This window comes from Engystomops pustulosus, chromosome 1 (assembly GCF_040894005.1).
Source record: "Engystomops pustulosus chromosome 1, aEngPut4.maternal, whole genome shotgun sequence".
NCBI lineage: Eukaryota > Metazoa > Chordata > Amphibia > Anura > Leptodactylidae > Engystomops > Engystomops pustulosus.
Window position 1 is genome coordinate 236,544,811 of NC_092411.1, and position 260,570 is coordinate 236,805,380.

At 41.6% G+C, this 260,570-nt stretch overlaps 3 protein-coding genes across 4 annotated transcripts; 1 reads left to right on the forward strand and 2 right to left on the reverse strand.

The window, feature by feature from the left end:
- Nucleotides 1–4,936: 4,936 nt before the first annotated feature.
- ARHGAP10 (Rho GTPase activating protein 10) lies at nucleotides 4,937–132,676 on the reverse strand. Its single transcript, XM_072121628.1, has 23 exons — nucleotides 132,211–132,676; nucleotides 97,002–97,097; nucleotides 96,848–96,909; nucleotides 95,458–95,529; nucleotides 87,003–87,104; nucleotides 83,106–83,216; nucleotides 80,500–80,604; nucleotides 78,618–78,747; nucleotides 78,320–78,426; nucleotides 77,399–77,493; nucleotides 76,737–76,818; nucleotides 76,185–76,227; nucleotides 75,526–75,591; nucleotides 66,398–66,472; nucleotides 61,687–61,774; nucleotides 60,927–60,985; nucleotides 58,809–58,914; nucleotides 57,623–57,782; nucleotides 44,870–45,005; nucleotides 29,360–29,513; nucleotides 10,472–10,618; nucleotides 9,007–9,098; nucleotides 4,937–5,176 (listed from the first exon to the last, which is right to left on the reverse strand). Exons 1-23 carry the CDS (start codon nucleotides 132,362–132,364, stop codon nucleotides 5,088–5,090), a joined length of 2,331 nt encoding a protein of 776 aa, XP_071977729.1. The 5' UTR covers nucleotides 132,365–132,676; the 3' UTR covers nucleotides 4,937–5,087.
- Nucleotides 132,674–147,072, forward strand: PRMT9 (protein arginine methyltransferase 9). 2 transcript variants are annotated; one of them, XM_072121618.1, is made up of 12 exons: nucleotides 132,674–132,791; nucleotides 135,969–136,117; nucleotides 136,450–136,686; nucleotides 137,546–137,713; nucleotides 138,023–138,125; nucleotides 138,205–138,305; nucleotides 139,627–139,810; nucleotides 141,025–141,208; nucleotides 141,407–142,088; nucleotides 142,990–143,143; nucleotides 143,937–144,065; nucleotides 145,375–147,072. In XM_072121618.1, the coding sequence occupies exons 1-12, from the start codon at nucleotides 132,756–132,758 to the stop codon at nucleotides 145,585–145,587; spliced, it is 2,340 nt and encodes a 779-aa protein (XP_071977719.1). In that variant the 5' UTR covers nucleotides 132,674–132,755; the 3' UTR covers nucleotides 145,588–147,072. The 2 variants fall into 2 exon arrangements, with proteins under 2 accessions (XP_071977719.1, XP_071977711.1); XM_072121610.1 differs by lacking the exon at nucleotides 132,674–132,791 and adding an exon at nucleotides 135,383–135,762.
- Nucleotides 147,073–162,619: 15,547 nt separating this feature from the next.
- On the reverse strand, nucleotides 162,620–179,250 carry TMEM184C (transmembrane protein 184C). Its single transcript, XM_072121638.1, has 10 exons — nucleotides 178,810–179,250; nucleotides 174,470–174,600; nucleotides 174,349–174,385; nucleotides 173,608–173,813; nucleotides 173,012–173,086; nucleotides 171,305–171,398; nucleotides 170,319–170,431; nucleotides 168,582–168,681; nucleotides 165,987–166,158; nucleotides 162,620–163,588 (listed from the first exon to the last, which is right to left on the reverse strand). The coding sequence occupies exons 1-10, from the start codon at nucleotides 178,924–178,926 to the stop codon at nucleotides 163,287–163,289; spliced, it is 1,347 nt and encodes a 448-aa protein (XP_071977739.1). The 5' UTR covers nucleotides 178,927–179,250; the 3' UTR covers nucleotides 162,620–163,286.
- Nucleotides 179,251–260,570: the final 81,320 nt, after the last annotated feature.

Consider the following 260,570-nt stretch of genomic DNA (forward strand, 5'->3'; position numbering starts at 1 on the left):
ATGATTCTTCATTAATTCCCTTCATAATAAATGTTTTAAAAAGTGAACAAAAAAAAGGAATCGCTGAGAACTTGTCATTTAAAAAATAAGCCCATATCTAGCCGAAAAAGTTATGCCTCTGAAAACATGATGCAAAAGCAAAAGCATTTTCTTCAATTTAGTTTTTATTCTGATAAATTGGGCCAAATTTGCATATGTGAGCTGCTCGTGCACTAGCTATGTGCGTTCACATTTCCTGGCAGATTTGGAGGCCGGGGCGCCCTTTTTCCAGGTGCCTGCACTACCACAGCTGCTGAAGAGCTTATGTAAACACAGGGCTATTGCTATGGGGCAGCCCCGTTTACAGCATATTATGGGTAAATAGGTAGGTTTGTTAAAAAATAAATGTAATTTTTTTTTTTGTGTGTGTTAGGGTTTGATTAAACTAAACTTTAGTCTCCTCCCCTTTGAAGATCAAATGCTCTACATTGCTCCATTACATGTGCTCCAATCTGGTTACATTGGATAGATTTAAGAAAAATATTGCATTGTCTATTTTCAGATTTTGGATCTGGAGTTATTGAAATATCCCCCTTTTCAAAGTTTTTGTACACATTTAGATTTTTGGAAATTACAGAAAGATCTGTCACCAAAATTTTAAAAGACTTAGGTCAAATCATTATAATTTATCATGGGGAATCAGAATCTGTAATTAAAATCGTTATTGCCCCCCCCCCCACCCCATTCCAATTTGGTACCATTGGATAAATTTAAAAAAAATATTTGACACGTATACCTTTAGTTTTTTGATCAAATGTATATTTCGCCAGATATTTCACCATCCCAACCTCTTTTTTACACTCTACTAATTGTAAATTCATAAGAAATCTCTCAGCCCACTTGAGTTTCTAAATATAAAATAGGGTTTTGTGAGAGATCATGAAAAATATTACTGTTAAAAGAGGTGGTTTCACCGCTTTCACATTTAGTTTAGAAGTTCATGCAAATTCTATGCATGTGATACAGGGCAACGTTTCCCATGACCGCTCCATGAAAAACTTAGTCCTGCAATCGCAGCCTGTCACAAAGTGTCCATGCCCAAAGCTGGAGATGAAGCCAGCCGCCGAAAGCACCTATTTACATCCAGCAGATCTAGTCCTACAGCCCCTGTGATTGGTAGCAGTATGTGGCATCATGGCTGGTGGCTGTGTGTACAGCACTTTATATCTGTATTGTCCTGCTCACTTGAGTTGAATGCAGTGGAAAAGGGACATTATAAACTTAACAGCTACAAAAATAAATTGCTGAATTAAGCGAGTTGGGAGTGGCAGAAAAGGGGGCATTATAAGGAGGGTTAATCAGAGTGGGGTGTTACAGGGGTGCATTATACAGTATGGGGTCCAGTAGAGAGGTATTATACTTTGTGGGCACAATAGGAGGTTCGTTAGGATTAGTGATCACAATCATTTCCATCACTGGTCCAGCATAAAATTTTCTTCGGTGCAGCTGGTATATGGTTCATGAGAAGTTGAGGACCACTGCTCTAGGGAAAGCGCAAATCTGTTTATTTCCAGAAGGCTTTGGGGAGATGTGTCTATCTGTTTACACAAGAAAACTGAAGTAATTTGCACCTGAAATGTTGGGTATCACATTTATTAAAGGTTTATGAAAATTTTTAAGCAGTTTCGCAACCTGTCAAAAAATGGACGAAAGACTGGCGAGTCCTAGTTGGCACCTAACGTTAGTTGGTCTACTTTGTTGTGCCGCAATATTGAATTTTCTGCCCAGTCATGTTCCCTAGTACACAACCTTTTTTGGACTGGCCGGAAAACTGATCCAAAACCATCAAATAATTGTGGAACACAGCATGTGGCAGGAGTAAATTACTCTAGTATTCTGATGTAGATATGTTAATCTGGTGCAGCAGAGAACCATCTAGTTCTACTTTGCACTGGTCTAAAGACATTACTGCATCTCCCCATTGTTCTTTGGCTCCTTTTTAGCTCACCCCTATTAGGGCAGAGTGTGATCTGCCACTAGTTAGGTAAGGACCAATTCAGACACGAGTATCAGACGAGTGATAGTCCATTGGTTCAGACTGTGCCTTCCCTTCAGCTCGGCTTCTACAGGCTCAAAAAGAAGCCCATCACAGGATCAGCAGTCAGTCTGGATATAGAGCGCAGATAAATCTACTCCATTATTTTGGAGGGGACACCTGATAATATAGAATATTAAGTACTTAATCCTCAGTAGCGAATGTATTTATTATACAGAGGCACAATTATTTATATAGAGCTCAACTTGTCACTTATGTGCATCTACTATGTTTAGCTTATGAAAATTTTGGAGGAAAAAAAATTGAGAGAACAATGGTTGATGTCAGTTTCATGCTCTGCACTTCCATCCATTAATAATGATGTATTCAGCGCATGAGGCATATTGTCATATGTACAAGAATATGCCTCAGAACTGGCTTATGAGTGTCATTAAAATACCTTGTCAACTCAGCCGGTGTCATTCTCCTTGCATAACTAATAATGATCAGTCTGTTCTGAAGCTCCAAAAGGCCATAAAATAGAACTTTTCTCTATTTAGCTCTGAAAACAGCAAGTCAGCTGATGGCATCCGTGTCCAGTGCCTCAGGGGACTGCGTCTAGTGATGAGCGAGTGTGGACGTCCCTCCGCTATGGTCCTACAGTATTACATTCAATGGATACGGCCTCACATGACATTTACAACAGATATTTATGACATCAATGAATAGGATCCCATGATCTGCTGAGTAACTTCCGTAGATCAATCTATGGGACTATTTGTAAACCTATGTGTAAAAAGGTCCTCCATGTCATATACAGTATCCTGTTACTTGTCATAGATAACCCCCACAAATACGACCCTATTATATTACTGCAAAATTTGCCAGTGCAACATGTGGATCCTAAATAACAATAGTGTGAATAGTGGTTGGAACTGCTTAGAACTGGTAGAAACTGAAATTTACACTCAGATATTATCTTGTGTGTTTTGTTTGTTTTTAAATATATTTATTATATTATCATATAAGGAAAAAATCACCCCACTACGGTATAAGTCCTGCCATAGCCTCGTAAATACTTGGTTAAAAAAATATTACTGTGAGCATTCCTAGAAGGGAATAAAACCAATTCAGTTGCAGAAATTATGGCAACAACTACTCGGGTCCTTTATGCCCATCCTTTCATTATACCAGTAAAGTCAGTTGCCCATTAATAGATAGTAAAATCATACATTTTTGGTCATAAAAATCAGATTTGGCTCCTAGCACTATCTGTTTTCACAATGCTAGGGTGTCATTTATCTTAGAGTTTTTTTCTCTTATATTTGCAATGCTTTTTGGGGGGAGGAGCATTTGCATATTGCAATAAAATCTGCAACATCCATGGGATAGGGCGTTACTTGCTGATCAGTGGGGGTCTCAGTGCCGAGACCCCCCACAGAACGCAAAAACTAGGGTTCCATCGGACTAATGGAGCAGACGGTTGTGCACGACCATTCTGCTCCATTAATCTCTATGGAGCTGACAAGATCGTTGAGGGCCTAACTTTTGTTCGTGGGAAAACCCCCTTTAAAGCCAGAACCAGGTCAGGCAACTACAGAGGTAATGTGTAAAGTCAGCATGTGGGACCAATCATTTTTTCTTAAAATAACTGAAGGAAGTAACTGAAGACTGTACACAAATGTGAACTGACCTTAAGCTGATGCCCGATTGTGGTCTACTTTTATTTACACACCCAATTTCACATACAATTCTGATCAGAGTAGTGCATGCTGAAAGGATTGGATTGTATGGACTGTGAAACATTGGACCCGAGCATAGCGCAACACACTTTCAATATGTCAGAGTTTCCAAAGAAAACCCGGGCCGTGAGAAGATCGCTCATAGGCTAGGGATCCTAGGCCAAGTTCACATTTGTAGGTTTAGATTGAGTTAGCATGCAAACTTATAAGTCAATCTACCATCAAAATCAAGTATGATATACCAGGGACAGTTACTCATAGATCCTGGCAATGTGACTGTGGTAATCTTCTTATATTCGTTATCCATGCCCTCCATCCTTCTAAAATACATTTTTAAAATTATGCCAAGAAGCCTGATAGGCTCTGGAGGCGTTTCCAGAGCCTCCCAAGTGAAATCTTTTACAACGACGCTGCGATCACAGGTTGTGTTTTGATTGCTCTTTGAGATGCAATGCAAGAACTTCACCTGGGATCACACGTTGAGGTAACATCGCGTTTCCATCACGTTTAGTATGCTTGATGGTAGATTTTCTTTAAGCCTTCTGTTTTACTCTGTCCATTTTTTGTCTGCAGAAATGAGGAGTCACTTTTTTGTGTCTAAGACTGATAATATACACTGCATATCACCCACCACATGTCTCTTGTTACCTGGAGAATTAGTGGACACAATTTCCTGTGGAAACATACAGTGGATCTCCTTTGTTTTTATTTTGCTTTTTTCTGTAAAACACTTAATATATTAAAGAACTAATATTTTATTTTAGGATAAAATTACATTTCTGTAGTAAATATACTTTAAAAACAATACAATCCAACAAGTGAAACTTTAAAAATAACAAAACAACAACCATCTCAGTGACTGCTACAAAAGGGAACTTACATAAAAAGGAGTATAAAATGTTCGGTGATCTTGCCAGTATCATATAAGTTGAAGGCTGCAGCGACGTAAAACTTGCAGAGGTGAAAAATAACTTCTCTGTTGTGTCAAATTGGTGGCGTGTGTGTGTGAGCCATGCATGTTATATCTATAAGAACCTGTAGCTGGGGAGGCGATAATACATCATAGAAGATGAGATCAATTCCGTCGTCAGCCAGGAATGACGTTGTGTAATGAGTGACGGTACAATAGCGCAGTCCCATACAAGTACAGACAGTACAGTAATAAAGTGTAGGAGTTCAGTTTGGCAATATTTCATGTCCTTTAATGACCTTTCGTTTCCCATAAAGTCTGGTCATATGGTTGGAGCAGTCACAAGTCAAATACAATGAACATAACTGGAACGGAAATCCATGGATACCATGTACAGCGTCTGTGTGTCACATACATGTAGCTAGAGAAACTGCACATAATTCTGTGGAATAAGCCCTCTTCTTCCATTCAGCGTCCCCTCCAACCATCCAGGCTCTCTGGAGATATGGACTACAAAGAGGAAAAGAAATGCATCCATTGAGACGGGGCAAATGTAATCTACATCTCTAAGGCTGCACGCACATGAACTCATGCCCTCCGGGCCGTAGTAGGGCAGGTATACGTTTGGCGCCATAGACAGTAGGAGGGGTGACCCCTCCCCTCTTCATAGCAATGCATGGCGTACGTGCCGTAACGTGGAGAAAGATAGGACATGTCTTGTCTTTTTACCGTGTACAGAGCGGTACAGTTCTGCACATGTGGTCGTGTGCATGCAGCCTTACACGGATTTTCACTTATATAGACATTTGTGGCAGTCATTTAAATGGAACAGAAGGTGCTATGTCTGTGACTGGACCATAACAATGGGGCCTTACAGTGAACAAAAATTAGTAATAATAATTATTTTACAGTGTTATTCTGTACAATATAAATAAAGCAGGGTTTTGTGAACAGATCCAGCATGTATACAAGGAGGGCTCTTAACAGAAGTTTGTACCTTTATACCAATGTAAATTTACTAGACAAAGCAGGAATCTAGACTAAACCTTTAAAAGTCCTGCTGCTGCAGGAAAAGAAATTTGTTTACCGAAGGCTGTAATAGACTATGGGAGACATATGCCACAGTATGGCATCTATCTCCGGCCTCCACTAAACAAAGATCTTGTGTATTCCCTCAGTGAAGTAACTCACAATATATGGAGGGGCAAATCAATGTTTGCTGCTGATGTTTGTTCCTGGTGATTGAAGGACAAGACCTCATATGGTGGGATTGTGATGAAATATAGGAATATACATGCATAATGGGCGGTCACATGCCGGGTTTTGTCTTGTTCAACAGTACATCCCACAGGTCACTCACTTCCTTCCTCCTTGGAATCTGGACAGCAAGGGCACATACATCTGCACATATCTCTGTAAAAACCTAAAATTTCTCAATTTGCTCTAATATCCTTGGACCCAGAGAAATAAATAACACTCAATGGGAGAATAGTAAGGATGTAATCCAGGGATTTACCCGGTTCCCATTAGACTAGAACCCTGATTCTATGACTTCCAATTTAGAAGATAGAACTCCACCAAGATCCTTAATGTGATCCAAGGTAGGAGGGTGTGAAGGGTTGTGACTGCCCTAATATAATCAGGGCACCCTTATGTCCATTGTCTTTTGCCTGGTGGAACTTCAACCATCATGAAGAGCAGGAGAGATCAACAAGTGTGTGGATTAACCTCTTACCCCAATTAGCCGAGCACAAGGTAATAAATTGGTTTCTACTTGTACACCTATACTTTTATGTGTACTGTGCTAAGCTGTATACATACACCTATTGTGTGTACTGTTTGTCTAGATTGCCCTTAAGGTAATTAAATTAAAAAAACTTAACCTGTGTTGTTCTTTTATCTTAATCTACAAATCCCTATGTCAGTTTTTCGGTTATATACATGCTACCCTGGGGATTGACTTCCTGACCTAATATAGTCCCGTTATGAATTGGGCTTCTTTCAAACGACGTGTTGGTGGCAGCCTGTCTGTCTGAAAAAAAAACTATTATTAATTGACCTTGCGTACCCCTTCTGGGTTCCGGAAATGTCATATTAACTGACACATTTGATGTACTGATGAACAAGACAAAATGTGGCATGTGACACCCCCTTGTGCATGTATATTCCTATATTTCATCATCAGTTTTAAGTATAGGTCAGGACACAAGGTGTAAACCCAGCCCAACATGTTAAATGTAAAGCCTCTGTAAATCTGATTTATAAAAGAGGGAATTCTAGTAAGGACTGAGGGGCTAATAGTTTAATGGGGTAAACTCTTGTAACAGGCTCTCCTTAACACCTTTGCCCAACTTTGCCCCAAATTGTTTCTTTCTTACAATATCCCTGTTAAAGGGCACCTACCACCACAAATCTACCTATAAAGGTAGATTGGGTGGTAGGTGGATCAATGGGAAGTGAGGATAGCCCTTTTAAGGGCTAATCCTCACGTCCCTGCACTTTTTTAATAACTTTAATTTGGTATTTATTCAAATTTACTTATGCGGCTACCGGGGCGTGGAGTAGCCGCATATGAGATTACACGAGGCGGCTACTCCACGCCCCGGTAGCCATTTTACCCCTCCTACTCACCCATCTTCGGCGCGCAGCTCCGCGTAGCTGCGCGCCCTCGTCCGGCGATCCTGCCGTCTGCGCATGCGCAGAAGAGCAGGCCCGCGCCTGCGCGGTCACAACTCCGAAACAGGCGTGGGCCTGCTCTTCTGCGCATGCGCAGACGGCAGGATCGCCGGACGAGGGCGCGCAGCTACGCGGAGCTGCGCGCCGAAGATGGGTGAGTAGGAGGGGTAAAATGGCTACCGGGGCGTGGAGTAGCCGCCTCGTGTAATCTCATATGCGGCTACTCCACGCCCCGGTAGCCGCATAAGTAAATTTGAATAAATACCAAATTAAAGTTATTAAAAAAGTGCAGGGACGTGAGGATTAGCCCTTAAAAGGGCTATCCTCACGTCCCATTGATCCACCTACCACCCAATCTACCTTTATAGGTAGATTTGTGGTGGTAGGTTCCCTTTAAGGTGAATAGTGACATAATAGGGAGATCATAAAATACTATTTACTAGTCAATAGAAAAAGAACTTCCTCTTATGTATTGAAGTGCTTATCTTTTACCACGTTTCCCATGTAAAGCCATTTTAAGTGCAGTACAATATTTAGCAGCATGTTCTGTAAATGCCATTATAGGGAAGCAGAGGAACATTTTTCTTAATTAATTACAAGGTACAGAAACCTAATTAGCATTGACTCTCAAAACAAAGCTATAATTGAGCAACACATGGAAACCTCTAAAACACTAATGGATGGCAATATATGTATTATCTGCACATTATACTACAAAGAGAATAAAAACAGCAATGATGGCTACCTCACATGTGCTTTATTGGGGCAGATTTACTGATTGTGTCTAAAAGGTAGAAATTGCAGATTTAGAGACGTGTGTAATGTAGAATGAAAAGGAAGGGGGGAGGGGTGAAAGACATGACTGTTTTCTTCCAAAAAAAACAACAAAACGATGCAGTTTCGTTTTAATACAAAGCATTACCCACGTTCCTGTGTGCAGCAGTTTTTGAAAAAGAGGAAGCATGATGTTAGCCAAACGGTAGGAAGTACAATTGGCAGTCTCCAAGGACACCTACCATTAGTTTCACTGATGGTAGACGTGTAGCACTTGCATGCTCGTTTCTTAATGCACTAAGTGGAACTGGTTTTATTGCATAAAGAAATGGCACATTTACAAAGAAAACCACTTTTAAAAAATATGTACATTAGTCGGGGGCACTCTGACTGACATCGCCGTGGTGCCTCTCGGTATTCCAGACTTTTAATTTATTTTGCCCCGCACTGTAATTGTACCTCCTGCTCCTGCCCGAGGAGCTAGGAGAGAGCACACGCCCTGATCTATCCAAGCGCCAGCTCTTCTGACGTCAGTGTCCGGCTCCTAGCTACTCAGGCGGGAGCAGGTGGTATAATTACAATAATTACAATGCGGGCGGAGCACCTCGGGATAATTTTGTGTTTGGCGTTTCTTTATACATTAAAACCGTTTCACTTAGTGCATAAAGAATCGTGTAAGTGAAACTGATGGTAGATGTACTTTAAGACTAGTGCATAACGTTTGGCACAACTTAAGATGAGCCCCTTTCACCTGCTTTTGTTGAACAAATATCTTTTACCCTTGATAATTTGAGAATGTTTCTTGGTACAACATGTGGAAGATTTTGTTCAGTAACTATGTAATGTGCCCTTATATTACTACTGAGACATATAGATATAGAATAACTTACCATTTTCAAAGATTTCGCCTACTTGAAATGATAACTCAGAGCTGTGTTCTGCTTCACAGGGGTATACAGCTTTTGCCTTTCTACCAGGGAGGCTATAACAGAAACAAAGTGCGAATAATTGATAATTGATAATAATTGGTGTACTACTCATAGGGGAAAAAATAAACAATACCATTTTAAAAACATCAAATAAAAAATATACAATTAAATTTAATATTATAATTAATTATTTCTGTGTGTCATGGAAAACAAACAATGACATTTTTTTAGGTAGTGCACCAAATGGAAAAAAGTGCACTAAAAAGGTTTCTACCTTAAAAGCCTCTTCCATCCTGGTAATCTATTAATCAAGAAATATTTATCCAGGGGTTAATCATGCTTTTATGTAGGCTAGTAATAGCAGAACAGTGAAAAATGGATATACAGGCAGTTTCCGGGTTACATACAAGATAGGTTCTGTAGGTTTGTTCTTAAGTTGAGTTTGTATGCAAGTCGGAACTGTATATTTTATCATTGTTATCCCAGCACTGACAATTGGATTTTAAAAATGTTGGGTTGTCATAAGAATCAATATTAACACGAAAGCTTCATTGCAGACACCTGTGATAACTGTTACAGCTGATGATTGTAGCCTAGGACTTAAGTACAACAAATTACCAATAGCCAGAGGTCCGTTTGTAACTAGGGGTCTTATGTAAGTCCTGTGTTCTTAAGTAGGGAGCCGCCTGTATATTCCAAGATTGCTATAGTGCTACGTGAGCCCTCTTCAGTAAACTTTGCCTCTGTTCCTCCCCACTTCTGTAAAACCCAACTAGAATCCATCGTCTTCCCTTGTTCAAAGCAGAAGGGAGGGGTTGTGCTTTGTTAAATTAATAGATCTCACACAGGAGAGTGCCACAGTGCTTCAAGACCAGCTACAATCCAGGAATAAAGGCATATCTCACAGCACTGCTGCTACTAACATCAAGGTATGACTACACAGCTCTGCTGGATGGCCACCTAGCATTTTCTACATTCTGCTTCACAAAACTTGTCACAGAGTAGAGTGCAAGAGTTAGACTAGTCAGTCTTATGCCGCACCAGATGAATCATTATGTCTGCTCAATTTGGACTGCTTAGCACAACTTTGCACCTCCTATTAGTAGGACTTGTTTACTCCAGAAACTTTCACCCAAGGTTTGGTGTTTTTGCATAATTTTTGGCACATACAAACATGACTTTTACCCCGCCTTTGTCTTACTAGCGTTAAAAGTGACTAAACAATCTCTAAGACGCTCCATAAATGTGATGCAAGGCTTCTTACACAGTTCTATGGTGCAAACAAAATTCGGTCACCTGGTCTTTAAAAAGTGACACGCAAGACCAGCACCAAACTGTTGGACATCCTGCAGGAGATGGTGGACAGTTGTATGGATTATCCTGTGCTGGAGGTAAGTAGTAACATGTAATAGGCCGCATACTCTACCTCTCTGACGGGAGATCTGGAGGCAGTGCGGTAGATGGTTCAGTGTCTGCAGATGGATCTGGTATGCCTGGAGAGGTAGGTTCTGACGATACTGCTGAAGGTTCACTATTTATCCACGATACCAATGGGCAGTGAGTTACTGGCGTCCTGAAGAAATCATAAGAAATATTTGTGCTGTATGAAATGTTGGAAGGTATAATAGTAGTTTTCAACGTGCAATCCATAAGATCAAAAGCACAACCTGCATAAAACCTGATGTTAGCAGAAGATAGAGAAGAGGAGCTTCTTACCCTTCTCTCTACACGCCGTTACCATGGTACTTAAAATGTAGGCTCACAGTTTAAAACCTCCAAAATACACATTCTAGTAATTTACTGGAGATGGATTAGTAAGTGATTCGGTTTTAAATACCTGAGAACGTGGTTTGACCTAAACTTGACATTTAGACTGCATATTGATTTACTGACATCTAAATTATACACCAAACTGAGATCACTTTATAGAAATAAATCTCGCCTTAGCGAGAAAATGCACTGCTCAGCATTTACGAATATCCACAAGCACTGGAGATACGCTGGAAATCCTCCTGTTACACAAGAAAAGAGGGGATTGCTCTGGGGATGTTCATCTACCGCCTGAGCCGTGAAAGTATAACGCATAACCCCATAAAAAGCAGCAGTGGCTATTGGATATGTATTACCCATAGAGAGATCCCCATCTGGCTATGCGGCTCATGGACCCGTTTTGTACTGTTCCCAAATGTCCAGTCCAATATACAAACAGTCCAAAATAGAGACGATAAAGAAAAAATAAGATTCCTAGGATTATCACAGAATAATATAAATACAGTATTTTTCGAATTATAAGGCGCACCTGACTATAAGGATGAATGACCAGCAGGTGGCAGACCTGTGCACAGTTCAAGGCAGCTGTTATCTGTAAGTACGGTTCATATATAAGGTGCACTGGAATATAAGGCCCACTTTGATTTCTGAGAAAATCTAAGGATTTTTTGTGCGCCTTATAGTCCGAAAAATACAGTAATCAGTATTTCTATAGACATATAAATTAAGACATTACAGAGTACAAACAGTCATATGGAACAACAGGAGTTAGGGCCCTACTCGAGAGAGCTTACAGTCTATGAGGATGAGGAGGTGACACAAGAGCTTACAGTCTGTGGGGGTGACAAGAGCTTGTATAATGGTCCAGAGAACAGTATTAAATAATTTCATAAATACTGCTGCTTGAACCAGTCATCAGCCGCCATCTTATATACAAAGTGAATGGGGCTGCAGAGATGCCTGGGGCTTGGTATCCGATGTTTGGTGGATAACGGGAGGAAGAGACAGGATGGGTTAGTAAAGAGAGAGTTGAAGTTTCATACAGTCAGGGAATGTGAAAGGCTTGCCCAAAGAGATTGGTATGAACAGCACATTTGGAGCTTTGGAGGAACTCTGCACAACTTCCTAACCTGTCACCACTAAACCAACAGTCTCCTCAGGAAGGGTATGAAATGTAATGTAAATGTTCTAGTGAAGTGACTGTACAGCACTGGCTCAAGAAGGGAAGTTGGTCAGTGTTTGTTTTCGTACATTTGCTTAATGAAGACCCGTCACCGGAATTTTACCACTCACAGCATTGATGGAACGGTTAAAAGTCCTCCCAATATGACCAAAAATTATCTAGAACTGAGGCACTATATCTTAATTACAGCTTTTTTTCTGATATGCACTTTCAACAGGGAGGTAAGTGTTGTTGTGCATGTTCTTAATGACGAGTTCCCTTTAAATGTTACAATTTCTATAAAGCTGGATAACCCCTTTAATGAGATCTATATACAACATGTTTTTATGATGACTTCATGTTTAAAAATACATTTACAATGCAGAAGCAATTTCTGCTGTTCTGTCTTGTAGTTTATGGTCGGTCTGTGTACAGAGCCGCTCTACATGTCAATGACACAAGTTAAAATGACAAACCGCAGACTGACATCCGCCTTGATCTGCGGCCAGGTCTGGATGTCTATTCTCAACTTTCATTTGCATAAACTTTTCCACTGATATCTAAAAGCCTTTTTTGCTCATCTAAAATATCTTAAGTATTCCAAACTCAATACCAAGTCAGATGCCAGCACCATTACCACATTACCCAACAATTTCCCAAGTGCTGTAGGGACCATACAACAGTGTCATTGGCTAATAATACAATAGAATGACAAACCTGCCTTAGTGTATTTAGTACATCTCCCAATCTCCGCAATTCATTGCAGACGTCTCTGGAAGTGATTGACAGGTGGAGAATTGAATGTTACACACTAAAAAGTGAAGCCAGATATTTTTACAGTGACTTTTAATTACAACCTACAGGACATCCTGCCGCAGGTCCCCACAATACTCTGCAGCCATGTAATTGTTTCCTAATAACACGCTGAGCCCTCCGATATCAATGAGCTTTCACTTGTTGAAAAGCAGCAAATAACAAGTATGTGAAGGGATGAGACGAGTGAGAAGGAAACATTTCAGTAAGGGATTAGATGGGTTGTAAAGCATTGCATTACAAGTAATAACCCTCCCTCCACTTTTAGGAAGAGATAGGTAACCAATTACTGTAAAAAGATTTAAGTGGATATCTGGATTGTAACCAAGGCAACAGCAAGAAAGAGTAGTTCAATGTTGAGAGCTTCAGAGAGTGTTACAGACTTCTATGTTAAAACAGCAGTCTCAATCTACCGATACAGATCAATGGACACCATTACCAGGAACCCAACTATGGGCTTCATTCATTTTACCTGTCATCTCAGTGGACTTCATATACATCAATGATAGAGGAAAATCTATGCATATGCAAATATATGCAAATTCTGCACATATGTACAGTCATATTTTATAAAGTGTATTTTTTTTTATCATTAATAAGGATAAATATATTAAAAAGAAATCTACCATCAACCTGGGATAAAACAGGGACACGTCCTCATAGATTCGGCCACTGTGACTGTGGAAATCTTCTTATAGTTGTTATCCTTCCTTCTAAAATCCACTTTTAAAATTATTAAAGGGTTCTGAGGGGGTGTTACCAGACCTCCTCTATGCTGCAGCTTTACAGGATGTTACAACATCTTCGCCTCTACTCCCTCAGCACTTTCTGCTACCTGATGTAATCTCACTGCAGCAGAAGAAGTGTCAGCACACAGTGGAAGGGGGCAGTGCTCTTACACAGTCTTAAAGTCTGGTAACACTCCCTAGAGCCCTTCTGGCTCATTAGCATAATTCCTAAAGTTGATTTTAAAAGGAAGGAGGACATGGATGACAAATATTAAAAGGTCACCAGAGTAAGTGTGCCTGTTTAATCATGATAGCAGACTGGTTGATTTTTCTAGACATTGAAAAAGTCTCTGGAAAATAAATATTTTTATAAGAATAACCAAAAAGTTTTATCAGTGCACATAAATTATATCCCTTCCTTTTTTTCCATCACGTTTACTGCTTGAGCAACTTTCCAAAGAAAAGATGTTCTGTAGATGTAACTTGCCTAGAGTGAGCCATAACTCTAATGCCGTCAGGTTCTCCGTACACCTCAAGTAGTAAAACGACATAAGGTAACATACAACTATTCCCTTGTGTCTTCTTTTCCCTCTTGACTTCCCAGCTTACAAAACACACATATGTGTGTAAAGAAATTTAGATAACAAAGGTCAGAACTCTCCTAAGTATTAGGTTATATTAATAAAGAATTTCCTTTTAGAATGAAATGTGTGGAAAAAAATAAACTCAATAATCACCCATTATTTTTCTGCATATACAAGACTGATGCTGGTTTCTAATCCCGCGTCCACTCTTGATATCCATGTCCGTAAAGTCAGGCAATTACTAGCTGCATTGGTGACTCGCCTCTATTTGATTGGCTTAGCAGGCATTTCCTGTGTGTCACGACTGTGCCAGCAAGTAGAGAACAGCTCAACCAGGCAAGTGTTAAAGGAAATCTACCACAAGGGTTAAGGAATATATGCAGATGAGCCTGAGCAACTCTGAGCTCAATTAACCGCTACGGAGCGCAGGAGCCCCTCAAGCTCATTTGCATACAATCCTTAATCCTGGTGGTAGATTTCCTTTAAATGCAGAAATCTGTAAAATGGCAACTTAGATTTATTTAGTTAATTATGTATTTGCCCTACAACCAATCTGCCTCTTACATAGCATTTCATCCCTCGACTCAACCCCTGGAAGTTTTGTATATGGTATCAGGATCCATTTTGATCTATTTCTCAGACACAAGTAAAATCAGTTGTTCCTGTAACAGTAGAGACAAATGTGCCCTACTAAACCTGCACAGAGCTAGAGGTTTCATTGTATGAATATCTACAGTGCCCTAAAACAGAAAAGCTAAAAGCATTTATTGTGTAAAGCTATAATACATAAAAAGCCCCGAGTCGTTCTACAGTTTAAGAAACAGTTAAAAGGGAATAGCGCAGAGAGGTCTTGGAAACTTTTTACAGCAAAATATATACGTGGAACACACAAAAAATACTGTACCTCAAATATCTGTTTGAAGTTGCTAATGCCTAAGCAGGAGACCGCAGAGAGGAAACACTCTGGTTATTGTGGATATTAGCTGAGTGACAGCAGACATAACATTAAGACTAATGGGGATCCATTCACTCCTCTGATATACCACAGTAATTATCCTCTGCAGTTTTGTTCCACTTAGAGCACCGCTTTCCTTATTTCAAAAAACCTGCAGTTTAACTTTGAAATGAAAAGATCTAGTGTAATATAAAAATCCATTTCTTTACTTGCAGCAAAAGTTTTCAAAACCAAGTACAAAGCCACGCGGCACCTCACTTCAGAGGATTATGCTCTCCAGTGCAATCACCGCGCGCCATTATCTCGTTCACGCCGCGAGCTGGAAGGTTAACGTCATGTTTTCTATTTATCTGTGTATTTAAGTCCCTCAGTCAGACCAAGGTACTGAAAAAGTGTGTGGGTTGTGGGGATGTATAGAATAGAAGAAACGCATAGCATGGACAGGAACAATGCCAGCCGGTAGTAGGTAGACATTTTCTTCTTGCCGAATGAGCCATTGCAATGAAACCAATTGTAACGTGCAAAGAAATCTACGTTAGCAAAGACTCAAGGACTGCACGAACTTTATCATTAAAATGTACTGTGTTTTTCCCACCTAGATGATTTCTAATGGCTGGGTAGTATCTAAACCGATTTACATTGATTATGGTGAGAGGTGTTTTACTTCCCTATGAACCTACAATAAATCCTTCATGTGAAAGCAGATCTATTAGATCTCTTATGCCAGATCTGATAGGCTGCAGAACATATAGATTTGTAGGATTTATTTTATCATTTTAGGTTTAAAAAAAACTGGTGGTCTCTGACATTAGGACACCCGACTTACAGACGAAACCCTAGTTACACACGGGCAACTAGAACAGCAGTTTCCAGCTAGAGGCTAGGAGTCGATAGTGGATTAAAAAGACATATGTTTAGTTCATCCATTTTAAAGGGATCCATGACCTTATCCATGAATAAGGTCTAAACTAAAATGTAGGCTTGCTTTTAGGCCTTTTTTTTGGTCCAATGTGCTACGTGTTTAGCACAATGCTAAAATGGATTAAACATATGAATTTTTAATCCACTACCGACTCTTAGCCTCTAACTGGAAACTCCTCTTCTAATTTCATTTCTGCTGCACTTGTGGCCGAGGTAATCCGTGCCTGAACATCTGAAGTTGGAGCAATGTGGACTGTTTGCCTGGGGTTGGTGAGCTGATCATACGTTACTATTTTCTAGTTACAGACCAACCTCTCTGCCCAATGTGACATCTGGTGAAGATCTCTGCACCTTACAGCTGATCATTGCAGCCTGGGACTATAGTCAAGCAAATTTCCAGCATCCAAAGAGTTTCACCACAGTTCACAGTTAGCAGAGAGGTCAATTTATAACAAGGGGTCATCCGTAATTCAAAGATATTGCCTTCATCTTCATTATATAAGCGTAGAGGCCTATATTTAAAAAAAATATATGGCCCTTTTTTAAATATACCCATAGGATAACTGAACAAGACTAAACATGGTGGCAGTCATAGGATTCTCTTGTGTGTAATATGACAGATGGCATCCTGCAGACTGCCCAGGTATTTAGCACATACAGAGCAATATATTGAAGAGCAGAACATGTATATGGGTAGTATATCTTCATACAGTAGCCATCTCCTAATATATAAACAAAAGGAAAAAAAATGATATACCTTGATATGAACACACTTCTTGAGCTAAGAGAATTCAACTGTACAATAAAAAAGGTGAAATTATTATTTAGTTCCCAATAGAATCCAACCAGAGGCCATGAGATATCATGGATGTAGAAACCAGGTGCATAAATGAACCATCTATAGAGCACTTGGGGAATATTTGGGTAAATGACTAATACGATTATGTGTACGAGTCTTTACCAACACACACTAAATAGGTGAAGATAAATTTGGAGAGAGCACTTGTCACTTAAAAGTTGAGGAAAAACCAAGCGGCATCTCTTGTGTGTGGATCTCAGGAGGGAATAAAAACACATAAGAAGTCTCAGCACAGGAAGTTTAAACCGTCAGAAAAAGTGCTGAAGTACTATACTGGTACTGCCGGGAATAGGATTTTTATAATTTAAGAGGTAAGGTTATCACAAAAGAGCAAAGGCGGTGGACACAGAACTGAAAAGTGTTATAATTAGATACACGCTGGACTAGCAGGTGATCAAACATACCTTAAAACTTACAGAACAAGGTCTGAAAACCTTGTGGAGTTTTAAAAGTAAAACCAGCCTCATAACAGAGGCTACAAATGTGTTAATAAAAGGGAAATTTGGTAAAGACTAAAAGAAAAAAAAAATTAAAATACTGGAGGAGATGACCGACCTAAATATGCCAGGATTCTGTCTCAATTCACAACACAACTTGTCCACATGCCTCAAGGGTGCTTGACTTGGCAGAAAATGGTGGCCCTGACATGGACATATGCTACCTCTCCAAGCTCTGGGACCTGGACTACTAGCATCGTAATCAAAAATTGATGCTAAGAGGTCCACCCTCATGGTCAGCTTTAACATCTCATCATGTGTGCAGCCTTTCAGGGATGTATATAGAAGCATCATTGTTGAAGTATGAGATGACTATGGATGTCACAAGCAGAAATGCTGCAGGTAACTTGACTGCTACCTTGGAAAACTATTGCTTCCTATCAGATCACATCCATGTCTAACCTTTTCTAGTGGACTGGTATACTGAGGAACCTTCTGTGACAAAACACTATACAAAGCCTTACCCTATATTCTGGGTGGACATCACACAGGATATAGGACATTTCATATTTTAAGTCACAACCGGCACTCGAAAGCTCAACTGCAGAGTTTGACTGGATGTTTAACACAGATTTTCTGATAAATGTACCAAAAATGTTTATAAAATACCATAATGCTTTTTCTATTCTCCAACAGAGGTCCCTTGGTGAGATACTTAGTAGTGGATTATTACATGGGTGCTTTGGGCGGCAACCCAGGGCCCATATTTCTAGAGGGCCCATGTTTTCATAAACCATGCACCAAGTTTGATACCGCCAGTAGAGAAAATAAAGAGGGGGACCTCCAGCCATGAAATCCTTATTCATGTGTGTCAGCTCTCTACACATGTTTACAGGAAGCCTCCCAGGAGCACTGAAGATCATCTAAAAGTCCTTAAAATTGTGGGACCGTATGTAGGAAATAAATATCAAACCATTAAAATAAATAGATTCCTAGTGGTCCCACAATTTTTATATAGCTGAGGGCTTTTCGTGGTCTTGATCTGTCCCTTGAGATACTGTCCCCTGACAAAAACAATATTTCCGATAAGTAAGCAGCTGGAACATTACAAGTGTCACTGCAGTCTATAGTAACATAAGTATCAGCATGGTAACCTCAGGATTGGACGCTTTTCTGCTTAACCATAAATTTTAAATTACAAAAGAAAAATAAAAGAACACAATCAATATTTTCAAAGGGTCCTTAGTGGGTTTTTTGTTTTCCCTAAAATATCTTGCCATAAACATACTTCTCCTAATATACAACAATCCTGAGAGCACTTTATATTGTTTCATCATTCTGGAAGAATTTTACCAAATTTGATTGCAAACAATGTAACATGTTTACTCTTTCTATACACATATTGTTATTGCTTTAATCTGTATAGTTACTCTCCCCCGATTCTCCTAGATCAGTGGTGGCGAACCTATGGCACCTTTCTGTGGCACCCGGGCCATCGCCCCAGCACACCAGACAGGATTCTTCCTACAGTTCCAAGCAACTTAAAAGATGCTGCTTTCAGTCATATTTTGATACTAACTTCACTACTTTAGACTGTAGGAAGAGGGAGAATGAGTAGACAGGGCCGAATTATCTTTGGAGGTCCTCCTGCTGGCCCAACAATTTTCACTGTGTACAGAGGGACACTGGAAAGAAGCTAAAATGATGCAAATTTTCCATCTTTCTACTCCTCAGGAGGCCAATAGGATTGAAAGTTGTTGAACAGGGAGCTATATGTTACTGCTTTAATTTCTGGTTGGCACCTCGCGATAAATAAGGGGGGGTTTGGGTTGCAGTTTGGGCACTCGGCCGTTAAAAGGTTCCCCATCACTGTCCTAGATCATATAACCAAAGTGCATGAATAATAGTGAGTAATCACTGTATTTCTCCAATTCTAAAAGATTAAAGCATCAAGGAGAAGAAGGGGGGAGGCTGGCTGTACACTAAGGGGACGGACGGACAGACTGGCTGGCTGTACACTAGGGGGACGGACGGACAGACTGGCTGTAAACTAGCGGGACGGGACTGGCCGGCCGTATCCTGGGGGGGGGGGGCTGTCTGGCTATATACAGGGGGGTCAGGCTGTATAACGGGGGAGGGGCTGGCTGTATACTGTATAAACTTATTGAACGGCTTTCGCAGAATTTTATTTTAAAATATGTGGCGCTTATGGCTTTCTCAGCCAAAAAGGTTCCTTACCCCTGTTCTAGGAAGTTGGAATCAGAATATGGCGAAACCGCAACATTTTTTTCCAACAGTAATATTCCAACTTCCTGCACCGACCGTGGGAGGTGTCAACGTTATAACACAGCAGGAGAGAGCCTAGCCCACAAGCTTGCTCCTTAAGCCCGCTACAACACCACGAGATACTAAACCGTTGTGGTGCACAGAGGGGTTAAAACGGGATTGGACAGTTATATCAAACTTTAAACAGGATAAGTCAAGCTGCCCAGGGGGTCACTTCACCTGCATTTCCTAGTGGCTAATTAGAAACTAACAGGGTATATTATGAGTGGCCCAGTTAAGGACGTATACTTACGCAATTAAAATTTTGTATAAGTGGCCAACACATTGAAGGTTGATTTGGACAACCTTTTAAAATGACTTGAATTTCTTCCTCATCAAGCACCCAGTTTCACATGCTTATGGAAATAGTCAAATTACAAAAACTTTTACTGCCACTAGATTTAATTTCAAATTTACTGCCAAGAAGATAGTGTGCGCCATGCTATAAGGTTATGACCATATACTCGGCATTGCCCCAGGAGGCACTTCAGGCTCTACGTACATGGAGACAATCCTCTGAAGCATTATTAGCAGATTTTCTGAGAGAGTAAAAACAAACAAATGATACTGATCAGCAGAGTTTATCACCACTTAAATCTTCACAGATAAAGGTTTCATGTTATGTTTTCCTATTATAATTAGATTTCAGAAGAAAAACCATGCTGCTTCACTGTACGACTGCCAAGATTGATGCAATTTATAAATAAGGCAGGAAATTAAACTTCGGAAAGACGACACATTGTATACCATGAGTTCACTTCACCATCGAAATTTACAGTTAAAACGGTTAGAGTCGGTGCATAGATTTATTGTGGTGTAAAGCGTAAGAGTGGCTTTCCTTATCTACATGTTTTACAGAACTTAGCGATATATCCACCTGGCAGGAGGAGCGGGATTATCCATCCAATCTAAGCTGTGTTTATGAAATCACCAATGCGTAAAATGTGAACAAGTTATTTGCTAGGATAGAGACTAAAATGTTTCCAGAAAAAATTGAGTATTCCACATTGATATTTTGTGGCATCCTATCTCACAGTTACCTTGTTCTGTAGAAGAAATTAATAATTTATGGGGATTCAATTCAGCTAATATTTTTGGCCTTGCACACGGTCCTAAAAACATCCCCCTGTGACAAACGTTATTAAAGAAGTTCATATAGAAAACTACTTACAGATGTGCCCATCGTCACCCAGGCAAAGATTTGGATAACCGCTTCCCGCTGATTTTTTGCTGCCCTCCTTTAAAAATCTATTTTTATTTTTTTTTAGTGCAAGGAGCTGTATAAGGGCTTGCTTTCCGTGTGACAAATAGTACTTCCTAGTGATGATATTTAAAATTCCATGCTGTGTAATGGGAAATAAATTCCAAATATGTTGAAATTGGAAAAAAACACATACGGGCCAGTTTCTTGTGGGCTTTGTTTTAATACATTTCACTTTGTGCTCCAAATGACCCCTCCCATTTATGGCACAATCCCGTGGATACAAAATTTAGATTTTAGAATTTTATTTTTATTAAAATCTTTTGTACTAAAGATTTCACCATATTCTAACGCTAAGAACTTTTTTTCATGCTACGATGTATGGAGACGTTTAAGTTGTCATTTTCTGCAGGCTGAGCTGATATTTTTATTGCTATAATTTTGGGTACTGTACAACCTTTTGATAACTTTTTATTCCAATTTTCAAAAGTTGGGCGCTCTTTTCCGTTGAGGAGGGTTCACTGATGGGAATAACCATTTTTATATTTTGATATGGATGCTTGAGTGTGGCAATATGCTTTTTTTGTGATATTTATGTCAGTTCTAGGTAAAGAGGGGGGGGGGAATAATTTTATATATTTTTTTAATTTCATTTCAACTTTTTATATACAGTATTTTTCAGAGTATAAGGAACACCGGAGTATAAGGCGCACCATCAATAAATGCCGGCTAAAATGTCTAGGTTCATATATAAGGCGCGCTGGACTATAAGGCGCACCTGATTATAAGGATAAATGACCAGCAGGTGGCAGACCTGTGCACAGTTCAAGGCAGCTGTTGTCTGTAAGTACAGTTCATATATAAGGCGGACTGGACTATAAGGCGCACCTTTGATTTCTAAAAAAATCAAAGGTTTTCTTGTGAGCCTAATAGTCTGAAAAAAACGGTATATAAAATTATATATATAATTTTTTTTTTTTTTTTACTGTACCTAGGGCAGTGATGGCAAACCTTTTAGAGACTGGGTGCCCAAACTTCAAGCAAAACCTACTTATTTACCAGAGGAAAGGAAGAATCATGGGGCAGTTCCAATCAGTCAAGGATACGTCACTTGAGAAGAGCTGCATCCCAATTCTCTAGGACTGCAGGAAGATTTAAGTCCTGTCTGGTGAACTTTGTCCTGGGGTGACAGACTGGGTGCCCACAGAAAGGTCCCCTAGTGCCACCTCTGGCACCTGTTCCATAGGTTCGCCATCACTGCCCTAGGGGGTCTGATTGCACAGACCATATAGAGACCTCATGCACATGACTGTGTAGTTCACACAAGGTGGGGCGAGAAAGAAGGAAGAAACCTCATCCCTGCCCTCTCCTGCCCCCCCCCCCCCCCCCGCTTAGCTTGGTCACTGTACGTTGAGACACTGTGCACACAGACCTTACAGATTATGCCGATTGACAGGAAATGGAGTCTCATATAGAATGGATCGTCTCTCCCGCAATGGCTTCACATGCATAATTTATTCGGTTAACACTTGTGATCAGTGGGGGGAGGGGAGCAGTGTTTGCATATAGGCCCACAACAGAATAGCAAAATAATTTTTTGTTTTAAAGATAGTTATTTCACCACAACATATATTTTAAACTGGGTGAGAAGATAAAACAAGTTAAATCTATATATATAACAAGCACACTGACCACAACCATCATTATACAGCCTAATTTTAGTATATGTGGGAAAGAACCAATTCACATTTCCGTTAGGTCTTCATTTATTTCCTCTAGTTATTTTGAGCCAAAAACCGAAAGTGGTCATACACACAGAACAGATACAAGTCTTTGTAGCAACTACCAAGAGCGATACAAGTTAAGACTTGTATCTGTTCCGTGTTTAACCACTCCCACTTTGGGTTAACTGAAGAAAGTAACTGAATGCAACTAACGGAGATGTGAATTGGGCCTAAGAAAGTTAAAGCCACATGATAGGACACAAATTGGGTTTGTTATTACCTAATCAAAAATTATTTGTGAACCTAGTTTAACTTTTATAAAACTATAAGCTAAGAATTTGGCTGTTCACTATATTACATCCCCATCGATACACCAATTCAGATCTGGTTAACCCCTTAACGCCGAAGCCACTTTTCACCTTCCTGACACGGCCCATTTTTTCAAATCTTCCCTCTGACACTATAAATGGTTATAACTTTGGAACGCTTTAACATATCCAAGTGATTTTGAAATTGTTTTCTCGTGACACATTGTACTTCATGTTAGTTAAAAAATTTTGGTGGAATGTTTTGCATTTATTTATGAGAAAATCAGATATTTGGTGAAAATTTGGAAAAATTTGCAATTTTCGAAATTCAAAATTTTCAACTTTTTCCACACATGAGTCATAACACCAAAAAACTTAATACTGTATATACTGGCGTATAAGACTACTTTTTAACCCCTTAAAATAATGGCTACAGTGGGGGGTCGTCTTATACGCCGGATATACGGGGGCCGCACTGTGTGAGGTGTTTTTTTTCCCCGTCAGCGCGCAGAGAGCCGCTTCCTGGGACCGCCGTGCATGCGCGGCAGTTCGCCTCTCACAGTCATTAGAAGAGCCTTAGTACGCGCTGACGGGGCGGCGCGTTGTATGCTAATGCAGCCACCCTGTCACAGCGGTCGACGTCACAGAGCTGGGGGTCACAGGCGGCACTTACAGAAGCATGTCGGATCTTCATTAATATCGCAGCTTACAGTTATGATCACCAGGCACTTGCTCTCTTGTTTGTTTTGTAAAGTTTTAAGCAGACTTTTTTTCATTTGGGAGAGGGGTAGTCTTATACACTGAGTATATACCAAATTCTATATTTTTAGGGCAGAAGTTGGGGGTCGTCTTATACGCCCAGTCGTCTTATACGCCGGCATATACGGTAACTAACATTCACCGAATGTCTACTTTATACCTCCGTGGTTTTTTATGCATACTCTTATTTTTGTAGGATGTTATGGGGCTTTGAACGTTAGGTGCAATTTTTCACATTTTCATAAAAAAAGCAAAATCCTGCTATTGAGGGACCTGCTCTGGTTTCAAATCACTTTGAGAGGCCTAAATAAGTAAAACCCCATAAATTACCCCATTATAGAAACTACACCCCTCAACGTACGTAAAACAACTTTTATGAAGTTTGTTAACCCTTTAATTGGTTTACAGGGGTTAAAACAAAAATCGGATGCAATTTCGAAATTGCATTTTATTTGGCTAAATTAATGTGTTTTTCATAAAATGTACAAATTCTCAGTGGATAAAATACCAAAACGCTCCAAAAAATTTGATACCCAATCCCCCCTGCATATAACAATCCCCCATATGTGGTGGTAACCTGCTGTATGGGCACACGCCAGGGCATCGAGGGGGGAGCTGCGCCATTCAGAGCAGATTATGCATTGTCACTTTTTATTGGCTATACAGGCAGTCCCCGGGTTACATACAAGATAGGGTCTGTAGGTTTGTTCTTAAGTTGAGTTTGTATGTAAGTCGGAACTGTATATTTTATCAGTGTAATCCCACCCAGAACTTTTTTGGTCTCTGTGACAATTGGATTTTAAAAATGTTGGGTTGTCATAATAATCAGTATTAACACTAAAGCTTCACTACAGACACCTGTGATAACTGTTACACCTGATCATTGTAGCCTGGGACTAAAGCACAATAAATTACCACTAGCCAGAGGTCCGTTTGTAACTAGGGGTTGTATGTAAGTCGAGTGTTCTTAAGTAGGGGACCGCCTGTACAATCTTTATTTTTTTGGCAATTTGGACATATAAGGGCTTATTTTTTTGCGAAATGAGATGCACTTTACAAATACTTCATTTAAGTGGGTCTGTAGCTTTTCGATGAGATTTTATTAACTCTTTAATGTATGGAGGAAAAGAAAATTGTCAATTTGGGGTTTCTTTTTTTTGTATATTTTGGGGGTCGTACACCATACACTAAAAATATTATGATATTTTCATTCTATAGATCACTACGATTACGGTGATACCTCATTTATATAGTTTTTCATTTATTTTTACAATTTTACTGGAGAAAAACTAATATAGAGGAAATCTCATTTGTTTCTGCATCGCCATCTTTTCGGGAACTTAACCTTAATATTTTTTGGTTGACAGAGCTAGTTTAGGGCTTATTTTTTACATGTTCAGTTGTTCTTTCAATTGGTACCATTTTGGGGCACATAACTTTTTTTGATCACTTTTTAGAACATTTTTGTGAAGGGATTTTATGAAAATTTATATTTTTGCCGAGTTTTTCGGGTTTTGTTTTTACGGCGTTCAACGTACGGGTCCAATAATGTTTCTGACTTATTGTACAGATTGTTACGGACGCGGCAATACAAAATATGTGGGGAGCATGCTGCGCATGCTCAGTGTGTCACAGCCGGGTCCTGCCAGAAGGCACAGACCCGGCACCCGGAAGAAGATCGCGCAGCCCCGGGCACTGGCAGTCCCGGGGCTGCGATCAGAGCAGCGGGACCCCCCTGGTAAGCGCCGCGGGGGGAGGGTGTCCGAATCCAGTTAAATGCCCCTAGCACCCCGCGGAGGGTGTCGGCTATAATATATAGCCGACATCCGCAGCTTCTGGCCCCGGCTCCATTCAGGAGCCAGGGCCAGAAGTTTGACGTACTATTACTGCATATTGCGGGAACGCACCTCCCGCCATGCAGTAATAGTACGTCAAATGTCGGGAAGGGGTTAATCTTGCAGCGCTGGGGTCCTGGGTTCAATTCCCAACCAGGTCAACATCTGCAAAAAGTTGTATGTTCTCACCGTGTTTGCATGGGTTTTTTCTGTGTTCTCTGGTTTACTCCCACACTCTAAAACAGTGGTGGCGAACCTATGGCACGGGTGCCAGAGGTGGCACTCGGAGCCCTTTCTGTGGGCACCCAGGCCATTAACCCAGCACAGAGTTTGCCAGACAGGACTCAGGGCTTCCTCCTGCGGTCCAATACAGCCCAGGATGTGCCATGCTCAGTGTCATTTTAAAGCAACATCCTTGGCTGCCAGGGCTACAGGAGGAACAAGAAAGTGTGGACAGAGATTATTGTTGGAGCACCTGCTCTGGGAACCCAGATTGTTCCTCTTCAGGAGACCCTGAATCCAAGTTCTCCATCATCTTTCTATTATATTGGTGAACTCAGGTCACCAATACGATTGAAACCTATGATACAGCTGGGATCAATAAGTTACTGCTTACATTGTCATGTTGGCACTTTGCAACATATAAGTGGCTTTTTGTTGTACTTTGGGCACTCTATCTCCAAAAGGTTTGCCACTGCTCTAAAACATACTGGTAGGTTGATTAGATTGGGAGCCCCATGGGGACAGGGACTGAATTGGCAAACTCTGTGAGCCCTATATAATAAAGAATTATTATTATTATTCTCTATACAACAGAAATAATGCTTTATTCTTTGCAGGATGGGTTGTACAAAGAAAATCCAAAACTATTGATGCCAAAGTTATACGGCACAAAAGCTGGACAGTAGGAGGTCTCACTGATCCCAAAACCTTCTGGACCCATGTGACCCATTTGCAGAGGAGAAATGACTGTGTATGTGCAGATATTGCATTCTATGGAAGGTGAAGTGGCGAGTGAGCAGGGAACAGCTCATCTTCTCAGAAGGTGGATTGTGCAGTAACAAAATAAACCATTAATAGGCTCCGTCTCTTCTAAAGGTTATTCCTAAATACTAATAAGCACTCAGATTTTATTCTGCTGCAGGAAATGGAATTCTTATGTTTGGATACAAATGAGATGAACAGTTTTGTACATTATACATAAAAAAAGAACTGCGCTCTCTCAGTATGTTAATATAGTGTAGGTTTAAAAGAAAGGCAATGACTTTCTAGACCACAATTTTTCGATCATTCTCAAACGCTATAACCCACATATTGTTTTTATGTCGGCTTCAATGTTTAAGTATAGAAATTGTGGACTGATGCAAAGAATTTTTAAATAAAACTGCAGCCTATTGAGAGTGAATTTTACATACAGGAGTCTTACTACTGCATCTTCAGATTTACTGTAGTATAAAAGTATTGTCATTTAAGAGAAATGCATTTGAATATAAAAAGGACAGGTTTTTCTCAAATTCGAAAATATTTTTCCTCAAGAAGTATTCACATGGAAAACAATCCCATATATCGGGGCTTGGGGACTACATGAGATACAGTATTACCAGTGGCTTCCATCACACCTAGAAAGAGGAGATGCCTTCGGTCCAACTGGATCCAGTAGCTAGGATTCTCCTAGTACTACGATTGTATCAGTTTTCAGAGACATTTACTAATTGTTTGCTTCAAGCACGTAGCATGAGCTTCTCCAGAACATTGTGCTTCAAAACTGAGCCACAATTTTGATGTAAACTTATTTTGTACAAACCAGGCCAACCAATAGGCATGGTTCATTTTTAAACAGGCAATCTATGCGAGAGGCTTATTATACCACCTTTTACATCAGGTTTATTACACAGAGCCCAAGTTTACTCTGTTTAAAAGAAAATATTGGCCAGTAAGTCAAGTATTGCTCTTCCCAAGGTTAAAGGGGTTGTCCACTTTCAGCAAATATTTTATATGGTTTGTGTAAGGAAAAGTTATACAATTTACCAATACACTTTCTGTATCAATTCCTCACGGTTTTCTAGATCTCTGCTCGTTGTCCTGCTATAGAAAGCTTCTATGCATACTTCCAGTGGATATAATCTGTCCATGTAATGTGATGGACATGCAGGTGCACAAGCAGTCATTATGACACAGAGTAATAGGACTGTGATAATAATGGCTTGTGCACCAGCAACTCCATCACATCACATGGATAGATTTCCATCTACTGTTAGTAAAATATAGAACTGTGGGGAATTGATACAAAAAGTATATTAGAAAATTGTATAACCTTTCCTCACACAAACCATATCAAATATTTGCTGAAAGTGGGCAACCGCTTTAAACTTAATCCCTTTAGAACGTGGCCAGTTTGTAGCTTAAGGCTCAGCCCATTTTTTGTATTCTGACTTGCGTCACTTTATATGGTTATAACTTTTGAACACTTGCGTATCAAAAAGATTTTAAGACTGTTTTTTCGTCACTTGTTGTACCTCTTTTTAGTGGCAAATTTTGGCAGATTTTTTGCGTAATGAGATACTTTTTTCAGTGGTACTATTTTGGGGTGGTTATGCCTTAATGCTAAAACTTTTTTTTGTAGGGGGTGGGGTTGTAGAAAAAAAAAAAATCCAAACGCTGTAATTGATTTTTTTTTGGGTGTTCACCGTGTACCCAAAGTAAGAGGTGTCGAACATATGGCACATGTGTCAGAGAGGGCACGCAGAGCCCTCTCTGCAGGCACATTTACCATCTCCCCTGCCTTATCAAAGGTTATCATTGGAGCTCTGGCCAAGCAGGAAATAGTGTTGCACGCTGAAAACTCCAATGATCCTGTCCCATTGGTGTCTGAAGCTAACCGGGCTCTGTTCTCACTAATTATGCCTTTGTGAGAGAGTAGCATCCGATCAGTGTCCGCCCCTCCTTCTCTTCAAACTGGGTAACAGTGGAAACAGAATGAGGGGAGAGGCAGCTCACAGAATGGAGCCTGCAGCATCAGAGCACAAAGATAAGAGGTCAGGAGCTGCTCACCAAGAGAGCGGAGCATACTTACAGAGGTCCTGTCAGGTGGCTTTTGGACACTAAACCAACTATAAATACTTGTGGTTAAGTGTCCCAAATTGCCCCATATGACAGCTGTCTGTGGCCACATATATACCTGCCTCTGCCCACAGCTCCCATCACCTGAAGTCAGGACAACCCCACACCAAGCACCGTAATTGCATTGTTCCCAGGGTGTTATGCTGCTTCACTGGCAGCAACGTGCAAATGATGAGCACTGCGCACAGAGGCACGTATATATGTGGCCACAGCAGCTGTCATATGCATGTTCCTAAATGCACCTGTGCCCCCAACCTTCACGGCAAAACAACCAATCTGCCCTACAGACCCCCTGCCAAATTGGATTCCCCAACCTTCACTAAGTCCCTTTTTGTATTTACTGCATATGAGTTAGGCGTTTAACCCTGAAATGGAAAATAGCGCCACTTTTTTCGCCATTTGGCAAAATATAAAAAATGTAAGAAAAAGTAATCAAAAGACTGCACTCTCCTCAAAATGGTAGCATTGAAGACATTATCTTATCTGAAAAAAATGACACCACCCGCAGCTCAATACACTTAAAGGATGAAAAAGTTAACGGCAAAACAATTTGCACCAGAAGATGGCAAGATGATTTTTTTGTACCGGTGTTTTTCAATTTTTGTAAATATATGAAAACATTATTAAACCTGTATACATTTAATAACCATGTGAACGCACCGACCCAATATAAGAGACATGTCATTTAGGGCGCACAGTGAAAGCCATAAAATCCAAGCCTCTACAGAGGAAGAAGAAGCTACTGTGCCTGCCTGGAAGTTTTGATACAACAAAGATACAAGACATGGATATATATATTAAAAAAAATCTTACTCAGAGGCAACCCACTCCAAAACTTCTGTGGCATCTCCTATAAGATGATTTTTCTCATAGGAAGGATTTGTGCACATAGCCAGAGGAGTAAGAGAAGGTGAAAGTGAATCCATGCTACCAGTAGGCGTATCTTCTTTTGCAGAGTTGTTGTTATCTATGGAAGAATAAAAACAAAAATAATTTAAAAGACATAACAAAAATGTCATATTAAAACACAGAAAAAAAACACCGAATTAAAACTAAAAGGGAAAATATAGCTTTACAACAAAAACACTTTAATAATGGAAATATAATTTATTGCAACATTCAACTTTACATGCAACATTATTTACCTCAATACATAACTTCACAACTGAAACTGAAAACTGAATGATGAAGTTCACCTGGAACTTTACCCCGGCACGCAATTTACTATCCAGAACTACCAATTGGGATTATAAATGTGGACAGAAAACAGACATTTAATAGAGAATAGTAACAGCATAATCTAAAGTAAGGGAAATATTAACACAGGCTGCTGAGCCAATATACAGGCAGTCCCCGGGTTACATACAAGATAGGGACTGTAGGTTTGTTCTTAAGTTGAATTTGTATGTAAGTCGAAACTGTATATTTTATCATTGTAGTTCCCGACAATTTTTTTTTTTTGCCCCAGTGACAATTGGAGTTTAAAATTTTTTTGCTGTAATAGGACCAAGAATTATCAATAAAGCTTCATTGCAGACAATTTTAAGCTGATTATTGCAGTCTGGGACTATTTTAAAGCATCCAGAGAGCTTCACCAGAGGTCACAGTGGGCAGAGGGGTCCGTCTGTAACTATGGGTTGTCTGTAAGTCGGGTGTCCTTAAGTAGGGGACCGCCTGTATTGGCTAAAAATAGCACAAACAAAGTCATTCCATCTGCTATAGTAACGTGTAAAGGAATGTGTCGGTCTATCAGTTAAAACATCGGCCATTTCACTATTAAATTATTTCTGTTATATGTTTAAAAAAAAAAAACAACTATGTAAGCCATAATGCAGGCGAATTTAGCTTTAATCCACATGCGAAAAAAGGTAAAGAACTCAATAATATTCTAAAAAAATATACATAAAAGATCTCAGTAAGAGAGTATCCGAATAACTGTTAAAGTAGAAAGTTATTCCATAAGGCTTCAGCACTATAAGATTTCTAAATAATAAGGGCAGCCAAAAAAAATTCAGAATGAGGTCAGCTAGTGAAAACAATTCATTTTCTGCAACAGAGGGGGAAAAAAAGTCCATTTGTGCCAGGGCTTCATTAATCATAGTGAAAACTTCCAAATGATACAGGAATGAAAGTAGAACATTTTCCAAATAAAAAGTAGAAGCCTGCTAAATTACAGGTGCTCGAAAACTGGGCAAAAAAACTACAGATCCAAATGCTCAGGATATATAAAGGTACTAAAGGTATACTAGAAGTACTGTAGAGGACCTGACACAAAGATGGGCTCCTCACCCCAAGGGCAAGCCTTTCAATACGTTGTTCGCAATGCAGTCTTGTGATTGATAAAGGGGTTGTCCAGGATCTGACTTTTTTTTTTTTTTTTTTTGGATGGGCCCTTCAGTCTGTAGCGTGTGTGGCGTTGTCACAACCTTAACGCTGGACCTCTGTATACCAACAGAGGCTGGGGTGATGGATGGAGCCACAATTGACTAGGGGTGATGTAAGTATAAGGACCGTGTTAAGAATAAGTTGTTTGTTAAAAGTTGGTTCTTTTAAAAGAAAATGGTAACTAATGGGCAAAGCAAAAAGATCAAGAGTTTAATAGCAGTTTTAACAATGCAAAATGGCTCACAATAAAGGGCAGCTGTTAAAATTGAACCGGTCATCAAGAACAGGCATAAGACACCTTATTTGTTGAAAAGTGCAGAGGTCCCAGCTGAAATCTGCCTTCTCCCATCAGTAACCCTGTTAACCCTTTACCAGAAGGTATTCCTAGTGTGAGGGGTAAAATTCTGGTGACAGGTCTTCTTTAAACCCTATGGCACATTGTCGTTCAGGTTGTATGGAGATGCCTCAGGAGAAAAAACAAAACATATTGCATTTTCTCATATTGGAAAACACAATATATTGGATATGTTTTCACTGAACTGCTCCACAGCCCCTCCCCTCTTTATGAGTAAAAGCTGTAGTAGGTTTTCAGTTGAATACTACAGCAGTCACTAGAGCAGAGAAGAGTAGATGAATGCAAAATTCTCACAGCAGTTTGAGGAGACTCCAGTGCTCAAAGTCCAACTGGATCCGGGAATATAAATCCATTTTTATCACACACACAAAGTTATGGTTTCACAGATGCTACATACCATGGTCTGTACTTTTTATAGCATCCCACAGAGCAACTCAAGTCATGCAACTTTTGAAATTTAAAAATAGGAAAAAAGCTGAATAATTCCCATTTTCTTGAGTGCGAGATTGGTACTTGGGATCGAACGGTTTACAGCCACCTCCCATCTCACCAGTGTTGTGTAAATAGAAACTTTTCATGAGATTCCGCCGACTTCTCTATAGTTCTGGATTTTCTTGTCTGACATTCTCTACCCTCTAATGACAGCTGTGATGCTGTTGTGTATAAATTACTTACTGTATGCCCTAATTAATCAAGTCAGGGATCTGACTAGTAGCGTCTATAAATGAGAGCAAATTGTGAGTGTTTAGATAAATCCCCTCTGTGATGATTTGAAGCCCTGGGAGCTATGAATGAACTGGCAGTCACTGGGAGTGACAGCTTCTGGAGCATTCAGCCAAGTACATTCCATTTGGGATATAAAACCTTTACAACTTGGAAAACTATTGCAGAACCTTGTCAAGAAGCTGTACTCTGTATTAGAAATTAACTAGATGTTTTGTATTAAACGGCAATGTCCGGACTACAAACACTGTGTGGTCATTAATAGATGTAGGTCAGAGACTACCTTTTAGCAATACTCAGTTTTATTGAAACACTTCCTGCACAGGGCTCTCCAGAGACTTCATGTGGATGATGATTTACTTTTTCTTGTTTCTTTCACTTGTAAATATAGTTCCAGTGCCAGAAATCTAATACCTGGCTGACATAATTCCATAAGAACAGCTGGGGAAAAATATGTTCAATCCAATCATATTTCACATAGAGCTGCCAGGTGGAAAAATACCATGAAAAAAGCTCTGCTCTCTTACATCCCAAAAGAAGTATTTCAGCAGAATCTATGGCAGGCTGCAAGAGACAGAAACACTGCCTCAAAGTCGGAATTAATTGATCAATTATTCAGTTTTAGGACTTAGTTTCTTTGTTTGTTTTTTTTATTTCAAGAGAAAATATTGTCAATACATTACGAATATGTAATATTTTATTGTAAACTCGCTTTATACACTGCACTGCGAGAGGAGGCAGTCTACATTTTCCCATAGTGTAACAGAATGTAATAAGAAGATACTTACTGAAGGCTGAAGGATCTTATAATAGGATGTACATCAGTAAACTGCTAAACTCAAGGTTAATTGATAATACTGTATATATGATACCGCTGAACCCCTCCAACATACCCTTCTGATGTGTCCAAAGACTGATGAAACCAAATAATATTATCTAGAGACAATTGGCTCAACTTAATGTTTAACTTTAATCTGGAAATTTGTCCCAGTTTTTTTTATTTTGGGAGGGGGGCTTATTAGATTTCCTATAACCACCTGTAGGATAAATCAATGATCAAAATCAAGCATGGATAAACCAGGGACACTTACTCATAGGGCCAATCACTTGGACTATGATAATCTCCTTATATTTGTTATCCATGGCCTCCTTCCTTCTAAAATCAACTTTTTAACTTACGCTATCAGCCAGAAGTGCTACCCTAGCCCTCCATTCTGTAGTTACACATGTTGTTACACTCCTCCTCAATGATGGAGCAGTGGAGAGGATGGGATGATGGGATGTGCTCCTACATGCTGGAAGTGTCCCTGTTTATCATGCTCGATTCTGATAATAGATTTCCTTTAAAAGGACATCTACAATCAGGATTATGTATTATAAACCAAGCACACTTACATGCTGCTGTGTGCTCCCTTTGTAAGGATCCACTGTTCTTTAAGCTTTTTATGCCTTTGTTTTTATGAAAAAAGGCTTCAAAATTAGCCTGATGGGCTTCACGCTCCATAGAAGTTAATGGAGCCGGGGGCCCCTCAGGCTCATTTGCATAGTTTTAAAATCATATTTCAATAAAAATCAAAGGCATAAGAGAAGAGCAGATCCTAATAAAAGGCGGCACACACCAGCATGTTAGTGTATTTGTTTTATAATCCATGATCCAGATGGTAGATTTCATTTAAATCTGAGTGTTTTTCAACTTTCTAAAAGAAAGTCTAAATTTATTTTCTATGCAAAAAAAAAAAAAAATCCATTAAAGCACCCAAAAAAAGTTGCAAAAAGAAGAAATGAATGCGATATATCCCACCAATATTGATAATCGAGCTAATTTCTCCCTACTATTAAGGCTAGGGAACCATGGTGTGAAGTTTAATCACGCACCAATGATTATAGAAAAGACTGCCCAAGCCACAAACAGGGTCGGAATAGGACCCGATTTTATTTAAGGCAAAGACAGCTGTTACAGCACACACTGAAATATATGGGACTGTGTGCTAGCCATTGAAACAATGGAACAAGTTCTAGCCATGGTCTTTGTATCACAATATTCTAAAATAGAAGTGATATATTAAAGATTGCCATGTCTGCATTACCCACTTCAATAATCCAGCTCTAATGGCACGCTCGCTGTCAGACTTATATGAGAAAACAAACCACTGAAAACATTTTAAGTGGGTAATGCAAATATGGCAATCTGTAATATTGCCATATTACAGATTGGCGGACTAATACATTACATATTATATATATTAATCCAGGAAATAGGCAGCTCTCCGAAGTAAGTAGCAAGAGGTGAATCTTTGATTCCATCAGTGCAACGTTTCGGTGTAGCCACACACCTTTGTCAAGCATCTTGACTACTTACTTCGGAGAGCTGCCTATTTCCTGGATTTATATATATATATGGAAAATGGAATATATATTATATATTAGTCTGCCAATTATAAATATATAATATATCATTTAGTCTTAGGGGGACATTACATGCTGGATAGTGTGGATCTCCAGAGACTAAAATATGTTTTCTGTTAGAAATCACCAGAGCAGTCTATAGACAGACAATGTACAATTGTACAATGGTTTATAGCTTGCGGACTAGTTGGCATACAATGCCGGCGCTAAGTATTACTGCAGCTACTGGAAAAGATTCAGTTAACAACAATAAGCATGGAAACCGCTCTTGATGCAATACCATTATATTTTATGTAGAGGTACACGATTTGCCTCAGATAACATTGGAAATAATAAAGAAGTAGAGAGCAATTGCCATGATTATGAATATCAAGCTTATAAATCAGGCAAACAGTGTTGTGTGCGACCTTTCTACAAGTACTACATGCTCCTATGACAACTCCAGGCCGGTTATTACATTAGTTTAGGCCTTGGGGATAACAGAAATGAGATCATGTACTGTAAAATGGAAAAGCAAATGAAAAGTGTGATTAAAGGATAATTTCTCCCGATGGGAAGTAACATACAGGATCGCTGTGTAGTAGTATGAGCATTAGTCACACAGCGCCCTGTCTACATGTAAGGACTAAGCGGATGATGGGATCAGCTCATTTAGGCAAAGGACAAATCGCTTGTTTGTACAATAAAAACCTTCTCTGGCGACTGCACATTTACAGGAAAATATACAACCAGTAGAGGACACAAGTTTACAACGAGCTGAATAATGAATCATTTCACAAAATCCATTTATTAGTAGTAAAAACAAATGTACTGGGTCTTATGTTGTCTGCTTTCTTGAACTACTTTATTTTTGGTCTCGTAGAGATGTTTTCTTCTCAACTGAGTAAAAAAAAAAAGTCTCAAAAAGTAGCGCATGAAACCAGACAACGTGGTGATAAATTCCCCAAAATGTGTAATGTACCCATTGCATTCTTCCCAAACGTTCCTAGTCCTTTCATCTTAAATTTCTTTTTACCTTTTTGTATCTAATAAGATGGCCGCCCTGCGCTTCCAGAGAACTTAAAGTCCCATCATCTTCCTCTTCAAAGCTGCATGCACATGTCCAGCAATAGGCTGTGTGCTGCAAACAACGTATGTGCACGACTACAATCGTGCAAGTCTATATTCTCCCCTGTGTCCTTCATGTGCGGGTGGGCACCCAGTAGATGCAGTAGAAGTGGCTCCGCAGAACAGAGAAGTTTGCCCGCATGCGCAACAGAACAACGGCAGGACTACAAGTCGTTACCGGGGGAATGGGGGGAATAAACAAATGAAGGTATGGTGATATAAAGGATTTTAATAACTAGAAAAAAGATTATAAGGGGCAAAGTTTATTACCGGACAACCCCTTTAAGCCCTTGACCTCATCTAAAGGCTCTAAACTTATACATACTACTTATTATAACATATATAAAAGTGCCCATCACAAGCCAGCCATGTGCTCTTAAAGAGATTTCATCACCAGATTTTACCTCATGAAAAAACTACCCCCAGCCCCCCCCCCTCCTGACGTAGGTTAGGATATATCCTTTCTAGAATTCACTTTTTTTTTTTTTTTTTTAAGTGAAATCTCACTCATTAGACATTAAAAAAAATCTCCTCTATGGTCCTGTGAAAATAAGCAGTAATAATAAATAAAATTTTACCCGATACGAGTCGAATTTAGTACCTTAAAACATGCTGGTCTAACAGTCAAAATACGACCGAACCAGAGATGCAGGCAGTTATTACACCAATGAGTCTTGCATACATTATTTGTCATATGTCCGGTTCCTGTATGACAGTACTTTGTGTTTTTTACACATCCCAAAGCATTTTCAATGTAATAAATAAGTGAAATGTAAATGTGTGTAATTTCAGTAGTCACACAAATATCTCTCTCTCGATAATATTCATCTATTGTCTGCTTAGTCTTAAGAGTAAGTCGGTAAAGAGAGATCAAAACAGACATTTTTGAGCAGATAACAGTAAGATAACCGTAACAGTATTATTCGTCATACCGGAGCTTTTCTCCCATCTATCAGTACTAAAACCTGCCGGAATACGGCTCTGAAACTGCTGGAAATCTGTTAAAACACTTGTGGTCAGCGGATACAGCTTTTCTCTCTCTCCTACCGACAGAGATCGCATTAACGCCTCACCACACATGATGAGGCGCCATTACCCCCCAAAACAATTGCCATCTGTAAAGTTACACATGAAAATTATTCCCTGTAGCGCGCAGGCTGAGCAGTCCGGCACGAGCTGCAAAAGAGGGAAATGTCAGTAGCACGATCGCAGCGCGCGCTGGACCACTCAGCAGGATGCAGCGATCTGTGGGAGCTATGTGAGCGCCGGCCCCAGGGGAGACATGTGGGCCACAAAGCTGCTGCTCCTCGTCATGCTCCAGCTCTCACTGCCCGCAGCAGCCAGCGTGTGGGTGTGAAACGTGGTTATATATATATAACCAAAATTTTCATACTCCTCCTCGGCTAAAAAATACTCCTCAAAAATACTAAGAGGAGTATTTTTACCCTTCTGGAAAAATATTTGTGCGACCTCTGCCTACCGAGATCCTCCTCCGTCCATTAAGTTATGAAGTGCAGTCTGTCTACTGATGGGAGCATTGAGCTGAGCAGTTTAGCAAGCAGGAGACAGTCAGTGATATATTAAATATCTCTTTGAAAGTTTCTTAATGTCATGCTTTAAAGTTAGTGCTTTCTAAAGATGAAGGTTTAAAGGCTTGAAGCACTACTACTTATCCGGAATAATTTAGTTGTTATACACTGAACTGCCTGATTGATTGTATGAACGTTAAAAGGTATTATATATCCTATAGCATTATTATACATAGCTTGTAAGAACTTAGAAACCGTAACATTCAGAGAAACATTTCCTGAGTAAAGGATATTGTTCCCCACACGTCTGTACGAGAGGGGCGAGAGAGTATTGCCAGTGAACAATCATCTAGCAGCATCCTTGAAACATGTGCACAAAGAATGTCTCCTATATAGAACTTGATTCTGTTAAAGGTGCAGTCCTTCTAACATCTCAGGGTCATAAACAAACCCCTTCAATGTTTCTTACTTGAATAGAAGTTGAAGTTCTAGTTATAACACAAACGCCGTGAACGCAAAGAAAGATCAACCCGAGAAACAGCCTTGTCCCTTCGTCATAACTTATGAATCACTTTCTTTGACCTTATATACAGTATATTATTTGTCTGCCAGGAGACAGAAATACTGTATAATTAAGCAAGGACAAGAAATTGTATTTCACTATTCACATTTTAATACATTTTGTTCATTTTTTTTAATATCTATTTTTTTGGTTCTTACGTCTTCCATTTATTACAACCTGTGTCACTCATTTCATGTTCCTATTCCTTACAGACTCAAACACATCTAAGCCTCTTCTTGAGTTATATTTTGTTCTGCTCATACATAGCAAGATGATGAATATTATAAGTGTATTGTAGTAATTTAAGAGCGACACTATGAAGCCAACACCCACACCGTGCTACTGATCAACACGATGACACCGCTATTACAGAGCTGTCCCACCTTTCTGTATACTTGTGATTTGTAGCCTATGGTCCTGCTTCTGCCTATCCATGTAATGAAATATACTACTGAGGGCGATTCATGTAATGACATATGTGAACAAGCACACCAAATTCTAATCTCCAGAATTTTTCTTTATTAACACAAGCCCTGGACACAAACCATACTACACAAACAACAGTTGAAAAAAAATAAAAATAAAAGTAACTGTTAGTATTTAGCGAGACATAGAGATTTTTTTTATTGCAAAACTTGAGCAATGTTTACGGAATGTTTTCTAAAATGTTTTTTGGTTCAATTCCATAATCCCAATGTTTCAGAATAGAAACATTGATAAAGGACCTCTCACAACCTTCAACAATTTATTAAGAGTGGGGTCTTAAACTAGGATTCTAGAATTTTAGAACCTTCATTCCTAGAACGGAAACATTTTTATTCTTTCATCAAAAGAAGTGTAAGTGGGTTTGAGCCCTAATAAAAGTTCAAGTAAGGTTCCATATTTTACTATTATTTTACTTTGTACTACTTATAGTGACATCATGCTTCTATTCGGTAATGTCAGTGCAAATTGTAAATTAGTTTTTTTTTTGTATATTTTATATATGACTATGATTTGGCTGTATTTCTTTTATGTTTCTTCTTAAAATTCAAAAAAATTCACGGAAACCTCCCATCAGGGATCTCTCTAGTAAGGTAGATCCCATGGTAGGTTCCTGTCATGAAATTAATTCTCATCAGTTTTTTAATTAATCATTTAATTAAGTGTAACTCCTTAAAAATATAATGTTTATGTAAATTAGCGCAAGAGGCTACTGTGGAGTGGAGTAGCTGCAATGTGAAGCGGGAGTACGGGCTACAGCAGACCCAGCATCGGAGACTATGCTGCATCGCTGTAATTGCACATGGTTAGAACTCCAGCTTCTCAGACGAGCACGTGCTAAAGAGGATCTGGTAGGTGGTGTCGATACACAGGATACTGGGGTGTATAGTAGCCTGTACTCCCGATCCACAGCATGGCTACTCCATGCCCCAGTAGCCTCCTGCACTAATTTACATAAAGAATACATTTTTAAGGAGTAACACAGGAGTAACACTATTAAGTGGTTAATTTAAAAAACGATAGAGATTAATAATATGGCAGAAACCTACCATGGGATCTACCTTACTGGGTAAATAAACGGATTAACCAAAGGATTTCCATGACCAATGGGGCCTAATGAACACCTTCACATGGACTCAATGGGGCAGATTTATCAAGTGCCTGAAAATCTGAATATTTCTAGTTTCCCATGGCAACCAATCACAGCTCACCTTTAAAATATTCATGAGCACTGGTAAAATGAAAGCTGAGCTGTGATTGGTTGCCATGGGCAACTAGAAATATTCTGACTTTCAGACAGCTTGATAAATCTGCCCCAATGGACTTGCATGATGTGACCCCTAATGATGAGAACACTTACTTACCATGGTCACGTACAGTATAAGACATCTAAGGTGTATAATTGCTAGACTGGTGCAGGAGCTCAGCTGTTAAAGCTCGCTCATACCAAAAGTACAACTAGACGTTTTATAAAAGAAAAAACAACACAAGTTGAAGAAACTATACGATACTGTATGAGGCAAAACAATTTGCCCTAAGTCTAGAAAAATCTAGATCAATCACCTACATAAAAAAAATAACAAGAATAAATAAAGGCAATACAAATAAATTGGAGTAAAAGCAAATTGCTCCAAATCTGTTGCTCCTGCTCTACAGTAGAGAAATCCACGTCGATAACATCACACAGCTGAGCACAATACTAATATAGATCACAGTTAAACAGAAAATATGTCTCTAATGTACAGTACTTTCATGCACTCGGCATTGTATTTCACTCCATCAAAGCAATTCACTAAAACGTTTTTGCAAAAAATAAAAAAAGTTGTTCTCTATTTCCTTGTAATCACAACTGGCAGGGAAAACATCACATCACATCAGTGTCTCCCAAAACCATAACACATACAGTATGATCAAAAGTATTTAAAGATTATTGGAAATCTCCCCTCCTCTTTCTGGAACCAGGTCTTTGAAGCTACATCTGAACTCACGGGGCAACTGACTCCCAATACTCCTGAGGTATCCTTACTTTCAATACTCCCAGGGGCTATAGGTAAACAGAAACGTAATCTCCCGAGATTCTCTCTTATTGCAGCTCGGTCCGAGGCTTATATCATATAGCCAAGTCCACAGGAAACTTTTCCTTCCCTTCTTTTTTCTCTTTCCTCTACCCCCTTGCCTCCTTGTTCCCTTCCCATCTGTGTCGTACTTCCTCCCCTGTAGATTGTATGATTGTGCTTGTTTGTTTGTCTATAGGTCTACTCTCCCCATGGCTCTCCAGCAACTATAGTTATACATACCCGGCAGGCTCTTGGTGCCCTACTGATCATAAGGCATGGCCAAGAGGTACCTTCCCAGTGGACATTTTACGGTCAATCTTGCTCCATGCACGAGGGGGGCATGGGAGCTCCGTCCTCGCATCAACTCTAAACTTCGCCACCGAGTCATATCAAGGATGATATGATCCTCACAGGACTTTGCGCTTCACAAGTACGATAGACTTGGAAGCCTCACTGACAACACACCTCTACTACCAGACTAAAAAGGCCATGGAGATATGTACTTTTATTTGCTTCTGTATCTTCTATAAAGTATATGTTGCTTGATTTTTTGATGTTTACAGTTTATACTTGAAATTTAATAAAAATTATTGAATATAAAGAATCATTGATACCTAAACACAAATGTTGTCGCAGGTTCTCAAGTATCTTCTTAGGATCCTTTCAACATTAAGCACATAAAAAGAAAAACGGACAAGAACTTAACACAGCTCTTATTGGAATTACTATTAGTAATGTTTGTATTTTTAAAGAGTGTTTTAATGTATTTATTAACTTTGTGTGTATATTCCCTTCTATGAAAGGTGGCTAGTGAGATTTGAATTTTTATTCTCCTTTTTTCACTACTATTTCAGGTTCTCTAGATTGTCTGAATCCTAGAGGATCAGATTGTTCATGCACTATATTGTAATACTACTGTAATTCAGATCTTCTATTATAAAATGGCAAATGAAGCTTTCATGGAAAACGACTAGTGCTCCAAGAAGACACCATCAATGTTTGGTCAAACTTTGTTACTATTGCAGGAGTTTGCTGTATAATACAGCAAACACATGTCCTATATGGAGACTGCTCATCCAATCATTAAAAACATTTTGACGTATATTTACATTGACTACTAGGAAGAGATGAACAATAGCCGTCATGTATCATGGCGAGTTGGCCGTCTCCTCACATACTGTTGAAAGCCCTTTCCCAGATTATATATATGCTCTGTCTTTACAGGTTGGAAACACATTGACATAAAGTAAAAAAAAAAGACAAAGGGTTTCTGAAGATGTAGGGTTTTCATAGTACACCATATGGATTGACCCGAGATCATGGAGCTGTTATATTGGGGATGTTGGTAGCCATCATTCTGAGTATGTATTTTCTGACAGTCTATGACCATGTGGCCTAATGGGACTGGTTTCTCCTACCAGTCTTCGATAACATTGTATGTCTATGCATGAGAACTATAATCAAAACAAAAATAGTGAAGGAGTTAACATGGGCCAACACAAAAAGTAATGATTTGGTTGTTCCTTTAGCTGCATTTTATCATTGCTGCTATATGACGATAGACCAATCATTTATTTGTAACTAGAACACTGTTCTGTTTGCATTGGACAATGTTCAGCAGAAAACTAAAAATTTTAGGTGCCTCAGAACACCTACTATATGGTCTCCAGAACAAGGGCTTGAGGTACTGAGTATCATGCATGGTACAGTAGAGTGTTTGGAACTGTTAGGGATACTCCATTCTTGCAATACATTATGGATTTCCTTAGAGAAACAACCATCAGCATTTCTCACCTATATCGGCCATCACTGTTCTGGTGTACCCACATATTGTCAGGTTATGTGAAATTACATTTGAAATCTAATATACTTGTGTGATGGCTTATATTCAAGTCTTTTACTGTACCTTTCCCAGTAGTGATTAACAGATTAATAAAAAGTAGCAAAATTAAATCTAGACTCTCAAAAGCCAAATTAGTTTTGCTGTCATCCCTTGTGTAAATGACATATGCGCATTTTCTTATTACTTTTCAGTCTATCTAGAATTGCTCTGATATGTCATATGAGCTTTCACAAGTAACGTGCAGAAAGGAACAAAGAAGCACAAAGCTACATTTACAGTAAAGGCTACGTGAATATTTCAAGAGCTGCATTTACAGAAAACAACAAGCTATAGGCGTAAAGTTTGCTGACTTTGCTAAACTGTGTAGACTTATCCTCCGGATAGGAGGGGCCGTGGATCAACAAGACGCCAGCATTGAACCAGCAAATGTTATGCCTACAGCATTCAGTTTTAAAAATGCATTTCTCGGCTTTATACTATGCATTAATTTAATGTACTCATATAGAAATATGCAGCAAATATGCTCAGATATAATTAAGTTTCTGTTTATATTATGAGGAGAATAAATTTAATACGATAAACTTCATAACAAGAACGTAACTGTTAGTTCAGTGGGAAAAACAGTAAATACTAAGCTGCCGGCCCATTCTCCAAAATATACTCAAAGCTTGTATCAACTTGAGGATATGCCGCAAATACAGGATAGATGGTCCGAAAGCTACATATAGAGTTAATTAAAGTGATAGAAGATATGATGAGTAGCATCTACAAGTAGAGAAGAAGTTGGGTCATATTGTAGAGCATTCCATATGACAAAGATAAAATACCGCAAATCAGCGAAAACGCATAATGTCAAGCACAAAGGTGCAGGGTGCCATGGCTTGGGTTTGTTTTGGAGACACAAGACCTGGGCATCTTGTGATTACTGAATCAACAATGATGTATAATAGGTGTAGAGTCAAACGTGAGGCCATCTATCCAACAAGATTTGGCTGAAACTGGGTTGACCACAATGATCCCAAGCACAGTAGCAAATACACACAAGAACGGCTGAAAGAATCAAAGTATTGCTATGGCCCAGTCAAAGTCCAGACCTCAACCCATGGAAACATTGTGGCGAAACCTTAAAGGGGGTGCCTGACTATTATAAAAATGTACCAGTCGTGCTAGGGAGGGCTTTTTAAAAACATGCACCGTGGTCCATCAGAGCTCTGCTCAGACAACTTCCGGGTGGCTTGGCATGCCTACCTGTCTCCTGTGTCAAGCACTGGTACAGAAAATGGGTGGTGAGCCAGGCCTTCCTGAAAATGTAGACAAACAGGGGCATGGAAGCTCCACGGGAGCAACAGGCGGGTGTCAGCTGTGTTATACAGCCGACATCTGCTATGTATGGAGAGTGCTTGCCCCGTGAGCTCTCTCCATACACCCCTTGCAGCATGTAATAGTACATCCTGGTGTGCAAAGGGGTTAATGGTGCTCTATAAATAAATAAATAACGATAATGACTTAATGTAAGGAGGAGTGATATTGATAATAGGGTGTGAAACTGTATGCAGATGCAAAAAAGAAACTTCTAGATAGTCTAGACATCATGTATGGAGAGGGTAAGCTTAAAGGGGTGTTCCCAAATTATTGTTATTGTTTTTATTGTTTTTCCAATGTACTTTTTGTATCAATTCCTCATGGTTTTCTGGATCTCTGCTTGCTTTCTTTCTATGGAAAGCTTCTATGTTTACTACAGATATCTGTCCATGGTCACACAGGTGCACGGCTCATTAGTAACACAGAGAATAATCAGAGCTGTGCACCTGTGTGACCATGGTCAGATTTTTGTCCTCTAGTAGCAAACATAAAAGGTTTCATAGAATGACAGCAAGCAGAGATCTAGCAAACGGTAAGGGACTGATACAGAAAGTATGTGGGAAAAACTATAAAAACAATAACAATTTGCTGAAATAGGAACACCCCTATCAGCTTACTCTCTCCATACATGATGTCTAGACCATCTCAAATGTATCTTGCACACTTCATATACAGTTTTCTCATAAAAAGAATTACATCAATTTGCTGTAATGGGAACACCCATTTAATGGACATCTTTCACCAGATCAAGGATTGTAAACCAAGCACACAGACATACAGGTGTATGTGGCAGGATCTGCTGTTCTTTGAGTTCCTTATGTCCTTGTTTTTAAGAAAAAAGGGTTTTAAAAATTAGGCAAATGAGCCTGAGGGGCTCCAGGCTCCATTAACTCCTACGGAGCCTGGAGCCCCTCGGGCTCATTTGCATAATTGTTTTCTTAAAAACAAAGGCATAAGAAGCTAAAAGAAGAGCAGATCCTGCCAGAGAACACATCAGTATGTCAGTGTGCTTGGCTTACAATCCTTAAACTGGTGATATATGTCCTTTAAATCAGAAATTAAAAGGAGACTTCTTTTTCTCATAATTGTAGCTCAGTGACATTGGGAAAAGGGTAAAGGATCTATCTGTGAATGTCTGAAGGACAGTCTTTCAAGAACAAATCATTGACGGATGAAAAATCTATGTCCAACAATGAGATAAAAATTTCGTCTTGGTTGGCTTAAGTGATCATAACTTTCTCCAATTCTTGCTTATTTTGCAAAACGATTGCAAAAAAGCCTAGACAAATAAATGGGTGCCCTTTTATAAGTAAATCAAGACAACGGATTCGATTAGGACACCCACAAGCACAATTTTTTACAATTACAGTACAAACTACTCGGCTTATATATCAGTCATACACCAACTCAAATATTTAACTTGGTTGCACTCTCGCTAGCCGTATAAAGTTTTTTTCTGCTGCTGTACTGAATATGACAGGGTTATGTTAGAGTGTTTCAGATCATCTTACCATTATCTATTTCAAGACATAGGTTGTACACGGCAACCGGCCTCTTGCTACGCTGTCTCCGTGACTGTCTAGGTGGGGCACGAGGAGAAATAGATGTTGGTTCAATCACGGACTCATCAGGTGGGCCTGAAAAAATCTAAAACCAAGCAAACAAAATATATTTTAATCTATCAGAGGAATAAACTTGTGTTTCATTTCTATATGACGATTTATGTTTGTATAGATGAATCTTACATCTTTAAAGAAAATCTACCATTAAAATCAACCATGATAAACCAGGAGAATTTACCAATCACTGACTGTATTGATCTTATTTTATGTGTTATTCCTTCTAAAATCAACCTTTAAAATTATGCTAATGAGTCAGAGAGGATATGGATGGGTTATAGTAGTCCTCTGTGCTGTAGCTTCACGGGCTGTTACAGTGTCTCCTCTGTCGCAACTTCCCCCGCCTTCTGCCTGATGTAATCTCACTGCAGCAGAGGAAGTTTTAGCACACACTGGGAGGGGGGAGTGCTGATGCAGCCTGTGAAGCTAATAATGGATGGTCTTGTAGTAACACCCCTAGTGCCCTCCAGGCTCATTAGCAGAGTTTTAAAAATGTGAATTTTAGAAAGATGAAGGCCACAAAAATAAGAATATTACCACAGTCACAGTACCTGGATCTATGAGCAAGTGCCCCTGGTTTATAATGATGGATTTTGATGGTAGAATATTGTTAAATAAATATCATATACAGTACTTGAAATATGGATTAAGAACTTCTACCGATTTGTATGCTTTAATAATTACCCATGAAAACAATGACAGAGCATTATTCCAAAGAATTTTACATTTTCAAGGGAAAGTTCATGAAGTTCAAGGAGAAATAACAGATGACTGTCAAAATATGTTATTTATTACTTTTGTACAATGATACTAACGTACATTTTTACAATATTAACTTGGAAAGTTTAAAATGTACATATACAGGTATAGCAATAACATCACAATTAAAGGACATCTACCATCAGATCCTACTCCCATGGTCCTTCCGTCTGCATCTGCCAGGAACAGCTTTTATTATAACCTAGAACGCCACAATTTGGATGAAAAATAAAGTTCAAACCTATGCAAAATGGCTTTTGTCACCTAAGCATCTCTCGGTTCAACCGCTTTATGATTTATTCACTCCCCTTCGCTCAATTGGTCACGTGCCATAAGATTGCTAAGAGCTGCTGATGTCACTGGATCGTGACCACTGAACGAGTGAAGGGGAGTGAATAAAATTATAAGTCAGTCAAGAGAGGCACTCAGGTTAATTTGCATATTTTAAAATTATATCATTAAAAAAATATTATTATAAAAACTGTTCCTGACAGATGAAGATGGAAAGAGCATGTACGTAGGACTAGTCTATCAACAGTTAATCTAATGGTAGATGTCCTCTAACAGATCAAATACAAATCATGTTAAAGCTTGCAACATGTGCACAGATAATTTAGATGAATTGTTTCTATGAACATCTGATACAAACCCCATAATGCTATAAGTAGATGAATACAACAAAATTCGCAGTCATTAATCAAAAAACAGAGCTTAAATGCTTTAATGATTCACAAAATTTTATGGGCTTTCTAAAGTCTAAAGGCAGAGTTATCTCCAAGATCTACAACTACAACTTCCATGATCTCTCAGTTCTCAGTAACAGCTCCTCCCTCTTATTCTCTGCTCCCAATGATGATCTAACAGACTTTCCTGCCCTGTTAAGATAGTAATAATCTGTGTGTTTCAGCCATCGCTGCACATTGCCTCACTGAGATGACATCTCACCACAACACTGGTCATACTGGATGCACTGCAACCAACCAACTACAGCCAAACATAGTGATGATCACATGACCTGCTCAGGCAGGTGCAGGACATGTGATCAGCGGCCATCTTCAGTGCTGTGTCACCCCCACAGGGAGATAATCAATGGACTAATTAGTGGGCCGGTAGCATTTTAATTCTTCATTATAGTGTATGTCAACAACATTTTTCTGCTAAGGGGAGCAACATTTTAAACAACAACTAATTACATATTATCTTACATTACATTATGAATTACCCATTTGAAGATGAATTATTCTTATTCCTGGAATACCCCTTTAACACCTGTATGGGGGACACTTTTTTTTCTATTACAACCGTACAAACAAATAAGCTTACTTATATAATCATTCATACATCTCCAAATACTAAACTATTTACCTCAGTTGCACTCTCAGTAGCTGTATAAAGTATTTTCTGGTGCTGTACTGAATAAGACAGGGTTATGTTAAGAGGTTTCAGATATCCTCTGCAGGTCAAAATTGTGGTTATTTACCCATGTTCAGGGAGCCTAAAACTGGTGGCAACTCCAGGAGACCAAAACCCTGTCCAACCATAGTGGCCACTGGCAGGTAACAGTGAGGCGGCAGCCTCGGCTACCCTTATGGGTGAAGAGTATTTCAGCCATATGCACTAGTTGCATTGACACGGCTGTGTTCGAGATTCGTCTAATTTGGAAATAATGTCATTATGGATGCTCGAAAGTGAAATAATTATTGTCTCCCGTTTTATCTCCAAGTATAGGAGTAAGCAAAGTACACCGCTACTCATGCGTGAATGTATAGCAGTAGGATTGGATGCAATTCTGACATTTCATAGCTTTCTCGTAGTCTAATGACGCATATTTATATCATAACTGGTTATTTACAGTCATCCTTTGTGCACATCTGCTAACCTTGATATCTACTCTGCTTTGGATATAAAACAATGAAAATAGTGGGGCAAATTGATCAAAAGTGCTGTAAGGCAAGACAGCAGGTTTATCACCATGTCTGAATCTGGTGTATTCCTATTTGTTGGCTTAGCTAACACCTGAAAGCTGCACCAAAATTGTGACTTATTAGCATTATTTTTGGGGCTCTGACTTTTCAGTGTGAAGCCACACACCCTTCCATAAAACCCCATATAGATGTGGCACAGAACGCTGTTGTATACAGATTACCAAACCTGCCCCAGTGTTATTTTTTTCTGATGGGCACTTATGGGGAATTCAAGGTGTTTGTGTGCCAGTGGTTTGGCAATTTGGCCTTGTCCTTCTCTGCATTGTTTACGGGGGTCCCTTGCATACTAGACTTTTCACATTGCCTGCTGTAGCTCCCCACACACCCAGCATCTTCCGCCCCCCCCCTTCCCCCTTACATTTCCAAATAATCGGGAGCTGAACATCTAGGCCAGTGATGACGAACCTTTTAGAGACTGAGTGCCCAAACTAAAACCAAGATCCACTTATTTACCATGAAGTGCCAACATGGCATTTTAAACAGGAACCTGTTCTTCCACTTCTTTCAATCAACTGTGGCCACCAATACAGTTGAAAGATGGAGGGCAAATTCAGGGTCTCTCTGTACAGGAAGAATGGTGGGTCCAGCAGGATAATGCACTTCTTTCAACACCTTGTCACTTTTCAAGCAATTCCAAACAGTTAATGAAGTGTTGCTGTAAAATAGCGCTGAGAGCAGCAACTTTTAAGTTGCCTGGGACTGCAGGAAGATGTGATGGATTTGGTCCTGTTTAGTGAACTCTGTCCTGATGTGAAGGCCTTAGTGCCCACAGAAAGGACCGAGTGCCACCTGTGGCACTTGTGCCATAGGTTCGCCACCACTGATTTAGGATATCTGACGAGTTCTTTTCAACTGTTATAAGGACAAGGGGTTAACCAAATGTGGTCAAACAGTCATGTTATCTAAATATTTTTGCATATATTTCATACACATTACATAATGCTCATTTAAATTAGCCAACAGCTGTTTCTTCTGACCTCTTGTTCCCCATATATCACACAACAGCTTAGTCCATCTTTCCTGAACATCTGCGGTGATGCTTAAAGGGGTATTCTCGTCTGGGCATTTACATTTCAGTTTGATAAATCTTCCATATATAAACATTTCTTCAATTAGATGTTATTAAAAAAAATGTTCCTGTGTGAAGATAATTTCTCATAAATGTAGCCATTTTATCCCTTAGAAACGAGATGGCTTCCCCGTATACGGCCACCTCTGCCTGAGAGATTGCACAGATAAACAAAAAGTTTTTGTATATGAAATGTCCGGGAGTTACTGCAGGTCCTACACCCGTACTGTAGTAATGATTGCTGAATCCTGGTGGTCCGGCAGGACTCTATAGCGCATGTCTGGCCACTGCTGCCAGAGTGTGACGAGGTCGTAACCGAGGAAGCCATCTCGTTTCTAAGGGACAACATGGCTATGTTTTTAGGAAATTATCTTCACACAGGAACATTTATTTTAATAACATCCAATTGAAGAAATGTTTATATATGGAAGATTAGTGAAACTGAATGTGAATGCCCAGATGAGAATACCCCTTTAAGTCAGGACTACCCCCATACACATGAGCTGGTTGGCCGACATTAAAAGGGTTTTCCATGTATATACAGGCGGTCCCCTACTCGACTTACATACCACCCCTAGTTACAAACGGACCACTGAATGTTGGTAACATATTGTACTTTAGTCCTAGGCTACACTAATCAGCTGTAGGAGTTATTAAAGGTGTCTGTAATGAAGCTTTATTGTTAATCCTGATTCTTATGACAACCCAACATTTTATAAAATCCAATTGTCACAGAGACCAAAAAAGTTCTGGCTGGGATTACAATGATAAAATATACAGTTCCGACTTACATACAAATTCAACTTAAGAGCAAACCTACAGACCCTATCTTGTATGTAACCCGGGGACTGCCTGTAAAAGGTTTTATAAGTGGACAGAGAGATAGCATATACTTACCTTTCTCTGAAGTCATTATCAGTGCAGGTACAATCAAAAACTTCAAATGTAACATACTTAGGCCTCATGCACAGGAACGTATGAAAACAGCCGTATATACGTGTAGAATACAGCCCCATCCATTTTATTTGCCGTATGGTGCATTGTACTGTTTGAGACCTATAGAGCATGTTGAATTTTTTCATGCATTTCCATTCAATATGCCCCATAGAATTTTATTTTAATATATAAACCAAGTGTTGCATACGGCTGTGCACAATATGCTGCCGTATATATATGCATGCTATACAGGGAGAGCAGAACCAGTGGGAGGTGCATTCTGTCAGCCATCCATCATTCGCCAGCCCGTACAGATATGGTGCCATGTGCTCATACGGGTGAAAAATGTGCTGTATTTACGGACAAAATACAGATGGAAACTGACGATCGTGTGCATGAGGCCTTACCCTGTTTCTCCTTGCTAAGATATCATGCATTCAAAATATTTATCACTTCAGGTCAAAGTATCTGCAGGCTAAGCTGTTATTTTCTTAGCTGAAAACGTCTGCTTCTTAGAGAGGAACGTTCCTTTCCCTGTGGAACCACACTGCCCTCTTATGTGTAATTTTTTAGACAAAGCAGCTTTTAATAGCATTTTCCCTGAAGACCAGATATCCTCACCCCGAATTCTACTGTAATAATGAACAGGAGTCAACTCCATTCCAGGAAGGCAACAAAGCGTTACCTTACATACAGAATGGAAATCTATGTACATGTATAGTATCGCAGAGCAGAACCCAACATGCATATGATACGATTCTGTGTCTTGTGGAGGGCGTACTGAGAAATCCAGCAAACTATAGAATGAGATCTGTTTTAGACTACATTTTATTATACAATGCATTAAATAATGTAATAAATATGTTGCATTCTGAGGCTTCACTCCCACGACACGTCATGGGGACTATGGCGATCCAGTGGTGGTATGTTGCCACCCATGTGTGCCACCGTACGTGGGAAAGAGATAGAGCGTGCTCCATCTTTCATAGTGTGTACGCCTGTGTGGTGCTGTTTTCTATAGAGAGGGGAGGGATGAGAAGTGCGTGTTGCTGTATGACCAAACCCTAAGACTAGGGTCTTACTGAACGTATATACAGCAGCATACAGTGCAGAATTGTATGCAGCATGCAATTTAAATCTTCCCATAGACTTCTAAGGGGCGTATGAAATGGAAATACTGGAGAAATTAGGACATGCTCTAGATTTTTTTTACGTCTTGCACACAGTAGGGTATAGTGAACAATACAGCCATGTAAATGGATAACAGTATTGCCCATTGGAATGAATGTGACCATATGCTACCCGTGTGAAACCGGTACAGTAATTCACTTTCAAAATAAGGGTTTTAACAGGTTGTCTGAAGCTTAATAAATATGGCTACTTTCCTCAGCCCCTAGGAAGTGTGAGGTATTACAACCTAGTTTCATTAATTTGAATACAGAAGGGGGGCTGTAATTATTATACAAACCCCTAGCAACAAATATTCAGCTGACTGGTAATGTACAGCCCTCCCCCAGCAACAAAAATATACAGCCCCCGCACAGCAACAAAGCAACAAATACACAGCGCCCCCCGCCAGCAACAAATACACAGCGCCCCCCACAGCAACATATACACAGCGCCCCCCACAGCAACATATACACAGCCCCCCCCCACAGCAACATATACACAGCCCCCCCCACAGCAACATATATACAGCCCCCCCCCACAGCAACATATATACAGCCCCCCCACAGCAACATATATACAGCCCCCCCACAGCAACATATATACAGCCCCCCCCACAGCAACATATATACAGCCCCCCCCCACAGCAACATATATACAGCCCCCCCCACAGCAACATATATACAGCCCCCCCCACAGCAACATATATACAGCCCCCCCCCCCACAGCAACATATATACAGCCCCCCCCACAGCAACATATATACAGCCCCCCCACAGCAACATATATACAGCCCCCCCACCAACATATATACAGCCCCCCCCCACAGCAACATATATACAGCCCCCCCCCACAGCAATTAAAATACAGTTCCCCAATCTAACCTCATCTTTAGAGATTCAAGAGACTCCAGTTATTTTTTACAGTTCTTAAGTGAACATACGGTATATATTTTTTTCTTTAATGTACATGTGCTACCACGTTACATATGATCATGACCTCTTTAGTTAGTGGGAGTCGGTTGCAATATGTGTGTAATATTGAAGTAAAATTATAGCTACATAGAACAACACAATTGCATTGCAATGTACAGTATGAGCAATCAGACGCCCTAGGGTTAAACCCCCCTCCCCCCCCCCAAAGAATAAAGGGATCTCTCATATGGACTTCCAGGTGTAAAAAAATGTTCTACTCAATTTAAATTTATTTCCAGCTTCCTGTATAGTCCACATTAATACATGTTGCCACTAGAAAATACAGTATGTTCACCCAAGAACAAGCCCTGTAAACTGAAAAATAAAATCGTTCTGGCTTTTGGAAGGAACAGAGCAAAAAAAAAAAAAAAACTAAGCAAAAATGACGGAAAACAGTGGCAGCATTAAAAGGTTTATAGTAACAGTTCACACTTATGGAAGCTGCCATGTTGAGTAAATATGAAGAAAGTGAAGATAATCAGGTCGCAAGATGTATAGCACAAAAGGGAACAGTACAACATTATATTTTGTAATTATTTCTTTTTGTCGCCAATCCTTTCTGTAACAAGAGAAAGAATATAAACGGAGAAATCATATGCCTTTTAATTTCATACATGTTTTCCAATCATCATATTAAAAATGGACACGAATGAACAAATTATGTAAATATACAACAATTTGATAATACTCTCACAGGCACACACTTCTCAGTGACTTCCAAATAGTATTACTTTCCATACTTTCCTTATAACAATACATCTCTTGTCTAGTCTGTTGGCCCTGGGCCATTGCCAGTAATGAAATATTTTTCTTCTACCAATGAAAATTGGTTTTGTGGCCCTCCCTTATGTCCCTGTGTCACCTCACTTGACTTTTAATTTGTACTGTGCTGTACACCTCTGGCAACTAACGGAAATCAGTGCAGACTTGGGTAGAAAGTTACTTCACCGAAGTCATAGAAGTAAAAAAAAAAAAAAAAAAAAAGCTACTGTAATAAATAATTGGTAATATTCAAATAAAATGTAATGAAGATGATATAATCCATTGTACTTGGTATATATGTCCTTTCTTAAATCTTTTAGTTTAAAACATCTGGAGAAATTTCCAAAGAAAACTGAAGCTACAGCACCTATGGCATGTCTTTTGTTGTTGTTGTTGTTGTTGTTGTTATATAAGCTGTAGCTGTATCAAGCTTATATTTATTATTATCATCATTGTTTGTATAAGGGCTCATTCACACATGGTATGCCCACTGGAGGTGAGGAGATGGTGACCCCTCCTCCCTCCATAGGAAACAGCGGCGCACGGCCACACACTCTCAGAAAGATAGAGCATGCTCTATCTTTTTGTGTTGTACGGCGCGGATCGGTGCCACACGTGTGGCACCGTACCGCCTCCGTGTCGCTATTGCCGTCTATGGGGATGTATATGCTGACGCAAGTACGTCCCCATGAACGGCCGTGTGAATGAGCCCTAGCTATGTAACCACCTTATGTCTCAACATTGTTAATGCTGGATTACATAGTATAAAAGGCTGCATGTAAACAACCGTTGTGGTGTCGTATGTGCGGTCACAAGCTTGCAATGGGCGCACGGAGCGATACAGTGCAGCACCGTATCGCTCCATACACGGGATAAAGATAGGAGATGTCCTATCTTTCCCCGTGTTACGCCGCCATACACCGCTATGAGAAGGAGAACGTATACCTGTGTGCATGTAGCCTAAATGAGTATAAACACAGCTGACAGACTAGGTCTGTGATGTAAAATGCAAATCAGATGAAAAGAGTCACTTTGTCTGAGATGTGACAAGCTAAGAGGCTGGAGTGCTATCTTTACAACCCCAGATTTAAAAATGGATCATGGCTCTGTATACTAAAAATCCAGACACAATGGGGCAGATTTATCAAGCCATCTAAAAGTCAGAACACTCTTAGTTGCCCACGGCGACTAAGAATATTACAGCGAAGCTGTAATTTGTTGCCATGGGCAGCTAAGAACATTCTGACTTTTAGACGGCTTGATAAATCTGCCCCATTGGGACGTTAAGACATTGTCAGGAATTGAGAATTTAGAGCTTCATTTAATTGCCTGTATGTAAGGCTAATTTTAAGTGCACTGATAGACTAATCATTGTGGCTGCGATACCCTCTACCTTACCGGCAGCTACTCACCAAACTATTATGTGCTGAAAAGGTCAAGGGTTTCAGAGTGTGTGTACATGCTGAGTAATTAAACATTTCTTTCGGAAGAGAGCAAAATTGGTCGCCAAAATATATTAGTAAAATAAGAGCCAAACTAACCCATCCATCAGACTGTAGGCTCTGGAGAGCAGGGCCCTTGCTCCTATTGCTTCCATATGACTATGTTTTTTACTCTGTATTGACTTCATGTTATTTATATATGTCCCCCATGATCTGTACAGCGCTACAGAATATGATGGTGTTCTATAAATTATTATTGTTGTTATTCCCTGCATAATACTGACCTTTTTCTGAAAAGTGTACTGCATTTTAAAGAGAACCCGTCAGGCAAAATAACCCCTCTAAACTAAATATATTTTCATAAACTGCGATTAGAAAGCATTGTCTCTATCCCTTCATTATCCCTCTACATGCCTGTAATCCTAAGCAATGAGGTCCTAAAGCTGTATGCAAATGACCTGTGAAATGTCCAATGAGTCATTAGCATACTCAAGCTGTCCGGCTTATTCATGAGTGGGAGGCACAGCCACACCCCCAGTGCTTGACTGACAGCCTGCATAATGGTGTAACGTCTCTTCCATGTGCTTGCTGGTGCTGGTGGCCACACCCCCTGCAGCCTGTGTGTGTGTATAGGAGAGATACAACAGCTCCAGGATGAAGCCATGTTATAGCAGAACATGTCAGGTACTTGTGTAGCGGATGTCTGTGTATTAGGAGAATGCAGCCTGTCAGCAGATGCAGCACACACACTAGCAATGCTTTACTATACATTACACACAGACATGAGCAGGGGGAGGAGAGGGGAGGGGTAACAGGAGTGACATCACTGCCTCTGACCATGTGACCTGCCTTATTTACATAATAAAGAAAAGATGATTTTATAATGATTAATGTATGAAATAACTAGATAAAGGCTGGGATGGGATCCTTGTGAGCTGCTCCAACAGGTAGTAGTGACAGGACAAGTGACAGACCTGATGACAGCTGTCCTTTAAATCATGAATATGAACGGTGAACAGTAAAACACTCTTCACCTATATAAAAGAAGGCACAAAGTGCTGTTGTCTGTTGTTATAAATCCACTATTAAACTACCTAGTTATTTTAAAACATTAACAAAGACAATGCCGGTAACTTATAATTAAAATGTTTAGAAAGAAAAGAAACAAATCCCTATACAATCACACGTGTATGGAGGGGGCTTTTGAATGGAATCATAGTAATTGAAACTCATTGACAATAATTCTGCCACCCAAAACATTGTAGCAGAGAATGACCAGCGCATGTGGTTTTTCGATGTTTGTAATATTTATCTATCTAGTTATCGGCAATGCATATGAATATATACTGGACCCATTCATATGCGGTGTAAAGTTTCAGTGTACAGAAAACATGTTTTGGAATTTTAGATTTTCAGTTGCAGATTTCTTCAAGATTTCAGGACATTCCACATACATACCAATTAGCAGGGGCGTAACCAGTAGAGGCTGGGCCCCATAGCAGATTTCTGCATGGGGCCCTACTTTTGCTTAAAAAAAAAAAATCCATATGTAGGATGCATTCGCGTAAATGTGTACCCGCCGATAGCCTGGCAAGCACACGTCTGGCGTGCTGGAGAGGAGGAGAGGTGATTAAGGCTCACCCTTCCCCTCTCCATAGAGAATAGAGCCGCATGGCCATTCTTACGGCCAAAGATAGAGCAGTCTCTATCTCTTTTGTTCGAAACAGTGAGCACTCGTAGCGAGCCCAGGTGCTATAGACGCCTATGAGGGAAGTATATCCGTCAGCAAATTTGCAGCCAAGCATACGTCCCCCACAGGTTCTTGTGAATGTTTATACAAATACGCACATTCATACACTGATATATACACACCTTTATAAACTTATATACACACACATAAAGTTCTACACTCGTATACTCGCACCCATATACATACAAGTATACACTTATACAGACACATTGATGCACTCATATACATTTACACACAGAGTATATACAAACTCATGCAGTATATACAAACATACAGTATACACATTATATACATACACTCACCGGCCACTTTATTAGGTACACCTGTCCAACTGCTCGTTAACACTTAATTTCTAATCAGCCAATCACATGGCGGCAACTCAGTGCATTTAGGCATGTAGACATGGTCAAGACAAACTCCTGCAGTTCAAACCGAGCATCAGTATGGGAAAGAAAGGTGATTTGAGTGCCTTTGAACGTGGCATGGTTGTTGGTGCCAGAAGGGCTGGTTTGAGTATTTCAGAAACTGCTCATCTACTGGGATTTTCACGCACAACCATCTCTAGGGTTTACAGAGGATGGTCCGAAAAAGAAAAAACATCCAGTGAGCGGCAGTTCTGTGGGTGGAAATGCCTTGTTGATGCCAGAGGTCAGAGGAGAATGGGCAGACTGGTTCGAGCTGATAGAAAGGCAACAGTGCCTCAAATCACCACCTGTTACAACCAAGGTAGGCAGAAGAGCACAGAATGTCGAACTTTGAGGCAGATGGGCTACAGCAGCAGAAGACCACCCCGGGTGCCACTCCTTTCAGCTAATAACAGGAAACTGAGGCTACAATTTGCACAAGCTCATCGAAATTGGACAGTAGAAGATTGGAGAAACGTTGCCTGGTCTGATGAGTCTCGATTTCTGCTACGACATTCGGATGGTAGGGTCAGAATTTGGCGTCAACAACATGAAAGCATGGATCCATCCTGCCTTGTATCAATGGTTCAGGCTGGTGGTGGTGGTGTCATGGTGTGGGGAATATTTTCTTGGCACTCTTTGGGCCCCTTGGTACCAATTGAGCATCGTTGCAACGCCACAACCTACCTGAGTATTGTTGCATCTGAAGGCTATTTTCAGCAGGATAATGCGCCATGTCGTAAAGCTGGAATCATCTCAGACTGGTTTCTTGAACATGACAATGAGTTCACTGTACTCAAATGGCCTCCACAGTCACCAGATCTCAATCCAATAGAGCATCTTTGGGATGTGGTGGAACGGGAGATTCGCATCATGGATGTGCAGCCGACAAATCTGCGGCAACTGTGTGATGCTATCATGTCAATATGGACCAAAATCTCTGAGGAATGCTTCCAGCACCTTGTTGAATCTATGCCACGAAGAATTGAGGCAGTTCTGAAGGCAAAAGGGGGTCCAACCCGTTACTAGCATGGTGTACCTAATAAAGTGGCCAGTGAGTGTATAATGTATGGGCGTCGACTGTGCCACCCTGCAGGGGGATGGGCAGGCGGTACAGGGAGGTGGCTGGCTCACTGGCACGTGGGTTAGGGAGGTACCAGGTGGGCGGGTCAGGAGAGAGGTGGGCGGTAGCTGGGACACAGAGGGAGGAGCCTGGGGGGCACGATCCGGCAGGCACCCAGCAGTGCGTCCCCGGACCACTTGCCAAGGGGCCGTGGCAAAGCACTGCAGGGACCGTGCATCCCCGGGCCCCTGAACCTCACGGGCGGTAGTTACGCCACTGCACCTTAGGATATAGGTAAACATGTATTCATGAGGCAGATTTAAAGGTACTCTACCTTTTCATGGTTTTCAATAAGTATTTCAACAACAATGTTCTGAAACTTCAGGTCCATGATGGCTGCTACGGTTTCTTCTTGAGGCCTCATTAGTGTTGGACCAAATACCACTCCCAAATTAGCTACGGTCATCAGATTCTTCTTGGCATGTGAAGAAACACTGGGGGAAAAAAAAAAAAAAAAAAAAATAGTTGAAAAATGGACAATAAAAAAAAAAAAAAAATGGTGGATTTATGGCAATTTGGAGGCCCAGTTCATACTTCTGGTATTGTCGTCTGTCCAGTAAAGTGAATTAAATAAAATTACTTCAATAAACCTTTAATGGCTTCTATCAGTTAGCTTTCCACTTAACACAAGCCTAATGGAAGTGGTGGAAACTGACACTAAGGGAAGCCATTAATTCTTCATTGAAATCACTGGACATTTTAATAAATCAGGATTTTAGAAACTTTTATTTTTATCGTTGTAGTGACGGAAGTTAATAGCAGAAGTCCGGATTCATCTGACTTCCATTGTTATGAACCATTAGGGGGAAGGCCAATAAGTGGTGTTGGAAGGTGCCTAGATGTGCAGCGCAGGAGGGAGCGGTAAGTACCCTGTTATTACCATACTGTTCCCATAGAGAGTCTTTTTGAAAATAACATAATATAGCTTTAATTTAATGGAAAACCTCATTAATAATAAATAATTCAACATAATGTGTGGTTCAAGAACCAAAATACATTTTATACCTTTATCAAAAACAGTGCAAACTGCATTATGTGCAGTTTGCCTGCGTATAGTGCAGTGTGCGCCAGATTCAGGAATTGTGGCGCATGTTCTTCATGAATCTGGTGCTCCCTGCACTGCCCCGACAGACTGTACCAACTTTTTTTTCAGTGCACTTTTAACACAGGGGAACAATTCTGTCAGATGATGCATGATAAATGTGGCGCACTGTCCGACTCTGCACCAGATCGGCCCTTTAGGTGCAGATTTTTGTCTCAGTTCGGGGAGAGTGAAGCCACAACACAAATGTAACGCGGCACTATATATACACACATGTGCAAGCAGTTTGCACTGAAAAAAACATGCAAAGTCCGGCAGAAAACTGGCACAGGGCTTTAGTAAATGGGTACCCTTAACTACTCGAGTGTGAGGCTACTTTGACGGCAGTAAGAAAAGAGCAAAAGAGGACGATGCTCACTTAGCCAGGTGTTTTATGAGAAGATGTAACATTTCTTTATTCTTCTCTGGAAGTTTGTAAACTAAAAAATGAACAGCATTCACTCGAGACTCCGGACTTCCACTTTCTGTAGAGACAAAAAAAAAAAGTCATAAAATACGGAAAATGTACATATGTGTCTGTATGCAATCTGTAGTCAGTGTCAGGAGGTAGCCATGGAGATCCAATTAATAATAATCTTGCTTATGTTGTTAGTAGCAACAGGACTGTGAAAAATAGATTTATATTCCAAGATAGTAGCTTCCTCAAGTGAAACATAGATGTATCCCAACACTGCTGTGCTCTTGACTCTCTGCACTGAACTACCCCACAGTCCTCCTCTGTGATTGCTGCAATCATAGGGCTGTGTATTTTTTTTTATATCACGAATGTCAGCAACAACCTGCATCTGGTACAAGGGCCACCAGCTGGGTTCTGGAGCTAAACATAAGGAGGATTTTATAGGTGAATATAAAATGATAGTAGCAGGTTAACTAGACCGACACAGCAGTACGTAATGTAAACCCAATGCAGGTGCTTTGTTGAAAGCAAAATTAGAAAGCCTGGAAAATAAATCAAACATTGGTTCAGACATAAAACTTATTATTCTGTGCACGTCACCTTTCTTCCTCGTTCTGCTGAAATCTATCCAGGTCAATAAATAACATAATTTGATTATTAAAAGGCCTAAGGTACTAGGGAAATATGTAAAATGTGTTAAAACAAAATGTATTAGATATAGAACTGTGAAGTATCTAAAGGAGCTCATAGGAAGTAACATTTATGTTGCAAGTTCAAACAAATGGAACCACACACACACGCATCTCTGTGGGTGCGGGTAGAAGGTACATTGCCACCTTCACCGACTCATATTATTCCCCCAGCAGAGCTGCCCTTCTTACATGCCTCTGATGATGCCTGGCGAGTCTGTCCTCTCCCCTTCTAACTAAATTAAAGATGCAGTGGGAGAAAGGAGCGGGCAGTAAATTGTATTACACACTGGGGGGAAGGAGATGACTGAAGGAGGGAATGAGCTGTAACACACTGACCAGTGTGCTGTGGGCGTGTGAGGGATGGAGTCGTTTCGGACTGAGCCATCTGCTGTGAGATAGAAAGAGGTTTGGCCTCGCTCCCTGACATGCTTGAGCTTGTAGCAGAGGCTTGTATATGAGAAGAGAGAGGGTGGTAACGTTCTTAATAAAGAAGATAACAAATACTTTGCATAATATACAGCTGACACCCACCGCTTCTGGTAAAGGTTCTACTTGTAATAGCATTGCACGGATTGGCAAGTCACGGCCACCCGTGCAGAACTATTAAGTGTCGGGAAGGGGTTAATGGTACAGAATTTTAGCTTTTCGTGTCAGATCATGGTGTCATAATTCATTTGTATCATTTTAACAACGGAGTAAATTTTCATGCCCAACATTCTATGGTACCCAACTCCTGTAACTTTCCTGGAACAATGCAAACTATTGCCACTCACGGGCTTCGGGCCATTTGTTTCTTCATAATACCCAGCCACAAACTATCATGTTTTATGGAAGAAAAAGGATTTGCTTATAATTCACACAGACTAATAAATATTTCACTTAATCAGTTGTTATAGTTCCTTAAACTTGTACTTTTGCTCCACAGTAACACTGAATATACCAAAGGCAAATTAGCCAAACATCCTTGCATTTCACATGTGTAAGAAGAAATGGAAAATACAGTCTGATCTACAGTCAGCATGTTATAAAGCAGGAGAAGCAGAGCAGAGTATGGCGATAGGCTGCCTTTAATGGATTTACTCATATGTATTAGTAACAATAAGGAGAGAAGACAAATGATCTGATGTGACACAAGAGTTCCAGGTTTACTATATTTCAGATTCTCCTTGTATGAGGGTGTGACCAAGGCGCACTATAAGTATCACTTAGTAGTATCCGGATTTTGCTACTAGGTAGCTACCGCTGCAATTTTATTTGGTTACAAGGCCATACACTGTAAAATATAATAGGTCTATACATCAAAACCACTCTAACATGGGCTTTATCTGCTTGTTCATATGGATCACTGATAAGGAACAAACAAAAAATAAAGAAAGTGAATATTTACTGGCAGGATTGATGAACTGTTCATGCAGCTCGTATGTCATCAGCGGTTCTGGCAGGCTCCTGAAATGCAAGGACAGCTCAAAGTTAAAACAAACCCTGTCAAGTGACTTTAATATATACTGGTTATGTAACATTTCCAAGTATTAATGCAGCACAGTTTATTACTGTTCATTCACCTAACACATCACTATCTTACACCATTACAAAAACCACTAAAATACAGAAATTTTACGTTTTACCAGAACTCTTGACAATACTATTTTTCATAGAGAAGCTATCTTAATTTTCAGAAGGCAAACTTGCATCATAGCTCTTCAGGCCATATTTTTGGTGTGGCCTCTGGAAGGGTCAGGGTCATCCCTCCTCCCCCACTGAAAACTTCACAAGGCAGTAAAGATACTACCGGGTATGTGCAGTATTTGCTGAAGGCAGGTAACGTCACAGATTCTACGCCTGGAGTGCGGACGGGAAAAGATGGTCAACCTCGTACTGGAGGAGTGAATAAATTAAAAGACGGCAGAGCGTGGAGGGGCACGGTGACACCCCAATTATCATTTACATATTTTCTAAAATAATTTTTTTCTACAAATTCCGGCCTTTCCTGGACATAGCATAAAGCACCCCTTCATTGGGCGAAGATGTAAGTGTTAGGGGTCTGCCACCCATTATTCTGATTGTAGATTCCCTTTAAGAACTACAACAATTGTGACTAATCCATCAACAAGGACATTTATGAACATGGAGTAATGACATTAACCAACCTTAAATATTGCTTTAAAGCACTGGTGATGGTCTTGACTTCCCATTCTTCAGTTGCACTCAGATCCAAATCACAGCCAGTCTTCACATCTCCAGGGAGAAAACAAAAATCAATGTATTATTTACCTAAAAGTTAACTAAATGAGTGAGTGGAGAGTTTTGCACTAAAGTGAAGCTCTCCCAGCCACGTCCTCTCTGCTGTTATTGTGAATTCAGGAGAGCTAGTTATGAAAGTCCTAGATGTAGGAGCAGAGGGGGCATTCTGAGGCAGGGAGAGCTTGACTTCAGTGATGAGCTCTCCATCTCAATGACTTTATACAACAAATTTACAAAACACTTCAAGGATGATTTTCTGGATAATTCCACCTCGCTATAAGAGAAACAAGATCTGGCAGGTATTAATCTGCTTGACAATAAATATTAATCTGCTTGACAATAAATAGTAGAAGTGGGTTTATTAGGTCAATTTCTGCAGACAGGTTCCCTTTCAACTAGGTGAATTTACTATGACATCTATTCTTACTGTAAGAAAAAATAAATTGCTTTCTATGTTAGCAGTATTGGTTTTACAGAAAATGCAATAAGACTGACAATGTGATAAGAGACCTTAGGCTACATTCACACACATGTATGGGGGACATATATATACGGCTGATATACGTCCCCCATACACTCCTATGGGCTCACGGCCCTGTACGGGAGCGGTATGGTGCAGCACACGTGCGGCACCGTACCGCTCCGTAGCACGGGAAAAGATAGGACATGTCCTATCTTTTCCCGTACTACGGCGCCGTGCGCTGTATCTCCCTATGAAGAGGGTACAGCAGGCATACATCGTGTGAATGTAGCCTTATATGGTAAGAAACATTACACAAGTCAGTACTACACATTACTAGGGGAAACTTTGCAATATATCTCATCAGAGATGAGCTCATCCTTGTGCACTGGTGTCATCATCCTCCCTCCCTTCCACCTTCATAATATTTATACTCTGAAATTTTGGGAAAATCTGTCTTGTAAAAAACATGATAGGAGGTTAAGGAGGCATCAGAATAAAGGAAATCAAAATTAATTGTGATAAACCAGGGACACTAACTCATAGGTCCAGGCACAATGACTGTGGTAATCTTATATTTATTTCCATGGTCTCTTTCCTTTTAAAATGCTATGCTGAGGAGTCAGAAGGGTTCTTGGGGGGTTGTTAGTAGAGTCCCTCTATGTTCTGGCCTCATAGGCTGTTACACTGTGCAGGAGAACATCTCATCCTCCCCCTGTTCCCTAAGCACTTCCACTTCCCACTGCCTGCTGTAATCCCATGACAGGAAAAGTTTCATAGTAAGAGGGGGAAGTGCTCCTGTCATAGTAAAAGCTTGTGAAACTACAGTGCTGAGGGACTCTGGTAACACCCCCAGAGCCCTTCTGGCTTATAAGAATAATTTTAAAAAGTTGATTTTAGAATAAAGGATGCCATGGATAGCAAATATTATAGAATATAATATAGAATATAATATAATAACAAATATAAAGAATATTATCATGCTGTCTGGTTCTGTGAATAAGTGCCCATGGTTTATCATGCCTGATTTTGAAGGTAAATTTCTTTTAAATAGAAATCTGTATGGAGGAGGGAGGGGAGGAGTGAGCCACAGCAGCTAGACCTCCACCAGTGAACCCAATGTTCATATACAAGACTGCAGAGATGTCCAAAAATGAGGACTACAAGCCACATAATGCCCAGAGTCAGCATTGCTCCTCCAGTGTTACTGAGCCAGTGATTCGAACAAATCATAGTTAAAAAGTTGCTTATAAAACTTTTAAAAATATAATCTTTGTAGTCCTGATGCAGGACAGCTCACTACAAGGACATGTGACCCAGGAGATGACAAATTCCCTTAAAACAGTTTCAGGATATAACAGTATAACTTGCTATATATTGGTAACCTTCTCCCTTTAGACAGCATCGAAATATTTATATACCACGTAAATGACAAGAAGAGTAATGCAGATAACAAATGCAGCTCTACAGACTACATACCACAATGAACCTAAATGGAGTCATCAATACTTTGTAAAGAGATGCATTTGGTATACAACATCTTTTTCGAGGCCGAGAAATAAAGGGCAGAAAGTGGTAATATTAGTCAAAGTCATGTTGACGGCTATTAATTATACACAAGGTCTAATGTTGATGTTTAATCATTACGAGTCAAGTGAGTGTTTATAACAATTACAGGAGGACTCTTAGATGCAGCATTGAATTGATTGCAGCGAGTGATATACAAACAATTTGTCATTCTCATAATGTCCAGGGTAATGAAATGAATTCGCTCTCTGATTTCCTCCAGTCTCCCGTGCCAAAGAACACTGTGTTATCAGCACAGATGGAGCACGCATGGACCTGGAGCACAGCCTGCTTGTAACAAGCCTCTCAGAATACCAATGAACCCCTCAAAGTCAGACCTGTGCTGACAAAACATACCAAAACTAGGAGCACAGAGGTGCTGCAAGAACACAAGATGATTCTGTGCACTCGGATAACTTAAGCCTGTGGAAGACTTGAAGTCACCATGAGAAGTTATAACAATCCACACACTCAATCCTCCTGCATTGGTAAGCAATATTCTGGGGCATCTGTATCTCTATAAAGGTGTGAATTTGCCTAGTTAACACACAAAACCAACTTCTCCAATGCCAAAAATAATAAAAGAGATCATATTTAACATAGCAGTAAATTGGACCCAAAGTTTGGTAAGCAGGCATTTATTTCTCACCCGGGGCGACCGTTTAAAATAGGGACATATTGAATGTCACCTTGTTCCCATTTTCTGGAAAAAAAAGTATCATACTGCAGCAAAGGGACAATACAATATTGGATTTTGAGAACCAATATGGTTTCACTTTGTCTTATCCGAATTAAAAAGTCATTTCAAGAGGAAATGAACTGAAGTACTACACAGTCTAGGTGCTTGTCTAGTCTTCTTTTTATAAAGGGGTGGATTTATTCTACGCACATTTCTGTGTGCAGCCTCAGGGACCTGGAGGATCTCACACAATCGGGACATGAACCCACTTTACATGGACTCTTTAAACTGTATTACACCCTCTTGAGGCCACTACAGTTTAAAGCTATGGGGGCTACGCGGTCAAGAGATTTCCTCCTCTGCCTCTAGCATCAGTTCGACTTATGGTACATGTCCAGCATTACATGCCAATTTCTTCATGCGCCAATTAGAAGTTTTTAGTGCATAAAGAAAAGTTTGGTACAAAAATGACTTTTAAGAAAAATAAGTAAATGCATTGCCGTACAGTACCTCCTGCTGAATAGCTTTACTCTTTCCTAGCTCCACAGCTGGGAGTACCAGGAGGTACTGTTATTTTTTGGGGGGCGTACATTAAAAACCTGCAATGCATTTACGGTACATATTTGTAAAAAAAAAATCATTTTCATACCAAATATACTCTTTCTTTATGCACGAAAAATAGTTCCAATTAGTGTATAAAAAACAAGCATGTAAGGCTGCACATTTACCATCAGCCAAACTGATGCTAGATGTCCTTTGAGCATTAGAGGAGGTCCCCAAGACTTGGCCTTTAAATACTGTATATCCTTCAACAATTTAGAGATTTGTATGTCGACAATCACTGATTAGTTTCTTTTTGTATACAGAAGCCGGCAGTGCTCTCCTGGCCATCTACATTATTAGTTTCAGGCTTTAGAAGAAGGTGTGTGGCAGTGGTCGGGGTGGCACCACCTACCTCTGTATACAAACAAAGACTGGGCAGTGACAGACAGCGCTGAAAATTAAAGGGAAGAAAAAAAAGAGAATAAACTTTTAAAACTTTTTAAAGGGAACCTGTCACCAGGAGACCCATTTTTAGCACCAGGCTCCTCCATGAGTCCTTTTCAAATACATGAAAACACCCATCACTTGGCTTAGCGACGCCCCCTGCTCCTCTACAGCCAATCCCGAGTGTTATTCATATATTTGAAAAGGTCACATGTTTCCCGAGGGTGGGGGGGAACTGCTCCTTTCCAGCCGCTCCCAGTGGGCAACTGCCTAGTCACACAGCAGATGCTAATGAAAGGTACAATATAACATATCTTTTTTTCTGTAAAACCTATTTTTTATACAAAAACACTTTGGCAGTGTATGTACTATGCTCTGTGGGGACTGGGGGAGTGCTAAAAATGGGTCTCCTGGTGACAGGTTCCCTTTAAAGCCCCACACACATTTAAAATACTTTATATACCTTGACAACCCCATAAAAGACACTTATCCCCCATCCAAAGTAAAAGCCGGGTCTAATTGCTGGGTGTTTGACTGCTGGAAAAGACCGTGATGAGGTGAAAGGGGGATTGGTGGAAGTCTCTAAAACAGAATGAAAGGCTTGCGTGCACGTGTGACCTGTGCTTTTGGAGGTCTGTCCCAGAAGTATCAAAGTAGTAAATGTGGCACAACATCCATTTTTTATGGAAGGTCAGAGGAAATGTCACTTATCCTCAAACCTTTCGATGGGGAGGGGAGATAATTTTTATGACAAAACCTATTCAAGTTTTAGGTGAAAATTCTTTAAGGAACTACATATCTGATTTTTTTATCTCCATAAAAATTGTCTTGAACATCTGATATGACGACTTGGAAAGTATTAAGTTTACTGTGAAAGATTACATTGTTAACATTAAAAAAACAAATAGATTAAAATGTGGCATACCCATTAACAAACTCAGAAGTCTCTGGACCTTTGAACTCACCCCCACAACCCTGTACAATCCTTGGTCATTAATACCTACAAGAAAAAAAAAAACATAAAAGATTATACAGCCAGGAAAAATTATTTGCACTCACAATCCTTGTTACAATCAGGCTTAAGGGGAACCTGTCACAGCTGAAATTGCGGGCAGGTTCACATAGAGCCCTTATAGCATAAGGGCAACCTTCCTTCATCTAATAAAATCTCTGCTCCCAAAAGGAAAAAAATAACATGGATTCTCTGCTTGGTATCCAGGCAGAGAGTCCAGCGAGACGAGGTGGGCGTATCTCAGTCTTGATCACACCTCCTTTCCTTACGTCATCCGGCTGTCTACTGAATTATCACAAATGCCTACGGCTGCCATGCATGGAAGGCATTTGTGTGATAATTCAGCCCAGACAGCCGGATGACGTAAGGAAAGGAGGTGTGAGCAAGCATATGTATACGCCCACCTCGACTCGCTAGAGACTCTGCCTGGATACCAGGCAGAGAATCCATGTTAATTTTTTCCTTTTCAGAGCAGAGATTTTATTAGTTGAAGAAAGGTTACCCTTATGCTATAAGGGCTCTATGGGAACCTGCCCGCAACTTCATTTTTTCAAACCGTGGTGACAGGTTCCCTTTAATATGGGTGCTTTGTACCATAAATGTTCCACTATGGTAACACATGACAGCCGATGTTTTTCTGTTTTTTCCCCCTAAGATTCACAAATTGAGCCAGTGTGAGTGAATGAAATAATATAGCAAAACACTTATACCAACCTGTAAGATCACCCACTTGCCTATCTACCGTACTGGTGCATCTGGCCAGCACTACCAGTACAACCAATCATTTGTCTAACTAGTATTTAGCATAAGGCTAATAATGGGCAGTCATGATGGACTGGACAGACAGGAATGCCATCTCTGCAGCAAGGGAAAGGACAATAGGAACCATCGAAGGGCAAGGGATTTATATTGTCTTCCCTCCTTCTGGACATATTGAATACTCTACGACAGTGGTGGCAAACCTTTTACAGAACGAGTGCCCACACTACAGCTGTAACCCATGTATTTTTTGCATAGTGCCGACAGGGCAATTTGCTCTGACACAAATTTCAATCGTCTATGTGTCCAGGGGACACCAATACACTGGAAGAAGGAGAAATTCAGTATTAAGCGCAGAACATCCTGAGCTGACTGGGACTACAGGAGGAGGATTTCAGTCCTGTCTGTTGAACCCTGTGCTGGTCTGGATGCCCACAGAGAGGGCTCTAAGAGCGGCCTTTGGCACCCGTGCCATAGGTTCGCCACCACTGCTCTAGGATTGTTGTAATGGCATCAATGAAATCACATGGCAATATATATTGTATGCACCTTATGTATTACTCTGCTTCTTACTGTATGTTATATTCAGAATCCGCCACTGTGTGTGTACATGGCAAATAACACCATTTCATGGAAAGAACTGAATTGTATTTATGTACAAGTTTCCCGTTCCAGCTTCTGTGTCTATTTTTTTTCGTTTTCGTGAGCCGATAAGTTAGGACCTCCTCCTGCTCTGATGTCTCCCATACACTAATGTGGTGTATATAAGGTATAGTCACATCTGTGTATCTTTTGCTCTACCTCTATGGGCAGTAACCTGATCCTTCTGCGAGCTGAAAGTCCATCTCTGTATTACAACTTTCCAAAAAAAAAAGTTAAGCAACTTTTTCACTAAACTTTTAGTTTTTATCTTTTGTAATCTTTACTTGCATTCTGAACTTTTATCCTTCCCCTCCAATAATTTTTTTTTTATGGTCGGGGTCATTACATTTTCCATTGGCTGGTATAAGACCATATCTATCAGCATTTACATCCATCTGACCTCATATTTAGTCAGTAAATTGTTGGCGGGTGAACAGAAAAGGAAGGCATCTGGGAATGACTTGTTTATTATGTCATACAGTAGAGATTACAATTTCTTGTAATATTTGTATTTGCCATTGAGCTCCTTATATTTTCATACTATTTCACAGATTATATCACAGTTCTGTCGCGAAATTCTCCAAGGGTATTTTCTTTTGCCGCTATTGTAAGCCTGTGACTACTGGATAAAAACATTTGTTATACAATATATCCATCTGTGACAAATGTAAATTAATGATATACCCTGAGGGAGTAGAAATACTGCAAAATAAGAGGCTTGAAACAGCATTTCCTTTCAAGACACACAAGAGATATGCATAATGCTTTATGCACTAGACTAGACTCTGCAATTTGTAAGTGCGTGTGGGGGAGGGGGAGCGCGGATAGGTTTTTGTACTTAAAAATAACCGCTGTTTCGGCTAATATTTTTAGGCGCGACAATCAACAATAACACAGCGGCATAAATAATTATAAGCTTTGTTCCTGCAATATGTCATGTTATGAAAACAAGCCGTCTAGTGTTTTTTCGAGGACAAATTAGATTATCTTCAAACTGGGACTGGATTTTATTTCTCCTCCTGCAATAAACTAATAACATTACTTCTATTCACCTACGATAGAAAAACTGCTTACTTTCACAGCTGGCTATACACTGCGCAATAGTAAACCCATTTCACACAAGATATGATATAGGGATATACAAATAGGAAGAAACGATATTCTGCAAACATGGGAGGGATGATGAGAGCACTGCACATTCTGTGTGTCTTGTATAAATGGAATCTTTTTAAAACAAAAATTATTGAGTGCCGTTCTCGGAGTTCGGCCCAGTTACAGGCTCGCTATGGTGTACAGGAGTCTGAAGTCCACATCTGTTGCACAGTGTATAGAGTTGAAAGGCTTCATGTATTTTGTTCTGTATTGATAAAGTTTCAGAGGGTCAGAGACTACCTCCTAAACCTCATATTAAAGCTCTGCCCATTACTGAATTGGGGCTATATGGAGAAACTCGCCAAAAAACCATCAGGGTGTCAGTACTGATCAGAGCTGATCTACATCACAACCATGTAAAGCTGTTACACTACATTAAGTGAAATGTCCACTCAACATATGTCAGCAATGAAATCAAGCCAAGTATAAATGGTGCGTAGAAAACAACTCTTATGAGTGGGGAGAGTGACCCCACCACTTATGGTGATAGTGGACAGTGGACCCACAATGACCACTATCACTATAACATGCCAGAGTGGGGTCACTCTACCAGACCCGAGGCGGTTGCCATTTTGCGAGTCACTCCAATTTACAGAGGAAACATTATTAGTTATCTATTAGTGTCTTTCTAATTATGCCCTGATGGGATTTTATACTGCCATACACAAGATGTGACCTTTCTACAGTATCTTCTGGGGGTCTAGACAGATAGGAGTCCCTGGTAGAGACCTATCTAGGGAAAGGTTCCGATTGGGGTATCAGCTGTTTAGGGCTGAGGTCCCGAGTTTAGGCCTTAGGGCCTGCTAGCGCTTTCCCAACTACGGGATAGGATGTTTCTACACTGAACAGTGATCTTAATTCAGCTCTTAAAGGGCACCTACCACCACAAATCTACCTATAAAGGTAGATTGGGTGGTAGGTGGATCATTGGGACGTGAGGATAGCCCTTTTAAGGGCTAATCCTCACGTCCCTGCACTTTTTTGAGAACTTTAATTTGATATTTATTCAAATGTACTTATGTGGCTACCGGGGCGTGGAGTAGCCGCTTATGAGATTACACGAGGCGGCTACTCCACGCCCCGGTAGCCACTTTACTCCTCCTACTCACCCATCTTCGGCGCGCAGCTCCGCGTAGCTGCGCGCCCTCGTCCGGCGAGCCTGCCGTCTGCGCATGCGCAGAAGAGCAGGCCCGCGCCTGTTTCGGAGTTGTGACCGCGCAGGCGCGGGCCTGCTCTTCTGCGCATGCGCAGACGGCAGGCTCGCCGGACGAGGGCGCGCAGCTACGCGGAGCTGCGCGCCGAAGATGGGTGAGTAGGAGGAGTAAAGTGGCTACCGGGGCGTGGAGTAGCCGCCTCGTGTAATCTCATAAGCGGCTACTCCACGCCCCGGTAGCCACATAAGTACATTTGAATAAATATCAAATTAAAGTTCTCAAAAAAGTGCAGGGACGTGAGGATTAGCCCTTAAAAGGGCTATCCTCACGTCCCAATGATCCACCTACCACCCAATCTACCTTTATAGGTAGATTTGTGGTGGTAGGTTCCCTTTAAAGGGGTGTTCCCATTTGAGTAAATACATATTATTGCTTGTGTGATAAAATCTACACCTTCCAGTCCAATCTTCCTATAGACCTTTTGTATTAATTCCTCTTCTCAGTTTCCTTCCAGTAGATAGAAATCTGTCTCTGGTCATGTGATGTCACACAGGTGCACGGCTCATTATATCACAGAGAGTGAGTAATCAGAGATATGTGTTATAATGAGCCGCTGTGGCATCACATGACCAGGGACAGATTTCTATCTACTGGAAGGAAACACAGAACGACAGCAAGCAGAGATCTAGAGAACCATGAGGAATTACAGATATAGGTATATTGGAAAATTGCACAACTTTTCATTACACAAACAATAACATTTATTGGAGGATATGGGATCACTAGAGATGAGCGAGCACTAAAATGCTCGAGTGCTCGTTATTCGAGACGAACTTTTCCAGATGCTCGAGTGCTCGTCTCGAATAACGAGCCCCATTGAAGTCAATGGGAGACTCGAGCATTTTTCAAAGGGACCATGGTTCGGGAATAAAATGTGTTATTTAATTGAAAAAGAATGTCTTCTGATAAGTTAGCAGATGTATGCAAACATCTGCAATCTATTCTTCACTGTTCCGCGCGTATATTATCTCCCGACAAGTTAGCAAATGTGAAGAACAGTGAAGAATAGGATCATTTAAGTGAAAAACACAGTGAAGAATAGATTGCAGATGTTCGGCACATCTGCTTACTTGTCGGGAGATACGCTGTCTCCGTGCCCCGCTGTCTCCGTGCCCCGCTGTCTCCGTGCCCCGCTGTCTCCGTGCCCCGCTGTCTCCGTGCCCCGCTGTCTCCGTGCCCCGCTGTCTCCGTGCCCCGCTGTCTCCGTGCCCCGCTCTCTCCGTGCCCCGCTCTCTCCGTGCCCCGCTCTCTCCGTGCCCCGCTCTCTCCGTGCCCCGCTCTCTCCGTGCCCCGCTCTCTCCGTGCCCCGCTCTCTCCGTGCCCCGCTGTCTCCGTGCCCCGCTGTCTCCGTGCCCCGATGTCTCCGTGCCCCGCTGTCTCCGTGCCCAGCTGTCTCCGTGCCCCGCTCTCTCCGTGCCCCGCTCTCTCCGTGCCCCGCTCTCTCCGTGCCCCGCTCTCTCCGTGCCCCGCTCTCTCCGTGCCCCGCTCTCTCCGTGCCCCGCTCTCTCCGTGCCCCGATGTCTCCGTGCCCCGATGTCTCCGTGCCGCTGCCTGATGTCTCCGTGCCACTCCGTGCCGCTGCCTGATGTCTCCGTGCTGCTGCCCCATGTCTTCGTGCTGCTCCCCGGTGTCTCTGTGCTGCTCCCCGGTGTCTCTGTGCTGCTCCTCGTTGTCTCTGTGCTGCTCACCGTGTTCTGCAATGTGTTCTTCACACATATATATTGTTCTTCACATACTATTTTGTTCGCACCGTTCCGCGCGTATCTTCCGACAAGTAAGCAGATGTGCCGAACATCTGTAATCTATTCTTCACTGTGTTCTTTACTGTGTTTTTCACTTAAATGATCCTGTGTTCACTGTTTTTATTCTATTCTTCATTGTTCTTCACTGTGTTTTTTTAATTAAATGCTCGATCTCGAGCAGGGGAAATACTCGTCCGAGCAACGAGCCGTCTCGAGTACCTTAATGCTCGAACGAGCATCAAGCTCGGACGAGCATGTTCGCTCATCTCTAGGGATCACCCATTTTTAGTTCAATATTACACAGCTGAATGTCTGGTTTAGTTCCAATAGTGTGAGTTGGACAGATACTGACTGTTGCAGTTATTATTGGTTATATTACAAACCCTGTGTGCATAATACTAGACATATCCAGGTAAGACTAAGGATACTGATATAGAAGGATTGTATCTACTGATAGGTCAGTTTGCGAAACTCTTAGTTTGTTAGGAAGCAGTCCTATCCCTATAAACTGGGATCTGTCTATGTAAGTGTATGTGAGAAATCAATCTATCTCAGTATAATACACACACAATCTATATCTATCTATAGTGCACAGGGACCCCTAGTGGACCGTCACAGGATTGCTTTTACTTGATACAGTAAGTATGCTCCCTGGAGCGGGAACATTTTCTTTTGTAACAAAGTTCATGTTTTATTGTGTGATTAATGGGTCCTTTGGAGACCTAAGGGACTTCTGGATCAACTTAAATTGTGAACCCAATCACAAACACAAGGTCCACCCTCTCGACTTACTATATGCAGGTAGGTTATGGATAGAATAAAAGTATTTATGAGAATAAAGGTGCACCGGTAAATATATTCTGAATGATTCTACAATTTTTGCTTGTAATTCCGTCCAATAATTCCGCGTCTGTTGCGTTGCGAGTTGTTTCCGTTTTGCTTGTTTTTTTGTCAGCATCCACAAAATAAAATGGTAGATGGTTACTATTCACCGCCCTGACCCCTTTTGCAGTAATATTCTATCAGTATCTTTTAGAATGGCCATATTTAGTAGAAAATAGGCTTTTCAAATATTCAAATGAGGCTCAGGTGCTCTGCAGAGAACCTCTGGGCTCTGCCATGAAGTAATTAATTCACACCCCCGGACCAAATGGCCCCGCTCCCTCACCAATTCTTGTACAAAACAATCATATCATTCACTGTGCTACTCAGGGGAATGCGTGAGAATTGCATAGAAAGGGGCGATGGCGTCACCCCCTCTCTCTGAACAACCTGAAGGGGGCAGGAATAAATTACTTTGTGTCTGCAGAGCACCGAAGGCTCATTTTACAAAAACTATTTTTCTACTAAGTGCAGCCATTCTAAGGTATACTGAAAGAAGAAGGGGGAATGGACAGGAGGTGAGCAGGTACTGCCGCGCTGTACAATAGGAACGCCGGACCGCGCTCACAGCACTCTGGGGGACTGGAAGGTGGAGAGTGCCGGATGAAGTGTTAATGTAGCGCTAACGTCTTTTTTATGGGTGACAGGTCCTCTTTAAGCTGATCAATTTACCACGGTGTGGGGAAGTTATGACTGCACCAAACAATGAAACAGGGTTGGCAGGTCCAAAAGGGGATGCACACCAGGCCCGGCGCCAGCACCCGGCCAACCTGGGCAAGTGCCGGGGCCCCGGGGTACTGGAAGGGCTCACTCGGGCCCTCGGATCAATTGTACCAGTGTCGCTGTAAGACACTGGTACAATTGATCACCATCCGGATCGATCACGTTTCTGCAGAATCTAAAGCTCACCTGTCCAGGTTCCCACGATGCAGCGCTCCGCAGGGTATGCGACGGGACGGCTCTGAAGCCGGCGCACATGATGACGTTATAGGATCACGTGTGCCGACTTCAGAGCCGGCGCGTACGGGAGGCCCAGGCCGAAGACAGCTGCAGGCGCTGCTCCGGGGGAACCAGGAAAGGTGAATTCTTTTTTCTTTCCCGGATGGGGGAGGGAGGGGGTCAGTGTATCATCAGGGAGAGGGGGGAGGGAGGGGGTCATTGTGTCAGCAGGGGGGGTTCAGTGTGTCCGGAGGGGTTCAGTGTGTCCGCAGGGGGAGGGAGGGGGTCAGTGTGTCCGCAGGTGGGGGTTCAGTGTGTCCGGAGGTGGGGGGGGTCAGTGTGTCCGGAGGTGGGGGGGGTCAGTGTGTCCGCAGGTGGGGGGTCAGTGTGTCCGCAGGTGGAAGGGGGGTAGTCAGTGTGTCCGCAGGGTAGGGGGGGCAGTGTGGCCACTGGAGGGCGGCCCACGGAGGGGCCCACTAAGGCTCTGTCGCCCAGGGGCCCACTAAAACCTGGAGCCGGCCCTGATGCACACAATACAGCAAAAGGCATTATGGGACTTGTAAGAAACTGCCAAAAGATCCTCTGGATTCCTACTTCCAACCTTCTCTGCTCTTGTTTTTACCCAATCTCTAAAACTATGTTGAAACTAAAGGCATTGACTATAATGGGTGCTGCAGAAGGGCACCTATAGAACAACCACTGACTTTTCAGTGTAACAATGCTCCCTGCACTTTGTAATGTGCTTTTCTCGCATAAAGTAAATTAGGGGAGCAAAGCTGCAGTATAAGCTTCTGACATTACTGAAAAGGTGGTGACACAGGGCAACAAAGGGTTAACCCAGCACAGCAGAGCTATGAAAGAGCACAAAGAAGAAATTCAGAAATAAAGAGATTTAATATTAGATATTCGGGACAATTAACAGATGTTTCAGATTATGTGTAAAGAGTTCACATTATTATTTTTAGCAGGCTTAAGCATTACAAAGCCAACAATTCCCCTCATATAAAAAACTCAAAGCCCATTCTTACTGTGGCTCTGAATGGTTTTGAGCTGGTTTTCTAGAATATTTCCTTTTGTTTCATAAACCTTTATCACACTATACCAACAAAATACATCATTGGTTGGTAACTACAAACCAACCACAAACGTCTATTTATTTTCACCAGTTTTTCCATATAAATATGTGGTATAAATACACTTTGTGGTTAGAACTCCTCGCTTTCCGACCAAAACATGTAAATTAGCTGTAAGATTACCATTGTAGAAAACAGAAAATATGTTCCGTATTTTTTGGACTATAAGGCGCACAAAAAATCCTTTGATTTTCTCAGAAATCAAAGGTGTGCCTTATACTCCAGTGCGCCTTATATATGAACCGTACTGACAGACAACAGCTGCCTTGAACTGTACACAGGTCTGCCACCTGCTGGTCATTCATCCTTATAATCAGGTGTGCCTTATAATCCGGTGCGCCTTATATATGATCATAGACGTTTTAGCAGGCATTTATTGATGGTGCGCCTTATAATCTGGTGCGCCTTATAGTCCAAAAAATACTGTATGTAAAAGAGGTAGGAGGCCTGCAAATTATGAATAATGTTTGCAGTAGAAATTAAAAGAAATTATTGCACCCAAAGGAGAAGGGACAAAAGGGTTATGTATTGTTGTAATAAAACGTTTCTTTACAAGTCTTTCTAATAAAATACGTTACCTCTTGATTCAATGGCATTGATACAATTTTTCACAACAGCAAATCCATGTTGGTCTAGCTGAGCACCTAAACAAAAACAAAGTAATTCAGCACGAAGCTTGATATAAAGAAAATAAGAAATCTTCAAATGCATTTCAAAAAACAAAGTTAAAATGAGCTATGTGGGATAATTTTTTCTTAAAGGAAATCTATCATCAAAATCCATCATGGTAAACCAGGGACACTTACTAATAGATCCAGACACCGAGACTGTTATAACAAACTTATATTTGTTAATCCATGGCCTCCTTCCTTCTAAAATCAACTTTTATACTAGTGATCCAGAAAGGCTCTAGGGGGTGCTGCAGCTTCAAAGGCTGTTACACTGCCTTTCCCCCGCCCCGGAGTGAGCCATGTTTGATTTTGATAGTAGATTTCCTTTAATATAGTTCACATACCGTAGTTATTATAAAAATAACAACCATGCTATATTCACCACTCTCTGGAGCTACAGTTCAGCACAGTGTGAGGTGCTGCACATCTGCTACAGCAGCAGTTGCAGGCTGCAGTGGATGCGTGACGTCACTGCTGAGCCTCAGTAAACAGAGGCCAAAAATGGAGAGGAGTGTGTATAGCAGTGAAAATATTTTCACTGTAAAAGTTGTCCTGGTTATGCTCACCTCCCTCTGATCTCGTGATAGATCTGCTAAGACTCAGAAATCTCTGCAATTGAAAAATATAGAAATCAGTTTCAGGGTGCGTTCACACGTCGGATTTACACAGCTTTAACAAAGTGGTTTTATTGTGTAAAGTAAAATGTCAATATTGTGTTTATGTAAATGCAACAGTATTGTGGTGTAAATGCATTGTTAACATACTGTTAACATAGTGTAAACACAACTGAATTGTATTTACAATGTGTTAACAAACCCGAGATGATATTACACACTCCTACTGGGGAATGATATTAAAAAGTGACCTGATCACATTATCTGATCAGCATAAGACGCTTTATTCCTTGGGTTAGGATACAGTATATCAAAGTCTAAAATGTGGTGGGCATCGGAGCACCCAATGAAAATGGAGCAGAAGTGATCCTTCATGGAAACCACTTCACTGACTTGGTGGCACAGACTGGACTCAGTACTACAGCCTTATCTACATGGAGAAACCAGAACTATCATCTGTGAATGGGAATATACTGTATACTATAAATAACAGAATTGTCTTACTGATTCTTTTCCCCCTAGTACTTCCATCCAGAGAAGACGATCTTCTTCTGAAGATGCTTGCATGGTGATCAGAAGTCCAGGCCTGGGTGAAGAAGGTTTTTAAATGTAATTATAAAAATGACAGCTATCATCCATACTTTTTTTTTCGATTAAAATCGGATGTTGATAAATATTTTTTTATCCAATCGTTTTTACTTTCTATTTGAAGATTTTGTGTTCTATTTTCCTTATGTGATTTTTATCGGCCAAGCATTTCGCACTTGGCCAATCTTTGGGGGCATTTCAGACAACCCCTTTAATGTACTTGTGTTCACTGTATGTCTTTTAGGACATGCCCCACAGATACGCCGTAAAACTTATTTGGTAAAATTTATAAAATGTTTTTGTTGTCCATGTCCTCCTTAGAGGAGCATTTCCCCCTCTCTCTGGGTGCTGCAGTGACTCCAAATAAGGCATATGGAAGGGGGAGGGAGGTGCTGAAGGATCAGGGGGAGGGGGGAGACAGTAACAGCCTGTAAAGTTGCAGCACAGAGGGGCTCTGGTAACACCCGCAGGAGCCCTCAGGCCAGTTAGCATATTTTAAATCTTGTATTTAGAAGGAATAAGCCCATCATGCTTTATGATTTCCTTTAAGGGTACAAACAAATGAATGTTTATCTTACCTCTCTGAAGCTTCCACATCAAAGCAGAATCTCCTGTCTATAGTGTCTGTGTTACGTTTTAAACAGTACTTGAGAGTGAAATTTTCTCCTTCACCCTAAGCACAAAAAAAAAGAAAAAAAAATTAAAAAAGAAAAGATCTGCAATGGACATTTGCAAGTAATAAAATGAATGAAAGCAGGCGACAGCTGTGGTAGACAGTGGGTAGTGGTGGTACTGGGGCAGGGTTTGTACTTTAATGAGTTTTAAAGGGATTCTAGCAGCACTCAAGACCATACAAAGCTGCACAGTGTTTTTCCCTGAAGATCAGTGTGACCATACTGTTTAGTAAGTGTAAGTATTCCAGGATTCCTATTCCCAGATAGTAGCTGTACTAGAATCACTAGAGTGCAATGGTGTGGGAAATCTATATACTGAACACAGGACAGCCTCTCCCCTCTGCTTTAAGAACTGTACCAGTCTTCTGGGTAGTTATCACAGCACAACAACCACCACAGTTTAAGGACACTATACATAGTGCTCCAAGTACAGCTACATTACTGGAACAGTCATCTGCTGCACCAGATTTATCACATTGTCTGATGCTGTATGATATTAGACTCTCGTTGTACTTAGCCACTGTCATAAGTTTGTAAAGTTTATGCCAGAAAATTGTGCCGTAATTCAGACACTTTAGCAAAATGTTTACAGCATAGACTTTTTCCGGTGAAGCCCCTTTTGTGGTACTATTCATAAGTGTCTAAAAAGTCTGAAACCCTAGATAAGTGTTGTGCTAGGCATTTCAGGTGCAAATGATAACAGAATTTAGTTTAAAACATATTGATAACTCAGCTCAATTATTGTAAACTTATTTGATCTCAAATTTCATTCCCCTCCTCGCTCTTTCCATTAAATTCTCAGATTGGTCTTTGCATTATACTCACTATTTTCCCTCCTGATCGATGCTCATAGGGAAACATGGAGAATGTTTTGGTTTCCTTCTTATACATGCAGTAGTGCTTTACCCAGCTGGAACCAAATGGAGCAGGTCCTGTATTAGGGAATCAATACAATCACAAATGACTCATTGAATGTTGGGAAGGGAACAGATTTACTATGGGAGACACTTTATATAACAACAGAGAATAGGGGATTTATATTGTGATTTGGGATAACATTCTAAAATTTGGAGGGGTGTATTATTGGCTACTTGGGTGAGCCTGCGCTGGTTGTAGAGCTTACGTTTCTCCTGCACATAAAGGTAGCCTTCCATTGTGAAAGGGCCGGCCCGCTTGTGCTCCTGCGGGCTTTTTCTGATCTTCCTCATCAGCTCTTCTACCTCTGATCGAGTTCCTTCAAAACGATTTCTAGTCTGAAATGGGAGATGCAGAGAATCACGGCAAGTTCAACCATCATATTGCAGATAAACACACTTTACAAGAAAAAAATAATTCACCCAGAAATAACCTTTTAGAGATGATAATTAATGCAAACCACCCAGATATAGAAGGTAGCAGACTTCCAATGTCTTAGCCTCTTAGGTTGCTCAAGGAACAAATACGCTAATTTTAGAAAATTTATATACAAATCTGCCCCCCCCCCCCAAAAAAAAGAAAATCTTTACATTTCAGCTAACTTGTAGTCAGTCCCTTTATCAGCAACTATTATCAGGAATCATGACATGATGCAGAAAAAACTGCAAACCAGCTGATCTATACCATAAGGAACAGAATCCCAAATGTCATGGCCGTTAAATGGGTATTCCGGGAATATGAACTTCTGATACAAAAACACATGATGATATAAATATATTAATATAACAACAATCAATGTCATTAGTCACAAAATGAAGCTTAAATAATTAGATTTTATGATTCACAAAATTTTATGGCCTCTCTAAAGTATGTGGAGTTATCACCAAGATGGCCGCCACTGGAAACTACAAGTCCCATGATCTTTTAGTTTTCAGCAATTACTCCTCCCTCTTATGCTCTGCTCCCAGTGATGATGGAACAGACCGTCCTGCTGTGTTACCATAGTAATAATGTGTCACTACCATTACTGGACATTATCTCACTGAGATGACGTCTCACCACAACACTGGCCATACTGTATGCACTGCAACCAACCCACTACAGCCAAACGTAGTGATGATCACATGTCCTGCCACAGGCATATGCAGGACATGTGACGTGGACATGTAACCAGCGGCCATCTGCTGTCCTGTGTCTGCTCTGCGAGTAGGAAATCAACAGACTGATTTAGGGCCAGTAGCATTTTGATACTACATTATAGTGTAATGTCTACAGCATTTTCTGCTTAGGGGAGCAAATTTTTAAATAACAATTAATTACATATTAGCTTACATTTTAATGAACCATTTGTATATGAATTATACTGATTCCTGGAATACCCCTTTAAGTTTCTGCACAATGTTGCACTTTAAGGGCAAACTTACCCTAAGGCTACATTCACACGAACGACTGGGGGACGTATATACGGCCGACGTTTATATTTCGTATATACTTCCCCCATACACTTCTATGGCCTCACGGCTCTGTACGAGAGCGGTGTGTTGCAGCACAAGTGTGGGACCGTACCATTCCATAGCCTGTAGAAAGAAAGGACATGTTCTATCTCTCTATGGAATACGGTGCCAGGCCCTATGTAGCTCTTTGTAGAGGGGCGGGGGCTCCTCTCCCCGGCGCCGATGTATGCCCGCCATACCACACATCGTGTGAATGCAGCCTAAGGAGAATAGTTTCTTCCTTAACATACACGTATTTCCATCACAGAATGAGATTCAAACTTTTTGCAATAATGCAAAGCCTCCTCTAGGTGGCAGTATGTTACTATGCATTTCCCAGCAACCTCACAGTGTATATGAAAAAAGGGAGTTAAAATAACCGTAAAAATTTGATTTCATATAATAAACATTTACCGGTCTCTAGCTGAATATATAACATCCGAGAAAGCACATTATACTTCTGTTACTCTTATACTTTTTACTAACCCTTGTGCAAGCTTTACACTTCAAATAAGTAAAAATGAAGATAATGGTATTCATCCAAAAATATGACTCATACGTGCCAAAAAAAAAAAAAAAACCCTACACAACACTCACATTCTGAATGTTAATTTGCAGCTCCAGCTTGTAATGGTTAAAATCTTTAGCAAGTTCATATCCCTGGTGATAGAAGGTAAAAATTCCTTGGAAGAAGGCCAGCATCTATAAGAAATAAATCAATCGAGTTTTAGAAGGTCCAGAAAAAACAAAGAAAGTGCAAGAAAACCTCCACTTTAGGTAATTAAAAAAAAAACAGCTTCAAATCAGTTATTTGTTAAAATGTTCACATGTCGATAAGCAGAGGCTCCTTGTACTGAATGGGGGGGACTTGTGGCGCATCGAGCAACATTCGTCATACTCCCCCACGGTGCGCCAGATATAGTAAGAGGCTTGTGACTCTTTGTATATTAGGCGCATGCTTGATCGTGCACCCGGTGAATTCTATACCAGTTACTGCATGCACCAGAATCCTGTTGCAACTTAAAGCAAATGCCACAGCTCACTTGATGACTTTACTTGGATAATTTTTCACTATTGATTGCAGCTAATTGGCAAGTTATTTTTTGCTCATTAATATACACTCTGCACCGAATCATGACAGAAAAAAAACCCTGAAATACAGATATTTTTGCTCATTTATTAAGCAAGAAAAACTGAACTATCACAGTCATAAGTATTCAGCCTTTGCAGCGACACTCATATTTAACCCACATGCCTAAATTTCCTTCTGATCTGCCTCAAGATGGATCTACTTCTTCATTTGAGTCCAGCTGTGTTTAATTAAACTGATTGGACTTGATTAGTAAAGGCAGTCACCACAGTGCATGTCTAAGGGGTCTAAGGGACTGCCCAAGGAGCCCAGAAACAGAAGGTTACAAAAGAATTTCTGCAGCACTCAAGGTCCCTAAGAGCCCAGTGGCTCCAAGATCCCAAAGAAAGAAAACCAAAAGCAAAGATCCCTAATTCCAGGTGTGAAAACCTTGTTGCATTCCCAAGACGACTCATGGCTGCACTAGCTCAAAAGGTGCTCTTCTACTCAATACTGATCAAAGAGCCTGAATACTTATGACCATGTGATATTTTTCAGTGAAAATGATTATTCTTGTTTAATAAATTAGCAAAAATAACTACATTTCAGTTGGGGTGCAGTGTGTACATTAATTAGCAAAAAGCACTTTTTTGATCTTAACAATTGGCTGCAATGAAACAAAGAGTGAAACATTTTTAATAGTCTGAATACTTTTCTTACCCGCTGTTTTATCAAAAAATGCAAAAAACTGACCAATTATGGCAATAAACAAACCAAGAGCAAAAACCGGTGTGTCACACGGCAAAGTACAAGAAATAAACAATCTTTATTGGATTACCACATATGAAAAACAAGACATACCCACAATTAAAATCAATTAAAACGTACAAAGTACATACAAAACTGCCACATTGGTTACACAGGTAAGTATACACCAACCACCCCCCTCACATGTTAAATGTAGTATTCCTGAGGATAACTAGTAAACACCCGACTGTGTGCTAGCTAGTCCCATCAGAGGACCAAAGAGTAAGACAAGTTAAAGTGCATGGTATGCAAAGGTAACTGCATTCTACATAAGGCCTAAATACTTTACGCTGCACATGGAACTGGTAATGTTCCAATAGGTGGAGTTGCTGAGTGAGGTCTCGGAATGAGGTGGGGGGGGGGAAAGGAGGGCTCCCCACGCGTTTCGTCTCCTGCTAGGAGACTTCCTCAGGGGTGACTTCTACCCCTGAGGAAGTCTCCTAGCAGGAGACGAAACGCGTGGGGAGCCCTCCTTTCCCCCCCCCCACCTCATTCCGAGACCTCACTCAGCAACTCCACCTATTGGAACATTACCAGTTCCATGTGCAGCGTAAAGTATTTAGGCCTTATGTAGAATGCAGTTACCTTTGCATACCATGCACTTTAACTTGTCTTACTCTTTGGTCCTCTGATGGGACTAGCTAGCACACAGTCGGGTGTTTACTAGTTATCCTCAGGAATACTACATTTAACATGTGAGGGGGGTGGTTGGTGTATACTTACCTGTGTAACCAATGTGGCAGTTTTGTATGTACTTTGTACGTTTTAATTGATTTTAATTGTGGGTATGTCTTGTTTTTCATATGTGGTAATCCAATAAAGATTGTTTATTTCTTGTACTTTGCCGTGTGACACACCGGTTTTTGCTCTTGGTTTGTATATTCATACTTATGGTGTGTCGGCAGTGGTGTGATTTGACTAGGCTGTGCTAGGTCATCCTTGCTTGTCAATTATGGCAATAACATAACAGACACCAATAACACAACCGTGCGCTGTGGGGCTGCCAGCAGTCAGACCCTGACCAATCAGCATGTTATCCTTTGGATAGAGAATAACTTTCATAGTAAGGACATTCCATTTAAGGTCTTGCAAGAATATAACCAAAAAAAAAAAAAAATTAATAAAATAAACAAACAAACAATTCAGTACTATTCAGTAGTAATTTCTACCATTTATTTTTTTTTTGTCGATTTAAGAATACTTTTAGAAAACCCTTTTAAAGCCAATAATGTACCGTATATTTCTGCCAGCAAATCATATCAAAAAAGTTCTAAGTACAGAATGACAGAGACCATGTATGCGCTGGATACCAAATGTCCTCACTTACAGGTTCCACAAATTCAAATTTTTTCCGCTCCTGGATTTCCTGCAGTTTACATACATATTCGAGTGACAGCTCGTAAAAATGCTGCCGATTCTGCTCCACTTGGACATCTGCCTAAACGAAAGAGAAGGAAAACAGCTGCTTAGATCTGCAGAATGACTGCACTGTACATTTCATGCCATACCCTTTAAGGAATAGATCTCTGCACTCTTTGTAAAGAAAGTCACAAGCTTTGAGTCCTGTATAAACATTTCCTATCGCTAAGGACCTATAAGACTATATATGGATTTTTACACTTCATAAATATCAGTACAGACATATATTATGGGACAGGCCAGAGAAAGAAAACTCCCAACACTAGTACTGGACTACAAAAATTGTTATTACATTCTATAGTGAAATTCTTAAAATTCCTAACATCTGACAATAAACCACTCACCGGGTATTACAATATAACGTCAACTTAATAAATCCATAACCAAAGAGAATTCTTACAACAGCAACACATTCTGAACCATTTTCCTATAGATTATGCATCATTACAGGGGAGACTCCCAAATACATTCCTATAGTCTTCTGACTAGCCATAATTTGTGATAATATGGAACTGTATACGGTGCCTTCAAGTAATAAGATTCTACAGACTAAGGCTACATTCACACGACTATGTGCTTGCCGTACCGTAGCAAAGCGGGTAAACGTCTTCGCCCGGGAGAGGAGGCTGCTCACCCCCACCCCTCTCCATAGCGATGTATGGCGCACGCCGCCGTATTCCAAGGAAAGATAGGACATGACCGCTCCCATACGGCGCTGTGCGTCCATCGGTGTATATACGCCGAACGTGTATATATACGTCCCCCATACGGCAGTGTAAAAGTAGCCTTAAATAAGACTATGAAATATTTGTAGTCGACAATACAACAGTTGTCTCCGAAGGACATCTAAATTGTCATAAAGTGGGAGCCGTCCCAATGGAATTGGCACAGAAGATGTCTTGGATAGGTGGGTGTCTAAGATGTCTTAGCCTACCGGGTTGCAGGCAATGTTGGGCTGTTCCCCAGTACCAAGGGATCCTCCCCCAGCCGACACTCCCCCACCACGCCCCTGTCACCGGGGACCTGTAAGAGTAGCCGGCAGCCGCGCATTTCATATTGTGCAATTGCTGACGGCTCTCCATGATGCACCCATGCCACACTGACAGTGGCCGTGCCGTGCTTTTTTACAGAGCCGCTATAAACTGTTTAATTTTTTATATTCCAACCCCCCTTCGGCACACCACGATATGTGCTTGGCGCACCATGCGCTCAGCCGTGTGTGCGCCTTATTATGAGGTGCCGGAGAGCCGGTGATGTCACCGAGCTCTCGGCACACTTGCGCCTGCGCAACTTCAAATTTTTATCCTGGGCGGCTTTGCACGGTCGCACGCATAGTGCACCGAGCACATATTGTGGTGCGCTGAATATAAAGAATAAAACTGTTTTAAACGGACTACAGCGGTTTCTGCAAATAGTGAAGATATGCCCCGGCATCAGCTCACCCTGAGCTGGTGCACGGTATTTGTGGGTTATAAGTGCCATTTTAAAGTGGTAGGTTTCCTTTAAGTACAAACCTACAAAGCCTATTTGTACGTAAACCAGGGACTGCCTGTACAGGATTATATCATTATTACATAGTTAAAAAGCAGAGTTAATTCTGAAAAGACTTCTAATGGAAATAATATATGTCCTAACAACCCTGTCCATCATCAACAGCTCTGTCCGTTTTAGGTGGCATGCCCACCTAACCATGCCAATTCCTGGCCATGATAAAGCAGACGATTTCTGGTTTTCATGATCGATATGGATCAATTTAGCATCTGTCTTGAATCCACTTGTTCCTTTTTAAAGGGCAAGTGTATGACCGCCATAGTGCATTGGGCATGTCACTGTATCGTGGCCAGAAAAAAGATAGAGAATGCTCTATCTTAAGCTGTGTGTATGGCACAGCTGCACGGCTGCCGATGGAGAGGGGAGGGGTGAGGAGCGCTCATCCCTCCCCTACTCCAGTCGACCACATGCTACACCTGTATCCCGTCAGGGCGTAGCATATGCATTCATGAAAGGGGCTTATAGAGTCAAGAATTATTCTAAGATGAGGTAGTTTCATGTAAAGTTACAATATTATACACATGATTCACTTCTCATTTATTTTTTATTTTTTGCTTCCCGCTTCAGTATGAGGGAGTAAAGCAGAAAGAATTCGTAATGCTGAGAGAGATAGTGGACGTCTCTTTTCTCTGGTGAGATGACCTTGTCAGAGAGGCCAGAAACACATCCTTTGCTCATTTTCTCATACATTCCTCCTAAGCAGACCCCTTAGGAAAAAACTGAGTTGTTTGAAAATAATCCCTCGAGGGAATAAGAGACGGCCAAGAAAAACAGTGTGTTTTCAGCATCTCAACTCATAAGATAACTATCTTCCAATAATAGAGCGGCGTGTGGACAGCAAAGCTTATCCATAACCTGTTACCTATGGACTATACATACAGGATCAGCTACATTTACTTCTCCATTACGTTAGGTTTACCCACTGCTGCCCTGTAGAGCATTTACACATTGCTATACAAACTCCAAGGAAGGAAAAGCACATGAGGCCTGTCGATAATCAACCTGCATCTGACCTGACAGCTTCCTCCAGGCGCCGCCTGACCACATGATGTTGGGCTGAATCGCCTGGAATCACAACTTTTGTTCATGAAACCCTTGGGAATACACCCAAAGTTATTACTTACCTGTCATAGCGCAGTCATACCATAGTTTTTGTGACAGCTTGCCCACAGCTAAATGTGCGCTTGCCCACTTCAAAGATGTCTGCCGTCCCACCTGGTAGTTCTCGCAATAGCAGGTCCGATCCCTGAGAGTTTGACAAAGCCATGTGACATGGTGGATCGCAGCTGAGCTGATCACAGCCCTGCTTAGCGATCACACTGCCTTGGCCTGTCACCTCAGGATCTCCTCTACCTTGGTAAGGATGAGCCTCCGTTTGTTGTTGGCGCAGTAAGTTGTACTCCGGCACTGAGCGCGCTTCTCTTTATTTACTTTTTTTGATTTGCTGTGCAGTGTCATGTTGCTTAGCAACGGGTTAAGGACATGTGTTAACATGATGTTTACACACTGTGGCTAGACGGCGTGCGGGGGAATATTTGTATACTTGATACTGTGTTATGATCATATGATGTAATAATATTGCACATTGATATGCTATATATACCTTTTATATGTTTTCTGAGCATGATTCAACAACTCATTATCACACCACCTGTTTTTGTAATCATGATGTCACATCCTGCGGGGGATTTAAACCCGCCCTGTATCACTGTCTCACTATGCTTGAGAATGGCTGCATAGAGTCAGCCGAAACGTAGCTCTTACCACTGGTGGAATAAGCATTCACTATTTATCTTGGAGTGCTGCTTCCTTCCTTGGAGTTTGTATGCATATGGAATCCTGAGTCAGTTCCTTGAAGCCTGCACCCACATTGGATTTAATCCTGTTATCCACAGTGCTGCTCCTTCTACCTATTTATTTTACACATTGCTATAGGTATACAAATTATACATGGTGAAGGTCACCATGTCATTTAGGTCCGATAGCTTTCTATACATGCTGTATACTGCATCAAAGCTCATAATAACATTATTTTCAGCCCTCCACTGGTATGCCTGTGGGATAGTGCCTATATTCAGATATCTTCAAGGGATTGTCTAGTAGCTTTTCACCATGAAGCCAGGGCCCTGGGTCTCCATTAGATGCATCCTATACAATTAGGAGTCTTGCTAGTCTAGAAATACAACTAAGAGCATAGCAGCACATAAACAGTCAGAACGTGTTAGAACTACATATATCTGCAGGGCATCCATACCTCTTGTAACTGCGGCTCTTTCTTCTTGGATGACATATTTAGGTGTTTATCTAGATTGCTGTAGTTCTTGTCAGTTTCTTTATCAAATTTCTTCTTCTCTTCCTGTTTAAAAAAAAAAAAAAAAAAATGTAAAAAATGTATGTTTGTGTGTATGTATATATGTGTATATGTATGTATGTCTGCATCGATGCGTTTACAATCCCCAAATTTTCTCTGTGACATCATACGGAACATCATACGTTTTGAGATGAAATTTTTACCCCAGGCTTTCCAAAATCCACTTATTAACCAGCATCTACAGGAGCCATTGTCTGCTACTGCTGTGGCAGTTAGCAACCAATCACAGCTCAGCTTCAATTTTATAATATGAGTTCTGAGCTTTAATTGGTTACTATAGAAAGATGATAGATAGATATAAATAGATTTACAGAAAAATAGACAGATAGATATATCTCTCTCTCTATATATATCTCTCTCCCTCTAGGTACCCCCTACCCCCATGTAGGTTTCTGATTACATGAAATCACAGCAGGCTCCACAGATTTTTCCTCCTCTCCATCCTATGGAGGCTGCTGTGATTTCATGTCATTAGATACATACAGTACAGTATGGGTACAGTTTGCTAATGTGAGGAGGCTAAAGGACCTGAGATGATGTCACTCTGGTCACATGACATGAATGTAACACAAGGCAGAGGTGTCAATCAACATAAGGGGGCTTGGTTTACTGGCATCCCAGGAGAGAGAAGAGTCAGAACCAGCAGACATAAGTCAGGAAAACTAATTTGCATATCAGAAAAAAAACACTGTAATTAAGGTACAGTACCCCACTGGCAACTAATTTTAGGTGATATGAGGTGGATTTGTAACCCTTTATCAGCAGGCACGGTTAAGTCAGGGTGGTAAAATTTTGGTGACTGGTCTTCTCTAAAAACCACAACCTTTTTTTAACCGTATTTTGGATCCTTCTTATAGTTTTTATATGCATTAAAAAACGTAATACTACCAGCATTCTACATAACTTGAATTAATATAGTTTGAGGAAAAAAATGCAATTGTGCCCTCAAAGGCACATGCCGGGTGCGGGTGCATAGAGAGGGCTCACTGATCGTGTGTGTTTACCTGCTGATCACCGCCGGCTTCAAAAAGATGGCAGCACAAGAGACCCGGGGGAGAAGAGGACAGTGCCGTAGGGGAGCACTAATTTTTTTTTATATACTCAAGCATAAGCTGAGGGGCTTTTCCATCACAAAGATTGTGCTGAAAAACTCGGCTTCTACTCGAGTATATACAGTATATTGGAAAAGTGTATAACTTTTCATTAAACAAACAATATGAATTTTTTGCTGAAATTGGACAACCCATTTAAAGCCCCATATACTGTCATAGTATAGTATAGCATCATATGGTAAAATCAGTCAGCAACCAAGGGTTGAAGAACCCCAAAATGTCTGGGGAAAAAAAAAAAAAAAAAAAAAAAAAAGGTAAAAAATATTATTTTCTTTTTAAACTAAAAATTCTAAATCCCCCCCTTCCCTAGATTGTGGATAGTTTGGGTCGTGTGAATGTGACTTTAGAGAGGAACCTACGGGAAAGACACTAGAAAAAATGAAGCTTAAAATTCATTCAGTTGTTTGCATGGCACAAAGAAAGGTATACATCAGCAAAGTCAGCAGAGGAATATAAAGTCAATTTTCAGGAAAATATAAATTTACGGAATGAGCCAGGACAATTCCAGCCAGTGAAAATATTGTGTTATAATGTTGTTAAGCTAATTCTGTTTTATAACATTACACCCTCAACGCTACAACCAGCTGTCTACACTGTGCCACAGGGTGCGGGTGATGGACAGGACTGCCCCACTGGCAGAACAAGGCTCCATTCACATGGACAATTTTATGGATATCTACTGAAAATCTCAGGCATGTGTGTAGCAATGATTCCCCAAGAAAGTTCCTAAAATGGAAAGCATGTGGATGAGGACACACAGTCCAGAATTATAAACAATTGCCTCAATTATCCTATAAACTAAATAATTACTTGCCACACAATACGTAAAATTAGGCTGGAGCTTATGAAATTCTTAAAGGGGTTGTCCAGTCACAACCATGTTATCCCCTACCCACAGTGCTGCGACTCACAATAATGAAGGTGCATTTTAGCCCAAATGAATGGAGCAGCAGGTCGGACATGCACACTGCCGATCAATTCACTTTCTATGTAACTGACCGGGATAGAGTATAGCACTCAGCCATCTCTGCAGCGCCATAGAAAAGAAAATATTAGCAGGGCGCATGTACCACTGGATGGTCTGTTCATTTGGGATACAACAGATCCCTGTTCCTTGATCCTAGGGGGGGTCCCACAATGATCAACATGTTATCCCCTGACCTGTGGATTGATTTTTTTCCATGCTTGTCTGGACAACCCCTTTAAGGGGCATATGCGTGAACCATAAAACACGTGTGCATAAAGGCATATCAATATTATCGGTATCAGTCCTCTGATGACCGCAGTTTGTTACCATTTTCTTTGTCTGATTTGCGCTTACAATTACATACCAGGGAACTGTATTCCATTAGTTACTATGTTTCTACATTTCCATGAGGAATAACAGAACAACTACAACAAAAAACGTTCTAAGAAAAGATGTTCCAGAATACTATGGGTCATACAAGTATTTGGTGACAATGAGGTGTCAGAGGAGCTGATGGGATGGGTATGAGTATTTCAGAAATAAAGTAGTGGAAAAGGGGAATAATATAACCGCTGCAATTGTCAATGTGCCCCCATATAGGGCGACACTGATCCTCCATTCATCAGTGGATTATGGGAGACGCACGAGCAACGCACTCTTCCATAGTTGGTAAAACAACCACCAGTCCGGGCTAATTTTATTCAGAGCTACAACTTTTCTAGTACTGTAGGTCTACAGAAATAATGGATTGTCTACAATTACACATATGGCCCTGTTCACACCTGTGTTGAGGATTCTGTGCCAGAATCATAAGAATATCCCCCCCCCATATTTTTGATTACTGATAATCAAAAATTTCAGTATGCCAATGTTTGATCACCATGAGGGAAAACCCAAAAATTTCTTTAGAGTCAAAGGGGTCATTGTCCATCAGTGGAAAGAAACTTATCTATCTTTATATATGTGAAGCTTTACCCGGCGCTACTCGGTGTTAGCGACCATGAGCACCTACACCTCACATAAGTACTAATAATAAGGACGGACACATCCACCAGGTAGCTCTGCTTCAGTCATTTCTGGATCTTCCCATCACTATCTTGTAGATGTTACATCGCTGCCAAACAATAGCTGATCCTTCTCCAAGAGTCTCGAAATACAAGTCGATCTAGAATTCCTTTTTTGGATGTGGACCTCAGGCAGTTCCCCTATCCAAGCATAATGCTAAAAAATATTCATCTTTTAAAAACAACTACTCTGCAATGTTATTGAGGCCCTGCTAGTATTACATCGCTTACAGGCAATGGCCTTATATAACAAGCAATCATTTGTTTCCCTGGATGCACAACAAACAACAAAAAACACAAGGAAAACGTGACGTTAATACAAGAATTGGCCAAACTAAAGGAGAGAAACAGGAGGAGACGCTGCTGAAGCTAAAGACCAGAAGACAGCAGAAAAGCCGCTTACACATGCACAATGTATTCACCTCTGATTCCTCTTTTTAGCCATTTCTGGTTTACATCTCACATACAGTATCTGGAGTTTGAGACTTACGCTAAACTTATTTAGGATTTACATTTCATTACAACTACTTATACACCATTCACTTATCAGAATGCACTCTTCTTTCAGAAAAACCGCCGCATACTCATGTAGAACAACACAATGTTTGCCCATTATCTCAGTGGTTAATGCTGGTTAAAGGGAACCTGTTACCACGTTTTTCACAAATACACCTTATGGCAGGTTCCCTAACTTCACTAACTAACACCCTTCTTTTAGCTAAAACATGTTCCCCCTCAGATCCCCATATAATCAACTTTAAAATTCACCTGGTATCCAGGCATGTCTATAGCGAGTCAAGGGGGCGTAGCTTCCTCAGGCCGAATCCAGTGACTCATCCCCATGCTTTCTCAGCAGTAATGTCATGTGACTAGGGTGACAATCTCAAGTCCTTTGGCCTCCTAGCATTAGCAAACTGAACACCATGCATGCATGTGATCACATGAAATCACAGCAGCGGTTATGGACTTCTTTCCATGCCGCGGTGGAGAAATGCTGTAATTTCATGTGATCGCATACATGCATGGTGTACAGTTTGTTACTATTCCTACGAGGCTAAAAGGCTCTAAGATGAAGTCACACGGGTCACGTGACATTACTGCTGCATGCTGAGAAATCATGGGGATGAGCTGCTGGTTTCAGCCTGATGAGGACGCGCCCCCCCTTGACATGCTATAGATATACCTGGATGCAAGGTTAAATGAAGGTAGTTTCAGATAATCGTCTAATATGTATGTAGTTCGTCAAATCTCCAACCCATTGGTGAAGGGGCAAGATCTTTTTGACATATTTTATTAATTGATGTGGCTCCGGGGAATTTTGCTTACTGCCATATTGTGGTAGGAAAGATTTTTTTGCCCTATTTAGGAAAATTGGAATCAGCTTTGTAGGTTTTATTTTGCCTTTCTCTGGATCAACACTATAATTTATATTTTGGACTTGGACTTTTTTTTAATACCATGTCTACTATGAAAATATAAACTGGAAATCTACAGCCTCTTTACACTCCAAGCCGATCATGCATGCATATGAGATAGTCAGGAGAATTAGCTATTTATTAAGCTGACAGCCATTTAATGTATATAGGAGCTTTTACTACAAGCAGCAGCCTTTCCATGTGTCTACTTACCTCTCTCTCAGCATAAAAAAACAACATAATAATAGGACACAGGTTTTCAGCTTTGTTATGTATTTCAAGGAGAGAACAGACACTATAAGGGTCAATCCACAACTGCATGTGGATTGACCATGACTACCATACGAACCTACAAGGCAGTCTCCGTAAGGAGAACTCTTACAACCCCACCCTAGTCACAAGCCTCTCCCTTAGCCAAACCAGTTCCCTACGCTGTACTGCAGAGACCCAACTAGGTCAAAACAGTGCTGTCTACAGTTGGGAGACTGTTCCCTCTGGAATAGATATACTGGTTTGGTTTTAATCCTGTGTCATGTCACAAGGCATCTTGTAGGTCATGCTTGATGTCAATGGGGAAGCACGGTGGCTCAGTGGTTAGCACTACAGCCTTGCAGCGCTGGGTTCAAGTCTCATCCAGGTCAACATCTGCAAAGATTTTGTATATTCTCTCAGTGTTTGCGTGGGTTTCCGGTTTCCTCCCACACTCCAAAACATACGGGCAGGGTAATTAGATTGTGAGCCCCATAGGGGACAGGGACCGGTTTAGCATGCTTTGTGCAGCGCTGCGTAATCTGTGTGCGCTATATAAATAAAGGAATTATTATTTTTATTATTATAATGGAGCTGCCTTACAAGGTAGCTATAAGATGAGTGGTGTTCCTTATCCCATACTGGAAAGCCAATTTGCATTTTTTCCCATGACTACCATAGGAAGGCGGGACTACACTGAACTTCCATGGTCTAGCTAGCCTAATCTTTACTATGTTAGGATCTTACTTGTCTAATAATTTTTCACTACTTTATAATGAATATAAACTCACATCCTCTGTACTTTAGCACTGGGTGTGGAGATACAATACAGCGTATGCTAACACAGCAACATAGACTCAAGAAACTGACAGCCCTTGGCTGAATCAGCAAAATGCTTTAATGGATCAACAATTGAAAGCAAGGTATTGTGAAGGAAGGATCCTAAGTGCACTATGTAAATATACAGGTTGAGTTTTAACCCCTTAAGGACGCAGCCATTTTACAGCTTAAGGCTCAGCCCGATTTTTTGGATTATGACTTGCTTCGCTTTATATGGTTATAACTTTTGAACACTGTTACTTATCAAAACGATTCTGAGATTGTTTTTTCCCCACATGTTGTACTTCATTTTAGTGGTAAATTTTGGCAGATAAGTTTTGCGTTTATTTACAAAAAAAAGAAAATGTGATGAATTTTTTGAAAAATTTGCCATTTTCGAAATTCTAAATCATCACGTTTTCAGGCAGATCGATTTACCAGCTAAATAAGTTGCTGAATAACATTTCCCATTTGTCTACTTTACATTTTCATAATTTCTGAAATATCTGGATAATTTATTTTGACGTCACGCGGCTTGCAAATAGAATATCGCTTTTCCGGATTTTCAGAATTGACTATTTTGGGGATAAATACAGTTTTGAATGAAATTTTACATATTTAGCATCAAAACCCCCTATATAACCAACCCATTTTCAAATCTGCACCCCTCAAGCTATCAGAAACAGCTTTTACGAAGATTGTTAACCCCTTGAGATCTTCATAGTAATTGAATCAAAATGGAGGTGAAATTTAGAATGGTCATATTGTTCCCTTATACGTTCATTTAGCACCAAAATTTACACATTTCCAAAATATAAAAAGAGAAAACCCACCATACAATTTGTTCTGCAATTTCTCCTGAGTACAAAGACCCCCCACATGTGGCCGTTACTTGTTTTATGGGGGCACAGCGAGGCGCAGAAGGGAAGGAGCGCCCTGCAGCTGCCAGGAATTTAGTTTCCTCATTGGCCCCTTTTGAAGGCTATAAAATTTTCGCTTTTTCGTTATTGGGGCCATGTGACGGCATTTTTTTTGCGGGATGAGATGCTTTTTCCATTGTTACCATTTTGGGGTTGGTATCACCTATTGTTGAAAATTTAGGAACTTTTTTTGAGGGCAGGAGTAGAAAAGCATCAATTCTGTACTGGATTTTTGACTTTTTTTTTTTTGGTGTTCACCGTATAGACTAATAGTCATGTTATCTTTATTCTATGGGTTGATACGATTACGGGGATACCAGACATGAATATATTTTCTTACGTTTTACTAAATTTGTCAAACAAAACCCTAATGTGGGGAAAAATCTATAATTTTTGTATTGCCATCTTCCAAGTGGCATAACTTTGTTACATTTTTGGCTACGGAGCTGGTTGATGGCTTGTTTTTTGCGGGACATGTTGTACTTTGCACCAGTATCATGTCTGAGTACATATGGTTTTTTGGTCGCATTTTATATCATTTTTTGTGGGATTGAAAAGGTAAAAATCATAATTTTTGGAGGGTTTATAACAGTTTTTTTTTACGGCGTTTATCGTGGGGGTTCAATAATGATTTACTTTTATTCTACGGGTTGTTACGGACGCGGTGATACTATATATGTGGGGTTTGTGTTATGATTTAGACTTTTTTTTGAGTTATATGTCTCTTTATATGTTTTGGGGGTTTGGGGCATTTTTAGTGATTTATGACTTTATTTTTTTATTGAATAACTTTTTTTTTTACTTTTTCACTTTTATACCATGGGACATGAAGAAGCAATCTTCTGATTGCTTCTTCATGATAATATTCTGCAATACTCATGTATTGCAGAGTATTATCAGTGTCAGCCTATGCACTGGCACTTTGCCAGTAAGATGACGTCACAGACGCCATCTTACTGGCAATTCTTGCTAGTAACTCTGGGGTCCAGATCGGACCCCAGAGTTACTATAGCAACGATCGGCGCCCCCCGAAAACGGTTCGGGGGGGCCGATCGTGGGGGAAAGACCCCCCAGATACTTGTTAGATGCCGCGGTCGCGCTGACCGCGGCATCTAACGGGTTAAGCACCCGCGATCGGAGACAACTCCGATCGCGGGTGTTACACTGGGGTGCCGGCTATTAGTTACAGCCGGCACCCCGTGTTTCCCGATGCCGGTTCGGCTCTGATCCAGAGCCGAGCCGGCATAGGAGCCGTGGCGGATATATCCGCCACTGAGCGCTAAGTCACTGCGCTCCGTGGCGGATATATCCGCCGCGGAGCGCGAAGGGGTTAAAACAAGTGTATAACTGCAAAAACTACAATTTATCACTTTTTGGACAGACTAGTGTAAGAACAAAGGAAATAAGAAAAGTATAAATGAGTATAAAGTGTCAATCAATGAGCAGGAAAAAAGTCAAAACGCATTTTTGGGGCGTTTTTAAGCAGTCCGTTAAAAACGCATCACTTTTTTGATAGTTTTTGTCAGTTTTCAAATTATCTTAAGATAATTGGAAAAAACGATCAAAAACTGATGCGTTTTCAAAATGGCTCCAAAACGGGTTCAAAACACCACATGTGCCACCACCCTAACTCGGCAAGGAACACAATGGTAACAGGTATGTAGAGTCTTTGCTCCTTACGGTTGGATTAAGGAGAACTCCTGAAAAAGTAAGCCACATAGTTTTACATATAAAATATGGAAATAAACATACAAATAAGATACAATTAGGAATAACAATAAAATAGTTTTACCTTAACCGCTCCAAGTTGTTCTTTCCTAAATCTCTCCAAGGGTTTGATCAGTGTCTCGGTTACACTTAGTGCCTGATAAAAGATGCAGGAAGGGAGAATGAGGATTCCGCATGGAAACAGAACGGTTAGAACGTGTACACAAGTTACACGTTTTCAGATAAAATATTAAATATAATAATTCACCAATTATAAATTGCTGGCAGTGTGTTGTAGTGCACTTCACTGTGATTTCTTACCTACCTAAACCTGTATGCTGAAGAGGTAGTTGGTGGTCTTGAGACATATCCTCAGCACCCCAAGCACTGCAATTCCTGCCTGAATTACTTCACACTTCTTTCAGTGTTTCCTAATGCTTTTCCCAGGACAAATTTCCTTCTTGGAAAAGGTAGTGGTTCAGGCAGACATAGCAGTGATCTGGATGCGGAGTACACATCCTGGACGCATCAACTACGTATTGGAATGCAGCTTAAAGGAAATTTGCCATAAAAATGAAGCATGAGAAACCAGAAACACTTACTCATAGATCCGGGCACTGCGACTGTGGTTATAATTATTAGAATTGTTATCCATGACCTTCTTGATTTAATCAACTTTTAAAATTATGGTAATAGGTTAGAAAGGCTATGGGGGCGTTATCAGTGCCCTTTAGTGCTGCAGATTCGCAGGCTGTTACAATGTGTAGAAGTGCTTCCCCCCTCCCACTGTGTGCTGAAACTTCCTTTGCTGCAGTGAGATTACATCAAGCAGAGGGAGGGGGGGGGGGACAGTATAACAGCCTGTGAAGCAACATCCTTAAGACCCCTTCAGGCTCATTAGCAGAATTATGAAAGTTGATTAAAGAAGGAAGGAAGGAAGGAAGCCACAAATAACAAACATAAGAAAATTACCACAGTCACTGCACCTAGATCTACAAGGAAGGGCCCCTGGTTTATTTTGCTTGATTTTGATGGCAGTTTCCCACAAATTCCCACTTTAAAGGAAATCTGGCATCACAGATTTCCTTTAAAATATGAATTTCTGAGAAATTGCTAAATTGGCAAAAAACTTTTTTTTAAAAAAATTGTGCATTACTCTACAAAAGCTTTATATTATCTGGCTGTAAATCCTCAATACCAAGGTATATACCTATAGTCAGTGACATCTGGCAAATCCACGTGGCTGAGAATTTCCTTCCCTTCTAAAACAATAGCGTCCTTTCTAAACAAATAAAAAGTTTTTTTAGATTGTTTGCCTAGAGTGACCTACTTTACACTAGAACTAAAACAGGAAGAAGATATTAATAAATCGTGTTATTCTGGAAGAAAAAAAAAATTATCTAAAACACAAGCCCTGTCCTAATACATGTCACAGGATAAGGGTTCATCTCTGTAAGAGAGAGACATAAACTCACCATTATTTCTCTCTGCTCTTCAAGGTTTTGTAAAAAATTAGAGAACTCCTGTAGAGATGCATCTGAAATAAAATATTGAGCAATTAAGTTAATGAATAGGCCACGAACGCGAATATAAACACATATACCAGCAGAGAAGATCACCTCAACGTACCGATACAGCGCTCATCATCAGTCTCCGCATCGCCGATGAACTCAAACTTAAAATCTCTAAGTGAATGAGCAAATTTTCTTTGAGCTGTAGACAGACCTGAAAACCAAGGGAAAAAAACCATGTTACAAAGAGTTGTACGAAATTAAAAGGAAACCAAAAAAATGGCAGGTAGCACGTTATATACCAGGAGGAGCCGGGCAGATTCATATATAATTGTGGCGTCATTCGATCATTTGTATGAGTGCTTCTTCTATGACATCTAGTCACTTGTCATCTAGTCTAAGGGGCGGTCCTATCACTGATCCACAGCTCCACATGTACAGTCAGCTATACATAGCAGACCCACCTGTGATTGAAAGCCATCTCCATATGACCATATATTTTCAACCTTTTTAATATCCCATGTGGGATATTTGTGATAATTTTGGGCCTATTAATGCATCTGAAGTTATCCACACATAACTATACTCTTTATCTCTATGAAAAGCAGCTAAAGGGGTTGGACACTATCACAAAACTTGACCCAGGTAGGTACAAGACCTTAATAGGGTCATCCAAATAGTACTTTGGAAAGTTTCTGTAAAGCTGCTGGGACCGACTGATGTACCATGTCCTGCTGTGCAGTGGATGGAGAGGGTGCAGAGGTCCTTGGAATGCAACTCCAAACACTGATAAGGTAATGGTTATGATGGAGGGGGCGTGTACACAGTAGGACACCCACCATAAGGACAGGGAATGTGAGAGCAAGCAGGTCACATGCCCTGTAGCAGGTGATGTGATAGAGGCCAACTCATTTAAATACTGCATAGTTTATAAAATGACCACCTACTTTGAGGACCAGGCCATTTTAGTTGTTGTGCATTTCCATTTGTAACTCCCTTTTAATATTTATCTGTGTACAGAGCTATGTGAGTACTTATTCTTTTACATAAAAAAAAAAAAAAAAACACATCCTCCCTAGTGTCAGTATTTTATATTGAATGCCATGTACTGGGAAGAAGGAAAAAAATCACAAATTTTTAGTTAAACGGTGTACTCCAGATAACACCTCCCCTTAATTATTTTAGTAAGTGCGATCACAGAGATAACAAATTTGTATAGGTTTAAACATTTAAAGGAAATCTTCCATTTGATCTCATGCATTATGAGCCAAACATACCTTTAGAATGCTGTAGTTACACTGATGCAGGATCATATTTTGGTTAATCCCTAAGCTGATTGGTTTTGCTGAAAAAACAATTAGAGCATTCAGGATTGTGGGAAATCTGTATTGCATTCAGCCTGCCACATTACATGGAGCTTCCTGAACTGTCCAGACAGGACTAATCAACCTATGCTGGATCGGTCATACACAGCAGCTGGGGGATGGTGCAGCGATTGATTACTTCTGCCTGTCAGGCACAACACCATTGATAACATCATTTTCAGGAGCAGTGCATATTTAATGTGAGAGGAGAAGCACTGAGCCCTAGCACAGAAGCAACAGAGCCTCATTATCATGATTTAATAATAGTTTTTTTCCGCAAAACCACTCAGCTCAGGGATTAAACAAGATATGCTTCTGCATCATTGTACCTACAGCATTCGCAAGGTATATATGGTTCATAATGTATGAAATCAAATAGTATTCATGCAATATTTATGCAATAAATATTTTTTGCCCATCTTGCCACATTCTGACACCAAGAGCTTTTTCCTACTTTTTGCACAGACCTGTGTAAAGTACAATTTTTTATTCAATTTGTTACGTCATGCGAAAAGGCTAAAAATGGAGATTCCGGAATTTGTGCATTATCTTTCATTACAGGTTCCACGGCCTGGAATAAAGTTTTTCATATTTTGATAGATCAGGCATTTTAGAATGCAATAATACCTCATGTTTATGATTTATTTTTTTATCTTCACCTCAGATCTATCAGAACTTTTAGATTTTTATAAAAAAAAAAATATATCTATCTTTTTTAAACTCTATTTTTAGACAGAACCAACAGTAAGAACTCCACAAATGTCACACAATAAAACAATACATAAAAGCTTAATGAAAAGCATGCTATTAAGATTGGGTTCATAGAGCATCTCTGGTACTTGAAGAAGACTTCCGAAAAAGGTAATTTTTTTACATTTGTGATGCACAAGGTCAGCAGTAAGATACAGGAGCATGTAGAACTGTGCCCACAATCCTCGCATTGTTTGTAGTTATTGCCCAAGGGAACTGGAATCCCTGCTGTGTCTATCCGGGAGTTCAAATGCAACGCAAAACCACTAACACAACTCATACTTCTCATAGCAGACAACCCTTCTGACAGTGTATGAAGAGCTCCAGATCTCCTTTCAACTAAGCAACACATTTACAACCTCCTAAATTACTCCAGGCTATATATAAGTACATAGACTGCAACGTCATTTCTAAATATTCTGTAAAAATCTTTCAAGATACAGAGTTAAACAAGAGGTTGGAGAGCAAAAAGAAATCCCAAATACTTCATAGATCCTTGGACACTGCCAAAAAATAATGGCAGAAGTAGAAAGCAACAGCTGCGGTGCCAAAGGTTGCACTGATTTAGCACAAACAGTTTCATCTTGGAACTTTACTTGAATAAAAACACATTTCCTGGGTGCAGTGTTAAAGGAGAACACCAGCCAAATGCATGACGTACAGAACCGCTTCAAGTACAGGTGTTGATTTAATAAATTTTGCAAGGTCCATTATGACAAATATCCGATCAGCATCCTTTCATATGTTTTTAAAAACAATGCAATGATTATTATGTTATATGCCATTATTTAGAATGGTGCTTGAGTTTGTATTTAGTTAGAATTTACCATGCATGGAGATGAGAGAAGGAAACGATATAACTGGGGGCATGCTTTAGAAAAAGGGGACAATATAACTGGGGCATGCTTTAGAAAAGGGGACAATATAACTGGGGGCATGCTTTAGAAAAAGGGGACAATATAACTGGGGGCATGCTTTAGAAAAGGGGACATTATAACTGGGGGTGTGCGTTAGAAAAAGGGGACAATATAACTGGGGGCATGCTTTAAAAAAGGGAACAATATAACTGGGGGTGTGCTTTAGAAAGGGGGACAATATAACTGGGGGCATGCTTTAGGAAAAACAATAATAAAAGTGGGTTGGTGCTGCTTGAGGAAGCTGGACAATACAAACTAGGCACACAAGGACTTACGATGGGGCTTGCATACATTTTCTCCATACAGGCATTCAGCACTATCACACCGCACTCACTGGAACAAACTAAAAACATATTTTGGATAACATATCAGCACATTTTTCAAAAACCTGTAAAATTCTCACCTGTAATAGTCTCAATCATACTATTAAGTGGGTTCTCCTAGTATTGGATTATTCCCGTCGCTCCTGCATTATGCACAGAACCCAAAACCATCTATGAAATTGGATTAGCCTAATAAAGGAAATTGTAGAGTCTACAGAGAAGTGGTAGAGTATATGAATGGCTCTATATTTAATTCTATAGATCTTACAAAAATGGCAAAAGTAGCTGTTCAGAACCTAAAAAGTGGGGTCTGCAATTAACACAGACTTAATGAATATCCTGTGCAGATATTATAGAGGTCTATGGTAAAAATTCCCCTAAGCAGGTAGGCGACATGGATGCTGATATTTCCATCTTCCTACACCACAACACACGTACAGTACTTTTAAGCCTATTTTTAATTTTTCTGTCAAAAAGTTTGAGATAAAAAAGGAAACATAATCATGTGCTGGAATAACTAATTACTGTCCGCGTCTGTGATACGACATGTGACTAGGAGTTCTGCAATTACTCCTTGTAAAGAAAATTAGTACGTACTTCTATAATGAACGAAGGAGGAAGTAATATCTACAATGGTCCTACCACAAGCATCAGAGAAGACCAGAGAGCCCTGGAAGCTGTGCACCGAGTCTCATGGTGGGTCTGTCATGGTACTGGGGTAGTCCTATCTTATACAGCAAGAGACATTATATGGACAAATGTATTGGGGCATCTACAAGAGCTTTTTGAGGAAAGCTTCTCTACAAAGGCTTCCTACAGGAGTTTTTCCCGCTTACCAAGAAAAGATTTTTTTTGGTTAGACATTGAACTTGGAGGACCAGGCCTGGCTCACAATCTATCAGAACCATCTGAAGATGTTCAGTGTGGTTCAGGTCCGGAATGTGAGCAGGTCAGTCAAGTTCTTCCGCATTAAAGGGGTATTCCCATTTAGGCAATTTATGTTGAAAAGTTGTACAATTTTCCAATAGACTTTCTATGTCAATTCCATGCGGTTTTCTAGTTCTCTCCTGCTGTCTATAGAATTCTATATTCTCTGTTAACTTCCTGTGGATATAAATCTGACCCTGGTCACACAGGTGCACGGCTCGTTATATCACACAGCTCTGATTACTCTCTGATACTAATGAGCCGTGCACCTGTGTGACCATGGTCAGATTTCTATCCACTGGAAGTAAACATAGATACTTTCTATAGCAGGACAACAAGCAGAGATCTAGAAATCAGTGAAGAATTGGTACAGAAAGTATTTTGGAAAATTGTATAACTTTTCATTACACAAACAATATCAATTATTTGCTGAAATGAGAACACCCCTTTAAACTCACTTAAACATGGATCGTTCTCGATGAGGCATAGTTATACTTCAACAGGAAAAAAACCTTCCCCAAACTCATAGCATTATCCTTCCTCCTACAAGCCTTACAGTCTGGTAAGTAACATTCTCATCTTTTGGACTGACAGATATACAGTGAAATATTTAGGAGGAAGGTAATTTAATGAACAGGCTTTCGCTCCCCCCAACCCCCATCACAGAGAAAACATCAAAAGGCACAAGCACTAGCGTTGAATCACTGATCCCTTTAGATTCAGCTCTTTGCCTGCAAGTATCAATTACTCCATTATCTCATTTCTTCCTTTCAGATTAGGAATCAATACAATACTGCAGATTCTAAGCTAGTTCTCTGTGGACGATGAAGCACCCCGTTGTCTGAAGAACAGTCACACATTAGTGGAAGACGTTCAGACAAACAGAGAGGATGTGTTATAAGCCGGGTGACAATGTGACAATACTTGCCCTGTTTGCTCATCACGACTGTGGGTGAACTCTGCCATTACAGTCCTGTATTTACACCAACTAATGAGGGCATCATGACACCGGTATGAGGAGAAGACCAGAGAACTACAGCTAGCATTGATACGGTTTTCTGAAGTTAACCTAATAAACCATTACCAGTATATTGTAAAGCAGCTGAACACATTCCATGTTTGTTTCAGGACTCAATCAACTTTGAATTCAACTTTGAAGCGAGATGTAAATTGGTTGTATAAAGTCAAGGAAGTAGAGATTTTACCACCAAAGTCAAGCTCTCTCTTCCGCAGAAAGCCTCCTTCTACATCCAAATACATCACCAGATTTCCTGAAGTTCTATGCAAAATGTTAATAGAACTCCTTGAATTTATACAACCAATAATCATCTTTGAAGTGAGATGTTTTTCTGGATAATGCTACCTCCCTGGACCATAAAAGAAACAAACAATAACTTGAAGGTGTTACACTACCTGACAATATACTAGTAGTGGTTTATTAGGACCATTGCTGAAGAGAGGTTCCCTTTAAAGTCTGCCGGGGTGGAGTCACTTCAGACTCCCCTTATCTTCTGTTACTTAGTATTTATTGTTACATTATTAATTATAATTATTAATTACATAGAAGCTCATCTTTCAGATTGCATCAAGTTTCTTCTGAAAATGGAGAAACAGACATTTAAAGAGACATTTAAAATGCCTGTATGTCGAGTTGTGTAGTTCACAGAACCACAAGCAATCTAAAAGATGAGATACATACCTTTAATATGACACCAAAGGCCTAAAATGGGTGATACTATAGTCACACTCCACCTCCAGTCTGTAAAGGAGATCTCAAGCAGTTCATGAATTTACTTTGTTTGCATAGGACTTTGAAAGTGATTTTCTTTATAGGTAAACCGGTATAGAACAGAACTCATATACTATACCCTACCGGAGAGGGCTCCTAGTTTAATTGGGTAAAATCTGGTGACCTTCACCATTAAGAATGAGGAACCTGATGACAAAGTGGTTGGTGGTGACGGCACGATGACGGCACGAGATAATACATGAATACTTATGGCTGTAGCCTAACATGTGCCGAACGTGTATGGTCAGCTTTATCCATCATGATGCCAGATGACACAACTGTCTATCTGACCAGGGTAACCCCCATATCTTGTGACTTCAGTGATTCCGTTAGTTCTGGTTTTGGCACATAACATAAATCATTTAGGTATTCCATCTGCAATTTCCAAGCATTCCAGATAGAGTTCACGTAAAGGACAGGCTTCAGAAAGCAAATGCTTAAGATGAATGATGGAAAAAAATGATCAAAAGAATATATAAACAAGACACTTGGCTCTGGAGAACTCAAGATACATTACATAAACCATCAAATAAAATGTGAGAACACCCATCACACTGGGGTACAGCTCCCTTCAATACTCCCTCACAGGATAAAGGTGCTTGTCGTTCAGAAAGCCGATTAAATGGGTTGTTCCAATTGACAGGACTGAGAGCACCACCAATTATTAGAAAGGGCCCCCCCGCAATAAGGATAACTGAGGTCCCATTCTCATTATAGGGTGGAGCAGCAGGTCGAGCATGCATCTTGTTCAGTTCTATGGGATTGGCCCGAGATAGCCAAAATGGAAATCTTCAACCGCTCTAACACAGAGCCGAATGGAGTTGCAGGGTACATGGTCGTCCTGCCACTCTACCCATTATTGAATACAGCAGCCCACTCCCGCCGGGGGTCCTGTTCTCTCGATCATGGGGGTTCCAGCTCATCGGTTCCATAAGTTTCCATGTGTGAAAAAAGGAAAACTGTGCCACCATTTGGCTCTAAAAGGGCAATGAAGATTTGAAGAAGCCTTGTGACATGACAAAGGATTGAGTAAAACACCAGAACAATTTGTAAGGCATGCATATAACTGTGGTCACCTGAAAGACACATCCTTTTTAGTGGAGCAAACTGAAACTAAAATACAAGCCCCTGTAGCGAAGACCAGTGAAATTATATGTTCCCCCTACAAAGATATCCAACAGTCTACCTATGTATTCCAAAGAATCCACAATCCTATATCGTAAGCAGGAACTGCACTGCATAAAGGGTCTTCTTCAGGATTATAGAATGATCCCTCACAAATTAAAGAACTTTATCAATGCTCAGATTTCTGTGGTAAGACTGGGAAAATATCACCAAAATGATTCATATGTTATACAAGTACTGCTAGTTTTCTATGTACAACATACAAAAGAGGAGAGGAGGCAGCAATCCAAAAATCTGTAATATTTCAGATATAAGGTGCACGTAGTCCGGGGTTCTGGTGCTCAACAAAACCTCGTGGAAACATAGTGATTGGAGAAGACCACAGCACCGGAAGGGTAAAGTTCCAACGATTTCTTTATTTACAATTCATCCAGGTAAAAAAAGTTGCGACGTTTCGATTCACATTGAATCTTTATCAAGCATGTACAACATACAGCATCCCTGCAAGAACAGACCAAGAACCCATTATAAGTGACAAGATGGATGCAAATGTTGAGGTTGCAAATAGAGCCGGTACAGGCAGAGGTTTTATGGACTTTTTTTATTATATTTATTTAGTTTTAAAACATCAACGATGGTCCCTTTCTCAAGATACAGAGACTTAGCATTTTATCCAAAAAGTTGTAGGAAAAACGTGTTCTGTGGCAGCTAGAAACACAATACTTGTGTGGTATTAAAGAGGACGTTCACGTCTTTAAATTGACTCTGGAACTATCTGTCTAAGTGCTACAGTTTAGAAGATATGACTATTTGATTGTGCCATGAGGTCTATACACATGCTGTCTTCAAAGGGTACTTGCAATAAGTAGTTGTATAGCAGTAAGGTAGGTGTGAAGGAGTTAAATGGTTTTCCGATCTAAATAAAAATTATTAACAAGGGGATAGATTTTGATCCTTGTGGGTAGTAAGGTCATCACATGATATGCTTAGCCAATAACAAAAAGGTAAGGAAAGGAAGACTTCCTTTTCCTTTAATTGTCGAAGACGGACGAAAGGGTTGTAACCACAAACAACAGGACACGCAGGGAAATGGTAGAGGTTTTTTTTTGTGATTCAAGTCAATTGATTAATAAAGTATAGAAATCAATAATCTAGTTTCATGTTATATCCGTTATCAACCCCTTCAAATAGCACCCAGAAATTGTATCATGCATTCTGCTCAGTGTAGAAGTGGATAAAAATCTAAAAAGCATGCCAATAATGACAACCTCAACGAGAACTAGCTAGATCTTATTAAAAAGGGATTTTTTTTTTCCAGCGACGATCAGTGTATTCTTGACAAGCCGCTAAGCAGGTGTCTGAACATTTCCCTGGAATACAGCCAGACATGTGACACGCCTGGCACACGACCTGCGTACACCAAATGCACAAGCGTTCACACAGAAGCGAGCAAAGTTATCAAACACATCATCCAAATCGAGGTTTTCAATCTGCTACAATGAAAGGATTTGTTGAAGTTCATCCTGGGAAAGGAGATATTTACACCTGCAATAAAGTAAGAGGTTACACGGAAGTCCCACGGATCAATCTGCAACCAATCTAATGGGACAGATATGGCTTCTTCATGTGAGTTGTGTAAAGTAAACCATATTGACATCATGGTTAAAGAGTACAGAACATAATACATACTGAATAATGTTATTTATTAGATATCGGACTACAGGCGGTCTCCTACCTAAGAACACCCAACTTACAGACGACCCCTAGTTACAAACGGACCTCTGGATGTTGGTAATTTACTGTACTTTAGTTCAAAAATACAATGATCACCTGTAGGGGTGTCTACAATTAAGCTTTATTATTAATCCTGGTTCTTCTGACAATCCAAAAGTTTGAAATTTCAATTGTCACAGGAACCAAAAAAGATTTGTCTGGGGTTACAATTCTAAAATATACAGTTCCAACTTACATACAAATTCAAACCTACAGAACCTATCTTGTATGTAACCCGGGGACCACCTGTGTAGTCCAGCGAATCCTATGTGTAGACCCTCAGTCACAATGTGTAAAAACTGATTATATTTAAAGGGAATCCATCAGCAGTTTTCACCATATAGACAGTCATGGAGATCTGTGTAATCATACCTGTGTGTGTTTAGTAGGTAGCAAGACTGAAAAATGCATTTATATTCCTGGACTGTAGCTGGACTTGGGGTACAAAGCTATGTATTCACACTCGCATAGTGTAAGATCTATGCATTTCATCGCTTCATAGCAGTTAAAAAATTAAGACCATGTTCACATGTGCATTATAAACTGGCTGGGGCTGGAATAGACTTCAGCCATGTTTTATTTGTGACCAGAGAATCCTTGGGTGAGGCTCTAAAACTGGTCCCCAAAATTTTGTGTCAGAAGACAACCCTACGAAGAAACTACTTGGAATCTTGAGTAATCAACAATTCATGAATAATGTAATACATGATAGTTTATAAGTTCTCATTGATGATATGTCTGGTATTTGCAGGGGCTGTAGAGGGGCCTATAAAACGGTTAAGGTTGTCCCAGTCCAACATTACTGCATATAAAGCACACAAAGCCTTGTTTTTAGAATAAAAAGAACAGTAAAGTAGAAGAAGTAAAATCTTCATCAGCACAAATAGATGCAAGAAAATGGTAGGTGCAAGCTATTCAGGCCCATGTGACGGGTCCTCCAAATGGAAGAAAAAAAAAATGGCAGCACTCCAATGATGTAAAGTGATCAAGTGGATTTATTCCGTGTTAGTAGCAATGTTTCGGCCCTAATGTTGAGCCATGGTCACACACACAAACACATATACCAAAATGGAGGACATCACATGATTTAGGGCTCCACCCAATTTAAGGCATCACATGATTTGTGGCCCCACCCATAATGTGCTTAAAATATTGACGGCTTACATGATTGCACTCACACTTAAATAGCTTTTGGACATTTTTTCAAAAGCCCTCTCCATGCAAGGTGAGCGTTTGCTGCATATTGCAGCAAACACCCAGTGGTAATACCTGCGGTCAGTGTCGCACCAATAGCGGGTGTTAACCCTGTAAATGCCTCCAGCAAAGCTTCCAGAGGCATTTGAATGGGGCCATGTATGATGACATTTTGAGTGCAAACCCCCTGCTGTCAGTAAGAGCATTGAAAATGAAACGTGACGTGGTCTTTCAGAAGGACAATCATCCAAGTACACCACCAGGGCAACAAAGGAATGGCTTTGTAAGAAGCATTTCAAGGTGTGGCCTAGCCAGTCTCCAGATTTCAACTCCCTAAAAAACCTTTGGAGGGAGTTGAATTCCGTGTTGCCCAATGACAGCCCCAAAACATCACTGCTCTAGAGGAGATCAGCATGGAAAAATGGGCCAACATGCCAGCAACAGTGTGTGCCAACCTTTTGAAGACTTACAGACAACAGGATATATAACAAAGTATTGAGATGATCTTTTGATTTTGACAAAATACTTATTTTCCATAATTTGCAAATAAATTATTTCAAAATCAGACAATGATTTTCTGAATTTGTTTTCCCATTTTGTCTACCTATGATATCAATTACATGCCCCTCATCTTTTTAAGTGGTTGAACATGCACAATTGGTGGCTGACTAAATATTTTTTTTCCAAAACGGTAAAAGTGTTGTAAAATGTGTTTCTTAATTGTGAAGCGAGGCCTTGCAAATTGGACATTATTGAGAGGCCTACATTCCCCCCTTTTATTATATGGGTTCTTGAATTTACTGTATACAACAATATATTGTACTACAAAAAGGTGTCTTTGAGCTAAAAATGCACCCATAATGCAACTGGATACTTCCCCCTCCTGTCATCATGGGCACAGTGCTGGACCCCCGATATCATCAGAAGTACCGGGCCTTCACAAGAGCAGTCGTCTATACCCGACCTGAGCTCATGACCATGCATCTTCCCATCACCTTACACAGTGGGCAAGGACTTTTGCATCTACTTACATTTACTATATGAACTCCATAGATTATGGAATTAACAAGCCAGTCAAAGGCTACAAAATACCTTATATACAAGTTGCCACTGCTCAAAATAATTAAGTCCCATAAAAAGTCCCTAACACCCGAGATGACGACTTTCTGGACATTTCCTTAAGCATTGTATGTGGGTTTGCATGCAGATGTGACACCTTTTCCTCTCAACCCATCTGAAGGAGGAAGACATTATATTTTCCCCCGGCCTCTCCATTGTTGTAGTTTCCTGACATTTTTGGATTATATACAGTATATCAGGCAGATGGCAGGCCCACGTACTACCAGGTTATACATGGCAAGAAAAACAAAAAGAACAGGAGCAATTCATCCAAAGGCTTTCAGATGTTCATAGAATGTGAATGGTGTGTTACTTTAAAAGGTTAATTTGATTACAGTCGATGTAACCTGCAGGTCTTACATGTGCGGAAGAGCTTTGGAGCCTTGAAGTAAACCCATTACAACAGGCACACAGTATTACTAATAATGGAAAGCTCTGGAAATAGTCTCGGGTGTAATTTGATTACAAAGAATATTTATTTTTGTCCACATTAAACTTATATAGAAATAAGTATATGAACTTGCCTGGTCCGTGAGTCGGCTTCATTTCACAGGTCAAACACTGCTCAATGACTGGAGTCCAAGCATCATGGAGTTACATGACGCAAGGACCCACTGCTTCCCCAAGGATTAGCAGTGCCGAACTGAAAAGATGACTGCGTAGCCCCGGGACAACAGCATTGTACATAGTTGTTTCATATACAACTATGATGCCCGTCTCCCATCCCGTGTGTGAAATTCGGCCACGGCTAAGTGTACGTTTCACAGGCCGTGCAGGAGTATGTGCTTTATGCTGCTTGCAGACAAACGAGGGCAGGTTAAGAAAAAGCTCCTTGTGCTGGATGGATTCGGTCTGGGATATCCCTCTGGCACACAGAGTGTTTTTATCTGACTGCACTCGCTCATGTGCAAGTGATCTTATGTCTAAGGACTTATTTACACGTCCATTTTTTTCTCAGAAGGTCATCCTTGATTTTTACCGAATGCACACTGACCCTTTATTTTCTGTGTGTTTGTTTTCTCACGTCAGTTTTTTCCAACTGATCCGAGGTCCATTGAAAAACTTTTACGCCTATTCTATTTTTTTCCCTATAGTTGTGGGTTTGCAGAAAAAAAAATGAATATACATATTTTTTTTTAATGATGATGGTGGGGAACAATGTGTTATGCCTTCTTATACGTTTTATGGATGAATGAAAACGCATGCATTTACAAAACAAAGAAAACGGATCAATTTTAACGGACGCATAACAGATAAGCCGGTGTTTGTTAGTAAGCCTTAAAGTGAACCCGTCAACCCAAATTAGTGTCCCAATCCAAACATACCTACTGAATCTACTCCCTGGCCCCTTTCTAATGTTGCCCATTTGAAAGCCCTGGCATTACTCAAACTTTAGTAATCAGCGCTTAAGAATATGACACATAACATGATGTCCTATCGACGGCAAGCAGTCCGGCTTATTCATTAGGCGGCCGTCCAGGCACTCCTCATTCTTCAGAGGCTGCCACTCCCCCGGGCTCCAAATGTCACGCTTGCGCATGAATAAGCCGGGCTGCTGGTCCGTTAATTGGACATCATGTATGTTATGTGTCATATCCTGAAGCGCCGATTACTGAAGTTTGATTAATGCCAGGGCTTTGAAATGGGCAGCATTAGAAAGGGGCCAGGGAGTAGATTCAGTAGGTAGGTTTGGATAGTGGCACTAATTTGGGGTGACAGGTCCTCTTTAAGGCTTTTCAAACAGCTGAATAGGACATTTGCCTAATTACATAGTCAACATTGCGTTTACAAAACACATGCATTAACGTGATGTTAACACTCGCATTAACTTTACAAAAACCCAGTTTTCATTGTGCGCTCCAAATGACATTCCTACTTTATTTTTTGGTTCGGTACTATCACAGGGAAGCCAAATTTACATAGGTTTTATTGTGTTTTAATACATTTTCACAAATTAAAATCATATGTACTAAAAAAAAAATTTTTTCACCATCTTTGCTTCTTGGTTGAACTTGATGGACTAGTGTCTTTTTTCAACAGTCCTGACAGTGTGACAGAAGGTCTGCGCTCCATCCTCAGCGGGGCACAGGCACACGGCTTTGTTTACTTATCCGTGACACACTAACAAAAAAAAGTTATGCTGCCGTTACCACCACGGCGCCTCCCGACTCTACTGTCTGCATTAAAGGGAGGGGTCGTCGCCGAAAAAAAAAAAATGGCCCTTTCTTCCCATTTTGTCCGCCGTAGGCACGGTGTCCATTTGTGCCTCCGGAAATACGTTCCTGACTACAACCCTGTTATGTAAGTGTTTGTGAGAAATTGTAGCACAAAACAACGTGAGCAGGATGAGGATACTTGATCGAGAAAATGATCTACTCATTCTGTGTGTAACTACACCCAAATTACTGAGGTATCTATTATTATGCTGCAAACATACATAGAAAAGAAAAACTTTTGTGGATGTGAATACATGTGCGTGTATGTATGTATGTATGTATGTATGTATGTATGTATGTATGTATGTTGATGTGGGTACTGTATGTGAGTATATTTTATATATAAATTAAAGGTAGGTGTGTGTGTCCAGTTGAGGTGGGGTATTTTCATGGTTAAGCTGTCATATAATGTTAGAGAATTTTTTTTTTTTTTAAATCAAATTTAGTAAAATGTTTTAGGGGTTTGTTTTTTTTTTACTATTACAGTAATTAAGCTTCAGACGATCTCCTTTTATGGGAATTCCAGCAATGACACTAGTCATTGTAAGTTACAAGTCAGAGAATGCAGACAATATCTGGAGAACTCTGTACCATAGTTAGAGTCCTGATCTGAAGGTGAGAAGTTCAGCAATGTTTATCCAGTGCAGGCACACCCCGCGCTGTCATTCCTTCCTCAGGACCAGCAAGATCACAATGGAAAATCATACAAATCTAATGAGTTTTAAAACACAACTAACTTATAAAACAACCAATACCATCTAGAAACTTTTCTATGCATAAATGCATTGGTGTTCTTCTTTAAAAAAAATGTCCCCTTTAAGACTGCCCTACGGCTATGTACGTCCTATTTGCACATGCCACGTCATGACAGTGGCAAACTTCAAATGGCTGTATCTCATGAACCCTAGCACAGAGAAACCCAATTCTGGTGTTAAAGGAAACCTACCATTTGATTTCATGCATTATGAAACAAACATACCTTGAGAATGTTGTAGCTACACTGATGCAGAAGCATATCTTGTTTAATCCCTGAGCTGAAGTGATTTTGATGAAAAAACAATTATACAATTATGATAATGAGGCTCTGCACTTGAGCCCGGCACTTCTCTTACATTAAAGGGGTTTTCAGACGAATCAAAGTTAGACCCTGTCCGACTGAGGTAAGTGGGACCTCATCGGGCCAAACTTGAATAGTGGGAAAACCCCTTTAAGTATCCACTGCTTGAGAGAATGATGTAATCACTGCATTGTGCCTGACAGGCAGACGTAATCAATCGCTGCACCATCCCCCAGCTTCTGTGAACGAGTGATCCAGCTCACGTTGATTAGTCCTGTCTGGACAGTTCAGGAAACTAGTGTGATGCATGACGGCTGAATACAACTCAGCTTTCCCAAGGTTATAATAGTTTTTTTAGCAAAACCATTCAAATCAGAGATTAAATAAGATATGGTTCTGCATCAGTGTAGCTACAGCATTCTCAAGGCATGTTTGTTTTATGATACATGAAATCAAATGGTAGATTTCCTTTAAACAGCAGAACCTCCCCTGCTATCACCGATCACGGGTGTTGGGGGTAGCTGTATTGCCCGGGGTAAAAGATGAGCCCGAATTCTGAAAAGATTTTGATGGTGTTAGACAATGAAGGGGTTAACTGTGGATGAGCGATGTGTTTCCCCTGGTTTTTCTTATTATGCGAAAGGCTTAACGTGGAGGTTGTGTTTGTCCAGCTGCAAACTCTGTAAATCCAGGAAGTATAGCTCGAACAAGCCATTTGTTGGAGCAGTTGTTTAAAACTCTCCTGGGCCAGGTTTATATTGAATGGATTCGCTGGTTGGTCGGTCTTACAACAAGATTAAAACTGAGTGTAAACCCAGCCCAATATTCATTTTTCTAGCTTCTATCCAATAGTAGAGAAAACATTCCATTGCTCTTGTCTGTCTGGGGACTGTCTCCTCTTCTGAGAAGCCAAAAAATATTAGTTTTTTTGGTTCTATAAAACTAAAGTGAAGAAGGAAGGATGGAGCAGCAGAGCAAGAGAATACATATTCCATGCTATACTCTCTACAACTAGTTGTAAGATATCATCCACCATGCGTTTATACTGAAAGGTCCAGTCTGGTGGCATCATTTACATAATCCTGGTAGTCAATATAAACCAATAAACTCAGATTATACTGAAAGAATTATTAGTATTTCATATAATTATTCTTCTGATTGTTGCCCACTTTAAAAATAAACTAACAACCCAAATATGTATCACTTGTTCACACAATTTATCCCAAGAGAAGAACAACTTGTACTTTTCTTTTTACAAGTTTACTACAGCTAAAACATGTATAACTCGTAAAATGATGCGTTTCCAAATAAGGCATCCAGCAAGACATGATGAAAAGTTTGACAAAAATGCAATGTTGGATAACAAAAAGCTTCGATAAACCACACAAGACAACTAGCAAACAGGGCAGATGTCATTAAGATGTCATTAAATGTAGCAAATACAAAAAAACACTGTAAAGAAATATAGAATCTATTCACAGCCCTCTACAGGTAAGTACCCAACTTATTCTTACAGTGGAAGGTAATAAAAACAATCTGAACGCAGCCCAACATGGTTTTTCAGTTTTTGTTGTTGACAGGAATGTTTTCCCCTGGATGCAACAGGAAACTCTCATCAACTCTTTGGGGTGGAGGAACAGTCTCCTCTAAGCACTCACACTGCTCCTGAGATGCCTGAAAATATTATAGGAAGTAGAAAAGACAACTACAAATGCTAGGCTGTGACCCCGCTCCAAAAGATCCTCTGAAAAACGTTACCATGAAATCTGGTCTGGATAAGCAGCTTCACCTTATAGCAGTGATAGCAAACCATTTAGACACCGAGTGCCCAAACTACAACCAAAACCCACGTATTTTTTGCAAAGTGCCGATGCAACAATTTAAGCAGTAACTTATTACTTCCTGCTCTGTCACATGTTTAAATTGTAGAGGCACCCGAGGACACCAATACAGTAGAAGGAAGGAGTAGAAGTATGGATTATCATTGTAGCTTCCTTCCAGGGTCCTGGGCTGCCTGGGACTGCAAGATGCCTTGAGTCTGGTCTGGCGAACTCTGCGCTGGGGTGATGGCGCAAGTGCCGATAGAGAGGGCTCTGAGTGCCACCTCTGGCACCCGTGCCATAGGTTTGCCACCGCTGCCTTATAGTATACATAAAAGCCAATTCCTTTCAGAAGGCCACTTTACACTGTAGCTATGTATACTACACAGAGATATAGATATATATAGATATAGATATCATAAGTAATAAAATTTAATCTACAAACTACCACATAAATTCCTCCACATGTTTTACATTGGGTTTTATGCATGTGAATGTTTTCACCTCCTATATCAAAGCTGTTGGGGGTAGTTTATGGTATTGTAGGGGTGCCCCAAATATCAATCCTATTTACTCCTGTCTCCGGAAGACAGACCATAGGACATTAATGTAATGGTGACACTGACAAGATACTGCACCTCCTCGGTGAAACCTCCTCCCACAGAAATGTATTACATTTTTTGTGTACAAAATACAAACAGCTGCTTGTAGACGGGATACTATTTATACCCTCCAGGGAGTAACAATAAATCACACTGGCTGTCGACTGCCAAGACTCACCCTGCCATTTATACCTCCGTTAAAAAAATAAAATAAGCAAAAGAATGAAGGTTTAACACATCAGTTACAACTCCCATTGAAATCAATTTCATGTCATCCGCCATGATCATTTAGTCAGGCAGCCATTATGCAAGCTTTTTTTTAACTGAAAAAAAATGGAGGCTGCAGTACAATTTTTTCCATTTTATATACCGTATATACTCGAGTATAAGCCGACCGAGTATAAGCCGAGACCCCTAATTTTACCACCCAAAACTGGGAAAACCTATTGACTCGAGTATAAGTCGAGGGTGGGAAATGCTTTGGTCACAGACCCAGCCAAGTATATAGCCAGCCAGCCCCCTATAATATACAGCCTGCCCCCAGTAGTATACAGCCACCCCAGCCTGCCCCCCAGTAGTATACAGCCTGCCCCCCAGTAGTATACAGCATGCCCCCAGTAGTATACAGCCACCCCAGCCTGCCCCCAGTAGTATACAGCATGCCCCCAGTAACATACAGTCAGCCCAGAATTTTAAACCCCCCCCCCCCAAAAAAAAAAACTTATTTACTCACCCTCCGGTGGCCCGATGCGCAGCGCTGCTCCCCCGATGTCATTGCGGCTCCTCTTCTTGCTTCCCGGGTCCTCTTCTTACTTCCGCGCCGTCTTCTGTCTTTTTTAACATCGCGTTGGGCGCCGCAACTGTTCTCTCCCGTGCGGCGCCTAGTATGACACACCGCTGCTGACGTCATACTAGGCGCCGCACGGGAGAAGAACAATGGCGGCGCCCCGGAACGATGTTAAAGAAGACAGAAGACGGCGCGGAAGCAAGAAGAGGAGCCGGGAAGCCAGAAGAGGAGCAGCGCTGCGCATCGGGGGAGCAGCGCTGCGCATCGGGGGAGCAGCGCTGCGCATCGGGGGAGCAGCGCTGCGCATCGGGGGAGCAGCGCTGCGCATCGGGGCCACCAGAGGGTGAGTAAATAAGTTTTTTTTTTTTAGATGATAGATAAATAGATTTTCTCCAGAAAAAAACTGCACTCCAAGGGTCCAAAACTAAAAAAAAAAAAAAGTGTGTGGTTTTAATCCACAATTCGCTTAAAGGGAACCAGTCATCAAGAACAGGAACAAGTGACCTTACTCACCCTATCCCTTTCTTGAAAAGTGTAGTGCAGGCATCCCAGCTTACATCTGCCTCTGCCCACCATTTAAATCGTTCCCCAAAGTTCTTCTGCCTTTGCCTATGCTGACTCCGCCCATCATGGGTTAGCATGAAATGGTGAGAAGATCAGCAGATTCCCACACAGTAATCACTGCTATATACATCATGCAGTGAGGGACAGCATTCTGGTAAGGACAGGAAGAGGACAGGGAAAGGACTTCCTGTCTGTTCTGGCTGAGATATGAAAAGACACTGAGCTGTCAATCAAAAGAAACGGTGACTCTTCTATTCAGATGTTGACTCATGTCTACTCATTTGCATATTATAAAAACAGCAGCTGTAATTAAAAGGCAAATTGCCTCAGTGGCAGATAATTTTAGGTGATATTGGGAGGACTGTTAGGCCCGTTCCACACTTGCGAGTGTGATGCGATGAATTCGCATCACACTCGCAACGCAAGCTGCCGTGCGAGTGTGATGCGAGTTCACCCCTATAGGCCCCAAACCACAAACTCGGCTTATACACGAGTATATATGATATGTTGGAAAAATGTAGAACTTTTCTTTATACAAACAATAACATTTATTTGCTGAAATGAATACACTAAAAGGGAACCGGTCACCACATTTTTCACAAATACAGGTAGTGACAGGTTCCCATAGAGCCCTAGTAACTAACTGACACCTTTCTTTTAGCTAAAAAAAATTATTTCCTTGAGATTCCCATATATTCAACTTCATAGCACGCGGCAGTCACTGCCGGCCTATGGAGCGAGCGGGGCGGTCCGGGGAAGAGGCAGCACCTCAGACCGCCCCCTCATGAATACATCGGACAGCTTTGCGAGCTGTCCGATGATTACCTTGTACTCCGCCGCAGTGTTTGATAGCGTTACCGGAGGTTTCCGGTAACGCCATCACTGAAACACTACGGCGTTTGTTCAAGCAGTAGGAGCTGCTTACTTTAGTAAGCAGCTCCTGGTGACGAAAATTGAGGTGACAGGTCCTCTTTAAGAAGGAACTAATGAGTTCTGGTCAATCCAATTGGGCCCGTATATCTTTGATAGCCCCTTTCAAAGAAAATAATTCCAATTCTTGTGACTGCTTTAGATTCTTCATGTCTTAAGAACAGTAAATAAAGAATTGATAGATATCCCTGATTGGACATTTATGGACTAGGCCACTACAAACAAGTTATTCCCAGTCCTAATACAGCATGAAGACCCAGTTTTAGAACCCCTCTTAATTTACCACAACAGCCGGTCTCAACTTGATTTGTTAAAGATTTATTAAGGTAGTCTATGTATTACATGGCCGGACATGTATCTGAACAGCGGCCATATTAAAACACAATCATTTAAATAAAAGACCTCTCAGACCGCTGTAAAAGATTCTTTTAAATATCCAATGAACTTTTAATGGCTTTTACCACTTCCTTTAGGCTTTCATTATTTGAACAGAAAATTGGGCATTTTAGCATCGGAAGATAACAAGGGAGGTCCAATACGCAGATATGAACCGAGACTTAGATCATCAAGAATACAGGGGAGAATTTATTAAAAATGGGATTTAGAACACCGGTCTTAAAAATTCCCCTCCCCCCGGGTGCCCTACACCAGAGTTCACCAAGAGGCTCCGGCACAACCTCCGCCAGTACCGGTACTCTAGTCTCCGCCGGAACTATAGTAAATGAGGCAGACCAGGCGTTCACACCCCAGCCCGACCCACTCCCCATCCAGGCTACAACCAGACATGTCCATAGAACCCCAAAAAGTGGCGGAGAGAGGGAGACTTATATGGTTTCTCTGCTAGAAAACTGTAGTGAACACTTACCCCTGACACCAATCACCGGTGTTAAACATTCAAATGTTCCGAGCAAAGCCACCAGGGGCATTTAAAAGCTAGTGACGCCATCCTGGGATGCCGCCTCCCAGGCTTGTCAATCAGCAGCATCTATAACAGTGTGACGGTGGCTTTTTTGCCATTTTGCAAAACAAAAAAAAGTTAATAAAAAGTGTTCAATAGGTTGTACAGTCCCCAAAATGGTGGCAATGAAAAATGTCATCTAATTCCTCAAAAACGCCTCACACACTTACGTATGAAAAAGTAATTGACCTTAGAATATGAAGAATTTTTTTTTGTTCAAAAGATTTTAAATTTTTCACATCTACTAAAATATAATGCCTATAAATATCTGGCATCTCCATGATCGTACTAGCCCAAAATAATAAAAGGGGAGTACAGGCAGTCCCCGGGTTACGTACAAGATAGGGTCTTTACTTTTGTTTTTAAGTTGAATTTGTATGTGAGTCGGAACCGCATACTTTATCATTGTAACCCCAGACAAATTATTTTTTGGTCTCTGTGACAATTGGATTTAAAATTTTTTGGGTTGTCATTAGAACCAGGAATAACAATAAAGCTTCATTACAGACACCTCTGATAACTGTTATAGCTGTTTATTGTAGCCTGGGGCTAAAGTACAGTAAAATACCAACATCCAGAGGTCCGTTTGTAACTAGGGGTCGTCTGTAAGTCAGGTGTTCTAAAGTAGGGGACCGCCTGTAGTTATTTGGAGCGCACAGTGAAAGCCATAAAGAAAAGAAAAGAAAAATGATGCACAGGTGTTTTTTTTTTTCCAATTTCACAGCCTTTGGGATTTATTTTCCAGCTTCCCAGTGCACAGCATAGGAATATTAAATATCATCACTATTACAATTTGTTATGCAGTAAACAAGCCCTCATACATTCTCTGTAGACAAAAATACAAAAAAGTTAAGGAATTTTGAAAGTGGGTAGTGAAAAATGGAGAGGGCTGTGTCCTTAAAGGGTTAATTTGATGTAAAATGCCATTTAGTGTCAAGACGTGACAATTCACAATAAAACACACTAGCAGGAAGCTGGAATTTTCAGAATGTATAAGATATAAATACCGGATAAAAGGTCACACATGTATCTAGAAAGCAGAACTTCCTTATTTCAGGGGATATTTCTTTATTATCACCACGAGCTGAGACTTCCAACATTTCCCATGAAAGGTTTGACCAATTTAACATTACTTTTGGAGATTATCAGAACACAATAAGGCGGCTGTCTGCAGCCTATGTAGAGGATTCGGTTTGAAATGCCGAATGAAGAAGAGTCTCTCTTCTTATGGAATCTCTTTAGCACAATCTAAAGAGCTACATTATGGCTCTCATCATGGAGCGAGATGCAGTGGCGTAACAAGACTCCAGCGCACCCCGATGCGAACTTAGAAGTGGGGCCCCCATATACCTGAACACTCACTGCAGACCCTATCCTGCACATTATACATCAGAATACCGTATATCATATATACACTTCACAAACATAAGCACACATACACTATATATGCATAACACACATATATAAACACAGCACAATACATACTCTATGCACACAAATACGGTACACACACACCATATATAAGAAATACTGAAATACAGTAACACATAAATATATATCCCCACATATATGTACGAAACGTATAATATTGCAGTACTGAATACACCACATACATAAATATATACCAGCTGGGAATATACTGCATATTACTATACAGCACACCAAGAAAAAAAAAAATAATTACTGTACACCAGGTCTGCCATACGGCTGATATAGAGATCAATTACTATAAAACTCAGTCATAGCTCCAACCTACCTCTAAGCGGACCTGCTTCATTTTGGTGGCTCTTTACAGATGACAATTCTTCTTAATCAGCTAGAGAAGTTGGATAACTTCTCCAGCCCTGACTTATTACTACAGAATTTATCACGTCTTCAGAAATGGGCAGCACATCTGAAACTGCGCCCCTAAAAACATCACAGTCACTTACAATACAATGTCGTAGGGTTAAAAACTATATACACACATATATATATATATATATATATATATATATATATATATATAGCCCACTAATTGCTATACAGTAATACCAGTTCATATGTAGTCAGCAGTCTCCCCAGTAATTAATATGCAGCATAGTAGCTCCTCTAATTTGTTAATTTAGTTAACCCCTCACCAACGTATCTGTACATCACACGTCGGCTCCCGCTGTATGTAGCGACACACACCCCCGGTAACCCCCCAGACAGTGCTGGTGCATTAACCCTGTTAATGCCTCCAGCAAAGCTGCCAGGAGCATTTAATTCCCGGCTGCGCAATAATGGATTAGATCGCCGCCCCTCAGACAAAGCTGTCTGAGTTTAACCCTGTGCGATTTACACATTGTAGTAGATGATTTGAAATATACCCATTTACTGCCATACTATTGTATGGCAGTATATGGTAGGATAAATCAGACAACCTAGGGTTAAAGTACCCTGGGGGGGGGGGGGTCTGAAAAATAGTAAAAAATAAGATTTAAAATAAATAAATAAAATCACCGCCCTTTTGCTAAAACTGATATAGCTTAGCTTCAAGAAGGGTCTAGATGCCTTTTTACACCTAAATAACATTGATTGTTATGTCATAGAGAATTGTTTCCCCTAAATCCCTTCCTCATCCAACCCCTTCCTTGGTTGAACTTGATGGACAAGTGTCTTTTTTCAACCGTATAAACTATGATATAAATATTAATAAACAGTAAAAATCATAAACATGTTGGGTATCGCCAGGTCTCAAAATGTCCAATCAAAATATAACAAAGGTTTTCCCCGGAAAATACCGCCCACGGTCAAAAATGTCACCTTTTTTCCATTTTGGGAGAAAAAAAAAAAAAAAAGTGATCAAAAGGCTGTCGTTTGAAAAATGGTAGCATTGAAAACATCAAAAGGTGCAAAACTTGACACTGCCTACAGCTCCGTACACCTACATATGCCCTCCTGCTGCTGATTGTTTCCCTCATGATTATTCCTTCCCCCATGCCCTCCTGCTACTGTATGATAACAGGAGGATCACATAAGGGATTCATACAATATGTACGATTCCTCCTGTTGGTATATTATTCCCCCATGGATTATGATCCACATTACTTCAGGCCAGGGAATTGGGACAGTAAATGGGGACTTCCTAAGACCAAAGAAAAAAGAATAAATTCACCTTCGTCCTCCATCTTCCTCCCGGCTTTTCCTCTGTCCATTTACATAGACAGAAATTGGGATTCCGCAAAATAACCAGGCAATGTACTCGGCAATTTCCAACACTCCTGACGTTGGATATCTGTTCTCATGATCTCTTTGGTCCCAGCTGTTGGGCCCTCACCTCACCTCAGATTGTGGATAGGGGATAACATGCAAACATTGTCTTTAAGACATATTCTTTGTGTCGTATAACTAAAACTGTGTAGACGTTCTTACTTTATGCCAGAAAGTTTAACCCTCCATTGCCCATCTGTGCTGCAGTCTCAGTGTTTACTGGTATAAATATGGAGGGAGTCATATGATATACCCACGTGATTAGCTGTGTCTTCTTTGTACAACCATTAGACAATTGCTATAATGACCCTAAGCAGTTGCATAGAAGAGGATGCATCCAAAAAATGGGTTACCTAACATTAATGTCAGCATTGCAGTTTATTGAGACAAAGGAAGTAATTTATCTGATATTTTAAAGGCAAAGGTGTCCGAAATTCTAGAAGTTCAATAAAAATCCAATTACTGGTCTCTGGAAACGAATGTTGAAAAGGTTCCATTGCTTAGGAGTTAAACCTTTTTACTAAATGTGTACCCTTATCTTGAACCCGATAGGTGAACATTACTGTATCTGCTGTTCAGAAGATATGGACTAGAGTGCGTGCTACTTGTACAGTACAAGGGTAATACCTGTAGTACAATTATTCTGAATGCATTTCCCTAATGCCGATGGAGAACCGGATTCACTCGGTTCTGTAACCCTAATGTAATAAGCAGCAGCCAACAAAGAGCAAACTCCTACAAGTGCCCAAAGTCCACAAAATAAGTTTAAAAATCAGTCCTATACTCCTAAAAGATAAACAATTTCCTCTGTTTCGAAGACCAATCTCACCACTCTAATATGGTCAGGAACTGAAGACCTTTCGGAGATCCTTTAAAAAGTGTCCACTGCAAGCTTTGAACCACCTTCGTGTCCAAGGTTAGCCATAGATCTGACCTAAAGGGACGATCGGATCGTGCAGATCACCAAGGTGTAGGGATAAAACAATTTATACACTTTTTATAGGGAGCATGGACAAAGTATCGCCAAAGAATCTTCCATTCCTGACTATATTGGAGTGGGGAGATTGATCTTCGAAACATAGGATATTGTCTACCTTTTTAGGAGTAGAGCACGGACTTTTAAACTTTCACAATAATGAAGGAACCTCTTGTGTAACCTGATTCTGATGATTGGAAGACACCAAGAAAGTTTGGAGCAATGAGGACCAGGGACAGTCAAAGACCCTGCCGGCAGCACGTTTCATCAGACCCTCTGACAACTTCATCAGTTCATGTCAAGATTTGAGCAAGAAGAAAATAAAAAAAACATCAGAAATCCTAATCCTAGCCCTGGGCCATGGATGACATCAGCGTAACAAGTGATGCAAAAACTCATGACATCCACACTGAGTCAGCAAGACCAAGTCTGTGGCTACAACACTCGGCTGAATCACCCTACTATCATAGGAAGCAGACAGCCCAAATATTCACAGTCGAAAGTTTATTGCCGCAAGGTTAACTAATAAGGAAATCATAAAACTTGCTAGTCTTGAAGTTTTGGCTTTTCAAAGAAAAAGTTGACATAAACCTTTTCAAGGACATAGAAAACACACACTACTTTGCTAATGTCTTTCCTTGGACCAGGACATGTGATTGTCCATATATTGCCACAATACTACAGACCCTCATACATAGCCCCACTATTCCAGGAAGACTCCCAAAATCTGGAGAAAGCTGCATCATATATTGCCATATTACAGTGTAATTGTGAGGCAAACCTGCTCTGCGTGGCTTGCAAAACAAGGGGAGCACCATGTACGACCAGGTTTTCTATTAAATCTATACATAAATTGTGGTACTATATCCTTAGGAAATAACATTTTTGTAAAATTTCAGATCAAACAGAAATGTTACTTTCTCTGGAACTGTTGGTATCAAATAGAGGCCACCTTTGCTCTATGACAGTGCTGGCGAACCTTTTAGGGACCGAGTGCCGAAAACTACAAGCAAAAGCCACATATTTTTCACAAAGGGCCAAATGCCAATTTAGAGTTAAAACGTATTGGTGCCCTGAGGACACCAATACAGGAGAAAGAAGGAGAAATTTGTCCCCTTAACAGGGTGAATCACAGGTTCAGAGAAGGGGCTACAATAATAATCAAGCTCTGTCCACTCCTCCTTGATTCTGGTCTTGAGTCCTGAATGGAGACCTTTGTGCTGGGTGATGGCCTGGGTGCCAAAGAGAGGGCTCCGAGTGCCACCTCTGCTCTATGGAAAGCAATATTCCTGAGAAGACATGGTTTTCCAATACATAGGAGACTCTGAAGCACTCCGCACAACAAAGTTCACAGGAGAAATGCAGAGCAAGACAAGAATGAGCAAGAAAGGCATTCTGTTATCAATGTTCAGGAAAAATGCAGACAGTCTGGTCTGTTTAGATGGTCGTACCTCTTAGAAAGCTGTTGGTTGAATGTTCAGAAGCGATTACAAATCGATCCATTTTCCTATACACATGCCTGCTTGGCTCTTTGTATATTCCCTACATGGAATATCTCTATTGTCAGCTTAAATGGGATCCAACATATTCTGTCCTGCCCCTTATCATATGTATATGGAAGGGACATCTCAATACACAGCTGGTTGGGAAGATATGGCATCTAAGGGGTTAATGAGCTTTCCTCAATTGACGCCACAATGAAAAGGTGCTCTGTTTTTTTGACAGATTATATACATAGTACATCAAAATAGAGGACCAGAAAGAAAGTTGTCCTACTAAAAGACCTGAGTGAAGTTGGCCCCCCCACCTTGTTGAAATCAAACAAAATTGGCGTCAAACGTTTGTGCTACGTTTGTGCAGCAGAAATTTTTGTTTGTGCCGCTATCGTTTTTGAGATTTTAATGAAAGTTTCCAGAGGTCATCAGAGGTCAACCAGCCCCCCACATTGCCCAAATCAAACAAAACTGGTGCCGAACAATTCGGCTACGTTTTTGCTGGTTTGTGCTGCTCAAATTTTTGTTTGTGCCGCTTTTGTTTTGAATATATGAACAAAAAATTTAAGTTCAAAAGTTCAAGCAGCCCCCCCAACATTAACCGAATCAAACAAAACTGGTGTCAAATGTTAGTGCTACGTTTGTGCAGCAAAAATTTTCGTTTGTGCCACTATCATTTTTAAGTTATGTTCAGGTGTTTGAGGTGTTTAGGATGAACTGGTAAAAAACAAACCTAGTGACACTTCCCTGGTTTGATCACCAGGGGGAGCTAGCAAACACAATGGGGCAGATTTATCAAGCTGTCTGAAAGTCAGAATATTTCTAGTTGCCCATGGCAACCAATCACAGCTCAGCTTTCTTTTTAGCAGTACTCATGAATATTTTAAAGGGGAACTGTGATTGGTTGCCATGGGCAACTAGAAATATTCTGACTTTCAGACAGCTTGATAAATCTGCCCCATTGTACTTTGGAAGAAATTAACTCTGATGACCACTGCAAAAAAGTATGAATATATTAAAAATGATAGCGGTACAAACGAAAACCAGTTTTGTTTGATTCGGTTTATGTGGGGGGGCTGGCTGAACTTTTGAACTTTAATTTTTTGTTCATATATTCAAAACAAAAGCAGCACAAACAAACATTTGATCAGCATAAACCAGCACAAACGTAGCAGAATTGTTCGGTCCCAGTTTTGTTTGATTTGGGCAAAGTGGGGGGGCTGGTTGACCTCTGATGACCTGTGGAAACTTTCATTAAAATCTTAAAAACGATAGCGGCGCAAACGAAAATTTCAGCTGCACAAACCAGCACAAACGTTTGACACCAATTTTGTTTGATTTCAACAAGGTGGGGGGCCAACTTCACTCAGGTTACAAAAAGGCCTCAGACTGCTGAAGGAAGTTTTTAACATTTGGCAAAAGGAGATCGAAGATCAAAAATAAAGCAAAAATTGTATCATGACATTAACCAAAACAAGACACAGCAGTTACTGGTTGAAACTAAAAAGGAGAATAAAATACAAAGTGATGAATCGAACGATAAAACCTACAGTATACAAGCAGCCCCTGGGTTACGTACAAGATAGGTTCTGTAGGTTTGTTCTTAAATTGAGTTTGCGTGCAAGTCAGAACTGTATATTTGTAACTTTGACAATTGGATTTTTAAAAAGTTGAATTGTAATATGAACCAGGATTAATAATAAAGTTTAATTGCAGACACCTTTGTTGTAGCCTAGGGCTAAAATACAGTAAATTGCCAATATTCAGAGCGCTGGTTGTAACTAGAAATAGTTTGTAAGTCATGTGTTCTTAAGTAGGGGACTGCCTGTATACAGCTGAAAGCTAGAAGTTTTTATACACTATATAACAGACATATGCAGGTTTCTCTTACTACTGGATATTAAATCAGAATAAACCTTTGCTATTGTAGGTCAATAAGTATTAATAAAAAGAGAGAGAGAGAAAGAGAAAGAGAAAGAGAGAGAAAGAGAGAGAGAAAGAGAGAGAGAGAAAGAGAGAAAGAGAGAAAGAGAGAAAGAGAGAAAGAGAGAAAGAGAGAAAGAGAGAAAGAGAGAAAGAGAGAAAGAGAGAAAGAGAGAAAGAGAGAAAGAGAGAAAGAGAGAAAGAGAGAAAGAGAGAAAGAGAGAAAGAGAGAAAGAGAGAAAGAGAGAAAGAGAGAAAGAGAGAAAGAGAGAAAGAGAGAAAGAGAGAAAGAGAGAGAAAGAGAAAAGAAAGAGAAAAGAAAGAGAAAGAGAAAGAGAAAGAGAAAGAGAGAATTTTTAAGGCATTTTTATGACTTTCTGCAAAGTCAAAAGTTTACATACATTTTATTAATATTTGCCCTTAAAGGACACCTACCATCAGATTTCCTCAAGGCAGAGAATTATTGTTCACCTGCCCATCCCTTCATCCCACTTTCCATCTTCTTTTCTGATACCTTAGAACGCCCGCATTTTGACAAAATTAAAGTTCTTGAAATGTGCTCTTCCGTAATATAATTTATTCACAGCCTTTTGGGCACCACCTATGGAGCATTCATAATCGGCTCTCTGAAAGCTCGCTCTCGCTGGCAGCAGTGCTAGGAGCACCATTCTCTCACATGCACCAGATTGGCAGAGAAGTCCCTGGTTCTCAGAACGCTCTTTAGATGGTGTCCTAAAGGGCGGGAGTAAATTACATTAGGCATTTGCATATTTTATAAACTTTAATTTTCGCCAAAACACGGGTATTCTAAAATATAAGTAAAGAAGATGGATATTAACGGGGATGGGATGGGGAGGTGAGTAATAATCTACTAATCAGAAAATCTGATGGTAGATGTCCTCTAAACTCTATGTCTTGGGTCAAATGTTTTGGATATCCTTCCAGAAGCTTTTCACAATAGCTTGCAGGAAATTGCGCCAATTCCTCCTGGTGTCCCCGTTGTGTAGGCATGGATAAGAATGGGATAACACTTTCATAGAAGACTCATCACTTCATGAAAGCAAATCTTGTATTTGTAGTAGACTTCAGTGGGGGACACACACAAAAGAACACAAAACTAAGACAGAGTTCACACCTCGTTATTTGCCATACGTGTCCTGGCTTTACTGTGGGATGTGAGGGTAGGATTGTACATTGACAGCAGCCCGCGATTGGCTGCTGCCAATGAATGGGGTGTTCCTCCAGTGATGTCACTGTCCTAATATGGACAGTGACATCACTGGATCCCCCCTCGGGCATATGCACTCGGCAAAGCTCTGGAGAGAGCATTTCTTCACGCATGGGAGGTATAGTGGACAGACAGAGGTAACAACTATGCCTCAGTCTGCCACTATTTGTCAATGTGAACACCAAGCATAAACATTGGGTGCTTTACAAAAAACGTGATGTGAACCCATATAACTTCCAAAATTATCCTTTTTGGTTAAATCTTGCCCAAAATCTGTGCTGCTGACAGACCAGGTACATAAACTTCAAAAGACCTTTGTCTCTGCATCAACTGCAATCTTTTTCCTTTTTCTTCATGGTAATAGCGATATTCTTAGAAATTTGGATTTTGTATAAATATTATTAATATTATTCTGCCAAAGAATGAAATATTTTAACTAACACATCGATCAATAACATTTTTTTTTTAAATTACTACATCATTATCAAATTTCTTATCTCATCACTTAACACCATGACATTATGTTAGGTTAGCGTGACAGTCTAAATATGATAAAAACAAATGATACATCTACAGGCCGTGACCTACAAGCCATAACATGATCTATTATGGTCAGGGCCGGCTCCAGGCCCCTGGGCGACCGAGCCTCAGTGGGTCTCCCCCCAGTAGCAAGAATGCCCGCTCCCCCCACCCGCCCAGTAACCACACTGTCCCTCCTACATAGCTACACTGTCCCCCTACTAGCCACATTTCATAAGCCACACTGTCCCCTCCAACTAGCCATACTTTCCCCTTCCAGGTAGTCTTACTGTGTCCCCCTTTAAAGCCACACTGCCCCCTCCCCCTTTAGCCACAATGTCACCCCCTACATAGCCACACTGTCCCTCTCACCCATAAGACACACTGCCCCTCCCACCGTAGCCACACTGTCCCCACCCACCCATAAACCACACTGCCTCCCCCTACGTAGCCACTGTCCCCACATAAGCCGCATTCCATAAGCCACACTGTCAACCCCTGCTCAGCCAACGAGCGTAGCATAGAGGCAGAAAACTACACGAGCTGAAAGGTGATCTTTTCTACCAGTGTCTTAAAGAAACACAGGTACAATTGATCTGGGGGCCGAAATAGTTTTATTTCAGAGCCCTTGGGCCCCGGACTTGCCCGGGTAAGCCGGGCCCGATTATGGTATTTGGTCAAACAACAATACATAACATCAGTAGTACAAGTGAGGATAAAAAAAAAACTTTGTAAAAATCTTGAAAGAGACAACAACTTAGTAGACCACTTTTTCCCACCTGCTTGGTAAACTTAAAATCACTCTTCTTTACTCCATATTGATTTACCATACTACATTATATACTCGAGTATAAGCCTAGTTTTTCAGCACAAAAAATGTGCTGAAAAACCCAAACTCGGCTTATACTCGAGTCAAAAAAATAAATCAAAACTCGCCTTTCCGGCAGCCCCCGTAGATCTTCTGTGCGATCCATCCGCTACAATGGTATTGGTGTGCTGCAAAATGGGGGGGGGGGGGCGGTTATATACACTGGGGCAGGGCCTATCGGGCTATATACACTGGGGAGGCTGTGACCAATGCATTTCCCACCCCCGGCTTATACTCGAGTCAATCGATTTTCCCATTTTTTTTTTGGTAAAATTTGGGGCCTCGGCTTATACTCGGGTCGGCTTATACTCGAGTATATACGGTATATGGATCCCATACTAGAAAAATTTTACTCTTGTGCCTGAAAATTATGTCAAAAACATGGTTGGTCATGATAGCCAATCAGAGCTCAGCTTTCATATTATAATCTACTGTGGTACTATAAAAGCTGTCCATGAGGAACTAGAACAGTTTTGCTACAAGACACTTTTGACACAATTTTCTGTAATTTCGTGCAAATTACAAGAAAGCCTGTGATTTATGTGCAATAAGTGAGCTCTCCACCCTGTGTTACACAAGCAAAGGTCATTGGTCATGGTAGCATAATAAGGTTTGTTATCGCGCTGTTATCACACCTTCATGAATGTTCAGGGAGGAGATGGAGACTAGGTATGTGCAGAGGAGCGCCCGGGAACTGTGAGGAATTATTGGTTATAGATTGTAAATAAATATAGATTTATAGACTGTGGACTGCACCAGGAATTAAAGGAAACCTACCACTTGAATTGGCAGGTTTTTGATGGAAATACCGGGCACCAGCTCAGGGTGAGCTGGTGTCGGAGCTTATTTTTGTTAGTGTTTTAAACCGCGGTATCGCGGTTTAAAACACTTTTTAGACTTTATAGCCGGCGCAGGCAGGTACGCGCTCGGCTTACCATGCGCGCGGCTACATAGGAAGTGAATGAGAGCCGCGCGCATGGTAAGCGCCGAGCGCGTACCTGCCTGCGCCGGCTATAAAGTTTAAAAAGTGTTTTAAACCGCGATTTAAAACACTAACAAAAATAAGCTCCGGCACCAGCTCACCCTGAGCTGGTGCCCGGTATTTCCATCTGAAACCTGCCACTTCAAGTGGTAGGTTTCCTTTAAATGGGTTGTCCAGAGCTTGAAAAACATGGCCACTTTCTTCTAATAACAGCGCTACACCTGACCAGGTTTTGTCCTGGTATTGCAGCTCAGTAGTACAGATGAATTGAGCTTAATAATAATAATCTTTATTTTTATAGCTCCATCAAATTCTGCAGCGCTTTACAAATTATAGGGGACATATACAAATATAATATTATATGGCAGGATTGCTGGGGAGGAGAGGAGTAGCACTGCTCACCCCTCCCCTCTCCATAGAGAATAGAGCCGCACAGTCGTTCTTACGGCCAAAGTGAAAGCCTGCTCCATCTTTTTTGCGGGCACGGCACCATACCAAGACTGGGCGCCATAGCTGCCAATATATACGCTCCCCAAACGGTCGTGTGAATGCGGCCATACCGTTACCGGCAGTAGATATAAAATGCTTAAAAATGACAATTAAAAAAGCTTCATAAATAACAAAATAGTGAAATGAAAACGGCAGCGTTCACAAGACGTCACAATTGGAGATAAGCGGACCTGATGTTTGCAATCAAAAGTCGGGGTTCGGCCCATGAGAACAGCGAATCTGACAAATTGACACTCCTAGCAAGCAGCCATGGCCAAGGGTGTCCCTCATCTCTAGTCACGTTATCGGAGAGATATCTATCTATATATATAACACTACTGTATATATTTTGGTATATAATCACATCTCCATAAAATATAAATTCTGTGTTCCTAAGTTCCTGGTTGTTCAGTTTCTCTGTTAATCTCCCTAGTATCACCAATCCAACCATTTGCATTGGACCCAAAATAGTAGTAACCCTCATGTACATGAACGTGTGCTTTCTTGGGCCGCAAACAACAGATCCTTGGTCCATTGTTTGCAGCTCATGTGTCATCACAATACAGACTGTAAACACGGGAAGGAATAGGACCTCAGGCAATCTGATCATGGAAACCACAGGCGTGTACTTATCATTTAAAACGTTCAACGGAGACCCAATTCACTGTGACTACCAAGACCTGAGCCTGTAATGCTTTATCTGTAGGTTCTAGTAATGTTAGTGCGCACAATAATGTCTAAGTACAAGGACAATGTGCACATTGTGACATCATAGTACAGACATAATATACATGGTGATGTCACAGTACAGGGATAATACACAAAGTGATGCAAGATTACCGGGTTAGTACATAAAGTGACGTCAGTGTAAAGGGATAATGCATCCAGTATAGGGATAATGCACTCCGTAAAGTCATAGTATGGGGATAATACATACAGTGATGTCGCACTACTGGGATAATGTGCACACAGTGACATCATAGTACAGGGATAATACAGTGATGTCACAGTACACACAGCGATGTCACAGTACACACAGCGATGTCACAGTACAGCAATAATGCACACAGTGTCGTCTATGTACACCGATACTTCCAGTACAGTACATCACTGTACAGAAAATATATAAAAGTAACATAAAAGATGGAGATGATTTAGCAACCAAAAAATAATATAGGATATGTCCCATATACATGTGATATAACAGTGATGTTTCAGACTAGGAAAAAATAACAAATTAACAATGCATAATACACAAGCATATTGTGTATTGGCCCCATTGTAAGAATATGCCTGTTATTACTGATCTATAGTTATCCATTACTACACCTTATATGGAAACAGGACCTCCTAATCACCAGGGCCTATAGTAGCTGCTGTATTCTCCGCAGCAGCAGTTTTCAATTTATTCTAACATTTTTAGGAGAAGTAACACAATAAGCTCTTTTCATGGTAAAAAAACATATATAAACAGACATATCAGGAGTGGTAACAAGTCATTGTAACAGGGGTTTCTCGTTTTATCTGAAAACTAGAGAATGTAAAGAAGAGGTTGTGGTGTAGGAGAGATTACTGAAGGTCCTTTAGTTAGTGATCAGTTGTTTCACGAATGACACATCAAAAGGTTCACTGTAAGGCTGCGTTCACACATTGCACTCGAATTGTGTTGTGAATGGTGCGTGCCAAAGACTATACCCGTGCAGATCAACAAAAACAATAACCCGGAGTGATAAAAGAACACAAGTAGATGAGGCGTGAACATCACAACTAGTGCAGTCATGTTTAGAATATGAAGGAGTGGTTCTGAATTGGGCATTCATCATACAGCAGCGCCATTACTACTCTCCTCCTGCCAAGATAGTTCTTGTCTGTGTAGATTTCTAACCATTTGAGGATACATCAGGATTAACACTAAGACTAACCAAATCTTCTACAGCCCCAATATAAATATATGCAGATTCTCAGGACTCCAGCAGCCATTATCCTCCGTCCTTAGCACAAGCTCTTCCCTCATAACAAATATTACAGGAGATTCACTGTCCAATAATATTATTCTTCTACTGTAAAAGAAAAATCACCAAAATAAATATATACAGAGAGCTAAAAAGTCCATGAACAAATAAATGTACAAATAAGAAACGGAGAACACCCTTAATACACATAGGATGTTCTCACTTCATAGAGATATGTTGTAGGCGAGTGTGTGTATGTCACAGGAAGCAGCAACCGTGAAGATCATGATAAGGATAAGGATCCAGATATATATGTAGAAACCTGCAGCATAGATCATGGTGTCCTCATGCACACAGAAGTAGAATGTGCCCATGTTGTATTTGCTGAAGAGAAGACTCGAGAGGTCCCATAAACATAGGACGGTCGTAAAACCCACAACAGATTTGGGCAAATTTTCAATTGGTGTTTGGAAGCAGTTAGATGCAGGTCTGACCCGGATGCCGAAGGACAGGCCGTAGTTGGCCATCAATTTTGAGGTCCTGGAACACCCCTTTAAGGCTAGTGGCATACTGTGTAGTGGTGCAGAATAGTCAGGGTCAACTCCAAATATAACAGAAACAGCCACAACGGCTGAAAACAAATCTGTTACACTAACATGTGAATTATTACGACTTAAATGATCAAACCAGGCCAGCCGCCCGCAGCGGGGAGCCCCCGCACAACCGGACCAGCCGCCAGCAGCAGGGGGGGGGGGCCCACACAGGCAGCGGGGGCTCTATAGAACCAGAACCAGGCCTTCCCTTCCGGCAGGGGGGAGGTACCATAGAACCAGAACCAGGCCTTCCCTTCCGGCAGGGGGGGGTCCCATAGAACCAGAACCAGGCCTTCCCTTCCGGCAGCGGGGGGTCCCATAGAACCAGAACCAGGCCTTCCCTTCCGGCAGCGGGGGGGTCCCATAGAACCAGAACCAGGCCTTCCCTTCCGGCAGCGGGGGGGTCCCATAGAACCAGAACTTCTCCCAGCGCGGGACAGAATTAAACTTTCTAACCCCAAGATAAAAATCTTCACACTAGAAGAGTAGGCAATGGCGTTTCTGACCTGTGTTTTAGTAAATACTGGCATTGTCCATGTAAAAATAATTCTGGAGAACATTTTCTTAGAAATCTGCAATCACTAATTTCTCTGTAGTTATTCCTCTATATACAGAATGACAGCTGTCATTATGTCTCATCACTGGGTGCACATCTATGCAGGGGAGTGGTAACACGTTATAATATGTGGGAACAATCCTATAGTAATACAGCTCCCGGGTCCATAGATCTCCAGGAATTGATACACCATATACTATGTGATCGGACGTGCTGGCCGGCTCGTGCACCTGTCAGGGGATAACCCCATGTGTGGTCACGGCTGCAGGGTGACACGCAGTCCCATAGAGGGCACTTACTCTTGGTGGCCGCTATCAGGTTCTTGCCATCTTTCACCAGGTCCTTGATGAACTTGTTGGTTCGGTCCAGCTCCAGCTCATGAGCCCGTATCCTCTCCCGGAGCCAGGGGCTGTCCAGGTAGCAGTCACTGAACTCCAAGGGCTGCAGCCCCATTGCTGAGCAGCGGGAGGAGGGCGACTACAGCTCCTGCCCCCGGCCGCGCTGCCTCCTTCTAAATCCCTTAATAGGCAACCGAGACCCGGCACAGAAATAGGCGGCGGGTGAGAGGGCAGCACACGGGGCCCGGGCCGGGGATCACCGACACAAGCCCGAAACTCAGAGCCTCATTGAGAGGAGGAGAGGTCCGTCCTGCGGGATGTGGGTCGGCTCCGTCCCAGTGCTCACATTCCTGCACACAGAGCCCGCCTCATCCTCCGGTATCCTCCTTCACCCCTCCCCTCTCCTTCTCCTGCAGCCCTCCCCTCTGACCTCCTCAGCCTCCAGTCATTAGGTCACCCGCCTGACGTGTCCCTCCTCCACCGTCTCTGCTTCTAGCTTTACTTCTATGGAAAAAGTTACTACTTCTTTCTTCAGTTGTCATGTGAGTGATGGCTGTGCCTCTGCTTGATGCCATTGCTGCTGCTGCGCCTCTTTTTTTGTTCTGTTTACCTGTGTGCCCATTTCTAAGCCCTACTTGTTATATATGTAAATATTACTATAACTTGATTAGCATAATCTGTATATCATCATATGCTCATATGTGGGCGTGCACCATACACCATGTTGTGTATTTCCATGTGGGCTGTGCCCTATACCTGCTTCTATTATTATGTTTTATGATACTAATAAAATATAAAAAAAACTTTTTACCTTTACCCCATAGTATTGGTAAAATTCCTAATTTGTAGTTGGTTAATTCCCTTTAGAGCAGACTTGGGCATTGTATAGCCTGCATGCCAAATCTGGTTGCGCTTTGATGCGTTTTTATGGGAACACGTGTGATCGATAACCATCCCCTGGTGTCATACATCTAGACAATACAAGACACCAGGGGCTGGTTGCCGATTGCATGCGTTTGTATAGAAACACATATGCGATCAGTCGTGGCCCAGCTAGTGTGCTTTGTTTCAAAACAGCATTGATGCCCACAGCAGAGCCCCCCCCCCCCTTTACAAAAATGTCCACTGCAGAGTCCCACTTTAATGAAATGTCGACAGCAGAGCTCCCCTTTAATGAAAAGTGCCCCTCTTTACAGAAATGTCCACAGTAGATGTCATCCTTCAAAGAAATGTTGAAAGCAGATGCCCTGCCATTAAAGAAATGTTTAAAGCAGAGCCTCCCTTTACATAAATGTTCACAGCAATCCCCGCCCCCGGCCCCCCCCCACCATTAATGAGATGTCCGCAGCAGGGACGTCTTGAAAAAAAAAACCTATACTATATAGAGCCCTATGGCCGCGGTCACACGATCCGCTAGGCGTCCGTTCATAACGCGACGCTAGCGCACAGGGGGCGGTCCTCGGCCCGAACGCACATGCGTTAACAGGGAAACGCATGCGATCGGCTTATCAATCGCATGCGTTTCCCTGTTAACCGCAGCTCTGTCTCCTTTTCCTGCCCACATGGCCCGTCCACTGTGAAGTCACGTGGCTGCAACACAGCTGTTTTTTCTGGTATTTGGTAGAATTGAGTTAAGTATATTAGTCTGGCCCTACAAAAGCATGCCAATGTCTCATGTGGCCCGCCTGGAAAATTAATTGCCCACCCCTGCTTTACAGGGTCCAGACATAACATAGTCCTTATAGCCACTAGGCTTTATATGTATTATTCGCTGCTACTGGTTCTTATTCATTGCTGGTCTGCACCTTCTGTTATAATAATAATAATAATTCTTTATTTATATAGCGCACACAGATTACGCAGCGCTGCACAAAGCATGTCAAATTGGTCCCTGTCCCATGGGGCTCACAATCTAAACAACCTAACAGTATGTTTTGGAGTGTGGGAGGAAACCCACGCAAACACAGAGAGAACATACAAACTCTTTGCAGATGTTGATCTGGGTGGGATTCAAAGCCAGAACTCCAGTGCTGCAAGGCAGAAGTGCTACTCACTCAGCCACCATTCTGTTCTTAGTTTACACTGTCCTAAAACAGAGAGTATAATGGTAACCTGCAGCGATGAACTGAGCCTAATGCAGAGACTGATGAAATGTGCACACTGTAAAGTTGGCCTTCGGCCACGATCACAACACATCAGTAACGCATGCGTTTTAAACGCACCCGCACCCAGTTTGCAAATACGTTTTATAAACCTAATCAGCTGAAAGCATATGTCTTCTCCACCCTTCAAAAGTTTCATGTATTGCTATGGTGATACAAAGAGTGATCAGCTCTCAGCATCACCACTGTGTCTGTACACAGCAGAGCCTGGCAGGCGTATTGATGTCATCACTATGCGCTTTCTGGGCACTGCTGTAGTCTACACGTGCTGGAGGAGGAGGCAGGACAGCAGCGTGGGAACAAGAAAAGGTGAGTACAGTTTGTTTATTTTTATGCAACACAAGAGGGGCCATAAGACAGCAGAGAAGGGGGAATAATAACGGTAAGGGGTGCAGATAAGGGGCATAATAAGGAGGTGGGCAGTAGAGAAAGGGACCACTATAAGAGGGGAGGGAGAATGGGGCATTGTACAGGGTGAGTATATACATGGTCAGAGCCACTAATCTAGATTTTATACTATATGTGGGAAGACTAGGGGGTGGTATAAGGGGGCGTGGCCACTTTCTCCTCCCCCCTATCTTCAACCCAAAGGTTGAATACAGAATTAAAGATTGTTTTACATCATGTTAATTGTTCATTTTTAATAAAGACTGTGTTATATTTTTACTCATTGATTCTATTTTGGGTCAGTACTTGTTTTTTTCTTTTTGCTCGTCGGTTCTTTTGAAGGACCTAAGAGTAACGTGTTATAGGTAATTAGAGGGATTGTTTGTAGGTTTTCTGGTGTCATACTGCCTGCAGATTATAGATCGTGACAATCAGTGGGGGTCCCACCATCAGGACACTAAACCATATACATAAATGGGCCTTGGCAGTGCTGTGACCTCCTCTATGTGCTGAGGTGCTTGGGGTTAGGTAACACAAGCTGTAGTAATACCCCGGGCTCACTACATAACACTCCTGTGTGTCACTAAGCCCTCTGTGTCTTATCCAATCAGGGGTCACCACGTCACATTCCGGCGCCTGGCTCTTGCGTTCCAGCAGATGCTGCACATGACACTAGTTCCCGGCAGTATCGCCCTGTGTTATCCTGGGCTGTGGGCAGTGATACCTGCGGGCATGGCAGGGTGTACCAGCTGCTGACTGACCGGGCATCATGGAAATGAACGGAGGTGGTAGACGGAGGGGCCGCAGAGGGCGGAAGGCTGGGCAGGCTGCCAGCAAGAGGGAGCTGATAGCCCGGTCCATGCACAGCGCCGAGCAGTGTCTGCGGGACAGGGACCATGGCACTGCCTATGCCCACTTCCTGCTGGTGCTCAGCCTGGCTCCTGAGCTGAGGGAAGACTATAAGGTAGCCACCCCATATGTGTCCATACTGCCCAGCCTGGAGGAGGCACGATGTATTGTATACCCAGTGCCAGGCTGCAGATGTCAGCTTTCCCCATCACATACTCATCAGCACAGCAGGACCTTCCTTTCTGAGTAGTATGAATATTGTGCAGGCCTGGGGCTGCTGTTACATCCATAATTATACTAATGCCATTGTGTGTTTTATAGGAGACCTTCCAGTATGCCCTTATGAAATGGGCAGAGGAGCTATACGCTTTACACCGCAGCCAGGACTTGTTCAATTGTTACGAACAAGCCCTAGAACTGTTTCCAAATGACGACGTTATCTGTAACAGTATGGGAGAGCAGCTCTTCAGGTGAGACACACATCACAGTTTTATTTCAAGTTTGTAAAAATATGTGAGAATGTTTGTTGCATTTTTACGGAGCCTTTTCTACAATGTCTTTTATTACAGTCTCCGGCTTTAAAGCAAGGTTAGATCCAGCACAGAGACCTCCAATTTCATAATGTAAACATTACCGTTATTTTCATGTTTCTGTAAAATCCTGAAACACTCCATCCATCAGAAAGAAAAGACAAGACAATGGGTTTCAAGCGTTCACACAATGCTCTTAGTAGTCTGCGACTTTACCTGCAGATGATTACTAGAGAAATGTAGATAACTATAGGATTTTATCTCTTTCAAAGATTGGGATTTCGAGATGAAGCAGCTGCTTATTTCTATAAGGCTGTGAAGTTAAACCCAAATTCGGCTGATGCCAAAGAAAATTTCTACCGTGTAGCGAATTGGCTTGTGGAACGCTGGCACTTTGTAATGCTGAATGATGTCAAAAGGAATCGGATGTTTCAAAAAGCCATTGAAAATGCGGTGCAGGCTGGCTGCAAAACTGTGCTGGATATTGGGACTGGCACTGGGATACTAAGGTAAGTCTAGAGCATGAAATTAAGTTAGGCCACATTCAGATGGCCATAATATGTCTATATTCTATGTACAGGCAGACATTAGTAGAAATGCGAGTTGTAGATAAAAATCCAATTCATACTTAGTTTTTAATTGTCTATAATACTGCTTGTATCGATTACAGGTGAGATTCTCATCTTTAAGCATGTTACTAAGTACTAGAGAACTGAAGGGTGGGGACTTCTGAAGTAATACAGCTGCAAGAAAAAAAAAGTGTGTGTATTATGCGTACCAGTTCTTATGGATCTTTGGGTTAGTGTCACAAATTGCGCAATTACGTCTTGCTCCATCGCAGCTGTATTGTATGGAACTTCTGTTCGGTGCTCCTTAGACCTGTGCGTCTCATCAATACTAAGGCTTCATTGCACTTGTGCCGGACCTACAGCACAGGAGTAGTGAATCAGGGGTGTACAACACAAGCTCCATCCAAAGATATGCATATATGTGTTTTGGGGGTTTTTTTTGGCTTTTTTTTTATGTTATTATTGCAGACCTGTGCAGAAATAATACACAGCCATTTGTGACACTAAACCACCACTCCATAAGGACCTGTGTGTAGCTTAGTGTCCTATATCACCCTGACAGGTTTGCTTTAAGGACATTAAGATGCTATGATGCTGTAAGTTCGGATCGATCTGAAGTTGTAACCAAGTTTGTATTTTTAGTTGACTGTAAAAGTTGGATGCATTACAGCTCTCTGAATGCAGCCTTACTGTCATTCAGTATTTTACATTGCACTATTTGTACATTTTGTCTTCCCCATGATGACCTCTGTGTCCGCATTGTAAAATATATGAATAATATATTTGTTTGTTTTTTTAGCATGTTTGCAACAAGCGCAGGTGCCCCTCACGTGTATGCCTGTGAACTTTCCAAGACTATGTTTGACGTGGCCTGTGAGGTGATGGCTGCCAATGACATGGAAGGCAAGATCAAGCTTCTACACATGAAGTCCAATGATGTTCAAGTCCCTGAACACATACCTGAAAGGTATCCCTTCTACTACGATATATGACGTGTAGACTTTAATGAATTGTTGGCTCCTATAAATCAGGTGCCCATTTTTCAATTTGAGCTGCATGGGGTTGTTTTTGTGCATGTTTATGTTAGTAGTTGTTTCTATACATAGTGGGAAGAATCGGTGGTCAGCTGTTTTAATAGTTGCAGATGCACTTGCATTGGAAATGATCTGCCACAAACACAAATACTCCCCTAGGTGTAGACCCCACCTCTGTACTACTGGATAATATTAGAATAATGTCTTTGTAATATTTCATATATATTTTTTTTTCTGCACAGGGTTTCGCTAGTTGTGACAGAGACGGTAGATGCCGGTTTGTTTGGTGAAGGGATTGTAGAAACGCTTATCCATGCCTGGAAGAACTTGCTGCTAGAGCCTAAGGTTAGCAAAAAATGTTTTTCTTTTACTTCTAGCTGTGTGTGATATTAATCACTAAATGTATTCTGGCTTTCATTCTAAGCCCAAAGATGCCAACTGCGATGGGTATGGACAGGTGATACCTGCTGGTGCAGAAGTATATGGCATGATAGTGGACTGTCCCGAGATACGCAGACATCACAGGTGAGTGTGAACATGCCATCATCAGGGTTGTCTAGAAGAATATTGCTGTTTATTAAATATAACTCAGAATTATACATGTTTTGGGTATTTACAATTATTAAAAGCACCTAAATCTCTACATATTACAGGAATAATGGTAGAATGGTGCCACCTGCTGTTTCAACTGAACACCCTTTCTGTCTCAGTGTGTAGGGGTTGGCATGCATAGTATATCCCCAACACATTCACCAGACACAGAAAATATGGTCATTTTAACAGCAAGTGGTCTATTCTAATATTCCTTAAATAAACTGGGATTTCAAGTGGGTCCTGCTCCTCCTATTAGACCAGTGATTTTCAACTAGTGTACCGCGACACATGGTCGGGTGTGCCGCGGGGAAAGTTCCCCAAACTATGGTGCCCCCTGTGCTTTGTTTCTCGGCAATGCACAGCGATGCGCAGTCACGGCTTCTTACAATGTAGGAGACGTCTACAATAACACATGTGCAAGCTTTGAGCCTCGCGCGACAAAATGATGTCAACGAGGCCGGCGCATCATCCTGAGAGCAGAGAGACTCTCGCATTTGCCCACCGCCAAGGTAATGCCCGCCAATAATGCTGACTATATGAGCTTTTGCCTGAGTATATGAACTGTTGGCAGAATACTCAGCATATGAGCTGGTACTTTTAGTACTCCAGCAGTATTCTGCATATAACAATGAGAAATACTATAGTCATGAGGCTGGAGTACTACAAGTACCAGCTCACATGCTGAGTATATGAGCTGGCACTTGTACTCTGGCCTCATGGCCATAGTACTTCTAATTGTACCCCTTTATTTTGCAGTATATGAACCACATAATAATCAGCACCATATACTAAAAACAGGGAGAAACTGAGAACTGTTGAGGAAGAGCTTCGTGTGTGTCTTTCCACCATTCCTGCCAAGATATCCCTTTTGTGTTTATTGAAACAGGCCCACGTATTCTTAACTATATATATAATATGACTGTTTTAGTGTCATTTTGTGCTATTTTGGTTGGTGGTGTGCCCCAGGATTTTCTAAGTATAAAAAGTGTGCCGCGGCTCAAAAAAGGTGGAAAATCACTGTATTAGACAATGGGAGAGAGAGAGTGCATCACACATGCCCATTTTTGCACTACAACGCTAAATTATATAAAAAATATTGAAGATTTTTTTCTGCATTCAGATAGTGTATACTTCTAAGAATAGTGTGCTTATTATGCAGGACACTACCAACAAGGCCATATGTTTTTTTTTTTTTTTTTTTTCTTTTCTTTTGCTTTATTGTTACCAATGTACTTTAATATTTTTTTTACAGAATATTTGTGAATGAAGTTGCTGGTGTGATTGTCGACACTGTGCAGTTTGCTAGTCCTGTCCATTGTAGATCTAGTGACCTAAATGAGCCGTATGCTACAGAAAAGATGAGCCGAGTGCCTGGGGGTTATAAAGCACTGAGCCAGCCCTTCCTGGCGCTGACTGCAGACTTCAATAGCTTGCAGGTAAACATCATTTCTTTATTTTCTGTTGAACAGCCGGATGTACTTGTGCTTGAGAGACAGTGGTGTTGTAATCTCCAATCAGATTTCTCATCAATAATGGTTAGCATTAATTTAATCACTCTTTATTTTACTTGTAGTAAATTTGCATTATTCTGCATTATATCACCATGTCCATTTAGCCAGACAACCTTTTTAAAGGAGTTGTTGCCAGGGCTGTAGATTTGGTAAGCCAAACTTCTGACTCTCTAACTCCAACTGCACCAAAATGATCAACTCCAACCAGAAGTTGTTGTGTGGTGCTGAGCATTGATTGATAGATTTTTGTCTACTCTGGGGGTCTACAGTATAATTATTATGTAAAATATCATCATTATTATTTCCAGTATTATCATCTCTCTGGGTGGTCTACGTATTGTTTACTCTGATAATTTATGGGGTGGAATTTTTTGCTGTAGCGTGGTTGTTGGTGTATCTAGGGTGCTATTTACTGATGCAGCCGCTTACAGTTGAGTGGAAACACAATGCAGCCCTTGTTGTTCACCCCTGGCTTAAATATTTACTTCAGGAATAGAACAGACATTTTAAAGGAAATTTCAAATTTTTTTAATATTGTATTATATATATGTCGGTCCATCATATCACAACTCCATCTACAACAAAATGGTTATCAACTCCTTAGCCCTGGTTGTAAAAACTGTGCCCCTGTCCACAGAATATATCACAAACTTATCAGTGAGGGTCTAAGTACTGGGACCCCCACCAATCACGATGGGGCCCGTTCTCACTAATGGGTGGAGTGGAAGTGTTCTAACACTCCATTCAATGGTATGGGAGTTTTGTCAATTGCTGAGCATTGCACTAGGACAGTGATGGCAAACCTTTTAGGGACTGAGTGACTAAAACTTTAACCAAACCCCACTTATTTATCACAAAGTTCCAACATGGCAACATAAGCAGTAACCTACTGAAGATCATTGCAACTTCCCTTCAGTTCCCTGAACATTAATAATCACAGGGCCCATATGTTTGTGGCGCTTTAAACTATGCTTTAGTTTAAGAAATCTTCATCAATTTAACTCCTCTTCCTGGGGACAAATATCATATCTTCTGTAGAAGGATTTTTATGGTCTGATCAGAAAGTACATATTCGTAAGAAGGTGATTTCGCTAATGCTGCCTTGTGTGTTTTTTCTTTTTGGTTTTTTTTTTTGCCAGGATTTGGAAAGCATTGCTTCTGGAAAGACCTGCAGGATCTCGGTTGTAGTTCAGGAACAAGGACTGCTGGACTGCTTTATAACTTGGTTTGTCCTACATCTTGATAATGAACACAGTCTGTCAACGGCACCTAGTGAAGAGACGTGCTGGGAGCAAGCTGTGTTCCCTATCCAGAATCTTCCTGGTGAATCATTTTATGTATTTTACAAACCTGTCTTACTTTAGGTAAAAAGTTGAAATGCTTCTCTATTTCATAGCATGTTTTGCTGGTACTGCATGTAGCTCAGTCTTAAAAAACATGATATCCACATAAAAAGTTGAGTTATCTATAGATGTGGTATGAGAGATATGACTCATATTGGATTGTTGTGTCTCTCCACAGCTGATGGTTATTTTGTTAACCCCGGCGATACGGTTCTGCTGGATGTGTCCTGTCCTGACTGTTATTTAAGATTAGATCTGGTCATGGTTATCAGAGCTGGTGCAGCGGACAGCGGTGTGTCTACAGATGACATGACAATGGAGAGTGAGGTAGACTTGTGCGACGCATTGGCCAGTCTTCACACCACACATCAGACCGGCACTGTGCGAGAGCTGTGCGTTCTGGAGCCCAGTGAGATAGCCTTGCTCAACAATGTAACGTACCACCAGAGCTTTAAGAATGCTATAAGTAAAGTCATATCTGCCTTGACCCGTGGAGAGAACGGCACACTCAGGAATGAAAATGGTGCACTCGCCCCAGAAGAATGTTTTCTGGACCCTCTGTATGTACTGGATGTGTCTGAAGGATTCTCTATTTTACCTCTGATCGCTGCACAGCTTGGCAAGGTGAAGTCCTACAGCTCAGTGGAGGAGAAGCAGCACTGTGCCGCGCTGGAGAGCTTATCCGAAAGAAACAGCATCTCAAAGGAGAGTCTGGAATTTTGGCTGAACCAGCTTGAAGCTAATGGTGATGTCTTGCAGAGGCCAAAATCTGACAAGTTGTGGAGTGTCATTATTCTAGATGTGGTTGAGCCTTGCGGTCTGATCAGACAAGATGTGATGGAGAAATGTGCCATAGCGAGGTAAATGAGCTACCACTATTGTCTGAGCTTTGATGATCTTACGTGAAACAAAATGGAAGGGAACTTTTCAGTAGTTCTGCATGGTTGGAGTTCTGTTTTGGTTGGAGGAAGCCCTGTAGAGTTATAGGTGGATTTTTTTGCAATGTGTGTAGCATCTCTAAGTACCAAGGGGACGAAAAACATGCCCGCTTTCTTCCAAAAAGCATGGCTAACTGGAGCACGGTTAGTGCCGTTAATGCATCTTGGCTCCATCCATCTCTATGCAGCTGAATTGTAATATCCGTACAAACCATGGGCAACTGTGTGCTGCTTTCTTTTGAAAACGGCACCACACCTGCTTATTGTACTGATATTGCAATTCAGCTGCATAGAGATGAATGAAGCCAAGATGCAGTAACTGCACAAACCATGGTACAGTGTGGCGTTTTGTTTTGTTTTTTTTGGAAGAAAGCTGACATGTTTTTCCAGCTCTGGAAACCCCTTTAGCATCCCATTCAGACCCTTTTTATTGGATATGATCACCACATACTGTGCCTTTAGGAGATACCTTGGAGCCTTTTACCAGGGTGGTATGGCCATTCTTCCAGAACAGCAGTATGCCCCCTTATAAAACCGTATAAGAAGTGAAAATTGTCCTGTGGTTGGTTTCCATTTTACAGTTGTATAAACCCGTCCCCCCTCCCCATGTTCCTTTTAACTAGCGAATATCTTTAAGTATCCTAAAAATCCCTATGAGTGGCTGGTGATATTAATTGTATATATTACACATCTTTTTGGTATTTTGACAATGCTTGTACTAGGTAAATGGGAGTAAAATATGAAAATGTGCAGAAATTCAATTTTATTGGATGATGTCGGTGTACTTCTTGTATCTAACCTAGATGTATTTTTCTGGTTGTAGGTGCTTACTTCAGTCTGGAGGAAAGATCTTTCCGCAGTGTGTGGTCATCCATGGCATGTTAGTCGAATCCTTTACCTTAATGCAGGAGAGTGCCGTCCAAGGCACAGAACCTACCTTAGGCTTTATCATATCGCCATCTATTAATCAGTTCAAGGTCAGCATTTTTGTCAGTGTACTGATGATGCCCCTTTCTCCCCAAAAATAAGACAGTTACTTATATTCATTTTTATTCCTAAAGAGGCACTAGGTTGTCTTTTCAGGGGATGTCTTATTTTTCCATAAACAGGAATTCACAATTATTGTTGAACAAAAAAAAATCAACATTTATTAATATCACATACTTCAGCGCAAACATCTGAATTCCATCAAGAAAGTCTTGTTACACTCTGTCCGTGTACAACAATCTCTGGTACATTTTGAATCTTGGTATTTATGCACAATTAGTGGCAAATACTACTGTACTTAGTTTCTCTTGATATAGAAATAAATTGCCCAGCAGTAACCAAGGACCCAAATTCCCATAATTGGTTGGTGGTCCCAGAAGTTGAACTTTTAAAATATCTGCCTTATTTATTTAGTTGGGGAATAAGTTGCATGACCCCTGTAATGATTATGTTGAGAATTAGAAATAATGTAATCACCAGGAGTGATTTATTAATGTTTGCGGAGCTGTATGTCCTAAAGATTTTATGTTACGGATTCCCCCAAATGCGACTATTGACGCCCCTGCCCTGTCTTAGGAATATGTAGTACTTACTTAACATAAGTAAACGTCTATCTCAGGTGGTAAAATGAAGGTGAATCCATGATGACTCTGTAGGGTTATCTAGAAGATTACAATGTACTACTGAAATGAATTGAAAATTAGATGTATTATATTTTGGAATATTCTAAGAACATTCAGAATTGTTTTTAATCCTGATGTCTCTTTAAATATAATCTTTCAGGTTCCTGTACACGTCTTCTTGAATATTTCCACCCTACCCTGTGCCCGGTTAAGTGATCCAGTAGAATTGCTTAGGCTGGATCTGATGAACCCGTGTTCCAGTAATTTTAGCTTTGCTACTGAAGTAAAGGTAATGTGGATAGTTACTGTTGTTTCTCTTTGTTACTTACTGTATGTACATTTGTCGTTTACATTTAAAGGGGTTGTCCCACGATTTTCTCACATACTAATACATAATCGCGTTTTGTATTTAATTTTATTTTTGACGGAGGCTGTCATCTTGTTTGAGCTGCTGCTTTGCTCTGATAACAGCAGTCAGAGATTTGCAGCTGTCGCATTAGATTGAAGATGTTCATTGACTTCTATTGGACAGTGTTCTAGGCATGGGTAGAGCTCGTTCATAGGGAGCGAGAGGAGGTGATCTGTGACTGCTACTAGATCATATTTTCTGTGTAGTTTTGATAATCTGTCATAATATGCTGTTGGGAGGTAATCTCTAAAGAACAGCTAGCTTATAATAAGGGCAAGTGGCCAGAATGAAAGCTTCACAACTTTGCTAATACTTGGTGTCATAAGAAGAAACCCTGGGGACAGTATACAAAGACTGTTGTGTCATATGCCAGTCTGATCAGAAGCCCATAGTTGCAAAATTTGCAGAATTTATTAAAAGAAGAGCTCCTTTCAATAAATGCTGCACAATCTCAAACATATAATGCAAACCTTTTACAAAAAGAGGAGGTGAGGAACAGGAAAAAGGTTATGTATTTGTGCAAAGTAGCCACATTGGCCGAGATTTATTTAACCCTTGCGTTCCAGGACGAGCTCACACTGAGACTTTCTGGTGGCAAGCAACGGCTTGAGGAGAGTAAAGTTACAGGTGGATAAGTTCTTTATCCAGGGCAGGTATATCGCAGATCTGACAATTTGTAATGGCTGTGAAAACAGAGGGGAGAAGTCATGTGTAATATGCATCTCATGGATCTCATCATCTCATCTCTGATCTGTCTTATCTCTCTTTCTATGTATCAGATAATACTAGTACAATGTTCAGAAGCTAAATGAAAGTGTATGTAAACATTGTCTGCACACAGCATCTCATAGCACTAGAGGGATCATGTAGAGTCTGCTTAGAGAGTTCCGTCCCACACTCTGGAATCTTACACACTGACCATCACTGAGTTATAGGAGCTAAAAAGGCAATAAAAGAGAAGAATTTTAAAGCAAGAGGTTAAAAATTATCTTTATTGTATAAACCTCACTAGGGGATTGAAATCGGAGAATTTTCTTTCACGGACAATCCCAAGATGAAATCCTGCTGTATAACAAATCCATATTTTTCTGCTTCCCTCAGATAGGGCAGCATAAACACGGTGACTTATTCCCTTGAACCTCTTCTGTAATATATAAAATGTGAATAAATCCATTCTGCTTTCCTCTAGGTAAAAATCTGTAGATCGGGACAGGTGACAGCTATTCCATTCTGGTATCATCTCCACCTTGATGAAGAAATTCATTTAGATACATCCAGTGGGATGTCACATTGGAAACAAGCAGCTTTTGTGTTAGAGGAGTCACTCAGAGTGGATGAAGGACAAGAACTTGTGCTTGGTGTACATTTCCAGAATAGTAATGTTAGTATGACTTTAAGATGACCACCAGAATAGCAGCTGGAGAATACTGTAGTTTCTGTAGATTGGGATTGTACATTACACTTGGGGTTTGTATTATAGCACACCTTACCTAGTATTTCTTGGTATATGTTAAAAGGAACCTTTCACATTGATTTGTTTCTAAACCAGCAACCCCTCTAATGTTGAAGTGGCGTGTGAGAGGATTTGGTATGATAATCATGTCATGTGGTTGGGTCTACTGCATTGAACAGACATGATCTCCATGCTAGAATCACACCTATTACCTTGTCATCACATCATTAAAGTCCATATAGAGCAGTTTCAACCATCATAAGCCCAGGATACAAAATCTCCTGCCCACTCCCAGTATATGGTGCATGAAGTTGGGCCTAGATTGGCTTATCTCCTCTTTTTGCTCCCAGAACACATGAAGCTTATCCTGCCTTCATTGTGCGTATCTTACAAGGGCAAATTCGGACCAAGAAACTTGCTCTGTGTATTTGCCGGATTTTCTGATCTGAACATGGAACTGCTGCATTGATGTGCCAAGTTCAGTCCATGGTCGGGTAGGAAGAGCTCTCCTTACGGAGACTTTGCCAACTAAAGCCACCTTGAAGGCTTGTGGAGACTTAAAGCCATTGATGCTCCACTGGTGGATTTTGGGAAATATGTCTTCCAGGAGGGGATAAAGAAAACAGTGCCCCTTAGTTACCTTGAAGGCAGCCCCCTTTAACATCAAGCATGACTTTCAGAAAGCCTAATGAAGCGTGATTAAAGCCAAACTAGTATATCTATTCCAAAAGGAACAGCTTCCCAACTGTAGACAGCACTGTTTCCATGTCTATGCATCTCGTCAGTACAGTGTAGGGAACTGGTTCAGCTGAGTTGAAAGACTTTTGTCTAGGATCGGGAAGTAAGAGTTCTCCTTATGGGGTCCAGTTCCATCCACTGTACTGAAGAGATGCAACTACATCAAAACAGCACTATGTACAGTTGGCAATCTGTTCCTTTTGGAATAGATATACCAGTTTGGCTTTAATCCCATGTCATTAGGCTTCCTGAAAGCCATTCTTGATGTTAAAGGGGGCTGCCTTACAAAGTAGCTAAGAGGCAATATTTTTCATAGCTCAGTTTAGAACTTGTACGTTTGGACTGGTAATTCAGCAGTCACTCAGCAAATTTGTTGTTCCATAATTGCTAGATTACAACCAGCCTATGCTTGTGATGTTGGAACAGATCTGTAAACCTCTGTCAATAGATAGACCTTACTATAGATGTAAATAAAGCTGTGCTAATGGAACTATGGGTTTGTTTCATGTACAGGGGACCCACCCACATGACTGTAATATGCAATCTGCATACATTTTATAATTTGATTTTTTTTTATGGTGGTGTTTGATGTTGGTTTAGGACATGTATACCTATTGTAACTGGTTTCCTTAAAATTTTATAGTATTATACAGCAAAATAAAATGTAATAAAGGAAAACTATTTTTATTTCATTGAGCATTCTCGAAGTTATCCTTTTAGTCAACAATTTTATGTACCTCAAACTCTAAAAAGTTATAAAAATCTAGATTATATAATTTAGTTTCTAGAGATATTTATATGGGTTTTCAAAGCAACATTATATGCAAGGCGACAAAGATGTCCTTCTGCTTGACAGCAGTGTGTAAGAAGAAAAAAAAAACCTGAAAAGACACTGGGGGGTGTCCTCTAAGAGCTGTGTTCTTAGCTCACTGTATTAAAATGTCCCACAGCTCCTTTATTTTTCAGTACAATCGTGACAAACAGAATTGGAAAAACGAACAATACAATTGTAAACTCCGCACTGGTTACAACATGTGCGGGTCAGTGGAGCCATTTTTAATTTCTTTTGTATACAATACTAACTGTAGGTCCCGGCGTTGCATGGGATAGTAAATAACTGATCTTGGCTTTAACAAAATCGAAATAAAAATATTTTATCTGTTACTGATTGTCTGTCAGTCGGTCCACGCCAGTGCCCGTCTGTCTCCATCCATCTTACCTAACATATAAGTTCACACATCAGTTGTCTCGTATTCTTTGTCTATAGTAACCAATCACAGCTCAGAGCTCATATTAATCACCTGTGGCAGAATAGCAACCAATCACGGCTCAGCTTCCAACTGCCACAGCAGCAGACAAGGGCTCCTGTATACGGGGAGTAATAAGTGTATTTTGGAAAGTGCGGGGTGAAAATTTCAGCTCAATGCAGAATTTGGTGACTGTAAACGTGACGGTGCAGATTCCATTAGCGGAAATACATACGTACATACACTCAGCTTTACATATTGGATTATTATAAAAACATAAATATAATAATCCTAATGACTTGAAAGCTTATGAAAACCTTTGGAAAATACCCTCTCACCATGACAACACCAACAGAGAGATGAGGTCCTGCCTCAGGGACAGGAAACCCAGACTTTCCTCTTACCTCTCTGTGTTGTTGTGTGCCTCCCTCTCCCAGACACTCTCCTGGTTGGGAGACACCTGGGAAAGGAGGGAGATCACTAGGAGGACGCCGTGCACGCCCGCCTTGTTTTTGTAATATGCGGCCTCTAGGTGAAGCAGCCTCTTGCGTCCATTCCCCACTTCTGGCGGATACTGGAAGTGGGGCAGCCTCACCGTGTACCACATGATCAGGGCCACGGGGTGGGCAATTTTGAATTTAAAGAGATCCTAGCAGTGTGCTGTCCATGCTCCTAGCTGACCACAGAATTGTCTCTCACCCCTCCTGCTACTTCAGATCAGTATGTACCCATCTATGTGTGTACTTGTGCTGTTATACCCTGTGTATGCTTCTCTATGTATATATGCTCGCTTGCTGGATCCCTCTGCTGTGTGTTGTGCCTGCACCCACTATTTTGCCCTGGTTTTGACGGTCCCTCTGCAACAGAACTTATAGTGGCTATGAGCTCAGAAGATGTGGATAGAAGGGAACCGGTTGAATATGGAGTGGACGCACCTACAGTATGGTCACAGGGTGATATCATGGTTGTAAGTATGGCCTTTCCTGGCCTTGATATTGGGTTCTACTGCCTGGTATAACCCCTTCCCATAAAAGCATTGCCCTTCCTTGTGGATGGATCGATTGATGTTCTTAGACTTTCGGCAATATACTCGGCTATCACTAATACAGCCAGGAGAGCCATTTGGTTGCAGAGATGGAATGCAAACATGGCTTCCAAGAGCCGCTTATATCTATTTGGAACTACTTTTGGACAAGATTCTGGACACTAGATGCTCTTTGTGAAGTGGAAATTAAGGCTAGCCTATGCTTTCTCTCCTTATTCTTACTTCTGAGAGTCTTGAAGATCGGGCAGAGTTCTTAGTCACAGGCCCCTGGATTCTGGCCGATACCCCACATCTTCTAACACATGGCCCAGTCTGACTTCCCAAGAGCAGCAGGTTACACCTGAAGCTCTTGAAAGGTCAATCCTTTATAGAAAAGGGCTTTCGGACAAGGTTATCTCCACATTTCAAAATAGCAACAATGGTTATTCCCTCAAAGATATACTTCCAGATATGGAATGTCTTCTTTAAATTTTTTCAGGAACCAAACCTAGATTTAGATCACTCTAACATTGCAAAAATTGTAGATTTTTTTTACAGTGTGGTTTGGACAAAGGGTTGAGGCCTGCTTCTCTCAAGGTACTGGTTTCGGCCCTTGGGTCTATCTTTAATAGTTTCTTGGCTTTCCATCTGTGAATAGTCCGGTTCTTTACAGCAATTTCCAAAATGACACCCATTTAGGAAGTCTACTATTCCTTCATGGGATCTATCCTTATTCTTGAGGTCCTGTACCCATCACCTTTTCGAGCCCATTGCAGATATCTTCCTTAGGACCTTGACCATGAAGGTAGTTTTTTTGGTACCGGTAGCTGTCACTTTAGCTAGCGGGTTGGAGAGCTGTCTGCCCTGTTTTGTAAGCCTCCCTAAACAAAAATCTTATACAATAGGGTAATTCTTCTTACAGACACGGCCTTTCTTCCAAAGGTTGCATCTTGATTTCATCGGACATAGGAGGTAATTCTTCTCTCCTTCTGTGCTAATCCTGCCACTTGTAGAAAAAATAAAACTTCATTGCCTGGATTTTAGACGGGAAATGATAGAATATTTGCAGAAAACCGCCTCCTGGAAAAGATCAGACAGCTTCTTTATTTCGTTTAGTGGGAAAGATAACAGTTGGAAGGCATCTCCTAACAACCATAGCTAGAAGGGTAAGACTAGCCATAGCTCTGGCTTATTCTTCAGCAGATTTGCCTATACCCGTGGGCTTAAAAGCCCACTCTACCAGAGCGGCAGCAGCCTTGGGCATTTAGCTGAATTTAGGGAAGTCACCATAAACCACATTTGTGATGCAGCTTCATGATCTTCTCCCCATACCTTTTTTTTCGGCATTACCGTTTGGATGTGGTGGGGGCTCAGGAGCTTTCTTTTGGACATAGGGTCCTTTCGTCTGTTGTCCCACCCTAAACAGTGCTCTTGTATTCTACTCTCTTCCTGGTGGTGCTGTCGAGGGTAATCGGTAATTATGTACCAGTAGTTTTCTCTACCTGAACCACTAAAACACTGCTTAGTTCCCTCCTTTCTTTCTTACATATTCTGTTTTACATGTAGTATAGCATTGAAAACGAATGTTAAACGGCGTCGTTTAACTAACACGGTCTTGGAAGTCTTTTACAGTTTCTCTGGAAGCATACTGAGGCAGAGGAGGAGGTGCAAAGTTTTAAAGCCTGTTTCCTGTCCCTGGGGGTAGGCCCCATCTCTCCGGTGATGCTGTTGTGGTTCAGGGAAAGAAAATTACCATGCCACTCTGTACATCAATTGCGTCTATATCTTAAAGATTCAGACGCAATTGATTTTTCATGAGGGCTATTCCGGCAGCAATGGCCACCCGAATCGCTTGCATTATGGCCCCATATTCCGCCACCTGGATTTAAACATAAATAAACAGTAAAAATCATAAACATGTTAGGTATTGCCACATCCCAAAATGTCTAGTCTATTAAAATATAATAATGTTTATTTCCGGTGTTTAACACCATAATGGAAAATAGAGCCCGAAATCAAAATGCTACTTTTTTGCCATTTTGCAAAATATAAAAAAATTCAATAAAAAGTGATCAAAAGGCTGTACAGTGCTTAAAATGGTAGCATTTAATATGTCACAAAAAATGACTCCACACACCGTATTCTGTACACTGAAGTATGAAAAAGTTATTAGTGCCAGAAGATGGCAAAATGCAGGATTTATTTTTTTTGTACAGGAGGTACTGTACAGGAAAACTTTATAAAACCTATATAAATTTGGTGTCATTGTGATCGTACCAACCCACAGAATAAAGTAGGCATGTAGTAGGCGCACAGTAAAAGCCGTAAATTCCAAGCCTACAAGAAAACAGCACAAATGCATTTCTTCACCAATTTCATTGCATTTGGAATTTTTTTTTCCATCTTCCCAGTACATGGCATGTAAAAATGAAACTGCCAGGTCGTTAAGGGCTACTTATTTACAGCATGGAAATGCAATGCAACAAATCCGCAGGTAATGTGCTACGGGTGCAGATTAGCCTTAAAGGAACCTACACACAATGCAGCTTGTCATGTGAATGAACCACAGCAAAAAGTAATCCTGATTGTTAGTATTTACCTTAAAGGGGTTGGCCACTTTCAGTAAATAATTGCTATTATTTGTGTAGTGAAAAGTTATACCATTTTTCAATATCCTTTCTGTATCAATTCCTCATGGTTTTCTAGAACTCTGATTGCTGTACTTCCATAGTAAGCTTCTCTGTATCTACTAGGAGTAAATAATCTTTCCCGATGTGTGATAGACATGCAGTTGCATGAGCCGTTCATATCACACAACTCCTATTGCTCTCAGTGATAATAACAGCTTGTGCATCTATAGATGCTTTCTATAGAAGCAAAGCAAACAGAGATCTAGAAAACGGTGAGGAATTGATATAGAATAATAATTCCTTAATTCCTTTATTTATATAGCGCACACAGATTACGCAGTGCTACACAGAACTTGCCAAATCAGTCCCTGTCCCCAATGGGACTCACAATCTAATCAATCTAACAGTATGTTTTGGAGTGTGGGAGGGATCTGGAGGACCAGGAGGAAACCCACGCAAACACAGAGACAACATACAAACTCTTTGCAGATGTTGACCTGGATGGGACTTGAACCCAGGTCCCCAGTGCTGCAAGCACTGTAATGCTACCGTGGTGCACTATATTGGAAAATTGTATAACTTCTCCTTACAATATCAATTATTTGCTGAAAGTGGAAACCTACCATCAGGAATACACTAACTGAGGTAGGTCTGATGATACCTTCTTCTATTCTCTTCCCTAAACTGATGATACCTTCTTCTATTCTCTTCCCTAAACTGTTTTTGGCTTATACTGTTACCTAATCTTAAAGGGGTATTTTCAGCTGGGCATTCACATTTAATTTCTTTAATTAGATGTCATTAAAAAATGTACCTGTGAGAAGATTATTTCACCTAAATGTAGCCATGTTGTCACATAGACACCTTGGTTGCGACCAACCCCGTACCGTGGCAGCAGTGGTCATACATGTACTATTGATCTCTGCCCGACCACCTCAATTTAGCATTTATTACCACAGGACGGCTGTGGAACACGCAGTAACTCCCAGGCATTTCATATGCAAAAACTATTTGTTTCTTTGTGCAATCCCTCCAGCCGAGGTGGCTGTATCCAATGTGGCCACATTTATGGGGAATTATCTTCTCCCAGTTACATATTTTGTTTATAACATCCATTGGAAGAAATTTATGTTTATGGCAGATGGATTAAATTAAATGTAAATGCCCAGATGAGAATACCCCTAATTAATGGGTATTTTTCACAAAGACAAGATTCTTAAATATACTCCGGATAACAAAATAATATATTATCTTATTCACTGTTATTGACAAAAATACAGCATTTCACAGCAATAACTCCAACCTGTCTATCAGTCCTGGTGTTTACAATTTTAGTTGTCCCTGGACACGACCATAAATCTTTTGACTATGGTCGGATTCTTCTCTTGAATAGTTTCTTTTGACTGCACACTGCATTACAAGACCAGCTCAGACACAGGCGCTTCCTGTTGGCAAACAAGCAGCAGTGTGCAGAGACTCTACAAGCTACAGACAGATGAGGTCTTTATTGCAGAGCTGACTGTATTTACTAATAAGAATAATAATAATGTGTTTTATTGATTAGATGATTTAGCAGAGATGAAGTGTCATTGTGTGTTATATCCATCTCATGGAACTCGTCATCTGTCTCATCTCTTTTTTCTATGTGATACTAGTAGAATCAGTGGCATAACTAGGAGAGGCAGGGCCGCATAGCAGATTTCTGCATGGGGCCCCCCTCCCGCTAAAAAAATATTCATGCATACACACACTTTTATACAATCACACACATTTATACACTTAAATACACCACACACATAACATTCTACACTCACTTTTATATACTCATACACACATACATACGTATACTCATATGCACAAGTTTATGTTCATATATATTTATACACTAACATGTACAGTATATACAAATTCAAACTGTATATACATACAGTATATATACATCAAAGTTTCATACATACTATTTATATACATACATACATATAGCATACATACAACACATTCTTTTACATATGGTATACACCCACTGTGTATACACTGTATACACACACATGTAGTATAAAAACACCATATACACATACTGAATCTATATGCAGCATATACACACACAGTATGTATAGTGTATACACACAATGCATATACATACAGCATATACACACATATATACAGTATATCCAGCAGATACACACATACACCATATACATATAAATATTTATATGCATGTGTCTACATACAGTTTATACACATACACACAGTATACACATACACAAATACATACGGTATACACAGAATATACACACACACATACAGCATATACACACACACATACAGCATATGTACACACACACACACACATACAGCATATATACACACACACATACAGCATATGTACACACACACACACACATACAGCATATGTACACACACACACACATACAGCATATATACACACACACACATACAGCATATATACACACACACACACATACAGCATATATACACACACACACACATACAGCATATATACACACACACACACATACAGCATATATACACACACACACACATACAGCATATATACACACACACACACATACAGCATATATACACACACACACACACATACAGCATATATACACACACACACACATACAGCATATATACACACACACACATACAGCATATATACACACACACACATACAGCATATATATATATATATATATATACACACAGCATATATACACATACATACAGCAATCTATACATATATACATATGGACTTACTTACATTTCCTGAAGACCGGCTGCTGTGAGGTGGGAGGCTGTGTCTTCGGGAAGCTGCGGAAGTAGGCCGGCTGCGCGATCGTGATCGCAGACGCGGTAAGCCTGTCAGTCAACCAGGCGCAGATGGAGTGGGAGACGGGGCAGCGGAAGGTGTGGGCCGGGCCAGGCGGCCATGAATGGACTAGGCACTGCGCAGAAGAAGTGGACCGGCCGGGGGGCCGTGAAGACACTAGGCTGCGGAAGGAGTAGGCTGGCCGTGCAGCCACACACAGACTGGGGCTGGCAAATGCGGCCGCGGAGAGAACAAGCGGGACCTGCCCTAGAAGAAGTGGCCATGCCGCCGCTGCTGGTGCCGTCGGGGCGGTCGCGCCGAAAGAAGTGGGCGGGCTGAGTGGCCACAAATGAAGAGGCAAGTCGGTCGGCCCACAGATGAGGTGGGCGGACAGAGGGACGGGACAGGGGCCCGTATTATTGTCCAAGGGCGGTCCCGTCATCCCAGTAAGCATTTATAAGTTTTGTCTTGGCTGTTCATCCCGGGCCCCTGTGCTGCCCGGGCCCCGTAGCAAGTGCTACGGCTGCTACGGCTATTGTTACGCCACTGAGTAGAATGTTCAGAAGCTAAATAAAAATGTAAATAAATCTTGCACATTGTCAGTTCACAGCATTTCATAGCACAGAGGGATCATGAAGTGTCTACTTAGAGAATCCACGCCCACACTCTGGAATATTACATTCACCATCACTGAGTTATAGGTTCTAAAACAGCAATAAAACTGAGTAAAATTGTATTTAAAAATGAGGGGTTAAAAATTATCTTTATTGTGTAAACACCATTAAGGGATTTAAATTTGAGTGCTTTCTTTCATGGGCAAACCCCTTTTAATCTTTATCTGTGACTTATGTAAATTAGCTTTAGAGGCTACTGTTCTACCTGCTCAGTCTTCCTGTAAGCACGTCTTTGATGAAACTGGCAACATGCTTGCGCTGGGTTACAAAGAAGCCGGAGACGATACAGAATTTATTGCGCATGCAGGTGCCTGCAGCAAGCCAACGATGCAGCGGGAGACAGAACAAGAAGAGGCTACTGGGGTATGGAATAGCCTTAAAGGGGTATTCCATTAATCAGCATAATTAATATACAAATATGAATTAATTAAATAAAATAAGCTAATATGTAATTAATTGTTATTTATAATTTGCTCCCCTTAGCAGAAAATGCCGTGGATGTTACACTGTAATGAAGAATTAAAATGCTACTGGCCTTTAATCAGTCCGTTGATTTCCTCTGCACGGAGCAAACACAGGACAGAAGATGGCCGCTGGTCACATCACATGGCCTGCACCAGCCTGGGCAGGTCATGTGATCATCACTATGTTTGGCTCTAGTCGGTTGGTTGCAGCGCATCCAGTATGGTCATCTCAGTAAGGTAATGGGCAGTGATTGCAGTTACACGTCATTACTATGGGAACAGAGCAAGACAGACTGTTACCTCATCACTGGCAGAAGAGCATAAGAGGTAGGAGGAGTTACTTACTAAAGGATCATGGGACTTGTAGTTTCCAGTGGCAGTCATCTTGCGGATAACTCTGCCTACTTTAGAGAGGCCATAAAATTTTGTAAATCATAAAATCAGACTATTTAAGCTCCATTTTGTGACTAATGACATTGAATTTTGTTATATTCATTTATTTATAGCATTATGGGTTTTTGTATCAGACGTTCATATTCACGGAATACCCCTTTAACTGCCAGCAATTGAACATACCCCAGTAGCCTCTAAAGGTAACTTACATAAATCACATATAAAAATTTAAGTTAGTTAGATTAGGTGACAGTATAAGCTAAAAAAGTGTAGGGATATGAATAGAAAACGAATCGGGAAGACCTCAGTTATTTTGGATGGTAGGTTTCCTCTTAAGACACTCTAGTTACAGACAGCCCACTTTCCCCCCTGTAACCCCTGGCAAAGGTCTCTGGATGCTTTACTTTAGTCCCAGTCTGTAATGATCAGCTGTAAGGTGTCTGTAATGAAGCTTTAGTGATAATTATTGTTCCCATGACAGCACAAAGTTTATAAAATCCAATTGTCACTGGGACAAAAAAAAATAAAAAATTGTCTGAAACTACAATTACAAAATATACCTCAACAAATTCGACTTAAGAGCAAACCTAAAGAACCTACCTTGTACATAACCCAGGGACTACCTCTATATTTGTGAATAAGACATGCAATGTGGAGAATTATTAAACTTTTTGAAAACCTCCTTTAAATACACCTCAAGCAAACGATGTCTCTTCTCACTCCACCCCTTGTCCCTGGACCCATTTCATATAAGGTGGGAATTCCCATTGATATAAATATGAAACCACAACATTCCTGGATCTAGTAGAAGCTTCATGTACCCAGAATAAAGTGCGACAACTGCCAGGTTTATTTCGGCTGTATTTACATACCAGTGGTCTCTTGTGACTGGGGGAATTCAGTCATCCACATGGGATTGCAGTATGTGAACGAGTGCCGCAGCTTGCGATTCACGCCTGTAACTCTAGTTACACAGTGCTTCATGCCATCTGGCACATGGGGTCATCTCATCGTAGGAATACCTACTTCCATGCAGCACATTGCTGGCAAACCACATAGAACAAAAATAGCTGCGGAGAAACTGCTAATCCTCCATTCCCTGTAAAGATTACCTTCTTAAAGGCAACAGTGTAATTGGTATGCCATGGCACTTGTTAAATAAGGGCGGCACGGTGGCTGAGTGAGTAGCACTTCTCTGCCTTGCAGCGCTGGGGTCCTGGGTTTGAATCCCATCCAGGTCAACATCTGCAAAGAGTTTGTATGTTCTCTCAGTGTTTCCGTGGGTTTCCTCCCACACTTCAAAACATACTGGTGGGTTGTTTAGATTGTGAGCTCCATGGGGACAGGGACCAATTTGATATGCTTGTGCAGTGCTGCGTAATCTGTGTGCGTTATATAAATAAAGAATTATTAAAAGTGAATAAGTCTATAGTATTTCTCACTGCCAACCTACATGTGTTATCGGGATATACATTGTCAGAATTGGTTTTGATAATCTTGTTACTTGTTAAGAGCTGGGGTGTGTTTCAGAGCCAGCTGGAGTGATAGAACCAATCAGCTGCTGGGGCGGCCTCCAGTAACTCCATTCAGTGCAATTTAGACTTGTCAGCTGGTGACCATAGTTCTACATAGTATTTGCCTCACAGTTTTGGTTTTAACCTGGAAAGCCTGACATCACTTTTGTTTGTCTGCCTCTTTGTTCTTAGCAAGTACCATGAGTAGGGACCATCATCCTGTTGTCACCTGCGGGTTAGTGCAGTGTGGCAAAGTAGGCAAGGGCAGAGGTGGGAAAAGAAGAGCTTGCACTTTTTCCCCTGTCCTGAAACATACTGTATAGTAGAGGATAGGACTGCAGACCTCTTCATAGAATGAAGGTCTGTGGTGCATCACAACTTTTTTTTTGGAAGTACTTCCATGAAAGTGCACATGGTCTCACACAGAGTACAGATTTACTACTCCTTATTCACAATGAGCTGACCCATTGAAACTGGGGCTTGTCCGAACCAGAATTAGGAAAACTTCCCAGCTACCCAACCCCAATTCCCACCAGTAACGGGCGTTTTCAGTCTAACGGTGAGGAAGTTGAGCCCATCTGATCCCAACTTTGCCTTTTCAACACAACTTTTTATAATTTCTTTGGATTGTATTGGAAATTGTAGGTTTACCATGTTTGGACATCATTACTATCTACTTCTTTGTCATCCATCTATAAATGTAAAATATGCCTATGTAGTATACCTCACAGGCCTTTACCGGTAGCCAGGGTTTCTGGCCTAGACACTTGTGTTTTTAGATAAGTTTTTGTATAACGATATATTGTTATACAGTTTCTCAGTTTTCTGTGATGAACTGATCATTATATCTTTACTCTATTTAATACTAGCTTCCCAATCCTGCACCAGATTTTTTTCAGTCATGTTGTAGTGTTTAAAGGGACACATATCTCATTGATGAATTTAATGTTTCTATTTGGAGAGAATAGTGGAAAAAAAAGAGAAATTTACCATTGCCTTTCTATATTTTTTGTATAAAAACCATTTGGTGTCTACAGAATCTGCTTCATTGAAAAAGTGGGCCAAAACTGGAAGTAGAAGAGCAACCAGCTGATATTGTTTACTGAGGGTCAGGACTGTTTTCTAATTACTGATAGATTGCAACTGGTGTCATGACTTTCCATGGCTTTTGCACCTCTCTTTCTGTGTGTTTTCAATACATTTTCCTTGTAAAAGTTTTTATTTTTGCACATAATGTATGGACATCTATGGTTAGATTTCTTTACTAGTGTGGATTGGATGGGTTGTTTCTGGTTAGAATTTCATGTCAATAGCACCTGCAAATTATCACGTTCTGAGTCCTTGCATTATATCAAAATACAGGCAGTTCCCGGGTTACATACATAATAGGGTCTGGAGGTTTGTTCGTAAGTTGAATTTGTATGCAAGTCGGAACTGTATATTTTATCATTGCAATTCCAGACAGAACTTGGATTTTAAAAATGTTGGGTTGCCATAAGAATCAGGATTAATAATAAAGCTTCATTACAGACACCTTTGATAACTGTTACAGCTGATCATTGTAGCCTAGGACTAAAGTACAATAAATTACCAATATCCAGAGGTCCGTTTGTAACTAGGGGTCGTATGTAAGTAGAGTGTTCTTAAGTAGGGGACCGCCTGTATGATACAAGGATTTTTTGTCTGATGGCTGGACTACATTACTGGCTCACTTACAAATTTACAAAGAAATTTAGTAACATGTCCAATACTTATTTCACCCGCTGTAAGTGTAAACAGCATGTAGTTCCTCATTTTTTTCTTCTTAAATCCTTTTTATAAAATGACCACTCAACAAAAATATTTTCATAAAACTGAGGTTTCCTTTATTGTGAAGAGCACTGTACCTTCATGAGCAACATAGCCATGCTCACAGGAAAGAAATAAGAATATATAATGGGAGATATTTTATATGGATAAATGCTAGTGCAAGTATTTGAGACAACATTTACTAAATGCACATAAAAACAAAAACAGAACGTGTAACCAAGCCCATAGATTATAAGTCATGTACACCAACTCCATGAGAAATATCATCTCTGGAATATGAAATGATAAGAAGCGGATATACTGAACAGAAATACATTCAGATAGTCTAATGCTCCACACTACTAACTCAAGAATGGGACAAAAGAACAAGAACATTTCACCATCATCAGTGGCACAGTCTTTAAAATAATGATGGAACATTTTTCAGTCTGAAATTTGACAGTTTTAGAAGAAGATTAAAATTAGGACTTGCCTTTTCCCTTAAAGGGAACCTATTATTAAAAAATAAAAACAGGTATTGACAGGTTCCCATAGAGCCCTTCTAGCACAAGGGCATCCTTTTACCCAAAAAAACTCAACCCAGAAGCTGGAACTTCTGGTATCCAGGCAGAGAAGCCAGCGAGTCAGGCGGGGAGTGGCCGCCACAGCCAGGTCAATCGGCTCCTCCCATCTCACTGGGTAAGCCTCCACCTCCCCATCTGCATCATCCGTGAGACTGGCCGAACTCTCTACAGAGTTCACTGCTTAGAAACGCAGTGCTGGAGGCAACGGCTGTAGGACGCAAAGCTATTCTGACCCTCAATAAGGATGACAGACCCGAGGTGATGGGTGTGCAGATGTGGTAATTTGCCCTTTCAACCGGATGAAGTAGATCAGGAATGTGGTGGCTTACTGAGGGAGAACAGGTGGAGCCACTCAACTCGGCTGTGAAGGCCACGCCACATCCGACTAGCTGGCTTCTATGCCTGGATACCAGGCAACCTGTCACCAGGGACCTCATTTTCTCTAAAGACAGGTTAAATAAGCCTATTACAGCTGCAGTGCATATCTGCCTTTCTGCTTTCTCTAAGCATTTGCAGTACAATATAATTGTGTGTTTTAACTTACCTGGCACCCTGACCTTTGAAATGCATCCAAACCAAAGCCCAACCCCTAGGACTGTCAGGGTGCAAGGTACGCTATAACATACAATTATATTGTAATGCAAATGCTTAGAGAAAGCAGAAAGACCTATTTGCACTGCAGGTGTAATGGGCTTCTGCAACCTGTCTTTAGTGAAAATTATGTCCCTGGTGACAGGTTCCCTTTAATTTTACCGGCATTTCTGTATTATTATTATTTATAGTAAATCATTTATTCCATAGTGCTGTACAATCAGTAAGGGGTTCTGTACATGAAGTGCCAAAAGAACTCTATGGTATATCTATGTGTTCAGATATGGAAAGCTTACATGGCAAAAGTTGAAATCTACATAAGCAATCTGCGGCATGAGGACCTAAAACTCGCAGCATAAATGGAAAATTCAAAATAGAAGGCAACAAATGGGTAATGTGCATCAGCAATCTCAACCACAGAAAAAATACTTAATTAGCATTAAAGCAACTTGATCCTGAAAGTACTTACCTGCACATCCTTACTACTGGCTGTACCTATAATCCTGGGGAGGAAAATGTCCTGGGGTGAGGCATCGCACAACGATGGTCTGAAACTTTGATACAAAGATAACTCTGGGCCTCATTTTTTAAAATTTGGTTGATGTGTCAAGCCATATACAGATGCAGCGCTGGTTAACATGACTTAGAGTGAGATAACTCATTTGGTCATCACAGAAAATGGGCAGTTCCCTCCATTCACTTATTACACTACAGACTGAGTTATCATGTCTTGTTAACAGGTTAAGCCAGTCATGTTACCCAGCGCTGCATCTATATAACATATAATGATCTTATTTCAGCAGCATGGACAGAGCTGACATATTGCCTCCGATGAGAAATAAGACTTATGGATGGAGCCAGAGGAACACATTTGCAGTGTAGTAGCTGTCCCTCTTTTATCTATAAGGCTGATCAGATGATACACTCCCACTGATCAATAGCCTTTCTTTCCAGAAAATCCCTTTAAATCTACATTGCTTACCACACCTCTAATCAAAATGTACACATGAGATTTTGATGCTTGCGGTAGTAATGAATGTGTGCAGCAATCCACCACGCCTGAACGTCAGAATGATACAAGATTACAGTCACCGGCAGACTACAAGATCTTACAAGCTAACGCACACCGAGCATATCTAGAAGTAATAGAGATTATGAAGTGATGAACTATGGAGGTATTTGTATCAGTCCGTTAACTATTTGCTCCAACAACTGTCCAAAACGCTTTGCTGGAATGGGGGCATTGCCTATGTTGCACCTAAATTTTGGCAAACTAAACCAAAATAAAACTAGACAGTCATGAGCTTAGATTCATCTTTCTGTATTGGACACTGATAAATCTGGGGTAATAAAAGACTGTCCATGTAACTTTTAGACACTTAGGGGGAGATTTATCAGAAGTGTTTGGGAGCAGAACTGCTCTAGTTGCCCATGGCAACCAATCAGAGCTCTGCTTTCATTTTCCCACAGCTGATTATAAAATTAAACCTGAGCTCTGATTTGTTTCCATGGGCAACTAGAGGAGTTTTACCTCAGAAACTTGATGATAAATCTCCCCCTTATAGAATATTTGTGATATTGTTCCAAATACACCAATTAGAGAGGAATCCATTTTACAAAATTAGTACAACTGGAGACTATTTACAGTGATCCAAATGCTTTGTTTTGCCAGGGTTACTCTCATACTGTGTTCCTGGGGCATACCCATTGGCTCCTCTAACAATAGACAAGCCCAAGATAGTATACATCCAGTAACAATAATGTATACCACACAGTACAGACATACTACCAGATGCTATACGGTTGATGGTTTCTGTCAGGTAACGCACGGTGGTCACTGTATAACACATTGGAAAAAGTACCTAAAATTAAGAAAATTGAGGGAACCAATTTTTCTACTTCAAAGTGCTTCATACATTAAAAACACACATAAAATACCTGTATAAGAAAACAAAAACACAGTATAGTGAGCTTGTACAATATTACACAATGAAAGAAAGAGCAGCCATTTTTTTTAATTATTGGCAATATTTTTGGTTCTAGGGGTTCACTCTATGAAGTGGTTCTGTGGCTGATGCATAAACCAGACAGTATGTGGCAGATCTATTGTACAAGTTTCTGCATCAGCACATTCTGCAAAATCAGCATTAAACTAATTTTCTGTCAAAAAATTCTCCAAAAATCTGATACTTGTGAATATACCCCAAGGGTACCAATATGTGCTGTCCCTTCATATTCAGATGACAGTTATGTCATTTAATGCCCCCTGAATACACATCTAATATGTATGGTGAAAGGAAGTCATCAGAAAGTGCAAATAAATACTAAAAATTGCCCCAAGAATCATGGTGCTGGTCCTATATGTCTGAAGTACAAGTGACCTGACCAGAGCTAATGGGGGATGAATAAGGCAGGCTGAGCTAGTGTCTTACTGCAATACTGCTCCTCATTCAGGGTTACTATCTTCCCGCTAGATTTTTTTTGTTTTACAAAATGTCTTTCTTTCACAGAATTACAACTTTGGGTAAAGTTAGAGGTACTTTGAGAAATTTATAGATCTTAAAGGGATTGTCCACCTCAGTGGAAGTGAGTCACTGGACGGGGCTGGTCAATGCCTGGTCAGATAAGTGGACAACCTCTGCTGAGAATAGTTTGGAGGGTTGAAAGGCACTGTTTCCATACTAGCAGGTCAAACCACCTGAGTGCAGTGCTGATCCGACAACATAAAACAGCCTAAAAGCAAGCCCCCCCCCCTTCCCCCGTCTCAGCTACTGCCTACGTATACATCATATAGCAATATGCAGCCAGTAATATAGAGAACGTGGTTAACAAACAATTACAACAGAACTCAGTAACCGCAGATGAATGTTATATACAGGGGTATAGTATGTATTTGGTACAAGTGTCAGAAACAAGTGAGGTGGTTGATTTAAGTTGTAAAACACCTTTACTACTGGTTTATGGTAGAGTCCAAAACATCTGTTCAAGCAATCGGTGCAAGTCCTTATGGACGTCCATTATTTAGCCAGGTTAGAAACACAGACACTTACATATAAAGTACATTAGACCTTAGTTTGAGACAGCAGCAGATGTCCACTTGGGCACCATTTCCCCCCCATAAGGGAGATTCAAGTCATGAGAACATTTGGCACTAATTCCTAAGATTTAGGAGCGTGAGTGTTTACTGCCCTCATGAGATACCTCCACCTCATCAGGCTCTGGCACGTGGACCTCTTCCTCAGGGGACTCTGTGCTGTAGAGTTCTTCTGGAATTGGTGCAGATGTAGGTGTAGTTACAGGAGTTATTGTCTGACCAAACCCTTGATAGTGTCCTGATGGAGACTCTGGCACAGACGATACTGCGGATACAGGATCCTGAGTGGAGGATGACAACAGGCCAGTGTGTTCATTGTGTTCAAGGTCCTCAGGGAAAAACATCTTTCTTGGTCGACCCAAAACCGTCCTTCCTATAATAAATAATAATAATAATAATAATAATAATAATAATAATAAGAGAAACAAACACAATTTTCTCCAGGTTATTGCATTACTTTTGATGTCACCTAAACCAAGCTATAGTCAATAAGGCTAGTGATCCGACACAGAGATAATCAATAACTGAATGGTTCCAGTGAAATCTTATGGGAAGAAAATGCCTTGATCCACTGATACCAGCCCTTCTCCTGCCTGCTAAACTGCTCCGTTCATTGCTTGGTCCTTTGAAAACACACTTCACTTTATGGAGTACATTTATCAGGTCTGCTACACCAGATTGCCAGACCTGACCAGGTCTACCACAAGTCATTGCAATGTCTTGCAAATCACCAGGCATTGCTATTATTTTCCCCTTACGTCAAGGGGACTGCAGCTGGCGGACTACCTAGGCCGCACAAACATTACCCTTGACCCAGGGCTGGCGCCAGCAAGCTTAGTGTCGCCTGGGTGTAGGTGCCATAAATCAGCGCTCTCTACGCTACAGGACGTCGTTATTCTTTCCCTCCCCGGGGTGGCTGCCGGCGGCAGATAGGAAAGCGGGAATGGCGCAAGTTTTACGTTTTTTTCGTTTTTTATTAATCCATGGGGAACGAGGGGGGCCCAGGCTACATATAATTAATCCATGGGAGATGCATATAATTAATTCATGGGGGTGAGGAGGCTGTATATAATGAATTTATGGGTAGTTAGGGGGCTGCATATAATGAATCCATGCCAAGGGCCCACTGAACCGTGGTGCTGGCCCTGCCTTAATCATTCTCATGATTTCCTCACAAAACTACTTTTGCCCCCTGGTGCAGGAGGTCTAAGCTAGAGGGGCGGTGCTTCCATCATACACTGGTGCTTGTGTCCATGGAAAGAGCAGGAGCCAATTGGAAGACACAAACAAAGTTAATCACAGAATAAAAGATTTTAGAAGCTTACCCACTACTATATAAGAATATTTCAGAAGGTTTGAGCCCTCTCTTTCACGACCTCTGTGTCTGTACAGGCGGTCCCCTACTTAAGAAAACCTCACTTACATACGACCCCTAGATGTTGCAAATTTACTGTACTTTAGCCCTAGACTACAATAAACATCTATAACAGTTATCACAGGCGTCTGTAATGAAGATTTAGTGTTAATCCTGGTTCTAATGACAACCCAACATTTTTAAAATTCAATTGTCACAGAGACCAAAAAAAAAATTTGGCTGGGGTTACAATGATAAAATATACAGTTACGACTTACATACAAATTCAACATAAGAACAAACCTATGGACCCTATCTTGTATGTAACCCAGGGACTGCCTGTACTTTCCTCTCTTCTCTCCTCCTCACTGAAAATCTGAGCAGTTTACTAAGCAGTTTAGCTAAGGGTCGAAAAGGAGGACACAATTTCGGTTGTGACATTTTATAGAGTGTAATTTATTAACCTGATCTTTTCATATACAAAAATATTTACAATGATGCTACCGTACTCAACTATGAATAAGAAATAAACAATAGCTACTGTAATGTGCATATCAGTAGTTAGAGAACAGTAATTACTTCCAGTATTATTTGTTTGAATGGGTATTGCCAGTACCTCATACATAATGAATAGTGATGACCTATCCTATCAGTAACCCACATTGCCCAAATACACAGGGAAGACTGGCCACAAATTACTCCATAAAAATAGTCCCCATACTGTCTATTAAAGGAAATCCACCATTTGTTTTTATGCATTATGAAAAAACATACCTTGAGAATGCTGTTGAATACCGATGAAGAAACATATCTTGTTTAATCCCTGGTCCAACTGGTTTTGCTCAAAAAACAATTATAAAATTTAGGACCTTGGGAAAGCTGGGTGCATACTAGGTGCAGAATATAAACATCTTATACAGTTTCCTGAACTGTTCCAGACAGGACTAATCAACCTGAGCTGGATCACTCATACACAGCAGCTGGGGGATGGTGCAGCAATTTATTACTTTTACCTGTCAGGGACAACACAGTGATGACGTATTCTTGGCTTATGCTGGGCAGGACAAGGCTGAAGAGTGCATAATTAGCCACAGGAGCGACAGAGCCTCGTTATCATACTTTTATAATTGTTTTTTTATCCAGCAAAAGGACTCTGATCAGGGATTAACCAAGATTTGTTCCTGCATTAGTGTAGCTACAGCATTCTCACGGTACGTTTGGTTCATTATGCATAAATACAAATGGTAGATTTCCTTTAATGTAACAGTGATTACAATGTTTTCTAGCATGTAAAATGTTAAAAAAATTAAATAAGAAAAAAAGTCAGGTAGTCAGTAGTAGGGTCACACAAGAATGTGAATGGAGCCCAACTACAATTACCTTCCTTTTACACCAGGTGTTAATACTGTTTACTCACCAACATTGCGTACTTGCTCCGATATATCCGCTCGGATATCTGATACATCCCACATTGCAAGAAAGGAATCAAAACATGAGCCCTCCTCTGCTTCCTGCACATACGGTTTGTAGGAAAAGCTGAAGTGGTGAGCGATGGCTGCCAGGAACATTTCAACACAAATCACAAAATCCTAAATCAAGGGGGAAAATATTTAGGAAACAAGATATTAGAGCTGTCAAACATCATCAAGGATCCACAGTGGGTGTCCAAGCCCATTTTGTCATACAGCATCTGCAGTATCTCACAAAAGTGAGTACTTCTCACATTTTTGGAAATATTTATTCTTTTCTTGGGACAACATTGGAGATATGGTAAAATATAAAGTAGTCAGTGTACAGCTTGTATAACAGTGTAAATTCCGTCTAGCCTCAAAATAATAAACCGTCTAGCAACAAAAGTTTTAATTCCATTTATGTAAATGCATATGGTCTTGTTTTTAGCAGGATGGATTGTATTTTGAAATAGCACCATTTTGGAGTGCATATACCGTATACACTCGAGTATAAGCCGAGACCCCTAATTTTAACACAAAAACTGGAAAAACCTGTATAACCCGAGGGTGGGAAATGCATTGGTCACAGCCTCCCACTATATAACCAGCCCCTGTAGTATAAAGCCAGCCTGCCAGCCCCCGCCTCCCCGTTTATAGCCTGCCAGCCCCCGCCTCCCCGTTTATAGCCTGCCAGCCCCCGCCTCCCCGTTTATAGCCTGCCAGCCCCCGCCTCCCCGTTTATAGCCTGCCAGCCCCCGCCTCCCCGTTTATAGCCTGCCAGCCCCCGCCTCCCCGTTTATAGCCTGCCAGCCCCCGCCTCCCCGTTTATAGCCTGCCAGCCCCCGCCTCCCCGTTTATAGCCTGCACCTCCCCCAGTATATTGCCTGTAGGAAAAAAAACAAAAAAGTGCTCCTTCCCCCCACAGAGCCGATGCCGGAGCCCCGACCTTTCCCTCCGCGGCCCGTCATAGAATGTCAGCGTGCGCCTGACGTCACGATACCTGTGCAACACTGGGGGGCGGGGGCATATGTGTGTTTCTCTGCTCATACTCAAGTATATACAGTAACCTAATTCACCATTATTCACTCTTTACAGGTTCAATTTTACATTTAAAAGCATCACACAATACACCAAGCAACGTAGTATTTGGTAGGTTTTAAACAAAAATAACATTATGCACAAACATAGCACTTCTCAAAAAAAATTTTGTATTTTTTCAGCATTTTTTTGTAGGACATGAACTAGAATATGGAACTTAACTTTTTTATTAATACTTTTTGGTACACTAGGGCACATAACAATGTGAAGCTCTGATCATAGATCATAACGTTATATTTTACATTCTCTATACACATAGTATAAAAAAAAAATCTCTACCGTCTGTCCCTGGACACACAACCTACCAAGTCTGCACCTTCACAACAACTATCATGGACCCAGCAATTGTGATTTTGGAGGGAGAAAGTAATGGGAGCTGCCTTCCATTGTCTATAAGACGCTCCTGACCGCAGCCTCTGCACCGCTCTCTTCCGACATGAGTATCACTGCATTACCTAGAGTGATGTCAGAGGCATGTGACCGGTCCCATAATTCCTGCAAGGTCCTGAAACCCTTTCACATGTCCAGGGGATTCCATAGAAGCCAGATAAGACTCGTATGAAGAAGAGCTGGGTACGGTTGTGTGTGACGTGATGTAGCATAGTTGTATGTGAATGTATGTATGTATGTATGTATGTATGTAGAAAAGCTATGTGTGCTGTGCTTGTGTGTGACCACTAGGGAATTTTTGATTGGTGTCAAATAGACTAAAGCTACATTTACAGGAACGTATGCCCATCCGTAGTTGGGCAGGCATACGGGAGGTGTGCTGCTCACCCCTCCTCTCTCCATCGAAAATAGAGCCGCACAGCCGTTGTTACGGCTGAAGATAGAGCAGGCTTGCTCTTTTTTGCGCCTACAGCTCGGAACGATGAGCACTCGTTGTGCTCACTGTACCGAGCCTGTGTACGATAGGCGTCTTAGGGGGATGTATTGCGTCCACATATACTTTGCCCAGATGGTCGTAGAATGGGGCCTGAATCTGGGGTATGTCTTGTAGTCTGAAAAACACTGTATTTAAATTATAAAATCCCCCAAGGAGTATGGGAGTCTGCCAGTCAGTGCTTGGTCTATTAACCCCAACTGTACATAAACCTTATTGGGGTTCATGCCAATAGATCAGTTTGTACTTCTATTCCTCAATACACGTTATATGTTTAGTCTTCACACCACTGTTTCACAGGTCTATTCTTTTCTGTTACAGGAGCAGAAACAGAAAATTAATTCACTAATGACTTTTCTATTTTGTTAATCTTCCATTGACCTCAATGTACGCAGGGAACATTGCATCACATCTTAGTTGTTTTGGATGGAAAAAAATGGAACAGAGCATCTCTAACAACGGTGTGAACTCAATGAAAGCTTTCTATTGAGAAAACAAGTGAAAATATAAAAACACACAGTAACAGCTCTATAAAATACATTTATGATTACGTATACTCTAGAAAAAGATATCACTTTACCTGGAGACCTGTAGCAACATCTTTGACGTTTTTCCACTCCCAGGTATTATTCTCTGAAATGATCCCAACTTTCACCATAAGTGCAATCAGTACAGCTTGCCTAGAGGAAAGGAAGACATGATTTATTTTAGAGAAGCACACAACACGTGATCAGGAATGCTAAACCCGGAAACACTCACATAGATGTAGGCGGATGATTTAGCTATGACCTGTGATGCCATGAATGTAGTATCATATATTTGAAAAACTCTTAGGTAGATAACTTCTGGAGGTTTGGAGAACATGGACTAGGGATGATCAGGTAATGTCCCTGTCATTACTGATCACCTCAGATAGATATAGATAGCATATTGATAGCTCTCTAAGGCTATTAGAATCACAGGTTTATTATTGAGGATATATTCCCTGCTTGGGACCCCTTGTTGTACTGTACTCTTGAATCCTACTCATCTCTGCCTTATAAGCCAGTCCCCACTAGAGGGCGATATCACAAGTTTTTATCCATATGCAACTTTGTCTGGCTGATAATCAGTGTTAAGGAGCCAAATATGCACTCACTGCTTGACAAAGGTTCTGAATAGGAACCGAAACATTGCCTTTTTGCACTCTGGGTGAATAAAGTACCCAGATATTTTTCTGTCAAACTATTGGTATGCTACCGTTTAGTATGCGCACTATTGGTAGTGTATTATATTATAATCCCCTTAAAACTAGTTGTTGAAATTGGCCAAGATGACATCTGCAGCCATGTATATACATCTATTCTATCAGACTGATTCATACACATGCAGAGAGAAGTTATGAACATGATATTAGGGCTGGGAGCATTCCTGGTGTTAGCATGTTCCAGTTAAAACTCATCTCCAGAGATGGTCCGATATTTATTTAATTTAAAGGAAATCTACCATCAGAATCCATCTGATAAACCATGGGCATTAACTCACATGATCCAGGCAATGTGACTGTGGTAACATTCATCAATTTGTTATCCAAGGACTCCTTCCCTCTAAAATCAATTTGTACAATTATGCTAATGTGCCTGAAGTGCTAAAGTGCTAGAGCCCCTCAAGGTCACAGCCTGTGAAGCAACAGCACAGAGAGGCTATGGTAACGCCCTCCAGAGACTTCTGACTGATTAGCATAATTTAAAAAGTTGATTTTACAAGGAAAAAGGCCATGGATAACAGATATAAGAAGATCTGTGCAGCCACGGTGCCTGGATATATGAGTAAGTGTCCCTGGTTTATCCATTCTCGATTTTGCTGGTAGATTTCCTATCATTTTTACTTTCATACACTTTTCTTAGCAAATTTAATGAAAGACCTGTGGGAGGTATTCACACTATTATTTATGCATTTTATGCCTATAAAAGTGGTTTACAGATGAGACGTATTTACATGGAGGTGTACCCCTCTACGACAGTGACAAAGAGATGGACCTGACAAGACACAGCTGCTTAGCCATGTCATGGAGCACCCAGTGATCACATGCTGTAGGGGCAGCAGCACCTTCTCCTCTGTTCTCCCTACACAGCGCTCAGTAAGTGATCTGTAGGCGCAATTATTATTATTGTTGTTATTATTATGTAGGCTGAAGAGTATACATAGAAGTTCATATAAACCATTTCTATCTTCTGCTCCAGTTCTGTTGGGCACCGGACACTGCCTGGCACTAAACTTATTTAGTAAAAAAAATGAGGTCATATATGGAAGTGGAAATAACCAAAGCCACACATACCAGAAAGATACAAAGACGACCATCTTCACACACAGAAATTTGCCAACTGGTTGAATAGGATTTAATTCTTCCTTCAGCACTTTGTAGAACAGGACAAGACAATACATAGCAAACTGGAAAATAAAAATGGGTGTAAAGACATAGAAGGAAGAGTATGCAGTTACATGGCAATAGGTCAGCGAGAATGCATAAAGAATGCATAACAATTAAAATTTCTCCTTCTTTCTCTCTATTGGTGTCATCACTGCACCAATAAGTTTGAAACCTGTGAGTTACTTTAAATTGGCAATTGGCACTTTGTGAAAAATATCTGGCTTTTGCTTGTAGTTTTGGCACTCAGTGCCTAAAGGGTTCGCCATCAATGATATAGGCCAGTGGTGGCGAACCTATGGCACGGGTGCCACAGGTGGCAATCAGAGCTCTTTCTGTTGGCACCCGGGCCATCGCCCCAGCACACCAGGCAAGACTCAAATAATCTTCCTGCCGTTCCAAGCAACTTAAAAGATGCTGCTTTCAGTCATATTTTGATACTTCCTACTTGGGACTGTAGGAAGAGGGAGAATGCGTAGACAGGGCTGAATTATCTTTGGAGGTCCTCCTGCCGACCCCACGATTCTCTGTGTACAGAGGGTCATGGGAAAAAAGCTAAAATTATGAAAATTTTCCATCTTTCTACTGCGTTGCTGTCCTCAGGAGGCCAATATGATTGAAAGTTGTTGAACAGGGACCAATAAGTTACTGCTTTAATTTTTGGTTGGCACCTCACAATAAATAAGGGGGGGGTTTTGGGTTGCAGTTTGGGCACTCGGCCGCTAAAAGGTTCGCCATCACTGATATAGGCCATGATCTGACCACAAATATTGCAGCCAGGCCAGAGGCATAAGGCCTAAGAGCGCTTGTATATTCATTACCACTGTATACATGGCCAGGACCGGGCTCTAACCCTATCCCACATACTATACATTGTAGACTTGTGGAGCACTTACCAGTTGTGAGGCATTATTAATTATCACCAAGTACGTCCAGGCATTTTTTAAATTAAAATCTCCTTCACCATAGATTCCTGTTAACTGACAAATCCTGGAAACAGGAATAAAGCAAGAAACTAGTTAGAATTTTTTTTATTTTAGCCCTTGGTCATGATCATAATGACAGACCTGACAAATCATTTTAAAGGAAATATACCATGGAGAGTCTACTTTCTGAAAGATTCCACAAGGTAGATTCCCTGTCCCTGCAGCACAAATAAACTTTAATCCTTACATGCAAATTAATTTCAGAGGCTACTGGAGGCCTCAGAAAGCTTTGCAGGCGAAGGCTACTCCAGTTCCACAGAAGCCAGTGCAGACCCGCCTAGCGCAGGGAGCGCTGCAGTTGTGAACACAGCCGAGTGGGTAGGCCCGAGAGCTCTCAAAGGGTACTCCCCCCCCAGTAGCCTCTGAAATTAATTTGCATATGGAAGGATTAAAGTTAATATCTGCACAGTGGTTGGGAGGGGGGAGTGTGACAGGCTGTGAATCTACAGCATGGAGGGGCACTGGTACCCTTCTGACTCTCCAATCACAACCGAAACTTAGGCTAGAAGCACATGACTGGTCGGTACGTGAATCAGGGACTGTGTGGTGGCTGGATGTCATGGTGAAATTGGAAACACGGAGTCCCATCCAGCAGGGCTGGACTATAATCATAAATAATGTTTGGCGCAGATGTTACACGGGGTCACAAGGACTCTTTCCGCCATATAGTACAATGATGCTCCCATCCTTGGCACTGTTATCAGTCCTTGATTCGCTGATCGACCAGTCTTGGGAATTTACCCTAAGTGGTTCAATCAAAGCTGGGACCAACCTTCATACTACAGTAGGGACTCTTGACAATCTCAGCCTCAACGTCCCCACGGCTCTCAATCTCAAATTCACATTTGTGGCGCTGGCCTAAAGAGGTTTAAAGATATTGATAACCTAGATAAAGCGATTGTGCTTCTGGATCCATTAACTGTGCTCTGGTGCATGGAGCTACTGTAATCAGCTGATCAATTAGGGTGCTGGGTGATGAACACCCACTAATCTGATATTTGTTAATAAATAAACTAAGGTGTATACAGTCTTTAAAAAGAAAATCTACCAGTCAGAAAAAATTAAAAACAAAAAACCCCCCAGAAAATACTCACCTACTCTTCTCTCCATCCCGATGCCAGCGCTGGTCTTTACTAATCTTGCCATTGCGGGATCGCCTAAAAAAAGGAGACTTATAAAGAGCAGCACGGAGTGAGGGGACAAGATGTCCGGCTGCTAGTGATGCCCTCGCTCTCCCATGTTGGGGAGAGAGAGAAGGAGGCATGAATAATTTGCAGCCCTGAGCCCCAGACATCGCATCCCTGCGCTCTGGCCTGCATTTTATAGGTGATCCCAGGGTGTCAGGATTAGCAAGGACAAGCGCTTGGAACAGCATGAAAAGGAGAGAAGTGAGTGAGTATCTGTAGTGGTTTTTACTTTTTTTTTTTTTTTTTTTTAAATGTTAGATTACCTTTTTAGGAAACCCTGTCCCATTGCATTTACATTGCTACATGAATGTCTGCATTACTTGTATAAGATATAGTGTCGCTGGTGCAATATTTGAGCATAGCAAAAATACATCAATCAAAACCAGACAAACATACAGAATTAAGATCCGAGGGGACATTTTATACTTACAAAGCAACTATAGTGGTAACTGGTCGGACCACTGTATACTGGAGCACGCCCAACTTACATCGAAACAACAGCACGCTGCAAGAGAGATGGCGTTATAATACTGCTATCCTCACTGCTGCCACATACTTGTATATAGAATTCATTACGGGGATAATATTTTAACTTAAAATACTAGTATTTCTTTGTTTGTGGCCAATAAAGTTGGTGTGAACATTGGTGTGAATGAGCGCTTATTTGTAATACGGTATTGGGCTGCATTAGTCATGTACTGTTACTAACATTCAGGGGGCATCACCGTTGCAGCATCTGAGCTGTACAAAATACAAAATTTATCCACTGTTCTCTTTAGTTAGGCAAGTTGAAGACTCTTTGGCATCATTTTTTTTTGTTTTCGACTAGCATGCAGGATTTGCAGGACTGAACCTGAAAATTGTCTTTTGGGGGAGGGAGATTATGAGCCGAACCCAAACTTCTCACTGAACATTGTGGTTCGGGTCCGCTTATCACTACTGCCGAGAAGAACAAGCTAAGTACATAATGAGGCTTTTCTATCTCTGTCTGTATTAGTAATTTGTACAATTAATGTGATTACTTACTCTCCCATAGGCCAGGGGGGAAAACAACACAGAGGAGGAAGATGTCTCTGCTGATCTTTTGCTTCAAGAACCAGGGCCAGATTTGGACACCGATTTGTTAAATAATTCAGGAGGAAAATCATGAAATTGTAGATAACGTAAGCTTCATAGCACTCTCTGCAGGTATCCACATATATGGCAATATCAGGATATTTCAGGGCAATCCACTATTACAGGGAAATAGAATTACAAAACAAAAATGAGAAATTTATCATCAACATACAAATATTAATGTGACATCACCGTCTTGTGAGGAGCAAAATGCACCCACCATTACCATTGCAAGGAGCCTACTGGCACGGGAACAAGGTGTGGAATCTCCACTGATCTGAAATCGATCACCTCTCAGTAGGCGATCAATTCACTCCTATTGTTCCATATGACTGTCTGTATTATTATAAATGAGAATAATACATACTTGGTACATCCACCTTCTTTAGGTGGCTGTCCAACAGCAAGTATGATGGTGATACAATCAATACGTCTATATTCCTAGAAAGAACTTTGGTTTAAATTTTTTTTGTTTTAGGTGGAACTCAAGTAGACTACAATATGGAATGGTAAGTCAGCATAACTATGTACTATAAATATCCTTATACATAAACCATTAGACATAATATAATTACACTCAATCATAAGCTGCCAGCTCCACCAGGAATCTGCAGAGTTTACAATGTAATGGGAGCACCGGACAATACTTACACTGTCTACACTGTAAATGGGCACCATCCACAGGATTCTGTTATAGAAAAGAAAGAGTGTTCAGAAAAATATCAGAACAATTAAGTACAAACCAGATTTCTGCAATGAGAAGAACATGTACCGTATGATGGGTTTCTGCAGTTCGGGCTGTGTGTAATGAACCAAGTGCTGCAAAATGCCCCATAAAGAAATTGGTATAGTCATAAGCACAAATATGCCGGCAATAAACCATGCCTTGGTGTGCACGCCAACCTGCAAGACAGAAAATAAGGCATCAATGGAATCCCTTAAAAAGATCTAAAAATCACTGTACAATGAAAAGTTCAGTAACTGAGATATCGTTTTTGTTTTACCTGCCTTAAGATTACTTCTTGCTTCTGAGGGTTTGTTACCATTTGTCAGTGCTGTTGTGTTTGGGTTGCAGAGAGTTACAACTGCAGCAATCTCTTAGATGTGGTCGTCGTCCTAGTGAAAAATTAAAGTTCCCTGGGAGGGAGTTCACAATAACCTGTTCCCTACATTGCTGTGCTTTGGTCCTACCAAGATTTACTGGTTGTCCAGAGATGGAAAACGTGGCTGCTTTCTTCCAAAAACAGCACCTCCCCTGACCATGGGTAGTTCCATGTATTACAACTAAGTTTCATTCATTTCTATAGAGCTGAGCTGCAATACCGTTACAGACCATGGTCAGATGTGGCGCTGCTTTTCAACCTCTTTTTTTTTTTTTTTTTTTTTTTTATAACCCCTTTAAAAGGACATCTACCTCCAGGATGAAGGATTAACCAGCAAGCACACTGACATACTGGTGCGTGCCCTGGTGTAGTGAAGTCAATCACTGGCCTCAGCAATCTGATACGGTATTCTGCTGAGGACAGTGCAAAAATGTAAGTAAGGCCGATGTATGTGTGGACCTCATAGAGCGCAATGATGCCATACAAATTCCTCATCTGAACCTATGAGGTCAGACCACATGCTGCACCCCATATATGAAGCGCATAGGCTTCAATATTATGTGCCCATACACTGTATGTGCCCGTACCACTCCATGGATATATGTTATATGAATACCCACAGGAGCAGCTATCCCTCCCTTTCCTTGTGACCAGACACTGCAGTCAGATCACACGACATATATTTCTGAGATCAGTCTAGAACAAAGGATCCGACATGGAGAACAGACACTTTATGCCAGGGGTCAGGAACCTTTTTGGCTGAGAGAGCCGTTAACACACATATATTAAAATATAATTCTGTGAGAGCCATACAATATGCACATGGCCCCCCAGTAGATAGGTAGCAACAGGACTTCCCCTCTAGTAGATATGTAGTCCCAGTATATGGCCCCCAGTAAATAGGTATTCACAGCACATGCTTCCAGTGGATAGGTAACCCCAGTACATGCACCTAGTAGATAGGTAACAACATCACATGAGCCCCAGTAATAGGTAGCCACAGAACATGCCCCCAGTAAATAGGCAGCCCCAGCACATGTCCCCAGTAGATAGGTAGTCCCAGCACATGCCCCCCAGTACATATGTAGCCACAGCACATGCACCCAAATAGACAGCTAGCCCCAGCACATGCCCCCAGCACATGCCCCCAAGCACATGCCCCCAAGCACATGCCGCCCAATATATTGATAATCACGGCACATGCCCCCCCCCCCAGCAGATAAGTAGCCCCAGCACATGCCCCCAGTAGATAGGTAGCCCCAGCACATGCCCTCAGTAGATAGGTAGCCACAGCACATGCCCAAGGCAGATAGGTAGTCATAGCACATGCCCCCAGTAGATAGGTAGCCACAGTAAATACCTCCCAGTAGACAGGTAGCCCCATCACATGCCCCCAGGCTCCAGTAGAAAGGTAGTCACAGCACATGCCCCCAGTAGATAGGTAGCCCCAGCACATGACCCCAGTAGATAGGTAGTCACAGCACATGCCTCTCAGTAGATAGATAGTGTCAGCACATACTTTCCCCCAGTAGATAGGTAGTCACAGCAAAACAAAAAAGGGAATATTCACCTACCTGCTCTCCCTTCAACGGTTTCTCATCACTCCCGCGCTCTTCTCTGTGACCCAGGCACTGCTGCCATCGTTGCTTTGGTGCCTGGGTCATAGAGAGGAATGGATGCTGCTCTACTCTATGACACAGGACCGTTCACCTTAAAGGGGTATTCTTGTCTGGGCATTCACATTCTGTTTCATTAATCTGCCATATATAAACATTTCTTCAATTAGATGTTATTAAAAAAAAGTTAATTTCTCATAAATGTAGTCATATGGTTCCTTAGAAACAAAACTATATCCTTGGATACGGCCACCTCTGCTGGAGGTATTGCACAAAGACACAAAGGATGTTTGTATATGAAATGTCCAGGAGTTATTGTATGTCCTACAGCCGTCCTGTGGTAATGATCGTTGAATCCAGGTGGTCAGGCAGGACTCAATAGCGCATGTCTGGCCACCTCTGCCAAAATGTGAGGTGGTCGTATTCGAGGAAGCTATCTCATTTCTAAGGGACAACATTGCTACATTTATGATAAAATTATCTTCACACAGAAGATAAAAACATTTTTTTTTAATAACATCCAATTGAAGAAATGTTTACATATGGCAAATGAATTAAATTAAATGCAAATGCCCAGATGGGAATACCCCTTTAAGCAATGGTGCAGCGATGGTACCTTGGTCACACAAAGGATGCAGGTAGCGGTAACATCCCTGCCTGCATCTAGTGATCATCGCCGTGTGTGCCTTATATGTACACACTGTCCATCGCTATTAATCAATGATTTGTCTGAGAGCCAGATGCAGCCATAAAAAGAGCCACATATGGCTCCCGAGTCATAGGTTCCCTACCCCTGCTTTATGCCACATCTATAAATACTTCATGTTCACCTACTAAAGGCTGTGGAGAATAATGACCCTGGATGTAGCTTTTCCCAGGGCTCATCGTGAGCTCCACAGGGGAATTATTTTACAGCCTCCATCCAGAGGATAACCATTTACCTGCTATCAGTTAACCTGCTTTGTGACGTATGTAGGGATGGATAGAAGGGGGACACTAGGCTAAACTTGACGCAGAAGATTTCTGCTGGCCCATGCACTTATTTAGGAGCCTCACTGGTGCCTTTGGCTTCCAGACAATAAAGGGTGGCTTTTAGGTAAAACAGGTTTTAGTGAAGATTCACAGATGAGCAATACTACTATAATAAAACTGCTAAAAACTCTGATCCTGTTGCTTAATCTACCATAAAAATCCATCATGATGGAGACCCTTAATCATAGATCCAGGCAGTGTGACTGTGGGAATCTTCCTATATTATCCATGGCCTTCTTCCTTCTAAAATCAACTTTAATAATTATGATAATGAGCCTAAGCGGCTCCTGGGGGGGGCGTTAGCAGAGCCCCTGCATACATCTCCCACTTTCCACCTCTCTCTGCCTGCTGTAATCTTAAAAAGTAGCAGGGTGATACTGCTCCTGCACAGTGTGACAGCCTAGTAAGCTACAGCAGGTTAATTAGCATTATTATAAAAGTTGATTTTATAAGGATAACAAATATAAGAAGAATACCACAGTCACAGTGTCTGGAACAATGAGGAATTGTCCCCGGTGGGATTTTGATGGTAGATTTCCTTTAAAGAGGGCCTGTCACCCTTAAAAACAGCACTAGGAGCTGCTTACTAAGTAAGCAGCTCCTATTGTTTCAACAGTCCCAGCAGAGTTACACTGCTAGCATTATCGGAAACCTCCGATAACGCTAGCAGTCACTGCCGCAATGTACTCCAGAAACGCCGGACTGCTCTCCAAGCGGTCCGGCATATTCATGAGGGGCGTTGTTTGTTTGCACAAAGCCCTTACTTTGCAGGTCATTTCCCATTCAGACCACAAACTCTTGTGAAGGGAGTCGCTTGGCTGAGCCCTTAAGAAAGCCAATGATCACCCGATAAGTGAGCGAACAATGATCTTTTGGGTGATCACGTTAGAGAGCAGCATAGTACCATGATCAAAAAAATCAAACCATAACCTGCCAGAATTTCATAGACTGATGACAATGCAGAGGATTGAGTATCTTAGTGATATATGATGAAGCCTCCCTGCTTCTCTGTTGTAATGACGGGTTGGTGCTGCTGTTCCTCAAGTTAGCAGAGGTTCCATGCATCACATATCACTATGATGCTCAGAGCCACATCATGGCCATCTGCTTGGCAATGGCTGCTCCATGGCTAGTAGCATCAATCTGAGTGACGGAAGCATGGAGTCAGCTCATCGGTCCTGGTGGACAGACATGATATCATAGGCTCCTACCTGTGTGTATGGTCAGACATGACAGCAGAGGCTGTGTATGGTCACTGTTACCCCATGTATGGGGGGCCCTCTGGTGGCTATAGTGGTAGTATAGAAGAACAGGTCGGCGTTATAAGACCCCCACAGCACAGGGACCACCAGGGCTCTTACCTGCATCTTCTGCAGCTCCCATATACACACAGGGATGGCCACTACCAGGCCAATCACATAGAGGAAGACCACCAGAGGCCGGATCCATCTCCTCCAGTTCCCGCAGGTGCAGGGCATGTTGAGGTCCGGGGCAGCAGCACTCAGTAACCTATGACCTGGGATGTGTGGCCATGTGCTGCACCTCCTCACTACACCCAGCACAGAGGGGCACACGTACCTCAGCCCCTGCACACCGCCCCCTGACAACACCGCCCGGCACTGCCCGGGAGCGCTACCATAGTGTCAGCTGTCAGCAGCCCCGCACAATACACAGCACACTTCCGCTTTCCGCCCACACACAGTGATAGCCTGCCGGCTCTGTCATTAGATTGGCCGAGGCTTCCGTCAAACATCTCGCCCCGCCCCCTATCTCTCAGACTCGGGCGGATGTTATTGTTGGTTTCGGTAATGCGCTCGTGATGCTGTCACATGTACAGGTCAGGGGTGAGGGTGCCGCCGGCTGACGTCATAGGGACTGAGAGGTCACTATGTCTGAGTCCATGGAGAGGGGACCCCACAGCTCTGCGCTGTAGTCATAACTTCTCCATATGCGAAGCATTTGTATTCGGTGGTTGTTTTTTGCAGGACCTGTTGTATTATAAAATGGTGTCACATTGATTAACCATTTCCATACCTCCCAACTTTTGAGTGAGAGAAAGAGGGACACAAAACCCCTCCTTTTTTTCTAAACCACGCCCCCCGCAAGCATAGCATAATATGAACTTTAACCCCTTAGCGCTCAGCTCATCGACGAATCGGAGACGAACCGGCATCGGGAAACGCGGGGTGCCGGCTGTAACTAATAGCCGACACTCTGTTTCTGATAATTTGAGGGGTTCAGATTTGAAAATGAGTTCATTGTATTGGGGGTTTTCATGTTAAAATAGCAAATTCTGAAAATATGGAAAAATCGATATTCAATTTGTAAGCCGCGTGACCTCAAAATAAATTATCTAGACTAAAAAATTATGAAAAATGTGAAAAATGGGGCTGAGCCGTAAGCTATAAAATGGCTGCGTCCTTAAAGGGAACCCGTCACCACTATTTTCACAAATACAGCTAGTGACAGGTTCCTATAGAGCTCTAATAACTATTTGACACCCTGCTTGTAGCTAAAAATTATGCCCCTGAGATTCCCATATATTCAACTTTATAGTTTTATCTGGTAACTAAGCATGGCTACATGTAGTCCAGGTGGGCGTGGCCTCCTCGGGCTGAATCCAGCAGCTCCTCCCCATCCCTATCTCTGTATGCTGCTATAATGTCATGTGACCAGGGTGACATCATCGCAGGTCCTATAGCTTTTGTAGCATTAGGAGCTGTACACTAAGCATATATGTCATGAAATCACAGCATATTTTATCACATGAAATCACAGCAGCCTGCATGGAGAGGAGTAGAAGTCCATGGAGGCTGCTGTGATGGTTTTATGTGGTCAGATATGTACATGGGGTATAGTTTTCATATTAAGTAGCTGAAGGACCTTTGATGATGTCACCCTGGTCACATGACATTAGGCCACGCCCCGTGGACTAGCTCCAAAGCTGCATAGATACCAGGCAAGATTATAACTCTGATTTTATGGGGATCTGAGGGGAACAATTTTTAGCTAAAAGCAGGGTGTCAGATAGTTATTAGAGCTCTATGGGAACCTGCCACTACCTGTATTTGTGAAAATAGTGGTGACGGGTTCCCTTTAAGGGGTTAATGGCCCCTACATAGTATAATGCCCCTTACTTTGGCCAGTCCCCCCCCCCCCAATGGAACTGCAAAATACCCCCTAATGCAACTCTGCAACATATAAAACCCCTCTTTAATTTTATCCTCCCTTTACATTTAATTTTTCACTTTTGTTTATCTGCCCAAACTTACACATAAAACTATGTGTACTCCTACCCCTATCCCTCCTTACATGGTGTGGCCTCCTGTCCTCTATCCTCCTCTATATGTGATATCCTCTCCTCCATCCTCTTCATACTGTGGCCTCCTGACCTCCAGTCTTCTCCTGTCCTCTATCCTCGTCCTGTCCTCCAGCCTCCTCCTGTACCCCAGGTTCCTCCTGTCATCCAGCTTCTTCCTGTCCTTCAGGCTCCTCCTGTCCTCCAGTCTCCTCCTGTCCTCCAGCCTCCTTCTGTCCCCCACAAGCCTCCTCCCTCTGTCCTCCTCCAGCCTCATCCTCCTGTCCTCCAGCTTCCCCCTGTCCTCTATCCTCTTCCTGTCCTCCAGCCTCCTCCTCCTGTCCAATAGCCTACTCCTATCCTCTAGCCTCCTCCCGTCTTCTATCCTCTTCTTGTTCTCCAGCCTCCTTCTGTCCTCCTCCTGCAGACCTCGGTCCTCCAGCATCTTCCTGTCCTCCAGCCTCCTCCTGTTCGGCAGCCTCCTCCTGTCCTCCTCCAGCCGCCTCTTGATGTCCTCCAACAGCCTCCTCCTGATGTCCTCCTCCAGCAGCCTCCTCTCCTCCAGCCTCCTTCTCCTGTCCTCCAGCCTCCTCCTCCTGTCCTCCAGTCTCCTTCTCCTGTCCTCCAGTCTCTTCCCACTGTCCTCCTCCAGCAGCCACCTCCTGTCCTCCAGCAGCCTCCTCCTGTCCTCCTCCAGCAGCCTCCTCCTGTCCTCCTCCAGCAGCCTCCTCCTGTCCTCCAGTCTCCTCCTGTCGTCCAGCCTCCTCCCCCTGTCCAGCAGCCTCCTTCTGTCCTCCAGCCTCCTTCTCCTGTTCTCCTCCAGCAGCCTCCTCCTGTCCTCCAGTCTCCTTCCCCTGTCCTCCTCCAGCAGCCTCTAGTCCTCTATCCTCCTCCTGTCCTCTGTCCTCCTCCTGTCCTCCAGCAGTACCCTGTCCTCTATCCTCCTCCTGTCCTCCAGCAGTACCCTGTCATCTATCCTCCTCCTGTCCTCTAGCAGTACCCTGTCCTCTATCCTCCTCCTGTCCTCCAGCAGTACCCTGAAAAATTAGGAAGAAATACTCCGGGCTTTTTATTTGGGTTCCATAAAAAATATTGACATCACATAAACCCTAGCACTGGGTCCATGTGGTGGACTACAATGCCCAGCCTACGCGTTTCGAGCGCATACACACGCTCTTTGTCAAGGCTCTATTTTTCACTCCCCACTTTCAAAATTCCATAACTTTTTTTTAATTTTTCTTCATGCAGAACTGTATAAAGGCCACAAATTGTACTTCTTAGTGACACATTTGCACCACTGTGTCTTACATGCCGCTGGCAGCTTTGCCGGTGGCATGCAAAGGGTTAACACCCACGATCGTCACCAGCACCGATTGTGGGTGTTAGTGGTTGCCGTTTACTGCACTAAGCCTGTGAGCCCTCTTCATACACCCACCACCGCACCATGACATTGAGGGACGGTATGGTGCAGCAAGGGGTTACGAGTATACCAGAAGTGATAGAGAGAAAGTTATAATCATTTAAAGTGAGCTCCCCTCCAGCCTGTCAGCTGAAGATGACACACTGCAAAAGTACATGCACCCTCTTCCTCTGACCCTGGGGTAAGGTGATGGATTGATGCTGTACATATTTTATATATTTCTTTATAAAGGCTTATACAATTTACTGTTTTGTTAGGGAAAATGGCAAAAAAGCTTATTTTTTTTACATTTTTAGTTATTTGTCCGCTTTTAAAAAAATGATTGTAGTATGTTAACGTCCCACGTGCGATGAAAGAAAACTAAAAGTAAAATTGTTATAATTTGTAAATCTGTTCCAACTACTGTATATACTCAAGTATAAGCCAAAAATAATAACAAAAAATGTGCTGAAAAACCCAAACTCAGCATATACTGCCGCACGTACCTGCTGCTGACGGACAGATCGCACAGAAGACCCGCGGGGGGGATGTGAGGTGAGAAACAGAGAAATGGTCTGTGATCACCACCTACAGAACCACTAATTTTTAGGGGTTGTGTTGTGTAGGGTTTGGGAGTAACTTAGCATCAAAGGTAGAAGCTTCTGGACCTTACAGGCGACTTTTGTGGTGCTGAGAGCCAAAAACAGTAACGTAGGAGCTTGTAGCAATCCAAAAGAAAACGGCTTTATTCAGCTTTAAAACATTTACAGGAACAAAAATAATAAACAGCTTAGCCTCTACTTAGGGCACTACCTCACTTCTTGAACCCTTACTCCCTTCTAGGTTCAAGGAACACTGCTAGGGTTCCTCCTCAGCACTCTGGCTCTCAGTGAGCTCAAACAAAACAATGTCCTTACTGGATTACAGTCCTCTTTGGACAGACCACGTGTCTGTCTCCAACCGGTCCCAAGTCCTCCTGCTGACTGCAGGACACACAACACTGGCTTGCTGTGAGCTCTCCCTCTGGAGTTGGCCAGGGATGGGAGTGGTCAAGGTCCCTGGTTGTGGGTCGCTCTCCAGCGCCCCCTAGGTTCACACTCTTACAGTTGATAATTGCATTTCATCCTGTTGTCTGTTCCATTTGCAGAACAGGAAGTGAAATTGATTCACATTGTTGATTCATACCTGGACAGGTTGATTTCACTGAAGTGTGATTGACCTTGAGCCACTTTGTGTTGTCTACACATTTGCTTTATTGTTTTGAGCAGTGTATATGCTATGTGTCTGGTTCTTCTATTTAATATGCATTCTTTCAGGGTATATAAGTTCTCTGTCTGGTTGTGTCATTATATATGTGCTCTGCATGGTTCTACCAACCATATGACTCATTTATCATCAATTTGTATATAGGACAGTTTTCTAACTCCATCTACATGTGATGGCTAGTCTACAACATTGGGCCACTTTAGGATTTTTTTTATGCCCTGTGAGTTACTTATAGGGGTATTCCCATCTGGGTATTCACATTTAATTGAATTAATTTGCCGTATGTAAATATTTCTTCAATTGGGTGTTATTAAAAAAATGTTCCTGTGTGAAAATAATTTCTCATAAATGTAGCCATGTTGTCCCTTAGAAACGAGATAGCTTCCTCGGATACGACCACCTCACATTTTGGCAGCAGTGGCCAGACATGCGATATTGAGTCCTGCATGACCTCCTGGCTTCAGCAATTATTACTACAGGACGGATGTGGGACATGCAGTAACTCCTGTACATTTTATCTAGGGACATAGTCTTGTTTCTAAGAGACCATATTACTACATCTATGAGAGATTATCTGCACACAGGTAAAACATTTTTTAATAACATCTAGTTGAAGAAATGCATATATATTGCAGATTAATGAAACTGAATGTGAATGCCCAGACGATACCCTTTAACCTTTTTCACAATGAGGCATACATGTACCCCCGCAAGGGAGGCAAGAAGATTACCAGTGAGCCATGGACTCTACTGCTATATGGAAGGATTTTCTCCAACCACAATAGAGTAATGACTCATTGCAAGCCTAATGCCATGGCATATAACCAGGGCCAGCGCCAGCACTGGGCATACCTGGTCTAGTGCCAAGGCTCAGAGCTGCTGGGGGCGCCCACATAAGGTTGTACATAAGGAATACAATGTGGTGATGGGGGCCGTATCTAATGAATCTATAGGGTATGAGGGGGGCTTTTACAAAATAACCATGAGAGTGCTGTTTGGTATGATAAATTAGGAAATATGTTAGCGAACACAAGCCTTTTTTTTTTAAAGTTTCTGAATTTTCTGTGTTCACTGTAGGGGCCTACTGAATCCTGGAGCCAACCCTGCATATAACGTGGTATAAATATATAATCAAACTTATTGTATTGGTTATATAAGTATATTTGAACTTAAATAAATTATGACATTGTCATAACCAGGACCGCCAATGAAATTCAGTAAAAACAATATTTATAGTGATTGGCAAATGGCGTAAAAACATTTGCATAATTGTTTTTTTGTAAATTGATCCGAGTCATGAAAAGAGATTGTATCACCAGCAACGGTAAGACCAGCAGAAGAATACTAGCTTACTGTGTCATTGAACTAGTGAAGTGAAGAACATTCCCCTTTGGCAGCCCTCCCCAAGGCATAGATAGGGCCAGAAAGGAGCAGTAAAACTCCAACTTGAGGCGCAAAATCTTTCCACGGTGAATACCAGCCAGGCTGTTACAAGATAAGAATGGATCTACCAGTAAGGTGAGATTGCATATGTGGAGTTTGTGCGAAGGGACAGCCAGGAGCCAGGAGACTCTTGAACGCTGGAAAATAAAACAATCCTTCATCAAAATACATTTTTATTTTTTCCAGTATGTTGCCTGCTTTACACAGCACAAGATTTTAACATTATTTAGGTTCTTGTTGACAACTTACATCACAGTTTTGGAGGGCAGTGACTGTTTGTGAAAGGTATCGGCCTCCAATAAGATGCCAATGTGATTACATGGCAACCAAGTGGTCTGATAGAGGCCCCCTTTTTTCCTCCGCATTTTTCCTCCCTTGTGGCGCTGATCAAGAAAAACGCTGATCCTGAACTCTGGCCTCCAGCAGCTGAGGAGGCTTTCTTTAAGCTGAAGTCTGCCTTTGCCTCTGTTCCCGTTCTCACTCGGCCTGATACTTAGAAACCGTTCCTGCTAGAGGTTCTGGTGTTCCTTGTGCAGCCAATTTCAAGTAAAGCTGGATTTCTCCTCTGTGTACCATCCACAGTCTAATGGACTAGTGGAGAGAGTTAATCAGACTCTGGGCTGCTATCGCTATTTTGTTTCCACCTGCCAGAATGACTAGTCCACCCTGTTGGCAGAATTTTCCTACAATTCCTTGGACTCTGAATCTGCCGGCTCTGATCCCTTCTCCATTGTTTATGAACAATATTCAAGCCCACCTCTTTCTTTGCCCTTTGATGTTCCTGCTGTGGAAGAGTTGGTTCAAGATCTTGAAGTCGTGTTTCCCTACTAAGGGTGTCTGCGCGAAACAAAGCAAAGGCCCACAAAAAACTCAGGCCCCCTATGATCTTCTCTCCGGGTGATAAAGTGTGGCTGTCCTTCAGGTATGTCCGACTGAAGATTCCCAGCTACAAACTCGGTCTTTGTTTCCTGGGTCCATTTAAGGTACTAAAGTGCATTAAGCCTGTGACTTGCAAGCTTTGTTTTCCACCCACCATGAGCATCGCAAACTCCTTCCATGTCTCCCTTATGAAACCTGTCATCCTGAATCACTTCTCCTGGCAAGTACCTCCTCCTGCTCCTAAAGCTGATGCCACCGATGTCTTTGAGGTAAAAGAGGTCCTATATATGAAGTCAGTCAGAGGAAATCAGTTCTTTCTTTTTGACTGGAAAGGGTCTGGGCCAGAAGAGAGGTCTTGGGAGCCCGAGGACAACATCTTGCAGAAGTTCCTTGAGACCATGTCCCGGGTCGCAGATGCTACACGTTGCGCACGTCCATGCCTCCTAGGGCGCGCGCTTGCACAGGCTTTGTAAGATTTAAAGGGTCAGTGTGCCGATGATTTAAATGATCAGTGCACCGGCCGCCTGCCCTGATAAATTGTCGGCCCCTTTCTGTGTCCCCTGCCAGATCTTTGTGCCTTGTGCCTCTGAGAAAAGTTTCCTGCTGTTACCCTGTGCGTTTATAGTGATTTCCCCTTGTGACCTTGATTCCTGTTCTTAACTTTTCTCCTCAGCCACCAGCCCTGACCTTCTGCCTTGTTCCTGACTCCGATCCTGTGCTGCCTGTCCTGACCTCCTGCCTGCCCACGACTCTGGTTCTGCCTTATGATTCTGTACTTTACCTTGGCCACCACCATGAGCAAATTCATGCCTGTGGAGTGACCTGATGGTATCATATAGACATATGACATATAGACATATATTGCAGCAAACATCCATTGCTAACAACCACGTTAACCCCTTGATTGCCATTTTAAAGACCGTGGTGCATGGACGCTGCCATCTTGGTTAAAATCGCTGGTCCTCGTGATCAGTTACTATGACAGCCTTGGGTCCTCGTCAATCCCAAGGCTGTATGGTTTCTCGAGATAAATCCTAATGTAAAAATGCCATATACCACAATACAGTAGTATTGCAGTATATGATAGGAACGATCAGACCATCTAGGGTTGAAGTACCCCAGAGGGCCTAAAAAATATTAAAAGAAATGTAAATTATTTAAATTTGTATAAATGTATTAAAGCACAACAAGCGTTTTTCGAAAGTTAAAGTTACACAGTCACAGCACAAAATCCTTTTGTGTGCTGTCAGTGTAGGTTACAAACTAGCCATAGCAATCATCTTCTGTGGTTGCTGTCTGATTTCTTCTGTACGTTTTGTTCTATTAAAAAAAAAAAAAAAAAAGTACAGTTTATATTTCTGTTTTGTCTATAAAGTAGGGCTAGGGGTAGAGGACGAGGGTGTGGGCATCCAATTACTGCAGGGGTCAGAGGCCGTGGTCCTGGGCGGGGTGAGACACCACCTGCTGATGCCGCAGAGCTACACTCCCTAGCTGCATGTCTCAAGTTACTGGGACTCGTGGTAGAGCACTGTTGAGGCCAGAACAGTGCGAACAGGTTATGTCATGGATTGCGGACAATGCTTCAAGTAATTTCTCCACCAGTCAGTCTTCCACGCAGTCCACCCATGTTACCCAAGTGAGCACTCCTCCAGCTCCTCTACCTCAACCTCCTTCCCCCAGTCTGCCCCCTACCAGGACAATTTGACATTTGAGCCGGCATACTCTGAGGTACTGTTTTCTGGATCCTTCCGAGAGTCGCAAACCACTTGTCAGGTTGCTGCTGAGCTCTTTCCCGATGCCCAGGTTTTTCCAACGGTCGCAGTCTGTGGGTGATGATGACATTGTGGAAGAAGTGTGTAAAGAGGTGTCGGACAATGAGGAAACATGGTTGTCACACAGTGGTGAAGTTATTGTCAGTCCGAGGGGGGAGCAGACTGAGGGATTGGAGGATGATCAGGTGACAGATCCAAGCTGGGTTGATAGGCCGGGTGAAGACAGTGCTTCTGAGATGGAGGCAGTGGTGGGGCCAGACGGAGAGGCAGGGCCAGAGCTGGTGCTAAATGTTTCACGTATTGAAGCTCCCGTGGCGAGGGCTAGATTTTTTGGAATCTGGAGGTTCTTTAAAGAAAAAGCGGATGACCGACGGGTTGTGGTGGGCAAGCTGTGCCACTCCAGGATCAGCAGCGGTTCCAGCACTACTAGCTTAACCACCACCAGTATGCGCAGGCATATGAATGCTAAACACCCCACTCAATGGAACCAAGGCCATTCACCTCCGGCTGGGCACACCACTGCTCCTTCCCCTGTGTCATTTGCTGCCTCTGCTAGTCAGCCCCCTGCCCAGGACCCCGGCACAAACACCTCCCGCTCGAAAACCACACCTTCGCCTCCATGATCCTCCATAGCGTCCACCAATTTCTCCATGCGCAGCATCCAGCTGTCTATACCCCAGACGCTGGAGCGCAAGAGGACATACAGTTCCACACGCCCAAGCCCTCAACGTCCACATCTCCAAATTAATAAGCCGGAAGATGCTGCCCTATAGGCTAGTAGAGACTGAGGCCTTTTGCAACCTCATGGCGGCGGCCGCCCTCGGTATTCGGTCCCCAGCCGCCACTACTTTTCCCGATGTGCCGTCCCAGCCCTGCACCAGCACGTGTCAGACAACATCATCCGTGCCCTGACCAACGCCGTTTCTGACAAGGTCCACCTAACCACAGACATGTGGACGAGTTCTGCCGGGCAAATACTTATAAGAACAGTACTACACTTGATCTTACACAAAAGGTTTTTAGAAATGCTGTTTGTAGCTGGAGTACACTCTGGTTATGTCGTCTGGACAATCGCCAGCCTGAGGCTGCGGCCGCTGCCTCCACACGTCGTCCACATAGCTGCCTCCATACATCGTCCCCTTAGCAAATGAGCTGTGTCAGGCAGAATTTTGGGTTGTTTTAACGGCTTCCACATCAAACTTGTTAACTTTGTCGACACCCTGCTGTGTTATCCACAAAATATACTGGCAAACTTTTATCATTTACCGATATTATTTCAGCGCTACTTGCACATCTCTTTACGTTCCCCTCCCCCGCCATAACCAGGCCAAATACTTATAAGAACAGTACTACACTTGATCTTACACAAAAGGTTTTTAGAAATGCTGTTTGTAGCCCCTGCCTGTTTTGAAAATGGCCCCCAGGTCCATCTTGGGAGGGGAGGAGCCGAGAGGCAGGGGCTTGGACAGGCGAAAGCTCGCCTGGCAGCAGACCGCCAGCTCCATCCCAAGATCTAACTAACATCCTTTTAACTGCAGCAACTCCACACGTCGTCTACATAGCAGCCTCCACACGCCGTCTCCATAGCTGCCTCCACACGTCTCCATAGCAGCCACCACATGTCGTCTCCATAGCTGCCTCCAAAAGTCATCTCCATAGCTGCCTCCACATGTTGTCCCCTTAGCAAACGAGCTGTGTCAGGTTCATTTTTCGGGGGTTTCACCAGATGCGTTATGGAACTTGGTCACTCTGTCGCCGCCATGCTGTGTTATCGACTAAATATACCGTCAACCTTTTGTTCACATAGGAAATAATTTCAGCGCTTCTTACTCACCTGCTTTGGTTTCTTTCTGCCGCCATAACCAGGCCAATTACTGATACGTACAGTGCTACACGTTATCCTCGCCAAAAGGATTTTTTTTTAATTGGTTTGAAGCCTGAGTCCATTTGGTCCGTATGTCGCCATCCCACTCTCTAGCCTGCCGCCGCCTCCACATACCGTCCCCTATAGTGTCAGGGTCAATTATTGGGTGTTTTAGATGCTATCTTGCCTCACCCGGTCACTCTGTCATTGCCATGCTGTTGCCCATAATTTTGGCATAATGGTGCGATTAGGCAGCCTCAGAGGCATCCACGCATGCTGCCCCTGCTGTTTCCTGTCCATTTCCGTGGTGTTCCCATCATTTTCTGAGGTTTCCAGGTGTTTGGCCAAGCTTCCCTGTGAAGAGCCTTGGTCCCCTTGAAAAATGCTCGAGTCTCCCATTGACTTCGGGTTCGTTATTCGAAACGAGCACTCGAGCATCGGAAAAAGTTTGACTCGAGTAACGAGCACTCGAGCAATATAAATATAAACAAACCAATATAAATTTTGGTACCGAACCAACATATCATTTGAAGAGCACAGTGAAAGTTGTAAAAACCTAAGCCCACAAGAAAGTGATTCCCAGCCTGCGGCATGGAATAATAAATAGAAAAGCGAAAAGACAGATGTTATAGACAAAAATGATTAGTTTATTTAATGAAAATCGAAATCAAACATGAAAATAAAAACAATTAAAATTCCCATTGTAGGGAAAACAGTGGACCCCTAGTGTCCAGCCCCAATATAAAGTGCATGTATGATGTAATAGAGAGTAATAAAAGACCATAGCATTAGTGCTGAATAGAAGTCACATTACCAATAAACAAGGTGCCGGGCTGGAGGAACCTGGGGGTCGCACGTGTGACCCCCCGGTTCCTCCAGCCCGGCACCTTGTTTATTTTTCAGATGTTGTCATTATTCTCTTTGACCCATTTTCTTGTGAGTTTATGGAATAATAAATAATGTCACTGAGAAATAAAATTTGTTACACTGAAATTAAACACATAGCTCAAATAGCTCTGTACATGAAAAAATTACAAAGCTTTTTGAAGAGGGGGAGCAAAAAATGAATGGAAAACCCCTACGGTGCAAAGGGGTTAAGACTCCCCAGTGAACCCTTTAAGTCTTTTAGCAGTTGTCACCTCGTATATATTGAAATTTGCTCATAAAACTATGCAAATTAGGTTTTTGGCCTTGAAATATGCTCTCCTCTGTATCTCCATTCTATCAGAGAAAATATATGTCTTTGACCTGACATGGGCAATCATGGGTACCTGAAGATTTAGAAAATGGTATTAAATTGGTTCTCCAGCCGTTATGTATGCATATAATAAACTTTATCTGGCTTAATATAGCACATTGTTCAGTTAAACCAATTTTTGAAATTTAGCCATTTACAAGATATAATTAACATTGTTGTTTGCTTCCTTACCTGGCTTGCTTCCCACGGCGATCTCCAAGGAAATGGCCTAGGACAGTTATGGCGAACCTTTTAGAGACCGAGTACCCAAACTACAACCAAAATCCACTTATTTACCAGGAAATGCCAACATGGCATTTCAAGCAGTAACTTATTGCTACCAGTTCTTCTACATCATTCAATTGTATTGGCTCTCCTAAGGCCACCAATACAATTGAAAAAAGGTGGGCAAATAAATTCAGACCATCATTGTAGCTTCTCTCCAGGAAGAATGGTGGGTCAGCAGGATGACCTCTAAAGACAATGCAGTTCTGTCAACACCTTCTCACATTTCCCACTGTTTCAATCAGCCAATCAGCATCCCTTAAGTTGCTTGGGACTGCAAGAAGATTTGGTGGACTTGGTCCTGTTTGGTGAAATTGGAGCGATGGCCTGAGTGCCCACAGAAAGGGCTCTGAGTGCCACCTCTGGCACCTGTGCCATAGGTTCGCCACCACTGGCCTAGGAAATAGTCTTCTAGACGTGCATGTGGAATACTTTCTGCTTGCCAGCGAGCCCTGCGTTCACATGTATTACATGTGGATATGCTGCATGCCGGATGTAGCAGGGGCAATTTCAATGGCAAAAAGTGTAGTAGAAATCAGGGTGCGTATATATTGCGTTGAACTTTAAAAAAAAATTTGGGACAGAGTGGGTAGAGAACCCCTTTAATGAATTAATCTACATTTTTTTAATTTTAGATATTAAAAAAACATACACAGTGTAACACAGTGGGAGAGATTTCCATACCTTCTCCACCAGTTTTCAAATGGAGAAGGCACGTAAATCTCCCCATCTCTGCCAGTTGAGAGTCTTTTGTGTCTTTTGAGGGCAGAGAGTGGGCTGGTGAGGAAGGGCCAAGACATGCACGCCCACAAAATTTACTGTAGTCTACGTGGACTATAGCTAAAATCTCTGCCAGGTCAGACATAGTCTATTAAAGTCCGACCTGGCAGAGATTTCTGTCTGCATCTTCTAAGAGCCTACATACCATATATACTTGTGTATGAACGAGTTTTTTAGCACAAAAAATGTGCTGAAAAACCACACCTTGGCTTATACACGAGTCAATAAAAAAATAAACTTGCATACTCACCTTCCGGTGCCCCCGAGCATCAGCACGGCTCCTCGATTCTCAGCGCAGCTCCTCTTCTGTCTTCTACGTGATGCTCCTGTCACCACGGCTCCTCTTCTTTCTTCTGTCTACATTAACAGCAGGCAGAGCCGCGGCCACACGCTCTGCTGGCTGGGGCACACTATGATGTGGCGGTGTCGACACTGATGACGTCATAGTGTACGCCGGCCGGCAGAGTGCATGGAGCCGTGGTGACAGGAGCATTGCGGAGAATACAAAAGAGGAGCTGCTCCGTGCATGAGTGGGCGAGGGGGGGAGGAAGGTGAGTATGTATGTTTATTTTTTTATGTGTTGGCCAACCTGGGAGCTGGTTGGCTAGTAAAGAGGGCTGGCTGGCTACTAAAGGGGGCTGGCAACATACTACTGGGTGCTTGCTGTCTATATACCAGGAAGCTGTGACCAATGCATTTCCCACCCTCAGCTTATACTCTAGTCAATAGGTCTCCCAGTTTTGGTGGTAAAATTAGGGGCCTCGGCTTATACTGGAGTACGTACGGTAGTTATCATATATGTAGTGTATACCAGCATTTTTTAAATGGATTAGAAAAAAAGGCCTCAGTACAATTGAAAGATAAAAAATAGAAATTACAGGTTTTTAAGGCAACAATACAATGTTACAAAAATTAAATAAACGCGGAATAGTTGTAATTGTATTTGCCCAAAACATACATTTATCATGTTATTTAAGCTATAATTTTTTTTAGTTTTGCCAGGTTTTACCTGGAGGGTGAAAAGCAGGAGAAATTAGCATTTCTATTTAATATAATACATGAAAAAGTTTACTATTAAAAGTTGAGGTTCATTTAATTCTGCACCATTAGAATAACTGTCTGAACAATATTGCTTTTCATGCAGCTCAGGGATGAATTCTTGTGATCAAATAAATCTCAGATGTAATCAAAAAAGAAAGACAATTTTACACTGCTGTTGGGTCAGTTCAGTTCTGTCCAAATTACATCAGTTTAGCTTTATGCTTTACATAAGTCTAAAAGATTATTAGAGTGGTCACTATTGCTACTGTACACAGTTTGTACAATATATTGGTTGGCAGTTTTATATATTTCTAATTGGTGATGGACAAGTAGTTAACTATGGTTAAGCACAAGTAGCCTGCTTCCTGTTTGCAAAAGTTTTAGAAGAACTGACCTTACTTCATGGTGTTCTGTATTTATCATTAACAACCACTAGAGGGAACTATGACATCGCCTTTAACTTGTAACAGTCTACAATTACTGGCGTTTAGGATACTGAAACCTGTATCAATGCTTTTCAAATAAAATATGTCATCTCAGTCTCGATACAATTTTATTGTGTCACTATTACAATTACTATAACGACTCCGATCTGATAAATTTAATCTATATATTACAAAGTCTTCTTAGGCACCATTTCCATTTATAAAAAAATGAGCTGGTCACATTGGACATCTGCAGAGGCCAGTGTTAGCTGTGGTGTCAACACTTTGATGATTTGCATTGTAAGAGATTCTTGATGGTGTCATTATCTATGTAATTGAGCCTGAAAAGAAGCAGCTGAACAGCTGTATTTAGTGCAGCAAGTATGTGGCAGACATGATGCATGCTGTGATCAGAGTATGTTAGAATTTTGTAAACCATAGTAAAGGAAAAATAGGTTATGTGTTCTCCCATATGTAAAATCATATATTATTATTATCATCATTTATTAGGGACCATTAATTCCATGATGCTGTACAATCAGTAAGGGGTTCACATACATTACATTAAGACAGGAACAAATGCAAGTACAAATACAAAACTACAGTGATCAGGAGACAAGTGGGAGGAGGACCCTGGCCATGAGAGCTCACAAACTATATGGGAGGGTAAACGGAGACACGAGGTGAGGGAGCAGAACAGTGACTTTTTGTGTATTGTAGGGATCCTAAACAGGTGGGTTTTCAGGTTACGTTTGAAGGTTTGGAATGTGGGGGACAACCTGACACATTAATATCTAGTACTGGGAACAATAACATCCAACATTTGTGCCAGGGTTTGCATACCAGGAATATTTTCTTGGCACAGCAGAGTATCACTGCACTTTAGAGAAGGTTCAGTGTAGGTTTGAACCACAAAAGAATATTAGCCAATGGAACAGCTTGACACCACACGAACATCAGCCCTAAATTGGTGCAGAGCTGCTCCAAAATTAAATAGTTCTTTGATGTTCCCTTTAGCACAAAGATCTGATGTACATGTGCAATGCAATGCAGCACCAGGGTCTAATTTTATGCATAATGCATGCAAGCCGTCCATAGAAAAAAGTGAAAAGAAACACACATTTTGCCAGGTTATGGGGAAAGGGCACTTCCATTTTTGAAACAGGTGTGGATCCACTTGGCCACTTAACTTTTAAAGTTTGGCGTTTGCTGCAGGAAGCTGCCATGCAGCAAGACTTGGGACTTCCTGTGTTCTTTGTCATGCTGGCTTCTGGCAAATGGAGGGAACTGTGTAGTGATTACCAACTGGACACCCACTCTTTCATTACCACTCCCACATCAGTGGTTCGAGCAGCATGCCGGCATGCTTTGCCACTATAGTTCCCCTTTTTATTTCAGTCAGTGCAGCGTCAGTATTTATTTATAAGTCTTTGTTTAAAAACTCCCTGCAATGTGCAGGATTTAAAGAGAACCCGCTCAAAAATACTTAAATAAAAACTATGGTTAATAAACTTTGCACTTATTCCTAAATGGTTCCTATCCATGGCTGCAATGTTCAAAGTTTGTAAACTTATGTGCAACTCATCTGATGTAAGTGCAATTACAAATCGCACATTATAATAGAAGGGTTTAAACAAAACAGCTTTGGGTCTTTGTATGACCTGAGGCTGTCATGGTAACAGGCTCCTTGATGATGTTATAGGGAGCGTGATCAAAGCCAAGATGGCATGGTTAACACCTAGCACCGATCGCAGGTGTTACCAGTGTGCGTATGGGTATGCAGCAGACGGTCACCGGCTATGGAGAAGGCTCAGCCCATGAGCCCTCACCGAACACCTGCAGCTGATGTGTGACGTAGTACGATGTCGACGAAACTTCAGTTTATTTGTCCTAGAAGTGTGTCTATTGTAAACTGACCTTACTTTGCAAGATGCAATGTGCACAGTAGTTTCCAGGTAATTTCTTCTACAAAGCTAATATAAAAAAATTCCCAAAAGTCATTAAAATATATTCAATGCCCTCAAATTATGTAGAACAATTATACCATAAACATTCCCCCCACAAATTAAAAATATTAAATACTATGCTGCTGGATGTATAGTGTATGCAGTATCATTAGTATATATAGCGATTGCCATATAAACTTACTCCACTCTAACCCTTTCCTGCATTTGGACGTTCCTGAAAGTGACACACGTTGATGCGATAAGAAACCACAGACTACTGTTCTAATGGGCTGCCTACACTGAGGAGGATACCAAAGGTATGGTTTGGTAATAAAAGTAATAGGTAAAAAAGTACACAAATACACTTAGTGATAAAGACCCTGTTCCCTTGAGAACAAGGTCTCTAGAAGAAACAAAACCTAGAGTTCACTCTGGAAAATAGCTTAAGGGGAGGTTCTGGTATATTCAAGCTAACCTTTAGCATTTCAGTATTCTTTCCACACTCTTTGCAAAGCATTTTCTGTTTTTTATATACACGACTACATGCTTGGAATAAAGTGTGATTTGAGTGCACTTTATGACCAGGTGACTGTGTCTTTTCTGTGCAGCATATCCCAGTGCTGAGAACAAATACCTATTAATTTGGAGATCACCTTACAACTGTAGAAGGCTTGTTAGAGCCCTGGATAAAAATCTCTAACACAGAGAATCTACTCACAGGAAAGAGGAAAGAAGTTTAGACAACGGACATTAAGACTTTAACGCTCTGCTCCGTACATGTACGACGCAGAGGTGCAAGGGGTGTATGAAGAGGGCTCATGGGCTGAGCCCTCTTCTTACGGAGATGGGATTTGTTGCATATTGAAGCAAACTTCCACCACTAATACCTGCGGTCACTTAAAAGACGACACCTGGGCACAGCCATCTTCGCTCCCCTGAACATCATCAGGGCATGGCGATCGGTTGCTATGACAGAAGCTGCATGGTTTCTGCAGATTCATTACAATGAGCCAGTGGCTCTTTGTAATGAATACTGACCAAAAATGCCATATAATGCAATACAGTAATGCAGTATGTGGTAGAAAATACCGCCCAAATGTGTGAAACGCAGCTTTTACATAATTTTACATCACATGATAAATGAAATAAAAGAGATCAACATGTCGCACAGTTCTCAAAATGGTAGCAATGAAAATCGTCGGCTCATTTTGCAAATAATGACATTTTGCATAGCTCCGTAACCCAAAGTTATAAAAAAGTTATTAGCATCAGAAGATGGTGAATTTATTTTTTCTTTTTCTACACATTTGTTTCACTTTTAAAAATTAAAAGCAATAAAACCTATATAAATTTGGTATCACCGCGATCGTACCGAACCAAAGAATAAAGTACAGGTGTTATTTGGAGCGCATAGTGAAAGTTGTAAAAACATAGCCTACAAGAACGTGACACAAAAACATTTTTTTTAAAATTTTTCCACATTTGGAATTTTTTTCCAGCTTCCCAGTACATGGCATGGAATAATAAACAACACCATGGAGAATTAAAATTTGTTACGCACAAAATAAGCTCTCACACGGTTCTGTACACGAGAAAATTAAAAAGTCATGGATTTTTGAAGGTGGAGACCGAGAAATGAGAGAAAAAACCGTGCGTCCTTAAGGGGTTAAGGAAAATTCCACATTCCACATTCCTCACAATATTATATTTTTTTATGTAGTCAAAAAGTGCTATTATATGGAAAGCTAAATTGTGACAGTAATATTCATAGCAAGTAATTATCAAAGAACTACAAACATTTGAACTTTTTTGTCACAGAGTTACAGCTTGTGTTTTAGTTTGTTCTCAAGGTTCTTTTTATGTTTGTATCAAGATAACCAAAAATGTGAAGAATTCAGCTCAAGCCTGTACATAAATGTGCAGGATTTAATTAGTGCAATGATTTCAAAATCGTGACGTGGCAATACACCAAACTAATGACATTATACTTTGAACACACAGATAGATTATTTGTACTCTGGAAATGTCATGAACAGCACAAAACACATAAAAATATGAACAGATTGTACATTTTTGTCACTCAATCATGGCTGCAGATTAAGTTTTATATTTTATTAATGCGGTCAGAAATTGAGATTTTTATATTAGAAACATTGGGGCTTATTTACTAAGGGTTTGCGCTGGGATTGTGTCACACGCAATCGGATTGCAACAGCTCTGCTGGCTTCCATGGAACAGAAATCGGGGGGCGGGCCGACTGATTCGGACTGAGCACGGGATTTAACTTTCAATTTGTGTCGCAGGAGAATGCACTTACATGCACCAGGAAGAAGGAGGTGAAATTCCGGCGTACCTGTATGAGGAAGCGACACATGCAGGATATCGGGCGCACGTTCTTAGTGAAACGCAGCAGAGTGCATTAAAGAGGGAAAATGCACTTTGGGTGAACTCCATCAAACAGGTAAGTAAATGTGCCCCATTATTTTTCAGCTTTTTTGAAAAATCTTACTTCACTGTTAATGACACAGGGGGTTATTTATCATACCTCAGCGCTTGTGTGCCAGCCTCTTGATGTATCCGGCAGGGACCTGCAGCGTTTATTTCTATGACTAACGATCCGGAAGGATCAGAAACGCATCAGATGTGTTTGAGGACTGCTCCTGATTTATGCAGATTTTATGGCGTTCACTGTGATAAGAAATGAAGGATGGTAGTGCGGACCATTTTTTTGCTTCCAACAGTTTATTGCTCTGCCAGGCCCTCTTGCGAGACGTCAGAAGCGCCCCACGTCACCCCATTCCTCGCCGGCTGCGTCCACCACCTGGCCCGCCGTGACACCCAACCCAGGTAGTGGAAAGGTGGAAATAATCACAAATGCTGGCAATAAGCAATAAGTGCTAGTATTCGTGATAATTTCAGGGCTTTTACGCCACTGCCATTGCGCAGAAGCCCTGATAGAAACCCATCCAAGACTGTTTGTATCACAGTTTCCATTCTTAACACAACCAGTTTTAATTTATCTGTTATCAAATGGAAATCATAGCTGAACATTTTCTTTGGCTTCTATCATCCAAGGGGAGGAATAGCCCTGCAGATAAGATTTTTACTGCCCAAAAACATCTAAAATCCGCCAGTAACTAACCTAATGCCATATGGTCTGCTCCATTAATAACAAACAATAAAGCTCTTCAGCAATGGCTTCCAATAAGACAGCTTTTTCCTTGCGGGAATATATTTGAGCGTTTGGAGTCATTCTAGAATTTGTTCATAATGTCATCATATGCTGTCTACTTCAGATAGTTCAAGGGCAGCAATATGTCAAAAGTGGGAACCAGCAGTCCCAACCATTACTGTGTTTATGTAGAGTCATTAAACCATTAACCAGGGTCACAAGTACATTCCAAACTGATGTTAATTCTTTAAAGTAAATTTGCCTTATAATTTAATAAATTGTATTTTATCTTCAGTTCAAGATGTCTGACCTCACATGGAGGGCTTTGGGTCAATTCACTTAAATTACAAATGATCACTGAAAGTTTCCTATGTTATCTTCCTGTACATGGATAGTTTGTCTACATGCATAAACTGAGAATAGTGGAGAGAAGTCATGTATGAAATTATTCTTTAATGACTAGGATATGTGTCTCCTTAAGGTGACTGCCTTAACAGGTCTTAACTAGAGATGAGCGAGCACTAAAATGCTCGGGTACTCGTTATTCGAGACGAACTTTTCCCGATGCTCGAGTGCTCGTCTCGAATAACGAGCCCCATTGAAGTCAATGGGAGACTCGAGCATTTTTCAAGGGGACCAAGGCTCTGCACAGGGAAGCTTGGCCAAACACCTGGGAACCTCAGAAAAGGATGGAAACACCACGGAAATGGACAGGAAACAGCAGGGGCAGCATGCATGGATGCCTCTGAGGCTGCTTAATCGCACCATTATGCCAAAGTTATGGGCAACAGCATGGCCATGACAGAGTGACAGAATGAAGCTAGATAGCATCTAAAACATCCAATAATTGACCCTGACACTATAGGGGACTTCATGCAGAGGCAGCGGCAGCAGCGGCAGGCTAGAGAGTGGCATGGCGACATACCCTAAATGGACTCAGGCTTCAAACCAATGGGTGGCAGAGAGGAACCAAAGGAGGTGAGCAAGAAGCGCTCAAATAATATCGGTACATGATAAAAGTTTGCCAGTATATTTTGTGGATTACACAGCAGGGTGGCGACAAAGTTAACAAGTTTGTTGTGGAAGCCATGAAAACAACCCAAAATTATGCCTGACACAGCTCGTTTGATAAGGGGACCATGTATGCCTACAGTTCATGCCAGTCGCTGCTCTGGCTGCCAGTCTCCTTTCGAATACAGTTTAAAATAATAACCCTCATCCATAAAGCTCTGTATAATGCTGCACCCCCCTACCTCTCCTCTCTTATCTCAGTCTATCGCCCAACCCGTGCTCTTAGATCCGCCAGTGATCTTAGATCAACCTCTACCCTAGTGGGGACCTCCCACTCGCGTCTCCAAGACTTCTCTAGAGCTGCACCAATTCTATGGAATGCTCTGCCCCGGACTATCAGACTAATACCTAACCTCCAAAGTTTCAAACGTGCTCTTAAAACCCATTTCTTTAGGCAAGCCTATAACACTCATTAACTGCATGAAGTTTTAACTCTTCTACTAACCCGTCCTGTGTCGTCCTCCCATCTGTTATCCAGCAACCAACAGGCACCAGACTTCTATGCAGTCCCATTCACCCTGGACCTGGTGACGGCTGAGTGGTTCAAGCGACAGCAATTCCATTTATTATATTTTGTTCTATTCCCTAAGAAGAATGGCTTGACCATTAAAAATTCTTTTACCTCGTGTTACCCCATCATCTTCATAAACCGTAAGCTCTGGCGAGCAGGGACCTCACTCCTGTTGTTCCATACAAATGTTGTGCTCTGTTACATTACATTTGTATTTGTTTCCTATGATTTGTAAAGCGCTACGGAATATGATGGCGCTATATAAATAAAGATTATTATTATTATTATTATTATTATTATGGAGGCAGTGAACTAGTAGTAGATTAAAGGTGCTGCACTTAAAACTATGTTAGTTGTATCTTGGGATGGAGCTGGCGCTCCGCTTCCAGGCGAGCTTTCGCCAATCCAAGCCCCTGTCTCTAGGCTACTCCCCAAACAGCACTTTTAAGAACCTTTTGTATAAGATCAAGTGTAGTAGCGTTCTTATAAGTTTGGGATATGGCGAGAGAGTGGAATGGAAACAGATGCGCAAGAAGCGCTGAAATAATATCGGTAAATGATAAAAGTTTGCCAGTATCTTTTGTGGATTACACAGCAGGGTGGCGAGAAAGTTAACAAGTTTGATGTGGAATGCCCTGTAATAGCTCTTGGGCGGTGTGCCTTTTATCGGCTAGGCTCAGCAGTTTGAGCACCGCCTGCTGTCGCTTAGCGACGGCACTGCTGCTGTGCCTAGAGCTACCGACTGATGGCGCCATGGCCACGGATGGTAATTCGGAGGAGGAGGAGGTGGAGGAGGGGTGGGAGGAGGAGGAGGTATAGTAGGCCTTTGAGACCTGGACCGAGGTAGGCCCCGCAATCCTCTGCGTCGGCAGTATATCACCAGCCCCAGGGTCAGACTCGGTCCCAGCGTGCACCAAGTTAAGTGTAGTAGCGTTCTTATAAGTTTGGGATATGGCGGGTGAGGGGAATGTAAACAGATGCGCAAGAAGCGCTGAAATAATATTGGTAAATGATAAAAGTTTGCCAGGGTGGCGACAAAGTTAACAAGTTTGTTGTGGAAGCCATGAAAACAACCCAAAATTCTGCCTGACAAAGCTCGTTTGATAAGGGGACCATGTATGGAGGCAGTGAACTAGTAGTAGATTAAAGGTGCTGCAGTTAAAACTATGTTAGTTGGATCTTGGCATGGAGCTGGCGCTCCGCTGCCAGGCGAGCTTTCGCCAATCCAAGCCCATGTCTCTAGGCTACTCCCCAAACAGCACTTCTAAGAACCTTTTGTATAAGATCAAGTGTAGTAGCGTTCTTATAAGTTTAGGATATGGCGGGTGAGGGGAATGTAAACAGAAGCGCAAGAAGCGCTGAAATAATATTGGTAAATGATAAAAGTTTGCCAGTATATTTTGTGGATAACACAGCTGGGTGGCGACAAAGTTAACAACTTTGATGTGGAATCCATGAAAACAACCCAAATTTCTGCCTGACACACCTCGTTTGATAAAGGGACGATGTATGGAGGCAGCTATATGGACGACTTTTGGAGGTAGCAATGGAGACAACGTGTGGAGGCTGCTATGGAGACAATTTAATTTGGATAGTGCCTGTATGTGGCAGTCCAAAAAAGTTTTCAAACCAGAGGAGCAGGTAGGTGGCCCTCCAGAAAAATGGAATAGATTGAGTGCCTGTATGTGGCAGTCCCAAAAAGTTTTCAAACCAGAGGAGCAGGTAGGTGGCCCTCCAGAAAAATTGAATAGATTGAGTGCCTGTATGTGGCACTCCCAAAAATTGTTTAAAACAGAGGACCGGGTCGGTGGCCCTCCAGAAAAATTAAATGCATAAAGTACTATAGCTAGAGCCAGTGGGCCCTGTCAAAAAATAGCCAGTTTCCTCTGCTTTACTGTACAAAGAGGAGGAGAAGGAGGAAAATGAGGAGGAGGAGGAGTGGATAAATTATTCAGGTTGAGCTTCCTTCACCTGGTGGAGATTGGAAATTATGAGAAATCCAGGCTTTATTCATCTTAATAAGCGTCAGCCTGTCAGCGCTGTCAGTCGACAGGCGTGTACGCTTATCGGTGATGATGCCACCAGCTGCACTGAAAACCCGCTCGGACAAGACGCTAGCGGCAGGGCAGGCAAGAACCTCCAAGGCGTACAGCGTCAGTTCGTGCCACATGTCCAGCTTTGAAACCCAGTAGTTGTAGGGAGCTGTGTGATCATTTAGGACGATGGTATGGTCAGCTACGTACTCCCTCACCATCTTTCTGTAAAGATCAGCCCTACTCTACCGAGACTGGGGACAGGTGACAGTGTCTTGCTGGGGTGACATAAAGCTGGCAAAAGCCTTGTAAAGCGTACCCTTGCCAGTGCTGGACAAGCTGCCTGCTCGCCTACTCTCCCTCGCTACTTGTCCCGCAGAACTACGCACTCTGCCGCTAGCGCTGTCAGAAGGGAAATACTGTTTCAGCTTGTGCACCAGGGCCTGCTGGTATTCATGCATTCTCACACTCCTTTCCTCTCCAGGGATGAGAGTGGAAAGATTTTGCTTGTACCGTGGGTCCAGGAGAGTGAACACCCAGTAATCGGTGCTGGAATAAATTCTTTGAACGCGAGGGTCACTGGATAGGCAGCCTAGCATGAAATCTGCCATATGCGCCAGAGTACCAACGCGTAAGAATTCACTCCCCTCACTGGCCTGACTGTCCATTTCCTCCTCCTCCAACTCCTCTTCTTCTGCCCATACACGCTGAACAGTGAAGGACTCAACAATGGTCCCCTCTTGTGTCTCGCCAACATTCTCCTCCTCTTCCTCCTCATCCTCCTCCACCTCCACCTCCTCCGATATGCGCTGAGAAACAGACCTAAGGGTGCTTTGGCTATCAACAAGGGAATCTTCTTCCCCCGTCTCTTGTGACGAGCGCAAAGCTTCCGACTTCATGCTGATCAGAGATTTTTTCAACAGGCCAAGCAGCGGGATGGTGAGGCTGATGATGGCGGCATCGCCACTGACCATCTGTGTTGACTCCTCAAAGTTACTCAGCACCTGACAGATATCAGACATCCACGTCCACTCCTCATTGTAGACTTGAGGAAGCTGACTGACCTGACTACCAGTTCTGGTGGAAGTTGACATCTGGCAGTCTACAATCGCTCTGCGCTGCTGGTAAACTCTGGATAACATGGTCAGTGTTGAATTCCACCACGTGGGCACGTCGCACAACAGTCGGTGAGCGGGCAGTTGGAGGCGGCGCTGCGCTGCCCTGAGAGTGGCAGCATCTGTGCTGGACTTCCTGAAATGCGCACAGATGCGGCGCACCTTCGTGAGCAAATCAGACAGATTGGGGTATGTCTTGAGGAAACGCTGAACTATCAGATTTAACACATGGGCCTGGCATGGCACATGTGTCAGTCTGCCGAGTTGCAGAGCCGCCACCAGGTTACGGCCGTTGTCACACACAACCATGCCTGGCTTCAGGTTCAGCGGTGCCAGCCACAGATCAGTCTGCGCCGTGATGCCCTGTAATAGTTCTTGGGCGCTGTGCCTTTTATCGCCTAGGCTCAGCAGTTTGAGCACCGCCTGCTGTCGCTTAGCGACGGCACTGCTGCTGTGCCTAGAGCTACCGACTGATGGCGCCATGCCCACGGATGGTAGTTCGGAGGAGGAGGTGGAGGAGGGGTGGGAGGAGGAGGAGGCATAGTAGGCCTGAAACACCTGGACCGAGGTAGGCCCCGCAATCCTTGGCGTCGGCAGTATATGACCAGCCGCAGGGTCAGACTCGGTCCCAGCCTCCACCAAGTTAACCCAATGTGCCGTCAGCGATATATAGTGGCCCTGCCCGGCAGCACTCGTCCACGTGTCCGTGGTCAGGTGGACCTTGTCAGAAACGGCGTTGGTCAGGGCACGGATGATGTTGTCTGACACGTGCTGGTGCAGGGCTGGGACGGCACATCGGGAAAAGTAGTGGCGGCTGGGGACCGAATACCGAGGGGCGGCCGCCGCCATGAGGTTGCGAAAGGCCTCGGTCTCTACTAGCCTATAGGGCAGCATCTCCAGGCTGAGCAATCTGGAGATGTGGACATTAAGGGCTTGGGCGTGCGGGTGGGTTGCACTATATTTGCGTTTCCGCTCCAGCTTCTGGGGTATGGAGAGCTGAACGCTGGTGGATGCTGTGGAGGATCGTGGAGGCGACGATGGGGTTTTTGTGGAAGGGTCCTGGGCAGGGGGCTGACTATCAGCTGACACAGGGGAAGGAGCAGTGGTGTGCACGGCCGGAGGTGAACGGGCTTGTTGCCACTGAGTGGGGTGTTTAGCATTCATATGCCTGCGCATACTGGTGGTAGTTAAGCTATTAGTGGTGGAACCCCTGCTGATCCTGGTTTGGCAAATGTTGCACACCACAGTCCGTCGGTCATCCGGTGTTTCCTTAAAGAACCTCCAGACTTCTGAAAATCTAGCCCTCGCCGCAGGAGCCCTCGCCACGGGAGCTTCACTAGTTGACACATTTGGCGCTGATGCACCAGGTCTGGCCCTGCCTCTCCGTCTGGCCCCACCACTGCCTCTTCCAACCTGTTCTGGTCGAGGACTCTCCTCCGTCTCAGAAGCACTGTGTTCATCCGGCCTATCAACCCAGCTTGGGTCTGTCACCTCATCATCCTCCGATCCCTCAGTCTGCTCCCCCCTCGGACTTCCTGCCCTGACAACAACTTCCCCACTGTCTGACAACCGTGTCTCCTCATCGTCGGACACCTCTTTACACACTTCTTCCACTACGTCAAGAAGGTCATCATCACCCACAGACTGCGACTGGTGGAAAACCTGGGCATCGGAAAATTGCTCAGCAGCAACCGGACAAGTGGTTTGTGACTGTGGGAAGGGTCCAGAAAACAGTTCCTCAGAGTATGCCGGTTCAAATGCCAAATTTTCCTGGGAGGGGGCAGACTGGGGGAAAGGAGGCTGAGGTGCAGGAGCTGGAGGAGTGCCGATTTCGGTGACATGGGTGGACTGCGTGGAAGACTGACTGGTGGACAAATTGCTCGAAGCATTGTCGGCAATCCACGACATCACCTGTTCGCACTGTTCTGGCCTCAACAGTGCTCTACCACGAGTCCCAGTAACTTCAGACATGAACCTAGGGAGTGTAGCTCTGCGGCGTTCCCCTGCTCCCTCATCAGCAGGTGGTGTCTCACCCCGCCCAGGACCACGGCCTCTGATTCCTGCAGCAGTTGGACGCCCACGTCCCCGCCCTCGTCCTCTACCCCTAGCCCTCGGGTTAAACATTTTGAAAATGAAAGTTATAACTTTAATTTTTTTTTTTACTTTTTTTTGTGTTTTTTTGTGTTTTTTAGTTTTTTTTTGTGTTTTTTAGTTTTTAAAACCAAACAATGCTATCCTATTGCTATGGCTATTTTCTAGCCAAGTATGAAAGCACACTGCTATGCCAGATGAGATGACGCTGAGTTATTAAAAAAATAAACGTAAAATAAAAAGAAACTGCCAGACTGTGCCTAATTGAAATCCAACCCCTAATAAATTTTCCCACTTCGGTCTTTGCGATGGATATGTGCGTCACTAAGCGCAAAACACAGCGGTCGCAACTCTCACTACAAATTGCTCACAATTTGCTAGTAGATTCACTGCAGCAAGGACAGCCACCAGCAGATCAACCAGAAATCAAATATATATAACGCTACTGTAGGCGTAAGTAAGCCGTTTGGATTCTCCTATGGCTATTTTCTAGCCAAGTATGAAAGCACACTGATGAGATGACGCTGAGTTATGAAAAAATAAACGTAAAATAAAAAGAAACTGCCAGACTGTGCCTAATTGAAATCCAACCCCTAATAAATTTTCCCACTTCGGTCTTTGCGATGGATATGTGCGTCACTAAGCGCAAAACACAGCGGTCGCAACTCTCACTACAAATTGCTTACAATTTGCTAGTAGATGCACTGCAGCAAGGACAGCCACCAGCAGATCAACCAGAAATCAAATATATATAACGCTACTGTAGGCGTAAGTAAGCCGTTTGGATTCTCCTATGGCTATTTTCTAGCCAAGTATGAAAGCACACTGCTATGCCAGATGAGATGACACAGAGTTATTAAAAAAATAAACGTAAAATAAAAAGTAAATGGCAGACTGTGCCTAATTGAAATCAAACCCCTAATAAATTTTCCCACTTTGGTGTTTGAGGTGGATATGTGTGTCACTAAGCGCTAAACACAAAGGTCGCAAGTCTCACTACAAATTCCTCACAATTTGGTAGTAGATGCACTGCAGCAAGGACAGCCACCAGCAGATCAACCAGAAATAAAATATATATAACGCTATTGTAGGCGTAAGTAAGCCGTTTGGATTCTCCTATGGCTATTTTCTAGCCAAGTATGAAAGCACACTGCTATGCCAGATGAGATGACGCTGAGTTATTAAAAAAATAAACGTAAAATAAAAAGAAACTGGCAGACTGTGCCTAATTGAGATCAAACCCCTAATAAATTTTCCCACTTCGGTCTTTGCGATGGATATGTGCGTCACTAAGCGCTAAACACAAAGGTCGCAAGTCTCACTACAAATTCCTCACAATTTGGTAGTAGATGCACTGCAGCAAGGACAGCCATCAGCAGATCAACCAGAAATAAAATATATAACGCTATTGTAGGCGTAAGTAAGCCGTTTGGATTCTCCTATGGCTATTTTCTAGCCAAGTATGAAAGCACACTGCTATGCCAGATGAGATGACGCTGAGTTATGAAAAAATAAACGTAAAATAAAAAGTAAATGGCAGACTGTGCCTAATTGAGATCAAACCCCTAATAAATTTTCCCACTTTGGTGTTTGAGGTGGATATGTGTGTCACTAAGAGCTAAACACAACGGTAGCAATTCCCCCTGCAAATTCCTCACAATATGGTACTAGCTGCAAATAAAAAAAAAGTATAACGTTATTGTAGCCCTAAGAAGGGCTGTTGGGTTCTTGTAGAATCACTCCTGCCTAACACTATTCTAATTGAACAGCCTAACGCTTTCCCTGACCAGCAGCAGCTCTCTCCCTAGCGGCATCCAGACACAGAATGATCCGAGCAGCGCAGGCAGGGGCTAGTCTATTCCAGGGTCACCTGATCTGGCCAGCCAACCACTGCTATCGACGTGTAAGGGTACCACGTCATGCTGGGTGGAGTGCAGAGTCTCCTTGCTTGTGATTGGCTCTGTTTCTGGCCGCCAAAAAGCAAAACGGCGGGAGCTGCCATTTTCTCGAGCGGGCGAAGTATTCGTCCGAGCAACGAGCAGTTTCGAGTACGCTAATGCTCGAACGAGCATCAAGCTCGGACGAGTATGTTCGCTCATCTCTAGTCTTAACGCATCTTAAAGAATCATGCACACTCCATGCGTTTGCTTATCGAGTCTGACAGCTTGCGCCAATCTGCTTGTGGTTGCACTGTTTGCTGGACAGGAAACTGACAGGTAAGTATGAGCTACAGAAACGGTGTTGCACATAAAGATACAGTGGGAGATTTATCAGAAGTCTCTGGGGTAACACTATTGAAAGCAATCAGAGCTCAGCTTTAATTTTATAAACAGCTATGGGAAAATGAAAGCTGAGCTCGGATTAGTTGCCATGAGCAACTAGAACTTCTGATAAATCTCCCCGATACTGTTTATGAAGGGTGGAGCAACTGGGTGGGGCAACTAAGTAAGGGGCTACAATTTAATATCTATATCATCTGCTCTTTCATATCTATGTGTCCTAATAGACTTTTGGACTAGGTTATCCTACAAGGAAAGAGCAGTTAAATTATCTTATGTATAGGCTTGTGTGTTTGCAGGCTTTGTTCTTTACAACCTCAATAAACACACTAAAATTTTTTTGAATTATTAGCCAAAACTTTGGAAGAGACATTAAACCCATAAAAGATTAGGAATGGTAAATTCCTCTTAAACTGAAGTTACTGGCCCAGAGGTCAATTTAATAAAACATAAGTTAACATTTCAAGGAAAATCTTTGGGTTATTTTCACTACTTTAGGTTATAATCCTGAGCCTAATTATAAATGATTTCAAGATTCCTGCCAGTGATTTTCTCCCTAACAATGGAAATTCAATATAGAGACACAGTCATACACGGTTGCAGTGTGTTACAATAATTGTACCTTTATAATGAGTTGTTAATGTCTGCTAGGTTTAATTAATCTCTACAAACATTTCCTGGGACGTTTCTGACCATATATTTTATAAGTAACAGATGATTTCATTCATGTATGGTTGAATCAATGAACCTGAGATTGTTATGCTGTGAATTAGGAGTTTTTGTAACAGACGTTTGTATAAGATAAACAATCACCCATCTACACGATAGCGTTTTATGCCTAATGGCCCCATCTCTAGGACTTCATCAATCACAAGAACAGGAGTCCCATGTCCAAAATTGTAATAAGGGATAGTTGAAGATGTGTACCACTACCCCATTCAATGTCTAAGTTACATAGAGAAACCATCCATTAATAATAATAATAATAATAATAATTATTAACTCTTTGGGTGTAGTCCTGCACTCTTAACTTTAACCCTCTTGGAGCTAAAACAACGGTCCAGGACTGATCCAGAAGTCCCAATGTTAAAATATAAAGAGATAAATAAAAATATATAGATTTCTTATCTGACCGGAGCTCCAGATGTTCACAGAGGTTTTCACTCCAAACGTTCACAATAATTGTTCTCGTTTGTCCTCCGTTCTGCTCACAGCACAAATCCACAGATTCTCCAGATAAGAATAGCCCACTGTTCAGACCCACGTGGATGCAGTTTTCATTCCTCCTATTGTTACCACCGTTCACCACAGCGGACCACTAGAAGAAACACGCACTCCAATCGTGTAGAATGTCTTCATAAAATGCTTTAATAAAATTAAATACTACTCACAAACATTTAGTAAAAATGCGCATATCTATAGAAAGGACACCAGCCTCACACGACCGCCCACAGCGGTCGTGTGAGGTTGGTGTCCTTTCTATAGATATGCGCATTTTTACTAAACGGTAACAATAGGAGCAATGAAAACTGCATCCACGTGGGTCTGAACAGTGGGCTATTCTTATCTGGAGAATCTGTGGATTTGTGCTGTGAGCAGAACGGAGGACAAACGAGAACAATTATTGTGAACGTTTGGAGTGAAAACCTCTGTGAACATCTGGAGCTCCGGTCAGATAAATAATAATAATTACTGTATTCATCAGTTAACTTGAGTGTCAGCTTGCATGTGTGACCATCTCTTCATTGGGCAATGGTCCCCAACTGCAGGTCCACAGAACTCCTGATCCCGGGCCGCAGCATAACTCTGAGAAAATAAAAAATTAGATACTCACCTTTCCCTGTTCTGCCATATGTTCTCCCAATGTCCACAGCCATAGCAGCGAACAGAAGAGAACCAAGAAGAGGACTTCAGCAGGGGATGGGAACAGTGAGTATTGGATAATTTTTTTCACAGCAAAAAGGATTATAGGGGGGTGCAGCTGCAGGAAAGGGGCCATTATAAAAGGGGTTGCTGCACGAAACAAAGTACTATATAGTGGGGCACATTTACTTACCCGGTCCTGTTGCGATCCCGCAGCACGTTCTCCGACGTGGATTCGGGTCTGCCGGGATTCACTAAGGTCGTGTGCCTCATATCCAGCAGGTGTCACTGCTGCCCCGAGGTCCGCCTGAGTTCACCTTCTTCTACCAGTGGTGCTTGTAAGTGCGTGTCAAACGTCACCATTTTTTTTAAAAATACCACAGTTTTTCCAAATCCGTCGACTTTTTCGGTGGCCAAGCCCCCCCAATTTCCGTCGCATGCAAGTCGGCGCTTATGCGTCACAATCCGATCGCGTGCACCAAAAACCCGGGGCAAAGCGGTAAAATTCGGAAAACTCGACGGAAATGTGCGATTCGGATCCTTGGTAAATGTGCCCCATAGTCTTGGGGAAAGTAAGGGTGTATTATACTTTTTTAGGCACACAGGGGGTAGTGGTTAGGTACAAACTTAGCATGAGCAATCCGTACCTAGATTTTTGCTAATCTACATCAGTCCCAGAAAAAATAGTTTGCACAAAGTTATTCACAAGTTACAAAATGGTTGGGGACCACTGAAAGGGAGATACTGGATTTTTGATCAGTGGGTTCTGAGTGCCTGGACCACTTTTCCTTTTTGTTATATAGCAACAACATATTGGGTGGTACTGTGCAAAAGTAAAATTATTCCTTCTCATCCTTCTCCTTCTAGAGCTCACAAGCAAATGGCCTTTACTCAGACATTCATATAATGTTATAGGAAGACAGTGTAGGTTTGGAAGAAAAAAACTTGTCAAGTTGTTATGATACACCCTGTTTATATATCGCATTAATGGGCTCAAAATGAATAGATCTCACCCATAAGGTCCAATTTGAGTAAAAAAACACTCATTGCATTAAGTGCATTAAACATATAGCTATAATATATTATAATATATTGTAATGTATTAAGTAATATAATGTATAAATTGTAATTATGTAGCTTGATGGTGTCAAAAGAACACTTCCCACAATAGCTAACACATTGGGGTACATTTACTTACCCGGTCCCGTCGCGATCCCGCGGTGCATTGTCCGACGAGGATTCGGGTCTGCCGGCATTCACTAAGATCATGCACCCAATATCCACCAGGTGTCGCTGCTGTGCCGAGGTCCGCCGGAGTTCACCTTCTTCTTCCCGGTGCATGTAAGTGCTTGATCTTGCGACACAAATCGCTTTTTAAATTCTGCAGTTTTTCCGAATCCTTCGGGTTGTCCGACGGTCACGCCCCCGATTTCTGTTGCATGCATGCTGATGCGCCACCATCCGATCGCGTGCGCTAAAATAGCAGTAGGACACCACCAAAAAAAATTAGATTCCATGCCCCTTGTTTAAATGGATCAGTACACCATTAGTTTTCTATGTGGCAGAAGGAGCCAAATACAGCACTCAGCTTTCTTCATCATTACCATGGCCTTCCACAACATGGCAGTATGAGTAAGTGAGAACATATTTAGGCAATTGTTTCCATTTGTTTCCTATATAATCAAACATATGCAGCGGTGATATACTAAGATTAATATTCTTTTCAGAATCTTATGCTCTTAAACCGTAAAACTAGTCATAATGTCATAGCAAGCCAGTTATCAGTGAATTCAGGTTTGGGAGGAAAACCCACTAGGCTAAGTTGTATAATATCACATTTATGGCCTCTGAATCAATGTTAATTAGCCAGAGGGTCTCTGTCAGAGTACTTTTAATGGCTTCCACCTGGTTAATGCAACACTACATATACATTTAGCGTATATATGGCGATATATCACCATCATGATGTATGAAAAATGTAATCAAATAAAAGAAAATATAAGAACCTCATTCCAATAACATCCCCCACAGAGTCTACACAATTGTCTCATGGGACCCTCCATATTAACCTGGTCTTACAGGTTACTACAAAAATAGACAGTGGCATTTATTACAGTGTAAGCATTTCCAGATTGGGTCACATTTAAATTTTTACAGGTAGAAAAGGGGCCTGATGAATGTTTACTGTATTTTTGTAGAGTTCTTTGTTTATTGGAGTTCATTTCTATGGTGGAGCTTGCTGATTAAAGAACGGAGTGAATGTCATACAACCAATGATGGACTGACACCACAAACAAATAGGTTAGTGTTTTTGAAAGCCTAAATTCTACCGAGCAATAAAAGATAGAACGGAGAAAAGGAGCATCTAAAGTGACACTCCTTCTCTAAAAATGGCTCATCTCAGGAAAACAAGTGACTTTTATCAATTCATTATGACTTGAGGTGATTTTTTTTGTCTTTTAACACAAAAGAGGGAATTCTATTAAGGAAATTTACAACTTTAAAAAGGTAGTGTTAGTTAATATGTAAAGCTTGTGATGGGTTTCTTTAAACTCATCTTGAATTTGCTTAAAGAGGGTCTCTAAAAGACTCTAAAAGGGTCACCCATATTATACTTTGGGAGTGCCAAAGAAATCCATAATTCAAAACACTGATATGGGAGAAAATCCGACGGAGGTGGCAGGTAGACAGTATTGACTCCATGGTCCTTTCTATACACCTACTGCCTGTAGGTCAAGTGATCCTTGGTTCCCCATGGTGAATGTGTTAATATAATATGGGTGACCCTCTACGCACATTCTCATTCTTATCCTCATTAAATGAAATCAACCATTAATATTAAATGAACCTAAACATACTTACATAGAGGTCTCTTCTCCAGGATACCGGCGCTGGTGTTCTTTTATTTTGACACGTCAGGACTACTATAAAAAAAGAGTTAGAAAAGGCAGCTCAGAGCGTTGGCACATGATGTCCGGTGCTCCAGTCTGTTAATTATTCACATCTCTCGTGTGACATCACCTCCCTCTCCCCTATGTTGGAGAGGGAGGTGAAGTCATGTGGGAGGGGTAAATAACAGACCGGCGCCGGTCATCATGTCCCCGCGCTCCATGCTGCTTCTTCTAACTCTTTTTTTACAGCGATCTCAGTGTGTTAAAATTAAAGAAGACAAGTGCCGGGTTCCTGGAGAAGAGGTCTATAAGTAAGTATGTTTAGGTTAATTTAGTTTAATAATTGATTTCCTTTAAAACCAGTTCAAAACCATAACCTAAAGTGCTCACCAAGTCATTGATAAACTGCAATTCAGATAACAACCGATGCATTACCCATAGGATTGATTGCATATCATTTACATTACAAACAGCTATTCAGATTTTGACAAACATACCTACATATGTCCCCAAATCTTTAACTATTTCCAGTATGTAAAAAAAAACAGCAACTTGGCTGTTTCCATAGTTACAATTCTGAACACAACCATGAATGACTGAGCTGGAGATACCCCTTTAAAGAGGTTCAGGTGCTACCTAGATCAGGTCTTTACTTCTTTGTGTCTCAGCACACTAGAAATGCCCATAAATGGCCACTCAGTGGTTCTTCCCCAGAGTGATACCTTTTACATTTGCCTATGAACCCTGCACTCTTTCAGATGTGCCTTCATCATCATAAAAGCAATTTCCAAGAATTCACTAAGGTCATATTTTAATAATAGACACTGAACACACCTGAAAGAAGAGAGATTACGAGATAAACTGTTACATGTTTTCTGTGACAGAAGTTTATTGAAGGTAACATGTTTGCAGTTTAATATTATCCTCTGCTTCACGTCGCTACGTCACCTCCATTTACATGCACCTCTGCCCTTTGAAGTGTTACATTGTAATTGAATGGAAATGTAAACAAAGCAGATCTTAAACTCATCATCAAAGAATTTATAATCCTCCTTCTAGACAGTTTCAGGAGCATCAGCGATATTTAGAAAGATAGCTTTTGTGCAGCTAAATTTTACACTGTTTACATTGATGTGTCTAATAAAACCCTGTGGAAGGAATAGTCACAAAGGCTACAAAAGCCTTTTACAGCTCTATTAATCCTGTCCCTCCTACCTTTACTCGAATGATACTAAACCTTTCTAATTGGCCTTAAAATATTGTAAAATGCATGTTAACCCCTGCATATTGCAGCAAACACCCACCGGTAACACCGGTGATCAAGTGCCGCCATCTTCGATAGTCGCTCCCCATGATGTCATTGGGGAGCGACGATCTGTTGCTATGACAGCCTTGGGTCTTTGTGAGAGCATCTGATCATTCATTACAATGTGTCCGCGGCACATTGAAATGCATGAACAGTAAAATCCCCATATACTGCCATACTGTAGGATTAATCAGACAACCTAGGGTTAAAGTACCTTAGTGGGTATGAAAAATAGTAAAAAAATAAATAAAAAGGCTCTAAAAAATCACCCCTCTAGAACTGATATAAATAAACAGTGAAAATCATAAACATGTTAGGTATCACTGCATCCCAAAATGTCTGATGTATCAAAATATAATAACGTTTATTCCAGGCAGTTAAGCCCGTAACGGGAAATAGCAGCCAAAGTTGAGTGTGATTTCAACATTTTTTAAATATTTTTTTAATATGTTTTTGAAAATTCTTTTAACCATGATTTCAGACCCTCTATAGTACTTTAACGCTGCAGGGTCTGATTGCTAATATACATTCATCGGCCACTTTATTAGGTACACCATGGTAGTAACGGGTTGGACCCCCTTTTGCCTTCAGAACTGCCTCAATTCTTCGTGGCATAGATTCAACAAGGTGCTAGAAGCATTCCTCAGAGATTTTGGTCCATATTGACATGATGGCATCACACAGTTGCCGCAGATTTGTCGGCTGCACATCCATGATGCGAATCTCCTGTTCCACCACATCCCAAAGATGCTCTATTGGATTGAGATCTGGTGACTGTGGAGGCCATTTGAGTCCAGTGACCTCATTGTCATGTTCAAGAAACCAGTCTGAGATGATTCCAGCTTTATGACATGGTGCATTATCCTGCTGAAAGTAGCCATCAGATGTTGGGTACATTGTGGTCATAAAGGGATGGACATGGTCAGCAACAATACTCAGGTAGGCTGTGGCGTTGCAACAATGCTCAATTGGTACCAAGGAGCCCAAAGAGTGCCAAGAAAATATTCCCCACACCATGACACCACCACCACCAGCCTGAAACGTTGATACAAGGCAGGATGGATCCATGCTTTCATGTTGTTGACGCCAAATTCTGACCCTACCATCCGAATGTCGCAGCAGAAATCGAGACTCATCAGACCAGGCAACGTTTTTCCAATCTTCTACTATCCAATTTCGATGAGCTTGTGCAAATTGTAGCCTCAGTTTCTTGTTGTTAGCTGAAAGGAGTGGCACCCGGTGTGGTCTTCTGCTGCTGTAGCCCATCTGCCTCAAAGTTCGACGTACTGTGCGTTCAGAGATGCTCTTCTGCCTACCTTGGTTGTAACGGGTAGCGATTTGAGTCACTGTTGCCTTTCTATCAGCTCGAACCAGTCTGCCCATTCTCCTCTGACCTCTGGCATCAACAAGGCATTTCCGCCCACAGAACTGTCGCTCACTGGATGTTTTTTCTTTTTCGGACCATTCTCTGTAAACCCTAGAGATGGTTGTGCGTGTAAATCCCAGTAGATCAGCAGTTTCTGAAATACTCAGACCAGCCCTTCTGGCACCAACAACCATGCCACATTCAAAGGCATCAAATCACCTTTCTTCCCCATACTGATGCTCGGTTTGAACTGCAGGAGATTGTCTTGACCATGTCTACATGCCTAAATGCACTGAGTTGCCGCCATGTGATTGGCTGATTAGAAATTAAGTGTTAACGAGCAGTTGGACAGGTGTACCTAATAAAGTGGCCGGTGAGTGTATATATATATATATATATATATATATATATATATACTGCAATTTTACTGCTGATCTCTAATAGTCTGCCATCTTGGATGGCCGATGGCCAATCGCCTCCCTCAAAAGACGTCACAGTTCATACTAACTGCTGTCAAGAGATTTCAGCAGACGGGGTAGAAAGCAGAAGGAGCAGGGAGACTGTTACAAGGAGGAGCTCTAGTGGGGTTTTGGTGACAACACCAAAGCAACCGTGCTTAATGTAAGTAAAGATAAAGTTCTTTTTATAACACAAGTGTGTAGCAAGGCTCTGTATAAACATATGTCTGTTTTCATGCTGCTAGAAGCTACCCAGCAGCATTTATGGTTAATAAAGAGCTGTACTGTTAGGTTTCCTTTAATTGATTGACACATTTTTTTAACTCTTCCTGCTGGGCGAAAGATTTAAAAAAAGGTATATAACTTTGGGCGTTTCTATTTTTTATTTGCTATTCACTGGTCACTGTATTGCTTGATAAACAAAATTCTTTATAACCTTGTTGAGGGCTTAAAGGGGATGTCCAAGAATTAAATTTAGTTTTTATACATGGTTGGGAGGAAGAGTAAAAATAACATAAGCTTTTACTCACCTCTTCTGGGGCTCCTGTTCTCCCACAGCTCCACCTGTTTCGGCTGGGTCTCTGTTTGTTTGCAGAGGCTGACAGTGCCCTCCCGACCACTGGTGCACACCTGCTACTGCATGACTTTCAGAAAGTATCCATTTGTAAAAAAAATGTTGTGACTACCCCTTTAATTTTTGCAAAATGAGAAATTTACACAATTATGGTGTAGACGAACATTTTATTTAGAAGAAAGGGGATTTTAAAGGACATCTACCACAGGATCAATGATGGTAAAGCAAGCACACTGGCATACTTAGTGTGTGCCCTCTCTGGCAGGATTTGATCTTCTTTCAGCTTCTTATGCACATTTGAATAATTTTTTAAAGAGCATAAGAAGCTTAAAGAAGAGCAGATGCTGCCAGAGGGGGTTCACACCAGTATGTCAGTGTGCTTGGTTTACAATTCTTCATCCTGGTGGTAGATTTAAGTATCTAATATTAAGATATTTAGTATTTTAAGCATTTTTATTTTGTTCCCAGTATAGGACTCAGCCATTCTATCTTTTGATTGCTAATATAATGGAGCTCACCTAGACTATCCTTAATACTAATCCCACTTATTTCAAGTCAGTTAGGGTCAAGTCACATTCATCTCTTAAAACAATTGGCCAGCAGCTATCTCTCCTCACTCATATACATACACATTCAGCTTGGCTTAAAGTGGAAAGATCTGCTTACTGAGTCTCTGGCAAATGCTTATCTCCTGAGAACAAAGGGATTGCGAGGTGAATTCCAACTTGTCTGATCCTTATATCCCCCAATATCTGCCATTGTAAGATTATTGGTTAGCCGATTTTCATCTGATGTATATGGGAGCTTTTAGGAAACTGACAGATTTGTTTGGGAAGTACTTTAATAGTCTCACAGAATGGGTTGAAACATGGAAGCAGAAATTGTTTCCAATTTATCATGTGAATGAGAAACATCACAACATGTAACATTACAAAAGCCTAGGCTATAGAGAATTGAAATTTATTTTTTACATAGCAGATTAAAATGTTTTACAAATTAGTTGCATTTTTTTTTACTACAAAGCAACATCTCAACAATGAAAAATAAAACAATCAATAAAGTGTGAGATTTGGATGCATCCACTTAATAGCACTCTGGAGCTCGGCTAATTGATGTGTTTAAATTTATCTTGCGAAACATTTGTTTCTGGGTTTCCAAACGTAATTGGAAGGAATAAAGATATTTATGCCCAAGGGATTCTGGTATTTCAAAACTGTACATACTTGTCCTACTTAAGGAAATCAATTCTGTGTGCTGAAACCTTTGCTTTGAAAGCCAACAAAAATATTAACATTGCTGCTTTCTTTTGGCTGCCACTCCGAATGGCAGGTTACAGGGTCGGCGTAGTAGGTCAAAAAGAGACTCCAAAATTTGTAGTCTCTTCAGCTATATAATGTCCTGTAAACCTTTGTATCTTGTAAAAAAAAATAAAACAGATTGACTTGTTGCACTTTAGATTTATATATAACTGTATTTATATCCATTTATAGATAGATAAGTAAGGGGAGATTTTTCAGAAGTGTCAAAGAACAGAACTTTTCTAGTTGGTTTCCATGGGAAAATAGAACAGTTTTATCTCAGACACTTCTGATAAATCTCCCCTAATAGATATAAAATAATAACATGGATATGGACATTGCAGTGAGATCACTGTCCCTTTCTTACCTAGAACAAAATTCTTCATCTCAGCAAAAAATCCACTAAAAGAGTAGTACACGATAGGTTCTGTAGGTTTGTTCTTAAGTTGAATTTGTATGTAAGTCGGAACTGTATACCTTATAATTGTAACCCCAGTCAAATTTTTTTTTGTTCTCTGTGACAATTGGATTTTAAAAATGTTGGGTTGTCATAAGAACCAGGATTAACAATAAAGCTTTATTGCAGACACCTCTGATAACTGTTACAGCTGATTATTGTAGCCTAAGGCTAAAGTACAGTAAATGAGCAACATACAGTAAATGAGCACATGCCGTTTTAAACAGTTTTAAAGCGTTTTAACACTTTATTATATCAGAACTAGCTTCCGTGCACCGTGGTCCGCGCTTGGCGCACCATGCGCGCTAACTCTTCCTATTCAGGCGCACACAGGGTGGCGCGCATGGTGCGCCGAGCGCGGACCTCGGTGCGGGGAAGCTAGTTCGGATATAAACATTAATAAAGTGTTAAAATGCTTTAAAACTGTTTAAAAGCATAACGAAGATAAGTGCCGGCACCAGCTCACCCTGAGCTGGTGCACGGCATGTTCTGATTATAAGCCCTATCCGAAGTGGTAGGTTTCCTTTAAGTAGGGGACCGCCTGTATAAACATCCAAAATGTATTGGTCCATAAACATGTTACAAAAAGAGGATTAAAAACATGTGCACATGGAAATAAACTCCATTAACGCGTTTCTTTAGTCGTATGCCATGTATAGACTTCTGTTGCTTGTGAAACGTTTTAATAGAGTTTCTTTCCAGATGCGCTTTTTGTAATATGTTTTTAGACTACTAAATTTTGGATTTTTATACTTAACTTGTTGGAACTACTCATTTTGTGGATTTTGCTTGCATCACTACCTGGATAGCTGATATGGCATCTACTTCCCAACAGTATACTGCTATTGTCCTTTTTTTCCAATATTGAATAATTTCTTCATCTAGTTTTTATTGGCTCTTAAGTGATACACTTTGAATGAGGGCTGTTAAAGGGGTTTTCCCACAGGATAGGGCCTAAGTTGCTGTTCGGTGGAGGTCTCAGTGATGGGATAGCCATGGATCACGAGAATGGGCACTTAGGCTTGCTTCGTGGGCAAACCCCTTAAAAGCTAATTCATGTATTGACTTTGGTGCATAATCAGTCTAAATAAAAGCATAGTACTGGGTTACACATTAACATTCAATGGCAGCATGATAATTTTGACAGTTTACATATAATCCATTATACAAAAAATGTAATTCTTTTTAATGTAAACTTTTTGATTTTTTTAAAAGATTTTAACTTCAATGAAAAGTAATGAGAGTAATTTTGACTATTGGACTAATGCACAGGTCCTGTATATTTTAAGGATATATTTATTGAGTAAACTATCTACAATAAATTTAAAGGGTTTCTTCATTATATGTAAAATTGTATGTAAAACCTTTTTGCTTTTTAATGAGAACTTGTGCTCTTTCCTGTGATGTCTGTTGTTTTTTCCATAAAGTAACGTATCTTGAGCGTCGTCATAGAACCCTGCATTAGACCACTTGGGGGTAAGTCAGAGTGGCGATCATTTACTAAGGGTCCGCGGTCCACACTATCGTCGGAATACCTGATGATTTACGATGTGCACCGCATTTAGGAAGGTTTTTGGCGCACGTGATCAGATTTTGGTGCATTATGTAATTTTTCTGGTGTGAAGGTACAAATATTTAATAGCCCCCACTCTTTGAAAAGTGTCAGGTTTTTTACATAAAAATGACATTCATACATGTCCCACTAACCATAAAAAACACTTAAATCAATTGTGTTTTCTTTCTCCTTTAATTATAATTTGAAAAGTTACACTTGTGCAAGTGAGTTTTGATTATTTCACACCGACCCTTTACTTTCTTCAATATTTTGACCTTTGACCTTGAGTATTTTATTTCCTTTAGAAAGAGCTATCATACTGTGGTATGAGCAAACATTGATAGACAATGACAGGAGAATGAGTTGGAAATGTGTCCTAGCACTACATTTAACAGTGGATTTCATTGTGGCTTGTAATAGTGTTACTCATCAAATGACTCAGTTTTTGGAGGAATATATAAAGTAGTATCATGGGAAGAAAAAAATAATCTGTCTAATGACTGGATTGGATGTCCTCAGTGTCATGGGTCCTTCTGGCACATCAGTCTAGTACGCTGGTGCACTGCCAAAATACACTTCTTTCCCACTAAAGCAAATCAGAAAAAAAAGTCAAAAACTAAACATAAACTATTTAAACTTATGAAGACCTGCATGTTAATGGTTCACTTTTAGGAGCACTTAATGTTCGAAAGGGAGGGGTATTATTAGATTGTGGGAAAGGAACTAACACATAATTTTCAAGTAACCCATCAGACTGAATCATACACACACATAACAAACTCTATTCAGTCAGTGTTCATTTATATTTCCAATATATTTCTGAAATATTGCCTCATAAAAGATGCCGAAGGTCAATTTAAAGTTTTAAAAAACTTTAAAGGTTGCCGGACTTTCCTTCCCAGTGTAACTCTCTTTTAGCTGTTTGTTTAAATGATGTTTCCCTCCTGTACTCACACTGACAGATTTGGCTGATAGATGAGGACTTAACTCTTTGTAGACATCACTGGATAGTCTTATTTCCTTACAGAAATGATAAAGTCAAATATTCTCTAGCTATGGAAAGAATTTAATAATTTGCCTCCTGTTATACATCTTCTCTGTTTGGACTTGAAAAGGTTTTCAGAAACACTGCTCACTACAGGAGAGGAAAGTTTCTTAATTAGGTATATTGGGGCACATTTACTTACCTGGTCCCTGTGCGAACCTGAGGTGCGTTGTCCGCCAGAATGCACATCTGCCGCAATTCGTGAAGATCGTGTGCCCGATTTCCTGCATGTGTCGCTTCCCTGATCAGGTCCTCCGGAGTTCACCATCTTCCTCCCATTGTATGTAAGTGTATTGGTTGCGACATAATTTTAAATGTTAAATATCGCGCCTTGTCCAAATCCATCGGATCGTCCGTCGGCAAATTCAAGACTTGTTTGTACTATAAAATAGTTTTCACAAAACGTTAAAATCACCTCAAGTGATTATCTGTACTTCCAGCCTAGCCTGCAGTACAGACAGTAAGCTCAGTGGTACTCCGTGAGAACTTGGAACTGAAGCAAGGTAACTAAGCTTTATTTTTAACCTTTCCCCTTTACTGACTGCCCAGGGTTTTTCGGTAAAAACTGGAAATACCTTTTAATTTACAATAGACTAGGTGTTGAAAAAATAGTCTGTAATAAGAGAGGACACCATAGTGAATTGTGACTGGAAGGGATCCTATCCCATCCACAAAATAAAATAATTCTAGGTACTCATAAAGTGAAAAATAGTTTGTTTATTAGTGCGGCCAAAAAAATCTTCTAACGTTTCAAAACTTCTAGCTAGATGGAGGCTACAGAAAGCGCCGGACGGAGCAAAACGTCTGTTGCCTGAAACCCCCTGCTATATCTCACTTCTGCACGATGATGTAACAGACTTTTATTCTTGGAAGAAATAAAAAGCACTACTTTCAATCAGTAAGTGCCGCACCTTTATTCTTATTGTCTTATTTGTCTCGGTCAGTCTCAAGATTGCCCTTATATGAAGAAAACAGGAGATGGTCTGATACTGCCCCCATTTCATTCTTCTGGACTTTGAGTTTTGGCAAAACTCTTGCCTTTGTCAAACATGAGCCACTTAAGGAGAGAGAGTCAGATCTGGCTGCGGAGTGTAGCGCTATATGAAATGCACGTCTATGCTGCCTGAGTAGCGCAACTACATATATCTCACCTATAAAGTGACACTCCAGGAAAAACACATTGGGGGAGATGTATCAATCTGTCTATTTTTTATACATTGGTGGCCACAGACCTGGAAAATCTGCATAGCAATAACACAACCATGTCCACTGAATCCAAACCTCATGGCACCCACAACAAGAAATACAAAAATAAAAACAATCTATCTTATAAAGAAAGAGTTGCTTTAAAAAACATAGCTTCACTTGAAGAACTAGTAATTAAATTAGTGGATAAGGGAGACGGGGTTGATGTCCTCCACAGATTAGATTACATTAAAGAATCCCTTAGACTTCTCTCTGACACAGTCTTTTACTCAAAACTCAAACAAGACCCTACCACTATCTTTTTTTTTTTTAAACTGTAAATTTTTATTAAGAAAATGTTTTTTCAAACATAGAATAAAACACAGTATAAAACAGCGGGTAATGCATGCATTGCTTGATGAGTCATACATTCTGCATTTGCAGTGCACAGAGCAGTAAATAAGAGGTATATGCATATTCAAATACAAGAGCTTTTGGGTAGAAGACATGCTTGTAATGCGATACAATGCAAATCTGTGCTGTTAGGATCAGTGGATCCTCTGGACCACCGCGGGAGATGTAACTAGCCAACACCCGGAACCGGAGCCTAGCGGCACCTGGTTTTCACCAGAGCCCGCCGCAAAGCGGGTTGGACTTGCTGCGGCAGGATACCACTAGGTCGTTCCCAGGTGTGACTAGCCCACGGTGGCAGCCGAGGTCGAGGTACCTTAGCGGATGACAAACTCGTAGTCGGGTCCAGGCACAGGGTCAGGGCAGGCGGCAGAGATGCAACGTCAGGTTCAAGTCCGGGGTCAGCAACAGGAGGTCCAGGCAGGTGGGAACGGGAACACAGGCACACAGCAACAGGGAGGAACACAGGTAACATGGCAACACAGGACTCAGGAACGGGAACACACAGGAATACACTGGAACGCAGGAATACAGGAATACGCAGGAACACAGGAATACTCGCTAGGAAGCTTTCTCTAAGGCTAAGAGGCACAAAGATCCGGCAGGGAATGATGGGAAACAAAGGGTTATATACAAGACAGGAAATGACCAATACTAATCACCTGTGCGCTGGCCCTTTAAATCTTGAGACAGTGCCGCGCGCGCGCCCTAGTGAGCGGGGCCGCGCGCGAGACCTAGTCCGGACGGGAGCGGGAGCCAGGAGAGGTGAGTGCACCGGAGCGGGACCGGGGCAGCGGAGGGAGGCACGGGTGCACCCGCGATCCGCGATATGGATAGCGGGGGTGCCCGCAACGGAGGCACGGGTGCACCCGCGATCCGTGGTATGGATCGCGGGGGTGCCCGTGACAGTACCCCCCCCCCCTTCGGCCTCCCCCTCTTCTTCTTGGTCCCAAGAAACCTATGGAGGAGAGTCCGATCAAAAATATTCTCTTCAGGCTCCCAGGATCTCTCCTCAGGCCCGAACCCCTTCCAATCTACAAGGAAGAACCGCTTACCCCTTACGAACTTCATGTCCAGAACCTCCTTGACTTCATATACATCTGGAGAATCAGCTTCAGGAGCCGGAGGAGGGGATTGCTGGGTGAAGCGGTTCAAGACGACTGGCTTCAGGAGGGATACATGAAAGGAGTTCGGGATGCGAATAGATGGAGGAAGGCGGAGCTTGTATGCCACTTGATTAATGCGCTTGATTACCTCAAGGGGCCAAGGAACCGGGGCCCAAGTTTATAGCTGGGTATCTTAAGCCGGACGTATCTGGAGGATAGCCATACTTTGTCACCAGGAGAGAAGACAGGAGGAGCTCGACGTCTTTTATCAGCCTGGGTCTTGGTACGGTCAGAAGCTCGTAGAAGGGACTGGCGGGTCTGGTCCCAAACAGCCTTGAGATCCTGCACCATATCCTCCACCGCAGGGACAACAGAGGGAGTAGACAGCGGGAGAGGTGGGCGAGGAATACGTCCATAGACCACGAAGAATGGAGCCGAACCAGTAGATCCCGAGTCCAGTGAATTGTAAGAGAACTCAGCCCAAGGTAGAAGGTCAGTCCAATTGTCTTGACGGGCTGAGACGAAGTGGCGCAAGTAGCAGCCCAAAGTCTGGTTCACTCTCTCTACTTGACCATTCGACAGAGGGTGGTAAGCAGAAGAAAAGTCAAGGATGACCTGCAGTTGGTTACATAAAGAACGCCAGAATTTTGAGACAAACTGGACTCCTCGATCGGACACAATGTGAAGCGGAAGGCCATGCAGACGGAAGATATGTTTGAAGAACAAACTGGCAAGCTGTGGTGAAGACGGAAGACCTGGAAGGGGAACAAAATGGGACATTTTGGAAAACCGGTCCGTCACCACCCAGATGACAGTATTGCCCGAGGAGACAGGCAGATCAGTAACAAAGTCCATTGCCACGTGAGACCACGGGCGACTGGGTATCGGCAACGGGAGTAACAGTCCAGCCGGTTTGAGACGAGAGGCTTTATTGCAGGCACAGGAGGAGCAGGATCCCACAAACTCCCGAACATCTTTGACCAGGTCTGGCCACCAGTAATAGCGGGAGATGAGGGCCAAGGAGCGTTGCACCCCAGGGTGCCCAGCCCGACGAGAAGAATGTCCCCAAGACAGAATCCTCTTCCTGAGAGCAGGTCTAACATACGTCTTGCCAGGAGGCAGCTGCCAAAGGTCAACCGGAGCTGCAACAACAAGCTGATCAGGAGAAATTATGTGCCGAGGAACTGGTTCATCTCCAACAACATCTGAAGAACGGGACAGAGCATCAGCCTTGACATACTTGTCTGCCGGACGAAAATGAATCAGCAAGTCAAAGCGGGAGAAGAACAAAGACCACCGGGCTTGCCTGGGATTCAGGCGCTGGGCTGTCTGGAGGTACAGAAGATTCTTGTGGTCAGTGTACACACAAACAGGATGGAGAGCTCCCTCCAGAAGATACCGCCATTCTTCAAGAGCAAGTTTGATGGCTAATAGTTCTCTGTCTCCAATGGAATAATTTCTCTCAGCTGGGGAAAAAGTCTTGGAAAAGAAACCGCAAGTCAAAGTTCGGCCCTTGGGCCCTTTCTGAGTGAGCACCGCACCAGCTCCTATGGAGGATGCGTCCACCTCCAGAAGAAAGGGTTTGTCCGTATCTGGCCTGGAGAGTACGGGAGCCGAGGAGAAAGCAGACTTTAACTTGGAGAAGGCCATTTCAGCAGCTGGAGACCAGGCACGTGGATTGGCACCCTTCTTGGTGAGCGCCACGATGGGGGACACCAGAGTGGAGAAATGGGGAATAAACTGACGGTAATAGTTCGCAAATCCCAGGAACCTCTGTATGGCTCGGAGACCCTCTGGACGTGGCCACTGAAGAACTGCAGACAGCTTCGCGGGGTCCATCTGGAGGCCTCTGTCGGAAATTATATAACCGAGGAAAGGAAGGCAGTGCTGGTGAAACAGGCATTTTTCTAACTTGGCATAGAGGTGATTGGCACGAAGTCGACCTAGAACTTGTCGTACGTGTGCCTGGTGGGACTCAAGGTCTGGAGAGTACACCAAGATGTCATCGAGGTAGACCACGACACAAGTATAAAGAAGGTCCCGAAAAATGTCGTTCACAAACTCCTGAAAAACAGCAGGGGCATTACACAGTCCAAAGGGCATTACGAGATACTCAAAGTGCCCGTCACGGGTGTTAAACGCCGTCTTCCACTCATCACCTTTGCGGATCCGGATGAGATTGTAAGCACCACGGAGGTCCAGCTTGGAGAACACCTTGGAACCACGTAGGCGATCAAAGAGTTCAGTAATCAACGGCAGGGGGTAACGGTTTTTTACCGTGATCTTATTCAGCCCACGATAGTCTATACAGGGACGTAGGGAGCCATCCTTCTTGGTAACGAAGAAGAAACCTGCGCCAGCCGGAGAGGAGGACTTGCGTATAAAACCCCTCTGCAGATTCTCCTTGATGTAGTCGGACATGGCTAGAGACTCAGGTACAGAAAGAGGCGCCAGGAAGAAGATCCACTGGGCAATCATAGGGACGATGTGGTGGTAGAATCTCCGCCTGCTTCTTGGAGAAAACATCCGAAAAGTCCCGATAACAAGCTGGCAGACCCTCCAGAGACTTGGGAGCCAGAGTCGAAGTCCTCACAGGTAGCAGACGGGGAATCTGCATACAACGTGAAGCACAGTTCGGTCCCCAACGGAGGATATGCCCGGAGGACCAGTCCAGTACAGGGGCATGAAGCTGCAACCAGGGGAGACCCAGCAGTAGAGCAGATGTGCTCTGGGGCAGCACAAAAAAAGAAAGTCTCTCTTGATGTAGGGCACCAACTTGCAGAAGCAGGGGCTCCGTGCGAAACCAGATGGGCACGGAGAGAATCTGACCATTGACCGAGGCAATAGACAATGGCTTCTCGAGACGAACCACCGGGAAGTGATGCCGAGAGACCAAGGCTGCATCCACGAAGTTCACTGTAGAGCCCGAGTCCAGGAAGGCAGTAACCTGGATCTGGGTACCGGTGCCAACGCTGAGGAGCACGGGAAGAGTCAGACGTGGAGAAGCTGTACTTACACCTAGGGACGCTTCTCCCAAGAAGTCTAAGTGCTGGCGTTTCCCGGACGTTGAGGACGGACAGGACAGGAACCGATGAAGTGCTCTGGGCTGGCACAGTACAGACAGAGGTTCTCCTGTCGGCGTCTTGAACGCTCTTGTAGAGTGAGCCGGGTTCGGTCAACCTGCATGGGTTCCTCAGCAGAAGATTCAGGCGGGCCCTGGAGCGGCCTTTGGAAGACTGGCGCCAGGCGAGGAATGCGTCTAACACCGGCCTTGGGGATACTCGGAGCGTAGTTCCTCTGCTCGCTCCTTAAACCGAACATCGATTCGAGTGGCCAAGGTGATGAGGTCACTCAGAGTAGATGGAAGATCCCGAGCTGCCAGTGCGTCCTTGACCTGCGCAGAGAGCCCTTTCTTAAATGTAGCGATGAGGGCTGCATCGTTCCACGCAAGTTCAGAAGCCAGGGTGCGGAATTGAACTGCGTACTCTCCCACCGATGAGTTTCCCTGACGCAAGTTCAACAATGCAGACTCCGCAGAGGAGGCTCGTGCTGGTTCCTCGAAGACAGACCGGAACTCTGACAGAAACGCAGTGAGGCTAGACACAACTGGGTCATCTCTGTCCCAAAGCGGAGTAGCCCAGGCCAGGGCTTTCCCGGAAAGAAGGCTGAGGACAAATGCCACCTTGGACCGCTCTGTGGCAAATTGCGACGGCATGAGTTCTATGTGCAAGGAGCACTGGGTTATGAAGCCCCTGCACATCTTTGGATCTCCATCATACTTGCCGGGCAAAGAGAGGCGTAGCCTGGGTTCAGCAGCAGGAAGATAAGCCGGGGTAGCAGGGGTCGCAGCGGCCGCTTCAGGAGACTGTTGCTGATGTTGGGTAGCAAGTAGTTGTTGGAGCATGGCGGTGACTTGCTCTAGCTGATTCCGCTGTGCTGCAATCTGCCGGGACTGGTGGATCACGATGGTGGCGAGATCAGGCTGACTGGGAGAAGGAGCCTCGGCGGGATCCATGGCCGGATCTTACTGTTAGGATCAGTGGATCCTCTGGACCACCGCGGGAGATGTAACTAGCCAATACCCGGAACCGGAGCCTAGCGGCACCTGGTTTTCACCAGAGCCCGCCGCAAAGCGGGTTGGACTTGCTGCGGCAGGATACCACTAGGTCGTTCCCAGGTGTGACTAGCTCACGGTGGCAGCCGAGGTCGAGGTACCTTAGCGGATGACAAACTCGTAGTCGGGTCCAGGCACAGGGTCAGGGCAGGCGGCAGAGATGCAACGTCAGGTTCAAGTCCGGGGTCAGCAACAGGAGGTCCAGGCAGGTGGGAACGGGAACACAGGCACACAGCAACAGGGAGGAACACAGGTAACACGGCAACACAGGACTCAGGAACGGGAACACACAGGAATACACTGGAACGCAGGAATACAGGAATACGCAGGAACACAGGAATACTCGCTAGGAAGCTTTCTCTAAGGCTAAGAGGCACAAAGATCCGGCAGGGAATGATGGGAAACAAAGGGTTATATACAAGACATGAAATGACCAATACTAATCACCTGTGCGTTGGTCCTTTAAATCTTGAGACAGTGCCGCGCGCGCCCTAGTGAGCGGGGCCGCGCGCGAGACCTAGTCCGGACGGGAGCGGGAGCCAGGAGAGGCGAGTGCACCGGAGCGGGACCGGGGCAGCGGAGGGAGGCACGGGTGGTATGGATCGTGGGGGTGCCCGTGACATGTGCCTTTACACCTTGAACTAAATAAAGCTGCTACATTATGCCATACGTCTCCAGTATTTCCTTAATTGTAGTAATGCTACAACACCCGCTTCAAAGAATGAATAACCGGGATAACACATTAGACAAGACACACCACACACACTAGGTAAGGTAGGACCTGTGGCGGGGGGAAGGGGGGGGCAGAGCCGCATTGTTAGTGGTTCAATGGTGATGTATCATTCACACCCGGGGAGGACCCACCGCATCTACAAATCATTGCGTACACAAAAGGAGTTCCAAGGTTCCCATACCTTCTGGTAGGCGTCAACTGTATTATTGAGGGAGGCCGTTAATTTTTCTAGGGAGCACATCTCTTTCAGTCGAGCGAATAGTTCTGATTCTGCCGGGGGTGCACTCTGCTTCCATGCCCTTGCTATCAAGCATTTGGATGCTGTGCAAAGACTTAAAAAGAAACTAGAAAGATGCTTTCTCAAATTGCATGGGGGGACATTGAGGAAATACTGCATAGGGTCTAACGGGATGAACCTACCAAACAACTCCCCAGTGAGGGCTTCTATTCGTTGCCAAAATGGGGTTATAAGTGGGCATGTCCAGAAAATATGGAACAGTGTGCCTACTTCAGTCTGACACCTCCAACAGGCATCTGGCACCATTGGATTCAGCCTGTGTAGCAGCGCTGGAGTATGATACCAGTGCATTAGTACCTTGTACTGGGATTCTTTATAAGTGGTACAAATGGACAACTTGGCTGTTCTGCTCCATATAATTTGCCACGTCTCTATCGAGATTTTTTTGTTGAGATACCCCTCCCATTTCTTCATATATTTGTGTGTTAGCGGGGCATCACCTGGTGGGGTGCACAATATTTGGTATATTCTTGAGATCGTCCCTTTTACTGATGTACCTAATTTGCATAGTTGTTCAAATTCAGTAGGCTTAGAAACCTTAGTAGATCCAAATAAACTAGTTACATAATGCTTCACCTGGAGGTAGTGGTACCACTCATCCTTATGAAGGGACCGCTCACTTAATAGATAAGTAAAGGGCCTTAGTTCCAGTGTGAGTGGGTCCACCATATCTGCCAGATGAAACACTCCTGCCCTGGTCCATCTCTGGACCATATTTGCCGTCAAGCTGTCAGGGATGCCCGGATTATAAAGGACTGACAGCAATGGTAGGCTGCTGGAAGACAAGTTAAAGCGCATTTTACACACCTGCCAAACCGCAAACGTAAATGCTATGGGACCTAATAAAGACTGTGTACGAGTTTGGGTGTACCGGTGCCATCCACAACTTCTCAATCTCAACCCACTTAGTGTAGGCCGCTGAGGTCACCCAGTACGGTAGGTATCGTAATTGAGCAGCCCAATAATAGTGGGCTATGTCCGGTACTGCTAGCCCTCCCTGGGCTTCGGGGGCAAGCATGACTGATTTCGGCATTCTATGTCTCCTGTTGTCCCATATAAAGTTAAAAACTGCTCCTTGCAGAGCCTTGAGTTCCGCCTGAGGTACTTTCAGAGGCAACGTCTGGAAATAATATAGTAGCGTTGGTAGCCAAGACATTTTTATTGCTGCCACTCGACCAAGCAGGGAAATATGGTGCCCCCTCCATCTAGTTAGCATTGCCTTCAATTCCCTAAATAAGGGTGGGTAGTTAGCGTTATATAGAGAGGAGTACGAGGCTGTTATTTGTACCCCAAGATACTTGACGGAGTCCGTCTTCCATTGATAATTAAAGTTCTGCTGTAGTAATAATAATTCCGTAGTCGGAATATTCAAAGGGAGGGCTTCCGTCTTCGAGGTGTTTACCTTATACCCAGCATAACGCCCATATTCCTGCAGCACAGTATGCAAATTTGGGAGAGAGACATGGGGGGACCTTAATGTGAGCAAAATGTTGTCTGCAAAAAGACCCTACCACTATCTTTAAGGATGACCATTACTCCCTATTGGAAGAAGGCCATCAACAGGGCATTTTAAACAAAAAAGAACATGCCTATCTCAAGATTGAGGAGCCAGCTACGGCACTATTTTACCACCTAACCAAAGTACATAAAAACATAGATGACTCTCCTGGTAGACCAATAATATCTGGTATAAACACATATAATCACAGCTAACACGTATAATCCCAGCTAACTTATCACACTCTGTCGACTTAGCGTATATAGTCGAGTATAAGCCAACCCTAGTATAAGCCGCGGTACCTAATTTTAACAAAAAAATGGGGGAAAAAACTATTGACTCGAGTATAAGCCGAGGGTAGGAAATGCATTTGTCCTAGCCTGCCCCCTCTATACAGCCAGCCAGTGCATGCCCCCCAGTATACAGCCTGCAGCCCCTGCCCCAAGTATGCAGCCTGCAACCCCTGTCCCCCAGGATACAGCCTGCCAGCCCCTGCCCCCCAGTATACAGCCCCTGCCCAGCCTATAAGAAAAAAAAAAGTGTACTCACCTTCCGACGCCCCACCCGGGATGTCCTCTTCTGTCCAAAGATGCTCCGGCTCCCTCTCTCCATGTGGTGCCGTCGCTCGAGTGATTTTTATCAGATCGCACTCAGATAACATGACCTTAGTGACAATGAGATTTTGCATTGCAATAACTAAACATGAATATAATGAAAGGGGAACAACTCCAAAACATACTGGTAGGTTGATTAGATTATGAGCCTCATTGGGGATAGGGTCTGGTCTGGCAAGCTCTGTGCAGCGCTTTGTAATCTGTGTGCCCTATAAATATAAAGGAATTATTACAACTGATGTGCCCCTTTAAATTCCTATACTTTTAGTGCAGTCATTTATGAAGCTTCATAACATTAGATGTTTACAATATTGAACATGCAAGCTCTGTTCCTTGTCACTTGTGGCACTAGATTTTCCATATTTTGTTTTAAGAATTAAGTATATACATATACATGCGGCAGGTGCTTAAACTTTCCTGTTAATGTCCATAATGATAAAAGCCATATATGCTGCCCTGTCTTTGTATCTGCTTTGTTGGAATACCAAGGAAGCTCTAGTTAATTCCTCAGCCCTCGCCATTTTTCTTGACTGTTGGGGGTATCATCAGTTGGACCCCCACCAATCACTTATGCCCAGTTAATTTTAAAGTTAATCCTCAATTGTGAGATTTAACAGAAGTGGAGCAGATTAACCAAATAAAATGCTCCAGAATACTGGTGCACACGCCCTATGTATCATACGTCCCATCGTGCATCCGTCACAGCTGGATACATTAAGAGGCTCTGGCCTCTTGGTGTATCTGGTGGGGTCCTAAGCAGTGTTTCACATATGAAAATTCAATGACTGCTGCGAGTGCACAGCCCACTCCCCACTGACCTCGCTCCCCTTCACGCCTCCACGCTCCCCTGGCATGGAGATGGTGTAAAGGGTTGCCTTGGGTTTGCCAACAGAATTGTGGTTACCTGCATCTACAAACATGTACTTCACTTAAGACTTACTAATAACAATCAAGGAATTTATCTTTTCATGTTGCTAAATTGTTGTAGGTTGAAATTATTTTTGCAATTATTCCATACCCCAGTAATTTTTTAATTTTCCTACCATGCACCTCATTTATCACAGGAATCCAGAAGTTGAAGCCTGATTTATGATGTGCAACAATTGAAAAAAAAATTGAAAACAATTTGAAATTTTTTTTTTTCAAAACCATTCCAGTCCCTTCCTGGTGTTGGTAATACCTTGGATCAGTTAAAACTCTTTTTGCATTTTTTAACTTTTTTTTTTATTCATGTAATAACATATCAACATTAATGAATCATAGTAAAATACACAAATGTTATAATCTATATAAACATAAAATACAACGTACTACATAAAACCCTAAACATCCCTCCATCTCCCTCCCCTCTTTCTTCCCTATGGCAGGAGAGCAAAAAAAAAAAAAAGGTTTTGTCAGCTCTATGTATTGCTATGGGCTCATGCACACAGCTGAGAATGCCTCTGAGAAAACACTTAAAGCAGGTCCCATTCTTGGCCATGTTCTTTTTTGTTTTCTTAGCTCCCCTCATCGGATATATGTGTTTTTTTTAACCTAGACAACTCCTTTAATTACAGATGTTTTTTTCAGATATGCAAATAAGTACACCAGAGTCATGTTAATTCTAGGCTGCCAGTAAACCTTGCCTCCTTCTTTTGATAGACAGCTCAGTTTCTGTCCCTCTCACTGCATGGTGAATTTGCTGTGAGCAATGTGTGAGAAATTGCAGATCTTGTCACCATTTATAGAGCCCCGCGTGGGCGGGACAAGAGATGGTTGGTGAAACCACGCACCAGTGGGCGGAGCCAACATAGACAAAGGCAGAAAAGGTTTGGGGAACGATTTTGCTGGTGGGAGGAGTAAGATATAAGCTGCACTCCCAGGGGGTGAGTAAGGTTTATTGTTCCTTTTCCTGATGACAGGTTCCCTTTAAAGATGCAGATATAAATGAATATAACAGTAGCTACAACAGGTCTAAGTAGGCACAAGAATGTATTTCTAGGTGTTTCTAGGGATTTCATTGTGGTCCAAGAACATTTTGTTTGGGTAGTAAATATTCTTAATTTTGATTAGAAGGGGCTTTTATGACATTCAGGGCATAAGCATTTTTTAATATTATATGTATTATTGTTTGAAGATTTTCATAATTGTCAGCATCTCATGATCCTCAGCCCATGCTTTGTACATGTTGGTGCTACAGTATAGCTGTGCTTAGTAGATAATTAACCATAGTCATCCCATGAGTGCTCACTGGATCTTAATGAGTTAAAATCTAGTCCATTAATCTCTGGGATCTGACTGGAGACTATTTAATGGCTTAACAATTTATTTGATCAAAGAAATCACTGAAGCTTCAGAAAGATACAAATGCCGACAAGGATAAAACATACAAGATGGATTATAACTGTGATGCTTTCAGCTGTGGGTCAGGACTGTCATGATGGTTTTTCTGGTTTATATTCTATTGAATGGTATTTCCACTAGAATGCGCTTGGCTCATCACTAAAAAAAATGAAAATAGATGCAGTGAAGTGCAATGTTGTATTGTAACCTATAGCGACCTATGACACTTCAGCTGTTGCTGAGACTGATATAATCTTGTCTTTTACTTCCACTGGAGGAAAGTTAACTTGAAGAATTACAATGTGCTGGTCACATGATCAATTAACTGTTTATATATACTATATATCTACTATACATTAATACAGGTGGTCCTCGGGTTACATACAAGATGGGGTCCATCGGTTTGTACTTAAGTTGAATTTGTATGTAAGTCGAAACTATATATTTTATAATTGTAGCTCCAGACAAAAATTTTTTTTGCCCAATGACAATTAGATTTTCAAAATTTTAGCTGTAATGGGACCAAGGATTATCAATAAAGCTTCATTACAGACAACTTACAGCTGATCATTGCAGCCTGGGACCAATGTAAACCATCCAGAGAGCTTCTCCAGAGGTCACAGTGGGCAGAGGGGTCCATCTTTAACAAGGGGTCGTCTGTAAGTCGGGTGTCCGTAAGTAGGGGTCCCCCTGTTTATATACAACACTAAATATTATACTGGATACAAGTTCTTTGCAGTCAGCTCCAAGGAAAATACCTTGACACCTGTAATATTTGCCACAATGTCCAGATGTACAGTGTTAGAGAATGCAATCTCACAAGCACAGCTCATGTATGACAAGTCGGAGAATTTACTTTCTTGTGCACGGAGAATAGCGACTAATTCTCTTTGCAAATGAGGCACAATGGGGCACGTTTACTAAGGGCCATGTCCCAGTTTGCTGTCTGACTTTGCTTGTTCTTTTTGGTGCAAACTGCGCTAGCGCATGTCTGGCAACCCCCACCAGGGTGCATGTGGGAGGTTGTATCCAAGGACTGCTATCTTAATTCTAAGGGACAACATGGCTACATTTATGGAAAAAAAAATTTCACACAGGTAAATTTCTTTAAATAACCAATACATTTTTATGGTAGAATAATTAAAATAAATGTGAATGCCCACATGGGAATGCCCCTTTAACTGTTACTAATTACTATTAAAAGGAAAACTGGCGCACGGCCCTTAGTAAATGTGCCCCATTGTGCCTTATTTGCAATGAGAATTAGCCGCAGTCGATCCAAGAATATTAGCTGTTTCCTGAGTTATGATGCTTGTGTATCGTGATAGTAAGAGCTTTACTGTTTCCAAATCTTACAGGTTACGGGTTTTCTATGGTAGATAAGAAAGCTAGTTATCAGACCCATCACAAATATCTGTTTAGTAGCCCACAATTCCGTTGGGCCCTGTAAAGAGTCTGGTTTGATGAAACGCTTGAAGGGGTATTCCCATCTGGGCATTTAAGTGTAATTTCATTCATTTGCCACATGTAAACATTTCTTCAATTGGATGTTATTAAAAAAAATGTTCCTGTGTGAAGATAATTTCTCATAAATGTTGTCATATGGTCCCTTAGAAACGAGATGGCTTCCTCAGATACGACCACCTCACATTTTGGCAGCGGTGGCCAGACATGCGCTATTGAGCTCTGCCTGACCACTCAGTTTCAGCGTTCATTACCACATGACGGTTGTTCGACATGTAGTAACTCCTGGACATTTGAAATACAAAAACTTTTTGTTTCTTTGTACAATTACTCCAGCAGAGGAGGCCGTATCTAGGGACACAGTCTTGTTTCTAAGGGACCTACATTAATGAGAAATTATCTTTACCCAGGAACATTTTTTTTAATGACATCTAATTGAAGAAATGCATATATATATGGCAGATTAATGAATCTGGATGTGAATGCCCAGACGAGAATACCCCTTTAAGGGCAAACGTGCCATTCACAGTCTTCTAGGGCTACTTCTGCTAGTCTTGATACTGCACTTGTAAGCTTAGTAACTAATTCCAAGGTGTAGGGTCTAGTCCTAGGGACTTGTAGGGATTGCAGTACCCTACGCATTCATACCTCAACTCCTGGAACTGGACTTAAAGGGACATAAGCAGTGCCCTACAGACGCCCTAGTAAAATTGTTTCATTATTATCTGGCCTAATTTCCTAAGGCATTTAGCTACTTTGCGGTGTTGTAAGGCCCTTGCCTGTTGCTCTGACAGAAAGGCATCATTTGCTTGTCGTTTTTTATTGTGGGTTTTCCTTTTTAATAGTAATTAGTAAAAGTTAAAGAGGTATTCCCATCTGGGCATTCACATTTATTTTAATTATTCTACCCTAAAAATATATTGTTTATTTAAAGAAAAAAAAATTCCCATAAATGTAGCCATGTTGTCACTTAGAAACATGCACCCTGGTGGCGGTTGCCAGACATGCCACTTCTGCCACTTCAGACGGAACACGTGGGGAGCCCTCCACCTCCTATTTACTGACTATTCCTATCTAATGCAGTGATATCACTTGATATGTTTTCCGCCATGTGACTTGTAACGTATTCCAGGGACTTCCCTCGTGTGCCAGTTATGCTTGGCTACTCACATTTAGTGAGCTTTTTCTGAGGGTTAAATACCTTCTTGTGTTAGTCCCTAGATCTGACACTTGTCTCATAATGGTTTGTAATTTTTCTATGATACATTTGAGATCATGACTAAGGACCAAAATATATAGGTATGCTACCGTTTTTGTACCTATCCTGATCAGTTTAATGCAATGAAATAAAACTTCTACAAGTTTTTTTTTCCTATATGAGTGCTGGACCATCGCTTCTTTTTTGCATTGCACAGGAATTCTGCTGTTCCGGGCACCGTTCACACTACAAGGCAATCTACGCTATCCAAACAAGCATCGGAGTGGTGAGCAGTGATTTTCTGCAAAAATCTTTTTGCAAGTTTTTCTATTTTTGATTTATACATTTGCTTACCATTTCTGGGTCAGTCCAGGTTATATTTGACTTCTTTAGGAGGTGTATGGTTGTTTTACTTATCCGGTTAAAACAACATATTGGGGCTCATTTACTTACTGGTCCAGTGGAGTTCTCTGACGATAATGCACTATGCCGCGATCCACTAAGATGCGTCTGATATCCTGCATGTGTCGCTTCCCCGCTCAGTTCATCATCTTTTTAGTGGTGCATGTAAGCGCTTGGGCTTGTGACACAATTTTAATGTCAAATCAGTGCTCAGTCCTAATCAGTCAGATCGTCTGATGACACGGCCTCCAATTTGACACGGCCCCCAATTTGACGCGGCCCCCAATTTGTGTCTGCGCCACAATCCGATCACGTGCCACACAATCCCTGCACAGACACTTGTTAAATACCTGTGCAAGTTGTGCAATTCCTTGAAAAAGGAATTTTCGTCACAGCCCGACGAAAATGAGCAGCGTGACCCTTAGTAAATGAGCCCCATTGTGTATCTACATACATTTGTCTGTGTCAGATTTATGTTTTGGATGTTAACAATAAAATTATTTATGTCTTGTGATCCAGCCTTTATGACACCATTCTTTTCTATGTTGTGGTTTCCAGACATGCACTATTGAGCCCTGCCTTACTACCTGGATTCAGCATATATCACTATGATTGTGAGACAAAAACTTCTGCCCATTTCATAGGCAAAAACACTCCAGCATCGGTGATCATATCCAAGGACTGCTATCTTATTACTAAGGGACAACATGGCTGCATTTATGGGAAATTATCTTCACACAGGTTTTTTTTAGTGACATTCAATTGAAGAAATCTTGGGTATATGGCAGATGAATGAAATTAAATGTCGATTCCCAGATAAGAATTCTCACTCGCTGTATTTCTCCATCATCATACTGCTTTAAAAAAATGGATAATGTAAGAATTAGGCCCCTTTCCCACTTTCACATGTGTTCTGGGCATGCTTTTGATGTGCAATACTTGCATTGAACTTTGGCCAAATTGTAATCAATGGATTGCATTTTTTTCACACACACGTGCACATTTTTTTTAATGTACATTTAAATCTCGGCATGCTCTACTTTTGCAAGTCACGTGTGTGGAAAAAGCACCATAATAATGCATCATTATTCATATCTACATCCATATCTGTACAACCTGGGATCACTGCGACACTCGTCAATAAAACTGGTGTTACTTATATTGTTTTTGTTGCAATTGTGTTCATATTGACTAAAAATGAAAAACATTCTTTTGCTTTGCTCTCCACAGCGCTTCTTTCACAATCCATATAGTATATATCATAAATAAGATTTAATAATCCATATTTGTGATTAATCCTATAAGAAATAGATCAACTGATTCACTTTCATGCTGCACTTTAAAATGTAAGACATATTCCAATGGTTTTTAGATGAATTTTAATGAAGGTTCTAAAACCGCCATACTTTAAGAGAACTGTGTTTTTTAATAAAAACTGGTGGAGACTACATCTGAAACCGCTATCAGGTCTAACCTGTCGGAGATTTTATGTTGACACCAGAGTGTACTACCAGAGGCTAAGAGGCACGGACCTCCTAGTATACAAAGCGTGCAGTACACTAATGGGGGCAAAATTGACACTGTCCTCCAATATGCCCATCTTAATAAATTCCCCCCAATGTGTCTCAAACAGGCATCATATTATCGTAATATGGTTAGAACTAAAAAAAAAATACTGCAAACCCATAATAAATAGAACCAATGATACAACTACAAAGCCCTTCTTTATGCCTATTTCATTTATTCATGTGTGTGTATATGGTTACTAAATAACTCAAATAGTAAGTCAGTTGTCTGGTTTTATATTTTGGACAACACATTAGATCTTGTTTCTAAACCTTTAGTGTTTGTTCAGGTGCAATTCATTTCAGCATGTGTTGTGTAAGGCTGGAGAGGTTGTATATGTATGTGGTGTGTGTGGGTAGGGGTTACTGTGGAATGAGGATTAAGTAAAGAATTAAAGAAAGGTAATGTTTCCTTCTATGTTTGTTATTGTGTTTTAGCCTTAGGTCAGCCTTTTGACATCAAATAACATCAACAGGCTCCTCAATTTTAAGATAGTATCATAGTATATAAGGCTGGAAAAAGACGCAAGTCCATCAAGTCTAATGATATTTGTCGACTTTAAAATTCAACTTTTTCTTTATTGAGTTAATTAATAAAATCTACTGGTCATCATTGCCCAACAGATTGCTTTGAGGATCATTGTATTAATAAACAACATGTAAAACTTCACTATATGGGTTGAAAGAACAATGGGTGTAAAATGAAGATCCTCCAAACGTCTCTTAATAACGCAAAGGCCAAACAGATGCACATCACAATATCAACTTTTCTTCAATAAGGTTCCTTTTATCTTTCTTGTATTCACATTATATCATCATATCCTCACAATCAAAGAGATAGGGTATAGGTACCACATGTTCTCGTGATGGCCAATACACGTATAGGCGAGTGAGGACTATGCTGATGATTTTTTACAATCAATATGGACACTTTGCAATATGTGGTAATTATACCATGTCTGCATGATCATGAGGATGTTATGTGAATACAAGAAAGAGAAAAGGAGCTTTATTGAAGAAAAGTTGATATTGTGGGGTGCATGTGTTCAGACTATCATTGTATTTATGTCTAGGGGATGTATATAAGATATTCCATTCATATTCTTAGTAAGCTTTACATGGTTTGTCAGATGAAAGCTACCATAGACATTAGATTACTGTTTTAAGTGAATGGATTATTACAAGATCACTGTTACAAGACGTTGAGGAAGGAGTGAAAATAAGTTATTAAGCTGAACATAAACTAATGTGTATTGAATGCTCCATCAACATTTGCTTGGCTTTTTATTGGGGAAAGACTATTTTGGACATTCTTATTTTTAACATGCCTGATCCTGTGTATTTGTGTAATATATTGTTAGACCCCTCTCCCCATTCAGAGTAATTATATGATTTCCATAAAGTGTCCATGCAAGTGTGAAGGGAGACCGAGCTAAATAGCTGCTGGAGAAATAGCAATTGAATATGAATGGCCACCTTTATTTTTGTCAAAATGCTAATTTTGGGTGAATAGAGTGCATGAATATTTTAACAGATGCAGTAGAACCCACACTATGGTACGGCTGTCAATAAATGTACTGTTATCTACTTTGTAAAAGATTTTTTTTAAAAATAAATCTATAAAAAGTTTAAAAGAAAAACAAATAACAGACAACATAATATGGTAGCATGTCAGGCTTACTTGCCATGTCTAAATGTTAATGTACTATATAGATTATGTTGAACTTATGAACTAATGGACTTGTTTTCTAGAAAATACCAGATATATAGTGTCAGGTCCTGGGTGGGTGGAAATGACGCAGACTCCAAGGTTAGCAATCCAAATGTTGAGCTTTATTCACTCCAACAGATGTATGCAAATGCAGCACATAAGCAAAACATAAAAGTAAGCACCTGCCCATCTAAACAGAAATCGGTTACCTAACCTGTAATAATAAAAAAACAGGTCAGACAGTCCTTACAGACAAGATAGTCTCCAGCAGTAGCAGCAACCTATGTGGCTTTCCAAGTAAACTTTGCCAATGTCTGCTCTGCTAGTATACTTCTTGTTTCTCACTAATGAAGAGAATCCCAGACACCTAAGTTTTCCCAGGAGTGTCTATGAGATGTGGACTGGAGGGGATGGGAATTACAAGTCCCACTTCCAGTCCAGTGGATAGCTTTTAAAGGAAACCTACTACTACGGATATACCTTTTAAGGCCTTTTTAGGGCTAATCCTTTATTCCCCTTTATCTTTTCTAATTTTGAATCAGGGTAATATACACATTTTCTAAAGAGGCTATATGGCCATTCCCTAAAAAATCCAGCCCAGGGCACAGCACTTAAATAATGCTCAGCAAACATAGTTGTTTGTCACTAGAGAGTACAATTTGAACAATCCCTCACACAGCTACATAAACAGAAAAATAAAAAAGTTGTGGATTTTTAAAGACGTGGAGTGAAAAGTGGAAATGCAAAAAACAAAAATGGCATGGTCCTTAAGGAGTTAATGTAAAGAGCAGAGTGACTTTTGGTTGATTATTAAATTAAAGTTAATTATCTAATGGTCATATCATTCCTGCCTATGTCCAGCAATACGCAATGGCTTCTTTCCATTAGTTAATTTAATGATGTGCCATTGACCGAAATGTTTTCCTGTCTTCTTTATAAACATCACTATTTAACCACCGTCCAAAATAAGTTTCACATAAGATTCTGCAATTATGTAGTCAGAGGTGAAGTTAAATGAATCATCCTTGCTTTGTCTCAAAAACAAATTCTTTTAGGGCAACAATGTAAATAAATCTAAAAGCATCTACAAGAACACGAGCAGCTGTGGCTTTTTTCTTTTCTTTTTTCTTAGGAAATATTTTGCATAAGGCCAAGAAATACACGTAAGCCAAGACTGGATACATGTGAAGAAACAAAGCTAGTGGAAAAATAGTAGGGTCTTACAAATAGACTGCATGTTGAGTTTATTGCACACATTCACCAAGCCAAAATCTGATTTAATTACTAGCGAAATAAAAGTCAACCAGATTTTTTGAATTTATCAAAATTCGAAGATTTGTGTATACTCTGTACTAAGATGGATTTTAAAGCAAATGCAATAATGCTGGGATAACATTTCTAATATAACAAACAGTACTCCTAGAGAAACACACAATGTTCCAAAGTATTTGGGTTGTTATAGACAAAATATTGGGAGACAGTCCTAGAAAGAAAGCATTGAGAGAATATCTGAAAGAAACCACAAATAGAGATGAGTTCTCGAGTTTGGGTGCGTGCTGTACAACCTGGACATATTCAAACTACAGGCAGTCCCCGGGTTACATACAAGATAGGGTCCGGAGGTTTGTTCTTAAGTTGAATTTGTATGTAAGTCAAAACTGTATATTTTATAATTGTAGATCCAGACAAAAAAAAATCTGGCCCCAGTGACAATTGGAGTTTGTACATTTTTTGCTGTAATGGGTCCAAGGATTATCAATAAAGCTTCATTACAGACACCTTACAGCTGAACATTGCAATCTGGGACTATAGTAAAGCACTCAGAGAGGTCACCAGAGGTCAAAGGGGTCTGTCTGTAACTATGGGTTGTCTGTAAGTCGGGTGTCCTTAAGTAGGGGACCACCTGTAAAAGAAAAAGAGGTTCCACAACAAAAGTGATCAAATAATTAATAATAAGTTTTATTGTAGAAAAATATAGTTAAAAGATTATAAATATGTACTGACTAATGGACAACTGTGGACTGGAAAAATATGCCCCGGCACTGGACAGCGTGGGCTGGAGCTATATACAACATTTTACACAGTGGCAACATCCAAGCTACATGATAAAAGTAATAGCATTAAATATCATGCAAGCACGGGTGAGAGGCATGTAGAAAAAATCAAGGTATGGGATTGTACACAAAATGGACACAAGACAAAGTAAATACAAGTGTATAAAAACAAGATAGACTGCTGATAATCATGAAGTAGACAAAGGAGTTCAAATATCCTGACCCATAATAGAAATGAGCCCCACGCTGACCCCGACACACTTTTCAGCTGTCAAGCCTTCATCTGGACATATTGCCTGATTCTACCATCACTGACCTGCGCCGTGTGCCGCCATGTACCAAGGGCCTGACCCACAATCTGTCAAATTGACGCCCCTGGCCAACCATCCATGGCTAGTTGGCCAGGGGCGTAAATTTGTGTGATTGGCTGTTCGGCTACCAATATGTCCAGGTTGAGAGGGCCACACATGAACCAGGTCTGCTTATTTCTAATCACAAATATTGAGTATGCACCTAGCAAACTTCAATAAATGATATGCCATATTTAGACACTTCATAATGTGACAATGCCAGATCTCCAAAAGTAGAGCTGAAAGAGGAAAATGGGTGTTATTTTTTTAGAATCAGGGCCCCAAACATACATGAAAACAGTTTAAACTTTCATGACACCAAAATGAGTGTTCCCCAGCGTTATCTTTTAGAAATCCTAAAATAGAACTCCCAATATTGGAACTTTAAGAGGTGATATCTGTGACATTAAGTGGAACTTTTTATTACCATGAGCTGAGCTCTCTCCATACACAGCGGGTAATGGCTGTATAAAACAGCCAACACCCGCCTGTCACTGCCGCGGTCGGTGCTGGCACAGATTGCGGCAGTTAACCTGTTAAGTGCCGCAGTCGAACCCGACCGCGGCACCTAACTTACCTTTACATGGGCGCCGCCATCTTAGATGCCCTATCTCCACCCCTGGAACGCCATCGGAGGGCGGCGATCGGTTGCTATGGCAGCCTAGAGTCTCATTGAGACTCGTAGGCTTGACAGGTGCAATGATTTCTAATAGCCATCAGAGGGCAGGCTATTAAAAATCATTGTAAAATAGCTATATACTGCAATACAGTAGTATTGCAGTATATAGTATTAGCAATCGGACCCTGCAGGGATAAATTACCCTGGAGGATCTAAAATAATGGTAAAAAAAATTTACATTTTTTAAAAAGAAAAGTAAAAAAAAGTAAACGTTTAAATCACCCCCCTTTCCCTAGAACTAATCTAAATATAAATAAACAGTAAAAATCATAAACACATTAGGTATCATCGCGTCCCAAAATGTCCGATCTATCAAAATATATTAGCGATTTTTCCCAGCGTTTAAACCGTAACGGAAATTGGCGCCCAAAGTCGAAAATGCCACTTTTTTGCCATTTTGAAAAATATAAAAAATTCTATAAAAAGTGATTAAAAGCCCATACAGTCCTAACAATGCATTAAAAACGTCATCAAAAGTTGCAAAAAATGGCACCACCCACAGCTCCGTACACTGAAGTAAGAAAAAGTTATTAGTGCCAGAACATGGCAAAATGAAGAATTTTTTTTTTGTACAGAAGGTTTTAATTTTTTTAAACGTATGAAAGCATTATAAAACCTGTACAAATTTGGTATGCCGTGATTGTACCGAACCAAAGAATAAAGAAGACTTGTGATTTGGGCGCTCAGTGAAAGCTGTAAAATCCAAGTCCACAAGAAAACAGCGCAAATGCGTTTTTTCATCATTTTCACTGCATTCTGATTTTTTTTCCCGCTTTCCAGTATACGGCATGGAATAATAAATACCATCACTATGAAGTTCAATTTGTTACGCAGAAAACCAGCCCAAACAGAGCTCTTTACTTGGAAAAATAAAAAAGTTACAGATTTTTGAAGGTAGGGAGTGAAAAATGAAAATCCAAAAACGAAAAAGGGCCACGTCCCTAAGGGGTTAAGTCATATGGACATGAAGGACTTAATATAAGGTATCAAAATGTCAACTAGAACAATAGAACAAAAAGGGGAGATATAAATTCAAACACTGGTCTCCACATTACTTTTCATTACCTTAAGTATAGTCATTTCTTTTTGGATCCATTTGTTTGTCGCCCCCGTTGTTGCAGAGTATAAAGATCATGCTACTGACTTTTGGGATAGAATGTTGAATTCTTGATCAAAATTTTTAATTAAAGAGATTGACTCCTTGGTGACATTTACAGTTAAAATTAATCTACCTCAGCTCAACGCTCCATTGCTGCCAGGTCTCTGAAGTTTTACATAGCAGGGACTTGGTAGCAGTGTCTGTGATTGAAGACAGCCCTAATCACAAAATTTTTAATCCCCTTAGACGCTGTAGTCAGATGCAAAGTTCCAAAATGTACAATTTTGCAATGGTTCAAAGCTCAATATTAATGTAGAGATTATACTGTAGTACAGTAGTATGGTGATCCATGGTATTTTATGATACATGGAAAAAACAATGGTGTCAAAACTATATTAACTTGGAATTGCCATAATTATACTGAACCCCAGAATCATTTTTAACACAGTGAAAAAAATGAATACAAACCCTGCAAGAAAATGGCACAGCTGTACTTTCCCTAGTTCCAACAGATTCTACATTGTTTTCTGGCTTACTAGTATGGAATATCAAATGGTGCTATTAGGTCCCACTGGACTGGTTTTTGGAAGGTAAATAAAAAAAAAATCTGTTTTACTTGAGTCTGTTTTACTTGAGCATGCATTGACTTATAGACAGTGAATTGCATGAGATACCTGCACTTGGCTGTTCCTAGTATTGTAGGACACATGCTCGATCAGTCACTTCATCAATTAGTGACAACAGCACTGCCATTTTCTTGATTAGTGGGGGTTCCCAGCAGTTAGTCTGCCGCCATTCAGATTGTTATCCCCTATTATAAAGATGAGGGATGAATCATAGCGGGAAAATGTACCCTAGTAACACAGAATGACACCAGCCAATCAAATACCGATCAATCCAAAACCTCACCTCGGTTTATATACGAGTAAATAAAAAAATAAACGTACTCACCTTCCAGCACCCCCGATGCTTGACATGGCTCCCCTCGGCTCCTCTTCTGTTTTCTCTCTGCTGTAACAGCCAGCAGAGGCGTACACTATGATGTGGCGGTGTCGCTGCTAATAACCGCACCTCTGATGGCTGTTACAACAGAGAAGACAGAAGAGAAGCCGTGGGGACAGGAGCATCGGGGATCCGTGCCGAACATTGGGGTCCGCCCGCAGGTGAGTATGTAAGTTAATTTTTTTATGTGCTGGGCAAACTGGGGTCTCGGGAACTGAAGGGGGCTAGCTGGCTACTAAAGGGGGCTGGCTGGCTACTAAAGGGGGCTGGCTACTAAAGGGGGCTGGCTGTCTACTAAAGGGGGCTGGCTACTAAAGTGGGCTGGCTGGCTACATACTTAATGGGGCTGGCTGTATACTACTGGGTGCTTGCTGGCTATATACTGGGAGTCTGTGACCAATGCATTTCCTACCCTCGGCTTATACTCTTCTATTGGAGATTAGAAGTGTGCTATTATGGGCAATAACATCATAATACAAAATTAAAGTATATTTTTGTATTATGATGTTAAGGTCCATTATAGCACACTTCTTTTCTCCAATATAGTAAATATTTTTAGATTTGTTATCCATGGCCTCCTTTCTTCTAATCAACTTTTAAAATTATCCCGACCAGGAATGGCTTCTGGCGGCGTGACCAGAGCACCTCTGTGCTGCATGTTCACAGACTCTTACAGTGTGTAAGGAGCACCTCCCCCTCCCACTGTCAGTGTCAGTGACATTACATCAGGCAGAGAGAGGGGTGGGGGTGATGAGGGATCAGAGGAGGAGGGTGAGACAGTCTAAAAGCCTGTGAAGCTGTACCATGGAGAGGCTTTGGTAACATTCCCAGAGAACCTTCAAACTTATTTAAAAAGTTGATTTAAGAGGGAAGGAAACCATGGATAACAAATGTAATAAGATTACCACAGTCACTGTGCCTGGATCTATGAGTAAGGGTCCCTGGTTTATCATGATGGATTTTTGGTGGTAATATTTCCTTTAATGATTTCAATGCACAATCCAGATTATATATCTCCTCTATTGTTTAGGCTAGTATTCAATTATGCCAGAATACCTTTTTATCACATTTTTCTTACACTCATAACTTTTTCACAGTTCAGTAATAGTGGGTGCTCGTTATTCGAGACGAACTTTTCCTGATGCTCGAGTGCTCGTCTCGAATAACGAGCCCTATTGAAGTCAATGGGAGACTCGAGCATATTTCAAAGGGACCATGGTTCGGGAATAAAATGTGTTATTTAATTGAAAAAGAATGTCTTCTGATAAGTTAGCAGATGTATGCAAACATCTGCAATCTATTCTTTACTGTTCCGCGCGTATATTATCTCCCGACAAGTTAGCAGATGTGAAGAACAGTGAAGAATAGAATAAAAACAGTGAACACGGGATCATTTAAGTGAAAAACGCAGTGAAAAACACAGTGAAGAATAGATTGCAGATGTTCGGCACATCTGCTTACTTGTTGGGAGATACGCTGTCCCGGGGTCCGTGCTGCTGCTCCCTGGTGTCTCCATGCTGCCCCAGTGTCTCCGTGCTGCCCCAGTGTCTCCATGCTGCCCCAGTGTCTCCGTGCTGCCCCAGTGTCTTCGTGCTGCCCCAGTGTCTCCATTCTGCCCCAATGTCTCCGTGCTGCCCCAATGTCTCCGTGCTGCCCCAATGTCTCCGTTCTGCCCCGGTGTCTCCGTGCTGCCCAAATGTCTCCGTTCTGCCCCAATGTCTCCGTTCTGCCCAATGTCTCCATGCTGCCCAAATGTCTCCGTTCTGCCTCGGTGTCTCCGTTCTGCCCAATGTCTCCGTGCTGCCCAAATGTCTCCATTCTGCCCCGGTTTCTCCATTCTGCCCGATGTCTCCGTGCTGCCCCAATGTCTCCGTACTGCCCAAATGTCTCTGTGCTGCCCCAATGTCGCCGTGCTGCCCAAATGTCTCCGTGCTGCCCCAATGTCTCCGTTCTGCCCAATGTCTCCGTGCTGCCCAAATGTCTCCGTTCTGCCCAATGTCTCCGTGCTGCCCAAATGTCTCCGTGCTGCTCCAATGTCTCCATTCTGCCCAATGTCTCCGTTCCACCCAAATGTCTCCGTGCTGCCCCAATGTCTCCGTTCTGCCCCAATGTCTCCGTTCTGCCCAATGTCTCCGTGCTGCCCAAATGTCTCCTTGCTGCCCCAATGTCTCTGTTCTGCCCAATGTCTCCGTGCTGCCCAAATGTCTCCGTTCTGCCCCGGTGTTTCCGTTCTGCCCAATGTCTCCGCGCTGCCCAAATGTCTCTGTTCTGCCCCGGTGTCTCCGTTCTGCCCAATGTCTCCGTGCTGCCCAAATGTCTCTGTGCTGTTCCAATGTCTCCGTTCTGCCCAATGTCTCCTTTCTGCCCAATGTCTCCGTGCTGCCCCGATGTCTCCGTTCTGCCCCAATGTCTCCATTCTGCCCCGTTGTCTCCATTCTGCCCAATGTCTCCGTGCTGCCCCGATGTCTCCGTTCTGCCCCAATGTCTCCATTCTGCCCAATGTCTCCGTGCTGCCCCGATGTCTCCGTACTGCCCCGATGTCTCCGTGCTGCTGTTCCCCCAATGTGTCCGTGCTGCTGTTCCCCCGATGTCTCTGTGCTGCTGTTCCCCCGATGTCTCTGTGCTGCTGTTCCCCCGATGTCTCTGTGCTGCTGTTCCCCCGATGTCTCTGTGCTGCTGTTCCCCCAATGTCTCTGTGCTGCTGCTCCCCGGTGTCTCCGTGCTGCTGCTCCCTGGTGTCTCCGTGCTGCTGCTCCCCAGTGTCTCTGTGCTGCTCCCCGGTGTCTCTGTGCTGCTCCCCGGTGTCTCTGTGCTGCTCCCCGGTGTCTCCGTCCTGTTCTTCAATATGTTCTTCACACATATATATTGTTCTTCACATACTATTTTGTTCGCACCGTTCCGCGCGTATCTTCCGACAAGTAAGCAGATGTGCCGAACATCTGTAATCTATTCTTCACTGTGTTCTTCACTGTGTTTTTCACCTAAATGATCCTGTGTTCACTGTTTTTATTCTATTCTTCATTGTTCTTCACTGTGTTTTTTTAATTAAATGCTCGATCTCGAGCAGGGGAAATACTTGTCCGAGCAGTGGCTGGGGGAGAAGCTAAGGATAGGGGAGTGCCTCGGACCGCCCCCTCATGTATACGCTGGACAGCTGTAAGCTTGGTCTAGAGTTCGGAGGGATATGTTGTGCAGTGTTCACTAGCTTATCAGTATGTTACAATGAAGCTAGCGATTTAACACTGCTTTACTGGGGTGACAGGTCCTCTTAAAATTTTTACTTTTGCACATTTTTAAAAACTTTTTATAAATGTTTTCTTTACTACTTTTTGAGGCCACCTAAGATATTTCAACCCTAGAGGCTCTGAGCGCTCGTATTAGGTACTGCAATACTAATGTAATAGGTGTTAAGGAGGTCGCACTGGTTTCGGACGCCATCTTGACTACTGTCCGCCATCTTAGATACAGCGGCCATGTTCCCTGACCATTGTCAAGTTAATGTCATCATTCAAACTTCATTTTATGTAACCTGTTTGCTTGCCTGTCAGCTAATACCCTTTGACATTTAATAAGGGGCCAGTCTGTCATTGATGCTGCATGATATTAGGATTCTGGAGCCCACTTATCATCTCCTTCTCAGCAAATAAGTATAAACAATATCTGTGTACGAGGTCTCTGAGAACTGAGCACAATTAATTAACTTTTTTCCCAGAATGTGCTATGTGCTAATGACCAATAGTTTTGGAGTATACTATTCACGCCGCTTTGATGATTCTTCTGTCTGTTATATATTATGCATTTTGATGATTAAAGAGGAGAAGATCTTGACTAAGAGATTGACCTGTGTCTTGGTCTTTATGTTCAATCATGAAAGGGTTAATTAGGACTCACCTTACAAAAGTCAAGAGGGCTGTTGGGGCCCTGCATAAAAAATCCCTATCATAGGCATCCCCCGAAAGTGACGTAATTATGGTGTTTCCCATGCAACTCTCTGTTTAGGTGCTGCAGTTAGCTTTTAGCCAGCACTTGCACCCATTGGTTTCTAAAAGGACCTTTATACTGCTATGCAGCATAGTGCAAATGTTACGGGGGACATGAAGTCCTTGATATGATAGCTTAACCCTTGCAGTGTGTATATTTTTGGCAGCACATTCCCTACTTACACAGACGAAGTGGGAGCTGCCAAAATAATAATTTTTAGGCTTTCATAAAAGGTGCAATCAGCCAACAAAGAAATGTTTGCTGGTTGTTCAGAAACGTTCTGTTGCCTTATTATCCATCTGTGTACAGGGATCCTTAGCATGAGGATACATGTTGTTGGAGGGAGTCTGTTTATTTTGGTAGTTTGGATGTCCGTTAATATGTGACAGTGTAAGATTTAAAGAAAAAATTAATAGTTGCAGTTGATAACCCCTTACATGCCACAGTCAAGTATGACCGTGGAGTGTAAGGAGCTTCTTCCTAGGGACTGCATCCCCTGTGATCCAATCCTTTTCAGAAAAGCCCTGAGGTCATGTAAGGGGTTATCAACTGCAACTATTAATTGCAGAGAAAGGGTTAATGCTGAAGAAAGGCCAGTGCAGGATCTATGGCAGAGTATCCCCATCTCAGCTTCTTCTTCTTCTTACTCAGGTAGACTGGGAGTTTTCTTTTTTAAGCCCTCTTCCTTCAAAGTATACGTGTTCCCTATCTGCAGATAATAAGCACTGGGACTATTCTCCTTTTATACATTTTTTTTACCAGGGGAGCAGTGGTTACATTTTAGCACAAAAATAATGAAAAGGAATTTTCCAATTGACTTACATTGACTTCCCATAATACTATAGGATTCCAAAGTGTAAACAATTTCCCACATAGCACCTGTCATTCTACAGGTCAAGCCTGGTTTCTTCTGAAAAACAACCTGTGGAATTACTGTCTTCTTTAAGAGATAGAGATACACAGTCAGAAATGTCTTTCAATGTTCATTAACCCTTTTTACTAGTCTATACAGATACAGTAATAATGAACAGAATGTATATAACAAGATAGTAAAGTAAAGTAAACCCTTGATGTAAAATAAAGTTAGAAGTGGTGAGTTTGCATAGGAAAAATATTCAAATGTCAACAAATGTCTAAAGTTCAATGCTCCTTTGTGGCACCACACTGGCGCACCCACCAGCAATGTATAAGGAGATGGATGGGCGTGCCAGCCCGCCAGAAGCCTAAAGGTTAAATCACAAAGCAGTGTTTGGTTTGCGAAACAGGAGTCCAGTATGCCAATAGTTTTTGGTTTATGTCTTCATGGTTTATGGCATATCAATTATACTAACAGCTATGTTTTGAGCATTGTAGGTTATTTGTTCCATTTTTTAAGTAATAGTTTGAATAATATTGCAGAATCCTCTAAGGCAAATATTTTAGACTAAGTATACCGCAGTCTAAATTCAAGGACTTATTTCCTTCATGGCACGATTGCCAGATTAAACATTAAAATAAGAAGCATAAAAGTCTGGAATGAAAGTAATTTATGTGTTTGTTAACCAGGAGGTTGTATCATTCATCCTTCCAGTGCATTGAATTCATTTGATGACAAAGGTACAGAACATACTGGGATCTGTCGATACACATGTAGTACTTGTTCTCCTGTATTTACAATACATTAGAAATGTGTTTCACCACAGCCGAAACCACTTACAAATAAAAAAGACATTCTTTTGCTGGTTAATAAGCTTTGTATACCCATACCACATGAGTTAAATAGTGCTAAAGCTGTATTCTGTGGAACTAACATGGATGCCTCAGGGAGTGTATAAGAGAATAACGTATTATTATGTATCCAAATTTACCAGTATTTTTGTGATTTGGACCTCTGGGTGTTGGTAATTTACTGTACTTTAGCCTTGAGCTACAATAAAAAGCTATAACAGTTATTAACCCCTTCCCGACACGCGCTGTACTAGTGTGGCACGCGCCAGGTCCCGATGCATGGAGAGGGCATATTGCAGCAAAGCCTTACCGGTAACAACCACGATCGGTACTAGCACCGATCGTGGGTGTTTTCCCACCAGCTTCCCACCGGCTTCAAAAAGATGGCGGTGCATGGGCGCCGCCATCTTGCCGCGGATCGTCGCTCCCCGTGACGTCATCGAGGAGCGTCGATCCATCGCCAAAATAGCCTCGGGTCTTACAATGTGCTAATTGCACATTGTAATGAATGAGAAGGAAAATCCCCATATACTGCCATACTGTAGTATGGCAGTATATGATAGGATCAATCAGACAACCTAGGGTTAAAGTACCCTAGGTAGTCTGAAAAATAGTAAAAGTAAAAATAAAAAAAGTTAAAATAATTATAATGAAAAAACCTGAAAATTCAAATCATCCCCCTTTTCCTAGAACTGATATAACTATTAATAAACAGTAAAAATCATAAACACATTAGGTATCGCCGCATCCAAGAATGCCCGATCTTTCAAAATATATTAACGGTTTTTCATTGCGTTTAATCCGGTAACAGAAAATAGCGCCCAAAGTCGAAAATGGCACTTTTAGTGCCATAGTCCTGATCAGGGGCAGATTAAGACTGCCATGGGCCCTGGGCTGTGTGATTATTATAGCCCCTAAAAGTCTGGAATTTATTTCCTACATATGGTACTAGAATAAAGGTTGAAGGCCATCTCAGTATACAATTTGGTGGCTGGTTTGGGTGGTCATGTACCCCTTAAAAAGCTTGAGCCCTGAGATATGCCCAAACTGCCTATATTATAATCCTCTTATGGTACTGATGAAAAGTATACAGTATACAGTCCCTGGATAGTCTAGTCTCCTTAGAGAGCTGAATTATCAAGAAAAATGAAAAATATTCTCTATGTATAGAAAGAGTTAATTTAAACTGCATTCTTTGGGGGGAGGGTGGGGTTTATCATATGCATGCTTAAAAAGCACCCTTCCTGCCATGCCTGATATATCATAGTCCATCAAGTCCAACCTTTAAGAAGGTTGGCTCTGGCCTTATGATAAATCCAGTGGGCAGCTGGACTAAAGTTGCTAGCCTAGTCATTGTGTACATCCAGCACAGGGCCAGGATAAGGCATTTTGATGCCCCAGGCACCCCCGATGCCGCTCATGAGGGGAAAAATGAAATGGCCCCCTCCTCCCATTTAAAAATATAAAAAGAAATCTAAGAAGCCAACTGCTATGGGATCATCTACAATTAGGCCTAGCCGCAGGAGATATAGTGCAAATAGAAAATATGTCCCACCAGCGACAATCCTACACAAATATATACCTAAAATGCATATACCAAAAGTCTAAATATAAACCTGCAATGAATGAAGCAAACAAATAAATATATTCCAGCATTTAATATACCAAGCACATAGGGAGAAATTCATAAAGACTGGGGTTTTTAATGCCAGGCTTATAACATCCCTCGCTGGCCATTTTCTGACGGTATTCGCTAAATGTAAAAGCAATTGGCTGCAATGTTTGGCAGATCCTCTGTTTTCTAAGTATTGACTAATGTAAGACAGTAGGACATCACCTCCTAGCATATATGTAGGCCAAAACCCTCCCCCGGTATAAATGTAGCCTAGGACATGCCCCCAATATATATGTAGCCCAGAACACTCCCCCGCATGTAGCCTGCATATGCCCCAAGTATATATTTAGCCCAGCACATGCCCTCAGTATATATATGTAGCCCATCACATACTCCCACTATATAGGTAGCCCGGCACATTCCCCCAGTATATAGTTTGCACCACAGAAAATAAAACCTGCACCTCCTGCAGCTCCTCCTTGCTTCTGTGCTTTTCCTCTTCCAGGATGCTAGCAGCAGCATGATGATACTGCTTCCCATGTCTTCTTCATGACACAGACGGCGCCGATGATGCCATTGCTTGGTCAATGGCATAGCCTGTGTCGCAGAGGTCGCAGGCAGCTGTAACATTCAACTGCATGCATCGAGTAATCAGCGATATGCGCAAGACACGCATAATATTGACTACTGTTGAGCGCCCGGCCGGAGCCTCCCAGAGAGGGAGGTGAGGGTGACACTCTAGGCAATTATAACAATTCTTATAACATCAGAGTTATACATATAGGAATTGTCTTCCATGCATCCCCCCTTTTTTTGCTAGAATAGTAAACCATATTTATAATATAGCCCATACAAGGGCAGTACTCAGACACTATCTCAGACCTCGGTATAAATGCACAATCCAATGGTAATCTCTCCATAGATAGGTTCCGTGTCTTTAGGGCCCACAACTCCTATCTGTCTTTTAGGCTAAATATATTGATATAATGCTGGGTGCAGTCATGCACTTACCAAAATTAAATGTGCTACGTCTCCTCCCATGATGCCCATCGCCCCATTCCATGTGTGTCAGCTGTGCCGGAAATGGTGCAATGCAATGTGTCCTTGTGTGCTTCTGGTCTGCTTGGTCATCACATGACACCCTAGGTCCTTCTGACTGGATCATGTGACTGTCACATGATCTGCTCAGCTGACTTATGACAGCAATACTATGTAATGTAAGTATGTCCGCCCACTGAGGAGCAGTATTAGGTGGGGTGAAATGCATCAGAAGGACAAAGTAAAAAGGGTTTATTCTTATACCTTCTATTTTTCATAAAAGATCTGACGTGTCATGTATATAGGATGGAAGTGTAATAACAATGGGCAGAGTATGTTTTCGAATTTTGACACAGACTGTCTACCCCTGTTACTTTTGGGCTTCCTTTTAGTGGTTGGAGGCCTTTATGACCTTTGGTAGACAGTAAAAAGTTTATCCCACAGGGCACTTAGGGAGAACAAAGTCATACTCATCAGGACTAATCAATTTTACACAGTTATTACACTTCCATACTATATACAAGACACAACAGATCTTTTACAGAAACTAGACTTAGAATTAAAGACAGCTTTTCACTTTGTTCCATTGACATCATAGCCCCTTACTCTTTTTACTCTACTACAGGATTGTGGTTTACAGGGGGTTGACTTTTATCTGAGCACAAGAGGTTCCCAATTCTGTCTACATAACAGATATGTTTTGAATTCAACTCATGGGAAAACAATACCTATCTGAAGTAACAAGACAAGATTTATCACATAAACCATTTTATTGATTGTAAATCGGAGGGGGAGATATACAAGATTACCTGCATTTTCAAAAAAAAAATATGGGTAAGACGAATAGGGATACGAGAAGAAGGACTGGCAAGCATCTTAATGACATAATACACAATAGGGACACCTCAGTAACCTGACATGTCAATCAGCTTTTTATTGTAGAATAGTAAAGCCACTTAGAAAGACCTGGTATCATTTTAATATCATGTTGACCTCAAGATTAACATTATGATATCAGTTATAAGGTGAATGTAGTAAAATCTACAAGCAAAAGAAAAAAAATCTAAATTTGCAATTCTTCGGTGTATTTTATTCCTGCAAAACAAATCTAGTTCCACTTTTTGCATATATATTTATTTCTTATAACTCTTTCCTTTATATATTTAAAAAATATGCAGCAACTATTAAGACATTTAGCTGTGTGTGTTGGGGGGGGGGGGGGTAATAGCTACAGAAAGAGGAAGTCTTACATTAGTCAGTGCGGTAGTGTATTCTAGTAATTAGAGGAATATACGTCTGATTTTTGGGTGTTTCTCTTCCTGATGTCTGATTGGATATCCTGGCAGTGATTCAAATAGCCTGGGCTTTATTACACTGGAGAACAGCCGGCTGGAGAGCTGCCAACATATAAACTTGTCTAGGATTTGATAAAATTGCTGTAAAGGTTAGAAAATATTTGGTGGATGTTACTGTATATACAGAGTAAGTTTTATGTCTTCAGCTTTATGTTTGTAGGTTTCAAATGTTTTTGCAACATTGACTGTGTCAAAAATTAGATGGATGCATCTACTGTACCTCATAGTAAACCAGATCTCCCTATTTGCCTGTAGAGTAGCTACAATGTGCAGTTTCATTGCTCATGCTGTTGAGTGCCCGCTGCCTCCTCATTGCCACTGTACATCATATGGTGGTACAAAATCTGATGTTCTTCTCTGCCCTTCAAATTCTGGCGCATGCACAAGGCACCTGACGCCCGGCTTGTCCCTGGCTGGCATCTCATCAGTGTGCATCATGGGATTTCACACGGTATGAGGTTGTGAAGATGCAGGGGGAATTTGACTGCATGCATGAGCTCCCCCGCCTCCTTGACTTTATATCTTCTAGATAAGAGGAGGAATAAAAGCTAATTTTACAGCAATGGTGGAACGCAGAGGACTCTTACAAGCAGCAATTGGACATATGTTCAGCAAAGAAAAAGGTACTACATGCAATTTATGGGGCATATTACACTCACCGGCCACTTTATTAGGTACACCATGCTAGTAACGGGTAGGACCCCCTTTTGCCTTCAGAACTGCCTCAATTCTTCATGGCATAGATTCAACAAGGTGCTGGAAGCATTCCTCAGAGATTTTGGTCCATATTGACATGATGGCATCACACAGTTGCCGCAGATCTGTCGGCTGCACATCCATGATGCGAATATCCCGTTCCACCACATCCCAAAGATGCTCTATTGGATTGAGATCTGGTGACTGTGGAGGCCATTTGAGTACAGTGAACTCATTGTCATGTTCAAGAAACCAGTCTGAGATGATTCCAGCTTTATTATATGGCGCATTATCCTGCTGAAAGTAACCATCAGATGTTGGGTACATTGTGGTCATAAAGGGATGGACATGGTCAGCAACAATACTCAGGTAGGCTTTGGCGTTGCAACGATGCTCAATTGGTACCAAGGGGCCCAAAGAGTGCCAAGAAAATATTCCCCACACCATGACACCACCACCACCAGCCTGAACCGTTGATACAAGGCAGGATGGATCCATGCTTTCATGTTGTTGACGCCAAATTCTGACCCTACCATTCGAATGTTGCAGCAGAAATCGAGACTCATCAGACCAGGCAACGTTTTTCCAATCTTCTACTGTCCAATTTCGATGAGCTTGTGCAAATTGTAGCCTCAGTTTCCTGTTCTTAGCTGAAAGGAGTGGCACCCGTTGTGGTCTTCTGCTGCTGTAGCCCATCTGCCTCAAAGTTCGACGTATTGTGCGTTCAGAGATGCTCTTCTGCCTACCTTGGTTGTAACGGGTGGCGATTTGAGTCACTTTTGCCTTTCTATCAGCTCAAACCAGTCTGCCCATTCTCCTCTGACCTCTGGCATCAACAAGGCATTTCCGCCCACAGAACTGCCGCTCACTGGATGTTTTTTCTTTTTCGGACCATTCTCTGTAAACCCTAGGGATGGTTGTGTGTGAAAATCCCAGTAGATCAGCAGTTTCTGAAATACTCAGACCAGCCCGTCTGGCACCAACAACCATGCCATGTTCAAAGGCACTCAAATCACCTTTCTTCCCCATACTGATGCTCGGTTTGAACTGCAGGAGATTGTCTTGACCATGTCTACATGCCTAAATGCACTGAGTTGCCGCCATGTGATTGGCTGATTCGAAGTTAATTGTTAACGAGCAGTTGGACAGGTGTACCTAATAAAGTGGCCGGTGAGTGTATATGTGACAGGTTACCTTTAAGAGTACCTTAGCCTTTGTTTAGTATGGCTAGATAGCTATCAAGCCCTGTTCACACAAGCGTGATGCGTGTTTTCTATGTGTGTTTCTGACGTCTAGGACTTGCATTGATCACTGGCCCAATGTATTCACCGAAACACACTCACACTTTTTGTATTTAATGCACATGAAACTGAGCGTGCTCTACTTTTAAATAACACACAGGTGAAAAGCCCAAGTCTATGAAGATCTATCAAAAACACATTGTACTCTGACATATATGCAAGTACATGCAAGGATTTTCACTGATCCATTGACATGAAAAAGATAGACCACGGTCATGTGTTGTATGTGCATGAAAAATGCAGTAAAAACTTAATGAACATGAGTGTGAAAAACTGACACACTGAAGAAACTTTGAATATAAACTGATTGAATAAAAAATTTCTGTCTTTCACTGACCAAACCCTAATCTATCTCTGATGTAACACTGATCAAACACTGATGCAACGCTTGTGTGAAAAGGGCCTTAGACAGAAAATGTTTACAACCTCTGAAAAAGGGAAGGGGGCCTTAAATACGAGCTATTGAGCTTTATATTATGTCTTGAATCATCCTATTGTCCCTGAAGAATGTGAAACTTAAAGGAGTTATTGAAACGCAGACTATGCATTGCTAAGCAGACCAAACATAATTTTTTAATACAAAGCAGACCCTGGAATTCTGTCGGAAAAACAATCACATTACTGTAACACATTAGACTGAAAAATAACATACCACAGGCTATAGTTTCATTTTATTATTGAAGCAAAATGCTCTCTAAAAGACCACAGATCCATGGAAACATATACAATCATTTATCAAACTGGTCATGTAAAAAATGCACTGTTTTTCATTTGGGGAATGGATGTTGCATACCTTAAACTAGTCCACATGAAATTTACAGAACTGTATTCATGGGACAACAACCACATATATAAAACTAGGTTGCTTCAGGCCACATACAATGTCAAGAAAATGTATCGCAAACAACAAACAAAGTGACAAAACAGAAATTTACAAGTATATATTGAGTGGCTATTTCTTTACTGTTGTAGTTAGAAATTAATGCAAATTAATTAATTATTTTATCACATGTTATGTAATTGTCTTAATATTTACAATGTCAATTTGAAATTGCTTATGATGGCTATACTTGTCGTGTATAAGCCACTTAAAAGCCACATAAACGTGGCAGTGGTCGCATCAGGGCACACAGAATTCCTATAGCAATGCACTACGGAGCCATAAGAAGGAACACTGTGTACCCCCATATGGTGCATCCACTAGAGGTGGTATTACAGAGATATTTCCCCCTTTATGCTTCCTACTTGGGGGTGACATTGACTAGTAAATTTATAAATAAATATACCACAATATGTCTGTATATGATATAGTGGTTCCCCCATAGTGGTCCATTACGACTATGTTGTACAAATCCATATAACGATCGTACATCAATAACAATTTCCGGCCAAATCGACAAGAAAGCAGTAACGGTCTGAACCAGAGTATGTGGCACTGTTTGTAAAACCTTTAGCGATTATTACATCCATGGTATTCATATAGTAGGAATACATTAACAGATATATGTAATGGTCCATTAAATTCTAGTTATGATATTTACAGAGTAATGGATAGTATAAATGGCTCAGAAATACTCTAATAAATACAGCACAGGTCCATACTGACTGTTACAGACCATTGTCCGAGGAGATATATTTTTGGAGATATATTAGTATAAACATAGGTATAAATATGAAGCATGTAAATGAAGAATATTTCAGTATCTTACTGGTACAAAATAAATCCATCCATGTATGGATACCAATATTTATTGGGATCATATTCATAATAATATAGGCATTAAAATACTGAATAAAGACGATCTGAGAAAAAACCCCACCCTCATTCGTTAACCTCTGTGAATACAAAATATATACATTTTTGGTATAGTATAGTATGGTATAGTTAAGCTATATAGATAGCTTGATATAATTGATCTTTTACACAGCATAAATTACATGTTAATAAAGTTAACTTTATTCAACATAAAACAATTTAATTCCCATTATTAAAGACATGAAAATGTTTTCTCAGTTCCAATCCAAAACTATTTGGAAAGGGTTATAAAATATTGTTAGCATTTCTTTCGGCTAAGTGGTTGAGTATGGAACCAATCTGGCTGATTTTATAAGGCATTTGTTGTACGGCTGAATGTACCTATGTTGTAAACAGTCATAATTTAATATACAAAGTATGTTCAAAATGTTATTTGTCTGCTAGCCAATAAAGCTAGGGTTGGGAGACCTGTTATAGAGCTTTTCACTTTGAAATAAATTTTTGAGACTACTTTCAGATAATGTTCCTACTTGATGACAGAACTGCAAAGTCTCATCTATCATCTACAAAGTCTTGGTTAATATGTTCATATAGTTAACATATAATGTATGGTAAATGTAATAGGAAACACATGACTAATCATTTACTTACCACAAAACACTGCAGTCTCCAAGACAGGACACCGTCATGCTCTTAGTTTTTGTGGGTAGACGTTACTACCGTATATAATAGGTGTAGCCACTTAAAACAAATGACTTTAAGGAACAAATGTAACCAGCAAGAACTGGGAGTAGCTGCCCCTGTGGGAAAGTCACCAAACATGTCGTATTCAAGGAAAGCTCCTGTGGCTAAAATTCTGATTTTGACCTTCACTGTAAGGAGACGTCAGTAGGCTTCCCATTGTGTCCTTACAATGGAGGGCTCAGTCGTATCCCACTGTGTGCTCATACAGTGGTATGTGTTGTTCTGTTCCTCCCACCTGAATGAACATCGGTAGTGGTCAGTGATTGGCTACTTCTGATGTTTAGGGTGATGTCCTAGTATGGACAGTGATATTACCTGGAACCTCCTTGAGCTAACACTGAATGTCGCGGGAGGGGTGCAATACTTTGCATCTGTCCCCCATTGCCTCCACTGGTGGTCGCTGTGCATAAAAGTGGCTCAGCAGAATATAGTAGGACAGTCAGAAGTATTTTGCTGCTTCTTTCCATCATGTGTCTATGTATATGCTGATACACTGTATACACCGTTTATTAAACATGAGATGTGAACTTTGTTTTTGACATCTTGTTTTCCTTTTGCGTCATGTACTAAATACAAAACATGTGGAAACACCCATCTTGAACTTGTAATAACACAATAAACATGTCTATTATTATAAATAGCTTATAGAAATAGTATAGTATAGTATAGAAAAGTAATGCAGGTGCCTTCAAATATGTTCACTTCCCTCCTTATTGATTATAAGTGAAGAAAACATGTTAAGATTATCATTGTAACCATTGTTATGACTGTTCTAGGACACAATCTATAACTGAATGATGAAAGTAAGCAGAAGAAAGAGTTACCCAAAAAAATTAATTCTTATTTATATTCTTTTTGAATAAATGCAGTAGTAGATTATAAAATAAGCATTTGGAGTCCAGGGCCCAAGCCTTCTAGAGGGCCATTAACACCCAAAATACCCACCTAATTTCATAGTCAGAAGGAACTTTACCCATGAAATCCTCAAACATCTGTCCCTGCTCTCAATACATTTATACACAAGAGCCATTTCAGGGCCTTGAAGGTCCTTAAAACTGCATATTAAAAGCAGGCAGAAGGGACGCATCCCCCATTCCCCAAGAAGCTTGATTCTAGTAGGATGTAGTAAGTGACTTCCAGACTTGTAGGAGCTATAATATATAATATACATACCATTATATACATACAGCCCAGAGCCCATGGCAGTCTTAATCCGCCTCCTAATAAACAGTATAGTAGAATATTGCAAATAACACATCTGTTAACTGTATTCAATAAGAGCCTACCCACTGCAGGTAACCGGGTAAACCAATAAAATACACAAATAAAATGCACAAATAAAATGAACAAAATATCAAATAAGACTGACGAGATGGCGCAGGAGAAAATAGAGAAAAAAGTCCAAAAGCAGCAATAGTCCAAAATAGTAATCTTTCACTGCATCAACGTCTTTGTCAGCTTCAATGTATGTTCAAAGCAGGTACAATGTGGAAGTGTTAAACCAGGTTACACAGTGCCTCTAATGCTCTGTCTCCAAACCGGAGTTGAACGGGCGTCCTCCCATCACCTCGTCTCCCCGCATTAGCGTTTCGCCGGTAGGTGGATTACTTGGATAGCGGTTACTTTCGGATGTACAGGCGGAAGTAACCGACATCCGGAAGTAACCGCTATCCAAGTAATCCACCTACCGGCGAAACAGTAACGCGGGGAGACGAGGAGACGGGAGGACGCCTGTTCAACTCCGGTTTGGAGACAGAGCATTAGAGGTACTGTGTAACCTGGTTTAACACAAATAACACATCTGTTGATTTCCTCCTAATCTCTTTCATTATCAAATATCTGAGGGAAGGAGCTACACTAATAGGGTGGTGCTTAGCATTCCTGGTCTCCTATTGCAGATCTTGCAGTCAGAAGAGGAATGGTTCAACTCCTAGGAAATGAATAGAATCACTTATCACTTATACATTTATCACAGTTTTAATTGAAGTTTCTGACCATACATACTTGGCAACAAAAATTTTCTGACCTTCAAGGGGGCAGGCTTGCCAAAGTGGGTGGATTGACCCTGGTAGAGCAGCAGGAGAAGGTGGTCCAGGAAGTAATTCAATTTATTTATTGATGCCACACATGCCTATATCACAAAAATGTGCTAGGGTGCTCTTCCTTCTTTAGGATGAAGAGTTTGTAGCAGGTACCCTTTTATTACATTTCATTAGACCTAATGGGGGAGATTTATCAAGCAGTCTGAAAGTCAGAATATTTCCAATTGCCCATGGCAACCAATCACAGCTCCCCTTTAAAATATTCATGAGCACTGGTGAAATGAAAGCTGAGCTGTGATTGGTTGCCATGGGCAACTAGAAATATTCTGACTTTCAGACTGCTTGATAAATCTGCCCCAATG

What these genes read in the sequence shown, in the direction of transcription:
- ARHGAP10 (XM_072121628.1), bottom strand. Translation starts at nt 132,364, where the DNA reads ATGGGGCTGCAGCCCTTGGAGTTCAGTGACTGCTACCTGGACAGCCCC. An exon ending in TATCACGAGATCAGAGGGAG is followed by an intron (nt 75,592 to 76,184) that starts GTGAGCATAACC and finishes GTTTTTGTTTAG; the next exon opens with GTGCTCAGCTAGACCAACAT. An exon ending in TTATTGAAAACCATGAAAAG is followed by an intron (nt 45,006 to 57,622) that starts GTAGAGTACCTT and finishes GCTTGGTTTTAG; the next exon opens with ATTTTTTCAGGCCCACCTGA.
- PRMT9 (XM_072121610.1), top strand. Translation starts at nt 135,568, where the DNA reads ATGGAAATGAACGGAGGTGGTAGACGGAGGGGCCGCAGAGGGCGGAAG. An exon ending in CCCTATCCAGAATCTTCCTG is followed by an intron (nt 141,209 to 141,406) that starts GTGAATCATTTT and finishes GTCTCTCCACAG; the next exon opens with CTGATGGTTATTTTGTTAAC. An exon ending in GAGAAATGTGCCATAGCGAG is followed by an intron (nt 142,089 to 142,989) that starts GTAAATGAGCTA and finishes TTCTGGTTGTAG; the next exon opens with GTGCTTACTTCAGTCTGGAG.
- TMEM184C (XM_072121638.1), bottom strand. Translation starts at nt 178,926, where the DNA reads ATGCCCTGCACCTGCGGGAACTGGAGGAGATGGATCCGGCCTCTGGTG. An exon ending in CTGCAGAAACCCATCATACG is followed by an intron (nt 174,386 to 174,469) that starts GTACATGTTCTT and finishes TTTCTATAACAG; the next exon opens with AATCCTGTGGATGGTGCCCA. An exon ending in GTCGTCTTTGTATCTTTCTG is followed by an intron (nt 168,682 to 170,318) that starts GTATGTGTGGCT and finishes CCTTTCCTCTAG; the next exon opens with GCAAGCTGTACTGATTGCAC.